A 288,358-nucleotide genomic window follows, 5' to 3' on the forward strand; every position below is an offset into this window, starting at 1 on the left:
TTCATCACACAGTTGCAGGGTTTCTCCAACCAGGCAGGCAAACCCTAGGAACCCCAATATAGATATCTGAGTAGCGATGTACAAAGAGATAATTTATCTTAGAGCAATGGGTGGGTCTGAATACACTGATGACAGTCACATATGCATCCTGATATTGTCTACTTTCCTAGGAGTTTCTGCCTCCTGTGAGCGAGTTCCTGCTTCCTCCATTATAACATAAGCCAGACTTGGTCAATCCAGTAGCCTACGGAGCATGGGTAATTGTAGCTGATGAGACCTTAGGAAATGTACATTGATGTAGCCTCAAACAAATCAACAGGATGGGAAATAAAACTCTGAATCCAATGTTCTTTTTATTTTACAATACTGTTCTTTGGATGTTTGGAGCTAGTATAAAGAAAAGGCAATAGAGGGAAGAAAACCATGGAACCAGAGCAGAGATTTCCCCATGTCTCCAGCCCTGCAGGTAACCTCAGATAACCTCAATTGGAAATAGTTCAATGTTTGGGCCTACACTCCCTCTGCTATAAAGGACCCACTGTATCAAGAAGGAAAAGTTAAAGGAATTTTTAACAATAAATATTTGTTGACCTTAATTATACGTGAAAATCGCACCTTTTAATTCTGTAACTTCTTTGAACTCCAATTTATTGCAAGAAGGAAATATTCAAGCCAACGATACTTGTCTTATTTACTTTGGAGCCCTTGGAACCACAGTTCCGGTTTTTAACATATTTGTTAAGCAAGTGAGACTGATAAACTTTTTAAAGCATTCAGCTATTAGCGCAAAAACAATACCCAAAGTGATACCTTATCAACATCACCAATTCCTTTCACCACTGTTCTGAAGCTGGAACAAAGACTGGAGACCTGCGTTTACATGAATGGAGATGAGATAGCTGGACAGAGGCAGTTCATTCAGAGTGAGAGGTAATCCATAGCCTAACAATTGGGAACCCGTAGTATAATAACTGAAGCCCATTGAGGAGTGACATTTTGACATTAATTCCTGAAAACCAATTTTTTCTTTTACTAAAAATCAGTGAGTTCATGCCACATAAGATCCCCTTGTCCTATGGCTAAATTTTAAACTGTTCTGCATTTCTAAGAATATGGCCTAGCCTTGTGTTTCTGGCAATAACTCAGCCATACCAGTCAAACATGCTGCTGTTTACAAAACCTTACATAGCTATCAAGAATGTGTTTCTGAGTTTGTTCTGGAAATTACTATGTTCATACATGTCATTTCCCCCCTTTTTAAATTTACTCGCAGGTAAATGAAGGGTTGGAGGGTAAGGGCAGGGAGATAAAGGAAAATAATTGTTCTCAGTGAAGCAATTGTACCCCAGACAACCCCCGTTCAGGCTGAAGAACAGGGTCTGCAAGAAACCTACAGAAAGCAGTGGTGCCAGTCTGAGGCTGGAAGGCTGCTCGCAGGAGCTTTGTTTCTAAGTCTGTAAGTCAGTGCTTAGTTTCTTCTTTCTAAAAGGAATTGGAAATATCTTAGAGCCACCCTGTGCCAAGTGTCCATGTGGCAGGTGACCTTTATGAAGACTGAGTGGCTGTGAGAATGAGCATTACCCAATATGGCTGAAAAAAAACTGTTATGAACCGAATGTGTCCCCCCACCCTCACCACCACCACCAAAATTCCTATGGTAAAGTCCTAACCCCCGAAGTACTGGTGTTTGGAGATGAGGCTTTTTGGAGATAATTAGGTTTAAATAAGGTCATGAAGGTAGGATTCTTACAAGAAGAGGAAGACAGAGAGATCCGTCTCCAGGAGCATTCACTAAGGAAAGACCATGTGAGAACACAGTAGGAAGGAGGCTGTCTCTAAACCGAGAAGAGGGTCTTCTCCAGAAACCTGATTTTCATCTTGCTTTTGGACTTCCCGTCTCCAGAACTGTGAGCAATAAACGTCTGCTGATGAAGCCACCAGTCTGCAGTATTTTGTTATAGCAGCTCTAGCTAAGACAGAAGCTCCACAGAAAGCTGCTTCTCTTTAATCTCTTTCCACACGTCTTCATGAGAACCTGCTTTTGAGCAATGGGTGAGGTTGAAGTTGCTCTTAAAATTTAGAGAATTGAGACCGGGTCTCCAGTGGGGAGAGGGCCACTTCATCTGTAACAGAAACATGTAACAGGTGGAAGTCTCCTCCTTGCCTGAGACCTCTCTGCTTTTCCACACACCCCTCAATGTGTCCTCTTGTTATGCCTTTTCTCTTCCAAAGAGGTCTCCGGTCTCCCTTATCTCAGTGCCTGTCAATCACATGCACCCAGTACCCAATCAGAAATCAGGGAGTTATTCTTAACTCTCCTTTCCCCTCATGTACAAGCTCTGCTAGTTCAGGTCCTTCAAGAAGCAGACACCAAGACGAGATTGACTGTGCAAGGAAATGCCTGTGTGAGAGAAATAGGAAAGGAGCTGTGTAAGGCAAGGCAACTGTCAAATCACAGAGAGAAGCTTGAGCGGAAGTGTCCCAGGCTGCCTTGCTGAAGGCTATCCTTGTCTAAGGCAGGTTCGGGAAAGCCATCAGGGAGTCCTCACACCAAAGTCAGCCACTAGAGGAGTCCTGTGTCTCCCCAGAGCAGGTCTACCTCAGTGTTCTTGCCACACGCATTCATTGCTGTGTGTGGAGAAGCCTGTGGGAGGAGTGGCCTCGGCACAACTCAGCAGCAGCTGGGACCTTTGGTCAGTTATGCTCCCTCCAGTTGGAGGTCCATAAGGCATATTCTTATGGCTGCTACACTGCACCCCTGGAGCTAACAGATCTACTTCTCCACATAGTTTGGGGGGAAAGTTCTCCCATGGTTCCCATTGGTCCTTCTTCCAAAGGAAAAACTAATAAAGGAGGTTAGAGGGATGAAATACAGCACCTGTCACTGTAGTTGACCTCAGGCCTACAAGTCATCTGCTCCCTCCTCCAATATCCATTCTGAATTCCCTTCACCCTCAGAAGTCACCTCATCAAGTGTCGGTAGCTTAGCGGGTTGTACAACTCACCTCCCTGCAGTGCCTGAACCCTTGATAGTTATACTCTTTCTCAAGTCAGAGTTGCTGCACAGGTTTGTTCATAGTTGTAAGGGGGCAAGGGAGTTCCAGGAGGCCCCAAGATGGATCTCTTAGGTTCTCATAGTCCTCTCGGCTGCTATTATGTAAAAACAGCCTGACCTCCTCCTGCTGAGCGAGGTCAATTACTTGCTGGTCTCTGGGCACAAGAAGTCCGACATGCCTTGCACTGGATCCCTTGCAGTATTACCTGGCAAGAAACTACTCTTTTTGGGATCAGAACCTCCAACACTGAAGAGCTCAGATTTGTAGGGACAGAGGCACAAAATCCTCCAGCAGGTTATTATAAGTGGTGGTCAGTGGGGTCACTCCTATTTATACCCCTTGATTCCTGAATCCATGTACTCTTCCTGTTGAGAACAGAACACCCTATACTGGCCCTGAACTGATATATCGTTACATAAAGGATGACATTCCATTCTTTCAATGTTTTCTCCAAGCTAGCACTTTAGCTGTGCCTTTAGAAGGCCATTCCAGAAAAGTGAATGGTGCAATATGTGATATAACTAGTAGATCCCATGGTCATGGGCCCACTTCTGTACCTCTCTCACTCTAGCGATTCCCCTGGTCAAATGCTGTGCTATATGAGATTCCATGTCTGTGGGTCAGTCATTCCATAACCCCAAACAGTACTGTTGCTGAGGCTTTGCAGGCAGGAAAGGCAAACTCATACCTGGAATATTCATTCCTGTGGGAACGAACCATTGGCTCTTCCAATGGAAGGGGCCTGATGTAGTCAACCAACTGGGCACCAAGTAGCCAGTTGTTCTCCTCAAGAAATAGCCATATCAAGGATTCAGTGTTGATCTCTGTTGCTGACAAGTTGGATATTCAGAGGCAGCAATAGCTAGATCAGTATTCAGAAGTGGGAGTCTATGCTGATGGACCAATTCATGGCCTCTATCTTTGCCACCACAGCCCATGGTGGCAGTTCTGGGCTGGTGACCAATTGTTAGACTGTCAGCAGGACATCAGTGTTCCTGTGAGGTATCTCACCGTTGCTTTAATTTGCACCTCTCTGGTAACTAATAAATTTTAACATTTCTTCACATATTAGTTGTCTGTTTTTCTCCTCTGTAAATTGCTTTTCATGTGCTTTGCTCATTTTTCTGTTGAGTTCTCTGCCTTTTTCTTACAAATCTAAAAACCCTTTATAGAATCTAGATATGAGTCTTGTGTTGGTTTTAAATACTGCAACTATCTTTTCCCAATATGTCATTTGGATTAATTTGTCTTTGGTATCCTCTTATTTTGTTAAATGATTTGTGTTTTGGGCATCTTTTTAAACACCTTCTTTACTCCTAAGTCACAAAAACAGTCCCCTACATTTTTTCTTTATAATTTCATAGAGGTTAAGTAAAACACCAGTAGTCCTGAATTTGAAATAGAAGTACCACTATAAACTCATGAGGTATTTTGTTGTGTCTGTACACTTTTCCTAGCTCTGTGCATTGAAGAATCATAGAAACAATGACTAATCCAGTAGCAATTAGCAAACTTTATACCCAGATTGTGGTCTTGAAGTACCGTGTCTCACTAAGAGAAACAAGGGCTTTTGGGGAGAAATGGTTCATTCCAGGCCTGAGAAAGAAAAACTACAAGATGAATCTGAAATACATTTTCACAACAGATAGTAAAAAAGCTACTAGGGCCATGTCAAAATAATTTGGGAACCAACTTGAAGGGTTTTCTACTGAACAAAAAAATGACACTCTTAGCTTTAAAAGGTATACTAAATGCAACTGATTGAAACTCTGCAAATATGTTTAAATCTGTAGGTTCAGAATGATAATTTTTTCTTTTTTTAAATATTTTTTTTATTTTTCAGTTATAGTTGACATACAGTATTATATTAGTTTCACGTATATAACATAGTGATTAGACATTTATATAACTTGTGAAGTGATCACCCCAATAAATCTAGCACCCATCTGACACCATACATAGTTATTACAATATTATTGGCTATATTCCCTATGCTGTATTTTCCATCCCTTGACTGTTTTTGTAACTGGCAATTTGTACTTCTTAATCCCTTTCCTTTTTCACCCAGTCCCCTACCTCCACCCCCCCATCTGGTAAACATCAAAATGATCTCTGTATCTATGAGTTTGTTTCTGTTTCTGTGCCTCTTGATGAAGGAATACAGCACCACCAATGGTCTCTTGGATTTTACCTAAGTCTGATAAAGCATCTAAATCTGATACAGAGAGTGGGGAATGTGTTGAACTGCACTAAGAGTAAAATCCAGACTGTGGGAAACTATACATCAAAAGACCTGTTATCTTCATTTGAAAAAGTATAAAGAAAAGAAAAAAAAATGGAAATGAATCCTGAAGATTAAAAGATATAGCAATTTTTTTTAATGGGCAAGACTAAACTCTAGTGTCTAGAATTGCACACAGATGAAAAACTATAAAGAAAGACAAGAAAGTAAGCTATAAAAGACAGGATAATGGATACTCTTGGAGGAAGGGAGGGTGTTTAGATCAGGATGGGGCACATGGCGGGACTTCTGGGGTGAATATTCGGCAATCTGAGTAGTAGCTACAGGGGCGTTCACCTTATAATGATTCCGTAACTATACATTGGTCTTGTGGGTGTTCTGATTCTGTGTTTTATTTTACTTTACAATTTTATTTTATAAAAAGAGCTAAAGATCCAGTGATTGGACTCCTCAATAGTAAGTCAGAGACTTACTCAAAAAACAAAGTAATAAATTCCCTATTGCATACAAACTCCTATAAATCAGTAAGAAATAAAATTCCAATCTAGTAAAAAATTAGGCAAAAGCTATGACCAGGCAGTCCCCAGCAAAAGAAATACAAATAGATTTAAACATATGAAGACACTCAGCCTTACATGTAAGACCATTAAAGCTGCACTTGTATACCATTTTTTCATCTCTGCAATGAGTAAATGCCTGTAGAGTTTAATAATATAAGGTTTTAGGAAAGGCGTGGAGAAATGATCACCTTTACACATTGCTAGGAGCATAAATTTGTACACCCTCAGTAGAGGACAGTTACACTATACTTATCGAAATTATAAACCAATGTACCCTGTGTCCAGCAATTCTATCACCAGGAATTTATCCTAGAGATCTAGTTGCACATGAGCAAAATGAAATCTATTTTCATTTTTATTGATTTTATTTTCAAAGGATTAGAAACAACCTAATGTCCATCAGAAGGGATTGGTTTAATAAGTTAAGATACACCCATATAATGGAATAATATATATCCATTAAAAAGCAAGGAAGACTTTTATATATGCACATGGAATCATCTCCAAGATATGTTTTAAGTGAAAAAAAGCACAGTAAAGAAGAGAATGTATGCATTGCCCCAATCTTTTTCAAAAGAGAGGCAAAAAGGAGAAATTCAACTGATAATGTTGGTTGACTCTAGGGAAAGGAACTAAAGGCCTGGGACAGAGGTGGAAGAGCTTTTTCATTGCATATACCTGTACTATTGGAATTGTGTACTGTGGGAATATATAAGCATTTCGGAGTGATAACATTTATAGAAAAACATTTGAGTATCTCAACAATGACTGATAAACCCAGGCTTATAATGAAAGTTCAGAAGTTTGATACAACTGAAGGATTCAGGAAATCACCAGGAATTTCCCACTTTCAATTCAATAATTTGATACATAAAGAAGTCCAAAGTAGACAAGGCAAAACAACTGAAATGCTTGCTTTGGAATCTTTTGATATGCTTCTCTACCCTTTCCTCGCCATATTTTATGTATTAAAAATAAAGATAGTGATTACATTTTGCAATGTTCTTTCTTGTTACCATACTTTGATATACTTTTAGGAATTGATTTTGAATTTTCTTCGTAGTTTTGCTACTATAATTTATATTAAAGTTTAACTTTCCAGATTTGTTAAATGATCAGAATGTAGTCAGTGCTTTCTCCAAGGTGGTTTGGGATAATTGCTAGTTGTTGATTTGGCAAGCATTAACACCTTTACAACGTTAAGCTATCACATCCAGAATCATAAACTATTTCTCCATTTATTTAAATATTAAATTATTTCCTTTAATGCAGTTTAAAATTTTTCTTTATTGAAATCTTCTGCATTTTTTGATAAGTTAATTTCCAAAAATGTTATCATTTTTGTTCTTGCTATGTTGTTCTCTATAATTTTTTTTCCACTGTTCATTACTGTTCTAAAAATGATTTTTAGTTCTTTTTGTATCTGGTAAACTTTTGTTGACCTTGTTAATTTGTATGAACCTTCTTATTTTGCTTTTCTCCTTTCTATATAGATAATCTGCATATACATGGTCTGCAAATAATGATGTTTCCTTTCCAACCATTGTGTCTCTTATTTTATAGCTTTGACCAAGACCTCCAGTACTGTATTAAACAATATGTGTGAATCAAATGTCCCTTTGATTTGCTCTTATAGTAAGTACCATGTTCTTCTCATTTGTCAAACTGCTACAGTTGGAATTTCACAATTTTTGATGATTATTTCATGAATATTAATTTTCTTCACTGTACTATAATCTCCATGAAGGTAGGAATTACACCTGGTACTTTCACCATTGTATCCCTAGGTATAGTGTCTAGGACCTATTCATCTCAAGTATTTCTTGAATGAATAAATGAGTGGCCTAAGCTGATAATGAAAAAATAAAGAAAATCATAACAGATGAGGGCTTTTCTTATCTTGCTTTTTCCTCCCCTATTCTAACTACAAGTTCATTAACACTCAGCATAGGTATCACTCACATATTTTGTTTGCAGGCACCAAAACTCATGTTGGCTACATTAAGCAAAAGGGAAATTTATTGGAAGGAGATAAAGAGATTGGGATTTAGGGATTAGAAGATAAAAGAAAGGCTGAAACACTAGGCTAAGAAAAAAGCAATTCTGAGGTGTAGAATAGATAATAGAAACTATAAAATAATTTTGTCCAGGCACTGCTACTAGAACTAATGAGTGCCAACCATTTTTTTTTCATTTATAAATCATGAATTTTTATTTTTTACAGATGTGTTAACAATCTTTATCGTAAGTAGGAAAATTATGACTGAGAACTATTTTATTTCCTTGGAACAGATAGGGAGTAAATGTTTCTACCTGGTGCCATAGAAAACAGAACATATAAATAAAAAGGCAGTGTTTCTTTTTGTTTATATCATGTCACTTACTAGTAATTGTGTACATATGTGAAAACTATTGGTTTGTAGAATATGTTAATTTTACCTTATTATTTACTACCTTTCTTTATGTACTCATTTTACTGTATTCGTTTTAATTTCCTTATGTTTTCCACCTAAACTATCAGGTCATTTGAATGTGTGACAAGAAAAAAATTCTGAAATGTTCTACGTTAAAATTATAGCTGCCTGAAAGAGAGACACAGAACAGTTAACCTGTAAATAGCTGTAGACCAGCCCTCTCAAAAAACTGCTCACATTCATGTATATCTGTTGGAATTTAGGATTAATCTTCAGGTGGCTATTTCCAGGATTACCCAAAAGAGAATAGCCAAGCACCATAGAACCCCTGGAACCTTTCTCATTTGCATGTGTATTTTCCAATCTGCTGTTCACAGCTAATCCACAGGAGCTGGTACTTCCTCCTTATGGACCCTGCTGTGCCTATCCCAGAACTATCCCCGCTTCACCTCTCCCATCTCCTTTGTCTATAGCTAATGCAATCTTTCTCCCCCTTACTTGAGTACAAAAACGTTTGCAAAACTCTGGGTTGACAGACATGTCTTTCCTACTTAGCCATGCTGCTGCTGGAGGTTTAGACTCTAAAAGGGACCAAAAGTTTTGCCTTTTAGGATTTTGTTCAAATTCTAATACACGAATGCATCCCTTTTGCAATTCTGACTCCTCCTTGGTTTTTTTTCTTGTGTTGTCTAATTGTTTTATTCTTTCCACCAATACAAGGTTAAAATGTAATGGAGGTAATGGGTAACCTTGTCTTGGACAGGAATGCTTATAGCGAGTGCTTCCCTGTTCAACAAGATACTAGACTGTACTATTTTTTAAAAAAATCAAAATTGACCCTTGAATTTTGCCCTTTCATCATCCATGGAGATAATCATGTTTGTCCTTAGATCTATTAATCCGTGAATTATATGGTTCCTAATATTGAATTGTCTTTGTATCATGCTATATTACCTGAAAAATGTACTATAGATTGTTTGCTAATATTTTATTTAAGACTTTTGCATCAATATTGATATGTGAGTGGCTTGTGGTTTTTTTGTGAGCAATCATTCTCAGATTCAGGTATCAGCTATGCTTGCTTCATAAAAACTGTAAACTTGCCTTCATTTTCTATATTTTGGAACTGTTTGCATAATATTAAAAATTGTCTGGCCTTTAAAAGGTTAGTGTCTTCCTGAAAACATCGGGGCCAAGTGATTTTTATGGGAGTAAGCCTTTCATAACTTTTTGTCCTTTCTATGGAAACTTAATTTTTCACTTTCCATCTCTACTTAAGATGAATTTCAGGAAATTCTATTTTCTGAGGAAATTATGCATCCATTTATCAAATTTATTATACCAAGTTATACAGAGTAATCTTATGTTTATTTGAATGTCTTGTTTCAGTGGCTATTTCTCTCATTTATTTGTTTTTTGGTATTTGTGCTTTCTTTTTTGATTCGGTAAGCTAGAGAGTTGTCTTTTTTTTTTAAGAACCACCATTTATTAACTAGTACTTATATCTAACTACTTTCTCTTTTTATCTTTATTAAGAATTTCTGGGGGAAAAAACACAAAATGTCAGAATTTGTGGGATTCAATTGTCCCCATTACTGATGGGGACATTCATAGTTTTTAAATACTTTATGTAAATAATGAGAATTAAAAGAACTGAATTAAGTATTCAACTCAAAAAAAGAAAGTAAACAAAAAATGGAAGGCAATAAAGATAAAAAACCCCAAGTCCTAGACCTTTTTCAAGTCACATGCTGACAAGATGGAAGCTAACTGTCAGGTCATTCTAGATTCCCTTCTGGATTTGCACTGCTATGGGATGATGAGATCCTGGAACAGTCTTTGGATTCCATGGCTCCTGATCCAAAATGAAGGGCAACAATCTCCTCAGGTGGCCCGGGCATTTTAACCAGAGACAGGACAGAGGTGTGTTTTTCCACATGGCTCTTTAAAAATACTTTAATACTAGCAATCCATTACGCAGCATGAAGGGCAACATTTGTGCAACTCAGTCCCTAGTAATTAATTAGTAATTAATTAATTTGTAATTAATACTAAGCTGAACTATCCCCAAAATGACCTATATATTGAGACCTATATAGTAACTATAGTCATATTAAAATAAAGCCTAAAGCTAAAATACAATATGCAAAAGTCAACAGTTATATTAATCTCAGCAATTCAGTGCAAAATTTTGTTTACCAATTTTAGTATTTAAAGCAATTTATTTCCTGAAATCTTATCTACCATCTTCAATTTCAATTATATTCGACAGACATTAAGAGCTGAGCAGGGAAAATATTTGTAACAAATGAAAAGAAAGCATACATAATTATATATACAATAATGGCTTAACTTTGTAAAACGAAATGTAAATATGCCGTATTTTATTCACCAAAGTATTTATAGTGGTAGTAACTCATGGAAGGCAAAAATCCCTCTTACTCATCTTTATAGTGCCATTTAATAGAAGAGTGCCTGATACAAAGTAGGTGTTCAATACGTTTTTGCTGCAAAAATTAAAGTAATATCTGTCTTCAAAAAAAAGGGTTCTCAATCAAGTAAATACATGAAATTTTAATGTTTGTGTCTGAAACATACAAAGGCATAAAGGCAAAGTCAATAATAACTAAAATTCTCTATGTAAGTTCATTATTACAAAGTTAAGTCTTGAGTAAAAAATCCAACTTTAAAAATATGGTCTTAAAAATCACATATCTACATATATACTAAGACAAGTCAGTTGTTTTATGCTGCACCATCATCATCCACTGCAGCATAAATGGCTTGATTCCTCCGCTTAATTTTCTTTCTTTGTTCAGGTTCATGTTCATCACTCAGCCTCTTCAGTGGCACTTCGGTTAAGTCTTTCCCATCTCCCGACTCCACAGCCTCACCAGGGTTCCCCTCTCTGCCAACTGGCGAACCTAGAGTATCATCAGAAGATACAAACATGGAACCTGGCAGGATCCTGACATCAGAGAAGCTTGCAGAAAAGTCAGAAGCTTGATCAGAAGAACGTTCTACAGATGGTGTATTCATGTCACTATGTGCACTTACAAAACTATCTTCATCTTCCTCTTCTTCATCTAACATGATTTCATCTGGATTAACAGAGGACAGGCCAGACGTGTCTGTGTTACATTCACTAGGCTCTTCTCCAGAGTCATTGCTCTCCCCTTCCTCCTGTTCTTCGTATTCACCACACAAGTGATGTTCCTCCTTGGCCTTCTGAAGACTGATATTAATGTCTGTGATGCCAAGTTTGGCACAAAATTCAGTAGTCTGAGGATTGATCCTATGAACCAACTGCATTTGTGTCTGTGGCTTGCTTGGGTCATAACAAGGGGCCGTCACGCTAAAGTTACATGGAACTTTGAGGTCATGATTCAATTTTTCCAATACTTCATTCATAGCTTCTTCTGTTGCACTATAATCCCACCTATAAAAGTCCAAAACAATAGCCTTTTATATTTTATCAGCCTCAGCTACTAAATGATGAAATCTAACTAAGGACTTCAGGTGCAAGGATAAAAAATAAACCATTTCTCAAAATGCCAGTCAGTAAAATTATAGTTAATTTAGCAAAGGAGCATTTTGAAATAAAAACAATTCTTAGAAAAAGCTGTCCTTAACTCACACCCTAAAGCAAGTATAAATTATTTTAATGTGTGAACCAAATCTCTACCATATTATAGCTTTGTGCATACTTAATCACTTACACACTTAATTTGGGTTGATGCTCAACCGTCCACTTTCTTATAAACCTTGAATTGTTCTTACATTCATTTAACAGTAATTCTCTTAATCAAAAGTGGGGGGAAAAAAGGGTGGCTGGGGGCACAAAAACTACGCATGCAATGGGAGGGCAAGTCCTAAATAAGGTCAGACTTACCTTGTATGCAGGCCATTATTTTCAGGCATATTCCACAGGCGCGCAGTCACATTAATGAGCTTGTTAGTAGCCCTGAGAATGGCGAGCCATTCATTGTCATACTCTAAGTAATCAGGAGCACTGGAATCATGATCTACTTCTAATACCTATGGGAAGAAATTGGTAATTTTAAGAAATATATACCTATTTTTATTATTCTAAGGATTTCAATAAAACAACAAAATTGTTTAACATTTTAATTTAGTAGCCTAAAAATATTAACGTAATGTAAACATTTCCAAAGAATTTTCAGAACACGTAAGTTACAAAAAAGCACAAATAATGTAGGAAAGGAAAATTAATTTATTTTTTTAATCATTGGAAGAGTAAAACTATATTGTAAAATTATTTCATTTTCTTTTTACCTGAAGAAAGTCTCTGTGTGGTAAGCATTTGTCCAAGGCTAAAAATTTGGTTGCTTTGGCAATCTGTTCTTTATCCGTGGCCTAGACAATATGAACCATGATTTAAGGAAGAATGTTAAAACATCACAGGTAATTCATGCATTGATAGGATGAAAATAATCTTTGTTACACATACCCCTAAGTTGTGTGTCAAAGAAACAACTGTTCCTTTTCCAAAGCAAGTTAGTTCGTTCTATACCCACTTGTACAACAATGGGCACTTAAAACTCTAGGCTTCAATTTCCTTACAAAACACAAAACAGAAACTAATGATGACGATGATGTTAAATCAAAGCATCTAACACAAGGATTAAAGATAACAGAAGGGCTTAAAAATAAATTGGCAGATAAAATTTTTTGAAGAAATCATAGAAAAAACTCATCATTACCTTGGCGTAGGCAAAGATTTCTTAGACTCAACATCAAAAGCAGATGTGATATATTCAAAGAATGAAATACTATTCAACAATAAAAAATGGATGAAATACTAGCACATGCTACAACATAAATGAAACTCAAAAACAAGCAAAAAATGAAACCAGATGCCAAAGACTATATATTTTATGGTTACATTTACATGAAAGGTTCAGAAAGGGCAAATCCATAGACACAAAGCAGATTAGTGGTTGCCTGGGGCTGAGGGTGAGAACAAGGATTGACAGCAAACAGACACAAGGATCTTTCGGAGTGATGGAAATATTCTAAAATGGGATTATGTGATATTTGTACTAAAAAAATAATCACTGAATTATACACTTAAATGAATTTTAGGGAAGTTATATACCAATAAAGCTATTTTTAGACAAGTGAATTGTCAGAAAGAAACATGGTGGGGAGGGAGGGGTCAAAAGCAGGAAGGTCAGTAGAAAAGTGACTCCCTAAAAACAGTGAAGCAAATGGAGGAAAAGACAAGGAAGCAAACTATGGGACATCCTGCTGAGGACCAGGTATCAATTCAGTGCTGATGAGGGACTGAAAGAGGTGAAGGCACAGAGAGTACAGGCTGATATTGGCAGCTGGGCAATTCTGAAGAAAGGTGATCTTTGGTGTTGGAGAAGGGGTTGAAAGAGAAGAGTGGCCAAGTCAGGAGGTTGAAGAACCAAGAAAAAGGGATCAAATATGTCATTAATGCAGAGATAAAAGTCTCTGAGGTTGACAACAGAAGATGGAGTGGGGGAAAAGTAGCAAATCAGATACTTCAATAAAAATCCAAGAGTGTCAGGAGCCTCAAGAGACAGAAGAGAATAACACGGATGTCGAAAAGGTGACTGATATAAATAGATGACTTGGATTTTGGTACTGGCCCAAAGGAAAATGAAAGGAGTAAGCTTGCCTCCTTCTCCCAGTAAATCTGAGGATAAGTCTACTCTAGAATGGGCCTACAGGAATGTTTCCAGAGAGAACCTTCCAAACAGTGTTTGAGGAACACCGTTAAAGTGTACCTCTACCACAGAAAAGTGTTTGGTCAAGTAAGTTCGGGAAGCACTGCACACCACATGCCACTGTTGGATAAAGGCCACACCCACCAGTACATTAAAGACTCAGAAATTCTACAGAAGCTTCTGAGAAAAAGCAAACTCTGTTAACCCAGCATTTTCTAAACATTTGCCCTTTCAAATTCTTTATGGGAAAGTCAGAGCTCTGTCAGAATTGGAGGTGAAAGTAAGAACCGCATATTTCCATAAGAGCCTAATTGTAAGTATATATTTATTCTCTACCTCCCATCAAGCACCATGATCCATGCAGTTAACCCAAGAAAAACTCTGGGAGTCATCCTAGACTCTCTCCTCCCTCTGTCACCAAATCCTGATGATTCTACTTCCACTCTCTCTCTAGACCCTGCTTCACTGTGTTGCCTCTTCTCCTTAGGTTAGAACCTAATCTGTTGCTTAAAGAGCTTCCTCTGCCTCCTATTTTACATTACTTCAATCCATATGTAACACTGCTGCCAAACTAATCTTTCTAAAATGACAATCTGATTTCATCATGCCCCAACTTTCCCCATTACCTTCTGGTAGAAACCCAAACTCCAGAGCACGGCCCAGAAGGCAGTTAGGATCTCGTTCCATCCAGCTTCCTCTCTCGCCATGTCTCAGCCACTGGAACTATTAGGTTGGTGCAAAAGTAACTGCAGTTTAAAAGGTTAAAAATAATTGCAAAAACCGCAATTACTTTTGCACCAACCTAATATAATAGCTGCGGTTCTCCCAAGGCACCATGTTTCCAGACCCCTAACCTTTGCACACACTGGCCCCTCTTCCTAGATTACCCTTATAATCTGCTTCTTCCTGGCACCAACAATCCCTTTGGAAAAGCTTCTCTACCGCTTCATCTCTCTGTCCACAGCCCCATCTCACCATAGTCTGGCTCAGATGCTCCCACAGTACCCTCGCACATTTTGTCACAAATTTGTTACACTATTTTACCATTGCTTGTTTGTCTCTTCCCCCCACTGGATACTGAGTTACTCATAAAAGGAAAGGTATCTTTCATTTCCTTCTCTAACTTTAAAACTGTGCATAGCCCATAGATGTTCGAGAAGTGTTCGCCAAGTGAAAGAATAAATACTGTGTTCTCTACCTGATGCTGCATCAAGGCTGCAAACTTCACGTGGAGGTGTGCGGAGAACCAGTATGTAGGTTTTAAGTGCTCTAAAAGCTCCGAGGCGGCAGGACTTCCTAAGGTGTTGTTTTCTACTTCTTGTCGGAAAAAAGACTTCATCTTAAGAAGCTGCTTCTTATTTCCATAATGATATATACTTCTTGGCCAATCATGAGATAAAAATATGTCCATAGGCTGCTTCAGCTTTAACAAAAAAAGAAAACTCTTAAAAACAGATTAACCACAAGCAAATCCGGTCTCCCTTCCCTCCACCACCACCCAAACATGTACCCACTTAGATCTCTGAATTTCCATGTAATTCATCCTGAGGATACTTTCTTATTTATTAAGGAAGTCACAGAAATACTGAGCTGTTCACTCATGGAGGTAAAAAGAAACAGCTTTCATTCAGTCTTACAAGTCACCCTTATTTTCCGGCAGGGCAGGTCAACAAGACACACTTTGATTAGACTGCCAATCAGTTATGGTCTTTAGCAGTGGACTTCTGAAATACATAACCATTGTTCCTTTCCCTTTTTGGTAAAGAAACTACTGCTTTAAGATCCAGAGACACCAGATTTCATGAGACCTCGAATGTAAATGATACCCCACCTTTTTTTCCTAATGGACTCACATAGCACCCACCAAAAAAACTATTCACTGAGTAAGTTATATTTGAGGTATTTAAGGTAGCTGGTGTCTTCATGGAGGGGATAAAAAATATACTCCATACTTTACTCATCCCCAGCATCTTCAAGTAATCTGAAATGAAACAAATACTTGGAAAACTAAATTAAAATGACTTAAGTGTCTGAGAAAACACAAAATATAAGAAACGATCACTGACATGTGGTATATAAACCAAAAACAACAAAAGAACAAGACAAACAAAGAAACGATGACTAACCACTGAATAAGTGGTATGGGTAAGAAGTGCAATGAAAATTCAGAGAAGGGTGATGACCTTCAACTAGAACACTGGCTGGGAAGTGGTATCAAAGTTGGGTCTTCAAAGACTGGCAGGATTTAGACTAGTGAAAGGGAAAAAGCTCTCAGAGTAAAGGAATTGTTGTGAATAGGCAATAAAGAAATGCCCATGAGAATCCTGCTCCCAGAGGCTGTCTGGTATGATGGGAAGGGCCTAAGTCCACTCAGGCAGGCTCTACCACTTAACTACTTGACAAGTCTTGGGCACCTTACTTACCTATCTGAGCCTTGGCCTCTCATTCTTAACATGACAAAGTTAGAGTAACACCTGCCTCACAGAATTTGAGTGGTGATGATATGAAACGTGTGAAAACTGCTTAGCCTGGTGTCTTTTAATAGGTTGTCAAACAAAAAACCTAGTTTCATCTACTTTCCAGTTAAGCCAGTGTTTCAACACCACCTTCATGATTTTCCCATTATCTTCTGTCATCTTTACTACTATTTATTTTCTACTTAATACCATTATTTAAAATAAAATATTTTAATATTTTTCTTTTTTTGTTTGTTTATAAATTTTATTGGGGAATATTAGGGAACAGTGTTTCTCCAGGGCCCATCAGCTGCAAGTAGTTTTCCTTCAATCTAGTTGCAGAGGGCGCAGCTCAGCTCCACATCCAGTTGCCATTTTCAATCTTTAGTTGCAGGGGGCGCAGCCCACCATTCCATGTGGGAATTAAACCAGCAACCACCCAATATTTTCTTTAAAGTATCACTTTATTCCAATACATATTCATTAGCCTTACCCTAAGTAATAATATCTGAAATCATGGATTAAATGTTTTATTACTTACTAAAATAAATTTACGACCATAAAATAATTTAAATGTTCATCTGTGAACCTCCTAAAACCAACTCGAGATCCTATTCTTCTCGGAAGTAGTATACCAAAATGATCAAAATACATTTTGGTACAGAATTACTTTAAGTCTGCTGTAATGTACTTTTGACATACCTGTTTTAATTTATACACTTCAATGCTTCTCACATGGTATATACTCCTTACTGTAGCTGAATTATAAGGGGGGCACTCAAAATGACCTTAAATTGAAGAAGAGAAATAAGCTGTATTCAATACCTTTAAATACTGCAAATATAAATACATACAAGTATACACACTTCCCCAAAACTTTATCATCAATGCTTTTGGTTCTTAAAAATTTAATAAAAAACACTGCTCTTAATATGCTGGTATTTTCCACTAATAAGCAGTCTCAAACTATACATGTAAATAATCAGGTGCTGGTGATTTTTCAAATTAAATTACATTTAATTTTAGAGTACATTGTTTATTAGCATAGTTTAAAGTTTAAAAGATATCATCAGAAAGGCATAGAGTAAAAAGTGGTCGTCCTAGAGAGGACCAGTGGATGCCTAGGGCTGGGTGGGAGCAGGAGTTAACTGCAAATAGGCACAAAACTTTTAAAGATGATGTAAATGTTCTAAATCTGGGTGGTGGTAAAATCTGGATGTATAACTATAAATTTACTAAAATGATTGAATTGTACTTGTAATGGTATATAAATTTTACCTTAAATAAAGCTGCCAAAACAAAGGGAGGAGCCCTCCTATTCCTGTCCCACAACTATTAGTAACCCTATCTAGAGGCAGCTAGTGTTAATCAGGTTTTAGTATTTTAGTCCAGGGATATCATCTATGCATATAATACACCTATTTCTTTATCCTTTTTGTTTTTACACAAATAGCAGTCTACATTATACATGTTCTGTGCCTTGTTTTTTCACTTATTTTGGAGTTCTTTTCATATTACTTACACAGAGCTGCTTTTTTCTTTATTTTTTTTTAATGGCTTCATAGCATTACATTGAAGTTATACCGTGATATAGTTAACTAGTTCCTCACCTTTTGTTATTACAAAACTGAAATAAATAAATTTGCATACATCATTTTGTGCTTGTGTTACCATATATATCTGTAGATAAATACCTGAAAATATACTGTGTTTCCCCGAAAATAAGACCTAGCCAGACAAGCAGCTCTAATGCGTCTTTTGGAGCAAAAATTAATGTAAGACCCAGTCTTACATTAAGTCTGTTGTAATGTACTTTTGACATTTGACCGGGTCTTACATTAATTTTTGCTCCAAAAGACGCATTAGAGCTGCTTGTCTGGCTAGGTCTTATTTTTGGGGAAACACGATAACAGAACTCCTGGGTTAGAGTACTTTTATAATGATTTCCACAGATATTACCAATTTTCCCTCCACAGAGTGGTTCCAATCTACACACATACCTGGCACATAGAAGACAGCCTATTTTTGTATGCCCATGCCAGTAGTTTAGAATTACGAACAATGCAGCAACGAACAGAGTTGTGATTTAACAGCTACATTGAGGATATAATTTTCAGCCACCCAATTTAATTCAAGAAATTTTGAAATCAATGCGAATCCAAGCTATTCCTTTAATTTTAAAATCAAGGTATAATTCATTCAGATACAATGATGAATAAGTACCGCGTGGAACACAGCTGACCCTTGAACAACATGGTTTGAACAATGTGGGTCCACTTGTACATGATTTTTTTTTTTTTTCTAAAATATCTGTACTGTTGATCCACAGCTGGGAATCCACAGATGTGGAGGGCCAACCATATGCATTGATCTATACCATTTTATATAGGGGACTGGAGTATCCACAGATTTTGGTATCCACATCAGCAGTGGTTGGGGGTGGGGGAAGGGTGTCCTGGAACCAATTCCCCATGGATACCAAGAAACAACTTAAGTTTTGAGGGAGTCAAAAGTTATAAGCAGATTTTTGACTGCACAAGGATTGGTGACCCAACCCCTGCACTATTCAAGGATCAACTGTACTTATACAATGGAAAACTATTCACAAATTAACATGAACAGTTACATGTACCATCCTGGATTTCAAAAACATATTAAACAAAGAAACAAATTACAGAAAAAGACACGAAAAATGATACATTTATATGAAGTTTAAAACATGCTATATGATAAACTGTTTAAAGCTGTTACATATATGGTAGTAATATAAAATAATCAAGTGAATGATAAAAACTAAATTCAGAATACTGACAGCCTGGTGAGGAGAGGGAGGGATAAAAGGAGAGGAATGGGACTAAAGACAGATGATAATGAACTACTATTGTATTTGTACTGTTTTATTAAAAATCAAAACTAAAAATGGCAAAATACTAAGACTTGATAAAGCTTGACGGTGGATATACACATAATACATCCTATTGTTCTCTATATTTTCATATGTATAAAGCATTTTAAAATATAAATTTAATAATAAATTAGTTCATAGAAGAAATCCAATGAAAAAGTCAAACTACCATGTTTCCCTGAAAATAAGACCTACCCAGATAATCAGCTCTAATGTGTCTTTTGGAGCAAAAATTAATATAAGACCTGGTCTTATTTTACTATAAGACTGGTATGATATGATATGATATGATATGATATGATATGATATGATATGATATGATATGATATGATATGATACCAGGTCTTATATTAATTTTTGCTCCAAAAGACGCACTAGAGCTGATTGTCTGGCTAAGTCTTATTTTCGGGGAAATACGGTATATGTTATACTTAAATTACTCGGGGGCATGCAAGTTCTAAAGTTTAAAAATGATTCTCAGAACAATACCTTTTCGATAGTCATGAGATTTGAAGATACCAGATATTCCACCAATCCTTACACCTCGGTATTTTACTACACCTGCTAAACCTGAAAAATTACACAGTTACATAAGATTAGTACAGGCAAAAGCAATCTCTTTACTAACTGAATGAACAGTTTAGATGCCTAGAATTCCATGCAGTCCTAAAATTATTTGAAAATTAAGTATCATGATGAAGTTACTCTTTTACATAGCAATATGCCAACAATATATAAGGTAGACTAGGGAGGGGAGGCCTAGAAGCAGATCAGGCAAGAGACTAAGCAGAAAGAAAAAAACAAATGAGATAGGATGTGTTAAGAGGGAAATAGACATCAATTGGTACCTAATGGAATATGAAGGTTGAGGTGGGGGAACAGGGGAGTGTCTTATGATAGATTATGTTATATATCTGAAAGTCAAAAGGTATAAGGGATAAAGAAGCTGGAGTTTCTGTATTTCATTTCTGATTGATCATCTTCAGACAATTTCACCTTTTCGTAATATTGCAGTTGTCAAAAGATGCTCAGTAATGAAGTACAGAAGCTAAATTCTTGAATTATGTTATCATCAGTAGAAACACCTATAAAGATTTAAGTAAACAGACGAAAGGACTGTATAGTTTAAAGGGACTAAGACTAAACCTGAATCTAACCAGGTCTATAAATCTAAATGCAGATTATAGGCAATGAAAAGGATAAAAGGAAGATGTTAAACAACACAAGGAATTCAAATACCTAAATCCAGAATGCAGGAAATTATACAAGAAAATTTCCCATTTTTTTCAACAAATAAGTGGCACAGGAAGGGGGGGAAGACAGAGAAAGAAAGGGAACAGTTATAGCCTAAGAGACTTCAGAATCATGACAAATAAAATGCGTGGACCTTGTTTGGATCCTATTTGAACAAATAATTATAAAACAGACATCTTTGTGATAATCAGGGAAATATAAATATGAACTAGGCAACAGATAATAAGGAATTATGGTTACTTTAGTTCGGTATAATAATGGTACTATAGTTGTATTTTTAAAAATCCTTACTACTTAAAAATATGTACTGAAGCATTTACAGGTGACATAATCTCATGACTGGGATTTGCTTTAAAATACTCCAGTCACCTTCTCCCACAATAACGTTTAGGAGGAGAATGGATTGAAATAAGGATGGCAGAATAATAGTAGTTGAAGTTGGTTAATAGGTATAAATATTCATAACACAGGTATCCCCCGTTTTTCCAAAGCTCTTATTATACCGCTTTGCTTTTATGAAAGACCTACATTAATATCTGTTATTGCTAACTGAAATAAATTTGAAGAGGATTTTTGCTTTCAGGAAAAAAGGCAAAAAGCCAAAATAGCGTTCAGCATTTGTTTTGCAGTGAGCCTTATAGAGGCAGCACGCACCCCAGGCAGCGGGAGTGGCCCTGTCAAGCTCCTTCCCCAGGAACTACACGCAGCATCTCAGCATCAAGCTGCCTTAGCTTTGAACTGTGTCTGAGCATCTGTGCTTTACCTCAATTTATTTTGCGCATCCGTTAGCAAGCTGTGTCCTGAGGTATCAGAAAAGCCTATGAGAGCTCATAAGGCAGTTATAATTAGCGTAAAAATGGATGTGATTAAATGTATTGCTACGATTTGGTAGTTTATTTCCTGGGTCTGGGAACACTCACAACTTTTCCATGTAAATTAATGGTGATTGTTTTTTTTACACCATTTCGGCTTATGAAAGGTTTCATAGGAATGCTTTACTGTCAGATAGTGGGGGATACCTGTACTATTCTCTATTTGTGTTTGTGTTTAACAATTTCCATTATAAAAAATTTATTTGTTTTTAATTTAATAAAAAGAGTGGGGAAAATTCAGGGATTGCAAATAGTGTGTAAGATCTTTGCAGTTATATTAACTATTACTTAAAACACTAGATGAAGCATGGATATATTTTCATGATTGCCTACTTAAACTATTTTAATTACATTTCCATGACTAACTATTCAAATTAAGAGACATACTCAAAACACAATACGTGTCAAGATGCTGCCCATCTAGTATATAAATCTTGACAGACTTTTCCATCCCATGGAACCAAAAACTTACCCAGGAGCACATACCTAAATAATAAATGTTTGGTGCTACCCAGCCACCGTAGGGTAACTCTTGCAAGTGATTTGAGGCTTCATGGTTTCCTCCAATGAAGATTGTGAGAACTGGGGCCTTCTTCTCTCCAGAGTAATACCTAGAACATAAGAGTAAAGTTGTCCGTTGGCATAGCAGAAATTAGGCACAGCGAAAAGCCATTAGACATGTCTATACACCTAATTAGGCATAACAAAAAAGCAAAATAAGGTCCAAGGGAAAAATCTGAACTCATCCTAAAAAGTTAGCAAGTTCTTGCTAAAGGAATTGCCCATCCTTGCCCTTAAGAATAAAGGGCTGCAAGAAAAAAAAAAAAAAAAAAAAAAAAAAAAAAGAATAAAGGGCTGCCACCTTGGGTTTCAAGCCAGTGAGGTCAACAACTTTGTCAGTTCCCTGTTATAACCTTAGCTTTGAGACCGGGAACGAGCCCAGGGCAGGCGTCAGATAAAAACTCCAGGATCATTCCATGAACTGGTCCCCGAGTCCTATCAAGTACAAGGTGGATTAACCTGCCAGCTTCTTCCTTCAGGTTTGCCCTCAGACTGCGACCCCTTCCCCAACAGACAGGTGAAAAACACAGGTGAATGAACAGAAGAAAGTGACATTTACTAAACGCCGGTTCCTAGAAGCACAGAGTGAACAAAAACGGGAACTAAGGGAGACAGCCAGTCAGTGGCAGAGGGGACTCGAACCCAGTCCAGCTGCTCTTGCTAGTCACACCTCGCACCGCCGGGCCAAGGACCCGGCCGCGCACCTCACCTGTAGAAGGTCTGCATGTGGCGGTACTTGGGTGGCACCGCCATGCAGCGCAGGTCCGCCTCGTTGCGCACCGCCTGGAAGTCGCCGCAGCACAGCAGAAGGTCTATCGGCCCCGGGCCGCGCCGCTCCGCCAGCGCCAGCGTCTCATAGATCTTGTCCAGCTCGCCGTGGCAGCAGCCGGCCACAGCCACCCGCATCCTGCCGGCCAGAGGTGGGGAGCGCGGCCCGCAGCCCCCGAGAGCACAGCAAGTCCAGGCCGAAGAGCAAAGACTGGGCTGATTGCTCAGCTCCCGCCAACATTAACAGAGATGCCGCCTCGTTGACACTCCTGCAACATAAGTCACTTCCGGTTCCCTAATCTCGCGAGAGAGGGATCGGGAAGGCTCGGTTAACCCTAAGATTCCAGAGAGCCTTCAGATGGACCCCGGCTTTGCCTGCCTTCGCGGATTTTCAGTTTTAACAGCCTGGCAGATAATAAAAATCACAACCAGAAAAAAAAAAAAAAGGAAAAGAAAAGAAGAAATAGTTTAGTGTGATAAAATTCAATGAAGCTAAACAAATGAACGGATGCGATTGGCTAATTCTCTAAGACCAGCCTCTCAACAGCACAGGTAATTGCCTGAAAGTGAATTAGAAGTTAAACACAATTTCTTTTTCAAAGAAACCGAAAATAAAACTAATTTAAAAACTGAGGATTTTTTAAATTATCGCCACGAAGAGTTTCTAAAATTATCAGTTTTTTGTGTTGTTTGTTTTTTTCTTCTTTAAAGGGGCCAAGTACTCTTCATTTTCCTAGCAAATTGTTGTTTGCATAACTTAGACTGCAAGCTCAACGAAAGCAGATGAATGTCTCCAAAACGCCCAGGAGGGAGAAGTACCAAAATGACAATTGAAGAAGAGTGGCCAAGACAGAACCAAGCAAACAAATAAAACACCTCTGGCAAATCTAATCAAGATAATACAGAGAATAGTTAATCTAACTCTGTACATCTTTTTTAAAAACTAGATAAACAATATTCTAGAAACTACACCAAAATTAATTCAAAATGAAGCAAAAGATATAGGCAAAACAACGGCAATAAAAAGACACTGAAAAAGTTGTCAAGACATAAATCCATTAAAAGACATTGTACCCAGAGTGATATATAGGCAATTTATTTCAAATTTACAAGGAAGATATAATTTTCATAATATTTAAATTGGTCAAGAGGGTAGAAAAAGATGGAAATCTAGTATTTCCAATTATTTTTTAATATTTTGTTTTCCTTTTGGATTGGATTTTTGAAATATGAAGAATCAATGCTTTTTACAACATTGCTAAATTTAATTTTTTCCATTTGATTTTTAACCTACAGGAATTCTTTTTCTGGATCCTTTTTTCCTCTGTGTAAAAATTTTTAATTGAGGGTTAACTTACTTAAAGTAACATGAACAAATCAAATCTTAAGTGCACATTTTGATGCATTTTTACATATGTAGTCACTCATATAACCACCACCCATATCAAGATATATTTCCATCATTCCTCAAGATTCCCTTGTGCATCCTCCCAAGGCCATTCTCCCAAAAGAAAAACTCTATTCTAACCTCTATCACTATAGATCAGCTTTGCTTGTTTTAAACTTTATATAAATGTCAGTATAGTCTCATGTCACTTAACACAGGGATACTTCTGAGAAATGCATTGTTAGGTGATTTTGTTTTTGTGTGAACATTATAGAATGTACTTACACACTCCTAGATGGTATAGCCCACTACATGCCTAGGCTATATAGTATAGCCTATTGCTCATAGGCTACAAACCTGCAGCGTATGACTGTATAAAACAACAGAAGATTAAATCAAGCAGAAGATAAAATGATGCAATCAAGAAACGTCCTAAAGATGTATGAGACTGCTGCCAGTGTAACACAGCATACTGATTGATGATAAACTTTTATATGTAAAAGGAGTACACTCTAAAACAATGATAAAAAGGATAGCATAGTAAATATATAATATAGTCATTTATTATCATTATAAACTATTATGTTCTATACATAATTGTATGTGCTATACTTGTATATGACTGGCAGTGCAGTAGATTTCTTTACACCAGCATCACCACAAACACATGAGTGATGCATTGCTCTACATGTTATGACAGCTACAATGTCACTAGGCAATAGGAATTTTTCAGCTCCATTATACTCTTATGGGACCACAGTCATATATGAGATTAGTCATTAGCCAAAATGTCATTATGTGGTGCCTGACTGTATATATTACGTTTTCTTTTGTGTCTGCCTTCTTTCACTTGACTTAATGTCTTTGAGATCCATCCATTAATCTTGCTATAGATAGATATAGACGTAATATGCTGTTTTTTATTGCTGTGTAGTATTCCATTGTGTGAATATATCGCAGTTTATTTATACATATATTTGGGTTATTTCTAATTTGGAGCTATTATAAATAAAGCCTCCATGCACATTCTTGTAAAATCTTTTGGTATATATGGCACTTATTTCTCTTGGATTATGCTCAGGAATGGAATCCTGGTAATAGAGTAGGTACATGTTTAGCTTTAATATACAGTGTCAGTTTCCCAAGTGGTTGTACTAATTTACACTTTCCTGAGTAATTTAGGAGCGTTTCAATTATTCCAGATGCTCAACAGCACTTAGTATTACCTGTCTGTTAAATTTAGCCATTTTGTTAGGTGTGCAATGGTATCTCCTTGTGGTTTCCATGTAGATTTTACCACAAATTTTTAAGATATCAGTCAATTTGAATTTTCTCCTTTTGAGATGGATAGAAAATAATAACTTAATGCCATACCATTCAAAAACTTGTAGTCAATGAAGGAAATAGAAGATTATGAATAGGGGTGAAAAAGTGCATTGTGGTTCAGCTCCCACTCTTCCCAACCCAAAGCCCAGTTCCAGAGACAATACCAGTGAATCAACAAACTTGAGAATTCTCACTGACTTTCTCAAATCTAGAGAGAATCAAACTAAATAGAAAGCCTTCCCTCCCCCATTCCTGTTCTGAATGAGGAGACACAGGAAGGCTGTTGGAGAAAAATGGATAGAATGAGCAATGAAGATAACTCTTTTTTATAAAAGTGGAGGGCTACTCACTAGAAAGGCAGGTGCTCTCAAACTGTATGTGGTTCCATGGGGAAAACAGTTCTCAGATCTGATATGAAAGAAACTCCCTGATTCTATCAGAGCAAAGACAATATCTAGACAGAGGCACCTAACAATATCCAAGATGAAGAAAGAAACGACATGTCAACTATGGAAATACATTGAAAAAAAGAGCATAATCTGGGGTGAGGCTGAGCAGAAGTGTTATTTAAAACTTCTTAGGTACAACCAGACCTTGGTTTGTAAACACCATTCTCCTCTAAAAGAAATCAAGTCTGCTTATTGACGTTGTTGATTCCAGGGCAGAGAAAGGACAAAATGAGACTGGATCATCTTGCACCAGGAAAGCAAGGCTGTGTCCCCGAAGAACTTGGGATGTCAAAAGGATACCGATTCAAGGTTTTTCCACTCGCCAAATCTGAAACAATTTCAGCAGCAAAATGCATAATCATAATAACAGATTATAGTTGTTGAATAAAGTTGGAATCAATTATTCCATACTGATATACATAAATAAATAATATGGAAAAGAGAAAGCTCTTATTACACAAGAATGCTGGGCGGGGGGATGCTAAAAAAATAATACTTTTCCTCCCCCCTTCCAGTTCTTCTAGTTGAGCTAATTATCAAATTAATGGAGACAGATTAACAGAAGAAAATCAAATTTTAATATGTGTACAACGGGAATTCACATAAGCATGAAAATTCCAAAGATAGTGAAGTAAAATTGGGTAATATGTCATTTTGGACAAAGGAGAATGGGGGCGCAGAGGTCTGAGATTTCAAAAGAAATAAGCAATTTACTGATAGTTGATGAAGAACAGAACATACATGGCAGGTAAACTCACAAGGTGATCTACTTACTAGGCCCCTGCCTGGATTCCTCCCATCCATCATACTCAATTCAAATTAGGCTAAGGCGAACATCCTAAAATTTCCTTCCTGAAGCAAGCCTTTCCCTCTTAATCTCTTAGGCAGGAAAGAAGGAGGGAAAAAGGTTCTTTCTGAGCCTTGTTTCTTAATAATCAGTTTAGAGTCAATATCCCAAAAAGCAGCTTTAGTGTGGCAAAATTTTGGTTTCCTTCAATGGATTGATGCATATAGAAAGAAAGCTGGAGTTAGAAATCATCATTTGACCACCACTATAATCATCATCTTCACCATTGTAATTGTTTCAAGCAATAATCTTGCAGGAATGCTAAAACTACTGGGTAAAACTTCAGAAGAGTAATAGGATACTTACATAGTCTCAATGTATCTATTATTTGAGACTACTTATATAGTCTCAAAGTATCTTTCCAAAAGATATTTATCATCATAACAAAGAGAAACATAGGGATTTCACTCTAGTGACAACACTTTAACAGAGTGATCCATGTTAATCTTAGTAGGAATGGACAAACCACACCATGTGCCTTCTGATATGACATATGTTACTTCTGTGCATTTTTGCCAAAAATACATAAACTGAATCTAATCCTGAAAAACAGCAGACAAATTAAAATTGAGAAAGATGTTGAAAAGATGTTTTTTTTAAAAAAAATATGATATGATGGTAATGAAATATAAGGATCGTCTGAAAAATATTAATAATTAAGAGGCTGAAGATTCATAACTAAATGCAAAGTGGTATGATAAAACACATTAGGACAAAATCTGAATAAACTCTGTAAATTAGATAATATTGTATCAGCGTTAATTTCCGGATTTTGATATTTTTACTCTGGTTATGTAAGGGAATTCGGTTTTTTGTTTGTTTGTTTGTTTCGGTTTTTTTAGAAATTTCTTTTTATTTTTTGAAACACACTGAAATTATAAATATAAATACATATCATATGTAGTTCTCTACCCATCTATGTATTGCAGGGGAATTGCAGCTACAAAGAACTACATTTCTTACACACCTTTTGCCAGCTGAGGTCTGGGTTAGGTTTTGCAGATGAGAAACACTTTTGTGAGATGTTAAACAGAAAAAAATTTAACTTCCAAGGCTGGAGGTATTTTTAAAAGAAAAGGTTTACTAAGCCATTGCTGGGGGGTGGGGGCGGGGTGGGAGGGGGAAGCTCTGTCCTGGGACATGAGATGTAAACCACCAGTAGCACGTCTATAGGTAGGAAAGCCAACCTGTCTGTTGTCTGGGAGGTTTGCAAGAGGGTTTTACACATGGGGCTGGGGTGGGGGCTTGGAGGGATAGGATTTACATTAGCTATAGACAAAGGGGATGGGAGAAGGTGAGGAAGAGGTGTCTGCTCCTGTGAATTAGCTGTGGGCAGCAGATTGGAAAATTCGTGTGTAAATAAGAAGTGGAGGCTCCTGGGGTGACAGGACTTGTCAGAGCCAGTCCATCGCTAGTAACAGGCTAGCTGTTCTTTTTCTCTCACTCTCTGGCCACTATATTTTAATTTAGAGCATCAGAGAATGGTTTTCTTGTCAGAAATTATAGGTAAAAGGAAGGCTTCTTTGCTCTGCTGGCTCTGGCAATGGTGACGGCAGCTGCACACGCCAAGCTCCTTCTGTGGTGGTGAACTTCCTGCTCTTCCTGCTCGCAAGTAAAATGTTCCCTCCTTGTTTGCATCTTTAGTCCTTCCAGCAATTTTGTAATCTTTTTGATTAAAATACCTAGAATGGATTCTGGTTTACTGTACGTTGTAATAGTCAAGGTGTTGTGAAAGTAAAAGGCAATAAACAGATGCTTTCAACCATAAAACAAAACGAAACAAAACAAAAACCTCCAGGAAGACAATACTCATGGGCCCTTCTTGAAAAAAGTGACTTGACAGTGAAATTCAGCCAAATAAGAGTTGGATAAAAATAAAGGACACAGAAAGGAAGAACTGTGTTTAAAAGATGGATGATTAAAAATAAAGTAGAGGGGCGGCTGGATGGCTCAGTTGGTTAGAGCACGAGCTCTCAACAACAAAGTTGCTGGTTCAATTCCCACATGGGATGGTGGGCTGTGTCCCCCTGAAACTAAAGATTGAAAACGTCGACTGGACGTGGAGCTGAGCTGTGCCCTCCACAACTAGGTTAAAAGACAATGACTTGACTTGGAGCTGATGGGTCCTGGAAAAACACATTGTTCCCCAACATTCCCCAATAAAAATTTTTAAAAAAATAAAATGAATAAAGCAGAATAAGGGGATAAGAAATGCACAGTGCCTGGCACATATTAGGTACCCAGTATATTAAGTACTTAATGAATGAATATAGAGTGGTTATGGAAGACCATGCTTTTAAGGTGACATAATTGAGCAGAAACCTTTATGATTAAGGGAGTGAGAAATGGAAATTTTGGGCAATAAATTTTTAAGTCAGGTTTTAAAATGTTACAAACATCAGGAAAAACACCCATCCTTACTATCTGCATTTTATAATAGAACTACGCAGGTGATTATGGCAGCTACCACCACCTGATGGCAGCACACTCAGTAAAACCATTGAAGGAGATATCAGGTCTGTGGTGGTGAAACTAAACTGAATAGAGGCAAATATCACAGAGGCCTAAGAATTCTGTGTGGTGTCTCTAGCCTCTGAATCTGAAACTTGTTAGACATTTCACTGGATTTTCTGATTTCATCAGAAAACACACACACACGATATCTCTCCTTTATAGCTTTTAAGACTTCCAGATTCCATTCCTGTATTATAAATAGTGAAAAGATCAGATTTACTTTGCCTACCTTGTTATCTTTGCTTCTCCATTTTGAAACACATCAGCGGAACGTGGTCACCATTGCTTTGGGGTGGGAAGGGGTATCTTTTTATTACCCGGGCAATCCAGATTATACAGCCATGTGAAGACCTGCTGATTTTATAGTGTCTGTTTGCCTATAAATAATTGGAGCTCTTGTCTTTGCACTAATTTTGTAGGATGTGCCAGTGTTTTGTTAAAACACAAAATTCAACTGAGTAAATTTGAAGAGCAGCATGCCATCTAGCACCTATAAGATTGCTCCAAGGGGTTGTACAGAAGGAAGGTTTTTATTGGAAGAAGGGTAGGGCAAGAGAGCTATTGACAAAAGAAAACAAAGGATTATTTTTAGACCAGACGTCTTCTTTTTTGGGGAGAAGACAACAAAAAGCAAGAGTTTTTATCATGCATATTGCCTCTTCTTTCTTTGGGGGAATGCAGAGGGCCCAAAGATTACCTTACTGGTGTTTGACCAGAAAATTCCAGATGATTTGATTAAGATTACATTTCTGGGCGAGGATAAAACTGCAAATAGATCGGGTATTAACTCTAGCTTTGATGTCATGGGCTTTTATCACCAGTGGTGCCATTTTTGGCCTGTGATTTTTCTCTATAAGAGTTCCCACATCTAAGTCCAGAGAAGTGGTATCTTAATTGTTCAGTTCGACTAATGTTTATGGACAAGCCAGAGTCTGTGTAGAGTAGCACACAGGGTTTGCCTGGTCTGCTCCTGTTTATACTTCAGGTCAGAGCTTGGGTGCTGCTTCCACCAGAAGGACTTCCTATGACTTCACTCCTGCTGAGGTTTCCCTTCGCCTCATACCCTTTAACTTATCATACCACATTTAATGATTTGTTCACTTGTCTCTCTTTACCTTTTGCCTGGGAGCTCTGTGAGAACAGGGAAGGTATCTATCTTGCTCAGGATTGTATTACCACTTCTGAGCACAGTGGCTGGCACATAGTAAGTACCCAGTATATATATTTTCTCAAATGAATAAATTTCCAGGATACTTAGTCCTCTTAGTTCTCTTTTTTAAATTCTCAAAATGTGTTCCTTTTTCATTATTAAAGTAAACATAATTGCTTAATCCACAACAACTCAATAATGTTTACACTTAAATTCTTCACCTTGTAATTCCTCAGAACAAGGGCATTACTTTCCTAACAATAGTATAATTATCACAATGAGGACATTAACAGTGATACCTCATCTACAGATTTTGTTCAGATTTTGCCATTGATGTCCTTTGCAGCAAAAAGAAAAAGTTTTTCCCTTGTCCAGGATTCAGTCCTAGATCACAAGTTGCATTTAGTACTCATGCCACTTTTGTCTCCTTTAATCTAGAGGAATTCCTCAGTTTTTGTCTGTCACAGCAATGCTGAAGGGTGTATAATTTTGTAGACTGTCCCTCTGTTGGGGTTTGCTGATATTCCCTCGTGATTACACTCATGCATTTGTGGCAGAAATACCACAGAAGTGATGTTGTGTCCTTCTCGGTGCATCATATTATGGTGTCTATTACTCGTGATATTCATTATAATCATCTGAATAAAGCAGTATCTATCAAGTTTCTCTACTATCATTAGTAACCTGTGAGGAGATACTTTGAGGCTGTACACATATCCTGTTTCTCATCATATTTTCACCAATTAGTTTTAGCATCCATTGATGAGCCTTGCCTGATATGACTATAACTCATATGGTTGTCAAGTGATGGCTTCCAAATTCCATCCTTGCATCTATCTTTGGAATTTGGACTTCTACCTTAACAGTAATTCAGTTATTTTTTAAAAAGCATTTTCCTTTTTTACTGTAGTTTCTAAAACATAAAAAAGGCTTTTCAACAGCTTACTACTTCTGCTTTATGCACCTACATATTTTACATCCTCCAAGCACCTGATGAACTATGGATGCGTTGTTTCCCATTGCAAAGCCCTTGTAGACTTTCCTAACTGGCTGGTTACTCAGGTGAATGCTCAGTAGTCCCACGTGGGGGAGTCCTGTAGGATCCCAGAGGACTGTAAGAGCTCTGGGAAGGACTTGGAAACAGAGAAGCCTGGACTCAAACGGTTTTAGTCTCTTACCCCCTGAGCAACCGTAAGCTAATTATTGGACCACTCAGGGTCTCACTTTTATTCCTGTCTGCTTGAAGGCAGAAACCACATCTCGATTCCACTTTGAATCCCTCATACAATGTGTGCACAGGTAAACCCACAGTTCGTGTCTGTTGAACTGAACTATATCGCTTCTATAGATATCTTAGTCCATTTTCTTTTTTTATTTATTTGAAGAAGCTCCTTTGTCTTCAAATCTTTTTAAAGGTTCTTCTAAATTCCTTTGAGGCCATTCAGTTTTTGGTTTACATCTACTTTTCTACACTTTTAAGTTTTGCTCCTTTTGCATAGGTATGTTTCTACTTTCAAAAATATAGTGTAGTTTCTTTATCCACTTAGATATTTATAAATACTTTTCAGATTTCTTTCTGGCTACTTAATGTTCTGCATTTCTACTTTTTTTTAAAAAAATTAAACTCACACTTTGTTTTCATTATTTTTTTCAAAAATTAATATTGCTTTCAGATAAGAGTCAAGGAAGGATGGGGAGAAATTTCTTTCTTATTTGCAGGGGAATCAGTGTGGATATTTCCCGTTCCACCCCACAGGGCAAAAGTTAACTGTTTTGTTATTTTTAGTATGTGGAGGCTGAATCAAAATTTCTTACTCTCCCTCAATTGCTATTAATTATTTAGGTTTGAAGAGTATACCTAAGGTTATGTAGCAGCAAATTTTGATTCCTGATTCTCAAGGTTAGGAATTTGCTAATCAATGCTTCCTTCTTGTAAAATAGTCAGGTCAGTCTTCTGGAAATAAAACAGGAAAGCCTGGGTAGCAGAGATGTGGGATGCCTTGAGTCACGTTCCCTAGCCCCTCCTCATTCTGATTTCACCCACAGCTGTAATGATCGTTCTTTTGTAAGCTCAGATTCATGCTGCCTGTATCCCACCACAAAAGCAAGCATACAGATTCTGCTTTTCTACAGCAGGTTAAGGGAGTCCTCTCTATTCTGTGCACAAGTACAATCCAGGAGGGTAAGGAGTTAACAGCCCTGGGAAAACCCTCAACCAGTACAGGATAAGAGTAGTGAATAAATGCTCCAACCTCGAGATGGATATTCAGGGGAGCATTCTGTATGTTTCTCAGAGGTCCTCAAGGAATAAGCAGTGACTTCAACAATGGACCTTGATAGTGACTTTTTTTCTTTCTTTTCTCATTCTTCTTTACCCATCAGTTCTGTTCCCTGGAAACACTTCTCAAACTATCAGCACCCACATCATTGTCCCAGGATCTGCCTTTGGGGGTGCCCAAACTAAGCCACACTTCATTCAACAAACATTTACTAAGTGACTATTCTATGCTAGGTAGTGAGAGAAGAGATCTAGAAGGTAAAATTCCTAGTTCCTGCCCCAAAGTGTATAATTGGGAAACAAACAAATGAATGATTACCAAAAAAATGACAATATATTGTTGGAGATGCTATGTTAAAGTGGCAAGAATAGAGAGATACATGAAGACATGGGGGAGAAGTCACCTAACCTATACCTCAGAGGTATACATTGCTTGAGCTAATGGATGAAGTGGATCAAATACAGCTAGAAGAACTCCATAACATACAAATGTCAACTGAAAACTCAATTGATACCTCTGTGTGTTATGCTCTGCTCTGTTGTGGTATGCAGTACATGACATGATTTTAGGTGATACATGGATGGACATTTTAACTTTTTTGTGGTTATTATGTTAATGTGTACTAAAATAAAAATAAACAACACAATAAACTTGACGTTACAGAGTACTATGGTTTAGGATGAGGCTTATTTAATGAGTTGAAATTGGCTTTAAAGAAAAACACTGAGCAATAATACCTGGATGCAGATTGGCAAAGATTGTGTAGATGATATGCAGATTAATGAAGTTTGGGAAACAGTGCTGTAGAAGAAGGAGAATCTAAAAAGAAATTCCTGCTTTCCAGAAACTCAACAGTTTGTTAGGGACACACAGACCCATAAGCAAGGATAATTAAGGTTATAATAAATTTAGAAACCATGTACAGGGGAAGACAGGAAAGTAATAAGGAGTAAAGTGAAGGAGAGGCTAGAGGCTACAAGATCAGTTGGAAGGCTATTGCTCTAGTCCAGGGGAGAGATAATAACTGCCTGAATTACGGAGTGGCTATAGAAATGGAAGGAAGACAAATAATGTAACAGGCTCATTGCAACCATCCTGTGAAAACCTTACTGGTTGCAAGCAGCACGGAGGTGAAACCTGTCCAGCCAAGTCCAGAGCAGTTTTGTATACACACACACACACACACACACACACACGCACACGCACACTCACACACACACGGAGTGGAGAGGTGACTTAATCAATCAAAAATACTATTATTAGAAGCATGTTTTTATTTGGCTTCAGTTATCGGAGCGTTTTGGTGTGAATTACTCCAACATTTGCCCTATTTCTTTTTTCTACTTGACTCAGAGGCTAGAGAAATGCTAACGTAATAACGCTTTCTACGTGTAAGAGCTTTATATTCTCCATCCTCAAAACAGGAAACGAACTTAAAGGTTAAGTAACTTGCTGGAGGTAATGCAGCTCATAAATGAAGTAGAAAGGATTAAACCCGGCGTTCTGCCTCTAGAGTATCTATTCTTAACACACCACCAGAATAAATAGATAGGGCAGACAACGCTAAAGCAGGTCAAACGTCAGTGTTGGATCGTGAAACGCTCTTATTGGTGGCAGACGACCGTGTACTGAGATCACGGTTTCTCCAACTGTAAAATAGACATATGACGCTAGGAGTTTGGTGCAAAGAAAGAGATAATGAATGTGAAAGTGAATTTCAAATTATGTACGTGGCACCACAGACCAGTTTTGCGGAGTACGAATACGCGAACTCGTAACTGCTACGAATCAATCTGCGAAGGTTGTAGCGCCAGAGCGAGGCCCCGCCCCTGAGGCTCCGCCCACCGCGAGCGGCAGGTGGGGCCGGCAGATCTGCCTTGCGCATGCGGAAACTGCTGCCCGCTCCCACCTCTAACCCAGGCTGAGGGTAGCTGCTGTTTCCGAGAGGACGATTCGTAAGGAGGCTTCTGGCGCGGTTTCCATTTGCTTTCCCTTCTGCGGGCCCTGGCCGTACTTCAGCGGTGTGTAGACCGTGCTCCGTTCTCATCTACCTGCCCGACTTTCTGCAGAGGTGTCTGTCATTGGCCCAAGAGTTCGCTGTCGAAAGTGCTGGCCCCCGCGCCGGCGCCGGCTGTAGCCGGGTGGGAAGGCTCAAGATGGCGTGCCTGTTGGAGACCCCAATCCGCATGAGCGTCCTCTCGGTGAGTGACCCGCTGCAGCCGCCCACCTGGGAGCTCGGGTCCCGCTCGCAGCATTCACCCAAAACGCAGCGTGTCTCCTGGGCACCACCCCTTAGGGTCGCCTCCGGCTCAGCTTTGGGCCGGGGTGTGAGAGAGGGTGGGCGGGAGTGATAGACGGAACCCCGGCCGAGCCCGAGACGTCTCCAACTCCCGGAGCTCCCACCCGTGCCGGTTCTCAGGACGGCCTCCAGCGGGTGGGGTGGTTGGGCGTCCGGGCAGCTGGCTTGGCGACGCGGCTCTGGCTTTGCCAGGCGCTTCCCTGAGCCTTTCTCTTAGTGGTGCCGCTTCTCTGGGGCGCAGGGCTCTGTCCTGTAAGGCGCCGGGCTTGCCGCTGGCCTGAGAACTAGCGCCCACTCTGCCCGCCGAGGCTTTGGCAAGAAGAGGTGCAGGCTCCACAGCCTCCGAGATGCCAGGCCAGGTCTGTTTGGCTTCTGTCGCGTCTCAGCACCCGGGCACGGGCTAAAGCAGCTAGCTTCTTGGCAACGGGGATTTCATATCAGTTGCAACGTCTCCTAGTGTATGTAGTTATTTAAATCCCTTTTCTTTACTTTGGAGGTCGCAGCTCTGAATCTAAAGGAACCTTCGCCTAGCATTTCTTTCTTTCTTTTTTCTTTTTTTTTTTTTTAATGGGGAGTCAGACGTTGAAAAACCAGATCAAATTTTCCTACTATTGAAAGAAGAGAACGTATTGACATGCCAGGAAGTAATACCTAGTTTTTGTTGTTGTTGTTTTTTTTTCCCTAGCGTAAAAAATAAAAACAAAACAGGACTTTCACTATGTTACTCTTGAGAGAACCAGTAGGAGAGGTGAAAGTTACTGGGCGATAACTTGGAAGGGTTTTGGAACAAATTAGATCCATCCAACTCTGAATGGTCCGTTTACCAACGGTCCATTTGCTATTGCTGGAAACAAGCAGGCAAACACTAGTTGACCATCTTTTAGACTTCTGGAAGAACCAGTCTGATAATGAGGTGGTAGTTGGATTACAGACGACTAGTCAGATTCTTAGGGTCTGTGACTCCAGCTGGTTTCTTTTCTCTTCCCTAACTTCTCCCACAAACACACTCAGATATCTGGAAGCACCTAGGATATTTGTTTATCATTCAGGGTTAGAGCATTTTGGTGTACTGCAACCTTGATAATTTAATTGGGGAGGGAGCTGTCAATAAATTTGTCTCCTAATCCACTTTAGCAGTCCTTTTTCTTATTTTTAAACTGCAACTAGGGAAATACTGTTCACCTAAGTATTGAATCAGATTAGCCGATTACTCCACCTCTGACTACAATAGCCAGGAATGTTCTGTGGGAGAGCAGGCCAACGACTTTCCCCTCATTTTTAAAGAAAGTACGTGTCTTGACTGTTCTCAGTTCCCTTTTACTTCCTTTGTCTTTTATTTCACCTGAAGCTTCTTTAATTTTTGTATATTGTTAACTTGTATGTGCATACAATTGAAAATTTTGATTGTTTCATGCCTTCAGTAAATAATATTTCCTGTTTAATTTTATTAAAAAATTTCTTGAAGAGTATTCCCTACTTCTAGTGGGGATTTGCTTTAGCCCTCGTCTCATTGGGGGCTTCATTATTATTATTATTATTTTTTTTAAGTTTTTACAGTCCAAAAGTCTGGTCTGTTCATTCTTCAGTCCTAGAGCCTTAAGAAATCAGAGCTTTGGATAAATGATTTAAAACTCACTCATTATACTAATTTAAAGTGAATCCTGTTCATTTCAAAGTACTGCCCAGGGCGTCACTTTTTGAAACTAAACGTGCAAGTGGAACAGGACATACTAATCAAATTATCTTTAAAATAATTGATTCCTTTAATAGGCTACTTATTGTGCACCAGTTATGTACAACACCCTGTAACATATACTTTAGGGAATGCAAGGATGAGATCAGATATGCCCTTCAGGGAGCGTCACAGTCTGAATGACTCGCTTGCTCAACGTAATTCGTGTGAGGGGCAAATCAAACGGTTTTTGAAGGGTTTTTATTCAAGGCCTGTTATAGGTTCTTCCTTCTGAGTGGTCTCATTCACTCTTGTGACCATAACTGTGATCAACTCACACATGTACATTGCAAGCCTTGACTTTCGTCCATCTAATCTCACGTCTTCAGTTGTTTGGATGTTATCCATCACTTTCAACAAAGCACATTGCATCTCCTAAGAAGACTTAGTCATGACTTCCCATTTCTGTTAATGGTACTACCGTGTTTCCCTGAAAATAAGACCTAGCCGGACAATCAGCTCAAATGCATCTTTTGGAGCAAAAATTAATATAAGACCCGGTTTTATTTTATTATAAGACCGGCTATAATATGAGTCTGGGTCTTATATTAATTTTTGCTCCAAAAGACGCATTAGAGCTGATTATCTGGCTAGGTCTTATTTTCGGGGAAACACAGTATCTTTAACTGATAACGTACTGTAAAGCCCTTGAATTATCTCTGGCTCTTTCCCTTTTTCATGCCCCTGTATCTAATCAGTCCTTAAATTCTGTTAGCTCGTTACTCTTGGTGTCTCTCACATCTGTCTGTTCCCATGGTCACCCTCTCATTCAGAACATTATCATTTTGTGCCTGCATTACCACAGGGTCCTTGCAAGTATATTTTACTGCCTCGAGGATCTTACCCTCTCAGTTCAAGTTCATTCTCCACATTAATTTTTCTGTAGAACACACTGGACATGCCATGCCCTTTTTCAGTTTTTTAATGGGTTTTTATTGCTGAAGGGCTGACATTTCATTCTCAGCTTCGGATGTAAGATTCTTTATCCTCTCTATGGACCTTCTATCCCTTGTAAACTGGCTTTCTCAAGTTGAAGTGATCTAGGGTTCATCCAAACCCCAGTAACTCTTATTGTCAGCCTGCTTGTTTGTACATAAGAATTATAGCTTTGTATAGATTTATTAACGTGATATGCTTTGAGCTTCTGTCATTTGCATGGCATTGGGTTTGGGAATACAGTGGCGAGCTACACAGACCTGTCTCTGCCCTTTTGGAGATTTTAGCCTAATAGGAGAAGTAGTTATCAAATGGTCACACAGTTCTTTGTTTATGAATGGCAGTTAGTGTTATGAATGAAAAATATAGGGTGCTGTTATAAGCATGTAATAGGGGAATATGATCTACGGTGGAGGGCAGTGAGGTTAGGGAGGGTTTCCCTGAAGATGTGACAATGAGCTGACAGTTAAGGATGATTAAGAATTAACTAGAAAAATAGAAGAGCATTCTATTTTTCTAAAAGCAAAGGGAACTGCTTTTTCAGAGGCTCTTAGGCCTTTAATAGTTATTCTATCTACTTAGAGAGTAAATTAACTTATTTTTCTTAATCCCGCTACTATTTATATCACTGTCCTCATGTACTATGTACTCAATAAATGTTTGATTGGACTATATTTTGGGGAGTTGGACAAACTCCAGCTCTTTCCAGGCTGCACCATGATCACCCATTATCCTCCTTTGGTGTGCACTTAGTGTTACATCACCCTTTCAACAAATTTATAAATTCTCTCATGTTTCCCAAACTGTTGGATGATTTTTACATCAATTGCATTTTTAAAAACTTTTTATTTTGAAATAATTACAGAGTCACAGGAAGTTGCAGAGAGATTCCTGTGTATACTTCACCCAGTGTCCTCCACTGGTTACATTTTATATAACTATAGTACAATATCGAAGCCAGGGAATTAATATTGGTATAAGTATGTGTATAGGTACGTATCATTTTATCACATGTATATTTGTATAACCACCACCACAGTCAAGATACAGAACTAGTCTATTTTGTTGGCCTCAAGCTGCAAATTAATTGTTCTCTTACATAGACAACTGACAATAGGTAGAAGTTAAGCCCAACTATCCTATAAGCATGAATTCAGCATCTCTTGATTGTTTGCCATTAGTTCACTTTACAAGGCACCAATAAGCAGAGGGTATGTCTGGAGGGGATCCTAAAATAAATTAATCAGTATGAACTTCCTAATCTGCACTGGCAATGTGTGAAGAGCAGGAGATGCTCGTTGTACATTTCAGGACGTCTTGCTGTCTCTCTAAGGAAAGATTGCCACCTGAGTTCAGACAGTGAGTGCTCAAGACATCTAAGCTTTACCAAGAATTAGAAATGCCTTTGTGTAGGGTCTTTCGATTTCTCTTGGAGAGATCTAGCCTTCCTATCTCCTCTCCTTCTCATTGAGAATGTTAAAACAGTGCCGGGGGCCAGGAATTTCAGTGATTTTTGACTTGTATCTTTTTTATTTCTGATTTGGCAATTATTTTGCAGTGCCATCTGTCATGTTGGTTTCTGGGTAAAGATATGGAATTATTAACAAAGGAAAATTTCCTGTTACTTTTTGGAAATTGGAGAACAGCTGCCTTCACTGAGCAGTGTTACTATGATCCTTGGGACCATTTAGATAGGAATGAAAGGTATTCCAAATAAGAGCTGTTTTGCAGAAACAGCCTCCGCTTGTCTCTTTGATAAAGGAAAACTGTTTTGATCTCATTCCATAAAATCAAAAGAATAAAGAATGACCTTTATTTTCTGGCACATTCATAATACAGTTCTTGAGGGAAGGGGAATTATGAGACTTCATACTTTCTATTACAAATGATAAGTTTTGGTCCAGTGGGAAGAATTTCCAGTCTGTAGGATCTGTTAATATATAGAGATCTTTACCGCCTGGAAAATGATTACAGAACACATGAGTCTTTTGCTTTAGGAGTGTTTTAAGAATTTATTAGGCTTTCGAAAAGTTTTAAGTAGTGACTGATTGGATAAGGGGAATAAGGAACAGGAAAGAGTCATGATCATGATCAAGCATGATTCACGAGATTTTTACCTTTACAACTAGATGGTATCATCTACTGAGATGGTGAGGATTAGGAGAAGACTATCTTAGGGGAGTAAGGAGGAAAAACGAGTTTTATTTTGGACATGCGGAGTTTGAAGTGTTTCCTGGACATCCACTTAGAGGCGTTCAGTAGGCACTTGGATATTCTGGATTGTTTTCCATACCAAGCTGTTCTCCAGTTCTCTGTGGATACTAGCTGGATAGCCTGCGATTTAACTCAATTTGGACACTGTCTACTTGGAGGTAATGTCAGATCCCACAGGGTAAGGACTCAGTCCTGCAATATTGTCTCTGCTTCAGACCCCAGTTGCAAGTCTGTACCTCTGACCAACCATGGCTCCCTCCTCGGGTTCCATCATTTGTTGGAACCCTTCAGAAAGCTCAGGAAAACATTTACTTACCAATTTATTATAAAGGATATTAAAAGGATACAGATGAACAGCCAGATGAAGAGGTACATGTGACAAGATCTGGGAGGGTCACAAGTACAGGAACTTCTGTCCCTGTGAAATGGGGGTGTGCCACCCTCCTGGCACATGGGTGCATTTACCCACTTGGAAGCTCATCAAATTTTATTAAAGAGGTCTTTTTATAGACCTTTAATCTCCAGCCTCCCCCACTCTTCCCTTTCCCAGGGGTTGGTAGGTGGGACAGAAAGTTCCAGCCCTCTAATCACTTGGTCTTTTCTGGTGATGAGTCCCATCCTGAGGCTGTCCAGCCTCTTCATTCATTAGCATTAACCTGCTGTGCTCACAAAGGGGCTCCTTATGAATGACCAAAAACACTCTCATCACTGAGGGAATTCCAAGGGTTTTATGAGCTGTGTGCCAAGAACTGGGACAAAGACCCGACATATTTATGACACCACAGATACAAGGTCTAGTGCTTACAAGTGGGGCGATGTTATTTGGGAGTCATTGGCATATTTATCAGTGGTTCTTAACCTTTTTTTTTAATTTTATTGGGGAATATTGGGGAACAGTGTTTCTCCAGGGCCCATCAGCTCCAAGTCGTTACCCTTCATCTAATTGTGGAGGGCGCAGCTCAGCTCCAGGTCCAGTCGCCGTTTTCAATCTTAGTTGCAGGGGGTGCAGCCCATCATCCCATGCCGGAATTGGACTGGCGACCTTGTTGTTGAGAGCTCCTGCTCTAACCAACTGAGCCATCCAGCCGCCCTGGTTCTTAACCTTTCAAAGATAGCAGTCTCAACATCCCATTTCCCAGAAAAACATGCATTTACCTAAAGAATCACATAATTTCAAGGAGTTCATGGATTCCCTGAAACTCACACATCATCTTGAGTTAATAATTCCTATTCTCTACTCATCCCAAAGTCAATCACAAAAACACATACAGGAAAATTTTAAAGTCACTTAAAATCATTTTGGAATAGTAAAAATTGTAACAGTACAGCTTTAAAACTTACGTAAGGTATCATGAGGAGGACTTGGCTATGAAGAACAACAATCTTTGCCCAGAGTATGTTAGTGATCTTCCATAAGATGTATTGGGCTCTGTGTAGCAGGCCTGGGAGGCAGAGCTAGGTTAGCTGGAGATGCAAGATAGGACAAAGTAAGGCATTGTGGGTCTGGGCACAGGCACAGTGGAGTAGATGGAGACACAAGTGGCTCATAATATTGACGTGATTGTCACAGGCCACAATGTGGATGATGGATCAGGCAGATCCTGAGTGGTACTCTAACGGGAAAGCTAATACACCAATTGCTGGAAGTGGTGGGCTGAGTCTAAGTCAAGCACCATGGATAGCTCCAAGGCAAGGACGCTTACTGCCTCTAAGACTCTGATGCAAATAAGGCTGTTTTTCATCAGGAGGCAGCTAGTCTGTCTGGACAATACTACTGAGGTATACCATGAAAGATGGTACTCAGGATCTCTAAGTCATTACGTGATTGAAATCATGAATAATAATTTAAACTTACGGTCCAAGACAACACCATACCCATATCTGAATAGCCTCACTCTGTTATGTCAGGATTGAAAAGTCGGCATTTGAATGCATTCTGTTAGATTTCTTGGGCTATATTATCATCTTGGGAGGCATTTAAATGAACCTCAGCCAACGCAGGGAGTATCTCCATCTTTGTAAGACTTCTCACAACTCTTGTCACTGCTGTAAGATGGTTCTGGCTCTCTTGGACTTCCAGATTATACTGTTTTTCACCATAGATTCTTACTTAGTTCATTTATTCTATCTGGAGGCATCTCTTCTTGGCCCTCAGTTTTCAGACATTTCCATCTACACTGAAGAGTAAACGAATAGAATTTCATAGTGAGAGGGAACCTTAAAGGTCATCTAGGTCCATAGAGCTCTTTGTGATTTGTACCATACTTTAAAAGGATAAACGTTGCAATCCGTGATTAGAAAGAAGCATGAATGCTAAATTGCGTTCAGTTCTTGTGACCACAAAAGCATGTTTGTAGCAATTGTTGATATTATACAAGGCCTATATTAATATTTCATTACTTAAAAAACCTCATTACAGAAAAAGAAAAGGCTATTCTTTATACACCTTTAAATCTAATGGTGTCTGGTTTTTCTATTATGAAAGAAAGATCCCCCTTTGTGTGAGTGTAAAATTATGGAATCTTTGCCTGGAAGAAACCTGCAGATAATCTCTAGTTCATTCTTGGCATTTTTTTTTAATTGGGGAAAACAGATCCAGAGAGGCTGACTTGCCCACTGTCATATGCTATTATATAAAGTGTCAGAGTCAGATTTCCAGACACCTAAATTTTAAAAAATTGTGTGCACAACCTTACCAGAATCTTATTTTGTGAGCACTGATTTATTTACTATTTACTTTAAAATATGTTATCATGTAAAGCCTGATTTTCAGTCTTAATTATTTATTGAGAGGTCAGGATTGCCTCTTATCCAAGAAGATTAATTTTAAAATTATATATTTAAGTATTTTCATAATTGTGTTTGTGAAATTAAAGCAGATTATATTCTGGGAATATTGGTTGTCATTAAGTACGTTGCATTCTATACTGATGGGACCCAGCTAAACTGTGCAGTGTGTTTTTATAAACTTTTCAAACTTGCTAGAGGCTGCAGAAAAGCAGGGCTTTGATTAATTTGGGGCAGGAGGATGCCGTGAACCTCTAGAAACACCAAAAAGTGAATTCATGATTAAAAAAAAAGGGGGGGGGATAAAAATAGTTGCAAAAATACTGTGTGATGGGTCTGAAAAAATTTAATGAGCATCTAATTGAGTCATAATTTGGCCAGACGTTTACCAGAATACAAAAAGTAAAAGAAAGCAAAACAAAAAAGCCCACCAAAATCTTGGGTTTTAAATAATACTTGTGCATTTTCTTCTGATTTTTCTTCCTTTGGGAGGCGAGTGGGAATTTTGGAATACATTGGAAGGTCATGATAGCTGTCCACAAGGAACAAGTTAGTCTTTGTCGATGATGTTATCCTTTTTGTATTGTTCCAGATATTTTCCCTCAAAATTAGGAAAGAATTATGTAGGAGTTACTTTTGTTTAAAATAAATGTGAAATAAATGCTCTGGCAGAGAAATACGGCGTTTCACCAGAACTCTTCCAACAGTGAGGCATCAGTATTTAGGATTTTGTGAGTTTATCTCACCATAAACAAAGGGGAGGACATATAATTTGAAATTAAGGCACAGTTAAATAAAATGCTGATATTAAAGTATTGACAGCTGATATTCTGGACTGTGGCAGCCCTAATCTCTTGAGAAGTAAATACAAACACATGAAATGTTCCTGGGCTTTATAATGAATAACTTGAATTTGTGTCTGATCTAAGCCATTTGTCTGGCATTTCAGAAAATTATCAAAGTGACAAAAGGAAGCGTTTTTTTGGACTGAGAGTTTGGGAGACATCAGAAAATCCAATTTTGGTTTCAAATTGTTTGGGGGATGGGGAATAGTTTCTGGGGCTCCCTGTTGACTGGAACATTGGCTGTTTTAGTTAGTGGTTCTCAACTCTGCCAGACGTAACACCTTTTGTAGGATCTGCCTGGCTATCCTGAAGTGGAATCCATAGGTAAGATAACTGTCCTCACATGTAACGTTTAAAGAGTTGGTGTAACGCCCCAACTGTATTAAGAGAGAGCAGGAAACTAATATATATCATTTAAAGAAGTAAATACTCAGACATGAAGATTCTAAAAAGAAGTAATAAAGTAGTGATACATGTGCAAGTTTGGCTATGGATGTGACTGTTACACTGCGACTGACTTAGTTATGTTGTAATGGTTACTTAAGTGTTTTTTGGGTTTTTTTTAATGTGACTTTCTGAAAGGAAGTCAAAAAGTAAAGGTCCTAGCAGGTCAAAGTATACCTTTTCTTTATTTATATGGGAGTTGTATTCTTGGAAAATTGTATTATAAAGGTACAAAACATATTTTGTGTTTATATGTAAAATAGAGCTAGATTCTAGTCTCAGATAATTAAAAATGGGTTTCTTGCCTATATGACTGCCTAGTGGAAAGTGTTTTGGGATATGGGCCAGTTGTCCCATGCCTCGCAGAGCATCTGGCACCCTTAGTCCTTGCCCACTAGATATCAGCAGGACCTGATGGCATTTTGACAGCAAAGGCACTTCCATGAATTTATAGAACATACCTTACGGAGTAGCGCAGTGCCCGGTTAGGACTGCTGTGAGCAGGGGACTTTCTGAATGGTATGTGTGTCTCTTTCTCTGCTGCACTTCTTTCCCCTAGCTTGTGACAGTGTCTGGTATAAGGATGTGGAAATAAAATGTGCTGTTAGACATTTTCCCCATAGCATGTATAGCCTCTTAGTCTATATTATTTATTATGTTTATTGCTTTTTGTCTTTCTCCCCTTGCTGAAATGTAAGCTCTGCAAAGGTGGGCTTTTTGGGGGCAGGAGTGTCCTTGTTCATTGCCTAGAACAGAGCCACCATAGCTGTTTGAATATTTATTGACTGGCTGAATAAGAGTACAGCTTCAGCTTTGTTTTGTATTTCCAAGTGCACACTATATCATAATACTAAACTGCATTTTTCAAACATACTGCATTGCTTCAGAATTCTCTTTTGCATGTGTTATACTTTCCACCTAGAGTATTTGTCTTTTTATCCCCCTCCCATTGGCAAATTAATATTAGTCTTTCCTCACTGCTTAGCCACCACCTTCCATTATTAATCTTGTGTCCACTTTTCTGGTTATACTTATCATGTGTTACAAGTTACCCTTGTAACTTGCTTACATATCTTCCTTCCTGTGCTGTGAACGCCTTGAGGGTAAAGGAATCTATCTTATCTATTACCAGCACCTAGCATACTACCTGGTAAATTAAAGATATTCACATGTTGAATTTCAGCCTGAAATAGGTTTTAAACTGAATCTTTATGAGTTCAAATATCCATTTTTTTTACTTGTGTTTGTTTCATGTCTCCCCCAAACCAAGATGTTCTCTGACAGCACTGAATGAACATTATGCACAATTTTCTTTTGAAGTTCTAGTAGTTTGCGGAATAATTAACATGTTACATTTTGGTTACCAATCATTAGTTTAAATATTCATTGTTTTAGGGGTCATAATTTCCCCTTGAGAATTATATTTTAATTTCTCAAGAGCATATTAATTAATTGAGAAAATAGATATGAAATTGCCTTGTAAACTAAACATACTAAACAAGTGTCATGTATTGTAAAAATATTTGTTATCTGTCTACCTTTTCTTTCTGGGTCGGTTGTATGGGAGAGAGACCACTATAAAATAAACAATTACTCCTTGAACTGTATACATTGGTATTCTTAATTGTGATCTTATACTTTTTCTGTGTCCACGGTGTAACATTTAAAGTTAGTGATAAAAACTGCACAAATTATTACTTTATACGTTTTTAGTGATTTTTAAAAAAATCTCAAGTAATGAAAAGTTTAGATTTTTAAGTTCAGCACTCATATGCATATTTATTTCTTGCTAAGTACTTAGCTTGCTCTGAGAAAAAGCTGTTATTAGGTGAGAAAAGGTATTTTTGTCTGAATAATTAGGCCTTAATCATGAAGATGAATGTGAATAACCAAGAGGGGCATCAGTGCACTTAAAGCAATTTTCTTTTTTGTACAAAAATAGAAATTCTCTGAAATCAGTATTTGTATGGTACTTCTACAGTTTACAAGGGGTTTTCCTCCTGTCATCTCATTTGACCCACACTCTGAGTGAGCTCTGTGGTAACGTCACCATTTTATAATTGAAGAAACAGTCTCAGAGTTTTATTTTTGCCCTAAGTCACAAGCTTGTAAGTGGTAGAACTAGGACTCAAATCCCAGTCTTAAGAAATGCCAAATTATTTGTTCTTCCTACCACACAATACCTGAGAGTATTAGAAGTAAAGAACGTTATATATTAATGACATATACATAGAGCAAGACTTTCACGAAATAAAAAAATAGTTCAATATTTTCTTAATATTTAAAGTGTCATTGTTCATTGTCTAATAAACTCATCATTTCATCCCAAAACTTCTGTTGAACACATGTATTTCTCCTCAGTTACTTAGCTGCTTAAAATGTTTATTATCTCCTGGTTTCTGTAGGTCAGGAATTCAGGTGTGGCTTAGCTGGTACCTCTGTCCCAACGTCCCCTGTGAGGTTGTAGTCAGGTGTCAGCAGGAGCCACGTCTCACCTGAAGGCTCAATTGAGGTAGAATCCGTTTCCAAGTTCAGTCACATGGTTATTGGCAGGACTTAGTCACATGTGGGCTGTTGGACTGAGGGCCTCATTTCTTTGTTGGCTCTTGGCCAGGAGCCTCAGTTCCGTGTCATGTGGGCTTCTTCATAGGGCAACTCACAGCGTGGAAGCTGGCTTTTCACTGTGTGTGTGCACACACATTCAGGGGAGGGGACAAAGAGAGAGGGAGAGAGGAAGAGGGAACTGAAATGACTTCCCATCACCTCTGCTGCATTCTCCATATTTGCTAGAATCAAGCCACTACTTCTAGTCTTTACTCGAGGGGAGACATTACAGTGGGCTTGAATGCCAGGAGATGGGATCATTGGGGACCATTCCAGAGGCTGCCTGTCACAGATGGTCACCCTAATAAAAGGGACATTGCTTCTGTATAATACTTCACAATGGAATGCAACTCATAACCTGTTTCTGTTTTTGTTTTCCTGCAAGAAATTATGTGCTTAAGCTTTTCTTTCTCTCTTCTTTCTTTTTCTTTTCTTTCCTTTTCTTTCATCAGTACCTATTTGTACTCACAGGAGATTCAATTCAGTTCTTAGAATTAACTCTAATTCACAAATTTGGTGTCTACAGACTTTCTGCTGAAGGGATCCATGTACATTTTCACATAGTATAATTTGGGGGGTACTAGTAAGCATAAAATGTCACAGGGTTTTTTTAGTTTTGTTTTTTTAAAGATTTTATTAGGGGAAGGGGAACAGGACTTTACTGGGGAACAGTGTGTCACAGGTTTTTAATACATACATTTGCAGTGGCTGTACTGCAGCTTTGAATGTGTAAAATGAGTTCCGAGCCAGATTTTGAAGACTTGCTAGGTCATTTGTTTGAAACCTTGTTCCAAAAGGCGGATGGAGGTCATAGTGTGACCCCAGCTAGTTTTGCTCTTTTTCATGGGCGCAGACTGTACACTGAGCTTTAGCGTGGCTGCTTGACATACTCTGTTGGTTGGGAAAGTGGAGGAATCACCATGTACCCACCGGCGTCCAGCGACTGGAAGCTACACAAAGTAATTTAAAAGGGCACTGGTGTTTTGAAGTGAAGGTAAAACCACATCTTGAAAGGTCAGAACATCAGAAACCCTCCTTGCCTTGCTGTGGGGAGAAGGGAAGAAGAAACCTCCGTGCTTCTCGTATTTCTGGAATAAATAATAAGTGGCCGGATCACACTGCCCCTCCCCAGCATCCACACTGTTGTTGGCACTAATGAAGAAGACCCCCGAATTCTCTCCACGCCCATGTCTCCCCGTATCATGGCCTCGCTCCCATTCTTCCTCTTGAGGAGGTCATCAGGATCAATCCCTCCGTCTCTGTTTACAGTAACCGCCACAAGAAGTCCAGGGCTCTGGGTCATTCCTCATGCTCACATGACTCTGCCCGTTGACTTTTGTATCCAGATCCATTGCCATTCTCGCTGCTTTCACGAGTTTCTTTTATCCACAGTCTCTTCTCTCAACGGTACCTTCATGTGTTTTATACTCAACTGACCTTTTTGCCTGCTGAAGTCTTTCTCCTGCAGTCTTCTCAGCTGGTAGCTCTTTTCCTTCCCGTTTCCCTCATATCACTTGATCTACAGGTGGAGACAGAGCCTTGTTCCTCCTTGTGCTTTTCAGACTGCCCCCGCCCCCGGCCTTTTTACAACACCCCACCTCTGAATCTCATCAGCCTACCTGGTTGTATTCATCTATGGAACCCCTGGATCATTCCCCCTTATTTCTTTAAGATTTTAGCTCCTAGTTCATGGTCACTTTTCTAGCACTGTTTCGGTGTTCACTTATGGACATTTTGTGATGTACATAGATAATCTTTCTAAAACTTTCTAGACTTCCCCAATGATCATATTCTCTGTCCTGCCATGAGGCACTTCTTCGTAGTTATTTCCTAGATTTTGACCTTACTGATAACTAAAATCCCTCCATAATTGCAATTGCAAACATCCTAGCTACCATCTCCTGTCCTCTCAAACCATGCCTTCTTTGACCCCAGTGCCAACAATCTTTCAAGCCCTCTGTTCCCTATAGTACGTATATTAATTCTGCAACTTTCATTGGCCTTCAATAGGCCCATCCTCATCACAACCTTGCTTACCTCCTCAACTGAGCTGACCCCCTTCCTCTGGCTTTGTCTGGTGAAGTGCCAACCCTGTTGAGATCTGACTCTCTTTTTCATGCCCACTTCTGTACACTTTAATGTACCTGGAGGAAAGCCATGCTTACTTGGTCTCACTTTAGATTCATAATTACCAACCTCAGGAGGGTTAGTGCTGCCTGGCAGTTCTGGTACATTTTCCTGGCCCGTTCAGTTGTCTTATTCCTTCTCCTCATTCTTCAAACTGCCAACCTTTACCACCCCCCACCTCCACTGCTGCCATTTTTACTCTCAAAAGATAGAAATAATTAAAATGTCTAAAAAGCTCTCACTGTCATATCCACCTAAATTAATTCCTTGTGGTTATTGTACTTTCCATGCTCTACTTGGTCGTAAATCCCATTCCCCCTCAATTATTCGTGAACATTGTTTCGGAAGTTCTCCCCCTGCCCCAGTGCAGCATCCATTTTTCTCCTCTATTAAAAAAGTTTCCATCAATGAATAAGCATGCTCTAATTTATTCAGTCTTTAAAAAAAAAAACTCTCCTGACTCCACTTCTCCCTCTAGCTACTGTGTTTCCCCAAAAATGAGACCAGGTTTTATATTAAGTTTTGCTCCAAAAGACGCATTAGGGCTTCTGTTCAGGGGATGTCATCCTGAAAAATCATGCTAGGGCGTATTTTCCAGTTAGGTCTTATTTTCAGGGAAATACGGTACTACGGTATTCTATTCCCTCACTCCCCTTTACAATGAAAGTCCTTGAAAGAGCTGGCTATATTTACCTTTTCTAATTCCTCTTTTCCCATTCTCTCTTAAACCCTCTCCAAGCAGGCTTTGGCCCCACCACTCTGCCTGTACTGCTAGCATCACGATCACCAACGATGACCTCCGTATTCCTAAAGTCACTGGTCAGGTCTTGGCCATCATATTATGCTACACAGTAGTAGGATTTGGCATGTGTGATTATTCCCTCCTTGAAACATTCTCTGATTTGGCTTCTTGAGTTTCTTTCCACCGCATGGAACGCTTGTTCGAGTTCGGTCTTCAGGCCTTGTTTTAAACAGCTGCCTGTTTCTCTGTCCCGCAGCTCTCTCCTAAGCTCTAGACTTACATATCCAATTGCCAACTTGACATTCTCACTTGAATGTCTCCAAATTCTCGATCTTAACATGTTCTCAAACTGAACTTTTGATCTTCTCACTCAAACCTGCATCGCCCACGGTCTTCCTCATCTCATTAACTGGCAACTCAGTCTTTCTAGATGCTCAGCAAAAACCTTAAGTGTTACCCTTGGCTCCTCTCTTCTTTTACAGCCCGCATCTAGTCTGACTGCATATCCAATTTGACAGTCATTTCAACTTCGACTTTTATTTGGAATCTGAGAGAATCTTACTGCCTCCAAAACCCTTGCCCTCGTCCAGGCTACCGTCATCCTTCTGAAATAACAGCATTTCTGGTTATAGAAATAGCCCCTACGGAGTATCCCTGCTTTTGGCCTCTAGCCCCTCTCCATACATTTGCCTGTTCCTAAAATTGCAACTAGAGTGATCCTTTTAAAACAAGTCAGATCATATTTCTGTTTTTCCAAACTTTACCATAAAAATCAAAATCCTTACCGTGACCAACAAGGCTCTCTCTATACCAGCTCTGGGCAATGTAATTTTAAATTTTTCAGCAGCCATGATATAGAAGTAAAAAAAGATGAAATCAATGTTAATATCTTATTTAAACTGATACATCAAAGTATTATTTCAACATGTAATCTATGTAAGGAATTATTAATGAAATTATTTTGCTTTTTTATATAAAATCTTCAAAATCTGGTGTGTCTTTTACACATTTTGGATACTGAATTTTGATTGGAAATACTTGTTTGGTATTTAGGTTTCATAAAATTTACAGCAGAAAAAGTAGATTTACACACCCAAGTAGTTCTAAACACTCTTAGGAGTTTTTTAATAACTGAATCCAGTGTTGGTTTTTAAATTTTAATTTTGATTAAAGTTAAAAAATTTTTAAATCCCTTTCCTAGCCACGTTTCAAATGCCGAGTAGCCATATGAGGCCAGAGGCTGTCATATTGGACCACACAGCTTTTTACCATCTGGCCCCTCTTCTCTGACGCGTCTCCTACTGCGTTCTCCTTTGCTCATTCTGCTCCAGCTATACAAAGACCTGTTCTTTGATCACAGCAGACACTTCCCATTTCAGAGCCTTTGCATTGGCTATTCTCTTTGCCTAAAAAGCTTTGCTCCCAGATAGCTGCATGACTTACTCCTTCGCCTTCTTCAGGTAATTTGTTCAAATGTTATGTTCTTAGAGAAGCTTTCCCCGACCAACCTATTTAATATTTGTACTAACTGCCTTCTCTCTCAAGTTCTTACATTTCTAGGATGCTTTTTGAAAGAAAAGAGGGCTGAGAAAGAGGTGAGCTGATCTACAAAGGAAAGCAGTGAAATAAGAATTGCCCCATACAAACAAATGAATATGTTAGGAAAAAGCACAAAGTAAAATAAGATTGAATAAGTGGCTATATCTCCTCAGCTTGCTAATACTTAGGAAGGTCAGAGGATTAGTTTTTTGTGTGTATGACTGACTTTCTTATAGATTGTAAGCTCCTTCAATGCAAGGCTCAGACTTAACGTTCTCTTCTACCTTTTTTGGCACCTAGCATAGAACTTTAACCAAAAGGCGATCTGACCTCTACTATTATGGGCCACCTGTTGGTTAGCCTTTTGCATTTTACACTTCTACCTTCCCTCCTCTTTCAATGCCAGCTATTGGTATACTTGCTGATGGGTGCGGCTGCACATGCCCTGTGGCTGTGATTAGGGCACTGATTCTCTCTTTCTTTCCTTGTCTATTGTGCATTCTTACTTATTTTCCAAAACCAACTCCTAAGAAGCCTTCGCTGATTCTCCTGGTTTATTAACTCCCTTCTCAGTGCTGCCTTTAGATGTATGTGTATACTTCTGTTTTGTATTCAAGTGGAGAATATAAATATGTAAACACAATTGCAATAGAATATGCATTATTGTGGGCAGAGACTGGCATTAAATCTTTAATGACTTCCCTAGTGCCTTACGTATGGTAGGTACTCAGTGCTTGTTAAATTGTATGAACCAGGCACAGAACAGTTAAGAAAGTTGCTACTAATGGGTGAAATTTATGTTGTTTAAGATACGGGTTTTAAAACCAAATACCTTTTTTTAAACCACATTGAGAGACAAGAGATGTAGAAGCTGTTAGAGGGTGTGTGGGGAGGAGCAGTAAAATCAAAGATCAGTCCCTAAATCGGAGGGAGGCTAAGGGTCAGGTGCTCAGAAGAACTTGCCATGATCGAAAGCCAGGAAAGCACATGTGCTCAAATGGACTGACAAAACTCGTCTGTTTCTATTACAGGAATGCTGTGCTCAGTTTTACCCTGGATTTTGCTCTTGATATATTATTTCTTGATGTATTTGTATAGTTTACATCCCTGCTTAACATTTGACAATCTGAAATCTGGGTAAAGGTCATCCCTCATTTGTTAAGCAAGGGATTGGGACAGATAATTATCGAGTCCTAACTCTGTGATTCTGTTATTTTGAGGAAACCAGAGCCTGTTAGCATGTACTTAAATGGTACCCTCATGGGCACAAGAATTTTCATTCGTTTTGCTTTTGCTGCCACTGTTTGTTCTTTATACATGGAGGAAATACTAAGTGTGGGTCTTTGAGTTGCCTGTGAGGATGTTTTGGTAGCAAGCTCATGCTATGAAAATATGCTTAGATTTTGGATTAACTGTATTGTCAGAAATTAGAAATTATGTAGCTTTTCTTCAGTTATTTTTCATGACTCAGAAGCTTAAGCTGGCACTGTTTCTTGGCAATTAACTCTTTCCTCACCAGGGGTTCTGGGTAAACTGCAAAAGTGTTTCCTCCTCTCTATGGTAATTTATTGCTAATAGGTAGCTGTCCATGAGTGTGTACCAGAAGGCGTCAGAAAGAAAGAGCAAGGGACAAAAATGCTGTTTCTCTGGTTCTTAAACTGATGTTCTTTGTTTTAAATAATGTTAGTATTGAAAATTAAATATAAAAAAAAATCACTATTACTTCCCCAAAATAAGTATTACAAGAAATAAGATAATAGAGCAAGCTCTAGTTTACAAATAAAAGGAGGTAAGTGTCTCCTCTTGCCCATTATGCTCTGATTCTTTCCCTTCTACCCAGCCGTAGCCAGTTCAGACTAGATAACTTTTTTGGACCTGAAAAATCACTCGAATTATTAATTGTTTTTCCCTCACAGAAAGTGTGACAATTCTTTCTTTTTGTTTTTCTTTTTTACATAAGTCTGCCTCCTAGCAGTGCAGCTACTTTGCACCAGTCTGAGGGTCTTCCTCTTGCACATAAGCTGTTTCTCGTAGACGGTCCATACAGTCCTGACCCTTTTCACTTGCTGACAGCCAGACGTTCTCTGCCTTTAGTGGGTGCTGAACAGAAGCAACGTGCCCATCTCTTATTCATATGTAGGTGACCTCCACACTTGATTAACTTCGCTAGTCCTAACACTCAGGCTCAGTCCCTCTGCTGGCAAAGCTCGCAGGGCTCACCACAAAGGTCCTATGGTCTAGTTATGTTTTTAGTGAGAACCAGGTGTCTTCTTTCTTTCCCCATCTTATTATTTATGTCATCTTACGGCACAAGTTTTCCTCAGAATGATTTAAGTATTTTATAGAATTTCGAATGCATCTACCTTAAGTTAGATGATACAGCTATTTGATGTTGGGGTGATGCTGTGAATTTGTTATTTGCATGGCTTCAGATGTCATAATTTTTCCCCCCACTTTCTAGGAAGTAACAGCTAGCAGTCGCCACTATGTTGACAGGCTATTTGACCCTGATCCCCAGAAAGTTCTACAAGGTGTCATGTAAGTAGTATGTATTTAAGAGTCTATCAAAAGTCTTATTTGTTTTCGTGTTTGAATCTGCCAAATATTATAATTCTGAAAATGCAGAGTTATAACTTTTTTTTCTTCCATTTTGGAAAGACCCTTAACATTCATGACTTTAATATTGTGAAAGAATTGTCTGCTGTGTAGTTGTTAACTGACATGCTTACTTTCATTTTTTTGGTAGAATACTTGTTTTACATTTAAACAATGTTTCCTTTGGAGAATGCTTTTGCGACTTATAATACCTAGCAAAAGCAAGAGCATAAAATTGATGATCTTTGATAATTTGGAAAGGGGCGGGAGAATAGGTTTTTGTTATGGTTTTGATTTTGGTTAATTCATAGACTGTCTCTTACGGTTTGAATATCCTAGTGATGTTTTAAATATCAGCATTTAGAAAGCAGTCATTAGAAAATTTAAATAAACTCTTGATAACCTAAATGCCCTTCTTTTCTTCAAAATTCCCTTGTGTTTAATAAGAGGAAACATTTTTAGGCAACATATCTGAGGTGATTATACTTTAAATAATTAAGTGGCACAGGTGTGATAAGATTGCAACTGCTTGAAAGATGGATTCTCCGAGAGCAGATTATCGTTCTCTTAACACATTGGTTCTAAGGAATAAGGTCTAGCCTAAGACCCGCTCATAGGGGTGGGAAACACCTAGCACCAACAGGCCTGAACTCTGTCCAGAGTAAGGGGGACACAAAAAGGGTCAGGATGAGATCCATTTGGGATGGCAGTGAAGGCAGAAATCAGTTCCTTTCTTATTCTCTTAACCCTGCTAGTGTTATCAGCCAAATAATACCTTCAGTTTAACTCTTGCTCAACCAAGACAAGGCTAGGTCAGATGCTTTGCTTATAGAAATTTCTACTAACTGCAATTCTTATTCAAACCCCAACCTCCTCCCACCCCCTACCCCGCCAAGGCAGTGATTACAGAAGGGTTGTCTTGGGGATGTGGATTTGTAAAGTGGAGGCAAGGTAAAAATAAATAAGCTTGCTTGACTATTCAGATTGAGCTGGAAGGGAAGTTGGGGAGCTGGATGGAAACTCACCGGGGATACTTGACACCTGGTCTTCACATCTTCTCAGTTTACAGAAACAGGAGATGATATTTCTTGTTCTCTTTATGCTAACCTTGCTTTTGTCCCCTTAACTAGGAGACTTTATAATGATTTGATCAGTCCCCTTTTGACTAGTTTGATTATTACTGGGAGGAAATGTGGTATTAAATCCATCTGTTAAATCAGTTTGGGTTGTACCTACATACACAAATTAGTTGAGGGGATAGGTTTAATTTAATATTCCTCCTTAGACAGGCAGACACTCCACACACACAGCCAGAAGCTTTGTATATTGATAATCTTAGCAATCACTAGGTGACTTAATCTAATCGCCCAGATTAACTTCTGTTCTGACATACTTTCTTCCTAATCCCTCCCACCCACTACAGGCACCTAGACAATTAATGGCAACGCTGCATGTTTAGAATTGGGTTGCCACCTATTTCCAGACGTTTGCTTCAGGAAAGGGTTTTATCTTTAATCACAAAGTCTTAATTGAAAATCTCCAGTCTCTGTTAGAAAGAACCTGGTGATAACTCAGATGCAGATAGCACGGTAAGAACCCTCCCCTCAGAATCTTAGCAAGCTGGAGAATCATTCCAGAGGGTTTTCACAGGTCTTTAATCATGATTAACCCTCTGAAATGCAGCCAGTTTCATTGCATAAACTCTTTACTTTAGTCTTAGTGTTTGTAAAATTGCTTGTTATCCTCCACTACTGATACACACACACACACACACACACACACACACACACACACACACTTAAGTAAGATTCCTCAATAAATAGTTTAGTTGGAAATGTCAGACTCATTAAGTGTTCAGTGAATGATCGTAGAAAATAATGTTATTATTTTTTATTATCACTGTGACTATGGTTGTTTAAGAAAAAAGCTAAGTTTATCAATCAAGGATTCTACATAAAGTACTTGTATCTTGAGTTGTATCTGATACGAGTAGCTAATTCGAATGTTACTTTTCATTTTTAGAAATTTTTAATTTACCAAAGAACACTAGCTCCTTGAAAGTTGATAAAATATCAAACAAAGCATTAAAAAATTGGAAAAGCATATTATAACAACCAGCTAAGGTGTAGTTTGATAGCCTTAGTGCCTCTTTAAAAAAAATCAAGTCTTAGACACTTAGCTGTTAGCTAAGACAGATAAGAAAGGTTTCTGTGAAAGAATGGTGGAATGGAAAGAGTATGGGCTTTGGAGTTGGACAATACTGTGTTTCCCCGAAAATAAGACCTAGCCAGATCATCATCTCTAATGCGTCTTTTGGAGCAAAAATTAATATAATACCTGGTCTTATTTTAATATAATGTAAGACCGGGTCTTATGTAATATAATATAATATAAGTCCCTGTCTTACATTAATTTTTGCTCCAATAGATGCATTAGAGCTATGGTCCGGCTAGGTCTTATTTTCGGGGACACACAGTAGTAGGTTCGATTTCTGGTTCTGACACTTTTAGTGGAGTCCTTTCCTAGCTGTGTACTTAGGCAAGTTACTTAGTGTCCTTGACCTCAACTTCATCATCTGTAAAGTGAGCGTGATACTGGCCATCTTGCCAAGTTAGTGGAAGAATTAAGATGTGGATACCCACAAATTGGCACTTTGTGGTTAATCAGTGTTATCTCTAATTTAAAACAACTTCAAAAATAAGATGATTTTCTTCAAAGAAGAGAAAGAAAACTCAAATAAAAAATATCAAACAGATAAAACAATTCAAACTGAAGGAGAAGAGGGAGAGGGGCTAGAATTCTTGATTTAGACGAGAATGTGAGTGATAACACATTCCGAGAAACGTGATTGCTACTCACAATAATAAAATAAATCTGTTTATAGTTTGAAAGGGACAGATCACCCGGAATCATTTCACTTTATGTCAGAATAGAGCTGGCCTTCTAGGGGTATATGTAATATGATTTTGGTAAAGCTTCCTTTACCCCAGAGAGAAATATTTATTCTTTCTGATTCAGTTGTTTCCTGACCTTTGGAACTGTCTGAAAATTAATTATACATAGTCAAGAGAATAAGTGAATTATATTTTTAACATTTATTTTTAAGTAACCTTTTCTAATACTGGAATAATACCATATTGATAGAGGAAAGAAGGAACCAAAATGAAGTTTAGGAAAAGAGAGTTGACCAACTCTTTTTATACATGTTACAGTCACTACTGAATCAACCAGAGACCATTGCTAGACCAAAATAGGTAGGTAGAATGGAAGTGGCCACAGAGTGTAAACAACCAAAGGTGGCCTACTAATTTTAGGGAAGGAAAAGACAGACTGAAGTAATGTGCTTCGAATCTGAAATATCCAATTGGAAAGATATAAAAGAATTGACCATTAGCTTTAGCTACAAGACAACCAGTTTTATGATTTTTCTAGCTATATTAGCTTGATTTTTCTCAGTAAAGATTGTGAACACATAAAACATAACAGGAAATGCAAAATTGAAGAAATTAAATGTGAATAATGATTTTCATCATGGTCTGTAATGTACTCAGCTGAGTTACAGCCATAGCCCTACCCATAAATACAGGGACCTTTTTGTAGATATCATCATAAAGGACCGTTTTACCTGGTTAGTGAGCATGACCTTGTTGAAAAATACTATTAAGCATAAGAACTGCTTAATTTCAACTGTTAAAAAATGAGGAGTTATCTAGAGATAGCTTTTTTGTTAGCAGTACAATATTTATCATAAATTTGAATGGTCCTGTTGTATCAAAGGTTTAAATACAGAATCAGGTACCAACAGAGCAAAATTTCAAATGCATAAGTGAATAGAAGATCATTAGATATGGAGTAAGATAAGAGCAGACAGAACAGGGAGGTTAGTTGTGTAGGTTATAAACTATAGCCTTTGCAACTACAACAGAGAGTAGGTATATCAGATAAACTATACTGAATTACAAATTCTGAGCTTCCTTTAGTGAGGAGATCTGCATATGACTTAAAAGAAAACAATTACAGGTTTGTTTGTTTTTCTTGAACTTTCTGTGGTTTTAGGTCAACCATGTTAAATCTCATAGTTGAAGAAGAACTCTTCAGATGTTTTTGTAGAATGTGAGTCAAATCTGCCTAAAAACTTTTTTTAACATATCTAAATTAGAGCACCTGATCTGTTTTCTATATTAGTGATTCTCCATGAAAAGATCAGCAGATAAACCTATGTGGCCCTGTGCTGATATTCCCCATGTTGAAAGGCAAAAGATGATACAAGCAAATATGGCTGGCTTTGTGGTTTCCAAGCTGTATAGAAACAGGAAACTAGACCAGGATCTCTCTGGTGAACTCAGGCAGGCAGTTGTGGATACTATAGAATTGTTGTGTGGTTTTTGCCAAGTATCCGTTTCTAAAAAGTATCATCTGAAGGATTTTAATGGACTGATGAAATAAGTTTATTTTGGTAGTGATTATTCGATTTTCCCGGAAATTGTGTACCTCTGGTTTCAGTAGGATACAGACAGGTTCCATTTTCTTACATAAGCTAAAGATACGAGCTCCCATGATGAAGCATTTGGTTTTTAAGAAATTTTAAATTAAAGGATAAGTTTTAGGGTAATTCAAAAGAAATATCCTAATAAAGAAATAAGAAATATACATACGTGTGTGTAAAGGTATATTTATCCTCTAATACTTTTTAATCAGTTACTTTTAAAAGCGTTGTAGGTAAACATAAAGATGACCTTTAATACAAAATGAAATGGGAGTAATTCTGAGTCTTACTAGTTTAAAGCTATGTATCCTGAAATAATTCTGTCAGAGAATTATGGTTTAAAGTCTGGTAAGATTCTTTAGAAATTATTAGATCAAACTGGTATAGTTTTTTCATATAGATAGATAAGTTGTTTGTATATGTGGTATTAACTTTGATATCAAGAAGAGCTGTGTATTTGTATATGTGTGTGTATCTTTTTGTTTTTCTAAACCACTTAACTGTCTGTTACCATATTCCACAATGCTTTAACACATTTTCGATGTTCTTTGGAATGATTACATACATAAAAAGTTATTAACATGCCATAAAATATTTGGGCATTTATTATTAATGCAATTATTAAATTGCTCTCTTCATTATTGGAGAATGTCTGGTGATTTATTATCATATATTGATAAAATAAAGAGTTAAATACAGTAACTCCTCATTTCTGAGCTGGTATTTATACAAATTGGAACTGTATCTGAAACTACATATATTCCAAAAATCTACACCACAGGTAATTTGTTTATAAGCATGAACTAAATTACTGCCAGTTCTTAGTTCTGTTCAGTTTATACATAAAGTAGGTGCACAATAAATGAAGTTCACTATAAATTTTTCAAGTGCCTCCTGAATCAAAGCCCTATGTTAAAAATGACTTTAGTTTGAATAATAGATTATTATTTAATTCTTTGAAAATTGACAATGGTAACTTTAATTGGAATATGTCTATATATCATTCCCTAACCATGCTGGATAATAGAAAACTTACTGTACTTGTATGTTTGGATATTACATTCTCCAAAAAGAACATAATAATTATAATTACAAAGACAGAGCAGTGAGTATGTTTGTAACTTTCTAAGACATATGCTATGGTAGACACTGTATATGTAATTTTAATATTTGAACCCTTTTTTCTTTACCATGCTGAAAGTTAACTCTTTCAGAGCAAAGAATGGAAGTAGAAAGGTTAGCTTACATTTAAAATTAGGTTCCTCTTGAGTTCATTTATTAGTGGGCATATTTAAGATTCTAGCTAAATTTTAGCTGAAAATGTTCCCTGATAAATGCATGTTTGTAACATCTTAATATTGGCTCCCTTTTCCCATTCTCAAAGAGTGGGCTATCCCCAAGGTTTACTTTTAGCTTTTCTATCTGGTTATGCTTATCTCACCTCAAAGATAATGCAATGTGTCCAAAATGAAGATAGATCCCTGTCTTGCTAAGGGATTTGTTCTCTAAGCTTCCTGGTGTTCTCTGCACCCAGTGGCCCAGACTTGAAGTAGTTACTCAAGATATGTCACATATCACATTTCCTGTACTGATCAAATCACCCTGTTAACTGCTTCCTCAAAATGTCCTTTGTATTAACGGTTCCTATAGTTGCCACCCTAATCAGTCTTACATAATCAGATACCTGGGTAGATTGATTAATTCCTTCAACAAACATTTGTTGAGTGCCTAGCTGGTGCTAGGTAGGCATCACATTAGTATGGGAGTATATAAGGATAAATAATGTAGGCACTGCTCTGGAAGATCCAAAAATCTAAAGGAGGAGACAGATAACTAAAGAGACAGGCCACGGTAATTTGGTTAGCGAATGCTATGATAATGATATGCGCAGGGGGTTTTGGGACCACAGAGGAAGGACATTGACCATGTAGTTGCCTCTCTTGACTTTAGTATTACCTGCATTGCAGTCCATTCCGTATTCAGCTTATCTTCCTTAGTTAATGCTTCCTTCATGTCCGTGTTCTGATAAAAAACATGGTTGCTCCTTAATCCATCTATCTCCCTTTAGTTTGTCTGTTTTCCCTATCACTTTTCTAACTGTGTGTTCCATGCCATCTTAAAGGGAACATTCTTTTCAATGCAGGCCCCCGGTAGTGCCCCAGAAACATTCCATTTTCATTTCCAGTATGGTCTTCTATGGATGGCCTTTCTTTTTGCCCTCTCCATCCACCTATCCAAATCCTGGCCATTTTCTAAGGTTTATCTTTAGTTCCCACCATTGCCTCAAAACCTGCTAATCTTGTCTTTTATCATCTACCTTTCTCAGCTCTATAAGCACTCAATTTATAATCCAGCCTTACATTGTTAGTGGTATTTTTCTCTCCCCAAGGAGATTGTAAACTCTTTAGATTAGGCATCCCATTGTATGGTGCTTTTGTGTTCTTCATAGAGCCTAGCACACGCTGAGCCCAAAACTAATTGTTGAATTTCAGTAGTATGTAAGTAGGGCATTTTCCCCCCAACATTAAGAGTTGGTAGACATGAGATTATGTTCCTTTGATCTACTAGAAAAAGGATGTCTTTGACTGAAAGTTAGAAATGCTTTTATTTTATATAAAAATGTAAAATTGAAACAGGAGGAAAAAGGGAAACATATTTCATGAATTCTTTTCTTTTTGATCACAATATTCTGAATGCCTAATATGCCGGAGGTAATGAAAAAAATACTTGGCCTAAAAGATGTGGCTTGAGACTGGCTCTGTCCTTGAATGTGGAGCTCTGAAGAAAGCACCAAACCTGTCTTAGCTTCCTCATCTGTAAAAGAGGGTTAATCTTACTCAAGGTTGTGATGAAGATTAAATAAAATAATGGGTATGGAATGCTTTGTAAACTTCAAAGCAATATATAAATCTTGCATAGTTTTGTTGTGCTTGCACCTTGGATGATAGTTGTGAATGTGCATTTTATACAAATAATGGATTTCAACATGGTATGTTTTATGATCCATTGATAGTAACTTCTTTGCTATTTCCAGGTCATACTGGCTTTCTTGCCTCTCCAGAGGAAACAGAATTCTCTCCTAACAAAGTAATGAGTGTATTGTGATGGAGGGCACCCAGGAGGGACACCCAACCCAGACCTGGGAGTTGTCAGGGCATGCTTCTGCAAGGAGGTGATACTGCCATCTCAGTTCAGACCTAAAAGATGAGTGGTTAGCCTGGGAAGGTTATGAGGGAGGGCATAAGGAGTTAGAGAAGAGCTGTACTCTGGGAACTGAAAGAAGCTTCATCTGGCTGGCTCTGAAATGGAATCCTACACTGTACTTAGATCTGCTAAAGCTGAGTACATGTGATGATTCTCATCTTGGTTTTAACTCTTTCATTCAAATGATCTTATAGTGTCCCTTTATAGTAATAGCTGAATAGAATTTATTTGCTGGGCATTAACATTTGTTCTTATGTAGCATATATATATTTTACTTATTAGAGTCAGAGCAAGAATTGTTTTCTTTAGACATTGGTCCATTTTATTAATCGTGTTCTCTTTAGTCTGTATTTACTCTATAACTACCAGCTGTCTCTCCTCATGTACTTTTTGCAAACTGTTGGGAGAACTAGACAGTTGGTCTTGGAGGGATTTTTATTTGCTTTTGTCTATAAAAAAATTTACTCTGGCATGATTTCAGATATTTGGAATGTGTTTATATGGTAATGGGGGGATATCTCATTTCTGCTTAGTTTAGGAAGAATGGGGAGAAATCCCAGAAAATGTTATGGTTGGGAGTTCCAGAATAGAGAAAATATCCAGAATGGCACCTGGCATAAAATACACTCTCAATGGTTAGCTGCTAGACAAATGAATGTGCTACATTAGTTAGGTACAACACATTCTGAGAAGAGATGGAGATGTGAGTACATGACAAACTGCAAGGTGAGGTCTGTAAGCTGATGATTGCTGAGTAAGTCTCTAAGAAAAACACAGGCTTCCATAAGGAGGCAGGAGCCTACTCTCTCACCAACTATCCTTTGCTAAATGAGGCTTTGAGATCACATAGTTTTATAATCATGTATCAGAATGTGGTAAAAACTTTAGTAAGCCTCAGTTTGGTCCTATAAACAAAAAAAATACTCCTACTGATCCCCTGTGAACCATATGGAAGATCCGAGGGATAGTTTATAGAGATAGTTTCTATATAGAGAGAGAGATCAGGCCCTGAAAAAGAAACCTACCTTTAGGCACTGAGCTAATGGAAGACTAGGCAGGTACGAGGCAAGACTTGTGAAAATGTTATTCAAAAACTTGTGGGAAGAATCAGCTTTCTGCAGTAATCAAAGAAGGGAATTGAAGAGAAGGATATAATTATTACCAAGGTTTTTAATGCCAGTGAATTTACTTGGTATTGGAAATATATGCTGACTGTAACATTTAGTTGTTGATGTTTTAAAAGTAACTCCCCACCCCCCCACCCCCGTTTTCTACTCTTTTTTTCCTACAAGATTTTGGTTTGCCAGCTATAGAACTTTTTCAGGATTGTAACTCTTCAGGGTTGGCAAAAAGTTCCTATGTATTGTAGAGCTCTGCCACCTAAAAGGGGAATTCAAAAGGGATGCTGGACGACAATCTGGGGAGCTTACTTTGGGATAGGAATGGGATAGAAAAGAAATGGGTGAGCTAAGAACTTGGAGGCTGTATAGCAATAGCAATGGTCTTAACGCTCTCAAACCTGACTTTCCCTTATAAACATTTTGTAACACGTCCTGTACTGTGCAGAAATTAAATCCATAGTAATATGGCCTACTCACATACGTAACTCCAAAAATGCCTGCCCTGCCTATAATGTAATGTAAAGGATAGATTTAAAAAGAAGATGTTTCAGTATGTAAATGCTTAGGCGTGACTGTGTTAGAGAACTTAATGAGGTAGTGTGAATGCAAGAGCTGCAAATATGACTAAGGTAGTATATGGCATTGATGACTCAAATACCACGAGTGCCACTGTGCTCGTGATCTGATTTTCGAAAATGAAATAACTTTTAGCAAAAGATAATCTCCCTTTTATTTACAGGGCAGGTACAATCCTGAAAAATACAGGTTGTTGTTTTTTCAAACTGCAAAAAATTCTTTGTTTGTAAAAACTATGACCAGAAATTCCCAGATACCCTCATATACTTCTGTAAAACCCCTACGGGGGCTATAATGCCCTCTTCTTCACACTGAGAACCACTGCTATATAGAGTCCCATAGTGTTCCAGTGTTCTAGGGTAAGATAGCACTGTTGACCAGTTAGGGTAAGTATTTTTTTATTAAACATTTTATTAGTAGTACGAGGTTTATTTGGAGCAATTTATTTTTTCTCCGTCTGTCCTTTGGGACCAACTACATGTTTGTGAACCAGTTGGTCATTGATGGAGGTACTCTTATTGTGGAATAAAGTTTTATTCCTGGCGAAATAAAGATCTGAGTGTAGCTAGAATCAAAAATACTGGTGAATATGTGAGAAATATAATGATTGTTTTCTTATTTTTAATCTCCTTAAGAGATAATTGGTTGCTTAAGCAAAAATAGTAATAATATGTTGTTTCTAATTAATTTAAAAATAAAATGTGTGGCAGTAGCAGCACAAAGAATGGATGGGGAAGTGGAAGTATGTACTTGCAAGGCCCTCACAGTACACAAGAAATGGGGTAATATCCCTTGAAGATTGACTGATGAGTGAAAAGATACACATGTAGATTGTAAAGCAAAAACCACTAAAAAACAATAGAACAAGACCCAAAGAGGTATAGTTAATAAAACAATAAAGGAGATAAAATGGAATCATAAAAAATATTCATTCCAAAAGAAGTCTGAAAAAGAGTAAACAAAATCATTCTCCCTGAAACAAGGTCAGATGCTTTCTGTGGGTTGGTTGCTTTTATTCTCCACTCCCAGAGCCGAGTGAGAAGGTGGTCTGTATTTCTTTATATTCAAAGGTTTGGTGGCCTTTATTGAAGAACTCAGTTTTGTTTTTGTATTGGAAGTCCTTTGCCAGCAATCAGGCTATCCCCTCTTCCCCCGTTTCAGTGCTCTCCTGCTTTATAGCCCCCCGGGTTCACTCGGCACCTGTTTCTGTCTCTTCTCTGTGGCCCTCCAGTGGAAAAGTGTCAGTGCTTTGAGTTTGTCACTAACTGCTATACTTGCCAGTCTAAGATGTTGCATAATAAAGATAAAGTGGAAAGAACTGATCTTTGATTTTTCTGTGATGTCTCAACATATATTACCCTTTTCTCTTCCCTTGAATTCAGAGACATGAAAAATGCTGTTATTGGAAACAACAAGCAGAAAGCCAACCTCATTGTCTTAGGAGCTGTTCCAAGGTACGTTTGCTGTCATCCCCTTTTCTGCTACTCATACTAAGTTTCTAATGTATTTCTCATTCTCAGCCCTGAGACCCATCTTTTTTCTGTATTGCCTATCCTATTTTTGAAAAGCCTCTTAATTTTTTTAAATGCCATGAATTTATGAAGCATTTGTTTAACAACAACAAAAAAAAACACTCACAAATTAAAGCACCAGAGAATGGAATATGAAGCAAATGTATGAGTACTTTTTGAATTCAGGAAGAACATTGGCCTTACCTGCTATGAAAGGGTGTGTCAGGTAGGTAGGCAATATACAGCAGCCCAATTCTTTCTCCCCTGTCTTGTTAGAACTGTGGCAGTTTTTGTGTGATTGTGTAATCATTTCTTAGGATTCTCAAAACCTTTTTTGAATTTAAAAAAAAAAAGACCTGCTTGGTTTTTAATTCTGCTTTTTTGTTTTTCTTGCTAATTTTTAGAATTTGCTGTTTTTTAAGTTAACATAGAAAGTTTGATTTCTTCTAATAACCTAATAAGCTCCATTTTGGCAGTGACAGTTGTATAACTTCCTATTTGCTTTGCTACTCAGAACTAAGTTTTATATGCAGTTGCTGTAGGCTTTTCACTTAGAATCTTAAAATATTTTGGGTTTTTTCTCTTTTCTTTCTTTTCTATCTTTTGATACGGGATTAATGGTTGTATTGTTTTTATTATAACTAACTTCAAGTATGAGTATATACTTTGATAAACATAAAGCAGTAAGCTTTCTTAGGGGATTAGTGTTCAGTACATATAAATATGCTTTAGGGAACGTGAGGGCTCTACCTTAGAACATAAGGGAGATGGTCATAAGTGGTGGATGATTAGAATTTGGGGAGTAGTTGTTTGGCAGGCTGGGCTGGAGTGGAAATGGGAGGATCCCCTAATCCCTCAAATAGGAGCATTGGAGAAAGAAGAGAGCTTCCCTTGCTTGAATTACTACACAAGGACTGAATATTCCCTCTAGGCTAGACTTCTGTAATCTCTCAACTGTGGATATTCAAGGTCCATTTTGAGTCTGAATTTAAGACCTGGCAGCACTTGGCATTGAGAGTCTTCATATCCTGTGTGGCAGATAACATGAACTGTGGTGCTGCTGTTTCTACAAAGACCACTTCTGGACAACTTTCACATTTATAGTTCTGATAAACTCTGAGATTATATGATAGTTATTTTGATCAAAATGAAGAAAAGCTCTTCTAGATTTTTTTCTAGATATCCCTCTATTAAATTAGCAGCTGACAGAGACAAACGACCATTTCTTAGCCTTCTGTAAGCTCACCAACTGTATTTGTAGTATGTGCAATGTATTTGTAGCCTTTTTCTGTCACATCACTTTCAGCTAATTTACTTTTAAGTTTTTTAGTCCCTTCTGTTTATCAAGTTCTTCTTTTTAGATTGTTGTACTTGCTTCAGCAAGAAACGTCAAGCACAGAGCTGAAAACTGAATGTGCAGTGGTATTGGGAAGTCTTGCTATGGGTACTGAAAACAATGTCAAGTCTCTACTAGATTGCCATATTATCCCTGCCTTACTGCAAGGTATGTAGGGAAGTCATCTTTGTACAAGTAAAAATTAGAATTGGTTTGCAGTGTTTCAAATGCAGGTTGAAAGAAGGATGAGTCTCAAATCTATTTTCTAATAATAGGACTACTGTCCCCAGACCTGAAGTTCATTGAAGCTTGCCTGCGATGCCTGCGCACTGTCTTCACCAGTCCTGTCACTCCAGAGGAGTTACTGTATACAGTGAGTTTTAGGTGTTTTTGAATCATCAGTTGCATTTCACTAACAGCATATTTCTAACTTACTGAGCATCTCAAAACTCATCATACCTGTTGTGTTACAGAAAAGTCTCAAGAAGTACTTGAGTTCTTGCTAATTTGCAAGTGTCAAATGTTCTAGGCTTTGTAAAGAAGTGAAAGATAGTCTCAGACCTCGAGGGATTTCTAAGCTGTTTGTTTGTTTGTTTGTTTGTTTGTTTGTTTTACGACAAAAGACCCATTTGATCTTTTAATATAAGGCAGTATATTTAATACTAAATGAGTGATAAGGAGTTCTAGTCACTCCAGGTTAAATCCAGCCGAGAAGGTTTATAGAGAAGACAGAATTTGACCTGGGTCTTGAATAATGGATAAGATTTGGAGAATAAAGAGGCCAGTCTGGTGAAGATCTGGGGAAGAGAATAGGCAGGACAGTGGGCAGAATAGTCTAACGCGAGAAGGACATCAGCGTTAGCTCCGACTGGAGAGAGGACGCAGTGTCAGCTTGCAAGAGGCTTACTTGCCAGGCAAGAATCAGAGAATACGTGCAAGAGAATCCAAATATCTTTTGAGTTATTCAGTAGTTTTAAAAAAACCTCAGGGATTATTAGAGGGTAGTTTTATATGTTGATTACATGGGGCTTTCTTAATGAAAATTATCCAGGTCAGTGTTTTTCAAATACACTTATTTATAATCCTCAGTCAGAAATATATTTTCCATTGTCACCCATGCATATGTGTGAATTTGTGTGCGTGTGAGAGAGGGGGGTGGGGGGGGGGGAGAGAGAGAGAGAGAGAAAGAGAGAGAATATCCTGAGGCAATCTTTACAAAATAATTCCAGTATTCCTCTGGTTTCTATTCTATGCTTTATCATTTAAAGAAAATGCTGGTTGTGCTTCTCTGAGCTAACACAAAGAACCAGAATGTCGCATAGTACACCTACGAGTCAGGGATCTTGTCCAGAATGAGCCTTTACAAATATTTCAAGAATATAAGCAATCAAGAGGCATAGGCAAAGCAAGCATGAAGAGGGGACATGTCCTATGGCTCCATAATCCATCCTTCACACATGAGGCACGTTCTCCTCTGGCCTGTAATGATACATGAGGTCTGTAAGGGAGGTGTGTGGGTCACCTCGCACACAGGGAAGCTGTAAATTATGACATACCTCAATTTTATACCTCAGGGGGCCATGCCTCATCAATATGGAAATTGTTTACTATAGTCGTTCTCAAACTTGAGCGTAGTAAATGCCTATCTGTTCTCCTTAGGTCGTATTATTTTGTTTAAGAGATTAAACCACCCACTATCTTCTTTATTCTAGAAGTTCCTCTGCAATCTCCAGCCCAGTAATAGAGGGAGAAATTGACTCTGGCCAGCTGTTTTAATTCCTTCCTCCTCACTCCCTAACTTAGTTTCCTGACTCGCTAATGAATCATGGTGCATAATTTGGAAAACTAGTGTATATCAACTTTTTTACATGAGAAAAATTAAGAACCAGGGACATTGAGTGACTTTCACAGTAAGAACATGTAAATTCTGAAATATCTCAACTTTATGCTTCAGAGACAATGGAGAATTCATAAAAAGTATTGGATAGGCTAATTACAGAGAGTAGTGTTTCAGTGTAATTAACTGAGGTCTGTGAGTTGGATTGTGTAGAGGCCAGCTGCCATGGCAACTCAGGCACTAAACTCAAGACAGTCGTCAAATTGGAAGAGGGTAAGATGTCTAGTTTGAAATCCTATTTATCTGATGGGTGACTTTGGACAAATTATGTAACTATTCTTTGCCTGTTTACTGAATTATAAACTGCAGATGTAACACAGTTGGAAGAAAGGGGGGTAGGTGTTAAGAAATGGGATGGGGCTGTTGTGACAGAAAGACTGAGGAATGAGAGAGCACTGGGGGAAAGGAAGGAGATGGAAGTGGGTTTAGGAGCCTAACAGAGTCTTTTTTTTTTATCTTCCTCTCGATTGCCTGTTGTATCTTAGTGGCTGCCTCCTTCCCTGTCTTCTGCCCATGGAACCACTGTCTCCCAGCTCCCCAGTGAAATAAACACATACTTGACATATCATCTTCTCTCTTCCCTTTCTTTCTATGCATTTAGTACCTGACTTTTTTTTTTTTTTGTGGTTTTCTAATTTTACCATTTTGTTTTTAAACTGTTTTTGACAACTCAGAGAGTTGTACTAATAAGTAAAAGGAGAGGCTTCTACTTGTAGGGAATCAACAGCCTTCTGTTTTGTTTTTTTAACTTAGTGTTTACATATCTTGGGTATTTTTTTCATTCTAAGGGAAACCCCAAATCTTGTTCATCCCAACAGTGGTATTCTTTTAAGTTTTCTTCCTTGCGCCTTGTTGTCTTTTGTCGCAGTATGGTCTATATGGCCTCATCTGGGAACTAGTTAGAATGCAGAATCTTAGGACCTACTCCAAACCTATAGAGCCAGAATCTGCACGTAAAGAATATTCCCTAGGAATTTGCATGCACATTCATACTTGAGAGGCATATCTCTAGGACTCATGACAGCATTGGCTCGATGCTTGAGCTAAATCTCCTTTCCTTCTGCAGTTCAGTTCAAATCCCCTTTCAACTTTTAATTCCTTTTGCACTCCGATAAAAAGGAGATACTTGGAGAGCCCTGCAGCAGGTTGGGTGGATTCTTCTCTCTTCTGTACCATCATGTATGTGGCTAAGTGTCAACAATAGTAGAGAGTATGCTGTCAGTGAAGAGTTGTTATTGTGAAGATGGAAATTAGCTATGAGAGATTGTTACTAGTTACTGATCCTTACCTTAACATCTCAGAGATCAAAATTGCCAGGTTTTATCTTTATACAGTAATTCCTCCTTATAAGCTGTTTATTGATATCTTACTAGTTATCTCACTTTGGGTTTCAGAACAGATTTCTGTCAAGTCTTACTGAAATGATTTTGTTTTATCATGGGAATGTAGGCTGTTTATGGGAAAGAAATTGAGTTTTCTCTTCTTGTATGAATGTTAAAGCCCCTCTCCTTGTCCTTTGCGCAGACAGTTTTGATGGCCATGTTGCTTTTCTTTTGCTGTGTTCCTTAAGCAGACTTAAGTTACTGTCGTTAAGATAAAAGGCTTGCCAAAGTCCCTGCTCGTGGCAATAGTGTGTTAGCTGTGCTCACAGTGTCTAAGTTCCTGGTTGCTGTGCTCTCCTTCCCTTCCCCTCCAGGATGCCACGGTGATACCGCACCTCATGGCGCTGCTTAGCAGGTCCCGCTACACCCAGGAGTACATCTGTCAGATCTTCTCCCACTGCTGTAAAGTAAGAACCAGAATAAGTATTCTCTGTACTGTACAATCTTACGGGCCTCCTTTGGGTGTCCTCCCAGAGATAAGCTATACATGTAAGCAGACCTATGTATATATCTCCCTCCCCCTTTTTTGGCACAAATGACTGTATACCATACCTACACTTTCTGCACCTTGCATTTTTCACTTAACATATTTTGAAGGCTATTCCATATCAGTACATAAGGAGCTCCCTCATTCTTTTTTTAAACAGCCATATAGTATTTTACTGTATAGATGTACAGTAATTTATTTAACCAGTTCTCTGTTGTTGGACATTTAACTTGTTTCCAACCTTATGTTATTACAAAACAGTGTGCAACAAATACCTTATATGTAAGATATGGTATAAGAAATGGAATTGCTGACTCAAAGAATGTATACATTTGTAATTTTACCACATACTGTCTTGTTGTACTGTTTTATATCCCTAAAAGCAGGGTGTTATCATGACTGTTTCCCCACATCCTCAGTTTCCACATTTTTGGAAGTTGTTTAAAGTGATCTCATACAAGGAGAAATGAGAGATTCTTCTCTGCTCTTTGTTCAGAAAGAAATTTGTGTTATTAAAAGGGCCTGAACATAACTGAAAAGTGGTGTGAAGTTCTTAATTTGCTTCATAGTTTACACATTGAGTGTACTCTTTTGATAACTATGGACGGTTATTTATTTGAGACCTTTCATAATTTTTTTCAGGACAGCATTAGTCACCTAACTATCATTTATAATACAAATGCAAAGTGAAGAGTTTGAGGAACAATAGGAAAGAAGGGAAAGAGAAGTGAGTACCTACGTACTAAAGTAGGAAGATCACAGACCTTTGCCATTTTAGATCTGTTTCCCAAATAAATGAAAATTAAATCATTTGATTCCCAAAAAATTACCTATTGCTTATAATTTAAATGTTTAAACCCCTTCCCAAATCCTAGCTGGTTATCACAGCCTACTGAATTCTATTTAAGGCATTCAGAATTTGAAATTGTTGTCAAGAATCTTTGAAGTTTCTCTTCCCAGATTGCTTTGACAGTGGGTAAGCTAACTCATAAGACTAGGGATGTCAGACAATCCTTAATCTTTTGAAGTGGGCAAAGAAAAGCTTTGAAAAAACAATTTTGTTGTGTTTCATTCGCTAAAAATGAGCTGAACCAACAGTGTCTAGAATCTTCCAGCAATGAAATGATGTCTTCTAGCCAGCTCTGGCAGGTAGCAACGGGTTCTCCAGAACTCTGTCCATCACTAAAGATCTTTGAGCATCTATACCTGAGTGCTCGAGAACACCACAGCATCAACTCGTTACAACCACTCTAATCCCAAAAGGGCATGGAAAATTGGATCTGGATGTATGTAACTCCTGCATGTCAAATTATGTTCAGTTATGAGACGTTGGAATAATCCCATTCCTAAAATCGCTTTTAGAAGTATTCGTTAGAAACTTCTCAACGCTTTCAGGCTTGCTCATCTGGAACTTCTCAGTTCTGTTTGAGCTGAAATCATAGATGAAGGAATACCATTAAGTCACTAGTTCTTTTGCTGGAGAGAAGCTTAGGCTGAGCAAGAATTTGCGGCCACCCTCATGCCACTACCAGAACTGAAGGTGTTGTCAGAGGAAATCATCTTAACTCACTTTCTTTTAGCCTGATAATTAGCATTTGCTACCGCACTGAAATGACCAAATTAAGTTTTCTGAGCTATAACTAGACCTCAGGAAACATGATTGCATTTATAAACCCAATGACAATAGAAATAACCTTTTGGAGTTTAAGATCATGAGGGCTTATGTGTCTCCCGCCCTGTGGATGCTGCCTCAGTAACCCCAGGTTCATGCAAGTTGATTTGAAGAGATTGAAGAGAGACTTGATAACAATCAAATGATAGCTCCTCCTTCTCTAGTTGGTTCAGCCACTAATTCCTTCCTTAAAATTGTTTTTACACAATCCTATGTATGACCGCAGAGAGTAGGAAGAGCTTCTTTTGTAACAAATATTTGCTGCAATCTCTGGGGCAAAGAATGTGAGGGATTAAAAAATACATTATCTTGTAAGTAGTGGTGAACAGTTATGTTCAGAGAATTGCATTGTGCTTGATCTTTTCACCATTATTCATAAGCGATTTCATCAGTGAAGATATTCCACAAGTGATTTAGCTCTTAGGAAATAAAAGATGTATGCATATGGATATTCATTGACGTGATGTACGAGTATGTATAATAATAGTAAAAGACTGAAAACAATCTAAATGTCTAACTATAGGGTACTAGTTAAAGTAGGGCACATTCATACAATGAATAAGGCCCAAAAAGAAATGAGAAAACTCTTTATGTACTGATATAAATGATCTCTGAGACATATGATAAAGGAAATAAAAGGTTTAGGGCAATATATATGTATTTATAGTACACATAATACTTTATATATATATATATATATATATATATATATATATATATACACACACACACACACACACACACATATACACACACACACACATCTCTATATATGGTATTCAACCATTTGTGTTAAAATAGGGGGAAAGAATATACTTACGTGTTTTTTTGTATATGTATAAATGCCGTGAGGAACATAAAATAATCTACTAGCTTTAAGTTGCCTCAAAGCAGGGGAGCGACTGGCTGAAGAAGGGGGGGAAGAACAGTGAGGAGCAAGGGGTGGCGGCAGCACTGCGCCTCCTTAACTGTCCGGCTAAGCACCGCGGAATTTAATTTGGGGTGCTAAAGTTTATAAGGAAGGCCGAACCATCTTAGTATGCTGACACATTAGCCAAGGCTCTCTCAGGCTTAGCTTCACAATTTATTTTAGTTACCTACTTGTTACTAGGTAGGAAAAAAATAGGTCTGATTCTTAAGAGACCCTTCTTTCCTTGGCTCCCCCATTACAGTCTCCATCTACCACTGTTTTTATAATGAATCAGCCAGAGACGCCTCTATTTCAAATGAGATAATTCAAGTAAAGCTTTTAGAGCAGTACCCAGCACATAGCAAGTACCCAGTAAATAGTACCTATAATTATAATTGCAGATTCAGGGGTGAGGATGAGGTAGGAGAGAGCATACTTCCAGCCTGTGCCCTGAGAATGTCAGCATTTTCAGTCATTATAAAAGCAAGCTTGCACTACTCTAGATGGATATGTAGTGATAAATGTATCAAGCAATTGTACTCAGGGAATTTTATCTTTATACCCTAAGGCTCTGCACTGAGATGCAGCTTTAATAAAGTTCAACAAAACATTGTTTATAATAGTGAGACATTAGAAATTGCCTGAAATATGCAATGGGGGTTTGCCAGAATAAACTGGAATCTTACATAGTGACTAAAAATAAGAAATCAGAAGTTAGAAAATGTATAGAAATGAAGAGAAATTGCTGGAGTTTTTTTAAGGACCCTTTTAATTGTATGTAAAATGTTTAGGGGGCTTTTACCTATAAAATAGAATATGGCTATTTTATTATTCAGAAGTACGAATGCTAATCTCCCCACTTCAAATGATGATTATTTTGGTCTAAGAAAGAATGAGCACCCACCCCTACGATAGTGGTTACTTGGCTAAATAGTGGATTGGAGAAATTTGACAGCTCTTTTTCTAGACTAGTAATTGGTTTCCTCTGGTAAACCCAGACAGGTAACCTACCTATGTTTTTGACTCTTTTGAATAATGATAAGTATGACATACCATCCTTGTCCTGGCTTTAATTGTCTTTTCATTATTTGAGTGGGACATAAAATGAATGAATAAGAATTGTGGCAAATTGGAAGTCTTGGCTAAACCTTTGGCTTCTGCCACTTTAAAGATCTTCAGTAAATCCATTAGTAGAAAACAGAGTTGATGAAAAGTAAAATACCTGAATTTTTCTATTTCTTTAGTTTCCTACTCTAAGAAGTGGTGGTTTTGGGAAAAGAAATGAGATAGACACAGATACCAAAACACGCTATTCACTTCTCAGTGATGGAGTGCTGTGTTTCCCACCATTTATTACTCAGACTTCCTGAGGTGTTGAGATTGATTCGTCACTGCTCCAGTTCATCTTACAATTATTATTTTAGGTATCTCCTCTCTAGTTCACCATCTTAATTGTAAAAATGACTACCACTATCTCCTATGGGCATAGAGTGAGGGTGTGCACAAGAAATGCAGAATTCACAGTGGTTCTGTTGCTGTAGGGGTGTCTGTTTAAGAAATACAATGGGGCTGTGCCAGGATAGCTTCTGTGCACCCTTCCTTATTTTGGGGAGGAAAGAAGGCAGTAGTAATTCTGCAGCATTGGGATGAGGTAAGGTATGGCAGCTCCTTGCAGGACTAAAAACAGTGTCTGCCCTGCTTTTTTTTGAGATGGCTGTATGCAAGAGAAGAATTCTCCATTGTATTGTGTGTGGTTTTCTACATTTGAGTAAATGTTTTATTGTAATGAATTATTACTCTTCTTAATGTATTACTATATTCTCTTTTCTTACAGGGTCCAGATCATCAAACAATTTTATTTAACCATGGTGCAGTTCAGAATATTGCTCACCTACTAACCTCAGTATCTTATAAAGTAAGATGTTAAAAATTATGGCCAGATTTTTATACTTTATTTTTGGTTTCTAGAATCTTGGTCTAGAAAGAGACCCACGTTATTTTATTGCTTCTTTGATAGACATTGTGGTCAAGAGTAGTATTTTATTAGTAAAATGTTATGGGGCATTGTCTTACCTATAGAATTCTCCTTAAAAAAGAAAATCTACTCTTGCCTTTCCTTGTTTTTCAGGATATGGTTGTGGCATGAGTTGCTGTTGATTTTCATCTGTGATCATTACTAGTCTCTTCCAGTTAGTTGTCTGTGTCAAAGCTGACGCCTTATAGTATATAAGAACAGTGGCTTGCTGTATCAGGAAAGACTTGGGATTTCCTCTGTGAGACCTTTATTTAGCCACAGTGACTCAAACTTACAGCACATACCCACATATACATCAACATTTAAAATGTGTTCTGTTTTGTATTTTGAGTTTAAAAGTCAAGGGTTTTCAGATTTGTTAATAAAACTTTGTTTCCTGTCTTTTGGGTAAGCAGAATCATGATACATTGTCAGGCATGTGGCTAAAATTTTGGACATTTCATTGTTCAACTAGCAAATGGAAGCAAATATTGGGACATTGTCCTTATTGTGTCACATTAGAGCTGGGTATGCCAGGAGTTTCCTGTAGAGCAGAGAGGCTGTCGTTTTGTCTTCTATCCACTTGCACCGATCGTAGTCTGCTCTTGTGGTCCTTAGCTTTATTGCAGCCCGCTAATACGTGTTTTCCCTACCTCAGACATCCAAAGTTCATCTCTGTGAAGAGCTCACAAGAATAGGAGCAGTGCCCAAGTGAGGCACAGGGCTTCGTCACACCTCAGCTACCTAGCCTGCCAATCTCAGTTTCCACAAAAGGATATCAAATATGTACGTGGGCTTGGAAGTGAGGATTAGATCAGCTGGGAAAAACTGAACAGAAAGAATGAAAAATAACCGCTGTCATGGTGCTCCTACAAATTAAAAACATGTTGTATGTGGTCAAGAGTTTGGGCCCTTGGTATCATCCCAGACCAGTTACCTGGTTTTAAGGAATGGTAGCAAAATTTATAGGCGTTTGGGGTTTTGAAAGTTAAATTGGTTTAGTCCTTTTCAAACTTTTATTGTAATTTTGTTTTCCTTTCTTCCCCCACCCCCATCCCATATACAATTATAAGAGTACTCCTTGGTTTTTTTTGTTTTGTTTGTTTCTTTCGCTTTAGTTCACTGTTTGGTAGTTTGGGAAAAAGAAATGTCCCATTTGGAAGACAGTTGGTAATTAATTGTTATTCAATTCCCTTTGCCTTACCAACATTGTATTTTGTACAGTGTTCTTTTAAATTTGATTAGGAATTTATCTACTTCACTTTTACTTCTTCACTGTTTTTTCTTCTCTGTTACTTCAAAATTAATTTTAACTTTTTATAATTTTAACTTACTGCACTCTTCAGATGCACAGGCCTTGTTTTTATTCCTTAGTCCTTCCTTTAGTACTTTAAGCAGATTTAAAGTTATTTCTTCAGTTTAGATTCTGAGACATTAAAATTCATATTTGCAAAATTAAAATAAATGCTTTGTTCATTTATTTCTACAGGTTCGAATGCAAGCACTGAAATGCTTCTCAGTTTTAGCCTTTGAAAACCCCCAGGTATCGATGACCCTGGTAAATGGTAGGCTGGAACTTTCAGTGGAACCTACAAGATTTAATTTATGAACTTTGTAGATTTAAAGAATTCCTTAATTCTTGTTGTTTGTTTTACTTCTAGTTTTGGTTGATGGAGAATTATTACCACAAATTTTTGTGAAGATGTTACAGAGGGATAAGCCTATTGAGATGCAGCTCACATCAGCAAAATGGTAAAAGTAAAGACAATGTGGGAAGAAAGACAGAGCTTTATCACTGTCTTAGAGTATTTTTGGACGGCCTAATTAGTTTCCTTCCAATCCCCACTATGTGTGGGGATTTTTAGAAAGTCAGGCAGTTGTCTCATATTTTCTTAAATGGATGTGAGTTTTTTACTCAGTTTACTCAGTAGTGTGTAGAACAGGAACTCATATAACATCTAAGATTATCTACAGAAAATTATTATCTTCTTTATTACATTTATTCCCTTCTCCTTATATTTCACTTGCAATAATACAGAATTAGATCAGATTTAACCAACACATATTATGCTGCGTATTAAGCCAGGAAAATATAAAGGTATAGAAATACAGAGTGAGAATTAGTTGAAGTTGATAATCAAGGCATGGTTTCAGAGAATGTGGCTTTCTCATCTTTAGGAAAAACAAAACAAAGAATCCTTACAGAGATGTGACAGTTTATAAGATAGTTGTATAAAGTTCTTATTAGCACAATTCCTGGCTCATACAAGCCTTCAGTACATGTTAATTCTATCATTGTTAACACATTAACAGGTTGAGTAACAGGTAGGTTGCGTAGGGTTCTGTGCTACATGAATTATTTAGTTTCAGTATTTAAGAAGCTGTGGCTCTCTAATGTTTGGCGAGAATGGGGAATTTCAGTGAATTACTCGTGTACCATGAATTGTTTATTTTTTATTTGTTTGTATTTTTTTTATTTGTTTGCTTTTTGTCTTAACTTCAAAACTGAGTATTTGCTTCTTTGTTAGTAAGGTAATCCTCTCATAGAACTGCTTTTAAAAAACAATGTGGTAACAAGCCTTAAGGTAATGATAATAGCTGTAAAAAGTTCAACCCTCTACAATATAAGTAAAGAATTTTATTGATTTGTTTATAGCTTTTCCTAGAAGTCAGAGTATGGGGTATTTTAGTGTTTCTTTTTTCCCCTCAGCTTACTAAAGGAATCTAATTCAAAAAGGAAATTCGTTAATTCAAGTTTCTAAAGTGATTAATGTTCATTACCTGCTTTGAGAGTACAAAGTAATTTTATTCTTATTCAAAGCCAGATATAATTGTGAAGAACCAAGTCATTGCCTAATTCTCAAAGTTACTACTGGTAACCTCTGAATAGTTAGTTAATTTTTTATGGATACTTGTAAGTATTATGAGTTAACTGCTTCTGTGATAATTCTGTTGCTATTGAAGTTGTAATGTCCCAACTTAACTTCATTTAAACTTAGCTACTTTGTTAACTTTATATTTTATTCTCAGTGTTTTTTTGTTTTTTGTTTTTTATGGAAAATTTTAAACATAAAGAAGTATAGAGAAAAGTACAAAGAACTCCAATGTGTCCAGTGTCTAGCTTCAAAATTTATCCACTTATTAGGCCATTTATTTTTAAAACAATTTGTCGTTTTTAAAAAAAATATCTGTATAAATTAGCTGTCTTTGACTATTAAATTAACCTCAGATAAAGGAATGTCAAAACCTCCATTAAGGTAAATGAGAGTAGTTGTCTTTCTATTTTGTTTTTTCTTAAAATCTTAAAGGCAAGTAATTTTCCTTTTAAAGCTTTAAAACACAAGCGAAAACTTACTTTCTGCCATCTTATTCCAGTTTAACTTACATGTGTAGAGCTGGAGCAATTCGGACAGATGACAACTGTATAGTGTTAAAGGTGAGCTAATTAATTCTCTCTATAAGCGTGTGACAATTATCCAGTCATAAGTGTTGAATCTAAATATTGATATTCCTATTTGTTTTTACACATTTATCACTATGGTATGTGTGCATAGCATAAAATAGTAATAAAACACTGCTTTTCTTTTCAGTGGGATGCCATGTAGTTTTAAAAATTGATTTTAGATGTGTTTCGAAAGTCAAAGTAAAATAACTCTTTGCTTGTCATACCTTTTTCATTTTTATAGTAATTGAGAGTATGTACAATTGTAGGAATATGTAAACTTAGGTGAAATAGAAAATATATTTTAGTCCTTGGTATTCATTAAGTTTGTAACACAGGTCTATGGGCAAGCAGTTCACTAGCTCTGCAGATAAAGACTTTTTATCACCCTCATGGCATATAATCACACGGCACAATGAGAAAGAATAAGTAAATCACACATGAAAGCAACCCTCATCATTGTGGTATATCCAAATCAACTAGGACTCAGCAAAACCCAGATAAGAGACTAACCCTAAAAGTCCTAAGACCTAAACTCTGCTTTTAGCACTCCCACCACTTGGTAACCTTGGGCACACCTCTGATTTTTTTGATGTGTCAGACTCCTAATTATGAAAATGGAAGCAATAATTCCTGCTCATCTATTCCACAGGTTTACAGTGAGAATAACAATATAGTAAATACATTAAACGTCTCATTAGCTATAAAGAACAAAACCGGTATAAATAAATTGTGTGTCATTTTATGAATGTGAGGTTTCTCATTATCAGTGTTCAAAATGAACCCACGGTTAAAGAAGACCAATGTTTGCTTTAGTCTTTGGTGAAGAAAGTCAATTAATTTAATGAGATCTGAGAGCCCCCTAAGTCAGCAACACTGCAGAGAGTGCTAAGGGCATCTGTGAAGCAAGTGATCTCAGTTCATTTACTTAACTGCTCTACCCCTCCTTTTCTTCCTTATTGGTAACCTGAGTTAATAGTGTCTTCTTCGTGTAGTAGTTGTGAGCATTAAATTCAATAATCCATGAACTTACGGAATTGATAAATGTTAGTAACTGTTCATGGGAAAATAAGAATGAGGCTTTCCTCTTGGAAGCCGATGTTTGTATGGTAAAGCCCGAATGAGCCGGAAGTCAATAGTGAACAATAAAGTGCTAAACTTGGGGGTAAAGATGTAACAGGAACTCAGAAAAGAGCAGAGCACAGTTGACTGGCAATTAAGGAAGTCTTCCTATAACTAATATTTCAGTTTCTACTTCCACATTATCCTTTAAAGTGGATTCATCAGCCTTAAAAATAGTAAAAAGATAGGGTATTTTTACTGAGAATCTGATGTAGAAAAAGTACCAAGACCAGTACCAAGGTTTTTGAAGGACCTCAGAAATAAAACTGGACTAGTAGGTATCAGCCTTTCCAGGGAGTTCTAAGGAAAACGTAGAGTAGGAACTGCGACTAATGCATTTCACTTGGATTATAAGAGAACTGGTGGAATTTGCGTGATGGTAAGGTCACTGTAGTTTTAAAGCTGTATTTTTTTTTTTTTTTTGCAACTATACATATTAATCCCCAAACAAAACAAAACAAAATAGAAGTCATCCCAGCCATATTACTCACTAAGGAAAAAACAGCATACTTTTTCTGAGGCAAAATAGTTCCTGATTAAACTACTGGATATCTTTTACATAAATAAATACATAGATGGGGCAGAAACATCAGACATGATTTATTAGGGATTCTTAAATGACTTTCGTAAGGTTGCAGAATAACTCATGCTTCAGTCTTCACGATCACAGAAACCTAATGAGAGTTTGTATTAATGTGCTTTGATTAGTTTAGTGTGTTGGCATAAATGATTAACAGGCACTGAATTTTATTTTTACATTCCAAAAAACCCTTTTATTCTTTAAAAGTCTTTATTGAGAATTGGATCACAAACGTGACTCCCAGTGAAAACCATTGAGTTGATTCAGTCTCTTTGTGCTCTCCACCAAGCTTTTGCCTTTACCAAAAAGCAAATAATTCATTTCACTGCCTTCCAGACATTGCCTTGTTTGGTCCGAATGTGCAGTAAGGAGAGATTGCTAGAGGAGAGAGTGGAAGGAGCTGAGACACTCGCCTATCTCATTGAACCAGATGTTGAGCTACAGAGAATTGCTAGCATTACCGACCACCTCATTGCCATGCTTGCTGATTATTTCAAGTATCCCAGCTCAGTGAGCGCCATCACTGATATTAAAAGGGTATGTTCTCTTTTCCTTTTCAGCAGCTCAAAAGAGGGAGTTTTTAAAAGCTTTACTTACTGCTCACAACCTTGAATCAAGTGATGATTATAATTCAAAGCCGTTTTAAATAAAGGGATCTTGTACTTTTGGTAACATAGATGATGTTGCTTTATGAGTGTTTGAATCCAATTTGTTTCATGTTTTTTATTAGGAACTTTTTTATTCAGGAGATAATCGGGAAAGAAGAAAATTGCATCCCCAATTCCCAACTAAAACCCCAAAATACTGGGGTCTGGTCTCTAAGCTGGTTATTGACATTTTATCAGTGTTATCGAATCCTATGCAAGTTCTCAGAGTTGTCTCTGTTGCTATATTCTCATTCTTCAGGTCAAGGGGTGATCTTTTGTTACAAGTGACTGAGTGGCTTTATTTCACTCTCCACCACTGTTTCTTTTTTGCTACCTTCTAACTTTTGCCATCTTTTTCCTTTTTGAAGTTTATACTGTGCTTTGGGTTTGCTGGTGACAACTAAAGCCCATTTAACCTCTAGATTGAGACCATTAAGGACCAAAATGTGCTAACTTTTTCTCAAAATACAAGTTCCTTAGAATTGGTGGATATTCCTTTGACTTTGTTTTTGTCAGCCTGTTTGTCATATCCATTTCTTTAAGCATAAGAGATAAATAAATATTCTGTTAGAGAAAGTTTATTTAAGGAGGTCATGGTAGAGAGAGCATTGCCTCCTAATTAACCAGTAACCAGTACTGCTTCATGAATGTGACTGTATTTTTGATACTAGTGGTCCCAGTGGTAAATTTTTAAAAACTGTTCTCTTGACCTCTCCCATGCCCCTGAGTTCCAAAAAATTTCATCTGGCAGGCAATGGTTCATTTGGCATTTAACAGTGAGAATAAAATAAACTATTAAGGGTATGTCTTTTCTCTGTCTCAGGAAGGGTCTAAAATAACCTCCACTGATATTTGTATTAATAATGTATACTGCCCTCTGCATATTTAGGTTATGAGCCTGCTCTTCCTACTGAAGGTAGGATCGTTTTTCCAGTAGACGTGATGGGTTATGTTGAACCAGCTGCCTTGTTTATTTTCCCTCTGGCTACTTCTCTCACTGACACAGTATGTCACTGGTTCAAAGATACATGAGCAAGTCTTATCTATAGCCTCCTGAGTACCCGTAGTGAACCATCCCAGCAAGGCAAACAGAACACTCTGATGGACATGAGAGTGAGGGAGCGTAGAAGAACTTCTCTCCTATGCATCTGCAAATTATTTAATAGTATGTAGAAGATTATCCCTTCTGTTAAGACTTTTTCCATTTTATTTTCATCAAAGTATTAAACTAGAGTAATAATTTTTTAAATGATCTCCTAATGCCAAGCTTGAATATTCTTACATGTTAATAAATGTGTGATTTTTGTGGTCCAGCTCAGTATTCTAATATATGTGATGACTAGAATGTAATTAAAACTTTAAGAATAAGTATTTTAGAACTTACATGTCAAAATGAGTGTTCCTCATTATATATTGGGAGATTCCTCCCGTAGTCCACCAGCACCTGCTTTGATCAAAACATTTTTGGAACTACTCTTAAGGATTGCCTTCAGAACCACCCCAAATGAGTTTCAGTTTTTGTTGTTATTTTTGTTACACTAAATGATGTTACCCAGCTGGATTTCCCCATCTTTACACATCACAATCAGTGACAATTAAAACTCTCTTAGTTCATAAAGATATGTTATTGTCAGGGTTTTGTAGCTAATAGGCCACTTAACTCTGTAGGAAGTTTCAAAAGAGGGTCTCAGAATGTTCTAAACAACACGTCCATCATTGCATAAGGGTGAGCCTTTCCAAGGCAACTCATTTGGAAAAAGTAGTAATATTTTGGAAGTTATATCTCTTAATTATAAAATTATTTACGTTATTGATATGCCTTGTATATTTACTGGTTTGTAATCCCTCTTTGAAAGTGTACTGAGAAGACGCTTCTATTTTATTGTTATGGTAATTTGGTCAAACCAGGTGTATGGGAAATTGATAACTTAGAAAGCTGGTTATGCATATGGAAAGATAGCATTAATTATTTCATACCAGTAAATAATTTTAATAGATTTATCAAAAAAAGCCCTCAAACGTAAATCTCAGATAATTGTAATAGATACATAGTAATGATTACCATGTACATTGTTCATTAAGGATTTTCATAGAGTGTTCCCTGTTTCTAAAAGCTTTTTAAATGCTGAGATTAGGCTAGCACTACTCTTAATGTTTGGGAAAGCCTGCTAAAGACGTTCTTGCAGCAGCGCTCCAGTTGTCAGCTGTATTCTGGGGCTGAGTGTGCTTTGTTTTTGAGGAGAGCATTGCAAAGAGCTGGTGCAAGCAGGCATCAGTGCCACTAAGGCCACTCTCTAGGAACACTGAATTTTTAGGTGTCAAAGGTTCACAAAGGTTTTTCTTATAGCAGTGTCAAGTGTCGTGGGGTTTACTTTTAGACAGAAGCCGACTGCCTGTATTCTAGACCATGCTGACACAAACACAGCCAGGTCTCAGTCATATGTGATCAGAACCCCAAAATAATCAGGAATTCAATGAGAGCGCATTAACACGTTGCGTACGGCGGGGTTTAAATCCCTCGTGAAGATTCTCGTGATCCGTACGCAACGTGTTAATATGTTAATAGTTGTTAAACATTTCTTTTCTCAAACTCTACTCGATTAGTTTTATTGAAAATGTAATTTGTGGATTGAGTTGTAACATACCTTTTTTCCCTCCCATAGCTTGATCATGACTTAAAACATGCTCATGAACTCCGCCAGGCTGCATTCAAGCTCTATGCCTCTCTCGGAGCAAATGATGAAGACATCCGGAAGAAGGTGAGTCTGGGAGAGGGGCGTCCCCCAGTCCTGACAGCCAGCAGGCAGGGAGTGACGTCAACCTGAAAGTCGTGGTGAAGAGCACTAACAGTGACTGTTTGAATATAATAAAGCAGAGTGACTAAAGGCATAATTGAAGAATGAATGGGACCCGGATTTGGGGGGTCGTTTGTTTGTTTTTAGAACATAGAGTGGCATGGCCGTGCTGGAATGACAAATAACTGGTGTGCTTTTTTTTTTGTGTCATTAATATGGATTATTATGTTGCACATTTTTGCATGTGTTCTGATAAAAATCAATTCTAGCACTGTGAAGCTTCTGACACCTTGAAAGACCTAACACTAGAATTGTAAATGTTATTTATGGAAATACTTTCCAATGCCATTGAGAAATTTAAATATTGTATATTGTTCTTTGATATGTGGCTTAGTTATGTTTGATTTTTTTGCTACTGTGCAAGTTTGATGTGAATAAAATCTTTGTGGAATGATGATTTTTATGTTTAGTGAGTGGTCATCTGAATTTCCAGGTCCCAAAAAATGTATCACTGGTATAGCACCTTATGTTATTACAGCCTAGTCCAACACTGAACTCATATTTTTTATGAGAATAGTTTTAAGCAGGAAGCAAAGTATAGTGGTAAGCTCTGACCTGGCTTCCTCCTCAAACCGAAAGACTGGAGCTTACCACTCAAAAAAATATATAATCTAATAAATTTTACGCATGGCTTTTAGGAACCATCAGTAAAGTAATTCCACCTGTTCTGTCTTGATGAACCAATGCAGAAAGAACAAATTGGGCATTGTTTACTGAACATGGCAATTTACTAAGTCTCTCTATCGATATTGGTATTTGAAGAAGCCCTGGGAAAGGAATCACAAAATACTGGGAATTTACCATGATTCAGAGAAGTACTATGGGCTTGTAGAGAGAGAAGTATGGAATAAACATAGGTTTATTGAAATAAATTGAAAAGGAACTATTCTTGAAGAAAATTGAAATTAATAGTAAGATTAGATATGTGAGCAGCTTTGATTTACAATCAGTGCAAAAATACACAACTAAACTGAATGTTTTCCATGTACCTCAGTTTAGTTAACAAGATGTTTTTGACTTGAAGTGTTTTTAGTAAATATCTATGAAAATCCTTCTTGATACCCCTAAGCTTTCATATGTAAACTGTTACTAAAAGGCAAACGTACTAGTAATATGATAGTCCCTGTGTCTCAACATGATTTTTGGATGTTGATTCTGATATGTTTCATTCAGTTTAGATACATGGTGTATTGCAAGGGAAGAGGCTTTTATGGCAATTCATATAGATAAAACATTTTTTAAAAATTGACATGGACTGTATAACTTAAATACATAATGATTTGTTTTTAGTTAGTTACTAGGGCCTGTTAGAAAGAGAAGAAGTATTTTACCCACTCTTCTAGCTCAAGAAGGCCGTGCCATGAACTGAAAGGGAGATAGATAGATGGACCATAATTGGGGGAAATAGGATGTCCATTTGTACTTCTTTGTACTTTTTTGTTAATAAACTATGTTTTGGAATTAATGACTTAATTTGTGATATCGTGTTGTAGAAATACTTGCATCATAACAGTCTGATAATCAGTAGTCTATTAAAACTTGTGTTCATTAATGTGTATAATTTCCTCGTAAGGCTAAATCCTGATAATTTCTGTAGAAAGATGACAAATAAAGAATAAGTTATAATTATTATAGTTTTTTTGTGTGGTGAAGAAAAGATATTGTGACATTCTTATGTAATGGGGATTATTCAGAGTTTTTAGGAAGATATTTAATTTCTGGGAAATTAAGTGTTTGAATAATTTATAGTTCATAGCAACAACTGAAGAGAGAAATTGTAAAATGGAAAATATAAGTCATTTTGTGATAAAATCTACATGAAAATGGTTCTTAGGAGTGGAGAATCCTTATTTTCAGTGTATAAAAAAATGATAAATGCCAACCTTTTTCCTTTGAATGCATTTATTTCTATTCCACTTTTTGTTGAAATAATTATTTGGATAGATTTTTATTTACTTCTCTATGAAATATTTATCTTTAACACTTATGCCTTAAGAACTTTGATTATATTTCTTTTTTGTGTCTATTCTTGAAGTACAATGTTTATTATTGTTTTATTTTTTTAATGCAATATTTATGCTTGCTAAGATTGAATTTCCATTTACTGAGTTAACAAAAGGAGAATCTTTGAAACAAATTTTGAGGACTGTAGACCTACCCACCCCCTCAAAGAAAGGACCCCAAAAAGAAAGAAAAAAAAAAAAAAGCGTTTTATTTCAGGATAAAAATATGTAATGTTCAGTTGGTCTGCCTTTTAAGTTGAAAATGGGAATGTAATTCAATAAATACAGGAAGTAACATATATCCCATTGCCCTGTTATGGTCAGTTAAGGAAATGAGGCAGAATGAAGAAAAGAAAACTAGAGCAAAGAGGTAGAGCCAGTGAGAGGTAGACTTAGCTGTAAGGGAGAAAGACACATGCCTTCTCCCTTCATAGAATTCTGTCTGTGTCTTACTGCTTCTAAAGGCTGCTAAAGGCCTACCGTGATTTCATTTCTTGATACCTTCTCTCTGTGCCAGACAAAATTTAGCTGAAGACTAAGTAGGACCTATAGGTCAGAGATAATACCATTCCTGCTCTGGAGCAGTGTCGGTGTGTTCCCATAAAAAGAAACCAACTATATAATAGTCATTGGAACCTAAGAAACACTCAATAAATATTGAATAAATACAGAAATGAAAATGTAGAAATAATATACAAAGTGACATTTCCTTCAGTGTGCCCGGATCTTTCTTTAGCCTAATTCCTAGCTTTGCATTCTTTATCACTCTGTGGCATACTTACAAATTTCCTGATTTCCTGTGGTATTCTGTCAGAGAGTGAAGGAGGGTAGAAAGAGTTCTGCAGGTGAGAGTGGAAAACATTACTGTGACATGAAGAGGGAGAAGAAACCCAAGAAAAGATGAAGGTACCACTGAGCTTGACAACAGATGTAGCTTGGCCATATTTAACTTAGAATAATTCAAGAATTCTGGTTAGGGAAAGCAAGGGCAGAGGCAGGAATTGAGAGCTCAGTGGAAGAAGGGTCCAGAGCACATTAGCAGTAACTGCACTCACAGCAATGCCAGGTAAAAATTAACTCTAATCTCTGCCAGGGGGAAAGTCTAGTTTCTAATGATAGCTTCACCATATATTAATGCTGACTAAGAAGCATAAGATTGGTTAATGGGACAGTGAAAAAGAAAGAAGTTACGATACCTAACATTCTCTCAGGTACTGGCATTTCCAGTTATAACCCCAGTCAGTGGTTAAGTCCTGCAGAGTCAGCCGTGGCAAGTAATCCTATAATTGTGAGGCTGATTCTTTTATATCAAAGAATTGCTCTTACCAAGACCATCACTTGATTGGTACCTGTTTATCATAAATTAGGTTGGAAATTTAAAAGGATTGTCTCTCTTTTACTTTCTTCAAGGAACTAGTAGAATTTATTAGAAATAGAAAGTATAAATGGAGGACAATTAGAAATAGTAAATATAAATTAAAATTCCAGGAAATTAATAAACTTAACAGGATGTTATTTTTACTTTTGATAAAAATAAAACATTAGAAACGTTAAATGTAGTACTTATTGTAGCCTTTGCTCCTTTGAGGTATCTGACTAATGGAGCCTTTCAGAAAGCTTTCCTTTTGGATTTTGAGTACTTATATTTTAGCCAGAGATTCCTTTTGAGGAACTAGAATGTAAGCTCCATGAGGGCAGATATTTTTTTTTTATGTTTGTTCGTCACTGTATTCCCAGCATCGACGACTGCCTGGTACATAGTTGGCACTTAATAAATATTTGAAGAAAGAATGAATGAAAAAAATGAATGAATGGACAAATGAAAAAAATGAATGAATGGACAAATGAACCAAATGAATAATGCAAAATTGCATTATTAGCACCCTTAATTGAATTATATGTGGGCCTCCCTGCATTAAGAACTTTCATAACTTTACTAGCAATTCAACAGGTGTGTGAAGAGAGGAAATACATATCTGATCATAGGCAAGGGGTTTCACTATACTTAGCATAAAGAAATTGCAGGAAATTCCCATTTTTCAAGAGGCAGATAATCCCAAACTTCTACTCAGTTTGATATCAAAGAGAACATGTTTTATGGTATGGTACTTGTTTAATTTTTAAATTATTTTTACCATTATTTCATAGTGGTTTTTTTTTTTCCTTTCTAGAGGTGAGATTTTAAAAAAATGTACATTTACAAATGTGAATCTGGACCAATTTTTTTTCTAGGCATAAAAGTAGGATTTGGTTTGTAGAAGTTATCCTCACTCTCAGGAATCAACTTATTCTGTAAAGTGATATACATCTATATACATTATTGTCTTCCCAATTAATGAATGTCAGATTTTTAAGGTCAGTAGTTTAATTCAATTCTACATAGACTGATTGAACTACCTACATTGTATAAACATTGTCTGATGGGTGAAGGGAGTGGGACAAGCTGTGCGATGAAATAACGAGCAATAAACATGCTCTTAAAACACAGCATTTATAATGAAGCCTCAGAAAGCCCGAGAAAAGTAAGGAAGGGCCAGGAAGAATTTGCCAGGGGCTGAAGGAATTGCTTGGAGACCATTAAAATGGACATGGTGATATATCAGTGGTGCTATCCTCAAATCATTTTGAAAATCAATAATTTATTTTTTGGTCATTTTTAATTTTTCTAAATGCCTTTTTTATTTTCAAAAATTGAAAACATGTTAAATATTTGTTCCTTGGGGGAAAAATCATCCAATCATAATGGTTTTACATGACACGTGAAGAAGGTGGTCAAGGGTGGGATGTTTTTTTCTTTTTAAACTGAACAAATATTTTGAGACGTATAGGCAAAGAAAAATGAGGATTTGTCTTCTACCTTCTTTTTCTTAGCAAAGGAAGTTATATCTGTAGGGGCATTGTGAGGATAAGATACAATGTATTTAAAATATTTAGAATGGTGCCTATTGGTGCTCAATAAATGGAAGCATTTGTTAGAATCTCTTAAATGACTTCATTGGAAGATTAAAAATAAATATATATTTTTAAGTGTATCAGAAAAGCTGAACAACATTGGGGCATAAATCAAAAAGGTTTGCAATGAAGATAGCAGCTTTATAAATTTCCAGTTCTGTTATTTATTTTTTATAGTAAGAATATTTATACTTCAGAAGCATAAGCTCTTTAGTTTATTTCTTATTAATGACAAAATGTATTCTTACTTTTATAATATTTTTAAATATATTTAAAATTCTGGTTTTAAAAACTTTTTGTTGCTATAGCATGCCTTTCAAAGCACCAAAATAAAATGTGGGTTTTAAGAAAATTAAGTAGAATATACAGTAAAATCAATAATTGGTTAAAATCATAGGTAGGAAAAGTAAGGAAGCCAAATTCTGACTTTAGTTCTCTAAGTATTATTGTTCATGGTTGCCGTAGATATCATTTCTCTAAAGGGTTGTCATTCATTCATATGAAACCAAATCCCAAATATGTATGTTCAAATTTTGAACAAATGTAAATTCTTCTGTATTTTTGAAGTTACGGGATTTTAAAGTGTATTTGTAAATTTAGGTTAGTATTTCTTAATATCTTTCTGCTGTCTCAGAAATTTACTAAGCATTTCTGTTTGAACATTTTTATCATTTGTTATAGCTTGATTTCATTACTAGTTGTTCTCCTGGGTAACAGTATAATTATTCCATGAATTTATATTTTTAAATATTTTGCCAAGTTTAATAATTCTGAATGGTCATTTAAAAGGCGCGGTGTCGAAACTCTGTATTGGTCTCTGCCATGAAATCAGGCAGATGCAAGGAATTATTTCTAAGCCTTAGCTTGCATGTTGAAACAAACACCTCGAACATTTGAAGTTTTTCGACGGTACCACAGAAGTAGCACCCTGCAGGACTTGGCTCTGCTACTGAATAACAACAAATTCATTCAGAATTGAGAATTCCTTGACTTAATCTGTGGTAAAATTGTTAGTTATCTTCTTAAAGCTTATCTACCAAAGAATTTTAAATGAACTCTGCAACATTCATTCATGATGGTAAGTATTTTTAAAGAGTTAACCGTGACAGGACCAGGGTTTGCCACTTGCCCACAGTTTTGAGACCCTGGCCTTCTGCATACTGAAAGAAGCACACCTGGGAGTGATAATGCTATATACATAATAGAGGTATTTATGAAATCCAGTAATTTCTATTTCAGAGTTTCATTAAATGGAGACATAAAATTGAGTATTACAATATTTATTGTGGTATTGTAGTTGCATGAACCATTGAATTACAATTCCTGTTCTTTTTTTAAAGTATGAAGTACAGGTTGGTTATTTTCCTAGCTGATTGCAAAACATCAGATGCAGAAAAATTGTGTCTCCTCTCACATAGTTTTTGGTACAAAGTGAGTAATGAGATGCTTTAATTATATCCACTTATTCATCTGGCATTTATGATATACCTCCTCCTATGTGCCCAAGAATGAAGCAGAAGACTGGTGTGTAACTTGTGGGAGTTTACAATTTAAAGTAGCTAAGGAGATGAGACACTAAATTGCTATGTAGTAACTCCAGGGCCTCATCTACACTGAAAGCCCGTTTTGTCATGATTGATACACCCAGCTATGATTAAGATAGGACTATAATTAAAATAGCCTATTGTGAATGAGTCTGAAAGAGTCCATCTCCTATAAAGAAGTTTATTTGAAAGTATTCTCACTTTCTCCTTCCAAAATACTAAAATCAGTTGTTTCAGAAATTTTGACCAACAGAATATGTGTTCCTTCTCTATCAATTGAATACGTATTTCTATGGGAACTGTCTAGATGTGATTACATTGTTAATTAATGTTCTAGAAAGAAGGCATCCAGAATTAATGATGTCATAGGGGTGCTATTTCAGCATTCTGTTTTGTAGACAGCTTTCGTATGGAATAGATTTAAACTTGAGGCAACATTTTTGAATCCTTGGAACTTCTCTTAATAGTTACCACTTCCTTGTCAAGCTAAAATGTTCGTAACTAGAATGTAAGCTCTAGACAAGCAATACCCGGCATATAGTAGCTTGTATTTATTGAGTAAATTGTGTATGTCTGGATGTGAAAATTCAGCCAGCCAACCTGTAGGATAATTAAGACTGTTGTGTGTATGGCTCTATATAGAGAGGAGTAGGGGACAGCAGGGACGTTGTATCACAATTCTTAGCACAGTGTGCCATTCAGATCTGTGGGAAACAGTAAGAATGGAGGGGAGGTTTCTAGTTTTGTTATTGAATAGTAATTTATGATGGTTTTATTTCTGTGCTAAGCTATTCAAGTTCTATTCTGCCATTAAACTAATGATTGAACTTTAAAAATTGAACTATTACATGTAGAAAAATATTTTTTGATAGAGGAACTATTTTTAGATATTTTTAGACATTATAAGTATTTCTGACACTGTATTTCTGACACAGTGTGTTTATATTTTTGGTTTTAGGCGAAGGAAAAGTCAGGCCGAGAGAGAGCTCCCACGTTTCCCCATAGAGTAGCAAAGTTTAGAACTTTGAGTGTTTCTTCTACACATTTAATGTAAGTGAGTTTCCCAGCTATTAAAAAGACAGACAGGTTCCAATGTAGAAATTACAAAATAGCACTGATGAAACTGCTCCCAGGCTTAGGCCCAGAAGAAATTAGATGTTAATTTAGTGCAGTGCCATCAAGAGAAAGGACCAAAAGGAAGCCCTGCAGATCAACTCTTATGAGGGTTTTTTTTTTTTTTTTTTTTTTTCACTTCTATGGTTGAGAGGAGATACACTATTTCCCTTAGCCCCTGCCTCCCAAGATTGTGGAATTAGAGAAAGTTGATATGAATGTGGGAGTTGATAGTAATGGAAGAGTGAGAGAAAGGAAGAAATACTTTGTAAAATGTTTATTGAAACTTTAGAATATAATATATTGATCAGTGATCTGTTCTAAGAGAAGCTGTATATCTTATAATAAAAAGAGCCTGTGGTAAAAACTATCCTTTATTTAAAAAATAAATAAGGAAAATGTCAGAAAATCTTACACTGGAGCAGTGGCAAAGATACTACGTAGAGTAGGCTGTGATTGGGAAGGTCTGCAGTTCTCATCCAGAACAGATGGGGTTTGTGGCCTGAAAACAGTAGGATGTTAGTTCTGTTTAGGCAGTATCTGCACAAGCTAGATCCTGATTCTAGAATGGAGAGCATTGGGGAATTAAATTGAAAAGTCAGCAGAACTCACTGTTGTGGTTTCTCCACAGTGTTTTCTTGATTTATCTTTTTTGTCGTTGGCTTCCATCCTCTCCGACCCTTGGCATTTGTACCCACAACCCAAGCTGAATCATTGATTTGTCCTTTGCTCTCTTGGAGGCCTTGTGAAAAGTATCTTTTTCTTGTCGGTTCAGTTTATTAATGATGACCTCTCTTGGGGCTTATGGTATACTAACCTTTATTGGCCTAGCATGTCAGTATACATAGTCTGTAGTTCCCTAGCTCTGATAAAGTTTTAAAGTTCTTCTCTTCTTTCCCAGTTTTCAAAGTCAGATCTCCATTTAGTTATTAAGGCTAAGCAAAAGTCTCATCCTTATAGCACGGCGAGTAGAAAGGACCTCACAGTGGAAGTAAGAAAACCCAGGGGAGCCCCAGCTCTGCCCCAGTGTGCCTAGAGAACCTGGACCAGTGATTGAGTCTTACGGAACTTCCATGACCTCATTGATTAGCTAAAGAAGTTGGATGAGTTTATTTCTAAGACTCCTTCAGATTTTCACATTGTTCAACCAAATGAACAAGCATAGTAGTTTAGTTCTTTCCGCTATGTCTGTTGCCACCAGTGCCATGCAGAAGATTCAGTAAGAGATTTGGTTTCCCAGTGGAACCTGTTTAGGAGCAAGCACTGCAGCTGCCCTGGCTTGATTCATGGAAGGTCATATGCTGTCGGGTTTTGTTTGTTTTAATAAAAGGGAAGAGGCAGAAGGATGTACTCAGGAATGGTAGATGGAAGGTGCTGCAGCGTTTCTGTGATGTGCGTGGCACCATGCCCTTCAGTTAAGCATTCTGCAGCAGAGTCAGTATGATCACTGCCTGGGGAGCCGGGGAAGGTTTGGTTTTCCATTTGAGGAATGGATGCCTCCTCAACCCCCTACTGAATCTACTCAGTCACCACATAAGTGGGTTGTACATGCTTATCTCACTCTTGTGTCTACCGTGTTACCTCATAACCCCTCGTCTTCCTCCCCAGATTTCTGCCTCATTTCCAAAACCAGTCTCTTCACTATTTTGATGTCAGACCTGTGTTCTTAGGGCTCATCTCCTTTAAAAAAGAAAAGTCAGATGAGGAGCCAGACCGTAAATACATGGCCCCTCACAGGGAAGACGCAAGTGTGTGTCCTGGGGCTCATCTGCGTTGGCACTAACGAGACTAAAGCATTGCCACTCACCCGCCACAGGTTTAGTCTCTACTGTAGATCCATTTTACTTGCCAGACCTACTTTCCTTCCAGACCTCCTCGTGCCACACCCTCCTTGGCTGATAAATCCCTACTGCTTTAACTAGACTTGTTGGATTTTATTCACTGAGATCTTACATGGCTGCCTCTTCTGACTTACAAATTTTGATTCCAAGTCTTCACTCTTTCTGCCCAGTTCTGAATGGTTACCCTCTACCTAATTGTTATCCTCTTTCTGGGAACCTTTCACAGAAGCCCATTTGGAATTAAATTGTATTTACCTGGCCATTGTGTACATTAGCATAAGTAATTGACGTTAAGAGAAGGTCCACTTTGCCATTCAATTCTCTTGACTCCATGCCCACCCACTTTGAATTGTACGAGAAGTTTGATGACACCACTAAGAATCTGCCTGATTTCAGTTTCCACATCCTCTGCTTGACTTGATTTGATCACAGCTCAAAGTCCAAATGGAAGTTTCTAGCACCTGGAAAATGCTTGCTCCTGGATGATGCTGGAAGAATAGTTGGGTTTATTTTTTTGAAGACCATGTTTCTGACTCTTTCGGTTCTTTATATGTTCTGACAAAAAGATGGTGCATGACTTGGTCACAACTAAGTTAAGGGCCCACGAGAGCTCGTAGAGGCCTGAGGATTTCCCTTCTAAGCCAAAGCCATCTTTTTCTTGTTAACCCTGTGAGCAGTGAGTGTCTGCTTTAGGATTTTCTGGGTTTTGTGTTTTCTGCATTACCCTCTAGGCTGACTCCACTTCTCTCCCATAGGTCATAGCGATCTCCTGTCCCAATGACAGCGGCTTCTGATTCTCGTCTGTAGATCCTATGTACCCATGCAAGAGCTGCACTGGCAAAGACAAAAAGCAAAAGTGTGTAGTCGTGAAGACCAAAGACTCCCCAGAGAAATGCAGAACATCTGGTCCATTGACTTAAAACTTGCTCAGCTTAGGATGCAGCATTTTTTTAATGTGATTTAATTCTGGAGTTAAATTTACAGTCCAGGTACCTAGAAGAGCAGAGAAAGAGAGACGGCCTCCTCCACTCTGAAGGGTTCAGTCCAGCACTCAATACTCCTCCTGGCCGGGCACAGTATCTGTGTAACAGAGGCAGAGGGACAGTGTTTCTCTCTCTCCCCCTCTCCCCCTCTCCCCGTCTCTCTCTCTGTCTCTCTGGCCCCAAAATCTGTACCACAGAGCATACCTGCTGAGCTCTGGCTGAGAAATCTCCAACGAGACTCATGAGGCATAACAATTCCCAGCTGCACTTGGCATTGCTCTTACATCCTGAAAGGACCTAAGAGTCTTTGCAGGCACTAGGACTTGCTGTCCATCATTGTCAAGGTCATATAGCAGGGCACTGGGGTCATTGACAGGCACCGTGGAAACTAGGTTTCATTGCTCTTGGCTTTCCAAGCCCAGATTGGAAAAGCTGTCTGGTTCTCTGTTAGACCTTCATGTGGGTCATTGGGCTGTGGCGGCAGCCACTGCCAACTCCTTCCCTGCTGACCTGAAAAAATTTTCTCTGGATTCAATTCCAGACGTTTTCCTGTCTTGTAATCACATTTTTATCCTCATTTTGGTCAGTGTATACACTCTATAATGTTCCTTTTATCCCTGCTCAGATGGTCTCCATGTCCTCAAGCTTGCAAAACCACAGTAAGACCCTGCTGCTCATTCACATGGCCTCCCAGGATGTCCTTTTGGATTGGAACCCTAGGTTCACATTTTTATTTTCCGTTATATTCTTCCTCTTCCTCCCAGACTGACATCTTGATGGAGAAGGTGGACCACTCAAGTAGTCCAAGCTGAAATTTCTGGAACTTGAGCAGGATTGCTTTCCGGAACCCTAGCAGGGTTGCTGGAGTCCCTCCCTAACAAGTTTGGTCACAAATCCAGGGCATCTGCTACAGATATTTTGACATCGTGTGGCCTGAGAAGGGTTGCTGTGTGCCTAAATTAAAGCTTCCTCCAGCTTGTCCTACTGTTTTACAGCCTTACTCAGGGGAAATGTTTGCCAGCCGCCCTACAGCTGTATTCTAGCCCCAAAGCGTCAGCCATCAGACCCCCCAGAAAATTGGAAGCATGAAGCTCTGCTCTAACATTACAGTGACTGGCTACTAACATAGTTCCTCACTGTCCTCTGTCCTGAGCCTGAATATTCTTTGGTGAGGTCATTGGTGGCCATTTCCCAACAGATAGTAAAACTCCCATTCTTGAGAATGGGTGTTTTTCCTACCTATGTTTTGTAGATATTTGTTTCACTCTGCCTTAAGCCCCACGGCACCTGTCATTCTTAAAGTGCTCTTGCTGACAAAGAATCAAGTGCTATAGCATTCATGCAACAGCTAATTGCACCTGCTTATTCAAAACTGGAAGTTTGGTGGGAGCACAGGCACCTCGCCCTCACCATTGTATCTTCAAGTTTCGAAAGCATGTGTAGCACTCAGTGGGTACTATTTATTTATGTAGATATTAGCTGAGTAAATAAACAGGCACGCAGGGAGGAGCTGGGCCCTATTTGCCCTTCCTTGCCTTCTCCCTGACTTTGATGCCCTGTCTAAGGAGACCTGCACTCTCTCCAGTCTCTTCTAACCTACCTTGCTTCCCATGTTGCTTCTGAACAACATGACAGTCTTGCCCAGACTATCACGATTTTTATTTCCCTACTGATTGCAGAGGATTGGAGGTAAAGTAATCGTTGGTCTAACCTGCCATTTTACTGAAGGCCCAGAGAGGGAAAGTGAGTTGCTCAAGATTATAGGGCACATTGTATGTGCTCCATAATTGCTACTCCTGCCCTGTCCCTGGGCACATGTACATATTTGGTTGAATGTGACCAGCACACATTATCCAGAAGCCTCTTTCATGTCTTGCCCGTGCCCAGGTTAACTAAGCACCTGGAGCCCGTGTTAATAGTGTTTCCCAGTTCTTGTAGAACAATCGTGCTCCTGCACCTCCTTCCCCATACACACCACTTTTTATTCTCTGGTGATGTAATTACACTCAGTACAGGCAACTGTTTCTCCTAAGTTATCACTTCTCATTCCTCAGTAAAAACAATTTCCTGAGCCACTAGGAAGGAGCTTTCTGGCTTCAGTGTCTAGCCATTCAGTGTCTGAGACTTTTGCCCCAGGTTTTAGTTTCCTTTCCATGCTGAAGGTCCTGATTTGGCCTTGACTGTTGCAAGACCAGTGACTAGTGCTTGAGTGAAGTAAGCTGTCATCCGACCAATCTTTGACAGCTGCTGTGGCACAGATTAGATAACTTGGAAAACACCATCACCCCAAGGAAATAGTAATCAGGTCCTAACTAGTTTGTTGGAGTGAAAATGATGATGGAATTAATATAAGGTATAGTGCAAAGTCATTTGATTGGGAATTTAGGAAGAGATGTGGAGTCAGGATTAACACAACTTTAGTGTCTGGGTGACGGAGAAGAACACCATTGGGAGGGAGCAAGGGCAGGAGAGAGGGAAGGAGACAGAGAAAGTGCAGGTTTAGAGAGAAGAGAAACTCAGTATAGAACATGAGTAGAAGTTCCACCACACATCAGATTGTGTGTAGCAGGCAGTTGGGAATACAGAGCTAGAGGTCAGAAACGAACTCTAGGAAAGAATTATAGATTAAAATTCCAGGAAGTCACCATACCAAGCCACAGCATTGTCATATGTGTAGGGTGAAAGATGAATAGAGCCGCGGGACACATTTAAGGAAGGGCAGGAGAGAGAGGACTGTAACTTAAAGAGGCTGAAATTAGGGCATTTATGTCTTTTAAGTAGGGGTGGGAGTGGAGGATGGGGCAGAGTAAAAATGCAAGAAAAGTGTGGGGAGGTCATTTCTGATCAAAGTGCTAAGGCTTGAGTTTGAAGTACCCAATTTCAGTGTAACGAGTGGAGAAAAAAATATGGAGACATTTTAATGAGAAGAAAGAAGTTGAGGCAACTTGTGTCCCACAAAGAAAGCAATGTCCGTACAAAAATGAGGTGGATACAAGGAACTGAGGGCGTGAGGGAGGTAGGAATACTTTGAAATGTGAAGTAAACACCCAGGGAATACAGGCATCTCCTGCAGGTGTGTGCAAGCCTGGGCGAGCAGCAGTGGGGTAGCACACACTGAAAGCCAGGTTTGGTGGCTGTTCTCCTGGAATATCAGCAGTTTGCGACGTGAATGAAGCAGGAATGAGTGGTGGGAGGACAGTGAAAAAGGGCATCTGTCTACATAGTGGGTATCAGAGCAGGGCACCCAGGTCAGGGAGAAAGGTATGTGAGGGTCAAAAAGAGGAGGCCGACAGTGAGAAAGGGGGGAGTTCAGGGGGTAGAAGTGACCGAGGAAGGGTGGGGGTGCATAAAGGTAAGGGGGAGATTACGTTGGTGTGCGTTGAAAAGTAGATCGATACGTGATTTCCAGCTTCCAAAGTAGACCCCAGCCACTTTGGAAGCTGGAAATCACTGTGTAAAAATGACCATTACTATCCTACAGCCACAGGGTGGTTCCCTGTTCTTAATAGTTGTTATTCTTCTCTCCACTACTGTTCATTTCAACTCTGTTTTTTCTCTTCCCGTTTGGCTTGAACATCCTGCGATTTCCTACCCCTTCCTGTTCTGAGGTCAGCCTTCTAACTCTTCATTTTAGTCTATGTGGGTGCTCCTCGGCCTTGGCTGCACATTGGATTCTACCCAAGGAGCTTAAAAAAAAATAATATAGGTGCCTGAGCCCCATCCCAGAGAATCTGAGTTAATGGGCCTGAGATTTTTTGTTAAAGCTCCCCAGGTGCTGTTCCCATGGGAGCAATGGGCCCCATTAACACATGGCCGTACTGGGGACGACCTGAGGAGCACGAGACCACTTCTCTAACCAGAGCCATGTTACAAGATGGCGAAGTGTAAGGACTCGGGTCAGATGCCTGGGTTTCAGGATCAGCTCTGTGATCCCAGGCAAGCCCTGTGTTCTTTAAATGCTCAGGTTCCTAATCTGATGGGAACAAGCATGATGAAATTTACAAAAGTGTTAAATTAGATAATGTAACAGGCTTATTATTAGCGCAACACCTGGCTCATAGAAAGTACTCAAACCATTTAGCTGTTTTTGTTAATACTTGTGTTGAGATTGCATTAACATTTTTTTCTAATATGCTATTTTTCCCATAGACCCACACAAGTTGAACTTACTTTCTTCCACACACATTTATTTTTTTACTATACGTTGCTTAATGACAAAATTATAGACTGTTGTTTTTAAATTTTATAAAAAAGCTTCATGATTGTGGTGATTCCATTTAGCAGGACTTGGTGCTACAGGGAAAACTGCCAAGGGTTACTTTTCTAAATATTTAACTGAGTTTCAATTTGCTTAGTAATAAAGTAGCCACAGGTGGCGACGTCGGAAACCCACAGATGCCATTTCATGCGGGCTGAGTGTGGACCATAGTGTCTAGACTCTCACTCTGGCAGCAACCTGTTCCGTGATAGTTTCAGTTACATCCTTTACTTTTTCTCAAGACGGTTTATGCAGCACCTCTGCAATATTTATGCCATGTAATTATTAAGTGTTTTAAAAAATAAACAAACAAAAAAACCCACGTAATCTACCCTGTATGCCTGTCGTTCAGTCTGGCAGGTCCGTAGTGGGTTAGCCCTCCCTTTCTGATGTGATGCCTGCCTCCACCACAAAGTGATTATTCCAGAGGTAAAAACTCTTGCTGAAAACAACAGTAAGCTTTTAATGACGTTAGCGTACTTGCATTTACAAGCAGTGAAGTTGGTCATCTTCGTGTTGTTATTTATGCAGCATTAACCTTTTTCTCCAGATCATTGAGACTGAAAATATGATGGACCGAATTGTGACTGGCTTGTCTGAGTCTAGTGTCAAGGTGCGGTTAGCTGCTGTCAGGTATGAGCTTTAAATGGTCTGAATAAAAATCCTTTGCTGTGTGTTTAACCTTTTCCTTTCCGGACCTTCACCGAGTAAGCGCAGAATCCAGATGTAACTCGAAAGTATACCCAGGTGAATTTTTAAACAGAGAAGCTAGCCCGAAAAGCCCATGAGGTGTTCTGAAGTAGTAGTTGAATTAACAATGTCTGTAGATATACTTGAAGTGTATATTAGTAATTGTGAAATGCCAGTGTGTTTGAAAAGTAAAAGTTTCAGCTTCTCGAGGAGCTAATTTTGATTATTCTTCCTAGATGTTTGCACAGTTTATCTAGATCTGTGCAGCAGCTTCGAACCAGTTTCCAAGATCACGCCGTGTGGAAACCTTTAATGAAGGTAAGAAAAGAAAGGGGGAGCAAGTTACACCCATTCCCCCAGAGCCTTTAGTGAGCTGACATAGCTGACAGCACTCCCTGGTTTAGGAGTATGTGTGATTTTTGTGTAGAGAGGGCGTTTTGAACAGTTAATCTCCTCAAATCTCATGTTCTGAGCATCTGTAGATCTGCTGTGCCCTGTTCCTGAGAACAGTATCTCGTGTGTGACAGGGAAGTATGTGCTGCCTGGTTTTCTTTTATTAAATAAAACTTCACTCATCTGAGCTCCCTATGTGATTAGCATTACATTTTAGACTTCTATCCAGAGTTGTCTTTGCAGTTTTTACTTAAAAAAGAAAAGGAATCAGCCATTTACAGATAAGATATAACTTGTTCTTATTCTTTCGGCACTCCTGGATATTTTTTTTAACACAACTGTCACCTCTTGCTTCTCTACTCCAAAATAACTTTTTTGGTCTTAGGTATTTCCTTAAGGGAGGGGGGGAGGTGTTCTGGTTAATTGAATCTTGATTGAGACTTAGAGCTTGCATTAAGTTGCCGCCAGTAATATTATTCCTGCTATATTATAGAACCATAGGTCAACTTGGCCTGTTTTGTTGACATTTTTGGTTTTTCGTTTTGTACCTACTATGAAAGCCTCTGGGCTTCCCCAATTTTTTTTTGCTCTAGAGCTCTTGCTCTCAGCTTAAAGCTTGAGGTTCCAGTAGAGGCATCAGTGTGGTAGAAATAGTCAGGGGAAGCTTCAGGCAGGATGAATATGGAGTAACCTTTGAAGACGGAAGGCAGGAGGATGTTCCAGAGGGAGAAACGGCATTAACAGAGACACTACGTGTGGTATGTGCAGGAACCATAAAGGGTGCCTTCATGACTAGTAGAGGGGTGGGATATGAGCGCAAGGTGAAGAGTTGGACCAGTGCTCGCCAGTTAAGTGGTTTTCCTATTGCCATTCCTTCTTGTCCTTAGGTTGCACCTGGACAAGCAGCTTAATCTTGATTTATTGATTCTGTCTATTCAAGGTTTCTTTTAAGCATTCCCCGTTTCCCAGAATAACCTCCAAATATTTCCTGTGGAGTCATTTTCTCTGATTGCTCAGCTAAGTACCCCTCTATCATATGAATCAGAAATGGAACAACATGTGGTTTCTAGCTAGTTCTGTCTGGGAAAAGGTTTGGTGTGCAACCTAGAAGGATTTTGTGTGCTTGAGTACATGTGGGTATAATTATTATACTGTCAAGCTACTACTTTGTTGCACATTTAAGGTATAGTTTAAAAGCTTGGAAGTAAATCAGTAATGTATTTCAAATATTCCAGTTCCTCTTAGTTAGTTCAAAGACGTTTGCATGTCTATTGATTTTTCCCCCCTCTTTTGCTTCCCCCCCTCTTTTTGCTTTTAACTGTTGGTTAGCAAGCCACAGAGTAGCCATTTGATTTTAATTACAAATTTCATTTGTGATTATTTTTTGTTATTATTTTGGTGAAATGCTATTTGGTCAGCATTAGATGTTAACTTCCGAATTTCATGTTGTATCTTACACTGCACTGAGTAAGTGCTTTTAAAAATTTCATAGAATCTCTTCTGTTTTAGTTTATCCTTAAATGTTACCTACTTTGAAAATAAAACTTGATAAAAGCACATTAATGTCTGTAAAACAATAAAGATTTAAAACAGTGAATCAAAATAAGCAAAGCAACTTTTTAAAGCCTTGGTAGGCACTCACTTATTTCAACCAGTGATTCTAAGTAGTGTAATTTTGGAAAATGATTATTTCTCTTATTTCACAAACATTTTGTGCAGTGCCACGTGGTTGATACAGATCAGGATAAATTAGACCATAAATATATAGATTATTCCTTCAGAAGCTTAAATCTGGTAATAGAGAGAGATGGGCATGTCTGCTCATACAATTTGGATCGTGTGGGCAGCATTAAGGGTCCTAGGAGGTCCCCAGCAATGGAAGTGGACGCCCAGAGGAGGATAGAATGACTTCTGACTGGAAGGGCTCAGGGGGTCTTCTCGAATGGATGGCCTTAAAGCGTGGGTACTGAGGTGCACCAGAGATGCAGGAAGGGGAACAGGGGCTTAAAGGGGTGTGTGGCAGACACAGATCAGTATGCATCATATATGAGAGTTGAGCTTCAACAATTCACAGAATTAAAGCAGTGTGTTAAAAGAACTGCTGCTATTGTGTAATTCTTGCTTATTCTTAACTTGGGGACTTCAGACTTGCTTTAGCTGAAGAAAGCAGATAATAAATTTAACTCTTAAAGTTTTTTGTGGTTCTCCATTTCAGATTTGCACAGCTAGAGCTGCTAGGACTCCTTCTGGGATCATGATCTGATCCTGATCTGAGCCCACATGCGAAGGACTTAAGTGAAGTGGTTGTTGCATACAAGTGGTAGTGTGTATGAAGCCTTCTCTCTTAGACTTGAGGAAGAACAGGTTCTGATAATAGCTAATGGAGACTAACGTTGGTCATCTTGCTATGTTGTCTTTTGAGTTCAGTGAGGGTCCATGGCATGTAGCTTCCATATGCCTGATAACAACGACAATATGGCAGTAAAGTACCTTTTTAAAAACCTTACTTATATAGTCATTACTGTGTGCCAGTTACTCCTCCAAAATCTTTCCATTTGTTAATTCTCACAACAACCCTATAAAGCAAGTACTATTATTATCCCCATTTTACAGCCAGGGAATTCATATACCTGTTTAGTGGTTGAGCTAAAATTTGCGCTCACGCAGTCTGTGTTCCTTTATTATTCACCATATCACACTTATCCTAAGTAGTCCTGTCAAGGAAGTGTTGTTTTCCTTAATTCCTCAATTTGGAGACTCAGAGAGGTTAAGAAATGTACTCAAGTGCACACATCTAGTAAGTGGAGGAGTAAGGCTTGGAACCAGCACTGTGTGACTCCAGTCTCAAAAACCAGTTCCCCACAATACCCGGCCTGTGCAATAGCTCAATCCATCCATGCTCCTCATCAAACAAGTCCTTGTAGGGACGCATTACGAAGTCTTGGACCCTGGGTGCTTTCATAATTGGCCTGATATGATGAAGTAGAATAAGCTATGTTGCCCTAAAGCAGTCCCATGGTCTTCCAACTGTACACGGAGCCTCCAACCCTACCCCCCGACTGTCTATCTCCTTTTCCATGCAGAAACCCCATCTTGGCAGTGGGGCTGTAGCTCCTCCAGCAAGATAGAAGGGAGGGTCTTGGTCATAATTATAACACTAAATAGAGGCTGACACGATATCAAGTGAGTCTTTCCTAACCATTTCTCCCATATGAGAAATCAGGTTGAAAGACAATTTTTTTTTCTCGTTTATTCTTATGATCTCAACTCCATGTTTACAAACCATTAATAGTATCCTTTTGTTTTTTTAATTCCATAGGTTTTACAAAATGCACCAGATGAAATCCTAGTAGTAGCTTCTTCCATGCTGTGTAATCTTCTTCTTGAATTTTCTCCAAGCAAAGAGGTTTGTATTGATTTTCTCTTCCTGGGTTGCCTGGTCCTACCAAGAACTTAGTCAAATAATTTTCACAGTAGTTGACATTGAAATTTGAAGATTGATTTTAAAAACTATTTGTGGTTTGTTTAAAGATGGGGGGGCAGCAAAATCAATTATTTTTTAATATGGGTATCATAATTTCCTATTATCCCATTTATTCTGCCTGGCATATTCAGATTATTTAAAAGATATTACAGTTTACAGTCACTCTAAATGGCCTGCAACTGCAAATGTAAGAAGTAATTACACAAATAATAGACTATTTTCAAACTATATTTACTAAAGAATAAATTAAGACTCAGTTTTGTAAAACAGTATTATAAGTCATTTCAAGGAGATAACTGCTGGCATCAGAAAATAATCTTCTTAATGTTTAGTGTTAATGGTAGTTGTTTGGAGAAGGGTTAAATGTGGAGATATTTTCCTCTTTAATGCATTTTGTACATTATTTGAGGATATATTATTTTTATAGGGAAAATTAAAATAAACTTTAATAAAGGAAGGAGGAAACCTTACACAAATAGTTTCATCGTGGTAAAATATTCTGGTCTGCCCAATCACGAACGGAGGTGTAGACACTGTCCTTTATTGTACATTTAGTAGTCCCATTTTTGTTGAATTTCTTTTCTGCATTGTAACACCTTGCAGGCTTTTGACTATTGGTAATTAGGAAGGCATTAGTAACAAGGTGGAGGTTCAGAGACAGACAGTTGTTCAACAAGCAAAAATCTTGGAACAAAAGGGGAAAGAGAAACGTAGTTATTTTGAGGGAAGACAAAGGTGAGATAAGATGCAAGAGTTTCCACCTGTTCTTCTCTGCCCTGGTGGTGGGAATCTTGGTCTGATGACAATCTGTTTGCAGTCAGTGTAACACCATTAATCCTCCTGCATAGCTGTTATGTTGCCTCAGATCTACCTTCAAAATTTTAGGGTCTAGTTATGAAGTAAGGTAGATGAGCTCAGGCATAGGATGATTAATGCAATTGGTTTTCCAAAGTAAAAATAAACTGTCCTGTAGTTAACAAAACTGTGTTGTGTGTTTGAAAGTTGCTAAGAGTAGCTTTTTAAAGTTCTTGTCACAAGGGACAAAAATTAAAAATATGTATTGTGTGATGACGGATGTTAACTAGACTTATTGTGGTGGTCATTTTGCAATACATACATATATCGAATAATGTTTTACATCTGAAACTCATAATGTTGTATGTCAAGTATATGTCCATAAAAATAAATGAATAAAAAATAAACTGGATCATAAACTGGAAGGGGAGGAAATGCTGTAAGAGTACTATTGGGCCAGTTGACAAAATTGGAATATGGATTATCAAGTCAATAAAAATATTGTTTTAATGTTAAATTGTCTGAATATAGTAACTCTTCTGTGGTTATCTAAGAGAATGAATGTCCTTGTTCTTAGGAAATACACATTGACATATTAAGGGTAAAGGGGCATGACGTATGCACTCTATTTTCAAATAGTTCAGAAAAGATAAATGATGTGCTTATGGGTGTATAGAACAAGAGATAATGATAAAGTAAATATGACAAAATGTTAAAAATTGATTAATTTGGGAAAAGAAATGTGGAAGTTCCCTCTATATAATCTTACTACTTTGTAAGTTTGAAATTATTTCAGAATAAAAAGTAAAATACTGCATTTTGTACAAGTAGAAGAATGTGTACTCTTCTTCAAAAATGTCATGTTGAAAGGCACTGTCCTATTCCTGGGTATTTAAGTATGAATTGCTTAAGGCATTTAAAGGATCCACTTGTCAGATGGTCTTTTAAACATTCATTGATAATGGTAAATCAGTTCTCTAACATTTGAATTTTTTAGAAATTATCAAAACCCATTTTTAGCCACGTAAATACGAGTAAATTAAGTGGTCAGGTGAAAGCGTGCTATTTTAGGTATAAAATGTGGTATGACTATAAAGGTACAAGGCTGTTTTGCTTGTATGATTGAGAAGTAGTCCTGAAAGTAGTTCTAAAAGATGAATTTTGCAGCATGTTTGAAATAAGAATGACAATTTGGAAGGGAGATAGTCAGGTTGTCTTAAGTTCCAATCTAAATCAGACTATAGCTTCATAGTCACAGCTTATAAACGACACATGAGATACATGACACACAAAGCAGGAGTGAGGGAGTCTCGGAGGATGGTGAGAATGAGAGTGTGGAACTAGATAGTGGGATCATACGGAGTATGTGCGAAATGTACACTATTAGTGTGTCTCATGAGTCTTGTGGGACTACAAAGAAAAAGGAACTCACAAGGATTATTTATATTTTTTAATTTGAGAGAGAACAATTGTCCTTGCCCTTCTCAGGGTGATTTTTATGGTCACCTCACTCCCTGCTTTGTGAAAGTTGCTTGGAATTGGGGAAAATGTCATAGGCACAGTGTCAGGGTATGTATGCATTTAGTTTACAAACCTGACTTAAAGCTGTTTTTTCATTGTTGTTTTTCTTTTCCTATGGCAGCCGATTTTAGAATCAGGAGCTGTAGAGCTACTTTGTGGATTAACCCAAAGTGAAAATCCTGCTTTACGAGTGAATGGAATTTGGGCTCTAATGGTATGTTTCTCTCTCTTTATGTATGTCATCATTTATAAAGAGAATAGAGCTATTTTCAAAATGCAAATGAAAGAATGTGTTAAAATGTCTGAAATTTTCTTTTTTACAAAATCTTGACATTTTTGCCCAGTTTTCTAATGGCCTAGGACCTAGAAGACTCCATATTCAGCTTTCAAATTTGAATGTAAGCAAGTTGCATGGCTACTGTGTGCATCTCTTCTCCTGTTTATTACTAAGAAAAGTGGACAGATGTTGAAACTTGTCTAATTTTAGGAGAAATTTTCCTCATCACGAACGTATTGATATCTGTATAGAGCTCCCTACTTTACAAAGCACTGTTGTGTCTCCTTTGCTCTTTCTAACAACCTGGTGAAATAAGCTAGGTAGGGAGTAGCCATATTTTGCAAATGAGTAAGGCCCAGAGTGATTAATAACTTTCCCATGATAGAATTAGTACATAAAAACTTAATAATTTCTTCATAGTTTCTAGTAAATAATTTATAATCTAAATTTTAAAACTTTATAACTGTGAAGCCAGAGGACCATTTATCCTTAAGGTTTATTAAAACTAAAATTAATTAAAATTGAAAATAGAGTAATCCTACATGGTTTTTAAAAACATAGTAGCAATTTTATCACTACGTACCGGACACTAAGCTAGGTGTTTTATACTTGTTATCTCTAATTCTTATTTTAAGTTATACTAGTACATATCCCCCTTACAAGTGGGAAACTGGGACGCAGGGAAGGTAAATGAATTGTCCAACGCCTCACAGCTAATCAGTGATGGAAATGGGTTTGAACCTGTCCCAAGCCCATGCTCTTATTCCTGTTCCAGGTGTATTTGCTGTCTTTTCACACAGACTTTGGGACAGACATAATCATCTTCTAAGAAAGCACTGAATCCAGTAGCTTCACAGTTGTTTTTCCTCCTTAACTTTGCACTAGCTTTTAATACTTTCCTTTCTTGAAACTCTTTCCCAGGACTTAATTATTTTTTTAATTTTTATTAAATTTATTGGGGTGACATTGGTTAGTAAAATTAAATGTTTCAAGAGTATAATTCTATAATATTCATACATCATCTATATATTGCGTTGTATGTTCACCACCCAGAGTCAATTCTCCTGCCGTCACCATGTATTTGACCCCCTTTATCCTCTTCTAACCCCCCCTGTCCCCTCTTACCCTCTGGTAACTAAACTGTTGTTTGTGTCTATGATTTTTGTTTGTTTGTTTGTTTGTCTTGTTTGTTTGTTGCTTTCAGTTTTATATCCCACATATGAGTAAAGTCATATGGTTCTTGACTTTTTCTGTCTGACCTATTTCGCTTAGCATAATAATCTCAAGATCTATCCATGTTGTTGCAAAAACACAATGTAGAAAAGAAAGCCTCTTCAATAAATGGTGCTGGGAAAATTGGAAAGCCACATGCAAAAGAATGAAAGTAGACTGCTATCCGTACATATCCAGATGTAACTGTCCCCTATACCCCAGTTCTATCACTTAAACAACTCACGGGACTTCATTTGAGGACTCCTTAACGTGTACAATTTTAGTGTTGAAAATTGAACTTATCATCCCTGCCTGTCCCAGCTCCCTCTCCTTCCTCCTTGAAGGATATGAGCCACTCTTCAAATCCATATTGACTGTCTTATTCTTATCAATCTCCATATTACCAGCTGTTATGTTCTCTCTCCACTAAATATAAAACCTTGGAATCATGTCTCTTGACATGCAGTCCAGTACTCTTTTTGCTCTTCCATGCCGCCTTGCATCGTTAAGTAACTGATCTTTCATGTCTTAGGTCCTTGATTAAAAATAAGTTCCTGGAGGGCAGTAACCACATATCTTAATAAGTCTCTAATTTATAAGAAATTTTTATACTAAAAGTTGATTTATGAGTTATTTGGAATTTGCCCTTGTTTTTCTTCATACACGTTACTAACTTCAGGTTAGGCTGTGATAATAATCCATAACGTGTCCACAAAGGAGAAAGAGGAGAAAAATAGCTACTGGCCATTTGGGGTTGATAGTGGGTTTGCTTGGAAACACATCCTACCCCCTAGAGAGCTTCTTGAATTATATGGCCCAGCCATATCAACAGGTAGTATCGTATTGTGAACATAATAGGTGTTTCATACCAGTAAAGTTAACAAACCTACTACTTATTTTCACCCATAATAAGTGAGTACTTTTAAGTAATTCTCAAAATGCATGGCACAGTATAGTTGTTAATAGTTATTTTGCCATTAAAGTACATGGGGGTTTTCTTGATAACCACAAGGATATTCTCAAAAGTAATAGTGGAGTTTGTATTTAGTATTTGAGAAATCTTAAGACACTCAAATGCCTGTGTCAAGAAGTGGTCATTCAGTCCTCTAGGCGTCGGTGCTCCGTGGTGTTGGGATCTCGCTGCGTGTCGGCCAGTGCGCGCGTGCGCCGACATGGCCTCAAACGACTATACCCAACAAGCAACCCAAAGCTACGGGGCCTACCCCACGCAGGTTTGTTGGCAGATGCTCGTTCTTTAGCAGACTTTGCAAGAGAAGAAGCTTCCAACTTTAGATCTAACTTTGGCTATAACATTCCACTAAAACATCTGGCAGACAGAGTGGCCATGTATGTACATGCTTATACACTCTACAGTGCTGTTAGACCTTTTGGCTGCAGTTTCATGTTAGGGTCTTACAGTGTGAATGATGGTGCACAGCTCTACATGATTGACCCATCAGGTGTTTCATACGGTTATTGGGGCTGTGCTATTGGCAAAGCCAAGCAAGCTGCAAAAACAGAAATAGAAAAGCTTCAGATGAAAGAAATGACCTGCCGTGATGTTGTTAAAGAAGTTGCAAAAATAATTTACATAGTACACGATGAAGTTAAGGATAAAGCTTTTGAACTAGAGCTCAGCTGGGTTGGTGAAATAACTAAAGGAAGACATGAAATTGTTCCCAAAGATATAAGGGAAGAAGCAGAGAAATATGCTAAGGAATCTTTGAAGGAAGAAGATGAATCAGATGATGATAATATGTAACACTTAATTCAGCAGCTATTTTAAATTTCTAATACAATCCCCATGTAACTATTTAGTCCTGTGGATTATTATATACCCACTGACCAATTTTCATTAAATTTTTGTCTTGTAAAAAAAAAAAAAAAAAGAAGTGGTCATATTCCTCGTACAGGAGTGATAATTATATTTCTCTTGACAGAACTATGGATGATTAACAGGAATCAAAAATAATGTGACTTATATTTAAAGATTTTCTGCAGATTCTGTTAGTACTCTGAAAATTATCAGTTATTATTAAAATATAATTAAGCAAATATAGACATGATTCTTTAAATTTCTTTAATCCTTTCAGAATATGGCATTTCAGGCTGAACAAAAAATAAAAGCAGATATTTTACGAAGCTTGAGTACTGAACAGCTATTCCGGTTATTATCAGATTCAGATTTGAATGTGCTGATGAAGACATTGGGACTTCTTAGAAATCTCCTGTCTACTCGGCCTGTAAGTAAAACCACCCAGGTTTCCAGATTGGCTACTCCTGCGTATACATTGTAAAACATTGCCCTGCCTCTCTGCTCCTGTCGACAAGTGTGATTCAGAAACTGCTCCTTCCTAGAGAAGCACGGAGTTGATGTGTAGACCTGTCACCTTCATAGGTTATCTGGGAGCTGCTTCCCCATATAGCCACCCGGCCCTCCGTTGCTGCACTGCCTGTCCCATCTCCCTCTCTTTCCTCCTTGAAGGATACAAGCCTGTCTTGATCTGTTACTTTAGTCTTACCTGGTTTGCTGGCCAGGGTGGGTTTTCTTGTCTACCTAAATCACTTACCTCTGGGGCTTCTGCTTCTTTCACTTTAGAGAATCTTTTTCACTGCCATTCCATACTCACACACACACACACATGCACACACGCACACACGCACACACACCCCCCACCCCACCCTCCTTCAGCCCCCATTTACTCAAATGACCTCTGAAGAGGTCAGTGTGGAGAACAGTGGGTGTATGTCAGAGCGCGAGAGGCTGAGCCTTGCTGGTGGGTCCCTGTCATTGTTCTGTAATGTTCCCTGAGCAACATTGTCAATGGCCTTCATGTAGATGAATCATGGATGGTCCCTTCTCTGTGCTTCACTGTTGTTTTTTATTCGATTTATTTAAACTTAAAAAAAAAAAAACACCCAAAAAACAGTTCACCCATTTCTCCTATTCCCCACCCTCCTGCCTCTGGCAACCACCAAATTGTGTATCTATTAGCTTAATTTTTTAATTTATATATAATATTTTTAATATACTATTTATTATATATTATTTATGTATTATATCACTTGTTTTTTGAGGCTTTGTACATTTGTTCCCCAAAGATAGCAAATATATCGATACCATGCTTTCCAGGTCTGGCTTTCCCTACCTCCCTCACCCATTTTTATCTGCCTCTTTTTCTTTAATATCGTTGGACTTGAGGATCCCAAGTGATTGTAATTCTATATGCTATATGGCCGTGCCTATGCTCTCTTCATCTTTAAGTCATCCAAAAAAATAAATAAATAAATGTTGAAGGCAAAATGCAGCTTCAAAATACAATAAACACTGTTTTTTGGCATCTGGTTCTATATACTGTGGTGTTCACTTTGCAACAATTGTATGTTCAGAAGCCTTCTGTTCCTTCCTGTGATTTTTTTTCTTTGTTCCCCAGATACTAATTGTGGATTTCCCATTCTTTTACAGCATATAGATAAAATAATGAGTACTCATGGAAAGCAGATTATGCAAGCCGTCACTCTTATTTTGGAAGGGGAGCATAACATTGAGGTCAAAGAACAGGTATGCGTTCCCCTTTTTTGAGGAATACCTTCTGATTGTATTAGGTTGGTGCAAAAGTAATTGTGGTTTTTGCAATTATTTTTAACCTTTTAAACTGCAATTACTTTTGCACCAACCTAATACCAAAAAAGATTCGCCACCACCCCTGACACTGTCTTCAAGAATTCTTCCTCCTGGAATAGGAAGAAACGCAAGAGTTTAGTTTTATCCTTTGTGTCGTACGTTGTACACACCATTCCTATCTCAGAGGGGTCAGCCACCTTCGATCATTCTAGAGTAAATCCTTTGTCTAGGAGTCACCATTTCTCGCCCTCTCTCCCACCATGCTCTGACCCCAAATTTCTGCAACTTCCTGATGAGATAATCCCTTATGCTGGAGACAGTTTTTGTTTCTTTACTTTTATGCATCTCTGTTCTTTATTACTATCCCATAGCCCTACTTTTTGTTGAGTTTCAGTAAGGCAAGTTTAGGGTAAGCATAAAAATACAGAAGCTGTACATTCGTCAGAGGGCAGTTTGGGAAGCACTTTTCTTTATTTCCTGGGATTTATTATAGGATTTTTAATCTAGTACATATTTTATTTTGTTATTTTAAAAAATGTCACCTACAAACTTAAAATTTTAACACAAGATCTGAGGTAAAGATAAGGTTCAACTTTCTGGCATAGATGTTGGCTATATGGGTGTGTTCACTTTCAAAATTGAGCTGTACACTTACATGTATGGAGGAAACCTGCCCAAGTTCATCAGTGAAGAGTTGGACCCAGAGAGTCTAATTACAGGGCTCATGCACCTCATCCTGTGTGTTCCTGAGTCGGAGTAAGTCAGCTGACTTCAAAAGAATAGTCCAGGAAGTAAGAGCAGTAGGATTTAGGAGCTGTGATTGAATATGTGAGTCAAAAAAGGTGGCAGATTTGACAAAATGGTTTTAAGATAGATATTTTAGATGATTTCTCTTAAAATTCAATAATAAACAACTATGTTTTGACGAACAAAAATTTAACACAGAAAAAATATAATCTCTTAAGCATCCCTGAGGTTAGGGTGAATGAGATTCATTACTAGAACAATGAAGAAGACACATTATTCAAAAGAAACTGTTCTACCTGGAAAGCATAGGAATGAATTTTGTCTATAAAGACAACTCACCTAGATAGAAATCCGCTAACTTGAAAAGTGAAGCAAAGTGAGGCCAGATTTGGATGAGGGCAAAAGAAAAGACCAACAACAATAATGTGTTTTGGCAAAACCCAGAAGATACTCGCACAGGTTTTGGTGATGGTCCAAAAGCAGGCAACTGTGGGAGGCTTTGTCTGGTTTGAGCTGGAAGTTTAATTCTTTTCAAAAGCATCTGATAAATTTTGGGGTTTTTTTAATTGAGGTATATTGACATATAATAAGCTGCATATAAATGAAGTATAGAATATGATACGGTGACATATGTATACATCTGTGAAATGGTCACCGCAGTCGAGATGGTGAACATACCTTTCACTGCCTTAGATTGGGAACAAGACAAGTATGTCCCTTCTTAACCACTCCTGTTCAACATCGTACAGGAATTCCAACCAAGTATAATATGTCAAGAAAAAGGAATACAAGGCATACAGATTGGAAAGAAGTAAAACTATTCCTAGATGAAATGAATGTCTGTAAAAATGCCATGGACTCATCAAAAAATCTAGAACTAATCAATGAGTTAAGCGGCATCACAAGATAGAAAAATCAATTGTGTTTTTATATATTAGCAGTAAACAAGTGGAAGTGGAAATTTAAAAAAACAGTACCATTTATAGTAGCTCAGAAAAAATGAAATGCTTATATAGAAATCGCATAAAAATGACCAGTGTTTCATAATTTTTTATATAGAGATGTGAGATCTGTATACGAAAAACTACAAAATACTGATAATGAAAAAACCCAAGACCTAAGTAAATGGCAAAATATACCATGTTAAAAACGTCAGTTCTCCCCAAGTTTATAGGTTTAATACAGTCCCAATGAAAATCCCAACATGATTTTAGGTAAGTATGCATATAGGTGTACATATCTGAAACCTCTGTCTTTATAGATTCCAAAACCTGTTGCAAAGATGAAGGAAGTAGAATAGCCAAAACAGTTCTGAAAAAAAAAAAAAGAAAGAAAAGAACAACATTGGAGGATTCACAGTACCTGATTTCAAGACTTACTATCAAAGCACAGTAATCAAAAGACAGTGTACTTGCTGTTAGCAAAAGGAGAGCACATAGAGATCGGTAGAACCGAATAGAGTCCAGAAATAGACCCACACAAATACGGCCAGTTGACTGTTGACAAAGGTGCAGAGGTAGTTCAATGGAGAAAGAATGGTCTGTTCCACAAATGGTTCTGTAACAACTGAAAAAAAAAATTTACACTCTTACCTTACACCTTAGACAAAAATTAACTCAAAATGAATCATAGACCTAATGTAAAAGGTAAAACTATAAACTTTTAGAAAGAAATGCAGGAGAAAGTCTTTGAGATCTTAGATTAGGCAAAGAGTTCTTAGACATGACATTAAAAGCATCATCCAGTATCGGTTAATTGGACTTCATTAAAATTTAAAGCTTCTGCTCTGTCAAAGGCACTGTTAAGAGAATGAAATGACAAGCCATCCACTGGAAGGAAACATTTGCAGATCAGATACCTGACAGATGACTTGGGGCCCGAATATATCAGCCACTCTCAAAACTCAACAATAAGGAAACAACCAAATAAAAAACTGAGCAAAAGATATGAACAGATACTCCCCAAAATATCACTACATATCTCTTAGAATGTCTACACAATGTTAGAGACAATACAAAGTGCTAGCAAGGATGCAGAGCTATCACGCAGGGTGTCATGCGGGGTCTCTGGTCCTGCTCCCCACATAAGAATGCAGGATATGGTGAGGCCAAAAAGCAACACGCACGGAGCCACAGATAGGGGAGTCATACCGCCATAGTCTCAGTGGCGGCTGTGTTAGAGACAGGAATCAGGAGCCACATGATCTGCAACCTGCGTTCCGCTTCTCTGACAACCAACCAACCCCACTTGCTAACTGCAGTCTGCGCTTGCTAGCTCAGCCACCGTCTTCTTGCTAGCCCCCCCAAAAGATACGTAAAGAAAAAATAAATACTACATACGTACACATACATGTTTGCACAGACCCTCACTCTCTAGAACAAATTGGTACATGTTTGTAGATGTTGAATCTAGGTGATAGTATATGGATAGGTGTTCATTGTACTGTTTGTTCTTTTAACTTTTTTCAGTGTTTAGTAACTTCTAATAATAAAAAGTTAGGGAAGAAAGTAGTTCAAACCTGTTTATTGCCCTTGCTGCCCCCTCAGTCCTGAGAAATTCAAGGGTGTTGTACCTGCGAGGCTTCTGACAGGCTCACTCACCAGGTACCAGATCACTTTGAAATCTAACATCTTCCCCAGATCATGTGTCTCAGTTCTGGGGCATATCAAGGTCTCCTAATCGTGATTCAAGTGCCCTGGAATAGTTCTTGCCCCAGTGCCTGCTCAGGTCTTAGATTATAAATTGCATTTTCCATGTCTCCTATATTCCAGAGGCAGCCTTTCTTGGTTCAAACCTCAGGGCTCACTCCCTAATAGTTTAGTTACTACAGTATGTTAATCTAGGAAAAATAAGATATTTTTTCCTAGATTAAGATATCTTAATCTAGGAAACACCCTTTAAGATATCTACCGTTTGGGCCATAGAAAGAGAACAAGTCTCCTCAATTAGCTATCACCCACAAGTTTAATTAGCTAAGTCTAACCAAGAGAAAGATTAAAGTTGGAGAAAATTATTTGGATTTACACCCCTTCCCCACCTCTCATCACTTGCTTTGAGTAATTTCTGACGGACTGCTCCTGGACTCAGTGTCGCTCTCTCCAAGGAGCCCTCCCTGACTCGCAGTATCAAGCAAGTATGCTTACTCTGTGCTTTCTTGGACCTCTGTTTTTACCTCAGTCACACCGCAGTGAGATGTAATTGTGCGATGGCTTCAAAGTTAGGGCATATGTCTTATTCGTGCCTCATCCTAATGCCCCTGTGCAGTGCGTGCACGTTATAGGTGCTCAGTAAAGTTTGTTGAATTGCTAAGGCTGGCACACTGGCTTGGTATCCCTACCTCAGTCCTTTCACCTTTACTTTAATCCTTGCCTCCTGCTTGTCTGGCAGTGAGAATGCAAGAGCTGACAAGAACAGCCTCTTCCTCTGAGAGTTCCTTCCTCTAGTACCGATGTGGTGAAATATGTCCTGCCAGCTGGCACAGGCTCCCTCCAGTCTCCACAGTAGGCCCATTTGGACTAAGCTCCTTCACACATTTTGCGTCCCTTTCTGTTCCTCTGATAGGGTTCAGAAAGTCAAGAGGTCCTAACCGTCCATGGCTAATGGACAAGGTTCAGGCCTTTACCCAGAAGGTCATGCACTTGGGCACAAGTAGCATTTGGAGGGAAAGGGAGAGGGAGAGGGAGCGGGAGTAGGCGGGGAGCTGCAGCACCTATGAAGCTTCCACCAAAGAGACTACCTCCCTGAAGAAACCTTGTGGGTCAGGGACAGAAGCTTCTCTTAGAAATGAGTTTTCGAGAAAATAGTAACAAATTATGTTTTCCCTTTGATTTATGTGAGAGCATGAACTATGACGTGCCTGCCTTTGCCCAGAAAGAAACCCCTGAAATGTTTGGGTTCTTTTGGGTAGTCTTTCCTAGGTTTGTTATGCTTTTTGGCAGTGAGGCCACGGGGTAAGACATCAAGGCATTCACAGTGGAACCAGTGAGAATCCACATACTTGAGGGGGGAAGTTGCCCAAGTTCTTGAGAGACCTTGAGTCTGGAGACTTAAGAGCTTTCTTGATTGCTGGCCCTTTGTTCTTTTCCAGACACTGTGCATCCTAGCCAACATAGCAGATGGGACAACGGCAAAAGAACTCATTATGACCAATGATGACATCCTGCAGAAAATCAAGTATTACATGGTAGGCCTTTGTCCCCTTTCACTGTTTTTCACTAGCTGCACATTAGAAAGAAGGCAGTGACTGTAGCACTGTTAGCGCAAAATGAATCATGTAGAGATTATCAAAAGAAGACTAGACTACTCTGAAATAGATTCAAGGACCTCTCTTCCATCCTGAACAAAAAGAAACAACAGCAAGTCCTTGCAGCTTGTGCCATTGGCAGTATCACCACCCGCCACCGCATTCCCCACCCATGTCATCTGATTGCGTGTTATTCTGCGAAGACTTTAGCGTTTGGCTTTCTCTCAGCCTCTGCAATCCCTGTCTTACCTCTCAAGGCTTCAGTCCTATGCAGATGACCCTCTAGCCTCTGGCACCTGTTCTTTGACCTGTTTGCTTTCAAACATAATCTGTCACCTACTTCCGAACAGCTCAGCCACCTACTGTCATGGGAGTACCCTGGATCCTGGCACCAGAAACTGCGTATTGCCAATATCTGGATATCAAATATCCCTCCTCTTTTTACTCTGCTGACGTCTTCTAGCAAAACCCTAACCATGGGGGAACCTGTCTTCTTTTGCCTGCCATGCCCGAGCTAACGGCTGTAGAGAATGGCCCAGAATCAGGCTGACTGGTTTCGTATTAAACTCACATTTACATAACCCAGATAGGCACTCAGCACAGACTAGTTCCCTCCTGTGGTTCTCCAGCAAACGGGCGCCCCCATTCTCTACAAGAAGAGGTTCTTACCTGCTCATTGTTTAAACCTTACTTCTCCCTCTCATCACTCTTAGTGGTGACCTCGCTTTTTGTTTTCATAAGAGAACAGAGGCCAGAATCATGCAGCGGCTCCCTGTTGCACCGTGAATAAAATCCATACTCCCCTTGTGATGGCCTGTGAAGTCCTGCATGACCTGATTCTTTCCCCAACTCCTCTCATTCCCCTCTTCCCGTTGTTCACTACACTGACCTCTTTCAGATCCTCCAAAAGCTCATGTGCTTTCCCTCAGGACCCTCACACACGCTGGCTGCTCTGCCCAGAACACTTTTCCCCACTCCTTCCTGGCATGCTGTCTCACCGCTCAGCCCTTGGCTCACCTGACTCTGCCTCATGGGCTCTTGTCTGTGTGGGTTATTTCTGTTCCCTTCAGTGCACTTAGCTCAATTATAGTGATACATATTGGTTTATTTGTGTGCCTACTGAGTGGCAGCTCCATGAGGGCACGGACTGTATCAGTGTTGAGCACAATTGCATATCCATCGCCTTGTATAGTGCCTGGCCCTTACTGTATGCTTAGTAAATATGTGCTGAATGAGAAGCTTACTGCTTCAGCTTGGAACCCCCTAATCTTTCCAATACCAGGTCCACATAGTGTCTCTGTCTTTTAAAAGTTTCTGTTGATTTCCCATACCCATCGAGGTATGCCTGTTCCTCTGCTGATACTCAAAGCCAGACTTCTTAAAAGCCTCTCCTGCACATGCTATCTTCTTCCTCACCTCTAAATCCACACGTTAACCCACTTCATCTGGCCTCCATCCCCAGTGCTCTACTGAAACAGTTCTGGGTAAGGTCACCAATGACCTCCATGATGCCAGAGTCAAAGGCGCGTTTTCTCTCCTTGTCTTACCTCAGTTATAGCAAACTTCAACACAGCTGAGTGTTTCCTCCTCCTGGAAACATCCTTTTCTCTTGGCTTCCATGACACTATACTTCCCTGCTTAGCCCTGGACCTCCTCCTGTTCTCACCTACATGCTCCTTTTGAGATCAGTGCTGCACACGTGTCACTGCACAATGGAACCTCCTAGGGAGCTTTCCAAGTCTGTTGCCTTGTACCCCTCCTCCTGAGATTCCGATTTACTAGGTCTGGTGAGTAGCTGAGGCCTCAGGGTTTTTAAAATTTCCTCAGGTGGTTCTTTTGTACAGCTGTAGTTGAGAACCACTGGTTTAGGGGAATTTCATATACTCCCATGACTTTTGCTGTCATCTCTATGCTGATGACTTTGAAATGTATACCTCCAGCCTAGACCTCTCTTCTGACCTCCAGACTTGTGTATCCCCCTGCCTACTCAGCATCTCCATCTGACTGTCTGAAGCCTTTTAATGTTGATGCTTAAAAATTATTCTAAACCTCAATTTCTCCTCTCTTGGACTTTCTGTGTCAGTGTAGTGCCTCTGCCATCTACCCCGTTGCTCAAACCTGTGAGTCTATCTTGATTTCTCCCGCTCTTTCACCTTAATCCAATTGATCAGTATGTCCTGTCAGCCCTTCCTTCAAATCTGACCTGGAATCTGTCTTTATATGACCGCTGCCCTCACCTAGTCTATGCCGCAGTGTCGCCTGCCTGATTGGCTGTAGTAGCCGCCTTCACACCCCTGCAGCCCAAGTAATCTTCCCAAAATGTAAATCAGATCTTGTCCCTTCACTGCTTAAATCCTTCAGGGGCTTCCTGTCAACTCAGCATGAAACCCAGAATCCTTGCTGTGGCCTCTAAGGGCCCCCAATTTAGTCATGCCTACTTCTCTGAACCAGTGTTGCTCCACTTTCTTTCTCAGTGTGCACAAGCCATACAGCGCCTTCCTACCTCAGACCTTTTCAGGAACTTTTTCTCCTCCAAATCCCTAGCCCCTACCTCTTTGCCCAGCTGGCACCTTCCTATTTAAGTCTGTGCTTAAATGTTACCTCCTTCAAAGAGATCTTTTCTGTATATTCCACCTAAATTATGTTGCCACCCCTCCACCTTCCAGTTTTCTCAATCACAGCAATTTGTTTCCCCAAAAAATATCCATTGAATTAAGAAGTACAGATTGACAGTAATAAAGTAGTCACAGGGATGTAAAGTACAGCCTGGGGAATATAGTCAGTAATCTTGTAATAACTGTGGGTACTAGACTTACCAAAGAGGTCACTTCATAAGTTATCCAAATGCCCACTATGCTGTCCACCTGAAACTAATATGATATGGAATGTCAACTGTAACTGAAAAAAAAAAAAAAAAATTTAAAAATACTCATTGAATGAATGATGAATGAACTTATGCATAATAAATGATTATTGTTGTACTGTATACAAGATCATTTATTCAACAAGTATTTACTGATGGCCTGAGACTAGGAGCAGATGATAAGTTTTGTTTTTGTTTTTTGTTTTTGTTTTGTTTTGTTTTAATGGAGCCCAAGCTGGACATCTCTTAAAAAGTCTCGGCAGGTAAAAGGAAAAACGAATCACCAACATAGAATTCTAATGGAGGAAGCCAAATCCATTTCTTTGTCTATGCTGACATACAGTCCTACATGGCAAAATAAGTCTGTCCTAGCCTTTAAGAAGCCATTGAGCATATACCACTGGTTTTTCCTCAGATATGCATAATTATTTAAATGTGCTAGGGACTTTTTCTTTTCTTTATCTACTAGGAAAACCATCCGTAAAGACTGTTTTACCACTGGGTCCTCTGTCATTTAGGAGAAAGCAGTCTCGATGGATAAATGATCCAACTTAAACAAAAATGGTTGAACTTTCAGTACATGAAGAAAAATAGGTAGAATTGTGTTTCAGATGAATAGGAGTCTCCTTAACAATAGTAGAGATTAATCAAGTAGAGACTCAAATAAGGTAAATCAAATAGAGACTCAGTCAGTTTTTGGAGATGTTCCTATACAAATAAGAGTAATTTGAATCAGATAGTCAGTCGCTGAAGAGATAAATACGAAATGCACACCCATCCAATTTGTTAGCCACTGGTAAACTGAAAGTGTCCCAGTACAAATGAAGCATAGCTTAAGTCAAAAGCATAGAATTACGCCAGTGTTCCTGTGTGCATGGATTGAACGATAATTACAGGCTGCAACTATGGCCCTAGAGGTGTTTTGTGTGGCCAGAGGGTGTCTAAAATTTAAATATGAGTGTCTTGGCAAGGCTTCACTCCCCAGTTCACCACATTCTCCCCCATTCCGTATTTTCTTTAGTCCAACCCACTCCCCTATTAGTGCTAACTTTGTGGCCCCTCAAGGCATTTGATTTTGAAACCCCTGCTCCAAACTCCTAGGCTGTTGGGATTGCCTATGCTATGTCACACAAAACAAATGATCTAAAATGAGATTACCACCATTTTTATTTTCCTTTTCTGCATCAAATAGGGTCATTCACATATCAAGCTGCAGCTTGCCGCTATGTTTTGTATATCAAACCTCATATGGAATGAAGAGGAAGGTAAGAGATGGTGAGATTTGTTCTGAAGAAAATTCTGGAAAGGAATTCTCTGCCAGGGAAGGCAGCAGGGGCTCTGAGACCCTGGGCAGAGGCACCACTCACTGGGCCCCAGGCAGCCAACAGAGTTGCCTTGGGAACCATGGGACCAGCTGAGTCAGCTGGACACTTAACACTGAGCTCCCAACTTGGACTCAACAATGTACCATGTTTCCCCAAAAATAAAACCGGGTTTTCTATTAATTTTTGCTCCAAAAGATGCATTAGGGCTTATGTTCAGGGTATGTCATCCTGAAAAATCATGCTAGGGCTTATTTTCCTGTTAGGTCTTATTTTTGGGGAAACACAGTAGAACTGGCAGCCCCTGCCATTGAGAGAGCTGAGAAGGATTGTGAGATGTACTTGAAGAAAATGAGAGATGACAGTGGGAAGGAGGGTAGGCCTTTCATTGTGTGCAGAGAAAGCACATATAAGGACTACAGGCAAGTAAGCTTATTGGAGCAGAGGGTGCATTGGTGAGAAATGAGCAATGCAGTGTGATGGGTGAAGCTGTCAGACAGCCTCTGTGGATCAGAGGTTCTCCACCTTGGCTGTGTATTAGGCTCTCCTGGGGATATTCACACTAGGCCAATTACTTACAAATCAGAATGAGTAGGGGTGGGCTCAGGTTTGTGTGAAGCCATACGTGTTTTTCAAAACTCCCCAGATGATTCCACTGTGCAACTAAGGTAGCAAACAGATGCAGGAGTGCAGTGGGACTCGGTGCTGGGTTGGCTGCATGAAAATCACTTGGGCAACTTGTTAAAATGTAGAGTTTTGGGCTCCACCCCTAGAGATTCTGGTTCATTGGGTCCAGACGAGGTCAGTGCATGAGTGAGTCACTGTGGCTCTTCAGGTGGGAGGAGGGACTCCAGGAGGATTACTCTGCTCAGCAACCCTGTCCAGAACAAGTAGAAGGAGGAGAAACTGGATTCAGCATACAGGCCCTAGAGTCCACGGACTGTCCGGGTGCCAGGGAAACAAGGCTGCCCCTCAAGGAGGTTCTTGTTGGAGGAAAGACCAGAGCGGTATGAAGTTGGAATCTGCCACATGCTAACGAGGGGCAGCAGGCAGTGCTGGACGGTCCGTGGAGGGTGGAAGAGGACAGAAGGGGCAAAACAAAACCTGCTGGGCCAGAAAGAAGTGATGAGACTGGGGCCCGATGGCAAAGGACCTTGTGGCAGGCTGAAGAATCTGACCTGGATCCTGTGGTCCCTGGAGAAATGAATTCAGGAGCAGAACCTGGATAGACAACAGGAAAGATGGCCAAGAAGCAGAGAGACCAGTTAGAATGCTATTGGAGAATCCAAGCATAAGGGATGCCACTACACTGGGGAGAGTGGAGGACAGGGATAGAAAGGGTGGAGAGTGGAGGGCACTGGTCAGGCGCTAGGTCCTTGATGGTGTACCAAGGAGAGTGACAGCCCAGGACATGTGCCCAGTAACCTGTTGGCTTTCATCTCTTAGGTTCACAAGAACGCCAGGATAAATTACGAGAGATGGGCATCGTAGATATTCTACACAAACTGAGTCAGTCACCAGATTCAAACCTTTGTGACAAGTGAGTATCAAAATAAAAGGGCCTTGCTTTGGGGTACATTGGATTCTTTTACAAAAGAGTTTGAATTGCCTAGTAATTCACATGACCAAACAAAATCTTTTAGATTCTTGGATTCCCTTTCTAATTTTCTGTGAGCCAACTGTGTGACATTTGAGTAAGAGACAAACTACTTATTACTTATAACAATGATATATAATTATTAATTATTGCTAATAATAGCAAATTAATAAAGGCTCTCATCTTACTCGGAATCAACATGAGCCTGGGTCATCTTAGGGGGTAACTGGAGAGGATCCAGAGGCTACTCCTTACATTCCCTTAATCATCAGAATAGAAATGCATGTGGTCTTTTGGAAAGCAGCAAGGCAGGCCAATGATAAAAACATTCAGTAGCTCAAAACTTCACTGCGCACCTGCCTTACGCCATCCTGGCCTGGCCACTGGGGATACAGCAGTGACCACTGTGGAGTCCTGGACCTCAAAGAGCTCATCATTCACTGGGAGAGGCAAGAGCCATAATCAGAGAGCCCTCTACCCTCACAACAGCCAAAAGTGTTCTTCCTAGCTGTGTACACTCCCTTCTAACACAGCTTTCACTTTCCAGCTCACTTCTGTACATTACAACAGCAAGGAACATTAACTCTTTCATTCTCCAGACTCTTAAACATAGCTCAGAAGCCTTTCATGATTTGGCCCTGCCTTTCTCATCCCCTGTGTTCTCCCTCAACCCCGTACCCACTTATACCTGCCCTCTCCAGGATCACAGCCTCATGCATTTACACGTTCTGTTCCATCTGATTTGCCATCCCAGTCCCCTCTCCTCTGAATCCTCATTCATTCAACAGATGTTGGTTTGTTTTTTAATACTAACCTCTACCGGATGCTGTTTTCGGCATTGGCGATATAATTGTGAATAACATTGGTAACGTTTCTACCCTCATGGAACTTACATTCTAGTACAGAAGACAGGCAATAAGCAAATGAATATATAATATGATAGCAGGTAACGAGAAGTACTTTGAAGAAAAATAGAACAAGGTAAGGGGATAGAGAGTAAGAAAGTTTCTTTTCACATAGATTAGTTAGTAAAGGCCTTTCTGAGGATGTGACATTTTATCAAAGACCTGGATGAAATCAGAATGTCTGCCAGGCAGATGTTTAGAGGAAAAGTGTTCCAGGCAAAGGAAATAGTGAGCTCAAGGACCTGAGGCAGGAATGAGCTTGGTACGCATGTTCAAGGAACAGCAGGAATACCGGTGAGGCTGGAGAAAAACAAAGGGGAGAGTGATGGAAGTGGGAGGTGGGGGGGGTGGCAAATGAAGAAGAGAGCCTTGTAGGCCATAGTAAAGGCTTTGGATTTGATTTAGAGTTTAGTAGGAAGTCGTGGAGAGTTTTTAGCAAAAGAGATATTATCTGATCTGAATTTTTCGAAGATCACTGTGGCTGTGTACAGAATCATCTAGTAGGGCAAGCATGGAAACGGGGAGACCCGTTAAAGGCTGTTGTCGTGTAGGTAAGAGGTAAGAGTGGTAATGGTAGAACCATTGAGAAGTGGTCAGATTCCGGATTTAACCTAAAGGTAGAGCCAACAGGATTTGCTCATGGATTCAGTGTAGGATGTTTAAGAAAGAGGAAAGGAAAATGCCTGGAGTTTTAGCCTGAGCACCTGGACAGGGGTTGACGTTTACCCAGACAGTGAAGAACACAAGAGAAGTGGGTAGGGATAGGGAGAATTAAGAGTTCTTATTTGGTCGTGCCAAGTTTGGAATGCCCATTAGATACCCAGCGACTTGGGAGAGTGGGGCTGAACATGTAAATTTGGATGGTGTATAAAGTCATGGAGTCACCTAGGGAGAATCAGAGAAAGGAGAGAAAAGAGAAGGGCTAAGGACCACACTCTAGGGCCCTCCAACATTTAGGGGAAGATGAGAAAGATCCAGCAAAGAAGCAGAAGGAACAACCAGTGAGGCAGGCAGAGACCCAGGTGCATAGGTGTCCTGAGAGCAAGGGAAGAGAATGCCTGGTCAGTGGCCATTTATCCTCCAGAACTCCCCAAAGTCTTGCCTGATGACATTCTCCACCACCCCACCCCACCACCCCAGCTATGCCAGGGACCCCTTCTGTGCTTCCGTAGCACCCACAGAACATACCACACTGTGTCATGGCTGTCAGCTTGCTTGTCTGCCCCACTGAGAGGAAGAGGCAGTTGGTTACTGCTCCTTGAGTGAATGTCTATGCCAGACTCTGGAGCACAGAGAACTGGCCCATAACTTCCTGAAGCTTGCCATCCTCTTAACGAAGACAAATCCCTGAATAACTGCAGCCCAAGGCTGCTGCTCAGATGTCTGTCACTTCAAAGGCAAGTCAAGGCCAGCCACGTGCTGAAGGCTGGATTGAGCTGCACCTTGAGAACTGGAACCTGCCCCTCCACAGTAGTAGTAACAGCTGCTGACGCAAATGGTGGGTGGGCTCTGTCACCCCGTCTCTTCTGGCTGCGAGCTGGTGGTTCCCATGTTTGTTCAGAAATGAAAATAGTTCTGCTGCATGTTATCTCTGAGATGACCTAAAACACCACAAGAGGCCTCACCAGCTTGAAATGGAGTAGGTTTGAGCCCTGGCCTACATTGCTTAGACCAATCTGGTGCTATTTTGCCAAATTTGTGTGGCACACAAGTTTTCAGTATTCTTGAGCACCCTTAAAAGAATCAAGGTCTGAGCTACCGTAAGTTCTCTAGGGAAAGATGATCTTGCCTCCAAAATCATCTATCCGAAAGACTCCTTAGAGAATAATAAGTAGCAGAAAGAATAAGGTTATGATCTTGGAGGTTTAATACAATCAGACATAGCCAACCCCTGAGAAAGACCCAGAAGGAGTCTCAATTGGCAGTTTTAAAGAGTAATACAGAAGTTCAGTCAAGACCTTCTAGTGGACATTCCTACCATGGCACAGCGAAGTCTGGGACCCGAAGAAGACATCTCTCAGGTTCCTCTGTCTCTAAGGCTTTGTGAGTCTTTGACTTTCAGATGAGGAGCTATTGTTAACTAGCCGTCTCCACCCCAGGTTCAGACGGCCTCAGATGAGGTGGACAGTCATTAAGGGGTATCATGTAGCATCATTAATAACCTTGTTTATGTAGGAAAATGACCTTTAGACTCCAACTCACTCATAACTTGGAGATAGTCTGTATAGAGCCTTTCTGTTCTGATGAATTGGACTGTTTGCAACTATCATCTTTCTAAAAGTCGTAGATAATTGTAAGAACACCTCTTAGTATACCACTTTTAAAAGTGTAGGTTATGTCTATTACATTGCTATATAGAAACTGCACTTGAGTCCAGCTGTCGCATGCCCAATGCACTCATACTAACTGAAAATGTTAGCCTTTTCTTCCATAATGTAGAAGGGACTTCCTAATTCCCACAGTTGCAGGATCTTTAGAAACTTGAAGCTTATAACAAAAGTAGTAAAGGAGGCCTCCTCAGTCCCAGCTCAAAGAAAGTCACTTTTACAAGGATCGGGATAGGTCAAGTCACTGCCCATGTGACATCTTTTCTTCTCCAACTAGCCACCTTCTTTCCCAGTCACCCTAACTAACCCACCTCTCACATTGACCAGTGTCATCAGGCATGATGAGAAGAACGAGATGCGATTATAACTTTTCTTCCTCAGTTTTGAGACATTGGAACCACGACAGCCACATCCCATGAGCTCTTTGCCCCTTCCATGGACCTTCTAATCACCTACACGTCTTCTTCCTTGGTCATTTTTCCTCCTAGTTTCCCAGAACCTTAAGTGTCCTCCCCAGTGTCCTGTGGCACTAGATAAAACCTGCATGGCAAAGGATAATGTAAAGAATTCCAAATCCATGACAACCATATGCCAGTGACAGAGGAAAACTATAGAATGTCACTGGGCTGCAGCAGCTCTAAGAGCAAGGACAGCCCTTGCTAAGAGGACCACAGGAAGGGGAGTGCAGCCAGCATGTGCTGGAAGTAAGTGCCCACTGCGGATCTCTGCCCCTTAGGGTAGGTGCCCAGTGGGGCTCACCCTACTTCCTTTTGGGGACCTAACTTTTTAGACTAACCCTACTACCATCTTTGAGCCATAGGTCTTTTTTTCCCTTAATTACGCTTCTGAGATGATGTTTAACAGGAACTTTGTGATTTCAGGGCCAAGACGGCACTGCAGCAGTACCTGGCGTGACGGGAGCACCCTGGGCACCTGCGAGCATCCCATGTCCTTGTTAAAGGAAGTACAGGAACTAGCCTCATTTGATTCCTTCTATTTGCACAAGTCACCTTGGACTGCAGGGAGCTGTTTTGCAAAAGCAATTTGGTAGGCTTAGATCTCAAATTCATCTTGAGAACATATTTTTGAGGTAGTAATTTCCTCAGAGGACTATTGTGTTTTCTTTTGTTTTTTGTTTGTTTGTTTTTTGTTTTTTTTCTGAGCTACCTGGACTCTTTATTAGAACAATCAATCATTTTCCTTTGGACCTACAATTTTTTGCCTATGCTGCAGCCACTTTGTGAGTGAGAATGAATGTGTCTGCACACACACGTGTGTGTGTGTGAAAGTGTGCACGTGTGAAAGTGTGCACGTGGGTCAGGATGAATGGATGTGTGTGGGGGGATACCTCAAATTTTCTTTTCTTATTTTGTGTGAAAATCTCTTTTCTACAGATTTTCCAGGGTTTAAGCATTGCTTGCTGTATAAAAAAACTTTACTGAATTATATACAGTTTGAATGAAATGTTATTTTAAAAACAAAACAATTGTTAAGTGTTCCATAAAGGTTATGTTGAATTTTGGTCAGATGAATATTTGTAAGTAAAAAATATATGCATTTCTGAACCTCAACTTACATAGATTTTCTTTATAAAAAAAAAAAAAAAAAAAGAAAAAAGAAAAAGAAAAGGTTGGCTATAGTTGGCCTGAATAACAGGCACGATAAATGGTGCTGTGCAAAATAGTAAGCTAGCATCTTACTGCCGTCAATATCAGCCCAATTCAATAAGCTCTCAGGCTTCCAAGACAGATGGACAGGGCAGAGTAGAATGAGGGGACAAATTCATCATAGGCATTTTAAGACATCAAAGGAAAATATAACTACTGATAGTGAAAGCCCAGCCATGTCTCTGGCAGGCTTCCCTTGGCAGGAACTGGGCACCAAGAGCCTCCCAACTGCCCTAAATCCTGTCGTTGGTGTCGCAGTATCTGGCAGGAGTTAGTACCAGTCATGGAACCTTCTGCTCAAATTAAAGTAGGTCATCACTTTCTGGAAACAAAATCCAATCACCTTGTGCTTCCGGAAACAGCGTCTATCACTGTGAAACTAAAGAACGTTCTACAGATCCATCTGTGGAAAGAAGCAAAGAACAGGATAGTTTTAAAAGCTGTTTTTCTCTTAGCTAACTCAGTAATTCAGGACTGCTAGTTAGTGTCCTTTTGTAAAATGAAATTTTAGTAAGAGATGCGGCTAAGATCTTTTCCTGCGTGAAACCCAAAGCACTGAAGTTTGAGAAAAGGAAAGGGACTCTTCCCCAGGAGGACCGAAGATGACTTCTTCTCACAGCGAGTGCTGCTTAGCCCTTCGGCAGCCCTTGGCTTGGCACCTGCTCCAACTTCTGGGTCAGCTTCAAAGTGAACTCAACAGAGGTTGCTCTTGACTGTTTGAAGGTACAACCAGCCTTCCTTTTCCCTTTGTAAAAGGTCAAAGGCACTGTGGCAGGAAGCGAGGTCTGCAGCCCAGAAGCTTGCCATGAGTTGTGCCACTGACAGGCCCAAGGACACCAGCCACCCCTGGTGAGGATTCTCGCCCTGCAGCCGCCCCACCACCGCCCTGTACCTTCCTTGGGAGATTCACATATGTTTGATTGCAAATGAATGTTTTTAAATGTATTTAATGCAATTTTTCCTGTTCTCAACATGACCACCCAAGATTCAAACACAGAGATTTCCAAGTTGTTATTTTTTCAGCACATCACCAATTTAAAAATCTGTCACCACAGGGATTTGGGTTTTGTGCAGCTGTCAGTGTGCTAATGTGAGAAAGCCAGTTTAAAGAAAATCTAGTTTATTGGGAATAAAGCCTTATTTAGGCCCACTCCATTGACTTTTGTAGTCCTGAGAAAATATCCTTGGTTGGCATATGTAACACAAAACACTATAGAGTTGGTATTTCAAAGTACCAGGTAAATATGAAGAAACCAATAATGAATTGCTCAGACAATCTTGAAGCCAGGTAGCATTAGAAAGCTGAAGGCCCAATGAAATAACACTTTCACACTTAAACTCTGTGGATAAATCTTGCCTGTGGCTTTAAACAGATGATCAAAGAAAAAGTGCTTTAATTAACTTTTCTGATTTGAATGAAGGAAAATGTATTTATTAAAACAAAGCTGTTTGCTGCTTTACACAGGTGCAGTGTTCAGTCCGTAAGGAGGTGGGAGGAATGGGACGTGATCTTGTGTCTCCACCCACGTTCTTAACTAAGCTTCTCGCTCTCTAATACTGCATTCTGTTTCTCCTTTTGTGCCCTGATTGTAACCCAAAACTTATGAACTAGAAAGAATGTCCAATTTAATACGTTGCATTTTTTTTCTTAAGCACTTTATGCAGAACAATACATGTTCTTCTGGTAGTGTTTGGATAATATGATTTTAACACATGCTAATAAAAGCCAAGAAAGATCATGGCAACTTCTATAAAGGAGTCTGTTTTCCAAATGTCTAGAACATTAGGAAGCATTAGAAAATAACGTGTACTGGCTTCTGCAACCTGTGATTCTTGGTGAATGAGAAACTGGGACGTGACTTTGCATTTCAGAGGGGGTGGCCCGTACCCTAGGGTCACTACAGCTACCAGGGCATCTGCAGCAGTCTGGGGACCCCTCTCTTGGCTTCCTGAAGGCTAGCAGACCCTTTCCGGATGGCCACTCCCAGCCACCAGCATCCCCCCAATGTTTCCACCCCTTCAGTCCCCCTCTTCCCCTTATGTATGCACACCTCCGCTGCCACCAGCCCCTGGACTCGGGCCCAAAGTGTGGCAGATGCCCCGCTGCTCAGCACAGGCAGCTGCTGTCCCTCTGCAAAGACTCACAGGCACTTGTCACTCACTGCTGCCTCCTTTTCCCCCGGCTCTAAAATGTAGAGAAGCACCTCCTGTTTCTTGGTCTCACTAGATCCAGAGAGAAAGCCAAGGACATCTGCCCCAGAACCTGGGGGGAGGATGGGGAGGTGGTTGGCAGGGGAGGGAATTCCCCTGCCACAGAGGACACTTGGTAGTGAGGCCTGAGAAAGGAGGAGAGGAAACGGAGACTGACTCCAGATCCTGATGGAGAGCCGACAGAGAGCTCCCAACACCTTGCCAGCTGGGAGATGGCGGCTGCTGCCCCAGTCCTGCCCCTTTATACTGACTTCTTCTGATTGCTGGGCAAAGAGGCACAGGTCAGTTCCCAGTATGAGGGAAATTTGGTCCATGACCTGGCTTCAGAGAAAGCTGAGGGAACCCCCACCCCCAAGGGCCACAACATGGCCGACCTGAGCCGCCGGCCTTTCCTCCCTCTACCGCTGCACCCCCTGGCTCCTGGCCTTGTCCACCAGGCAGTCAGCCCTCTCGCTGAGGGAGGGCCAGAGCCAGTCCTTAAGAAGCCAACTTTCTGGACTTCATGCAGCTGGGCCTGCCCTCCAGCCTGTCAGGCACACACACCCAGGAGCTAAGAGGCCTTGAGGCCCCAGACAGTGGCCATCTGCAGCCCCTGTTTTTCTTCTGTTGGAGGAAGCCAGGCCAGGGTCTCTGCCAAGGAGTTCCATCCTCAGAGACTGGGCTGACATTGTAGCCACTCTCAGGAGCCTTCTCTCTCCCCCACCCTTGCCTCTCCCCATTCCTTCTGCCAGGAACCTTCTGGAGTCTGAGAAAAGAAATAACCCTGCATGTAGTGGAAGGAAGGGGTGTGAGCACCGCTCCCACTCTCGCCCTATCACCTGGCGTCCCTCCTGCTTTCTCCCTCCCAGCACTGCCACTCCCAGCTACTTCCTGGGAAGGCTTAAAAATCATCACAGACATCAACGCACATCACTTCCCACCTCCTCAGTTCCCTTACCTCCTCGTCCTCTCTTTCCCCTGCTTTCAGAGACTTTCATCGCTCCATCTCTCATCTGCTCTATCCAGTGATGGAAGACCCGTGGCTTCCCAGCTTCTGGGGAGATCAGATAGCTGTCAGCTGGGTACATCCCCAAGTAGCTCATTCAGAGGCACATGGCACCCATGGTGTGGAAGGCCAGGCATAGGGCTGTAGTGCTTCTCCAAGGCATTTATCAGCTCTGAGGTGGGCACAGCCATTGAGCCCACTCACAAGGGGTCAATCGAGCACAACCCCGGGGTGGTCTGGGAATCGGGAACAGTGGATTCCACTTTCCTGACTATCCTGTCAGGGCTCCATTGTTTCACATGGGTCTGTACCAATGCTGATGAGCAGAATGGGCATGCATGTGTCCATCCAGAGGTGACACAGTCGTGGGAAATGCAGCCACCCCCAGTGTCATAGGCTCTGGTCTCCAGCTTCATGCAGCCTGACTCATCCTACCTCCAGTGCCAGCACAGAGTGTCTTGTGCTCTAGGCTGCAGGAAGAGGAAGGCACCTGGGAAGGGCTGTCTTCTTGGAGCTCACTGCCTATTTAAAGCACTTCAAGTTGGAGAGCGAAGTTCTCTGGAGAAAACCAGCAAATGAGCAGGAAATCACTGACATTTGCCTTGCGATGTAGAAGAACCCGGCCTTTTGCTCAGCCAGAGAGGAAAGAGTATGCCTGGGCTTAGTAAATTTACAAACCAACCAAAGAGCAAGCTGGTAAGAGGGAATGGGTGTGCGTGTTAATATTCATGGGGTAATAATAGTTACTTTTCACTGGAAACCGGTATCCCTCAAGGGTGCAACAATGGAGGCACGGCTAACCCAGGAAATTTAGTTAAAGCTGGAGCCCACCTGGCTCCACTAAGAGCTCTCAGGTTTCAAACTTAGACTTTAGTCAGAATCAGAAACCCCAAAATATCGGGGAAGGGAGCGTCAGGAAAATCAGATGAACCCTGTTTCCAAATGTAACCCCAAGCACTACATGCACACGCCGATTCAGGGAGGTCCCAAATGGCAAATCTGGCAGTGTGGCAGGACTGCCCTTGTGGCTTGAGTGCAGCATGAAGATTTAACACCTATTTATATCTACTTGCCTCCAAGCTGATATGCCTGGAAGTGTCATACCCAATGTTCGTGCACTATTTTCAAGTTCATAGTTACCAAGTTAAGCTCAAAAGTTGTTTAATCCATAAAGTAAATTTATTATTGGGAGACACTGTCCTATGTAACTCAGTGTCCCCTGAGATGACACCATGTGACAGCAGAGTACAATAACTGATGTCCATTTATTTTGTAAAATCCCAGAGATAGAAAAAAAAAAAAAGTATGTGTTCTATATATTAATAAGGCAGGAAAGTATATATGTTTATTGGCCATAAAAGATAGCTAAACCAAAAATGTATTGGTGCTCAAAAAAGTAAGGTCGACTTCTAGAGGTTTCCTTGTAGGCAACAGACACAAGTGCACTGACATGTCATAACCTCGCCCCATCACATGCTCTGGAAGGCGGCGCCACCATCTCAGTTCGCGTCCTCGGGGGAGCGAAGCACCTGGGTGGGGCCCGTGTTTCCTTCCGCCTCATGGCCTGTGGAACGACAGCTGTTCTGTAGCACTTCTGAAACAGCCCTGTCCCGTGCTGGGACAGGCTGTCCCATCCACAAAGGAACAGGAAAAGGGGCTCTAACTACATCTCAGAAGATAAAGTCAGGGGTCAGGGCGGAAGGGACAGCAAAGAGAGATCCTAATATGTGTGCTGCTGACTGGGAATTAAAGGATTAAGGAGAATGTGGAACATTTGTTGAGCACTGAATGTGTGTCAGGCACCAGGCTAAGAACTTGACATCCTTTGTCCCCTTTCATCTTCACAACAGCCTATGAGGAAGATGATTCTTACAGAGGCGTTATGGGGCTATAGTGGGTGCGTCATCCTCATTTCACAGAGGAGGCTCAGAAGAGGTAAGTACCTTTCCAGAGGCTCTTCAGCTGGTGGAGCCAGGATTCAAACTCAGGATTCTCTGTCTCCAGTGCCCTTGGCCCCTGCCCCCAGCCCCGGCCCCTCAGAGGAAACACTGCTGGGCGGGACGTGTCAAGCAAATGGGCAGAACATCAGCACCCCTATGAAGCGGCATCACAGCACCCCAATGCCGGCAGGAGGCTGTGCATTTATTCCCAGGGTGTGAGAATAAATGGGCTCAGACCCTTCTGGAACTGTCCCGTGCTCATTATTACCTGAGGCCCAAAAGTCAGCCTGATGATCTCACAACACTCTTCCCAATAACCCTGGTGAGTATTTCTCACTCCGTTTGTTCTTCCCCAAACTTGGTCCTGGGTTACACCTATTTATTTCCAATTAAACCCCACCCCACCCCCTCAAAGGATGATGTCCCATGACCATGGGCACATAAGGAAATGCATCGTGGGTCTTCTCTGAGGGCAGATCCCCAGAGGCAAGCTGGCCCTAGCAGTACGATTGTCACCAGAGTGAGAAAGTTCTTCCAGGCAGGGGAATGGCTTTGAAGAACCACAGCAAACACTTGGAAGTGTAAACTTGGTACTTTCCATGAGTTCTCACTTCCCTAAACGCCATGGCACTGTCAGCTTGGCCCTCAGCGGGCAGTGGGCAGTAGGCAGCAGCAAGTATTAAACAAGGGCCAGCACGGGTACACTCCCGTCCAACCTCACCTTGTCTTCACGCCACCTACTCTTATTGGCTGGATTCAGATCTGAGGAGACCATGAACATACCAAACACTTAGGTAAATACATGGGTTAAAACCCAAACATGTAGGGAGACAGGTTATTACCATTTCAGATCTGCATGCAGCCTCCTCCCGAGGATCCCCCATCACATCCTTTGGTTTTCCTAGGATATTCACCCCCTACCCCCTTCCTCCTCAGCTCAGGCTCAAACCATAGGAGTGCACCTGGGCAGCAGGAGCAGCGTGGGCCAGGCCTGCGTCTCCCACCTGTGGAATGGGGTAAGTAACATGCCCTCTGAACTCCTTGGCTTTTTCACCCAGATTCAGAGCTGATGACCCAGCATGCTTTTCCCAAAATGTGGGGGCTGAGGGATATGAGGGTCGCAGCAGGCTCCAGGCAGATGGCCCCTCTGCTCTTCAGCTACCCCACCAAGGGCTTAGCATGGGGTACGCAGAGCACAGAGGAAGTGAGGGGGTGACATCTGGCCTCTGAACGGCTTTGCTGTAGGCTTCCAAACTAATTTTTTCCAGTGGTTTCCACGGGAAAATGCAAAGTAACTTTGCAACGAAAATATGGCTCCAAAGTAGGAATGCAGCAAAAATGTAATGCGGTATTAAAAAGCAACTCTCTTACTCTATGAACGTGCAAAACCAATTAGGACTGCTACTGAAGTTACATAATGGCTCCTGTTGTCTGAAAAGGACCTTATTTGATTGAAGACCTTGTTACCACATAGTTATTATCAGTCCCCCACATACTCATTCCAGATTCACTAAAGACCAAACGTACCTCGGCGACTTACCCTGAGCGGCTTCTGGAACTTGGTCTGAAAACTTAAAACTGGGGAAGAGCAAAGCCAGTTCTCGGCTGGCGTCTTCTCTATCCCGGCTTCCATGGACCGCATTAAAGGGCATTTCTGTGCCGTACTGAGCGCGGAGACTGGGAACATTGGCAAAATGTACAAGACACAATTGTTTGATTTGCAAAAGAAATGTTTTGCTCTCTGGCAACATGGTCATCAACGACCAATCAGCACCCTGCATTTCTGTAAAATGCTTTCTCTCTGTTGGAAATGCCAAGAAAACAGCCAGGATGATAGTGGCTGACATTCATCCCGTCCTGGCGGTGTTCTGGGCACGTTGCTGGTGCTTCACATATGTGCTGTTATTTCATTTGCTCCACAGCCCTGGGAGGGAGACTGTCATGAGCCCCCAGTGTAAGCCCAGGAGCTGCTATTTTGTTGATGTTACAACCAGGGGCTGGCACCCTGCCAAGGACTTGACATGAGTTTGCACAGTTAATCCCCCAGTAACCCCGTAATATAATACTATACTAATACTGCTAGGACTTCCTGTGCGTCAGGCACTGTCCTAAGTGCTTCATATGTATGTGCTCATTCAGTCCTCATATCAATATCTGGGGCAGGTCCTATTACAGTCTCCATTTTTTTTCAGTTGAGGAAATTGAAACACAGAGAGATTAAAGCTTGGCCCAAGGTCACACAGTAAGAGGAAGAAAAGGGATTCTGAAAGCTGTGCTCTTAACCGTGACAATGTACGGCCTCCCATGATAGGTGCTCATATCCCTATTCTACAGATGAGAGAACTGAGGCTCAGAGAATGGACTTACCTGAGTGTGCAGTACCCTAAGATCCGAGCACTGGGCTCTCCCTAGTCTACGCTGCCTCATACATGAATGTTCCTGGCCCCCTACAACCACATGGTTCAACCTCAGTTACTTGGCTTCTTACTCATTTCTTTCCTGTTGGCTGGGCCTCTCTCATCTTCAAAAGAAAGACACAGTGGATTTGGCATTGGTGGTGCCAGGCTAGATAACGCACGGGGGAAAGGAGCAGCCCAAAGCAGCCTAACGCTATACACAGACCAGGGCGCTCATGCTCGGGACACCCTGGGTGGGGCGTAGGCGGGGGAGTTGAGTCTGCCATGCATATTCCTAGGCCTCACCCAGAATCTCTGCCTTGGCAGGCCTGGGTGGGGCCCTGGAGTCTGTATTTCCTGGGTGAGTGTAGCAAGTGGTCCTGGGACCACACTCTGGGCCCCTGGCTCCAGAGCAGTGAGGACTGGGTCCCGCAGCCGCCGTCAGAAGAGGGCAGAGGAGGCAGCACAGAGGCAGGTCGCAGGAGGCACACTGCAAAGGGCTGGGGGCTGGCGCAGACGGTGAGGATGTCAAGGTCTCCCCAAATATATAAGAAAGAGGGGGCTTCATGGCCGTCAGAGAGCCCTCTGTGTTACCCAGGATTCCAGGCTGAGCATCGAGCAGGGCTCTCCACTTCCTCGGATTCAGGTTTCGAGATAAATGAAAGAATCACAGCTGGTGACATCACCTGTCAGGCTGCTCCCTCCTTGCCACATCGGGGTCACAGGGTCCCATGAGGGTTTGCCAGGCGGCGACAACGTCCTCAGTGCCCTCAGTCCTGGTGAGGATCAGGAGGTGGCTTGGTCCACTGCACATGTGATGTACCAGCTTCTCAAATGCCTCCTGGAACAGGAAGGGGAGATGGACCCAGGGCAGGGGCCTGGGCCTGCAGAGGGTCAGTGGGCCCACCCCACCCACAGGATGGGAGAGGTCCATGAGCAGCCTTGCCACCAGCCAGCATGCCTGGGGAGGGACTGAGGGGTGGGGTGGTGGTGAGGCACCCATATACAAGTTAAAGACAGAAAGATGAGACTTTGAGTTGACTCATTTTGAGTTGAACATGAGATTATAACATTAAATAGGGGCATTTGAAAGACCACGTGTATGGGAATCATGTGGATGCTGGATAACAGAGGTGGGATGTAAAGACTTTTATTACAGAGCCTTGTAACCCTTCCCCTTTCTTCATGTAACCGCACTCTGGTTTCCCTCTGGGGAACAGCCCTTCCCCATTTCACTTGGTCCTTGTCTGCCTGACAACCATGAGGCCTATTCCTCCCCACCACCACCCCCATACACACACCTCACCTGAGAGGTGGGGCTGTGACCCAAGCGAGGCGAACCAGACCCTCCCTCCCAGGAGGTGAGTTATAAGCAAGTGCAAAGGGACAGTGGCTGAACCTCAGTTCTCCAATGGCAGCACCTAAGGCTTTGCTCCTGAGATCCCTAAAACTGTCTTGGTTCTTCTCCCCAACATCTTCTGTTCACCACCCTTCAATTCTCTTCCTTCAGTTAATTCTGGGAGTTCTGGAGTATTGTTCCAATAAATTACTTGTTTCATTACTTTAGAGTCAAAAATCTCTTCCTTGCAACCAAAGAACTTTTACCTGATACAACCTATAATCATTCTGAGAGCAAATTCACAATTCACTTGCTGTTCATATTCTTGTTCTTCATAAGACTCTCATTTCTCCCAAACTAGTATGAACCTATAAACATTAACATTGGAGAAAAAAAGGAATGAATGTGTTGGGTGTATGGAAGCAGAGGAGCCGACCTCTCCAGCCCTGTGTTGGTAGAAGAGTCGCATTTCTGCCTCTGTCATGGTTCTCTCTTCATTTGTTAAGATGTCAAACCCAGCTTCCTGGATCTGTGGAATATATATACACACATGCATATTCTGAAAATGTAATCAAGCCTAAATTCACATTTAAATGTGTTGGGAAGTAAAAGACAATAGAAAAGGCAATATTAAAAGCAGTGAATACCCTCATTGTCGTCATATCTGTCCCACTGAGATTTAAGATTTTTGGTTTATTTAAATGGGATTTTGGTTCAAACTCCTTAGACGCCTTCTCTTCCCACTAGGACACTGCTGCACGATGCCCCATCCGTTTTTCCACCAGAGGAGACACGAGGACAATGCATAGGATAATTGTGGTGTCTCTTACCTTCATAATAATCTCGTCAGTCTTTCCATGGGCCACTGCATCTGGTTTAATGATTGCCAAGGTGCAGGACTTCTCTGATGAGACTGCAATAAGCCAAGAATGGTGCTGTCAGATGCTGGGCTCCCAGCACCCATCTTTGAGGCTCTCAGGAGGCCGTCCACAGGGACCATGCAGCCCTCTGCCCACAGCTCCCAGGGTTCCCCTGCCTGGGCTTCTGATTGTGTCCCTGCAGACATGGACTCCAGTGGAGGCATGGGTCAGGCTCTAGACCTTAACCTCAACCTGGCTGGAAGGGACAGAGACATGCAAGGGTCACAAACCTGGGAAGGGGAGCTTTGAAGGGGGGTGAGGATGGGAAGGAGATCAAACACTACTCAGGAACAGAAACCCATAAACAACTGAGAGAGTTGGTATGCAGGGGGAGGAGAAGGGGAGCTGGCACAGAGGTAATGCAGGCCACACCCTCTCACGGTCCGTGGCCTCTAACTACTGTCTACTGTGTTCTCCTCTCACTCTACTGACTCCTTTGCCAATGCTTCTTTTTAACTTTCCTTTTTAACTTTCCACGTGGCCCATAATGGCTGTCCTAGGCCCTGAGTCTACATAACTTTGCAGCGCCAGCACATACGACCAAACTGCAACTTTAGTCTTCTCTGACTCAGCTCAGATTCTCCTGAGAGAAGACCAGATGGGTCTGTTCGTTGTTTGCAGCCAAAACAACAGTCATAGCTCACTGACCAGTCTACTGACCGGCTGTCCTTTGGTCAGTGTCCATAGGTCCAATCAGCTGTGGCATTGAGGAAGGTGCCACATGACTGTAGTCTGCTCAGGCCCGCAGAAGCTGTAGAGAGGGCAGTGGCCAGTCCGTGATGTATCCCTGTTTGTACGAACTTGGCCTTGGTGAGCTACCTACACTCCCCACAGATTCTCTATCCCCATAGACTATAGTCTGTTCTCAGCTTTTACATCAGTTGTGTTGCAATGAAACTTCACAGTATCTGCCTCTGAAAAATCTTTAAAAACGTGTAAATCATTTGCAGCAACAAATCTATCCATTTTTCTTTGAGTACTATTTCTAACATCCTGTGAACACTTAGATTTTAAAGGACTCTTACAGTAAATTTCCTTATAAATTCACCAATGAGTGAGATCAGCTAGAGGCGTAGGGTGAGAAGAGAAGAGGCCAGAGCAGGGTCCGTAGAACTCCAGCCTGAAAAGGGAGCAAAAGAAAAAAAGCCAGTGGAGGGGAGGCTGAGAAGAGGTCAGAGACGTAGAAGGAAAAATGAGAAAGGTCACGAAACCAAGAGAGAAGAGGGTTTTGAGAAGGAAGACACTTTGACATCACCCACATCTGCAGAAAGATGCTGTCGGATACATAACTGGAAATTGCCTGTTGGATTTGGCACAGAGGAGGTCACTGGTGCCCCGGTGAGCACCAGTTCAGTGAGAAACGGGCACACAGGCCAGGTCCGCAGGGCAGGGCAGGAGCAGCAGGTGGGTGGCCCCAGCAGTATGGATGAAGTTCGGAAGCTCAGCATTGGGGAGAGGCAGGCTCAGGGCAAGGGCAGGGTTTTGCTGTTTTCGAGGTGGAGAGATTTGATTTAAGAAGAAACAATGGGGGGGGGGGGCAGGAAGAGGAGATAACCCCAAAAGGGCGCGACCAGTGTTTCCCGTGGAAGCCAAGTCGATGACTGTTCTTTTCACACTTGAAGTTTCTTGCTTTCCTACACTGGGCCTCTTTCCTCGTTAGAATCCAACTCAAAACTGTCATTATCTACACACAAACGGCCTTTCTACTTCATGCAATAATCAGACTCTTCCTTCTCTTCCCGTCTTGGTTCCTGAACTTAGTCCTGGTGTCCCTGGTTTCTCGTGACCTTCCCTTCTTCCCAGCAACAACCTTGCTGACTTCTGGCTTCTCTTCACACTGTCAGGTCAAGTTCTTCTCCTAGTGGAGGTTCAGGGAGAACTGTGATGCCCCGAGTGTAGAATCCGCGAGCTGATACTTGGGGAGGAAGAGGAAGAGGGTGCAGGGCTGTGAGGGGGGAAGGTGTTCAGTACAGCTGACTTTCTGACACTTCAGGGGAAAAAAAGGTGAAAGAAAGAAACTTGAGCTCCTTAGCTCAGATAAGGACTAAGGAAACACAAGCATCATTACTTTACATTATTAATGTCACTACCTTTCATTTTATTAAATGGAGCTTTTCCTGATGCCTGGGAATTGCCATGAAAGTCACACTTGTTATATTTTAACATGATCAGACAGCTGTGAAAAGTGCCCCAAATGTCAATAAAGGTCAGAAGGGAGATCTGACACTGTGTTTGAAGTCAGGTGACTGGGGACAAAATGTTTTACGGTGAATCTTCCCAGAGTTCAGATTGCTCAATACATTGATTACTCATATTTTTTTTCAAACCATATCAAATCTGAGTCTGCTTTGCCTTTTTGCCCTGCTTGTTAGTTCTACACTCACCCACGTCCTCCTCTTCACCGTCGTCCTTTTGGTGGGAAAAACGTTCGTCTTCATCAGAAAGAGCCTCATCTTTAATCTAGTACGAATTGGTCATGAACAGAAAGTAGTTAGCTAATTATAGTTACCACAGGGACCTTCCAGAACCTCCAGAAACCAAAAAAGTAAAGGCCCAAAATACAGAACAAGAAAAGAAAGTCAGGGTTATCAGTCTTGGAAACTGCAAGATCCTTTCTTGTAGCTGGTGGAAGGTGGGGGGAGGGTGTTCAAAGACAAGGAAATCCATACTGCTCTGAAGGTTTAGATTCTGCCTGTTTTCGCAAGCATCGAGCAGAAACTAAGGAAAAAGAGAGACCAACTAGAGAGTTGGCAAGAAGACAAAGGACGAGTTGAAATGCAAGGAAATATTGAGTCACTGGCTACACAGCGCAGGGCAGTAAAGAGAGAGCTCGTTTTCCCCTGGAGGAGGCACACGCATTTGTGATTGTCCTTTGGGGGGGAAATTGCCAGTTTTCTGGGGGACTAATGTGGTCTGATTCTAATCCATTCTATAAAAACAGGCTTTGCTATTTGGAATTGAATATGAAAAGTTGAACAATGAACCCTGAACAATGTTAAGGTTTGTTTGGCAGATGCTCAAAGCACCAGGAAATACCTCTCTCTACCTAACTTTTCAAAGGCAGCCAATTCGTTGTCTATGTCATCATGGAAACAATTTACCAAAATCACAAACTATGCCGACCCTACTTCTCATGGTCATGGCAGAGCTTAATTTCTAAATTCAAGACGTGAACCCTCTGCGATCCCAAGCAAAACTTTCAGGAATGGGAAGTGAGGAGGACGAGTCACCAGGAGAGATTTCACCCTGAGGTTGGAGTTCTCCTACCCACTATGTGAGTCCATAACTTTATTTTCATCTCTGAATTCATTGTCAGTGATCCAGAAACCCGTTACCAGTTAAAGTGGGGGATGCAAGGGAAATGGATAAAAGAAGTTAACGCGTTCTGGATGAAGGGGGTGACTTTTGAAAAGAACGCTTCAAAATGCATACACGTCATGATGACCATAGCACTTGCTCTCCCCTGGACTCTCAGTGAGGACCTGGGTGGTCATTGAATGAAGCTTCCAGCTGACAGCTCTGGGAAAATTAATGGGGCAGGGGCGGGAATGGCTGGCCTTGCCCTGGGAGCAGACCTGTGAGTTTGCTGCTTGCAGAAGTGACCTCCTTACCACTTTCCGTTCTCTGCCTTCGGCCAACACCTTCTTTTCGGCCTCCAGCTGGTCTAGGATAGTTTTCTGCAGCAGTGGGGCATTTGCTCCTCTAACCACAGCCACCAGTTCTCCTCCCTGGAATACAACGTGCTGCTGAAGCCTCATGAAACCCTCTTGCCAGATATTAATCTCTTTCAAGAGCCAGCGAGAGTGTCCAAGAGCTTTGTTTAGCAGTGTGCCCGAGGTCAAGGTCAACCCCAGGCCCCCAGCCTCCGTCCCCATCTCTGCCTTCTGCCCCGTGCCCCTCCTTTCAAAACTTCCTTCAGGGCAACTGGGAGTTAGTTAAGGGAGGGACAGGGCACACGATGTTGTGAGTGACCAAGTGTGGCCTGTCCATGGTTCATTCACTCAACAAGTATCTATTGAGCACTTACTCTGCCAAGCACCAGTCAAAGGCAAAGAGTAGGAACACTGACCGTGGAAAGACATAGTGAGTGAGTGAGTGGGGAGCCCAGTAGGCAGAGAAACAATTACAATAGAGTAAGATCATTGCTTTAATAGGGGGAGTGTACAGGACGCTTGGGGTTCTGGGCAAGACTCGATTCCCAACTCCGACTCAGGTGGTCAGGTGGAGGTGGTGTTTGAGGTGATGCTGAGTTTCCTGCTTCAACTTTTCCAGCAGTCTCTATGCATATGACTCACAAAGGAGCAATCCGGAGAGGGAGAAGTTCACCTAGAGTGGGTTCTCCTCCATTTCCCTCCCACCCACCCCCAGTGGACCACCACAGGCTGAGAGTGTGATGGAGCCTGTCGCCCGGGCACACGTTCTAACACAGCCAATTATGATGCTGCTTTAATCACTACGGGCTCCAGCAACCAAACCACTGTGGTACTGCTCCCTTTTCTGCAACTGTGCCCCATGTCAGTTTGGCTGTAGGGCATGTTCATCTCAATTCCTTCCCATTTCTCCTTCCCACCTCCACCCATGTTTCATCATATAACCGTTCGGTCTCCCTACTAAAACCCAAGGCTCAAACAATGTTTTATCATTGTTTGATATGCTTCCAATTTATAATACTTGCAGTGCTGAGGGCAGAAGCGCAAAGGTTTCCAAAGTAAACAACCAGGGCCTGGCTATCAGGAGACCTGGGCACTGGGGTTGGGGGTAGGGCCCCGTCTGCCTGATGTATGATGAGGGGGCTGGACCAGACCAGGAGGCACATATCAGTCATTTGCCTTCAGGGCCTGGCAGGTGACCGAAACCTAGGAAGCCAGGTGTGACAGTCGGCCCTGAGGTTTCGTGGAGCCAGAGCATGATGTCACACCCAGAGACATCAGACTAGCTTCAAACACTGAACCACGTGGCCTTCTTCAATAGTGCCTCTTTTCTGACTTTCTATAAACATATCTTCACGTTTTATGAATCCATAAAGGTGAACGCAGAGCTTGTCCTCCCCACAAAGGAGAATTCCTGTTTGCTGGAGACTCCCCTCTGCGGAGCAAAGGATAGAAAGCTTGAAACCTGCTCTGAGCGTGACACCTCAGGCAGGAGTGTGTGTGAGACACAAGGAGCACCCCTGTTCTGCACAGCCAGTCAGGAAGGCCGCCCAAGCGCAGAGTGACCCAGGAGCTGTGTCACCCCCAGCTCTCCGCCTGCAAGCAGTGACCTCAGGCCACCATCCCAGGCAGGGGCCTGCATTGCCATGACTTCAGGGCACTGTCCTTAGCCAAAATAAAGACAGCAAGGAGAAAACCACATCACTTGTTTGAATCAGTGAGGCTCTTTGGTGACTCTCAGTCAGAATTAATGCCAGTGAGACGCATCTATCTGAACTCTAATGATTTGCAACCATCAAATAGTTCTTGGTCTGAAAATGTACTTACTGCGTAAAACAGAAAGGTTGGCTCACACTTCCCGCGGTATTTTTCAAGGACATCAAGACAGTCTGCCTCTGCCTAGAGAAAACAAGCTGTCAGCAGGAGCCTGGGGCACAGAGGGGACAGGGGCATGATGGCAGGAGAACTGCACGGGATAACACACACACACACACACACACACACACACCATACACTACACATCACACACACAGCACACACCATACATACACACCACACAGACCACATGCACACACATACCCTACACACACTCACAGACCCACATACATACCACACACCACACACACACCCTACACTACAGATGACACACATACACCATGACTGCCCTCCCCAGGTGAAGCTCTGGCTTGCTCTCATGATTCTCCTTCTATTGTTTTTTTCATCATAACAACTGTCCTGTCAACATTTGGGCAAAAATTGTTGGCAATGTACTTTTTGAAGAAGAAACTGAGGAGGAAGCGTGGTTCCTCCTGCTCCCCACCCAGTTACTCCTCCAGTATGGGCAGCTCCAATGTCTAACATCCTACTGCTGCCATGACTGCAGCCACAGAAGGTCTTCCGACTGCCTTCAGTGTCTGAGAAACGCCATACATGGACATAACAAGTCCCCCGTCCCGGCATTTCCTCCATACACTCCACAGAAGCATCAAAACTGACTCCCAAGGGAGGAAGAGCAAAGTCCTTAAGTCAAGCTTGTTGAGAGATTCGCGTAACGTCTGTTTTCTCCTGTGTTCCGTCTATGAACCTCCAACCTGGGCAGCATATCCAGTGTCACTTGCTCACTCCGGAATGTATTCCTATTTCCATACATTAATCCAAGTAAATGTTTGCTAGAAGTTCCCCTTTAGGAGCAGAGGACAGAAATCTTGAAACCCTGCGTTCTGAAAGTGAAACGTCCGAGTTCCCAGTGTTCCTGAGCCAAGAAGGAGCATATGCCCTGGGGTGACATGTATTCTGTCCCTGTATTCAGCCTCCAGAGACTGCCCCAGCCCAGAGTGACTGTCAGCGAGGAATCTTCATCTCTAGAGAAATTATGAAGCATCGAGACTAATAACAAAAAATTCCACAGCTGATGCCTTTTCAGTGAGCTGAAAAAAAGGCAGTTCACACTTCCTGTTCCTGTTTTGAAATGTTTAATTTTATTTTACAGTGTTGGGTGACATGCTGCTAAGAGAGGATCATACCAATGCAAAATGCAGAAGGTCCAGGCCAATCTCTATCCTCATCTTCTGGAAGAGGCTCACCACGGGTTTGCAGGGGCCACACCAGCGTTGATAGACATCGACAACTGCGTGGAACCAGGAAGCAGGGATGATCAGTGAGCATCAGCGCCCACCACTTCAGGCCAAATTTATCCCTGCACATTCTAACCCTCTCGGATGGATGGATGTTTGCAGGGCTATTAATGGTTCCAGGAATTTATTATCCCATCAGATTATGAGCAAGGATGGAAACACAGGTATCCCTCACTCCTAGCAACTCAGTGTTCTGAATTCTAAACATAATGAAAAATCATTTTCTTAACAGGGACCCTTTTAGCCTAAGGAATTTCCAGGCTACATTCAGGGTCAGGCCTAGCCCAAAGTGGCCCTCAATAAATCTTTGAGTTGGACTGAAACCATCTGTTCTAAAAGGAAGAAGTCACTGGAGGTTACCTGTCAGCATACAATCAACTCTTTGCTACTTTGATGATAAACACAGCTTTGACCATTCCCCCTGCTGAACGAAAAGCCACTTGCGTTGGGTAAAGGAGAGTTGTATTTACACTGTACAATCCACACTATTTTCCTGGAAAGTGAACCTGATCGACACCTAGGTGGAAACTTGGGTACCTTTTTCTTCTTTGGTCCCAATCTGTGCAGTGTGCCGTGGCTGGAGTGTGGAGTGTGAGGGAACCTTTCTCGTCTGCACTTGACCATGAAGCCTGTAAGGGAGCTAGGCCAGCTCATGTGTGCTGGATGCATATGGGACCTGCCCAGCATGATCATGAAGGCACAGCAAGTGCTAAATTGTGACGCACCCGTGGTCACATGTTAGAGGAAGGATGTCCTCCAAAAACCACCACACTCAGAGATTGTGCCAAATCCACACAGGTGGGCATTTCTGTTCAGCTAGCGTGGCGCAGTCACAGGGAGGTAATACAGACACTGTTTAGAAACTATCAGGCCCGCCAAATGTCATAGCATGCCATTTGTGATTTTATTTTTCGAAGATTCACTTCACAATTTTCACATCGTGTGAGAACTATTAATAAAACACAATATAAATCATCATTATTAAAATTGGCATAGACTCTGGCAGCATGTACTGTACTCATTAGGGAAGGAAGGCTTCCCAGTGGAGAGGTGACTTGCACTGGCATTGTGGAAAATGCCAGGCTTGGATGGGCAGAGTGGGAAGCCGAGGCGGGAAGATGGGCAGCCAGGCACAGGTGGGGGCTCCAGGGGCCCTCGGCAGCATTGTGGACCAGACTGCCCGGGGGTGGGCTGTGGGCACTGGTGGCAGAGACCACTGGAGGAGTGTGGAATGAGGCTTTGAGGAGTTTCATCCTCATTTCCTAGGCAATGAAGATTCACAGTCAACTTTAGAAAGCAGAGGGCGTTAATATTTATTGAGCTGCAAGAGGGTATCTGCACTCGGCTTTTCTCTAAAACAAAACAAACAAACAAAAAACAAACGATATATGTACTATTATCTCACTACAGAGATGAGGAAACTGAAGTTCAAAGAGGTGAAGTAACTGATTCAAGGTTAAAACAAACAATTCTCAAGCAGTGAAACCAAGTTTTGAACCCAGGTTTGCCTGACGCCATAGCCCCGCTCTTTCAGCTGCTCCAAGAAAGAAGCAAAGATGAGCAAATTCAGGAATATTGGTTGGTGCAACCAAGCAGCATAGTTTTGCAGAAAGAAAGTGAGAACCAAGCTGGGTATGGGAGGGATGAGGAAGGCAGACACAGGGTGGCAGCTCAGACAGGAGGGAAAGAATGGAGGAATCCCTGAGACTTTGAAAAGGAGGCAAAGGCCTGGGGTGAGAGTCATGTAGGTGTGGAAAGGACCCCACCTTTGAGTCTGGCAGAGAAAAAGAACTGGGTGGAGGCAGGGAGAGAGTGTTTGAGGGAGAAAAGTGAGCTTGATTCTAGACACGCTGAGTTTCCAGTACCAACTAGAGTATCTAAGCAAGTGGTCTCAAAGGCACCCACACACCAGCAGAGGCAGGAGAGGGAGTTGGGCTCCTGAGCACCCAGGATGGGATGAAACTCTGGGCTTCTTTGAGGAGAACAGCTTCACAGTTAAGGGACCTGGGGGTTTCAGTTCACCGGAGTAATGAGTGAGAGAGGCATTTGGGTCAAGCCAGGGAAAAGTCCTTGAAGACTTAAGAGGACCCTGCACCCAGGCCCACCAAGGAGAGCAGGTTCAAGCTCCAGTGAAAAGAACTGGGACCCAGTTAGCTAGGAATCTCTATGTAAGATTTGCATTGATAGTTCAGCCTAGTCATTTGGATCAGCTTCCCATCACCTCTTGCTCGCCCTGGCTCTCCAAGGAGTGGTGTGGACAAAGGCACACTTCACAAGGTTATGAGGTGGGGGTGAGGGGCTGGAGAGGAAGTATATGAAGAGTTTGAAAGACAGGGAGCAAAACAGAGAAGACACCTGGCAGGAAAGGAATGGCAGAGAAAATGAAAGGTGTGTGTGTGTGTGTGTAAATCTGAATAAACTATTGCATGTTTGAAGGCCGATGAAAGTGAGCTAGCAGAAGGCAAGACTTCCAAGATGGTGGTTGACTTTGGAAGCAAATTTCTGCTGGCTCTAGAAAGAGGGAAGAGCGTGTCTTCGTCAAGGCCGTCTGATGAGAAAGGGCAGAAGATCCCCTTCAGCCACCACAGGCCCTTGCACGGCTCAGAGCAGGGCTTGGCAGAGAGCCCCCATGTATTAGGTGTTAGCTATGGTCACGCAGGGTACTTGGCACGTGGCGGATTCTCAAAAATTGATGAGGTGGTAGTTTTCTGACTGTTGTTAAGAAATAAAAGTAATTGTTGTTTTGCCCTGGAGCCATGTTCTAGTTGCACAGTCAAGACACATGGACACAATAGTTAAGACTTGGCACCATCAGAAAAGCTTCTGCAATTCTTCTAGTAGTAGAAGAATTACAAGACTCCCACCCACACTCCTGGATCAGTGCAACCAGGGTTTGTTTAGCACCTGCTCAGCCCCAGGCCTGGACAAGTCTGCAACAGGTGGAGAAGAAAACAATGCCACAGGGTTTCAAGTCTATGGGAAAAGCCAAGAGAGCCCCCAGATGGGGAACACCAAGCTGGGTGTGTGCTGGGGGGCTTTGAGACAGAGTCCCCCCACCCTCAAATGCTCGAGACTCCCAGGGGGAAGTGAGCACACAGAAGTTCAGGGAAGTTTTCCTGCAGGGAGGCCGCTTTTGAGCTGGGCCTGGGAATGAGAAAGATTTCTACAGGTTGTGCTGGGGCCATGATATTCCAGGTAGCGGGAACCACATGCATAAAAGTGAAGCCGTGAGAAAACTTGTGGCATGTTCAGGAAAAAGGTTGGAGCTCAGGGAACAGTGGGTTCTGGGGCTGGAAAGATGGCTTGAGTCCTGAGAGAGGGGAGGTGAGGGGCTTGAATGCTGAAGTCACAGGGGTGGTGGCAATGCAGAGGTAAGAGCAGACAGATACAGCTGACTGAGCTGGCGTATTCATAGAGACGAGAACCGAGCAGACACACAGAGAGAAATGGAGGCCAGAGATATCTAGAGTCAATGAAAAGAGAGAGCAGTATTGGGGGAGTGGGGTGTGGTTGGCAGCCTCTAAGATTCCTCCAATGATTCCTGTCACCTGGGATGTATGCCTTTGTGTACGGCCCTGCCCTGGAGTGCGGGCGGGACCTAGGGACTGGCTCCTAACAAACAGAATATGGTGAAAGTGATGGGATGTCATTTGAGATTAGGTTACAAAAACACTATTCTTTTCGTGTCTCTCTCTCTCTCTCTCTAAGCCCTGCTCTGGGGGAGGAAACAAGTTACCATATTGTGAGTAGCCTTATGGAGAAATTGATGTTTCTGACCAACAGCCAGCAAGGAGTGAATCCTGCCAATAGTCACATGAATGAACTTGGAAATGACCTTGTAAGATCTGCCAAAGCTTGGAAAGAAATTTGACCTTAGTGGAGCCTTGATATTCCCTGTCTTACTCCTTAAATGCAGCCTGGTGAGGGACTACAAGTCAGATGCACCCAGCTCAGCAACACCTGGATTCTGGGCCAACAGAAACTGGGGGACAATAACTGTTTGTTGTTTTAAAGGTTTGGGCTAAATTGTTGCACAGCAATAGATAACTGATACATGGAGGACAGGGGACGAGGAGGCCCAGCGATAATGGCTGTGCTGTTTCCCAAAGGACAGTGCAGTCCCTGGTTCCAGTGCCTCGGACGCCTGGCTCTCTTTCCAGCCCTTGAGTTCCACGAGCTCCCCATATTCCTTCCAATGTCTTCCCCCGTTGTGCCTCAGATCATTAGAAGAGGGTTCTGTTCCTTAACACCAAACAGCTCCTGAGTATGACAATCGGCTCTAAAACAAGGGAACCCTGTTATCCGCGAGTACGGACTGGCTTCCTGGACTGAACTTACCAACAGATGTTCAAGCCAGCTCTATATGTACAAAGAAATCACCTGGTCTTTGATTCATGAAACTCAAGGTTATAGGAAAATGGTGGTCACTGCAGCTTTTTTCTCTTCATGGTTCAATCTGTCAGTTAGCAATTTTGAAAAGAATGGATCTAAAAACATATCTTAAATTACCTGTTACTCCTTTGGAACTGAGCATTTCCTCCCAAAGCTCCTGGGTGCTGATGTTGACCTAACATCAAAGAGGAACAAACACTATGTTAACTGAGGGCATGAGGAGGATAAAATTAGATATATTTGCTTGCCCCGGCTCTCTCTCTCTCTCTCTCTTGCTCTCTCTCTCTTTCTCTCTCTCTCTCTCTCTCTCTCTCTCTCTCTCTCTCTCTCTCTCTCTCAATGAAGTAGTTACAAGTACAACTCAAGCTGTCCTCTTTCCCCAATCTTCTTTTCTCCTTTCCTTTCTTCCTGTCTCCTTCCCCAGGAATAACCACTATCCTAAGAAAATCACAAGCATTTTAAAGAAAATAATATTTGCTTGTTACTTGTCCAAAAACAATATGCAAAATTGTTTTGTGCCTGTAAATGTACATACATAGTAACATACTGTAGATGTCCTTTTATAATTTGTGTTTTCACTCAACATTAAGTTTTGACATTTGTATTTATGCTCAGAGAGTTACTTTTTCATTTTTTTCTTTTCTTATATATTTTATTAAGATATAAATTCTATAGAGTGAACTAAGTTCAGTGAGTTTTGGCAAATGCATACGCCTCTGTAACCACACCCCTGTCACAATACAGGACATTTGCATCACCTCAGAAAGTTCCCTCATGTCTTGTTCCAGTCACTCCCCACTCCCTGTCCCAGGTAAACACTGACCTGCTTTCTGTCACAATAGATTCATTCTGCCTATTCTAAAACTTCATATAAATGAAATAATACAACATATTATTTTGTGCTGGCTTCTTTCATCAGTGTATCTTTGGGATTCATCTGTGTAGAGTCATTAGTCCATTTTTTAAAAAATTTCTGAGCATATTATATTGTGTCACTATATAATAATTTGCTTGATAGATAGTTGGGTCACTTCCAGTTGGGGGTTATTATGAATACAGACTTATGGACATTCTTATTAAATTTTATTGTTTCTGTTTTCCTTTCTCTTTGGTCAGTAAGTATCTAGGAGTGGAATTGCTGGGACATAGGGTAAATGTATGTTCAATTTAATATAAAACTGCCAGCATTTTTCCTCAACCAGTTGTACCATTTTAAACTTCCATCAGCAAAGCACAGGAGTTCTGGTTGCTCCACATTCACACCAACATTTGCTGATGTCAGTCTTTTTAATTTTAGCCACACTCATGGTGATGTAGTGGTATCTCATTGTGGCTTGAGTTCATTTCCCTGGTGACTAATAGTGTGGAACAGTATTTAACATGCTTATTAGCCATTTGTATATCTTCTGTGAGAAGTGCCTGTTGGTCTGTTCATTTTCTTTATGGGATTGTTGGCCTTTGTATTAGATTATAGAGGGTTTCTTCATATACTTTGGGTACAGGTTCTTTCTCAGGTATATGTACTGTAAATATTCTCTCTAAGTCTATGGCTTGCCTCTTCATTTCTTTAACAGTGTCTTTTGTTGAACAGAAATTTTTAATGTTGATGAAGTCTAATTATTGAAATTTTAGTTTTATGGTTAGTGTTTCCTATGTCCTTCTAAAAAATCTTTCCTCAAAGTCACAAAGATAGTCTCCTATTTTCTTTTAAAAGCTTTATAGTCAATGGTATTGTAATAGCTATGTACAGTATCAGAGGGGTAGTAGACTTGGTGGGGTTATCACTGTGAGGGGTGTAAATACCTAATCATTATTCTGTTTTGTAGTCCTGAAAGTAATATTTAAAAAAGCTTTATAATTTAAGCTTTCACATTTAAGTCTCTGATCCATCTGAAATTAATTTCTGTGTATGTTGGAAAAGAAGGATTGTGATGTGTGTGTTTTTTCCATGTAGATGTACAGTTGTTTCTGCAAAGTTTGTTGAAAAGATTTATTTCCCCATTAAATTTCTTTGGCACCTATGTTAAAACCAATCGATTGAGTAAGGATGGATTTATTTTGGATTCTATTCTGTTTCATTGATCTATTTATCTATCCTTATGCCGGTACCATACAATTTTGATTTCTGTAGCTTTACAATAAGTCTTGGAATCAGGCAGTGTAAGGCCTCCATATTTGTTCTTTTTCAAGACTATTTGGCGATTCTAGGTCCTCTGCATTTCCATATACATTTTAGAACCAGCTTGACAATTTCTGCAAAATTGGGATTGCATTGATTCTATGGGTCAATTTAAGAAAAAACTGAAATATTAACAAGCTTGAGTCTTCCAGTTCATGAACATGATGTTTCTTATCATTTATTAAATCTTCCTTAATTTTCTCAGCAATGTTTTGCATATACTTTTTTAAAAAAAAAATTTTTATTAGGGAATATTGGGGAACAGTGTGTTTCTCCAGGGCCCATCAGCTCCAAGTCATTGTCCTTCAATCTAGCTGTGGAGGGTGCAGCTCAGCTCCAAGTCCAGTTGCCATTTTCAATCTTTAATTGCAGGGGGTGCAGCCCACCATCCCATGTGGGAATTGAATCGGTAACCTTGTTGTTAAGAGCTCGCGCTCTAACCAACTGAGCCATCGGCTGCCCCTGTACATACATTTTGCACATCTTTTGTTAAATATATCCAAACATCCACATGAGAAATAATTAAGTTATATTTATTGCCATTTCTTCACATTCTTCTCTTATCTACAAAGTATTCTGCTTACATCAAAAATTAAATTTAAGGAGAAATACGTATTATCTGTCTTTATAAGTAGTTAATTTTTTGTATAATGTTTTTATTTTGAAACAATTTCAAATTTAGAAAAATTTGCAAGTACAGTATAAAGAACATTTTTTCCTTGGATTATTTGAAAGTAAATTACCAACCTGATATCTCTATTCCTGAATACATTATCCTACATAACCACAATACAACCATAAAAACCAGGAAATAAACTCTGATACATTATTACTATCTAATCCTCAGACTCCATTCAAGTTTTCCAATTGTCCCAATAAATCCTGAAAGCAAAAGCTCTAATCAGAATCATGTGCTAGATTTGTCAAGTCTCTTTTTAGTCTTCTTCAGTCTGGAATAGTTCTCCAGTCTTTCTTTTATTTTCATGACCTTGACACTTTTGACGACTACAGGCTGGTTATTTTATACAATGTCCCTCTGTTTGGGTGTGTCTGACATTTCCTCCTGATTACAGTCAGGCCGTGCATCTTTCGATTGGTTGGAACTGGTTGGAATTGGTCGGAGCTGGGTGGCTTGGTTGGAACTGGTTGAAGTTGGTTGGATTTGTTGGAATTAGTTGGATCGGTTGGAGCTGGGTGGAATTGGCTGGAGTGTCAGAGAAACAGAAGAGTGTTCTTCTCATTGCATCCTGTCAGGTGACACACAATTTCCATCTGCCTCATTACTGCTGATGCTCACTGTGATCACTTGATTAAGGTGGTCTGTCAGGCCCTTCCACTGTGAAATTATTTGTGAAATTATTCTCTTTCCCTTTGTAATTAGTAAGTTTTTGTGGGGAGCTATTTTGCAACTATAAATTAAAAGACCATGATAATTGCCACTTGTTCTAAATATGGATATGCTAAGGTCTTTGTCCCTTTAAATGGGCTGGAAACACGTAACATCTGCAAATCCTCTATTAAAACTCCATCTTTCTGAAGAAATCATGCTTCCATACTTTTTTGTTTTGATTTTTTTAAAAAAAAAAGAAAGAAAAAGCAGAAAAGTCTTCTTGATGCCTTAATTGAGGTAAGAGAGTTGAACTGATGTCATTCTGGGTTCACAACCATAGTCCTGAGGAAACCACACTCTCGCTCACAGGCATCACTTTCAGAGGCTCAGCCATCAGCCAGTGGCAAATCTCTGTGAAGCACGCCTGTGGGGGAGTGAGCCATGCCATACCAGCAGTGGGTCCAAGACCCTTTGGACAAAGGAAGAATCTCCCTTCTAGGAGCAGGGCAGGAGCAGAACAGTATGGGGAACATTTGGACTCCACTAAGCCCTACCTTTGCTAGGGAATGCATGGGGAACGTGTGGCACCTTTTGACCACACTGTCTCTGAATGTCTTGCAATTTGTGTCTCAGTCACAGAAGGAACCCTAAGTAGTCTTACCCCCAGAGAGGAAAGCGTTCCTTGGTTGGCAGACCTTAGAGCATTGCTTTCAAGGAGTTGACCTGGTAGAGAGACACGTTTACATAGATGCCTCAGTGCACACCCTGTCTGCACCTACCTTAGCAGATGGAAGCACTTTGAGTATCACATTAAACTCACAGCTCTGGGGAATACACATGGAAAAAAAATACTGAAAAATGTTATTAGCCCCAAAGGGGATATAGGGTATAGACACAAGATAATCATTTGAGGCAAAAATCTTAGAGCCGCCACAGACAGCGTTCAGACCAGCCTAGAAGTGTCTAAATGAATCTGTCACAATAACTCTGCAGATTATGTATTATCGCTCCTGTTTACATAAAACAGATAGAGGCTCAGAGAGGTAGAGGAAATCGTTCAAGCCGCAACAAGTGCTAGGACGAGGTACTTAGAATTTATTTACAGACAGAATATAGACAGATGGAAAGTTTTGTAATTTGAGACTACTAGAACATCAGGCTGGAAGGCCCTAAGGGATGATTCACCCAACATCTTCATTCTATAGATGGGCGAACTGACATAGCTGAGGGAGGTGATGTGATTTATCCAAAGTCCCAGAGTTGGCTAAGAGAAGAATCAAGAACTACATCAAATCTTTGGGCTTCCGGTGCAAAGCTCTTCCCTCCCTCCGTGTGGTATCCTTAGACTGACATTTTCTTCTCCCATTTTAAATCACTAGGCTTTCGAAATTCACATGCAAAGTACTGGTACCACTGAGGACAATAAAAGAGAAATCATGTGTCTCAAGACCACTGGTGCTCTACTCTCCAGGGGGTGCTGGTAGCCTGAACATTTATCCTTTGGGCAGAGCTGACTATGAGACATTGTACTTTAAAATGTACCCATATTACAGACCATCCCAATGATCTCTCTGACAAAGCACTCCCTCCTAATTCCAGGGCCCATGCCTGTATGTTTTTACTATCACTTTAGAATCACCCACTCACTACTTATTGTCCAGGACATGGAAAAGAGAACAGACACTGACTTACCATTGACTTGTCTGAGACGCAAACGAAGTAAGGCACTTTATATAACGAATGCATAGCACATAAATATCAAAACATACTTGTCAAATAAGCGAATGATTGCAGAGAGCAGTCATGAGAGAACTGGGTCTCCAGAGAGCACAGTTACAGATGCATGCCAAAACTCAAGAACCTGTATCATATTCTTGCAGTAAGTTGCAAGTAATATTTAAACAAAAAATATGTCCCATTAAATTATGTTGATCCACATTTTCTTGCTTTTGTAGTTTTATTTTAACTCATATTAGGGTTTTAAGGCTGCATAAGCACTAGGAGCATAAAGAGCTTAATAAACCCAATGTTATATTTGTTCATATTTAAGTGCACGAAAAAATTTGTTATCACTAGGGGTCCGAGGTCTATATTCTAGATACTGCTAGCAAACTGGAGATCACTTCTATTGCACTTTCCGCTCCCCACCGTCTTCCTTGTCCCCCAATTCTAACCAAGTGCTGGAAACAAGCGCCCGTTGAGGCTTACCTGCAGAGCAATTTCCTTCTTCTTGCTGCCCATAGCTCTGCAAAGAAGACAAAAGCCCTGTTACTGCTGGCTGGGACCTGCCCCGGCCACAGCCTCGTGACAAACAGCTGCGTGGATCAGGAAGCTTCCTTTAGACAAAGCCCCCCACCCCCCAACCCCTTTCAGGTAAATATAAGTGGCAGCAAATAAATGCACCGATGCAATGAACATCCCACAGGGGAAGCGGAGCCTGCAGCCCGCGAGCTCGTAGCTTGCCGCAGGGTTTCCTGCGAATTTGTGAAACCCCTTCCTAGTCGCGGAGCCTGCGGAGGGGCGCACACAGAGACCGGAGTGGGGCTCCGAACCATGGCATCGGAGCGCCGGTGGATGAATTCGGGCGTAAAAAGGCTACAGAACACGGTTATTCCTACTGTTAAATGTATTCCTGGGAAACTGAACCTCCGCGAACGATCCCTGCACAGGTACACGGTCTTCAACGTGCAGCGAGAGTTTCCAACCCAGTCTGTGGCGACCCAGCCACTGTCGTCGTGGCAACACAGCCGGAAGCCAAGTCAGCAGGGTAACAAACATGTAAGTCACGCCTACTCTGAGCCCCGCAGGAGGGCAGGAGGGAGTCCTGCCCACTGTCTTCAGAATTGGTCTGAAAGAATGCTCTCATTGGCTGAAATGTTTGTCAGTATCTGGGGAGTTTGGACCCCGCCAAGCAGAAAGAGACCTTGTGCTTTCAGGTGTTACACAGTTGCGCCCTAAATCCCTGCATCCCTCCTGCTCCACCAGAGCTGGTGTGCAGCCTTTTTACTGTTACTTAATGCATGCCAGGCAGGGTCGCTCCAGTTTTTGAGGGATCTGGAGGAGTTCGCTGTAAGACAGAGAATACAAAATTACAAACTCAAAAGTAGGTATAGAAGTCAAGGGGAACAAATAGAAAACAGTTACAAAAATGGTGTGAATCGTCTACACCAATTAAAAGAGAGCGTGTCAGTGGATAAAAAAACAAGGCCCAACTATGTGTTGTCTGCAAGAATTCCACTTTAAATATAAAGACACAAATAAGGGGTGGAGAAAGCTATCCATGCTAACACTAACCAAAAGAAAGCCGGAATCGCTGTATTAATTCAGGCAAAGCAGACTTCGGAACAAGAAAATGTATCAGGGATGAAGAGAAGGCATTACAGAACGTTAAAGGGGCCAATTCTCCAGAAGACATAGTAATACTTAATGTGTATGCACTTAACAGAGCATCAAAATACATGAGGCAAAACTGATAGAACTGCAAGGAAAAATAGACCAACTTAAAGTTGAAGACTTCACACCACTTGTTTTTTTTTCCCTCCTGCAATACCTTGTCTTTATAATGATCTCTGTTGATTAGGTAAAATACAATGATTTTTTTTCATGCTGACTTTAGATTTATTTTTTGATAAACATATTTACAAATAATTTCATCTTTAATTAAAAATTGCAAAGATAAGAGAGCAAGTTCTTGAATAACCCTTATCTAGTAAAACATTAATTTTAATAAATTAATGATGATTGAGAATCTCTCCTAAGAACTTCACCAACCCAGAGGTCGCAACATATACTTTTAATATTATTCTGGAAGCATTAATGCTTTAGCATTTTAATTTAGACCTATGATTTGTTCTGAATTCATTTTTGCTTATATATGGTTTATTTTTATGCACAAATCTCATTGTTCCAGCATCAGTTTTTAAAAATGATATCCTTTTCTTTATTGAATTGCTTTGGGAACTCTAAGGGATTTTGACATGGAATGGCTTGCATCGATCTAACAATTTAATGAGAATTAGCATCTTAATAATACTGTTTTCTAATCCATAAACATGGTATAGTTCCCTATATTCTGGTTTTCATTATTTTGTATTTGCTATATTATATTATTTTCAGTGTTGAATTCTTGCATGCAATTGGTTAAATTTATTCCCAAATATTTTATATTTTTGGTGCTATTAGAAATGTATGCTAAGTCAGATTTATTGAAGTTCAATTTATGTACAATAAATTGCACCCTTTTAAAAATGTACAGTTCAGTGTTTCATAAATCATACTGCCTTAGTCTATTCTGGCTGCGGTAACAAAAATACCACAGACTAGGTGGCTTATAAAAGACTGAAAGTTACTTCTTATAGTTCTGGAGGTTTAGAAGTCCAAGGTCAGGGCACTGGCAGATCTGGTGTCTGGTGAAGTCTTGTTTCCTTGTTTATATATGGCTGTCTTCATGTTGCATCCTCCCAAGGCAAAAGGGCCACACCACTTTTTATGTAATGAATAGATCCACCAGGCAGACAATGAGCAAGGATATAGTTGAACTGAACAACAATATCAATAAACTTGATCTAATTGACATTTAAGCAATACTTCATCCAGCAACAGCAGAATAGAGATTCTCTGAAGCTCACAGGGAACATTCAAGACAGACCATATTCTAGGTCACAAAACGTACCTTACCAAATTTATAAGTATAGAAATCATACAGAGTATGTTTTCAGACCACAATGGAATTAAACTAGAAATCAATAACAGCTGATGAAAGAAATAAAAAAGATGTAAGTAAATGGAGATGGAGTCCTTGTTTGTGGATAGGAAGAATCAATATTTTTACGATGTCAGTTCTTCCCAATGTGACCTATAGATTAAACACAATTTCAGTCAAAATTCCAGCAAGCTGTTTTGTGGAAATCAGTGAACTAATTCTAAAGTTTGAAAAGGTAAGAGACCCAGAATAGCCAACATGATAAGAAGAGTAACAATATTGGAAAACTTGCACTACCAGATTTCAAGAGTTACTATAAAGCTACAATAAACAAGGCAACCGTGATATTAGAGAAAGAATAGATACATAGATCAATGGGACAGAATAGAGAGTTCAGACATAGACCTATACAAATGAACACTCATCTTTGACAAAGGGGCAAAGGAAAGTTAATGGAGAAAGGATAGCCTTTTCAAAAAATGGTGTTGGAATAATTGGACATCCATTTGCAATAAAATGATTCTGGACAGAGACCTTACATCTTTCATGAAAATTAACTCAAAATGGATAATAGACATAAATGTAAAATGCAAAACTATAAAACTTCTAGAAGAAAACAGGAAATCTAGGTGATCTTTGATTTGGCAATGACTTCTTTAGACACAACACCCAAAGCATGATACCTGAAGAAAAAATTTTAAGTTGTACTTTATTAAAAACTTGTACCCTGCAGAAGACTGTAAAAAGAATGAAAAGACAAGCCATAGCCTGGAAAAAAATATCTGCAAAACACTAATTTGATAAAGGACCTTTATCCAAAATATACACAACTCAACACTAAGAAAATAACCCAATTTAAAAATAGGCAAAAATCCGAACAGATACTTCACCGAAGAAGATACACGGATGGCAAGTAAGCAAATAGAAGATGCTCAACCTCATTTGTCATCAAGGAATTACAAATTAAAACAATAAGGAGATACTTCTACCCACCTATTTGAATGGCTAATATCCAAAAAACTGACAGTGTTAAATGCTGGTGAAGATACAGAGCAGCCGACACTCTCATTCATTGCTGATGGGAATGCAAAGTGATACAGCCACTTCGGGAGACAGCTTGGCAGTGTCTTACAAAGCTAAACAGCACTGCCATACGATCCAGCTGTAGTGCTCCTACATATTTACCCAGTCGATTTGAAAACTTATGTGTATACAAAAACCTGCACATAAAATGTTAATAGCAGCTTTATTCATAATCACCCCAAATTGGATGCCGTCAAGGTGTCCTTCAGTAGGTGAATGAATAATCAAACTGTGGCACATCCCGACGATGGTGTCTATAAGACACAGTATTGCAAAGTAGGTCCACTACATGCAAGGGGTGTTTGTTGCCACAGGGTGGTGGTTACTTAAGCTCTTGAATGGTTTGAAATCTCCCTTAGAACTTAGTTCCCAAAATAAAATTCAAACCAGACATAAATTCCTCCTGCCAGCACACTGAAAGAAACTTTTTATTCTTTTTGAAAGGGTTAGATTTCTCACCACGTGGTTTCTACTATAAAACGTAGTCACATCTTTGCCAGGCTAAACCACAGAAAGAAACTTAAGGGAACCACGTGTCCCCAATTTGCCTGGGGCACCCTAATTTTACACGGGTTGTCCCATGCAATTATTAATAGTAATCCTTTTTACTTTAAAAAATGTACAGTTTGGACAATATGGAGCCTCTTCAATTTTTCCCAAAATGGATCACCTTGGGTCACCCCAGCTTTGTACATCTTGATTTAATGAAATTTCCGCTTTTTACATATTTTATGATATGGGTCAGTGATTTGATTTCTTTGCTCAAAAGTCAGCTGTCTTTTTCAAAGACATCTGTTTTAATTAGACCTGCCCTAAGGGAAGTCTTTTGTTTGTTTTGCTTTGTTTCATGCAAAAACTTGGAACTTTAAGGGTCACTACTGTGCTTTGGAATCTGAAAGATTGAAAAAAAAACAAACCAAAAAAAAAAAAAAAATCCTTTATTCTTTCTCTTGCAAGTCATGTTCATTGCCACAAGGTGGTGATTTACTCAAGGGAAACCCTTCGATGATCCAAATTGCACACGGGAACATTTTCTTTACTAAAACACCTCAGAACTGTGATGTGACTGTAAAACAAGAGTGAACCTCCTCAGTTTAAGAGCAAAACCAACACCGTTCACATATTTGCCCAGATAACTTTCAGTTTTTTATCTTAGACGATAAGACTGTACATCTACATCTTTGTCCAGGCTGATACCTCTTTGTTTCCATGTATTATGTTTTCTTTTTCCATGAGTTAACAACATGTCCCTACTGTGAGGAAGGCAGCTGGGAGTAGCAGAACTGGGAGCATTACAGTCAAAAAGACTTGGGTTGGATGCTGGACCTACCATCGCCTATCTCTGTGAGTTTGGGTAAGTTACTAAAGGTTCCTCGGCCTTAGTTTCCTTTCCTTGTCTTTAAAACGGGGACTATTGTAATACCTACCTTTCAGAAATGTTGTGGAGAGAGATGATGTCTTTTAAAGCGTCTTTTCAGTAAAGCTATTGTTGTTCTTGTTAAGGTATCATGCTCTCTATTCAGAGTGTAGGATCACTGCTGGGAGGCAGCTTCCCAGTCAAGGGTCGCCATGGCCACCACTTTCTTTACAGCCAGATGGAAACATTTGACTAGTTTTCCTCAGTGAGGGTGGCGGGGATGAGTTTTACTTCTGGGCCCAAGAGGTGAAGTATCAGATGTGGAATGCTGCACGTTCTGTTCCCATCTGCCAGTTTAATGTTACCAGGATGGCTTTCATGACCAGAAGTTTTAAAAGTTTGATGAAATTTAATGGATTTAAAAAAATTCTATGTTTATTGTTTTCTTTGCCCTAAGACATCTTTTCCTAAAGATTCTTTGCCCACCCCTGGTCATGAAGATACTCGCCTTATTTTCTTCCAGGAGTTATGAAAAACTTATAATACTAGGAATTATTAAAAATGATGATGAGGGGCAGCCGGATGGCTCAGTTGGTTAGAGCACGAGCTCTCAACAACAAGGTTGCTGGTTCAATTCCCACATGGGATGGTGGGCTGTGGCCCCTGCAACTAAGATTGAAAACGGTGACTGGACTTGGGGCTGAGCTGCGCCCTCCACAACTGGATCGAAGGACGACTTGGAGCTGATGGGCCCTGGAGAAACACACTGTTCCCCAATATTCCCCAGTAAAATGTATTTTTAAAAAAAGATAATGAAAAGAATTATTTAAAATTTACATTTAGGCTTATGATTCATCTCAAATTCATTCTTTAATTGAAATTTTTATTCATATAATTGTAGATTCATATAGTTGTAAAACTAACAGAGAAATTCTTTGTGCACTATTCTCAGTTTCACCCAATAGTAACATTTTGCAAAACTATAGTATAATGTCACAATCAGTATATTGACATTGATACAATTTACCCATCTTAGTCAGATTTCCCCAGTTTTAGTTGTACTCGTGTGTGTGTGTGTGTGTGTGTGTGTGTGTGTGTGTGTGTGTGTGTGTGTGTAAAGGTCTATAAAATTCTATCACCTGTGTAGGTTTGTGTATCCACCACTATAGTCAAGATCCTAAACACAGGAATCTTTGTGGTGCCCCCACCCCAATCCCTAACTTATGGCAACCACTATTCTGTCCTTCATTTCTAAAATCTTGTCATTTGAAAACGATATATAAATCATGTCATACAGTATGTCACCTTTTGGTCATCTTTGTTTTGTTTTGTTTTTTTCAGAATTCTTTAACTATTCTAAGTCTTTTGCTTTTCCTATAAATTTCAGAATTTATAGGAATGCTATAATGCTAATGTTTCTTTTACTCCTGTTGGAAGTTTGATTAGGACTGCATTGAATTTAAAGATTAACTTGGGGAGAATTAGCATAATAATATTTAGTGTTCCAATTTGTGACTGTGGCATATCTTCCCATTTATTTACTTTTTCGTTTCAGGAATGTTTTATCATTGTTGCAAGTCATTTGTATTTTATTTATTAATGCTACTATTAATGAAATTGCTGTTATGTTTTTACTTTTTTTCCAATTATGTGCTGCCAGTATATAAAAAATAGATTTTTGTATGTTGACTTTGTATTCTGAGACCTTGCTAAACTCACCTATTAGTTCTAGCAGATTTTGTTGATTGTGAGGCTGACTTTGCAAACATAAGCTAGTGAGCCACAAACCGGAAGCAGCCTGTTTCTGTGAGCCTACCAACACAACCAGGTTGTGTTGCATTTTCCTCATGTTGTAGAAGCCATTGAGGCTTCCCGTCAAACTGCTGATCTGTATTGCGCGTCCCTGAAGGACAAGTTGTCCCAGCTATGTTCTAGTGAGTCTTTTATCATGCAACTTCAGGTTCCCATCATGAGTGGGACTAATAAGCCTGTGCACCCACCACTCAGGCTTATTGAGACGTGAGGAGATGGCCAGGAGACATTCTGCACATTGTAGAGTAGTCCAATCACAGGGTCTCCTGGTGGCAGACATTTACAAGCAGAGGCACTCACTGCCTTTATTCCTAACTGTCTTTTCAGGTATGTTTATACAGTGAACAGCCCCGAAAGATAATATAGTATCTTCTTCTAAACAAAGGGCAGATTTGCTTCCAGCCTTGGAAGATAGAGGTGATGTCTTCCTCTACAGAAAGCATATTCACTCTCGGTGTAAAAGCTTTGGTTTCCCGAAGCTCAGGGTTCTTCTCCTATAACACAACCCGCGGCATGCGCAGGTGTACCTGTCCCTCTGTATTGTCCTATGGGAATGGAGGTTCAGGAAATCTGTGCAAAAATGCTAATAACCTGGCTCATACTGTTGCTGTGAGTAAAACCTATCCTTCATCTCCAACCCAAGAGTTTCACATCGGCTGCCGGTATCCATCCAAGTATGTGAGGATACCTTGTTAGCTTGCAAGTAGGATGACATCTCTGACCTTCATGGCTCCTGATACCTCTGGAGATGTAATGAGCTTTGCCCCTTGGTCGTTTAGGCTCCTCTGGGGGATTGCAGAGCAGGACTTGTTTCCCTTGTAACTTCCCATTAGAACAGAACTCCTCGCCCATCTATTTGGTCCAACAACAGAAGCTTTTGAGTACGTCAACTCCCTAGGACCTCATTAAGGAAAACTGTTCCTTCCCTGTGTCCCCTGAAGCGTCCTGAATGACTGCCCCAAAGACTGAGGGCTGAATGCTAAATGGCCTTCTGAATTCTCTAAACTTTGCCAATATTTCTCACAAAGATTTATGCACATTTTGGAATATTATGTACCATGCCCATATTTGTTTTAATGTAAAAATAATGTTTGAAAACTCAAACCATCAGGGATTTAAAAATGGTTTCTTGTCTTGTTTGTCAATGGGATGCTGCTCCTGGATTTCAGAAAACTGGGCTAAATTTAAATGAGCAAACCCTGTAGTTCAGCTTCAAAAATCCAGGCAATTTTTCTTTCTCTGACTTGTTATGACAGTATTTCAAATACTAAGACTCATGAAAACATCTGGCGATGAATGGCAATCATCTTTCCACTGTTTTGCAAGCTGGAGCTAGATGATTATTGAGAAGAAATGCCCGGGATACTGGTCTCAGGCTCCAAGTTGCAGAATGTCATCGAGGGTGTCTCCTGTGGAGAGGCCAGGCCACACTGTTCACGTGGCAGGGAATGGCTTTTGGCCAAGCTCTGCTGCTTCTCAGCTCTGGGAAATGTTGATCAAAGGATTTTTTTCAATGAAAAAAGATGTCTGATTCTTAAAAATTATTTAAAAATTAAACTGCTATTGTTTTTAGCAGTTTAATATGATGTGCCTGCATGTAGTTTTCTTTGTGCTTACCTTGTTGGGAATTCACCAAGCTCTTTGAATCTGCGGATTTATGTTTTTCACCAGTTCTGGAAAATTTTCTGCCATTTTCTCTTTGAAGACTGTTTCTATCCTAGTCTCTCTCTCTCCTTTCGGGACTCCAGTGATAGGAATGTTAGGCATTTGAATATATCCACGTGTGTTTTATACTATTATCTCCTTTTCTCTTGATCTTTTTTTAGTTTTAGTGTATTCTGATTGGTCTTCTAGTTCTTTAATCCTGTATTCAATCTGATATTAAACTTATCCAATTAGTTCTTAATTTCAGTTATTATACTTTTTAAGTTCTAGAATGTTTATTTTATTTTATTGTAGATTCCACTTATCTAGTGACATTTTTCTCTCCTTTCATCTATTTTATCTACCTTTTGTTTTATTCAACACACTAATCTAGGTGGGGATGATTTGACTTTGCAGTGAAATGTGTAAAACGGGCTAATCATTAATGCATAGCTTGGTGAATTTTCACATTTGTATATATCCATGTCACCCCCACCCCCACCCCCACATCAAGATACATAACATTTCCAAGCTCTCCTTTCCCACTCGGTTACCACTCTCCCCCGCCCGAGAGATAACCACTATTCTCACTTCTGTCACCATCAGTTAGTTTTACTTTTTACTGGACTTCACATATGTTGCCTTTTGCATCTGGCGTCTTTCACTTAATATAATGTCTGTGAGATTCATTTGTGTTGTTTATGTATCAGTACTTCATTGTTATTTATTACCATATAGTGATCTGTTATATGAATAAACCACAATTTATTTATTCATTCTTCAGTTAATAAACCTTTGGGTTGTCTCCAGTTTTGGGCTTTTATGACTAAAGCTGCTATAAATATTCTTGTACATGTTTTTTGGTGAGCATATTTACTAATTTCTCTTAGGGATGTACCTAGAAGTAGAAAGGTTGAAGGTTCAGGTGTAGGTTCCACTAAACAGTTTTTCAAAGTCAGTTGTGCCAGTTATCAATTTATAGCCTCTCAGCTCCAAATCCAGCCTTAATTACCTGCTCTCTGGTAATGGGTCTGGACCCTGCAAACATTTCTCCTTTGCCATGTTAAGCTTTGTCAGTGGAGAGCACTAACAGCCACTACAGGAGAAAGGAGCTTCTCTTCCTGGTTCTGATATGCTCACTTGGCAGGATCCTGTAGCACATGGTTCCTGCAAATGTGGCGACTAGAAACACATAGCACATCTCCACGAGCAGCTTCCTCCAATACTCCAGAGGTTGACTTTCCAGTGCATCACTCTTGTGGCAGGTTTTCCAGCAACTTTCACAGTATGGCACCTTTCTATGGATGGCTTCCCTCAGCACCCAAGAGGAATGCTTTCCAGTGAATTCCATCTGCATGGAACTTGCATGAACTTCATCATTCAGTGGGTCATGCCTGCGCTGGCTCCAACAAGGTATGGATCTCAGCCTGTTGGTAGAAGGTGAGGGTCAGGGCCTCATACAAGTTTGTTCCTTCCTTGGATGCTCTGCCTCAGCCCTAGAGGCTGTTCTTCATATTTGCTTTAACCATATTCTTTAGAGTTCGCTTTTCCGCTTAGTAGGCAGATAGTCCCTTCTTATACTTAATTCTTTATATTAAAATTTGCTTGTCCAAATTACTGTGTGGTTTCAGTATCCTGAGTGAACTTTGGCTGATATGTGGATATACCGTTTTACCTTTCTACCAGCAATGTGTGAGAGTTCCAGTTTCTCTACCATCAGTTGTTTCAAAGTCTTGTTTACTAACTCCAGCATCTGAATGATCTGGGTATCTGCTTCTATTGTCTACTTTTTCTCTTGCTTATAAATTATACAGCAGGTGCCAAAAAAAATATATACACATTTAAGAAAAGAAAACTGTATTAAAATTGTAATACTCAAAATGTACCGATAACAAAAGATGAATACAAGTCACATTTGACTTTTGCAATTGCAAGACGTGCTCCAAGTGGTTACCATCAGCATCCAGACACTTCTGATGATGGCGAACAACTATTTGAGCAACATTGACCAAAGTGGTGTCTACTTGTATACATTTTTTTGGCACCCCCAGTATTTTTGTGCCTCTTCACCTGACTATGTTTTTTCTTTTCTTTTTCTTTCTTTTTTGTTTTAACTATATGCAGATATTGTGCATAGGAGGTAGAGAGACTTCAGGTGATGTATTCTGATAAAGCATTCCTTCTTTTTTCTGTTAAGTAGATGGGGGTGAGGAATGATCATCTCGATCCAATGAAGAATTAAGGATTTGGACTGAATTTCAATTTTTGCAAGACTTAATCTATCTCTGGTTTATCCCCATTCCTCACATGTGGATTTTGATTGGGAATCTTGCAGATCTCTGTATCTTCAGCCATGGAAAACTGGAGATTCAGCTTTGCCCTGCAGAGGTTCCCCAATTCATCTTTCCAGACTTTGTCCCCATGGAATGTCATACTCTGGCAAATTTAACGAGGCGGGAGCTGGCCTTGTGTTTGAGGCAGGCCCTTTCTTCTTGGGGAGCCTTTGTTTTTTAAGCACGGTGGGACTGTGGAAGATTTCACTCTGCTTATTAAATACATTCTCAGGCCCAAAACTCAGCAAATGTCATGTCATGTGGAGAAAATTGGTTGTGATTTTAAGGCCACCTGTGTTCCAATTTGGCATTCTAGTACCATGTGGCTACTAAAAGCTTTGCTGTTTTCTCTTTCCTCCATTAGAGGTCTTCCTTTGGGCAAAGCTTGATCATTAGCCAGTGGCATTAGCCATATTGGCAAATGTCCTGAGGGGCGGGGAGAGGGAACAGCTGGAAAGCTTCATTTCATTTCATTGCAATAGGAGTACTGGCCTGCCACAATCTATTGTATCCTGCCTAGAAGGGGAAATTTCCTAGGCTTTTGAAAATTAAAAGTCTTTTCTTTGCAAACTATTGTCTCTAGCCTATTTGAAAATCTTAGAGTTGACTTTTCTTTCTTGACAGATTTTTGCTGTAATGTCACTACTTTGAGGCTCTGAGTGTCAAAATATGAATCAATATTTTTCAGACGGTACGTCACAACCCATTAGTGAGGCATGATATCAATTTAGTAGATCTTGCCAGTATTTTATAGTGGAATAGAATAGAATAGAATAGAATAGAATAGAATAGAATAGAATAGAATAGAATAGAATAGAATAGAATAGAAGTGCATCACACATAGTAAAGATAAGTATTGTTTCAGGAAAGTTTTGTTTCACTTGAGTGTGTATGTGTGTATTCTGGTTTGTAATGTAAAATCTATTTGTTCCTATGGGTTTAAAAGTCACTGGACTTTAAACCGAGGAAAAGCCAAGGGTGGAACAAACAAATCATCAGAAACAAACAGTGGAGTATGGACAACTTTTTGGAGAAGTTTGGCCATTAGTGGGAAGTAGATTGATTGAAAGCTGCTCTTCTGGCCTCAGAGAACAAGAGGGAGCTGATGTGAGGGATGAACCATAAGAATCAGGGAAGAAAATCTTGGGAGGCCCAGCTCCTAATGGAACTCATGCAGGTGTGTGTGTTTGGGGAGTGGGGTGGAGTGGGGGTTGCAGAAAGAGCTAAAGATGAGAAATGGCTGAACCTGGATTGGTAAAGGCCATGAAAACTCTGAGAGAAGACTATATAGTTCTTGATGCCATGTAATGGGCAGCCCAGGGAAGAAAGGCCTTGTATTTGGCAAGAAGAAAATTTAGCTGAGGGGATAAACAGGCATGGAGGTGCCGGTGAGGCTCTTCTGCTAACCCATGATTGGTGCTTTAGGGTCAGCAAAAGATCTAATTCCATCCGCAGGCCTGAAGAGACTGACTGGAATGAGTGCTCTTCACCTTCTCCCTACTTTCCCAACACAGACACACACACCACTGAGCTGCCCATTGAGGCCAACAAACACAGGGAAAAGAGTATAGACTCCGTGGTCAGAATACCCTGTATCTCAGGCTACTGGCTGGGTGGGGTTTGGCTTGGGGGGTCTCCTTAGGTCAAAAACAGGACAGGTAAGACTTTTGCAGGTTTGGGAGGTGGGCAGTCCCATCACTATGCCCATGTCTGACACACCTTGAGTTCTCAGGACCTCAGATCTGCTTTTACCCTCAGGGACTACATTGGGCAGGGAGTTCTAGAGGAAGGTTGTTCCACAATGACCTGGCTAGCTCCTGGCCCTGAAGTCCCCCGGTTCCCCAGGTTTTCCCACTGAACCCCCAGGCACCAGCTCGGGTCTGTTCTGAGGCATGGTAGTCAACAAGCCTCAGGCCAGAGAGGCAAGCACAGGATAGATACATCACGGTGGGTGAGGCACACTTGTTCATGTCATTGAGCTGGAAAGTTCTACTCTGGGTCAGCCCAGTGGCTCTGACCTTTGCCCTGTTCCAGGAGCTGGCTCCTGGCCTGAGGCTGGCCTGGGAGCTCAGGGTCTGAAACTTGGGCCTGAGTCCTACCTGGGATTTCGGTCAGGAATCTGGCCTTCTACCATACCCCAAATATACCTGTTCAGCCTTTCAGATCTGCTGGAGTTTTTGGAAAGACTTGAGCTCACTCAGACCTCAACATATAAGTTTTCGCTCTCCCTATCAGGCTAGCTGATTGGCTTTGTCCTTTGAGCCCTGGCTCAAGCATCACTTCTCGGAGAAAGCTGCCCTGGACACTCGACCTCTCCCAGCACTGGGTTAGATGCCCTTTCTCTGGACTCCCATAGCCCCTGGCACCTTTCTCTTCCACACCACTTACACCTCAGTGGCATTCTGAGTGTGCTTGAAGGCAGGTCTCTGCCACAGTGCCTGGCACACAGTAGGTGCTCTGGCAGTGTTTACTGAATGAATGAACTATCAAACCCAGGCTTCATTTTTCTACTCAGTGACCCTGTTCTTTAACGCCCCTATTTGCCAACAATTGAACCATGTTTTACTTCAGGGCTCGAAGAACAAAGGAGGCAGCCCAATGGGAGAGAAACCCTGTTATAAGACCCCAGCCACAGCCTGCAGGTTTAATCTCACCATTAGAGAACCCCAGGTAACTGTGTGTGATTACTAGCTGCTTAAATTCTATTTCTGAAGAGACAGATTATTAAAGATTTGTGCATGAAAATAGTATAAAGACAAATCTTTGACACTTGTGCAGATAGTGTAGCCACTCAAGCTGAGGACAACAGTCTGGCCACTAAGTCAGTCAGGGCCCAGGACAGGATGTCTCCTGATGCGGGGAGTCCCCGAGGGGCTGACAGACAACCAGACACACAGAGCCCTGCCCACCTCCCCTAAGGAAGAGGCAGATTCCACAGCAAGACTCAGCCAGTCTGGATGAACATCTGCCCCTCAAGCCCTGTCCTCAATCAGTTCTTTTACTCCCTACCAAGGTGACATCAAATCCACTCCCCCTGCCATGGACTCTTGGGGTCCATGGGACCTTCAGAGTAGCAGGTGGACCTAGAGATGCAAAGGGCACAACAGCTCTCAGCAAATGGCTGCATGGCTGCTTGGGATGCCCATCGAAACCTGCATCAAATTGGGAGCCCTCGCCTGGCATGAAGGACTCGGGGCAGTAAGGTTCCCTTAGGCCTGGGGTGGAGGGTGAAGCTCTCAAAATGATAAGGGATGAGTTCCCTGGATATGTAAAGCTGGTTCCAAGCCATCATTGAGGTTCACCCACAAAAAGAACATCCTCAAAAATGACAGTGCTAATCAAAACTACAGTGAGATACCACTTCACCCCCCACTAGAATGGCTATAATAAAAAATGACAGACAATAACAAGAGTTGGTGAAAATGTGGAGACGCTGGAACTCTCATACATTGTTGGTGAGAATGTAACACCATGCAGCCACTTTGGAAAACAGTTTTGGGATCCTCAAAATGTTAAACATAGTTAGCATAGGACCCACAATTCTACTCCTAAGTAGATATCCAAGGGAAATGAAAACATGTTCATACAAAGACTGTGCATAAATGTTCTTAGCAGTTTTATTCATAATACCAAAAAAAGTACAAACAACCTGTCTACCTGCTGATGAATGGATAAACAAAATGTGCTGCACACATGCAATGGAATATTATTCAGTCATGAAAAGGAGTGAAGTGCTGCAACATGGATAAACCTTGAAAACATTGTGCAAAATGTAAGACGCTGGTCACAAAAGACTGCATGCTGTGTGATTCCATTTGTATGAAACGTCCTGAACAGGTAGAGCCATAGACAGAAAGTAGATTAGTGGTTTCCAGAGGCTGTGGGGAAGATGGGAAGGAGGAGTCACGACAAATGGGTACATTTGGGGGGGAGGGCAGGTTATGAAAATACTCTGGGATTAGATAATGGTGAGGGTTGCACAAATTAGTGAATACACTAAAAACCACTGAATTGTATACCCTAATGTGGAATTTTATGGTATGTGAATTATATCTCTATTTTTAAAAAAGGAAAAAATGACGCCAATGGAGTAGTTAGCGGAACTAAAACAATGAAATGGAGCGTGAGTGTCGCGTGTCCCGATTGCATCCATCTGAACGAAATTTGGGCCCAGGAATGGTGCAGCAAGAGGGCTTGGGGAAGCGACTCTGGAGGCAGGATCTAGGAAGAAACACGTCCCAGGATTCTAAGGGAACGTGATTAAGGTGGCTATTCCCAAACGCTTAGGACTGGGGAGGCGTCCGGAGGCTCAGAAGTTGGCCAGGCCAAACGGCGATTTAAAGGTTGGAGCACAGAGGCTCTTAAAGCGGCCGGGGTAAATTCCCATTCTGCGTCCACCTTAAAGCCAGCTCCAGGGCGCCACGGGTCGGACCCGGGTAAGTGCTCGGGGCCGCGGGGGAGGCAGCGGCGCCAGCCCTGTTCCCTGGCTGGGCTCACACGCCCTGCCCGCTTGGGAGACTCGGAGCGGGTGACTGGGACTCTGCGTGCCGCGTGCTGGAGCCGGGGTGCAGGCAGGGGCGGGGGGGAGTCGCGGCGTGGGGCCGGCCTCCTCCCGCGCCCCCGCAGCGCTCTATTTTTAGCAGGCGCTGTTGCAATATAAGGAATGCGCCGCGCGTCGGGCACTCCCGGCGCGCGCGGGCTGCGCGGCCGCTTTAAGGAGGCGCCGGGGTGGGGACGGGCCAGAGCGACCGGCGGGCCCGCGGGCCGGGAGCCGTCAGTCCGGCGCGAGCATGGAGGAGGCGGCCTGAGGGCCAGAGCCCAGACCGGGCTGCAGCGCGCGGTGAGTGATCGCGGCAGCAGAGGACAGGACGGGAGGAGAGGGGAAGAGGCCTGGCCGCGCTGCCCCCCGCCCAGGCTGGCGCTTTGTTCCGGGGCCGGAGGTGTGGCCGCCCCCGGCCCGGCCGCGCTTCTAGCGGAATGCGCTCTGGAACTGGCGGTGAGTGGCCTTTTGCCCCCGCAGCAGGCTCCGGCATAACGGTGTGCGATTGTGAAATCGGCCACGACCGAGACTCCAGTAGGGAGGGCCTGCCCACCGCCCAAAAAGCCCCTGTTGTGATAACCGCCCTTGGGTTCCTTGTCTGCCCGGGCGAGGACCCGCGGGGAGGTGGGCAGCCTAACTCGGGGAGGGGGGGTGCTTTCTCTCCTTTTAAAATGGCGTTAACAAGCTCAGAACTCCGCCGGGGGAGTTGTCAAATTCAGTTGAATAACAAAAAACAGCCTGCTTCATAAACAACCCTTCACTGCCCCGAGGCTCAGGGCTCTGGTCACGACAAGGGCCCGGTTTTCATTCAGTGACCCGACTTGGTTGGGGCGCTCACCGTGTGTATGGGGTACAGTGCCAACTCCTGCTCCGAGGCAGCTCAGGTTGTGGGAGCAGACAACGTGGAAAGTCAGGGAAGGCCTCCTAGAGGAGGTGATGCCAGACGGAGCGTGGCCACTGGACACCCAGTTGGACTCTGGCTAGGATGGAGGTCTGTGCTGGCTGTGGGGGACAAAGCTGAGTCAGGAGAGGTGGAGAAGGGCCACTTCATTGAGGTCCTGGTCACGGAGCTCTGGGCTTGCCCCTCTTTCCCCCATGAGCCCCTGCTGGTATCTAACCTCCTTGGGCTAGAATGGTTCTTGCCCCTCCAGAACTCAACTGTCCTGGACCTGGCAAGAGAGGGTGACTGGTAAGGCTCGGAATTGTGGCCTCAAAAGATGACCTTCCTGCCAACAGAAGTAATAAGGAAACCTGACTTTAAAAACCCTGAAGCTCCACTGTAATAACAAAAGCCAACAGGGCTTACAAGGAGCAGACTTGGATGTGCTTGCTCATCATTTGGCAAGACTCCTTCAAAGGTTTTCTTATTTTCCCCATATGCAGGTGGGGCCTGGGGCTGAAAGGGTCAGTAATATGCTGGAAATCCTAGAGACCTGCTTTAGACCATGTAGCTAGCTGTTCAGGCCCCTCTTGAGAGGGTTGGGCTGTCCTGGGCTTGAAGGTTCCCGGTGCAGCCTGTGTTAGGCTTTTGCTCTATTAACATTCACTGGTGGGTTGAAGTGTGGGGTGGTGAGCTGTTAGTATTAATAAGTGACACGTGTCAGAGACTTCGCTGTGAACAAAGCACTTTACTGAGACAGTTCTTAGAGTTTCTCCTGCTTCTCTTCTGGGGGAGGAAACTTGAGCTGGCTAACGTTTTATAAATCTCCTAATTTCCTGTAAATCGCATGTCCCTGCTGACGGGTTGAAAATGTTTCAGGCCATGGTTTTCACCCTTGGGTCTGTTCTCACTGCCCAGCGGCCAGTTAGATTCTCTCTCTGTGGTTTATAGTGTAGTTTGTCCTTTTTCTGCCAGGGCAAGAGGCACGGGGCTTGGACGCTCCTGGGTTTTCAAGGCTGCAGGGTCTGCCAGCCTTTCTGGGGTAGAGGGGGTGTTGAGTAAGCTGGGTGCTCTGGTGGAAACTGCCCCTCCCCATAGTGGCCTCAACATTTCCTTATGGAGAAGGGGAGTCAAGGCCCTCTGCTGAGCCCTGCTGAGGCAAGCAGCAGCCTTCCAAGGTTGCCAGCTTTGCTCCTGGGTAAGGCAATTTGTATTTTTCCACTACTCATGTTTTCACCTACACAAGACATATTTGTGACAGGTATAACTTTTATTATTAGCTCTAACCACAGGTATTTCATGCTTTCAGTTATCTGAGCTGCTTATAAACCGACAAGTCAGTTATCCCTGGGGTTGGTTCCTGAGCTTGATTGATCACCTGGAACCAGGGAGAACCGCTGGGCTCTGACGAACTGAACTAGCTCCTGGGGTGAGTGGCTCTAACATCAGTCGGAACTGCCTGTTGACCAGCCTGCGGGATTGAGTGAGTTCTCAGGGAAATGTGACCTCCATTTTATATTTCACATCTGGTATAATCATTGTTCTACCCATGAAATGCCCCAAAGGGAGTATGCCTCCCTGCAAGTGATTGAAAACATACCTGCTTGTGAGCGTTGTGTCATTTATACAAACCATACTCATGTGAACTAAGTGGGAACACATTCTTCTGCAAAGCTGGGATGTTCTCAAGTGTCAGAGGGTGTGCACTGAGTTCCAGAAGCTCTGTGTCTGCCAGGCCCAGGGCAGGCATCCAGCTGGCCGTAAGGTACAGTTAGTTACCTTTGTCTGGGGATGAGAAAAAGGAGCTGAGTGAGCTCCCTGTGTGTCCCGGGGCATCTGGCAGGTGCCCAGTGTCTAGAGGCTGAGCAGAGAATTCAGGCTTTGAGGGGAATTTTGTTGGTGGACTCTGAGGCTTTGTTAACCCTCGTAGTATTGGGTTATGCCCCTGGGCCCTATGGTACTGGATCAGTGGGGATGCTTTTGACTACAAATGACAAAGCCCAAGTAATGGTGGACTGAACAGAGTTTAGATCTCCCAAAGATGCTCTCAGCTCATGTGAGGTCTCTGCACACTCGGATGGGATACTAGTGCCACTTACAGCAAGTTCTTGCATGGGACAGGTAGCTGAGCTTGCAGAGCAATGGATTTTACCTTCTTGGGTCACAGCCTTTTTAATATGCCAATAAGATGCCCAGAGAAAAGTTGCTTGGTGCTACAAAATTGGGCATACATTCCAGGGATTCATGGATCTCTGAAAACGGGTCCTGGAGCCCAGGTTAGATCCCCTGGTCTAAGCCACATTACTTCACTATTTACCTGGGACCTATTGTGTCGCTCTGCCCACTAGGCCAGCATGTCATCGTTTTAGAGACAGATGTCAGGAATGAAAATAGAGTGGGACGGTTGTCAGTTCTCAACCTGTGTTGAAGTCTATGCAGTCAGGCAGCGGCGGTGTCTTATGGAACTCTGACTAAGAGGGCAATGCTGCTGCTACCTCATGCTTCAGGCAGGCCAAGATGACAGCCACGTGCACTGCTTGGTGCCTGCCATGCATCCCTTGGTGCCCATTTCCAGTCTGTTAGGTAGCATTCCTGCTGCGTGTGATGAGATTGTCCTGCCTATGCCCAGGGACTCCACCCCCTGGCTCTCCTTGCTTGCCCCCACCACTGAGCCCTTTCCCCTTTTAGATGTTTGCGTGACCCAAGGCAGCTTTCTGAAGCCACCCATCTTGTAGGGGTCATGAAGTAGCAATGTGTATTTAGCGTCTTAATGTCCCTGTCATTGTCAGTTTAGTATTCTTGGTAGCTTTACTCGTGGGGCCTGTTGATGGCCAAAGGCCAAATGACAATGTGGGTCTTTACTGGTTGCTGAGGTGACATCCTGAGTCTCACAGGGGCATATGCTCATCAAGAGAGCCTGGCATCCGGCCACCGAGATGGATAAAACATCTTGATTTACATGTGGATTATATTGCTAATGAGGTTTTTGAGAGTACCAGGAGAGGATTTGGCTGTGCAGCGTGTAGTGGTAGAATGAAGGAGGATGGGGTGGCGAGGAGGCAGCTCGGAGCTCGGAGCTCTGATTCCGGTCCTCTGTGACTATCTACCGGCCCTTGGATGGGTCCTGTGCTGCAGGGGCCCAGGCACCAGCTGGGACTTCTCTGCCCCGCCCTCAGGCTTGTCATGGGGATTAGATGAAATACACAGATGAGAACATGCCTAGGAAACCAGAAAGGGTTACACAAATGAAGAGCATTATCAACATTCAAGCGCCCTTCAGATAACAGAATCAGAGCCCCAGAGGGGCCCCTGGAGCCTGTGTAGTTTGGATTCAGACCTAATAGAACACATTTCTCATAGTGGCGAGGGAGACAATTTTAGGTGGGACCCATATAGCATCCTTTAGTTTATTAGTTATATACCTGTTTATAGGTATTATAAAAAATGCAGGCATCACACCAAATCTGTGTTTTTTTGTTTGTTTTTTTGTTTTGTTTTTTAATGGGTATTTAGCTCAGACTAAGGCTAAAGAAAGATTTTTAAGTGACTCCTGAAGGGAAGGCTGAGACACTTTCAATAGGGGAGTCCCTTCCTTGCAGCCTGTGAGGCTTCAGCTGGACCCTTCTAGAGATGGGAAGATTGCTGCCCCTCAAGGCAGTCTACTCCATTTGGGGATTCTCATCCTTGCAGAGTTCTTTCCTTTCTCCCCTTACGCTGTCTACTGGATCTGCCCACATGAACCTTTGACCGTCATGCTTCTCTCAGGCTTGAGCAGCTCTACTTTTCTTCAACTGCTCCTCAAATGGCATGCTTTTAAGGACAGCCTCTCTGTGTGTCCGGCAGCCTTTCCCTCTCTCTCCCTCCCTCCCTTCCGTCTTTCCTTCAGCAAAGCCTTGTGGGCTAGCCACTCTATATTCACCATCTCTAAACCTCTCAACAATTTTGCTGTTCGCCTTTTGCAGATATGGGAACTGAGTCTCAGGGAGGTTACATAGACCACCATAGCCCTAGTCTGAGAAACAACCTGACCAAGGTCTGCCTGCTCCCGGAGCACATCCTCCTGTCACTGCACTGCTCCCAGAACTGGATGACCAAAAATGACCCATCTCGTCTCTCCTGGTGCTCATGGGACATGTACTGCGGGGACATGACCACACATGAGAGCTGCATTGGAGCAAAGGCCTCGAGGACAGGAGCTAGGGCAGCGCGTGCACAGGGACGTTAGGAGGCAGCAGAAACCACAGGGGTGCAGAAGCAGCTGGTTGGCAGAGAGGCCGAGAGCCTAGATGGCATGGTTTTCACAGACTCTCTTAATCTTACAGTCAGCAATGAACCCCTAAATCATTTGTGCACATGGTACCTTTTTTAATTTTGAAAAGGAAAAATATAAGGGATAATATAACAAACACTATGTACCCATTACCCAAAATGAACAGATACAACCATTTTGTTTGCATTTGATCCTTTCCTGGCACGTATCCCTCATCCTGAGACCCGCTTGGTCTGGGCCTGTCCTCAGCCTGTGGTAGACTTTTGGAGCTTTGCTCCTGACTTTCCATGCATTGGCTCTTTCAGCTAATGTCCCCAGCTAATTCAATGGAAATGCCACGTAGGTGTCCATCCAGGTTGTTGATAGATCCTTTTGCTGCCTATGACCACACTGGGGAGAAACTACCAGAGAGCAGGACGAATATGCACTTTGGGATTTAACCCTTTTCAAAACAGTTGATTCAGCATCTAAAAACATCTGCCTTGATCCTTGTGGGCCCGGCTCCAGAGCATAATTTAGTCACAGCTGCCCCAACTGAACTGTCATTTAAATGGTAGATGTATATATTTGGAAAAGAGAGAGAAAAAAGCCACGATTTTCTTTTTATAATTAGATGACAATTTGTTAAGCAGTTCATCTTACACGATCTTTAACAAATAACATTTTCTAAAGTATAGAACTCCTTTAAAGGAAAGAAGACTACAGTACAATGTAGAACCTTGCTAATCTCTAACTTTGCCTTTCTAGCTATCCCTTTACTCAGCTTTCCCAGAAAGAACTTCCAGGTGCTTGGTCCCCAGTTGGGGGTGGGGGTGTGGGGGAGAGAGGCAGCTCTCCAGCTGCAGAGGTGGAGTGCTCCATGATGGTTTCTCACCCAACTCTTCGCAGCCTTCTCCTCTGCACCCCCTGACTGACTCTCCAGCTGGAACCTGACACCATCCCTCTTGCCTGGAGCTGGGGCTTGAATTAGAACAGTAGCCAAGTAGTGCTTTTAAAAGCTGGGCGGAAAAGATTCAAACACTCTGGAGAAGCCTTCCACACCCAGGCAGATCCCATTTTCAGGGAGTCATGTACAACTGGGGGCAAAGATTTAAATGAGTTTCATAATAGAACATGGGGACCCGAGGTGGTCCCCAATTCCTCTTAGGTAGGGAGAATGAGTTGAAATGTTTTCTGTCCCCGAGTTGCCAACAAACATCGGCACTGCCTGTGTCGCTTTCCCTCACTCTGACGGAGATGCTGCAAAGCCAGCGAGGGCTGGGAGCCTGCAGACCTCAGGAGAACCTGCTTGGTTAGGGTTTGTCTCGCCATGGGAGCGATGAGAAGCTGTACCAGTGAAGGCAGTTAAACATATTATAAAACCAGTTCCAATTTGATTATACACATATATGTTACATTTATTGGCCCACTTTTTTGTTTTCCAGATCCTGATGGTTTGGGTTATTTCTTCTTAAACTCCTCCCATTATTTCTAACATGGCTTCATTGGCTCCAGTCTTAACATCTCTCACTTAGAATACGGCAGTAGCATTGCAATTGTTTCGCTATCTCTAGTGCACTGAGCTGGTGTATTGTCATGATACAAGAGCCATCTCTAATTTTGCCCTCTCTAAATTCATCCTAAAATCGACCAAAATGAAATATGACCAAATCAACTTTGAGCATTTTACTCCCTTACTTGTAGACCCGTTAATGAGTAAGGAGAAGGGACTAGTCCTACTAGATATTAAAACACACAGATATTGAAACACAAAACTGGAAGAATTGTAGTGTCACTCCGTCATAGGAATAAACAGGTCAGTGAAACAGAATAGAGTGCCTCCTCCAAAGTGCACCCCCCCGCAAATCTTTTTATGCGAAATGATGCTGTAGGCCCACTTTTAAAAAAAATGTTCTAATTTTAAAAGTATCGGCTATACATACTGTGTGTTAGGCTGCCCATATTAAAAGTACAAGGTCTGACAATTAAGTTCGCGAACTCATCCTAGAAAAAGTGCTACATACCTCATTGCTGAATATCACTATAGTCACCTTTGAAGTACTCCCCTTGGGGCGCTATGCACTGATGCCAGCACCTAGTCCACACTTCAAAGCAATTTTGGAACTCTTTTTCTGGAATGGCCAGCAGAGCTGTCGTTGTATTACCCTTGATGTCCTGAATGTCATCAAAATGCCTTCTTTTCAATATTTCTTTTGTCTTCACGTAAGTTAAGAAGTCACTGGGGGCCAGATCAGGTGAGTAGGGGGGGGGTGTTCCAATATAGTTATTTGTTTACTGGCTAAAGCTCCCTCACAGACAGTGCCATGTGAGCTGGTGCATTGTTGTGATGCAAGAGCCACGAATTGTTGGTGAAAAGTTCAGGTCGTTTTCATCTAACTTTTTCACGCAGCCTTTTCAGCACTTCCAAATAGTAAACTTGGTTAACTCTTTGTCCAGTTGGTACAAATTCATAATGAATAATACCTCTGATATAAAAAAAGGTTAGTAACATCATTGCAACAAGTTCTCGAACTAAATTGTCAGACCTCCGTAAAAGTACTTCTAGGTATATGGAGCTGTGTGGAGGTTGCTGAAAGGGGGGTGGATTTGGGGAGGCCCACTCACCCCTTAAGTGCCGACCATTTTGGGAGATCTTAGAGACAGTTTCTTGTCTCCCTAAAGCATTATGTATTCATTTCAAAAACAAAATTACTTTTAATTAGTTTTAGGGTTTTTCTTTTTTCTTTTTGTGCTTTCGAATTTCAAAACTCCGTTTTGAAAACTCCCCCCTTTTAGATTACCCACATATTTACCCCTTTATATTTTCATTCCACTGGAAATGAGGTCCAAAGGAGGACAAAGAGGCAAACCCATCCTTCTTGGGGTACCATTCTCTCATAAGTAGGCTCAGCAGCCCAAAATAGCCTCTATCATGTTCTTTCAATGCCTGCTTTATTGTAACCGGAGATGATGGAAAAGGGTGGAACCACTGTCGCCAAGCCTTGGGGCATATATGAGAAAATAATTTGTATGAACTCTGTCTTCTCAGCCGTCCCGCCACACCCACATTCCTCAGGTTGGGATCTCTTGGGCCCCAGAGCTACAAAGGCCCTGTGCTCTTCACACTCTCCTCACACCCAAGCCCTTCTTTTCCTGCTAAGGAAGCCAGGCCCCAGGTGCCCTGGTAGCACTCCCAGGGGCTAATGTCAGCTGGCATCAGAGCCTTCCCGTCCACCACCATTCCCTGACCCCCGACCCCAGCCGCCCGCAGTGGACAGAGGCTTGAGTCCACTTCTCTGGGCCTGGGTGGGTGTTTCCTGCATGTTTGAGATTTTACGGAGGAAATCAAAATAAAGGAACAAAGCCTTTGTTTTACTTCTGGACTCAAACTGGGGACAGCTGGAGGGATGGAAAGGGGGAGCAGGAGCAGGTCACTTGGCACTTCAACAAAATAACCATTCTAATAAAGCATTGAACAGGGATTTTTTTCTATTTTGGGTTGGTGTGAATGAATAGGAAAGCTGGGCGGAGGGCTGGGAGGGCCTCTGTGTGGAAGGAGACGGCCCCAGGCAAGGTCTCCGGCAGGGGTCTGCGCCCACTAGCAGGACTGCAGAACTGGCAGCCAGTGGAGCTGGGGGAGCGCTCAGTCTTCCTTCCTTCCTCAGGAGAGTGGGCATGGGCCAGTTTCTGCCCCCTTCCTGTTATCTGTGTGACCCTGGGCGAGTCCCCCACTGCGTGTTTGCCATGTTTATAATGGAACAGTGCTGCTGTCATGCAGATGGCCCCGCCACCCTGTCTCTCTTTTTGCTCTAGTCCAGTTATATGGGGTCGGGCCCTCATCCCACATATGTAGAAATGGGGAGGTGTTCCCCGCAATGTTTCTTCATTCTCCCCAAAGGATCTCTTCTTGTAGAAAATCTCTGAGTATATCATTTATTTTTCTTTAAAAATTACCCATGCATCATTGAAAACCCTTCCCATCTGCAGTATTTCTGGGGATTTCGGAGTAGGGAGTGTGCCCGCTGGCCCGTGGCCTCTGGTCGGGCTCAGCTGCCACACTTTGCATGCGTACAGTAGTCTTTTCCTCATTTCCTAAGCCTCACGAAGCCAGCCTGTTGTATAGAACAGGCTTTCACCAAGACCTTATAAGAAAGGGGCTTACCCATTGCTCAGAACACGGCAGAAGTTAAAACTATTCAGACAACTTCTTGCCTGCTCATGCCCTTGGAGAATTTCTCCCTGGCTGTCTGTTTCTTCAAGTGTAGTTTACTGCCATTTTTCAGGGGCCAATTCTCCTGGACACTTTCCCCCAGAACTTCGGAAAACTCCAACTTTCCATTACTTTTGATTGCAGAGCAATAACGACATTTATTGTAGACGAGGCTGTGGACCTACCTTTTTACATCTGAAAACGGCCGCCTAAGAGCTTGTCTAAACAAGAATTATATACCCTAGTCCAACACCTTTCCATGCAGGAAGAACTAGTCGGAGCTCCGGGATTATCACTATCATTAGTATGGCCAGATCAAATTCTTGAGGTGGCCTTTTTTCCCAATGACTAGAGCAAACCCAAGTGTTAATATTTTTTTTTCCTTCCGGTCAGAACATTTTGCAGAGTAGCTGTGAGGATTAGAACTGATGTAAATCAACAAATATTTATCGAGCACCTCCTTTGTGCAAGGCACATGCTAGAGATCGGAGATACAGTGTAGACGAAAACAGAGGACGGGCCCTGCCCTCCTGGAGCTGCCAGTTTAGTTGGGATGACACATTACATCATAACAATTAGGCAACTGAGTTCCAGCATGCAAAGTACTGTCAAGACAGACAGCTGGGTGTTTTGGAAGAGTCTAACAGTAATCTCACGTCGTCTGGTGTGGGGTGATGGGGGTGGCGAGGGAAGTAGATGTAAAGCACAGCGTCTGGACTTAATACACTGGTATTATAATGATCAGCCCTGGCCACAGGACTCAGCCTGATTCTTCCTCCAGCTGGTTGCTGTTACCATCCACCAACAGTAGTGTTGCCCAGAGAGGTTTATAGTTTTTCCAAGGTCACACAGCTAGTAAGTGGCTGCAGCACAAGCAGGATTCAGAACTGAGGCTGTCAGATGCATTTCCATGTTCCTGACATCTCTCTGCCTCCTGCTTTACCACCCAGTGATGGTCCACGTCAGATGGGCTATAGGGTGGGGTGTAGCTCTGCACCCCTTTCTCTGCACCCCTGAAACAAGCCAGAACAGATTATGGGTTGTGATCATTCCTCTAGTCGTCATAACTTCCTCGTTGAACCCTGGGGTAACCCAGCAGTAATACTTCAGTGCAGCTGAGCGGCTGGGGTCTCCGTGTAGATACAACTGTACAAAGTGATTCAAAGGGAGCACTCACCTCCTCCTCCTCCCTCTGCCCTGAGCGCTTTGGGACAACCTGGAAAACAGCTCGTTGGAGCCCCAGCCACCCTTCTGGCTAGTTTGGTGGAGGGGGCCACTGGCAAGACTTCCTACAACATACTGACATGATAATAATATAATAATAGCAAACACTTCAAGTGCCAGGCACTGTTCTAAGTGCTTGCGTATATTAGCTCATTCTGTCCTTATAACAATCCTGTGAGGTGGATACTGTTATTAACAGGTAAGAAAACTGAAGCACAGATGGGTTGAGCAATATGCCTAAGGTCACAAACCCAGCAGAGGGGGCAAATGCTTTGATTCATGACTTTTTACAAAAGTGCTGTTTGTAGAAAAATGAGGGTGGGAGGCTGCTACCCCCAGCCCCCCCCCTAATAGTGGCTTCTGGATGGGTCCTACCCCTTAGGAATGGAGCTGGTCTGCCAGCTCTGCCCTTTGCCGCCCTCTGCCCTCTAGGGCTAGCCACCCAGCCTGGCCAGGCTACTTAGGAGGGCAGGGAAAAATGCAGCAGCTGTTTAGAGCTTGGGGAGAGAGCTTAATGGGCTTAAAATCCAGAGCTTAGAAGGGTCCCTGAGAAGTCTTCCCTCCCCACCTCCAGCAGCCAGAGCCTCCCTCCTCCTGACACTGCCTCCCAGCCTTTGTGAGAAAACTCCCACACCCCCTCAGCCCACTCATTACCATGCCTGCCTCGTTTTCAGGAAGTTTCCCTCTTATTTTGCTCCTGCTCAGCTCTCTAAGTCCGGTTACTCTTCTAAAATGGAGATTGGCTTGGCTGTCCTCACTTCAGGGTAGAGCCTAGACCCTGTTTCTTCTCACTTTGGGTTAAACATAAAAATTGTCACGTTCTTCATTAATGGTGTTTAACAATTTGAATATAAATGATGGAAACAAATTAAAGCAACCGTCAGTTTTGAATGTGCCTTTCTGTCCTCCATCTCCCCCGGCCTCTGGGTTCTGACGCACTCCTGGAGTGGACTGAGCCCACCCCGTCCCGGCTGCTGGACTGGAAGTGTCCCTCAGGGCGGGTAACCCCCGCTGCTGCTCCTCCCCAGTGTCATTCCCACTTCCTTTAATCTCACCACACTTTACTGTGGCCAAAGCCAGCCCAAGCCCAGGCAGTGCAGAGTGCTCTGCCTTGGAGTGGCCACACCACTGGGTGTGCATGCTAAGAAGCATGACCCAGGTGGCCGGAGGTGGTGGTAGGTGCCTTTGTTTAGCATATAGTGTGTACAATTTTTAAATTGGCAGCCAACATTAAAAAAATCAGTTTCACATAAAAATTCAGATTTCTGGCTACCTTTGAACATTTAGTCTATCTGGCAATCTTGTTTCAGATACGCTTCTGTTGCAGCTGTCAGCTGGTGAGGGTAACAGCAGTCTCCTATTGGCCACAGGCCTCACCTTTCCCTATTGCCTGTCCCTGCCCCCTTCTGTCGTTTATCGACCTGGCCTCTGCCAACACGTGAGTTCAGGATGTCCATTTGTTTCCTGAACCCCTCTTGCTGCTGCTGCAGCGTAAAGCAGTTGAGGTGTTGGTCAGCCAGTTCTCGGAGGGCTAGCGTTGAGCCGTAGTCAGCCCTGACAAGAAACATCCATCTGACAAGCAGGGGCCCGTGATGCTGAGGGATGCCTGCCCCTGGCACCCAGGCTTTCTCTCCGCTCTCTGTCCCCTCCCTCTGCCCTTCTCCTGGGCTGCTTACCAAAGGGGACCGCTGGGAGGCCTTGGAGTCCATGGCACAGGAAGCTCTGGGCTGGGGCAGCCTTGAGGGACACCCTGTGAGGTGGCGTTTTGGTTAAGTCCACCCCCCCCCACTTGGGAGAAATATAGCATGAGAAGTTTCCTTGCTGCCGTGAGGAGACTCTGGGGGTGGGGGGTGGTGTCCCCCGCCCAGAAGGCAGAGATGGTCAGGGAGCTGCAGGGGACTCAGTATTGGGGGGTGTGAGGGCAGGGCAGGAGCTCTTCGTTGTCACCCGCTCCTCCTGCTGGGCTGGCGCCCATGTGTGTCTAGTGGGACTCCTCCCATGGTACCTCCCTTAGGAGGGCCGCTACCCCAGTCCTCTGGGCTCTATGTGGCCCACACCACCTCTGCCCTACCCGCCACCCAAGCCAGGCTCCTGGCCGGCTCCCAAGGGTGAACCCTGCGCTTTGGAAATGCAGATAGCAGACACTTGGAGTGTGTCCTACAGAACGTTGTGCCAGGACTCGGGTGGGATCCCGAGATAGAGAAGACGAGGTCCAGTCCTCAGTCCCTCTGCCCCACCCTAGCACTGGAAATGTGGTGATGAAATAGCTCCCAGCTCCTAGAGTTGGGGGGAGAAGAAGAGGGGCACAATCCGAGAAGAGGCAGAGTGGCCACATGGCCGAGCTAGGAGCTCTGTGGTCACTTGTAGAAAGATGTGTGGCCTTGCACAAGCCACAGAGCTCCTGTGGCCTCAGGGTTCCTCATCGCTGCTGCCGGGCTAAACAATGCCTCTTTGGGGAGGTGGCCATGTGGAGTCACATGGAATGATGGCTGCAGAGTACTCTGGCTGCACTCCACCTGCCACCTGGTCGGGTCGGCGCTCCATACAGCTGACAACAAGGTGGCTCGGAGAGGAAGCCCCTCGAGATAGGAGAGGGCCAGGATGGAGGGATCAGGTTGGGAGGCTGGGTCTAAGAAAGGCTCCCTGGCTGTTCCTTAGAGGGGTTGTTTTCACAGGTGGAGAAAAGGGAGTATAGCCCAGGAACATTCACTGGCAGACTTCGTAGTGCCCTGTCAGGGGCTGGAGCCCTGACAAATCAGGTGCCATCCCTGTCCTCAAGGGTGTTGTACGAGGAATCAGCAGGAGCAGAGTCTGCACAAGATGGTGGGGTGCTGGGGGCACCTCAAGGAGGGCCCACGTGCCATGTCAGTGAGGAGAGCTTCAGGCACCCATGGGTGTTTTTCCCAGCAGGAGCCGTGTGCTCAGGGGTTGATTGAGGGGATAAAGCTGGAGTGTGGGGAGGGCAGTGCTAGTGAAGGGGGGCCCAGGCCGAGAGCAGAGCCAAGCCACGGGTGGGCATGCCACATGCAGCAGAATTGCTAGGCCTTGGCCTGGGTTTGAGTAAAGGGATGTTTGAGCTGCTAGGGGTGTGGGGAGAGGAAGAGTACCAGGCACAAAGGCGGGAAGTGGGGTCTGGGAGCCACGGGCCCTTGGAGGGCCACTGAGTCTAGTTTATGAAGGGTTGAGCCTGAGTCACCCAAAGAGGTACTGTGAGGAGACAAGGGACTCACAGGAGCCCCCCCTCGCTTTGCACTGAGGGGGCAGCTGAATCAGAATGGGGAGGCAGGTAGGACAGCAGCCTACCAGGCTTTGTGGAGCCCAAGGGCTCTCATTTTGGGGAACCCCAGAGTGTCCTGAAGCTAGACCTCCCTGTAGGGTGACCACCAGCATGACCTTTCCAGTGGGCAGGCAGATTTCTGTCTAAGTCCTCCTTAGCTGTGGGTGAGACTGCCCCAGCCCTAGAGAAATATTGATAGGCCCCCAGGACTGAGAATAAGAATTTAAACATGAAGTTACTGCCTCCTTTCTGCCCCTAGCTGCCACTCAAGGAAGCTGTGAGCCAGGCTCTCACAGAGGTGGGGGGAGGTGAGTCCTGCCCCTCTGTGGAACCTGTCAGTTTGCAGGTATGAACTCAGGAAGGACACTGGAGAAGCGGAAGGCTTCCTTCAGGAGGGAGCTTGGGATGGACTTGGAAAGACGCTGATGATGGTTTATTTATTGAGCACTCGCTGCCGGGCAGACACAGGGCCAAGCAAATGTACCCTTTCATGACCACCATGAGATAAATGCTGCCACTGTCCCCACTTTTACAGAAGAGGCAACCGAGGCACAGAGGTAAATTTGCCTAAGGTTGCAGGCTGTCTTGAGTAGTCCATAGCTCAGGCTCCTTGGTAAGGGGTTCCCGGTGAGGGGCCGGCCCCACGCTGTGCAGGGAACAGCTGGTGTGTAACCATAGGACACAGGCTGGGGCTGGACCAGCACAGTGGAGAGGGTCCCAAACAGGTGCTGGACCATGGAGGTCTCCAAGCCACCTGGTGTTCCCATATGCTGGGCAGCTGCCTGATCCCCCCAGCTTCCTCCCTGCTTCTCAGGGCAGGAGGCCACCTGGCTGTCTCACACCTGTGTCCTGTTTGGCAGACTTTGTCCCAGTCAAGATGAGGAGCATGTCTATTCCCACCGACTAGTATTTGCCTCTTGGGCCCTGACCTCCTCAGGTGCTCCTCCCACAGGGGCAGCCAGCTGTCCTCGTCCTCGTCCTCGTCCTCGTCCTCGTCCTCGGAGGCCTCCCTGCTGACACCGCCTCCCTGGCTCACTGCTGACCTCTTCCCCGCACTCCTGGATCTGCAGCCTGGCCTGGCCCGGCTCCACACCTACCCACTCTGCCAGCCACAAGAGGATGCCTAGCATGACAGGCTGGCCATGGACTCCGGAGCCACACTGCGTGGTTTCGGATCTCGGCACTGTCACTTTCTAGCTGGGTGACCTTAGGAGAGTTATTTTACTTCTTTGTGTCTCAGTTTCTTCAACTGTAAAATGGGGATAATCAAAGTCACATCTCATAGGGTTATGAGAATTAAATGAGTGGATTTGGTGAAATCTTCTAATAGCATCAGACACATTGCTTACATTAATTAAGTGTTGCTATTTTTTTTTTTACATGATCACTATTGTAATTCTTATGCCAGGTGGTTTCTGCATACCTGCTCTGGGACTCATAGTGCTGGGTCATACAGAGATGGCTAAGCTCCAGGCCCTGTCCAGGAGGCACTGTCACACTAGCAGGTAAAACCCAAGTGTTAACAGTTGTGATGTAAGGAAACACGTGGTATTTGGGGGTCGTGAGTCAGCCCAGGAGCGTTGTGTCCCTCAGCTGGCTTCCTTCAAGCATTCGCATTCACCTGGATCTCTGGACTCCTGTCTGATCATTTATGCCCTGCTGCCAGCGGTCCAGGTGTGATCTCGGCAGAGGAGTTTGGATTTGATGGGTTAGAAAAGCAGGGGCTGATGTAGTAACAGAAGACTTAGGTCATACAATCTATTTAAGGGTATTAACAGAAGACCTGGTTATCTCTAGAGATAACCAGTGATGTAGTGACAGTGCTGGGCTTGGGTTAGCAAAGGTATGAGAGAAAGGGCTGGAGCAAAGTCTTCAGGAGGGGAGAGTGAAGCCTTAAAGGGTATATCCAGAGGTGAGCAGGCAGGCTACCCCGAAAGGTGCTGAGCCCTTCCCATGGAACAAGATGGCCACGAGGTATGAGGTTTTAAAAGGAACCAGATGAGTAGTGGGTTAGGTCAGGGATGGCAAACAAGTTTCCTCTCTCGACCAATCACCTGGTTCTGGCTGCCAAGAGTGCTGCATTGAAAAGAGTTCTAAGACTGACAGGAAAGAGGACCGTGATTGATTAGTGATGTCTGCTATGGCTCTGGGAGTGGGAGGAGTAGCACTCATGCCACATACGCACCATCTAGACCTAATGATGTTTAAGGTCCTCTGCAGCACAGAATAATGCACATGGTTGGGTGGGTGGTTAGTCTTAGTAATGGAGTGAGCTGAATGCACTGGGGGCTTCCTGAAGGGGTTGGGTGGTACAGTGACATTGTTGGGCTTGGATTAACAAAGGTGTGAAACAAAGGGCTGGAGCAAAGTCGTGGGGAAGGGAGAGTGAAGCCCCAAGGGTTGCCACGTGGCCTAGACCCTGGCAGGACTGCATACCATTTCTGTACAGCCTACAAATCAGCAGCCCTGGGGAAGCTGCCCATTTCTGGGAATTGTGCAGAGGGGAAGGGCAGCTCTTGGAATGCAGAGCCATTTCCTCCACATGGGTGGGATCACGCCCCCCCAATGTGTCCTCATCCCCCTGAACTGGGCACACCCAGATATCATAGAGATGAGATTAGCTTCCCAGGGCTGATTCAGCTTAATGTGAATGGAAGTCTCTTCCCTCTCCCAAGAGCTCCATTAATGGTGAATGTGTCCCCCTCTTCCAGCCTTATTTACCTAGACAACTTTTAGTTCAACTGGGGGCTCAGGAGAATCTTTAAAATAATTAGTATAGAAATAGAGAAGCAAAAAGCAGTAGAAACTAGACCTTCAATAAAGTTGGCAACATCTTTGGGAGAGGCCCTGGGTTGGCCACTGCCCCAGCTCTGAGAATCTGTGGTCGCATAGTCAGGGCCACAGAAGCAGCCACAAGGATGAAGAGTGCCCTATGGATGAGGGAATCACAATGACAAGGAAAAGTCCTGTGATGCTGCAAATCTCGTTACCAAAAGAATTCAAGGCAGTAGCATGACCTTTGGTGTCCGACCAATCCACTGCAGATGTCCTCTAGATGGTGGGGGTATGACTGCTCTGCTACGATGCGTTCTGGCCAGGACTGTATGACACTGCTTAGGAAGTAGTGGTAGCTGAGGGCTTGGGGTACATGGAGAGGCCAGGAAACCTGTGGACCCCTTGACAATGTCTGCAGCTGAAGCCATTTCTTTCACATGTGCCTGCTTAGAAAAATGGGCAGCGTTTGGGGGTGTTCTTTTGGAAATAAGCTCTGTAGAAGCTCTAGAAACTGGGCACCTGGAGAGGAAGGGGCAGATTCAGTGATCTAACCACTGAGCGCTGCTGTTTGGGGGAGCTGCGAGGGCCCACTGCTGTCCTAGGCGTTTAGATCTGATACAGTATTGGGATCCTGGCAGCCCTAGGAGGTGCAGGTGCTCTTAGGGCTGTGCACGGGGCAGGTAAGTGGTCCAAAGCACCGGGGTCTACCAGACTGGAGGGAGACCAGGAGCGCAACTACTTTGCATATCAGTGCAAATCGGCCCTTGCTGGGGAACCCTCCAGTTTTTGTTAGTTAGTTTGTTTGTTTGTTTACTGGGGCTTTATACATTCTTGCGTATCCTGTTCTCCTCTTTGTAGATAAGAAACTAAGGCTCCTGGAAATTAAGAAAACTTGCTCCAGGTCACCCAGGGAGTCCACGTTGAGCTGCCTAGCTGTAGAGTTCAAAGTTATTACTGACCCCTCCAGGCTGTTCCCCCTAAGAACTGAGAGGGCCTTTGCACAAGACTGCTCCCAGGATGTCTCAACCCCTAAAAACACTTTGAAAATTTCTGTGTGAAAAAGTTATTTTGGGGTCATCAGTCAACCCTGCCCCTGTCAAAAGAATGGGCATCACATCCTGCTGCTTGGCCCAAGGGGAGGCTGGGGGGGTGGAAGGCTGCACTGGGGCAGTATGGAGTCACTGTACAGACCCCGAGCCTTCCGTGTATTTGGCCCTGCCTGGCTCTGGGAGACACAAGGAGATAGGGCTCTTGTCCTCATGGAATTTCCCAGCTGCTTGAGGAGGCGAATCTGTCCTTCAGAGAACAACTTCAAACTATGCCTGATGGTGCTAACCATGGGGAGAGAAAGGGAGCAAAAGACAGCCCCCAAAGCTTATTTCTTGGCTTAAAGATGCATAACATTTTTGTACACACATTATTAAGGTTGTTGAGGCAGCGATATTGCCTATTAGGAAGAAATTTCCAGGAGGAGTGAGGGTTTGGGTTGCCCATGGACTGGGAGGGGCTCTCAGAGCAGGGGTTGCCATGGGAACACGCACTCAGTAGCCAAACGGCTGCTATTCCAAAAGTTGGTTTCTGAGTGGAGGGGGCTGTCTGGAATCTCAGAGCCATTTCCCATGGAAACAATGTTCTAAATGATGGGTGATGTTCCCACACAGGCCTATTTAATCTGACTGCAATGGAGCTGAGATGGCAGCGGGGGAGGAGGCTGAGAATTCGTGAGCCTCAGAGGGGAGCCACCATGGGGGAGTCAGATTCTCTCTCTCTCTCTGTCTCTCTCTCTCTCTCTCTCTCTCTCTCTCTCTCTCTCTCTCTCTCTCTCTCTCTCTCTCTCTCTCTCTCACACACACACACACACACACACACACACACACACTAAAAAGGCCAGAGAGCAAACATTTGAGCACCTTCTCCAAGCTGGGCAAATTTCATTCATGTAAATGTTATGCTTAGGGCAATCCTGCAAATTATGATTTTCTAACCAACCCCACCTTACAAATAAGACACTGAGGCTGTGACTGGTAACTTGTCCGAGGCCCCTCAACTGGTCAGTAGAAGAGACTCCAGAAACTTGAAGAACCTCAGGTCCACCTGTACCACCCTCCCACCTCAAAGGGGCCATCCATGACCCCCACGTGGTGAAGAACCAACATTCTAGAGTGATCTCTAAGGGGCTTTCTAGTTGAATAGCTGGAGAAGAGAGGGGTGTTGTGAATGGGAGCAGATTGCTCCTAACTACCAACCAATTTTTGTCCTGTGGTGGCTTTAAAACGATCTTTCTTTACACCACGTGAGACTAGCCTGGTATTTTGACTGCCCTCCCCATTTACAAAGACATTGTTTAGTCAGGGATTATTTGGGGGGAGTTTGAAGACTGGGAAAACATGTCCATCAGGAGAAGATCCAGCCAAAAGCCTTTATGAATTGGGAGATTTTCTGGACTCATTGGGAGATTTTCTGGACTCATTCTCTCTACCCTGGCAACCCCTTATTTTCTTCCTGGGCTCACAATTGCTTCCAGAAAGGTCTTATCTGTGTGATTGGTCTGACTTAGTAAAGGAAGGGATACAGTCCCAATGTCTGGCTGGGAGAGGTGCCCCTTAGCCCTCTGCATGGTGAGGCTGGTGCTGTGGCTAGTCAGTTGTCTGACGGCGGTTTAGCAGTGCCAATGTTGACCTTGCAGCTCCTTCAGCAAGCATCTGCTCCGTGTTGGTGCTGTGCCGCACTCGGGTGCTACAGTTAGCGACAAGATGCGTTCTCTGCCCTTGTGCATAATAAATGTATAGGAGATTTTAGGTGTGATGGTGGTCTCTGAACCAGGAACTTCAGGGCTCAAACCCATGGTAGAGGCAGCCCCTCCCAGGGGAGGCGATTCTGGGGCCCAGGCCTGACCTGTGAAAGGGAGTGTGCTCTCCTGTGGGTCCTGGAGGTAGCAGAGGACTCAGTGTGGCCCAGGACGCACTGGGAGAACACAGAGCTGCTCAAGGGAGAGATCCGAGTGTGAGAAGCTGCAGCACAGGTACCACTAGAGAGGCCACTGATAGCGGCCGGTGATGACAGCCCTGAATGTCTGGTGAAGGAGCCCAGCAGCGATGGGCAGCACTGAAGGGTTTTCAGCATGAGGGACCCAGTCCAACTTTTACGTTAACTGCATTCCAACTTTGTTCCATTGAGTCTGAGTCGGGAGGGAACCCTGAGTTGGCTCTTTGTGGTATCTCAGGGGCTCAACCCCTGAGTGTAGGGCACTGTAAAAGGAAGGGGGTCCTCATCTGAACGTTTCCTGCCAGCTGCCTCGCATGGCACACAGAGGGCAATTTTTAGCAAGTGCCCGGGTGATTCTGCCTTGGGTGGTCTGAGCACAGACTCAGGTTCAGTTCATGTCCTCTAGCATGTTTATTAATGTATTTCTTATCTTGTTTTATTTTGAGAAGAAAATCAAGAGAAACAATTTTCCTTCCTGATACCTTGCCACCCACTTAGTATTTTTTATTCATGTCACTGCCAGCAGAGCATGGAAGGGAGCTTTAAAAACAGCCTCTTTCACAGACAAACGTGTTTATCCTGGCTCAGTGTCACAGTCCACCCAGGCAAGGACCACGCTTAAGGAGGGGCAGTGAGGAGCTGACACCACGCTTCCCTGACCTGAGAGGCAAGGGGGAGACGGAGCTGGCCCTTACCCTCCTCTCCCCATTTCTGTTTCCCTCCGACTCCTCTCTGGCCCCTTCGGACCACCACCTCTGTCAGGTGAGAGAACTCAGTTCATTGAAGCCTCAGCTTATCCCCATCTTTACAGGGCGAGGTGGAACCAGTTGTTGGGGCTGCAGCTGGTACCTAGCCTTCTCTCCTGCAGCAAAGGAGCTTAAATCCCCACTCAAAGGAAAGGGAATCGCATGTTTTCTGGTGGCCTGAACATTGTATTTTGTTGGGAATATTTTAATGTTAATCTTTTCTAGTATACAAATATAATACATGCTTGTTGTAGAAAATAGAAAAATCAAGAAAGTCCCTGAAATCTGTATTATAGACAGCCACCTGCTAATCCTCTCTGTGCCTGGATCCACATCTAGACATGTAGGTTCATAGATGGGTAACTTCATGGAAGTGCAATCATATTTACTTGCTGTTTTACAGCCTTTTTGTTTCATACATAATGTAAACTTTCTAGGTTAGTGAGTAACATCCTTTTTCATGGCTGCGTAGTATTCCATTGTGCGAATAAACTTTTTCTCTATCCTCTTCCCCAAACATTTAAGTTATTTTCATTTTTTCTTGCTTCTTAACATCTTTGTACAGTTGTCTGAATATCTCCTTAGAGTAAATTTTCACATGTGGTATAGCTGCGAGAGAGGGTACATCCATTTGAAATTTTGATATATTTATGCAAGTGTAGTCTTAGTCCAGTTTAGACAGATTTGCACTTTCACCCGCAGTGTATTAAAGTCCTTACTTCTCCACACTGCAGGGAAATCCTAAATGTCAACATCAAGCTTCAGTAACTGCAACAGATTATGCAATGACTCTTGCCCGCAGCCCCATGCAAATCAATGTGGCCACATAACCCACATTTGTGTCTAACACCCTTCCTGTTGAAATCTAGTCTGGAGGACTCCTTTTGAGCTGAAAATAACTGTAAAATTCAGCCCTTTAATGTGACAGGTAAGGAGACTATGGCTCAGGGAGGTCAGTGGCTCCTCACACAGCAGTGATATACGCAGGACACCAGACAGTGTCCTCCTGGGCAATGCTCCTCACCCCCTACGACAAGACCTTACATTCCCCAGTCACACATACGCCGTGCCTGTCCCTCTCCCAACTTGCATAGATTCTTCCTTTTCTAGTATACTGAAGTAGGATCAAGCTTTCACCCCTCGGCTCAGGGTCATTTGTCATGCTACCCAGGAATGTCCTGCCAGGAGGTGACATTGCTTCTCCCTAGCAGGACCCACAGTTAGCAGCTTAGGTCCCTGCCAACAACCCTGAAGTTGTTCTTAAAGTGACTCTCCCCTCCGATTCGATGCTGTCAACCTCTTCCTCTGGTAACTATGGGCTTCTGTCATAATTATCACAGATCCTGGTTTCCCTCCTGTTTTTCTAAATGCTCCTTCCATGCTCCCTGCCTGCCTCTCCTTGTTGTCACTTTGTGACAGTTTCCCCCAAAGGTCGCTATTTACTTCTCTGCTGTTGCCTCTTCACAATCTGTCCTCTTAAGGCCCAATTTTTCTTTAGGATCCTGGCCCCACATTTCCAGCTCCTTCCTAGTCATCTTAACTCAAGGTTTCTTGTCCTTGGCACTATTGACATGTTAGGGTGGACAATTCTTTGTCATTGGGGACTGTCCTGTGCATTATAGGATGTTTAGCACTATCCCTGGCTCTGCTGACTAGATGCCAGTAGCACCCACTTGGTTGTGATAACCAAAAATACCTGCAGACATTGCAAATACCCCTGTGTTTGGGGGTTGGGGGCATTGCCCCTGGCTGAGAACTATGGCTTTAGCCGGACTCAACATCATCGAAACAAAACTTAGCCCTCCTCCTTCCCTTCCTGCTCCCCAACTAGAACAGAGTTGACTCGATGCCACGAGATTCTAGCATGACTTTGTGCATAATAAAGGTCAAGAAGACTGAGGGGCCAGGATCACAGAATTCTGAGAGTTGGCGCCCCCCCGAGACCCTGAGCTCAGGTGGCTAAGCTGTTGGGGCCCTCTTTCCCTTTAAGCAAAGGCAGCCTCAAATCCTTCTCCGCTCTGCAGTCCAGTTGTCAGAGCTGATGTGAAAGGAGAACCTATCCCTGCTCAGACTAACGCCCTCGTGTTTACCTGTCCAGGTATAGGGCAAAGTTCAGTGGTGGGAAAGCTTCTTTGACACGACTTTTGGCTGTACTTGTTAAAGACCACATGGCATCTCGTAGTACTGTGTCCCCAAGACCAGGCCTGGCACATAGTTGGTATTCAATAAATGATTGAATAAATCATTTTAATAGTGATTGTTTCTAGGTGGTGGAACCAGGGGTAACATTGTTACTTTGTTGTGCATTTCTTCATTTTCAAAACTTTCTATAATCGGGAGTGTTTATTACTCCACAAAAAGGCAGGAAAACACATGAATATTCTCCCCTAAGTCAGAGAGGAAGAGCCCCCTGCCTCATTCCGCATTTCTTGCCTCCCCAGGTCTGACCCACCAGAAACATGGCAACCAGCGCTGTCCCCAGTGACAACCTCCCCACCTACAAGCTGGTGGTGGTGGGAGACGGGGGTGTGGGCAAGAGTGCCCTCACCATCCAGTTTTTCCAGAAGATCTTTGTGCCTGACTACGACCCCACCATCGAAGACTCCTACCTGAAACATACGGAGATTGACAATCAGTGGGCCATCTTGGACGGTGAGACCTGGGGGGCAGCCCTGTATGGGGCTGGGACGTTAGATGCGGAGAGTCAGGGAAAGTTGACAGGTTTTAGTGGGGCATGATGGTTTCCTTCAAGTTGCCTTTATGAGACAGTTGGTACAGGCTGTGTATGGTTTCCTGGGTGAAATCTGAACAGCTTTGTGGACACCAAAATATATATTCAACAAAGAGACAGGTCTAAAATCATGCCAACTCAATGATGTCATGTTTCTTACTTCTTGCTGATCAGAAGCTCTGATGAACATTTACAGGTGTCTCTAGCTAATGAAAAAGGGGGAAATAAATTATTTCTTAATAAGCATAGTTTATTTAGTAGTTGTACCTTGAAGGGGAAAAAACTTGCATCTGACATTGTGTATCTAGTTTAGTCTAAATTGATCTAGATTAGCAATTCTCAGAGTGTGGTGGCCAGGCCAGCAGCATGACGCATAACCTGGGAACTTACAGGCAATGAAAACCCTCAGGTACTACTGAAGCAGAAACTCCGAGGGTGAGGGCCAGCAATCTGTGTCTTAACAAGCCTTCCATGTGGTGCTGAAGTTAGAGAACCACTGCTCTAGAGTCTTCCCAATTGTTACTTTATACTCTGAGTCTCTCTCAAACAAGAAGCCATTAATCATAGAATGTCATTCTAGGAGGGAAGCTTTGAAAACCACTGGGATACAGGTCCTCTGTCAGATATGTGATTTGTAAATATTTTCTCCCAGCCCGTGGCTTGTTTTTTATTCTCTTAACAGTATCTGTCAAAGACCAGAGTTTTTCATTTTCATGAAGTCCCACTTATCAGTTTGTTTTTTCCTAGATTGTACTTTCGGTGTTGTATCTTAGAAATCATCACCTAACCCAAAGTCACAAAGGTTTTCTCCTATAGTTTCTTCCAGAAGTCTAATGGTTTTAGGTTTTCCATTTAGATTTATGATCTGTCTTGAGTAAATTTTTGTATGTGATGTGAAGTGTGGAACAAAGTTCATTTTTTAAATATGGGTATGCAATTGTTCCAGCACTATTTGTTGAAAAGGTTGTCCTTTCCCTCACTGAATTGCTTTTGTACCTGTGATGAAAATTGGTTATACATATATTCTATTTCTGTGATCTGTATGTCTGTCTTAACACAAATACAACACTGTCTTGATAACTGTAGCTTAATGGTGAGTCTTGAAATCGTATTGTTAAATCTCCAACTTCGTTTTTTTTTTCCAATTTCCATATTAATTTTAGAATTCATTAAATTCTAAAATTTGAGATTTTGGTTGGAATTGTGTTGAACCTATAGATCAGTTTGAGAAGAATTGACATCTTAACGTTGTTGAGTCTCCTTACCCATGGCCGCAGTCTCTCTCTCCATTTCAGTCTTTAATTCTCTCATCAATTGTTTTGTAGTTTGGAGTGCACAGGTCTTGTGTATATTTTGTCAGATTTATATCTACATCTGTATTATAAATGATATTGGTTTTTATTTCAGTTTTCAATCTTTTGTTGCTAGTATATAGGAATACTATAGAATTTTGTATATTAATCTTATAACCTGCAACCTTGCTAAACTCACTTATTCTAGCTTTTTTTGTAGTTCCATTGGATTTTCTGCATAGATGATCATGTCTGTGAGTAAAGATAGTTTTACTTCTTCCTTTCCAGTCTGGATGGCTTCTGTTTCTTTTTTCTTGCCTTATTTCACTGACTAAAGACATACTTGTCTTGTTCTTGATCTTAAAGAGAAAGCTTTCACTTTCTGCATGAAGTATGATGTTAGCTGTAGGGTTTATTTTTGTTTTGTTTTTTTTAAATATAGATGCCCTTTATCAGGTTGATGCCCTTTCTATTCCTAGTTTGCTGAGAATTTTTATCAGGAGTGGATGTTCGATTTATCACATGCTTTTTCTGTGTGCGCTGAGATAATCATACGGTTTTTCTTTTTCAGTTTGTAAATATGGCAAATCACATTGGTTGATTTTTCTAATGTTAAATGTCACTATTGCATCGCTGGGATATAACCTCCCCCCCTTGGTTACCATGAATTGTCCTTATCTATATTATTGGTTTTGATTTGCTAAATCTTTGTTTAGAATTTTTGTGTTTATGTTCTTGAGGGATATTATTCTATAGTTTTCTTGTAATGTTCTAGTAATGCTGGCTTTATAGAATGAATAGGGAAGTATGCCCCTTCTTCAATATTCTAGAAGACTCTGAACAAAATTGGTATTACTTCTTCCTTAAATGTTTAGGAGAATTCACCTAAGAGGACATCTTTGGTGGGGGCCTGAGGTTTTCTTTATAGGAAGATTTTAAACTACAAATTCAGTGTCTTTAATAAATACAGGGCTATTCAGGTGATCCATTTCTTCTTTAGTGAGCTTTGGTAGTTTGTGTCTCAAAATTTTGTTCAGTTCATCCACGTTATCAAATTTATTGGCATAAAGTTGTTCATAATATTCTCTTATTGTTCTTTTAATATTTGTAGAATCTGCAGTGATGTTATCTCTTTCATTCCAGACATTGGTAATTTATGTGTTTTCTTTTTTACCTGATCAGGCTGGCTAGATATTTATGAATATCATTGATTTTCTCAAAGAACCGACTTTTAAGTCTATTGGTTTGACTCCACTGGTTTCCACTCTTTATTATTTCCTTTTGTCTGCCTTACTTTGGGTTTAATTTGCTCTTCTTTTTCTAACTTCTTAAAGTGGAAACTGATGTCATTGATTTGAACACTTCTTTTTTTTTTTTTTTTTTTAAGGTACTCATTTGGTGCTATTAATCTCCCCTAACTGCTCATTTAGCTGCATCCCACAGAGTGTAATAAGTTATGCTTTCATTTTTGTTGAGTTCAAAATACTTGCTAATTTCCCCTTTGATTTCTTTTTTGACCCATTGGTCAGTTAGAAATATGTTATTTAGTTCTCAAATCTTTAGGAATTTCCCAGAGATCTTTCTGTCATTGATTTCTATTTTAATTTCATTTTGTCAGAGAATGTACAGTATATGATTTGAATTCTTTAAGACATATTGAGGCTTGTTTTATGGCCCAGGATATGGTCTATCTTGGTAAATGTTCCATATGCACATGAAAAGAATGTGTATTCTGCTGTTATTGGATGGAGTGTTCTATGAATGTCAATTAGATCAAGCTGGTTGATAGTGTTGTCTAAGTCTTCTATATCCTTATTGATTTTCTGTCTACTTGTTCTGTTAACTAATGAGAGTGGGTATTGAATTTCAGAGTATAATTGTGGAATTGCCTATTTTTTCCTATCAATCAGTTTCTGCTGCATGTATTTTGACACTCTATTATGAAGTGCATAAATGTTTGGTACTGATACATCCTCTTGATGAGCTGACCCTTTTATTATTGTAAAATGACATTCTTTATCCCTGGGTTTTCCCTCTCTACACTGGCCTAGAAACAAACTCAAGGCAGTAAGCTGAACATTCATAGGTGCCGTCACTTCTTTTTATATCCCATCACCTAGGGGGTTACCATCCTTTGTTGCCTGGTGTCCAGTGTCTTGAAAAACCATTGTTTTCTATATTTTGTCTGGTTTTGGTTGTTGTAGGTGAGAAGGTAAAGCTGGACCTTGTTCCTCCATCTTAGCCAGAACCAGAACCATATCATCACTTAAAAATACAACTTTGTGTGTATACTGAAAACCACTGAATTTTAAATTGAATTTTAAAATGAAAAACAATTTTAAAGGGTGAATATTATGGTATTTGAGTTATATCTTAATTTTACAAGGCACCATCCCTCAGGGGCTTGTCTGCAGCCCTGGAACTTTGAACAATTACATCAGGTATCAAGTATGTTCCCACCTCAGGGACTTTGATTTGGTGTTCTCTCTATCTAGAATGTTATTAATGCAGAAATACATTCTCACTTCATTTGGGTCTCCACTCAAATGCCACCTTATCTAAGAGGTCTTCCCTGATCAAACCACCTACGCTAGTACCCACTCCACCCCTGTCATTCCTGTCCCCCTGCCCAACTGTTTTTCTTTATTTTACCTTTTACTGTTGAACATATATTTATATTTGTTTAATCCATCTACTTGTTTGTTTATTTGTCACTCCCCAATAAAATATAAATATATGACAGCAGGGACCTTATTTACTGCTATGTTCTCAGCATCTAGAATACTGCTTGGCTCACAGTAAATCCTCACAGTAAATCCATAGTAAATCTTTGTGGAATAAATGAATGATGAATGAATGAATGAATGAATGAACCCTGAACAACATGTGCAGTTACAGGTTTGATATGCTAGCTATATTTTTCTAACGTACATTAAAATAAATATATATAACTATTAAAATTAAACATTTACATGTATGAACATTCTAAAATCATCTCATACATCACGCATTTGAATATATACTTTGGGATATACTGAGTTAAAGGAATATAAACAGTTTTCTTTACTGCAGGACTTAAAAGAAGCTTCAATATCTATGAACATACATTGGAAGCATATTTGTAAACCATATTGTCTTTAGGATTTCCTAAAAGGACGATTTCTTGCACCTCATTCTGGGCAATTCCCACAGAACACATTCTGAAAAACATTGCATAATGCGTGTAAGAGAGTCACACCATGCCTGATATGTAGTCGGAGCTCAATAAATATTATTTCCCTCTACAGCCATATAAACTTTTCAAACTTTTAAAAAAGTAACTTTAGGTATTAGATTCATTTCAGAGGGGAAGAAAGTTTTCCTCAAGGGTGGTTTTGAGAAAGATTTTATGATAACATTTATAACAGTAACAGCAGTGAGAGGGAGCCCTACTGTGTAAGTGTGAATTTGCAAAGCCTGTGTTCTGAAGCTCCTGGGCTTCCCCGAGGTGCCACGTCTCGAATCCTTTCGTCACAAGGGGCAGGTTTGATTTAGAGCATTGCCTACCCAGGACTGCCTCAGGGGCATATCTGAGATTCCCACTCTATTAGGTCTTGTATTAAGAAAAGGAAGGCTTAAAACATTACAGCTAAATATTAATTAGTCTGGCATTTAAAAGGATGTCCCATATTTTGGGAACTTGAATCAAAGGCTGGTTGGTTTAGGCTCCAGTGTAACTCTGCCACCTTCTGGGGTAGTTTGCAGCCCTGGGGTGGACAGGACTTTCCCTGGGCATCCAGAGCCCTGAGGTCCTGCTTCCTTAGCAGCCACACCCTGGTGGGCAGGAGGGAGGTGCCAAGCAACGGTTTCCTTCCAAGTGCTCTGAATACTGGGGTTGCTCTTCTTCCAACTCAGAAAGAACAGAAACATGGCAGCATGACGATGGTAACGATGGTGACAATGATGATGAAGAGGAGAATGATAATTATGATGACAATACTGATATTCATTGGGCAATTACGGTGCGGAAGGCCCATGCTAAGCACTTTGCATGTGCTCTTTTAATTCTTACAAACCCTGTTGTGGTCGCCTCTGTTGTTAGCTCCATTTGTAGGTGGAGAAAATAAAGCACAGATTCACTCAGCTAGCAATGGTTTGAACTCCCTTTGTCTCCTGTGCTGTCAGCCTGTCCATCTTTTCCCACCACACACAGCTGCTCCCTGAGCCTCTGGGAATGGGAGTTGAAATGTGGGGTTGGCTGGGGAGCGGGGGTGTGGCTTGGATTGTCAGGGTCAGCAGACACACTCACCTGCCCTCCTTCCTCCTTGCCCAAAGCCCTTCAGAGGGCCAGGTGCTCCAGTCCCGATGCGAGTCTCAGATCAGAGATTCAGAAGCTCGCTCGGGAAGCCTCCTCTGTGGTTTCCACACAGGATTCTCACAGCCTCTGTGAGAATTCCAAACCTGGTGCTTGTTTTCTTTCAAGGCCTCATTGCCCGTGTCCTCCCAGAATCCGAGAGGCAGGAGATGGCTGACCTCAGGGGCCAGCAGCCAGGCTCTCCAGTGCCTGTGGGCCCCCCAAGCCCGCCAGAGTTCTTTCCCACAGGGACTTGGGATCCTTGTCTCACCTTTCATTGTTAAGGGCCCTACTTTGGGAACATATAACCACCGTCACGGCCTCACCTCTGCTGTGGGCTTGCGTCAGCGCCCCCATCTCCCGGCTCTCCAGCCCTCTCTTCTGGTCTCTGACTTTTAACCCCACCTTGCTCTGGCTTTCAGCTGTGTGACTCACCATATACCCCAGTGCTCAGGCTTCATGAATCAGGAAGACCGAGCCTTAGCAGAGTCCTGGAGGGATGTGTGTGTGTGTGTGTGAGTGTGTGTGTGAGTGTGTGTGGAAATAAACAAAATATTCATACAATTTACCATCTTAGTCATTTTTAAGTGTACAGTGTGGCATTAAATACATTCTCACTGTTCTTCAACCCCACCACCCTCCATCTCCATAACTTTTTCATTTTCCCCAACTAAAACTCCTTGCCCATTAAAGAATAACTCCCCCTCCCCTATCCCCCAGCCCCTGGCAACCATCACTCACTTTCTGTCTCTATGAATTTGACGGCTCTAGGTACCTTCTATATGTGGAATCATAACACATTTGTCCTTTTGTGAATGGCTTATTTCACTTAGCACAATGACATTAAGTTTCATCATGTTGTGATATGTGCCAGAATTTCTTCCTTTTTAAGACTGAATAATATTCCACTGTATGTGTATACCACATTTTGTTTATCCATTCATCCAGCAGTGGACACTCGGCTTGTTTGCACCTTTTGGCTATTGTGAATGATGCTGCTATGCACGTGGGTGTACAGATACCTGTTCCAGTCCCTGCTTTCAATTGCTTTGTCTTGGAGTCCTGTGTGCCTATTTTTTCTGTTAGATTGGGGCTGGAAGGTGCCTGAGCTCTGTGGTGTCAGCCCCCTCACTTTATACCTGAGGAAACTGGTGCAGGTGGAGAAGGGACTTGCCTATGGTCAGACCTAGCTAGAGGCAGAGCCAGGCCGAGGGCCTCTTGACTCTGTCAAGCTCTCCATCCTGCCATGCTGCCTCCTACATTGACCCAAGTCGCAAGCCTGCATCATAGGATGTTGATCAAATCCTCTGCCCGCTTATAATAAGCACAGGTGTTTCTGGGCCTCCCACTCACGTGGCCCCCAGCCCCACCCTCTGCCCAGCCAGCCTCTGGAATCTTGCATCTTTCTTGCATCAACAGAGAACAGCAGTGAACCTGGAGTCTCCACACACCCCATCCCACCTCGGGGCTCTTGGGCCCAGCTCTGTAGCCACTCTGTCCCCTAGCAGGGGCTCAGTCTTTACAGGGAGCAAAAGCCCTGGCTCTTCTCCTGCACCCTCAGAAGCTGGGACGTTTCCACCCTGGCTTTTTCCCAAACCTCAGACACAAGTGCTGTTGTCTTCTCGGAGGGGCCTGGACCTGGTTTTTCCCTGAACACTTGAATCCACATTCTTTCTGGGGAGGGGAAGGGGAGGAGGACATTGGAAGGTCAGGGAGAGGAAAAGGAACATTTATTGAGTTTTTTCCTGATCTAGGGGCTTTACCCGGTGGGCTTGTATGCTCAGCAGCCCTTAGGTCAACTTCAGAGGAGGCGTTTCTCCACGGCCCCCACCAAGCGTGGAGTCCAGGCAGGACTGGCCTGCCCTTCTACGCATGCTCCCCTTTTCCTGCCGGCAGTGATGTGGGAGGAATTTTCCTCTTTTCCTTTATAAGGGGACATGGCTGCTGGCCTGAGATGATGAAATCCAGCCTGGTAGGCCCCTGCTTGACCCTTTATCCTGGTCCCGTCAGCCATCACTGCTTGAATGCTTTTAGGAACTTGGAGCTCACTGATTTCCAAGGTGTCTGGGGCAGCGCTGGGAGAAAGCCCTGGTAGACAGTGAAGCCAGATCTGCCTCCCAAGCCCTCTTTCACTGTTGCTCCTTCTGTCTTCCCAGCAGTATTAGTCGTTACTGCTGACCAGGCTGTATCTGAAGGCCAGACCCAGTGCTAAGGGCTTTACAAGGATTGCTTTATTTCACGCTTGTAACAAGCTGCTCAATTGAAATGAGTATCTCCACTTTACAGGTGAGCACAGCTGCTCTTCAGCCAAGATGCACCAGTACTACCGTATTTCCCCGAAAATAAGACCTAGCTGGACCATCAGCTCTAGTGCATCTTCTGGAGCAAAAATTAATGTAAGACCCGGTCTTACTTTAATATAAGACCCGCTATAATATAATAATATAATATAATATAATATAATATAATATAATATAATATAATATAATATAATATAATATAATATAATACCGGGTCTTATATTAATTTTTACTCCAAAAGATGCCTTAGAGCGGATGGTCCGGCTAGGTCTTATTTTCGGGGAAACACGGTACTGTATTAGTTGATAAAATGGTGAACTATTTCCATACCAGTGGAAATTGCTGCCGCCACTACTGCCTTATGTTCCCTCTGATTGGTCAGGCCCCTGCAGGTGATGGAACTAAGACTCAGGGGAAGTAACAAGTCCGAGGTCACACAGCTGATCAGAGCCCCATTTCCTCTGACCCCAAAGCCAAGGATCTTAATTTTGCTCTGTGCTCACCTCAGCCCCACTGGGCAACCTAGGAGCCAAGGGACCCACCATCAGCCAGTGACCTAGAGTCAGCTCAACAAGGCAGAGTGATGATGGTACAGCAAGGACCCTCCTCCTTCAAAATGACAGCACGGCCTGGGGTGATTCTAAGCTTGTCAGCACCCCAAGCCCCAGGTGGTTTTCCTCTGACATTGCTGACAATCAGGTCCTGTACTCCTGCGGTTAATTTGAGGTTTTGCTCTGATTTCAGAACACCATGATGATTGCTATTAGGAGTCATGTGACCAGTTGGGGCTGAGTGCACCAGCCCAACAGGTTTGAGATCTCACCTGTCTGTCCTTGTGTTGGGTGATGCCACCAGCTCCAGGCCCAGTGTAGCCATTGTCAGCCTGTTGTCCCCATGCCCCAGCTCTGTGTGCCTGAGGGCTCCCCTTTCTCTTGGGCAGACAGCACCTGGACCCAGACCGCATGCCTTCATGGGTGCGGTCTCTGTCCCAATGGGACAGGCCCTCACAGTCGTTGCAAAGACTAAATGAAACATTACAAATTGTAAGCTCCCTGAGGAGAAACGTGGTCCACCATTGTATCTCTGATATCAGCCTGGAGCTGGCACCTGTTAGGTGCTTGGTTTTTGTTTATTGAGTGAGGGAGGGAGTAAGTCACTGTGTGAGGAGTTCGGCACATAGTAGGCCTCAGCAGATGCAGTTGTTGCTGTGATTGTTCTATTATGATTTGTGTTACTGTTCATGAGGGTGCTTGGTGCTTTCAAGAATAGACCCTATCACATGTGCTGATGAGGGGCCACCAACCCATCTGCCTGCACCTGGGGAGGTTCAGGAATGAGGCTAGAGTGCCTGACTTGGAGCTACCACCTCTCTCTACTCCTCTCTACAGCCATTACCTCCAGTGATGTATGGATTGGCCCCTGAGTCCTATGGGTGAGTTCACCATGAACGAGTTCACTAATTCATTCAACAAATACTTCTGGGTACCTGCTATGTGCCTGGCCCTCTTTCGGGCTCTGAAGATGCCCCAGTTGGCAAAGTAAAGTTCCTGCTTCATGAAGCTTATGTGAAAATGGGGTAGACAGAGCATAAACAAATATGCAATGTGTCAGGTGATGATAAATGCTGTGAAGGAGAATAATAAGCAAGGTAGGGGAAATAGATGGTGAGGAGGGGGTTGCTATCTTATGTAGGCTGGCCAGGGAAGGCCTTCCTGATAAGGTGATGTTGGAGCAGAGACCTGAGGGAGAAAGTTGTGCCTGTACCTAGGGGAAGCGAATCTTAGACAGAGAGGGTATCATGTGCAAAGGTCCTGAGGCAGGTCTGTGCCTGGCCTGTTTGGGAACTAGCTAGGACGCCAGGGTGCAGAGCAAGTGAGAGGGAAGCTGATAAGAGAGGTCAGAGAGAGCTGGAGGGCACTGATCTCCTAGGGCCTTGTAGGGAAATAAGCCAGTGGAGGGTTTTGAGCAGAGAAAGGATATGGTCTGACTGATGTTTTAAAGTCCCACTCTGGCTATGGTGTGGAGAATAGACTGTAGGGGAACCAGGGCAGAATCAAGAAGTCCAGTTAAGAGGCTCCTGATGGTAGAATAGGGCACTGGGGAAGGAGGAGTGAGGAGGAGTTAGATTCTGGGTGTATTTTAAGGAGGAAACAACAGGATTTGTTGATGTGGTATATGGATGGGTGGGGGTAAAGAGGGAAGAGTCTTCGGCCTTTACAGCCAGTACAATAGAGCGATGCTTATCAAGATTAGCAAGACTGGTGGGAAGCAAGTTTTGGGGGGAAATCAAGAGTCTAATTTTGGACATGTTCAATCTGAGACGCCTTTCACACATAGAAATAGAAGTCAAACCGGCAGCTGGACATCTGAGTCAGGAGTAAGGGGAGGCGTGTAGGCTTGAGATGGAAATTTTGGAGTTGACATGTAAAGCCATGAAATGAGAGGTCACTGCGGAAGCAAATGTGGTTAGAGAAGGGGTCCCAGGACTGAGCATGAGGACCCACCAGTGTTTAGAGGGTGATTGGGGGACAGAGAAGGACCAGTCACTGCAGTAGGGAAGGACTGAGAGAGTGACATCCCAAGGCCAAGTGAAGAAGACTTCCAAAAGAGGGGAACCGTGAGCTGCATCCAGTGCCGGCAAGTGGTCCAGTGGGATAAGCACTGAAAGTGCCCACTGGATTAATGACATGGAGGTCACTGGCGACTTGACAAGATCAATTTTGATAGTGTAGTGGGAATGTAAGTCTGATTATAGTGGGTTCAGGAGCGATTGGCGGGGAAGAAGAGCAGGCAGTGGGCATAGACAAGTCAGAGTGTGGCTGTAGAGAGGAATAGCGGAATGGACAGCAGCTAGAAGGAGCTGTGAGGTCAAGGAGAGGGTGTTTTTATTTGTGTTTTTTGGCTCTGTGTTATTTTTGTCTGATTTTTTTAAGGTGAGAGAAATCACAGCATATTTACGTACTGATGGAAATGAACCAATAGGGAGAAAAATGGATGATATGTAGGAGACGGAGGGGACAATAGCTGACAGGGGACAGCATCTAGTGCCCAGCAGGAGGGGATGGTCTTGGGTAGGAGCAGGAGTAGGTCATGTCCTGGAGTGACGACAAGCAGAGCATGTGTTTCAGAGAGAGGGAGGTGGGGTTTCTTTTCCCATACAGTTTTTAGATTGAGATGTAATTTACATGTAAAGTTTCCCTTTTTACAATGTATAATTCAGTGGTTTTTAGTAAATACACAAAGTTGTGCAATCACGAATTGCTGATCGGTTCACAAATCAGCAGTCATTAGAATCAACACTACCTAATTTCCTCAACATTTTCATCACCTCCCTCCACAAAAATTCATGCCCATTAGCAGTCATTCTCCATTCCCCCCTACTCCCAGTCCCTGACACCACTAACCTGCTTCCCGTCTTTATGGATTTGCCTATTCTGGATATTTCATATACACAGAATCATTTGGTACGTGGCCTTTTGTGACTGGCTTTTTTCACTTAGCATACAGTTTTTAAGGTTCATATGTATCATCGCATGCATCAGAATTTCATTCCTTTTTATGTGTCAATAATATTCTAGTATATGGGTGCTCCACGTTTTTTCCTTCCATCAGTTGATGGACATTTGGGTTGTTTCCTCTGTTTGGCTGTTATGAATACTGCTGCTCTGAGGTGCAAGCTTTTGTGTGGACACGTGTTTCCATCTGGGGTCTAGCCCTAGGAGTGGAATTGCTGGGTCATAGGATAAGTCTCTGTTTAACATTTTTAATTAAATAACTAATGAGCTGTTTTCTAAAGTGGCTGTACCATTTCACCTTCTCAACAGCAGTGCATGTGTGAGGCCTCCGCTGTCTCTGAGGTGGGTTGGATTGGGGCTGGAAGCATGTGAGGTTTAGTTCATGATTTTCTCTGTTTCAGACCTTAGCTGGGAGTGGAGGCGTGTGGAGAGAGGAGGCAGTGGGAAATGGTGACCGCAGGAGGGGGAGGGTAATGGGAAAGGAATGTGTTTAGAATTGTTGGGTGCTCTAAAGGCCCTGTATGTGGGTGCTCAGGTCTTTAAAGGGAGCCAAGCCAGCACTGCTAGGAGTCCTCTCCCCTCAGCCACGTGTGACTGCCCGGGCAGGTGTGGAGTAGGTGGAGGGTAACCACGGGGACGCGGGTGTAGGAAGCACAGGCTCTAGGCCTTTGTCTCTGCAAACTTCAGGCCTTCTGTCCTCACCCCTCCTTTTAGACCTGCTCCTCTTCACAGGCCTTGGGGTGCTCAGCAAGGCTTGGACCCAAACAGGCTTGGCTTCCAATCATGCCTCTTGTACTCATTAGCAGTATGAACCTGAGCAGGTGGGTCACTAACCTAGCCCTGCCTCAGTTTCCTCATCTGTAAAATACTGGCCTCCCAGAATAGTTACGAGGTGGAGCTCATGAAAACATATCCCGAGAGCCTCTCACCTGCTCCCGCAGCTGTGCCCCCTGGGGCAGGTGGCCAGTACTTCTCTCCTGATTGTCTTCTGAAGTCAGGTTGGGAGGTTGGGACCACTGCCAGAGGGACTCTTGCCTCCTCGCCAGGGAGCCAGCCCCACCTGCCACAGGATTTTTAGCTTCCACTCCTTCGAGAGTCCCAAGAGGCCTGGCTTTCCATGCCTGCCCGCGCCTTGAAGAAGAAGAAAGCAGCCTTTTTTCCGGGAACAGTGCATGGTCGATGCAGCCAGCCCTTCTGCCTGGCACCCAGCCTAGTCCATTCACACCCTTATCCAGAAAGCGGAGCACAAGTTACAGTGGTGAAGAGCCCTCATCGCTACTGATGCTCCATGAGGTGGCAGCATTACTTTACTGAAGTCTTTTCCCAGGAAGGACACAGGCTTCCCCACCTGAGTTCCCTGTAAAATAGATACAACCCCTCTGCCCCCCATGTGGGTCTGTGGATTAGAGACGTAGACAACAGCAAGCATGGTCCTTGGAGGCATATTGTCTCTAGAAATTATCATCTCTATTGTTTTCTATCCAGAACTCTTACTTCTCCCTGAAGAGTGTGTAAGAGAAGTTCAAGAGTCCGTTTTTAGGGATTTCCCTTAACGCTGGTGGGGGCTGTTTGAACACAATAACCGCACTTCGTATAGCGTTCGTGTCATTTGTCCAGTCATCGTACACGTACCTTTTGAGCTCTCATTGGGTGCTGAAGCTTTTGGGGGACCCAGATAAAGGAAAGCTGGGCTCTGCCCTTTGGGGATCCACCCATGGTGGGGAGCTGAGCCAGGACTTGGAAGTTGCGATGGCACACACAGTAGGAAGGGCTGAGACTGCGGTCACAGGCTGGGCCCTCAGGAGAGGAGGGAGACAGACTGCGGCTAATTGGAGGGCACTCTCCTTAGAGGTCATGGATTGGGCAAAAGCTTGGAATCGAGACACAGCCTGGCTGGTTCTGGGTGGCCATACCCACACCCTCTGGTTGAAGAAAGACTGGCCTGGCTGGGGCAGCTGGGGACACTGGAGTGCCCGCCTTCACAGCATGTAGCCTTGAGCAGATCCCTCTAACTCCCTGGGCCTCAGTGTTCTCATCTGTACTAGGGTCCAGTTGTACCTTCTTTCCACCACCGTGAGGAGGGCTGAGAGGGCGAGTGTATAAAGCTCTGGCGCAGTGCGTGCTGCCAGCAGGAATACTGGGTGGGACCACTTTTAGTCCAAGCATTTAGGCTGTACCCTCCATGCCAGGGTTTGCTTCCCTCTGGATGCCCTGGAGAAGGAGGGGTGGGGAGGAGGAAAGGAAGGGAGAGCAAGAAGGACAGAGAATGAGAGAAGAAAGGGAAAGGGGAGGGGGAAGAGAGGAGGGCTCAGTAGGGACCCGGGCTGGTGCCCCCTCCACCTGCCTGGGGCCCCATGCCACACCTGCGGGTCGGGCTTAGCTTCTGAAATCCCCAAGACCCAACAGCAGCCCCAGGATTTACGCTTAAATCCTCCTCAGCAACAATGCTGGCCCCAACCTTCGGGTGGGAGGACTGGGGCAGGCCAGACAGGCCCACGCACCGCCTCTGTCTCCAGAATCTGTTACACTTTCTCTCTCTCTCTCTCTCTCTCTCTCTCTCTCTCTCTCTCTCTCTCTCCCCCCCCCATCCCCGCGCGCGCGCGCACACACACACACACACACACACACACGCAGAACACCTCTTCTCCCACCTCAACTAATCCTTTCCGTCTCCCAGGGGTTCCTACCTGCATGACATCAGGGGGAACACAGGCAGAATCATAATTTCTTAGAAGCTTAGCTGCCCGTTGTCTTCAGCCTCCCCCAGGAAGTCTTGGAGGCAGAGCTGCTGACAAGGGGCCCGTGACCAGCCATTGCCAGGCAGGTATATGTGTGTGGAGGGGAGGGCTGGACAAGGGATGGGACTCCTCACCAGACTGGGCCCAGCTCGGCTCCCTCCTCCTCCCTGGTTGTACCTGCCCTCCCAGAGCCCAAAGTTTGGAGTTTCCAAGGTGCCCTCAACTTTCCTCTCCTCGGTTCCTACAGCTCTTCCCTGTGTTCTCTGTCCTCAGTGTCCCCACTCATCCTTTCCTCTCCGTCTCAAACACCCACGTGCGCTTATGCCCTGGTCGCCGCTGCCCAGGACCCTCCTGCACCTCCTCACAGGCCTCCCTGCCTCCAGGGCCCTCCTCTCTGGCTGCCAAACTCAGCCTCCTCTGACTGTCCCTCTCCCCTCTCTGCACCTTCAATAGCTCCCTAGTGCCCACAGAGTCTAGGACCCCGGGTCCCCAGCCTCTGCTCTCCCCCTCTTGTTCGCTGTCACAACCTTTGACCCCAGCACCCCAGCCTCCTCACTACCCTCTTCTTTCCAGGCTCCAGGCCCTGGCTCCTGCTGTTTCTCTGCCTGGAAGACCTTTCCCAGGCCCCATCTGTTTATGTCAAATTCTATTCTTTCTTCAAGCGCAGGATTAAATGTCCCATCTTTGCTGAAACCTTCCACCATCCCCCCCCCCCCCCCCCCGTTTCCCTAGATCTGCCACAGTATGTATCACGTGCTATTCCACACTGTTACTATTTTTCTTTAAGTATCAGTCCAACTGACCTCTAAGTTCCTTGATAGATTGATTGATGTGTCTTAGTCTTTAACCGCCCAAAGTACCAAGCAGAGTGGTTGGTATAGAGTAGTATTTAGAAAATAATTGGCAAACGTGTAACTAAAACACCTTTAGGGTCCCACATGCAGGTTGCTTCTGCCCCCCAAACTGCTACAGGCCTTGCAGTCACCACACACCCGTATGCTATCCCTGTCCACTTTTAGGATTATGCTGGGATCTTACAATGAGCTGGAAAATTCCTATATTTTCTGTCCTCTGGAACAATGTTAAGATTGCAAGGATAGCTTTGTGCTATTCGGGGGATAAGTTTTCTCTCTTTAATTTCATCGACAATTTTTGGCCTATTCAGATTTTATATATTTTCTTGAACCAGTTTTGCTCCTTTGTATTTTCTTAAATCATCCGTTTCATCAAGAATTGAAATTTTATTGCTATAAAACGGTATATAGTTTTCTCATAGTTAAGTATATATCTATATCCATAGTCATAGGCCTTTTCTCTTTGCAAATGCTTATTTGTCTTTTTTTCTCTGATAAGGATTGCTAAAAGTTTGTGTTTGTGTGTTTTTTTCTAATTGGTCTTTTCAACAAGTCAGCTTTTTATTTTTAGATAGCAATACTTTTTCCTTCCTCCCGTTTTCTTAATTTCTACTTTGAAGATGATTTCTTCTTTCTTTGGTTTTATTTTATTTTTCCTTTTCTAGCCTCTTGATTTAAATGCTTATTCAATTTTCAGTGTTTCTTGTTTTCTGAAGTGCATTTAAAGCTATAATTTTCCTCTGAATATCACATTGGCCTTAAATCAGAGGTTTTATTACTGCTTCTTGTTCAATTCTAAATTGTTTGTAATTTCTAGTTTGCTTTTCTCTTTAACTGGAGAGTTATAGAGCAATATAGCCTTTTAAATTTTCACGTGGATAGATTCTTTTATACTTACGTTTCTGTTAATTTCTGATCTTATTGCAGTATAGGCAAAAGATGGTTCATATGATTTCTGCTTTCTGGAATTTGTTGAAATTTTTATTTATGGCCTAACATATGGCCAATTCTTGTGATGATTTCATGTGCATTTAAAAATACTTATTTTCTCTTTGAGTGTAAAGTTTGTTTTCTCTGTTTCTTGTCCACTTGTCTCTCTATCTCTAAGAGAAGCCTGTTCAGTTCTCCCACAATGATTATGAGGGTTGTCAATTCCTGTTTTTAAAAATCATTTTCTTATACATATATTTTTAGGCAACATTCTTCGATGCTTATGATTTGTGACTTTGGCACTTCTTGACACTCATACCTTTTCCCATTATAAATTCTGTGGTTTGTACTGTTTGATGCTTTGGCCTTGAATTCTGTTTGTGGATGCATGTGGCTGGCATATTCTATTTTATTCTTTCATTCTTTAATCTTTCTGTGTCATTTTGTATTACTAGACAAATGGATTTTTTGGATTAAGTATTTGCCTTTTTTGAGGTAATAATTGACATAAAACATTATATTAGTTTCAGTTGTACAACGATGGCCAACAGGTGCATGAAAAGATGCTCAACATCACTAATCATCAGGGAAATGCAAATCAAAACTACAATGAGATATCACCTCACACCTGTTATAAAGACAGGTAATAACAAGTGTTGGTGAGGATGTGGAGAAAAGGGCACCCTTGTGCCCTGTTGGTGGGAATGTAAATTGGTGCAGCCACTGTGGAAAACAATATGGAGGTTCCTCAAGAAATTAAAAATAGAACTACCATATGATCCAGCAATTCCACTTCTGGGTATTTACCCAAAGAAAAGGAAAACCCTAATTCGAAAAAATATACACACCCCATTGCAGTATTATTTATAGTAGCCAAGACATGACAACAACCTAATTGTCCATTGATGGTGAATGGATAAAGAAAATGGGGTATATATATGTAATGGAATATTATTCAGCCATAAAAAGAATGAAATCTTGCCATTTGCAACAACATGGATGGATCTTGAGGGCATTAAGTGAAATAAGTCAGACACAGAAGGACAAATACCATATGATCTCACTTACATATGGAACCTAAAAAGAACAAAAGGAAACTAAAAAAACCTGAGCTCATAGATACAAAGTATCTGCTTTTAACAGATGAATTTAACCCATTTGCATTTATTGTTGTTAGTCACAGATTTATTTTTGCCCTCTTACTTCATGTATACTCTTTTAACTTTCTTATTTTTGTTTAGTTTATTTTTGCTTTTCATTGGATTGGTTCCATTTATTTTGTTCTGTTTTTCTTTCTTGTAATTATTAGGAAGTTTTGAGTTTTATTTCTATTTACATATATACATGTGTATATGTATACTTACATTTTTTCTATCAGCATCTGGATGTAATCTTATCTTTAGCCTCTTCACAAATAAGTCAAGAACTTTAGTAGTAATTTTCTTTTTCTCAGCCCCCACCCTCACATATGGATCATCATAGATTATAGTTGCAAATTGTCGTTCATTTTCTTCCCATTGTGTAACAATAGTTATTTAAACTTAACTCTTATGCTTTGCTGTTTGCTTTATATAAACCATTGTTTATAATACTCATCTTTCTCTTTTGTGGATCCATGTTTCACTTTTCTGGAGTATATCCTCCAGTAATTCTTTTAGAAAGCACAGGTAATATAATTTCTAAGACCTTAAATGTTTGAAATGACTATTTTTGCTTTCCAGGGGTCCATTTTGATATTCAGCTCCCTACTGAGTTGTTTTTTTATTCTGAATGATCATATTTTTCGGTATCCTAGGTCTCTAGTTTTTGTTTTGGATAATACACACACACAAAATCTGTGAATATATTAATTACAATATTTATTACCTTACTATCTTCTCCTGTTCAATACAGGCTTTCTCATCCCCACTTCAGCCAAATCCACGCCATTTCATCTGTTTTGTTGATTGCAGTTCTGAGTGGGATTTATTTAGGAAAAAGGGCTCCATTCCCTCCAGGTGAAGGTGCAGTTTTCTTACCACCTCCCCGGGAAACACTGGAGAAACTGCCTCAGTTTCCACACTGGTCCTCAGCTATAGATCCCATTTTCTTAGCCTGCCCATTTTATGTCCAGATCAAATAATTCTAGGATTATTTCAGAGCTGGAAGGACCTGAAGTTCCAGGAGCCCTGCCCCTCTGTCATACGTGAGGAGAACAAGGCGAGAGTAGCCCTGTGTCTGGAGCACGTTGCAGGTCCTGTATCCACCAAGCTGGGCCCCTCTGACATGCTGAGTGACTCAGGAGGAGGCGCAGGGGTGATGACAGGCTGTGGGACAAGATCACTTTCCCGGACACTATGTACAGGTGCCAGCTTGAGAAGTGGATTCCTGGGTGCCCTGATAACTCGCTTTCCTTGCCACCCGTACACTGGCAACTCCCACGTCTGTCACTCCTGCCCGTCTTCTCAGTTTCTGACTTAAGTCTTCAAATGCCTATCTGAAGTCCCACATAGGTGTCTGAGAGGTTCTGAAGCCTGTGTCAAGAACCGAGTACCCCCCAAACCCTGTTTTTCACTCAGTCTTCCCCACCTCAGTATATGACACCATCATTTATTTCTCATTCATTCAGTGACTCATCAGTCATTGTCTTCAGTATCGTTCTCTCTCATCCCCCACCCACATCCCCACATTTTCCTCCAGAGAGCCCTGCTCCTGTTGGCTCTGTCTTAGAATCGGGCCACTTCTCACAGCATCCACCCTCGCCATCCTCATTTGACCCTCCATCATGTCTCGCTTGGATTATTGCACTAACCTCCTACCTAGTGCCCCTGCTTCTACTCTTGGTCTGTGATTTCCCAGCAGCCAGGGCACAGATGTCCTACAGATCATGTGACTCTTTCGTCCAGATTCTCCAGTGGCCCCTGTCTTGCTTAGCATGAAGTAAGCCTTACCCCAGGGCAGCAGGGTGCCAGACCTGCCCTCACCTCCTCTCCGTCCTCTGCTCACCCTTCCCTCCGCTCCCCCAGGCCATCAGGCCTGTCCTTGCACACCTCCACTCCCTGTGTTCCCTCTGCCTGGGATGCTCTCCCTCTAGGTGTGGGGGGTCATTTAGTCACTGCTCAGATATCACCTCCTGAGAGATGCCCTCCTTCCCTATCCTAAACGACACCAACTTCTGCCAGTTACCTCCAATGGCTAATCGTTTTTCATAGTATGTACTCATCTCCACCAGAAAGTATCCATTCATTTGTTCATCTGTCTTCCTACTAGATTATAAATCCCAGGGGAGCAAGGATTTTGCCTCATTCAGCCTGTATCCATAGTGCCTAGAACACTGCCTAGCACGTAGTAGTAGGCTCTCAAATATTTCCTAAATCAATAAGTGGATGAGCAAAATGGATAGAGTGCACATTGACTTATTCATTCAGCTACTATTTGGGTACAGTTTGTGCCAGGCTCTAGGTAAATAGACTCACACAGACCAGATCCCTGCCTCTGGGAGCTGACACTCCAGCTGCGGGCAGATTAAATAGGCAACAAGAACAATGCCAAGAGGGTCCGTATTGGGGTGAGAAAGGCATGGGGGCTCAGGCAGCATGATGCTGTGGGTTACAGTCAGCCGCCAAGGAAAGAAAGGGGAGTGGGGGGTTGGGGTTTTGGGGGAAAAGGAGACCAGGCCCAGAGGTGGGGAGAGCCCCCCAGGGGGCGATAACAGGCTCACAGCAGACCCTCATGAAGGACTTCTTCGTGCCAGGCACAGCATCAAGAGCCTTAGTATATTAACTCGAAACCGCCTGATCCCCGTTTTAGGAAACAGAGGCACAGAGAAGTGACTTTCCCAGGGTCACACTCTGGGAATGAGGAGCCAGACTCAGCCCAGAATCTGGCTCCAAAATCTGTAACCAGCGACTCCATTGCCTCCAGGGAGGGAAATTTGGGTCTGGTCAGAGAAGAAAGTGAGCTGGGAGAATGGGGGGAGAATGGGGAGAGGCTAGCAGGTGAGTAGATGCCTCCCATGGCGCTGAGGAGTTCCGACTTCATGCCACCCATAGGGCTTTGGCAGAGCCTAGGGGTCAGGCTTGCACTTTGAAAGTGAGACCCCCACGCCTCCACCCCAGCTGTGGCTGTGACTTCTCTGACACAGGCAGGGGCAAATATTTTATCTCAGAAGGAGAGCAGGCACCAGGAGTCCATGGGGTAGGAGGGTGAGACGGGTGGGTGGGATGGGGGGTGGGGAGAGCCTTTGCTGAAATGGTTCTCCCCAGCTTCCTGCTCCTGCTTCCAGCCCCAGCTCCTCCTCCCACCCCCTTGGAACAGCCCCATCTAGGAGGTGAGTGACCCTGGCTCTCAAGGGTCATTCCTTCCCCTTTGCCTGCCTGGCCTCTGTCCACATGGGCTGAGGAGCCTCTAACCCCGATGGCCTCTTCAGAGCTTTCCCCAGACACGTCCACAAACGAGCTCTCCTCCCTAGGGGCTGCAAGGTAGAGGTACTGTCTCCATTTACAAAGGAGGAAGGGAGGCTCAGAGAGGCAGGTCACTTCCCCAAGAATCAGTTTGGAAGGGCTGCACAGGGACCCACGCTCAGGCCCAGGCGCTCACCAGAGGGACTTTGAAGGAGAGTTGATCACAGACTTCATGAGGCTTTTCTGGAGACTGAGAATTAAGGCCCAGGGAGCACCGTGGGTTGGAATCAGTGGGCCCACAAACGAGTCAGTCAGAGCCTCACACTGAGGTGTCGAGGCCCCACCGGGTCCCTCACAGCACAGCCCAGGGAGCATGTGCGGCTTTCATGGGGACAGTTCAGACTGAGCCACAGAGGGGACAGAAGCAGCGTGGGGGTCTGTAGGCCGCAGGGGCTCCAGGGTGGGGGTGACAGCCCCTGATTGTCCCCATCCCATCCCAGTTCTGGACACGGCCGGGCAGGAGGAGTTCAGTGCCATGCGGGAGCAGTACATGCGCACAGGGGACGGCTTCCTTATCGTCTACTCGGTCACAGACAAGGCCAGCTTCGAGCACGTGGACCGCTTCCATCAGCTCATCCTGCGCGTCAAGGACAGGTGAGCACAGCCAGGCCAGGAACCTCCCTGGCTCCTGGTTCACAGCAGGCACTGTCTGTTTGTCTGCCTCTCTCAGGTTTTTCAGGTGAAAGCTGAAGCTCAGAGGGGCAGAGCTGAATTCAGACCTTGGGCCCTCTGACTCCTACACTAGTTCTTTCTATGGGGTTCAGTGACTTCCAGGGCCTCAAAGGGTCACCTCCTTCCCATCTCTCCTAAAATGTCCCCACGGGTGAAGCAAGGAATCATAAGTAACATCTTTGTCTTTCAGCCCCAATTTAAGCAAATTGTTGTTAAAAGTAAAAAGTGAATTTTCTCTCCAGTATATGCTATAAATGGTCAAATTTCATTTGTCTGTGAGAGTTAACAATCCCCTGATTAAAGGCTCATGTTTTTTCCTTAGCATTATATGGAGTATTTAAATAATTTGAAGTCTGTTTTAAGCCTAGCTGTTCTTTTCAGTTAATTGGATCTTAAAGAAGCAATATAAAGGAAGTAAAAGGACAAACTAATAGGAAAACAGCCAGCTTTGAGCAAATCTCAATAAATTCAAAAAATCCAGTTAACACCTATTCCAAAGGCCAAGTGTTAACTTCACAAGGTAAAGGGGATACAACACACACAGACACACACAGACACAGACACACACACACACACACACACACACACACATATATATATATATATATATATATATATATATATATATATATATATATATATACACACCCCTCCAAGAAAGAAATGTGGGGCCTCAGACACCTCAGTGTGAGGCTCTGACTGACTTTTCCCCCCTGACTATAGGAATCTCAAAAGAGAAAACATAAATGACTCAGATGTGGGAAAATATTCAACCTTCTTGCTAATCAAAGAAGTACAAGGAGAAATAATAAAGTACCAGTTTTCACCTGTCCAGTGATAATTTCCTTAATGAAAACAGCCAATGCTGACGGAGATGCTGTGAGCCTAGCATTGCATTCATTTTGGGACAGCAGTATGGCCACATGTGTCAGTGGGAACCTTTAAGGTACAGGTCTCCTGATCCCGCCCTTCCTGTCTGCAGTGCCATCCTGATTTTGCAGCTGCCATTTAGTCAGTGCCAACTATGTGCCAGACCCTGGCCCTGGCGCTCTTCACGTGTCATTGCTGAGGGCCACAGCAACCCTGCGTGGTCGTACATCGGGGTGACCGAGAGATGGGAGGAAGCAGGTCTGGAAACTGAGCCCCTGGCCCAGCAGTTCACCTCTCCCCGCCCCAGGGCCCTCACTGACAGTGCTAAGCCAGGGGGTTCTCTGAAGGGCCCCTTGCTCACCTTGCAACAGGCCTAAGACTTCAAACCAAGACGGCCAGCAGCCAGTCTCCATGCCCCTTCCCATTCCTGGAGATGTGGGGAAAAGGACTCTTAAGTCAGCCCCAGGCCACTGGGGAGGCACTGTGCGCTGTGTTATGTGTGAGGTGTGGCTGTATTGCCTTCCCTAGGCGCGAGGACAGCGAAACCTCATGAACTGCTCTTCTTTATTTCCCAGGGAATCATTCCCCATGATCCTCGTGGCCAACAAAGTTGATTTGATGCATTTGAGGAAAATCACCAGGGAGCAAGGAAAAGAAATGGCGACCAAACACAATGTAGGTTTGTGTGTGTGTGTGTGTGTGTGTCTGCAGTCTTGGTCTGTGGGAATGGAACTCAGGCCTCCTAGATAGTGGGCACCTGCAATGTAGGATGTTTTGTGAAACAAGACAACAGACCAGAGAGAAAGCACCCTCTTGCCAGTCAGTCGTATCTCCTCTGAGGGGAGAAGGTACCTTCACAGCGGTGCAAGCTGTGGCATAGAGGCCACCTCCTGGCCCCTGACACAGCAGATTCATCCCTGGGCTGCGCAGAGGACTGGCTTCTGTCCCCTTCTCTGAGCCAGCCTCCTGATTATGCTCAGAATCGTGGGATCAGCTGCCATTCACTGGGCCCTGCCTTGTGGAATCCTCGGCCCTGGGAAACACAACTCCTTGCCTCATGGTACTTCCTTCTAGTGACAGGAGACAGGAAACAAAGCAAGTTACAGTGTCAGAAGGTGACATGTGCTGTGGAAAAAAAGTAAATTAGAGAAGGGGGTCAGGAATGTAGGGTGGAGGGGGTGCTTTTCCAAATAAGGTGGTCAGGGAAGGCCTTACTGGGAAGGGTGCATATTTATGGGGACTTACAGGAGGTGAGGGAAAGATGTCAGGGAAAGAATGTTCCAGCAGAGGGAATCATCAGTGCAGAGGCCCGGGGGCGGCAGTTTGAGGAACAGCAACGAGGCCAGCGTAGCTGGAGCAGAAGGAGTAGGAGGGTGAGCAGTAGGAGTGAGGTCAGAGAGGCCTCAAGTTTTGCTGAGAGTGAGAGGGGAAGCCTTTGGAGGGTTGAGTGAGGAGTGATGTGGTCTGACTGATGGCTGAATGGCTTCTCTCTGGTGGCCGTGTTGAGAATGGTCTGCAGGGACTAGGGTGGGATCAGGGAGACCAGTTAGGGGCTGCTGCACTGACCCAGGTGCAGGTGGATGGGGACCCGTTTCGTGCTCATGAAGGTAACGAGAAGTAGTTGGATTCTGGATATATTTCTAAGAGAGCCAACGAGATGTGTTCACAGACTGGGTGTGGGGTGAGAGAGACAGAAAGGAACCGAGGGCGATTCCAAGGTTTGGGACATGAGCCACTTTCAGACGGGGGTTCCAGTAACTGGGCAGGGGAAGAGTCTGGGAGCAAGTGTGTGGGGAGATCAGGGGCTTGGTTTTAGGTCTTTAGTTTGAGGAGCCGAGGAGATAATCCAGTGGAGACGTCAAGACAACAGTCACTTATACCAGTCTGGCGGCTAGTACTGGAAATCAGCAGCATGCAGATAGAATTTAAAATCATGAAGCCCACCAGGGTAGGTGTACATAGGGGAGGGGCCTCGGGATTGAGGCTGGGGACATGTCAGTGCTGTGATGTGGGGAGATGAGGAGGAAGCAGTAGGAAGGACTGAGCAGTGACGACCAGCGTGGGGTGTCATGGAGCCAGGAAAAGGAAATTCCTCACGGAGGAGGGAGCATCAGGCAAGCTCCTCAGCAGCAGATGGGGCCTAAGAACTACCACTGGGTTTAGCATTACACACAGGCCTCCTGCCTGGCCCAGCAGCCTAACCAGGAGAGGCCCACGGAGCCATTTCCACTTCACGGCCTTGGGCTCTATAGAATCATCTGAAGAGGACTTGCTAAGGGCTTTCACAAACACCTCACTCCCTCCCAGCAGCCTCGGGTGCGTGAGTGGGGACGGGCGCAGGGTGCTGCGAGGGCAGCACTAGCCCAGTTCTGCAAATAAAAGTGAATGAGACACAGGAGGTTAGGTGGCTTCCAGGGTGTCACGCTGCTGCATAGTGCCCCACCCCCAGCCCCACTGGAACCCAGGTCACCAGTCTCTCAGTCGATGCTTCTTCTATAGCCGACACTGCCACCTCATTTATTATTTGACCAAATATTCTGCAAGCTACTATCGACAACATCCTGATTTTAGAGCTCATAAGGCAAGTTCCTCCCTAGCCGACCAAGGCAGGTTGCCTCCATCCAATGCAGGGAGATGGCATTTCCCAGCCCTTTGGTGGAGTCAAATGCTATATTGTTTGCTGCAGGGTTTCCCTTAGTTTAGGTCTTGTTGTTACCGAAATCCTAGAATTCTAAGAACTCAGATAAAGCACATTGGCATTTCTTCAGTGGTAGAGGCAGGACCCCCCAGGAAGAAGGTGGAGGATGTCTGGGGACCTGGGGGATACTATAACTCATGTCCTTCTGAGCAGTGCATAGGAAGGCAGGAGAGGTCTGAGGCCCTGGAACCCAGGCCTTACTGAGCTGGCAGGATTATAGGACACGAAGGACCCAGCTAGTTCCTGGTCCCAGGCGCACGTGCCTTCCCAGTTCCCCTCTGGTGTGCACAGGGAAGCATGTTGTCCTGGCCTCACAAGGTCACACAGGACTCTGGTCACATCTGCCTCATCTGGAAGAGGCTCCAAAGCTGACCTCAGAACCCGCACCAGTCCAGGGGAGACCAGGCATGCAACTGGTCAAACCTTGATTCTCTACTGTGTGGCCTTGGGCAAGTACGTCACCACTTCAAGCTCAGTTTCCCCAGCTGCTTACCTCAGAGGATTAACGTGAAGAGTGAGGGCAGTGAGGGCTGTGAAGGCCTTAGAGGCCAAACAATCATCTCGATGAACAGCCTATAATCTGATAGTCTGCAGTGGAGGGCAGTTTCCTTTCAGGGTTATCACAGGCGCAGATATCTGTTGAATGAGTATTTCAGAGGCCCGAACCCTGCCCCTTGTGCTTTGCCTGTTGTGTTTGGTCAGCTCCAACAAGTCCCCTGCTTGAAGCCACACCAACACGTGAACATCTGACCTCTCATGATAACAATGGTGGGAAGAACCCTTATGATGTGTTCTGAGCAATGTTTACAACAGACTCCTCTAAAATAACAACTTACTGTTCCCCACCCCCCAGTGCATTTAAAGTATTGATCATTTTTATTGTATTCACTAATGCTTTTCTTTTTCAAATGTGTTGTTATGAAATGGCTTGATTTTTTAATGAGGAAAAAGTTGTAAAAAATACCAAAGTTCTTCAGTCCGGTCATAACTGGCTTACCTCCATCTCCTCTAGGGAGTTGTGCGAATCCCACACGCTCTTCACCCATGGGGTCCCAACTTTGCAGGGTCTCTGTTATGAGAAGACGAGAGCACAGGACCGTGTCCTGACCTCATGGAGCATTTGTTCTCTTCCCTGTGCGTCTTGGTGTGGACACGGCCCCCACCCACCCTACAGGGTCACCTTTGCCGCATCTCCCCATGTGCTGCTGCGGCCTTTCAGCCCGGTGATGATTACTGGGCATTGAAAGTACAGACACAAGCCTTCTGTAAACACAGCTGAGCTCGGAGGTTGTGGATGCAGACCAAACAGGAGCTGGGCAGGGCAGGCTTGTTGTGGGCGGGGGGCACAGACTGGCCAGGGCACACCAAGCTGCAAAGTCCTGCCCATGGCCCAGCGTTGCCTCAGCCTTTCCCACCGGAGTCCCCTCTGGAGGGACTGGAAAGAGGGGCAGAAATCCCCCCAAGGTAAAGAAATAGACTTCAGAAAGAAAAAATGAGTAGAATCAGAACATATTTTAGTTTGATAAACGAAAGTCTTCAAGTATGTAAAAAGATCATTTTAATTCTGTTTTTAGGGAGCTATTAAATATCTCTGTGACTAGAGAACAAGAGGGAATTGGAAAAGCTGTCAGTAAAACTTTCCAACCTTAAAAAGTGAGAAGTCACCCAGGGGACATGGGTTGTTGGAGCCACGGCTCTGTGGGGGCTTTAAAAGCATAGGGCTCCTCAGGGTCTCTGAGAATTTGCATGTTTAGGGAACAAGGCTTTGTGGATCTCAGTGCCACTTTTACCATGTGAGCTTTGCCTTCCAGATTCCGTACATAGAAACCAGTGCCAAGGACCCACCTCTGAACGTCGACAAAGCCTTCCATGACCTGGTTAGAGTAATCAGGTGAGCACTGCCTCCCTAGAAAGGGGCCCTCTGCCCCACGATGGCAGTGGGAGTGCTGGGGGAACACAGCCCCTCGATCCGAGGCCAAGGCTGGATGCTCCTGGGCCTGTATTTGGATTTCTTATACCTCCATTCATGTCTTTCCCTTGCCCTTCCTACCTACCTTTGCTGGCCCTAGTACCTGTGAGTGAAGCCCATCATTAGCTAAAGGGAAGTGCCTTCCTGCCGGAGGCAGCAGCTCAGCCTCCCCTCAGTTTTGCAGCTTGGCCTCCCTGAGGCAGCCCCCTCCATCCTGCCCTTGGTGTTCGCTTAACACGGCAGCAGTCAACACGGTAAAAAGGAGGTCCCTCTCCTCTTGCGTGCTCTGATGCCAGAGTGGCCTTTGACATTTTACCTGAACAAACAACATTCTGATTCCCAGGCTCAAATTTCAGGGGCACTGCATGTGCCTCATTTCCAGACCCCACACGCTGTCAGTCTCCCGGGCTTGTCAGAAGTCCCAATCAGCAGTCTCCTGTGCGTTCCTTTGCATTGTCAGCGTTCAGACCTTCATCACCTCATGCTTAGATGACTGAGACAGCGTCTTGGCTGGTCTCCCTGTCACCCACCTTTCCCATTTCTAAAGTCTTCCACATACAGCGCAGCCTAACCCGTGGTTCTCAACACCATGCATTTAGTGTGTTGCGTTACGCTGGAGAGCTGTAGGGCTGCTGGTTAGTTATGAAATCATACAGGGCTCTTTCAGGGTCCTTCCTGCCCCACAGAACACACACCCAGACAGGCACACACACATGTACGCTCAACAGCCTCCTTTTCGTATTATTCCCCAACATGGACTGTGACGTTGTAGCCTTCACTTCACGCTGTACCTGGCAGTTCTGCACTCTTGAAATTATTTTCTTGTGGACAGTTTGCCTCCAGTTAGGATATGCTACCACCAGGAAGTGGTAAGGTCTTAATTACAGAACTGTAATTCTAAGGGCAGGTTTTTGACATAGGAAAAATTAACAGAAAACATGTAAAAAGCTTTTGTACTCAGTTGACCTGTCATTTTATTTAAAATCGGAAACATGGAAATAGAGGCCAACGCTCTATAACACATAACATAACTTACAATTTAAATGAATCTGGTTGCAGCATCATGGCAGGAATTCTCACCAGCAGCATGACAGGTTGTGCCCTGCCCTCTCACCCTCCCCGCTTGCCTCAGAGAGGCTGCCCAGGCGAGGCCCCCCTCCAGCATCTGGGACAGCAGCATCTGCAACCCCCCAAGCCTCCCTGCCTCAGTCACAGGGGCAGGGGAGGAGAGAGGCAGGGAGAAGCAGAGCCCATTCTGACTTTGTTTTTCTGCCTTTCATTGTTTCAAAAGGCAACAGATTCCGGAAAAAAGCCAGAAGAAGAAGAAGAAAACCAAATGGCGGGGAGACCGGGCCACTGGCACCCACAGACTGCAGTGCGTGATATTGTGACGGTGAACTGGCCAGCCCTCGGGAACCCCACCGCCTGACCTCACTGAAAACCATTTCTAACCACGACCCTGGACCCGAGGACTTGGCACAGGAAGGGAGAAAGGGAGGGTGGGCAGGGTGGAAATAAGGTCTGGCTTTGCCGAAAGGGCGCAGGCTTTCCCATGTCTCATCAGACACAAGGAAACAACGCTCAAGAGAAGTAGCCTCCAAGACCCTCTTGTTGTCATCCTGGTTCCTCCCGCTCTCCTGGTGGCTGTATTGTTTGTTTGAGCTGCACAGTGTTGGTTTGGTGTGGACGTGTATATCCACGTGCAGAGAGCAAAACAAGCCATGATCAAGCTCCCCCCTTGTCTCCAGTCCATGGCGTCTGAGCTCGGGTGTCTTTTGTAGATTTTTAAATTATTTTAGTGATTGTAATTGCATCATAGGGGTCTGTGCCCACTGCCTGGTGAAGTTTCAATGCTTCAGCAGACCTCTCTGATAACATGTCTGGAATATTGTTGTGGTGGTTGTTGTTTTTCAACTGAGTTTCCCCAGCAGTGCCAAAACTCAGCTCAATATGAAGGTAGAGTGACTGAGCAACGGGAAGTTAATGAGGACGGTTACTGGAGGCCTCCAGAGAAACAGGCCCTGTTCATGGCCTATAATCTAGAAAGGAGAAAGATGTGTTTACCTGGAGGGTTTTATTACAGATATTAGGAAACAATTGTATTTTGCTGAGGGGAGAGGCTGGCATGAGCATGTCAGTTCTAAAAGGGGTTTTCATTATCCTGGAAAGGTATAAACTAGTAAGCAGATTGGCTTTGCCAAAGTGTTCATTTCTTTTGCAGACAGTGCAGGTTAAGTTCTGTTCTTCCCAGATGGGTGAGAGGAATTCCACACATCACCTGGGCGGCCTGGTACCTCCCTGAAACAGACACACTGACACAGGCATGTGTGTCTCCATGTCAGAGTAAAGCTGCTGGGAATGCCATCAGAACATTCTAGTTTGTGCTGAGTCTTAACCAAAAGTAACCCAATACTGTTACTACTAAAACCGCACCAAGACCGAAGCCGTTTTCCCCGAGTCAACGGGTGACCACTTCGTAAGCCCAGCAAAGGGACAACCCCCTTAAGCGTTTGCAAACTGAGCATTGGTTGCCTTTCTGGCGCACACCTTTGTTAACCTCTCGGATTAGAGGAGAAAGGAAGGTTGGGGTGATGCCATAGCTCTCATACAGCAGTTTCTACCAGGGGACAGTCCCCCAGCTCCCTGACAATGCCCATCTTCCTCTCAGGTGTTGCTGCTGGGAGCCAAAGACTGGATTTGGGGGGCCAGGGTGGGGGTGGCGGGGCAGCAGGAACGTCCGTGCTCCTCTGAGAGAAGGGCAGAGGATGACGTGTCATGACTAGTGACCTCATTTTCCACAGGTTACTTACCAGGCCACTAGGCAAACTAGAACATACTCAGCAGGTGGCCTGGCCACTGTTTGGAGAAAGAGCCCTGGGGAAAGTGAGTGTCCAACTGGATGTTGGGACACCTGGATCCTGCTCCAGTTTTGAAAGTGTGCTGATTCCTAGCTCTGCAATCTCACCAGCCCAGAGGGGCCCAGCTGAGGAGTGACTCTGCTGCAGGATGAAACTTTGGGACTTTTGTTAGTTGGAAATCAAACTTCTTTATTTGTCTAAATGGCTCTTTTTTCTGACCCTAAAGGGAAGGCTAACAAGAAACATTCCAGGTCAGGCACCTCAGAGCTTCCCAAGATCCTATAATGTTAATGGGCGTTTTAAACACTAAGAGAACAAGGCTCTTTCCAACCCTTAGGCTCCTCTGAGCCGCATCGCAGCAGCCCATGGGCAGTTTGAAGGCTGGAGACGAGGAAGAGGCAAGGCAGGTGGGAAGAAGTAAGGATGGAGACGCTCTGCATCGAGGGAGTGGTGGAGTGGGCACACAGGGCAGGGTCCACTGCTGGCAAACTTCTACTGGGCATGAGGCGTGCCAGCACACCCCTGCCCGCTGTGGAGCTGGCAACACCCTGAGGTCACTGCACGGGAAGTCTTGTTGGAAGCAGATCAGCTGACCTAGATCGAAGCCCTCAGCCATGAAGGTACCAGAAAAGGGGTTCCAACCGCTTCTGGTCTCCCCCACCACCACCGCCCAACAGGGGCAGTGCCCCCTCTTCCAGGGCCTCTGTCTGGCACCCAGCCGCAGCGTAAATCCACAGTGCCCGAGAGAGGAACTGGTTAAGGAATGGGCTTCTGCAGCCCCTGCTGCTGAGCCAGTGGTCAGCCTTCATCTCCCGTGACCTCGTTTTTCCATAGGTGAGATGGACAAATAACACTTGTAAAAGTCAGTTCTTGGTGTTTTGGGGAACCAGGGGCCTTTGTGGCAGTGGCGGCTTCCAGAGAGATCAGAATGGAGTGTGCCCTGGGACATCCTCAATAGTTTTCTCCATGGGTACCTGGCAGGGGCAATCTGGGGAACCAGTGGCCGTGCTACTCCATGACTGAGGAGCTCAATGGGACTTTAGTCTTTGGTGACATCCTGGTATTCCCACTGGTTTTCCCGCCCACGTGAATAGTGCTACCTTCACATCCCTTGGAGTATACACTCCCTGAACTCCCCTCCATGCCTTTGCCACTGTGCTCTCAGATTTCTTCTAAAATTCTACCCCCACCCCTTGAGGGCTCCTTTTCTCCCCAATAGGTAATCCTAGCCATCCTCTCCCCCCCACACAGCCTGCGGCTGTGGCCACTGACTTCCTCTGCACTTCACCACACAGGGACAGACACTTGGGTGGTTTCTCTTTGGACTCTGCCCCCTACCTTCCTGGGGCACTTGCTGCGGAGAGTGCCTGGTAGCCTAGTATGGCCTGTCTCACTTTGCCAGGAGATGTGAACCCCTAACACGTGGCAGCTCTAACCCAGAAACCCTTCATGTGTTACGGTAAATCCAGAGCCATGGACAGGCTCCCTCCATTAGCAGCCCACTGGATTAGAAATTCCATGTCGGGTTTACTCAGTAGGAAAGATACTTGAATTATGGCGCGCCTGTGAGCGCCCAGCTTCTGTTACACAGAATTAACAGGTGGCCATTGTCGTGAAACGAGAGTGATGCCTGAAGATCTCCATGATGCTTGAGCCTTTTATGTAACTTTTTAAGTCTTTGTGTATCTCAACTCATTAATAAAGAAAAGAAGAGGAGCACTTGCCTGTCTTATTTGCTCTTATTCAGATAGGTCTGAAGTTTTGCTGAGAATATTGAAGGTTGACAGTGTGTGGCCCAGAGCATCCGCTCTGACAGGCAGATCTGCAGTAAGGAGGAGACCACCGGGGGCCATGTGGGTGTCTCCTTCCTGCACGCAGCCAGAGGAGGAAGGCAGGTGAGCACAGCGTTTAGAGAGCACAGCCTCTTGATGTTCAGCAGCCCTGTATTCAAGCTCTGCCACCGACCTTTCTGTGCCTTTGAGCAAGTTACCTGCTTTAATATTCAGCGTCTGCCTTTCATGTAAATGGCACAATAGTGTTCACCTTCTAAACACACTGAGGGCTAACGCTAAGCATGGGAGCTCATGGTAATGAGCCCAGAAACGGTGCTTTTTATAGATACCTACTGGCTTGTGTGGCATTGCTTTTCATGGAAACTGCCCTCTGCCCCCCTCCATGAGCTTACAGTCTTTTGTCCAATGTGATTTTGTTTCTCTACTGATTGAACGTGGTGGGTACTTGACCAAGCTGAGCCTCCCTCTTCTGCATGATCAGCTCTTTCTCTACTGGATCTTTCCCATCTTAAAACAAACAAGAACAAAACCTTCCTTTGACCCACCTCTGCTAGATACCACTTGCTTCTTAAAAGAGTAATGTGTACTCACTGCTATGAACTCCTCTCATTTCTTTCTCTTTAAATTGCTCCAAATAGGCTTTCACCCATCATTCTATCACCACCACCCTTCTTCTCAAGGTCACCGATGGCTTCCATCATGCTGAAGTCAGTGGTTGGTTCCCAGTCTTCTCATATTTGATCTTGCAGTATTGACACAGTTGACCACTTCCTCTTTCTTAAACTTTCTTCCATTGTCTTCTAGGATGATGCCATCTCTTGGTTTTTCTCCTTTCTCTAGTCACTCCCTGATCCCCTTGAGTGGTTGCTACTCTCCTATCTAACCTGTTAACTTTGGAGTGCCCCGGAGCTCAGACCTTGGTCCTCTTCTCTACCTAAACTCACTCTCTTAGTGATCTCATCCAGTCTTGAGACTTAACTGTCTTTTATGTGCTGGTGACTCCCAAAGGTATATCTCCAGCTTGAAACTCCCAAAGCCTACACATATACCCAACTGTCTACTTGCTATTTCCACTTGGATGTCTCAAGTAGAGTGTCTCAGAGTTAATTTGTCCAAATCTGAGTTCCTGATCGTCACCCTCGCATGACTGCTTTACCCTTAGCCTTCAGTTGATGTCAGCTCCATGCTTCCAGTTGCTCAGGCCAAAAGCCTTGGAGTCATCCTTAGTCCCTCTCTTTCTCTCACTCCTCACACCCAATCTGTTAGTAAATCCTGCCGACTCTACCTAAAAAATATATGCAGAACTCACCCATTTCTCATCACTTCCACTGCTAACATTCTAGCCCAACGCACCGTCACCCATGCCTGTTTCACTCTAGTCGTCTTGCACGTCATTCTCAACACAATAACCAGAGAGACTTTGGTAAGATGGAAGTCAAATTATGTCCCCACTCTGTTCAAACCTCCCCACCCCCATGGCTCCCCATCTCATATTTAAGACATGTCGAAGTGGACTATGCCACTGAACTCTGAGTAATGGGCTGGTGTGTTCATTACCCACAAGAGAAGGGAAGTCATTCAGGCAACAAATACTGAGCTCTGAGCCGCACATCAGGACAACAGAGGACACTAAAACCCAGTCACTGTGTCACAAGGGCAGCCCAACAGATGATGAACCATTATGATCTGCATTGAAAGGAATCCCTTTGGGCTGACCCGGTGGCTCAGGCAGTTGGAGCTTCGTGCTCCTAATGCCAAAGGCTTCCGGTTCGATTCCCACATGGGCCAGTGCCAGATGGCTCAGTTGGTTGGAGGTGTGGGCTTTCAACCACAAGGTTGATGGTTTGACTGCTTGACTCCTGCAAGAGATGGTGGGCTCCGCCCCCTGCAACTAAGATTGAACATTGTACCTTGAGCTGAGCTGCCGCTGAGCTCCCGGATGGCTCAGTTGGTTGGAGCGTGTCCTCTCAACCACAAGGTTGCCGGTTCGACTCCCGCAAGGATGGTGAGCTACGCCCTCTACACTAGCAATGGCAACTGGACCTGGAGCTGAGCTGCACCCTCCACAACTAAGATTGAAAGGACAACAACTTAACTTGGAAAAAGTCCTGGAAATACACATTGTTCCCCAATAAAATCCTGTTAAAAAAAAAAAAAAAAAGGAATCCCTTAACCTGGGGGAGCTGAAAGGGGACTATCATAGACCTTGTACCCAGTTGTATGAGGTTTTTCACTGACTAAATGGAAATTTCAGTCACATATGGGGCCCACTAATTCCATTACTTTTGAAGATTAAAGGTTTCACTCTAAAGGTTCCCCTGTCCATACCAGGACTATTTAAAATAAACTCCACCTCCATGTCCACACACTTTTGCAGTGGATAAAAGTTCCCAGGTGTCACTTATGTCATCACAGAATCGGCATTACCTAGGAGCTTGTTGGAGATGAAGACTCTTGGGCCCTGTCCCGACCTCCTCAATCCAAATCTGCATTTTAACAAGATCCTCAGGTGATTAGTATCTGCAGTGAAGTTCAAGCATCGTTACCCTAGAACACCAACTCAACATCAGGATGAAATCCAGCCCTGGACTCACTGTGCGTCAGGGCCCAGTTCAACCTCATCCAACCAGAGGAAGCCTCATGGGCATTCATCTCGGCAAGTAGTTTGCTCCTCTGTCTGCAACGGCTGCTCAATTCTGCCTGGCAAGGCAGTGAGCTCAGAAGTATCCTCACAGGCAGCAAGTGGTTCCCTTAATTATGAGAAGTATTTACGCAAAGGTAAGTGGGCTCCCAGTTTGCTTCTCAAACACTCGAGCTTTTTTCTTAAAATGTGGACAGCTGTGTTCAATGTCAAGGACGAGGACTCAACAATCTGAGCTGAGAACACTTAAAGGCTCTGTTCTTCAGGCACACTGAAAATCGGATGTTCTGTGCAAGCTGGAGATCCTCTTCATTCCCCAGGACTTTTCACTTTCTGGGCTCCAACATCATGCCAAATAGCTCGTTATCATGGTAATGTGAAAATTTAAACAAAAAGCTGAGTTCATGCAGCCGGCTGAGAACTGATGGATGCTTTCAGTAGAATGTACCTCCTGGCAATGATGTGGTAAACCATTAACTGACTCAAATCCAGCTTCCTAGTCACTCATGGGATCTGTGCCTGGGCTGATGAGCAGAGTAAAATAACTGGATAAGTGGTTCTCAAAGTTTGGTCTCCAGACCAGCAGCTTCATTGTCACCTGAAAACTTGTTAGAAATGTGAATTACCTGGCACCATCTCAGACCCACTGAGCCAGAAATTCTGAATTGAAGAGGGCTAATAAGCCCTCCAGGAGATTCTGATGCTCCCTAATGTTCAAGAACCCCTGAATTACTACATGTAGGTAAAAATAAAAGTTCCTACCACACAAAGATAAATGGCAGCTTGAATTGTTCTCATTTGCAAGACAGCAGCTGGCTCTCTGGGCAAAGTTGCCCAGGTCCTACACCTTTCCTTCCTGCATCTCATTAAGGAGGTCCCTCAAGGTCAGGAAGCCAGGGACCCCAGGACAGGGTAAATTAACCTTGGCTCTGTGGGGTGACAGGAAGGGTGGCTGACACCCTCCCCCTGAAATCATATGCAAAATTGAGCGTATACATGCATTCTTCTGGGGGGATAATCACATTTGATCAGATTCTTGTACCACTGTGTGTTACCCAGAGAAAAAATGAACTGGCTCCTGAACCTCCTTTTCTGACCTCAGACCCTTCTGGTAGTTTCACAGCCACTGTGAGGGGGAAGAGGAAGTGAAAGGAGCAAAGATACCTCTACTCTTCTAAGAAGCTCTGACAACATTTTTCACTTGGTTGACACATCCCTGAACTCGCCCCTACAACACACTGAGGGAGGGGACCAGCTGCCATTCTTCTCCCAATTCCCCCGCATGACTAAGTATATGACTCACCCACCACCTCCCCCACCATGGTTAGCACCACTTGCCGCTCAGGCCCCAACACCCTGGTCCAAAATTAGCAAAAGGAGGGAGGAAGTTCGAGATGCTGTGACAGCCTGGGGACTACATGGCAACCCACCACTAGGTGGGGGTCTGGCTGGGAAACAGGGACAGAAGAGGGATGTGAGGCATGTAGCAAAGGCACCCCAGGTCCAATGCCATCACCTTGAATTTGTAACCACCTAGGTCGGCCAGTGATTCCAAAGCACTGTGTATTAGTATTAGAGTCACCGCTGGAGGGTCGGGGTAGGGGAAATCTCACTGCCCATGCCACACCCCTAAAGAATCTGGTGCAATCAGCCTGGGTTGGGGCCTAAGTATGAATTCTTTTTAAACTCCCCAGGTGATTCAACTCTACAGCCAGGGCTGAGACCACTAGCAGGTTCCTTGTTATTCTGGTCCCTTGAATACTATGGCTTCTCACTGATGATTGGTTAATAAAAGAAAGAGCTGCCTGGAGGAGCCCATGTCTGAAGTTACTGAAGGACTCTAGTTTCCCAGCCCGTTGTAGGCGAATACTTGACCACAGGGCGTCTTCTCTTTTCATTACAGCAGGTCATCTCAGAGCTTGGCTTGAGTTATTGATTCATCTAGTCACACTCTATCATGATATTTCATTTGTTCACATTCCTTCCAGTTTTATATCTCCGGGACCAGGAGAGGGCCCGGTGGTATAAAGTTAACATAATGTTTAAGTGAATTAATAATTATTACAGATATCAGCAGGGGCCTCCATGCCTTAAAACCTAAGTCAAAATGGCTCCAACTACCGTCCTACACCCCCGACCCCATGGCCTATGGCAGTCCCAAGGCCAGCTGCAGGCTTCAAATTGTTCCCGAACGTCAGGTTCTCACAGTGACTTACACGTCTGTCTCTGTTCCATGGCCTTGCTACTCTGAAGTTTAGCTCCTTCCTCAGTTTCCACAAAGAAAGCCTACTCGCCATAGCTATCCTTGAGCTTTGCTGAGGACTGGGGGTCCCAGGGATGGCCCCCCCTTTGCAGTCATGGCCTCTCGATTGGCCTTCACCCCCTGCCAAACTAGAGCCTCTACCCTCCACTCCTCCCCCTCAGATTCTCTCACCCCGGCTGGTTGGCTTTCTTTTGCCACAATCCCATGATCTCTTCCTAGGCTGAAGTATGGTTCCAACTGTTGACCAAAGTTTCCAGTTTGTTCAGGACCGAGGGGTTTCCTGGGACGCGGGACTTTCAGTGCTAACACCTGGACAGTCCCGGGCAAACCAGGACAGTTAGTCACCCTACTGGTAAGAATACAAATGTTCACCTTGTTCTATAACTGTACCGCTCACTATAAATAGGAGGTGGTTCTCAAGTGTTATCAACCATCACAATCACCCGAGAAGCTGGTTAAAATGCTGGGTTTTCTGATTCAGCAGGTATTGGGTGGGGCCCGAGAATTTGCACGTACAAAGCTACTCCGGGCTGTGATGTTGCTGGTCGGGGTGCCACGCTTTGTGAACCCTGAATTAGCTAATCCACGTTACACGTTCAGCAGAGGGCTTGGCACGGAGTGATGCACAGCAAATACTAGTGACCAGAGACCGTTTTGTAAACCAGGCACTACGCTATTTATACATGTTACCTCCTTTAATCCTCAAGGGCAGGAACCCTGTGGGGTAGGTGTGATGGTGATTGTTTTAGAGAAAGGAAAATAAGATCCAGGGACAGCTGAGACTGAGACTGAACTTGCACCCAGTTCTATCGTTTCCACAGCCTGCTCGGTGTACCACCTCCATGCCCACCCCCGCTGAGCATTAGCTCATCCCAGCTAGCTACCCCACCCTTTCTCATTTTAACTTGTGGGAGGAAAATCTCTCAAAGCATCTCCCACATCCCAGCCTCCTTCCTCCTCTTTCCACTGAGCTAAATGCACATTCACTTCCCCTGGTGACTCACAGCAGCACTTTGAACCTAGCTCACTGTCATTTTCTGGAGCTTCCGTACTGGGCCTCCTCCCAGGGGCTCAGCCTCCAGTCCTGGCCCTCCTGCTGCTGTCTTCCAGCCTCTTTCTGAGCCAGGCCAGGCCAGCCCAGCAGTCAGCAGAGTGGGTGAGACCCCAGAGGCTGCATGTGCATTCTGGGAACCTTTGGCCTCCTGCCTAGGGGAGCACCCCACACTCAGGGACCCTCACCTTGGCCCTACTCACTTGTAAGGCGGCCTGGAGGAGCCTTTGCTCGATGCAGGGTACTACAACTGTTTTTTGTTAATATAAAAATTTCCCTCCCCCCATCAAAAAAATAAATAAGTCCAGACTTTTTGTTCTGTCTTTGTGGTTGGCATGGCTGCGATTCTGGTGTTTTTGGCTCACAGAGGTTGCGTGGGGCACTGGTGAGGGCACGGGTACTCCAGCTATGCTGCTGGCTGATGACCTTAGTCACGTTGCTCAACCTCTCTTTGCCTTGATTTCCTCATTTGTCCAATTCGGTTGATGATAATAATTGTGCTTTTAGGGCTCTTGGACAATGTTAGGTTTGAATTAGATATATACTGTCGGAAGAATGGCTGACACATAGAATCTATTTAAATGTTAGCCAAGGTCCCAGAATGAAACCAGTAAATGCTTTTGGAGTGTCTACTAGTAACTACAGTCACCAGTTATTGAACACTTAGCAAGTACCAGTCATTGTGCTTTTCATGGGTCACCTCATTTAAGACTTGAAGGAGTTGGGTGACTTGCCCAAGTATTCAGCCCCATAAGTGGGGTGCTAGATCCCAGTCCAGGCCAACCTGTCCTGCAGGAATCCCCCCTGCCTCACTTGTGGGGCAGGCCCTGGGCTGGGCATCAGCTAGGAGGCTCAGTGTCACCCCACAGCCACTGTCCCTTAGATTGCCAGACTGGAAGGAAGGCTCTGCCCTGCATGCACTCCCATCCTCTGGCACTTCTCCTGCCCTCCTGTCTCTCCCCTGCCTGCCTCACCTCCATGCCCCAAGGCAGCCTCTATACCCCACTCACTCTGCCTATTGCCCTCTCCTCTCCTAGGTCCTAGGGCTACTCTGAGCCCTGCTCTTACCACATTCCCTTTATCAATCAAAACAGAATCAAGCTACATGGCAAGCAAGTTGGCACCAGGCATCAAGAGGCTTAAAATTCTCTATCCTAAAAATCCACTGCTGAGACCTTCTACAGAAATCATCAAATATGCAAAGAATGATGAACAAAGCTGATTTTACATTCATAAGACAAAAAATTGGAAATGATATGAGTAAACAATAATTGGGGAATGATTAAATAAATAATGTTATACCCATAAAACGGAGTATTACCCAGCTATTAAGAGCAGATGTGTGAACAAGCGTGAGAATTGTACATTTCCTGCACTCTTATCATCCCCGGATGTTATCATCTTTTTTGAAATCTTTGCTGAAGGGAAATGTGAAAAAAAAATCGCATCCAACTTCTATTTAATTTCATTTCTTTGACCACCAATAAGATTAGACTTTTTATGGTTTGTCAGTTTTTATTCCTTATAGATTGCCTATCTATGCCCTCTTCAATTTTCTACTAGGGATTTCATTTTTCTTATTTATTAGTTTTTGTGTATTAAGCTTACTGACCACTTATGTTATATTTATTACAATATTTTCCCTAGTGTACAATTTCTCTTTTAATTTCATTTGTGATTTATTTTTACACGATGAACATTTTTTTATTTTAAATGTTCAAAGCTATCATCTTCTCCTTTATGGTATTTGTCTTTGGTGTAATGAATGCTAACAGGATCCTCTCATCCAAATATTTTTTTCTAATACCTTTTTTTCAGATGGCTTCCAATCCATTAAATAACAAAATGGAATTGTGCATACATCATACCATTATAGTGAAGATTAAATGTTTGAATTCATGGAAAGCTCTAGAAACAATCACTGGCACATAGTAGGTGCTCAGTCTTTGTTAGCTATTATTAATTTAAATGTTAATTCATTGGAAATTTATTCCGAAGTTAGGTATGAAATAGGTTTTAGCTTTGGGCTAAGCCAGCTATCCCAACACTATTTATTCAATTATATATTCTGTCCTCATCAAAAAGTGTGTGGCTGTTGGCCCCAGAGTTCCAGAGGGAATTCCCTTTACAGAGCTATGAGGATGCTCCAAAATTCCCTGCTCACCCTCTCCCTCAGTACTCTCCCCCATGCCAAGCTCAAGGCCTCTGTCACAACAGGTTTCCTAAGGGTGCAGAGCCTGACTGCTATCTCCTTTCCCAGCCCAGGTACAGCACCTCATAACCTCAGTCTGGCTACCATCTCTCCTTCACTTTGGCCTCTGGGGCTGGAAAGATCTCTGTTTTCCCTAACGACAGTCCTCCCATAGCCCACTGAATCCTCTTGGCCTCGGTCATTCACTGCCCCCCAACCTAGTCAGCATGACCAGGTAGGAGCCAAGGGAAGAACAGGCCCTTTGTTTTGCACTGGGTGGCAGTGAGGGGGTGAAGGGTGCTCTGTGCCCTGGCGGGGGTCACCCAGCCAGGCTTTCTGGCCACTGCTGGTTCCTGGGCCAGATTTCCTCCACCTGAAGCTCAAGTGTTAATTGTTTTCCCTCCTTGTTATTCACCTCTAAGAGGAAGTTCTTCAGCAGTGACACACTTTTTCTCTGAGGCACATTGTATCAAAGGTTAGGGAAGGAGATGGGATTTATTAACAGAGATGACTCTTTTAGTTAAGCAAAGAGCTGAAATGCCACTTTTTGAGGGCTAGCTCCATGCTGGGCAGGGTCGGGGGCTGCCCAGCCCTGAGGGCACTATTGACCGGGCATCTGTGTGAATGGCAGACTCTGGCCTGCACAGCAGCCAAGGTATGTGCTCCGTAAGAGCTTTCGCCCATTGCATCTGATGAGGAAGAATCAAACTTCACAGATGTTACCTAACTCTCCCAGCGTCTCACAGGCCTGAGCAGCAAAGCCAGGACTCTGAATGTGCCCTCCATGCCAACCCCAAACTGGGATCCGAGGACGCTTCCTCACTAACCATGTGGCCTTGGCAAGTTATTCCATCTCCATGGGCCCCTGCTCGCTCATCTGAAAAACTGGGCTCTTATGAGTACTCATCTCTAAGTTTACTGTGAGGATTAAATTTAGTTTTGTGATGCATTCAAAGAATTTAGAGTAGTGTCTGTCATACACATGGAAAGTTCTCAATACTCCAGAGTTGCTATTTTTAGCATTACCAGCATTAATATTGAAGTAGTTGGTATTATTACCCCCCTCTGAGGTTTCCCCCAGCAGGCTCTGAGAACGCTGGGAAGCAGGACTAGTGTTGTTCTTGTCCAGCAGGTGGCACCATCGCTGAGAGAATGGATCCGTTTCCAGGCTTCTCTCGGCGTTGTTTGTGGGGAAGCCTTCCTGCTCCCACAAAGGCCCCAGGATATCAGAGGTCAGACCCCTCTACCCGCAGGCCCCTGCTCTCACCTCTGCCCTCGGGCACTCCCTGCCCCCTAGGGCTGCTTTTATCCAGATAAATGTACACCCTGGAGACTCAGGTCTGGAGCATAGCAAGTTCACGGTACATGTTTGCCAATTTTTCACACAGGGCCAGGCAGGAGAACTTTCTCAGGAACTGTTTGATGAACCCCTCAGGGTCTAAACTTCCCCACCCAGGGCCAGGCTGTCTTCTTCTGGACACTTCCTGCTGAAAGCCAAACCCTCACACCTCATGGCTGACTTCAAATACCTTCTGGGGATGGATTGCTCCATCTGCTTTAAGCTTCTCAGGTAGATACAAGGAAACATGCCCTCCCCCGCCCCCCCAAGGCGTTTCAGACAGGCTCTGTTTGGCAGGATTCTCATGGGGCGCCACACACATTCACAGTCCCACCACTGCCACCATCTTGGGAGTCCTGGTCCCTGACCCCTGTCCTCTGGCCTGTTCATTTTGCAACGAGCATTTCACAAAATGTTGTGTGAGGACTGCCTGCCTCTTTCACCCATGGAGCCTTTACCAGGGCAGATTCCAAAGCCCCACGCTGGGCCAGTGGTTCTCAAGGTGCAGTCCCAGGACAACTGCTGCTCATCACCTCCGAACTTGGTAAAAAAGCAAATTCTCCCCACACCAGGCCAACTGAATCAGAAACTCCGGGGTGGGAGCCAGCAATCTGTGGTTAACAAGCGTTCCAGGTGATTCTGCTGCACTGAGAAGCCGGAGACGCAACACTGGCCTGTGCTCACCCCTCTTCTGAGGCTGCAGGATCCCTCTCCGCAGACATCGCCACATCTCCCTCCAGTGGTCCGGTGGGTTTGATTCATCCTTTTCAAGGGGCTGAAGTGTTTTGTCAGTGGTGTGGCTGGTGGGTTGTGTGGTATGCCACCCGACATGGCTGTGATAGGTATTTTCCCCTACGATGCTGCTCAAAGCTATTGTGGTTTCAGTTTTTATCTTGATGAAAATGTGTAATGTTTTCATTATAGTTGCTTAGCAAATAGCACCCTGACAGCCAACTACACAGATGATCGGATTTCATGATCTATCCTGTTTTCAACAGTTATACTATTTTTCTCCTCTGAGGCAAAAGGAGGTTGCACTGGGACAGCGAGGTGGCCCTCGTACAGTGTAAAGGGGGCAGGCAGATGCAGGCCCAAGCTCTTACTGCCCCCTCACCCCCCACAGAATGTTCATGAGAGCCCCTGCCCCGGGGAAGGCCCACACCTAGGATGGGAGCAACATGGGTCCTGGAGGAGTGAGAGGTACAGATCCATTATTTTGGAAACTCACAATCTCAAATAGAGTATAAACTTTTGGCAGAAAGTGTGAACAGTTCATTCCTTTCCCTCCCTGTTAGTCTCCAAGAGAGGAAGTTCATAGAACTCGGCCTTGCTATCCAAATCGCCCTCACACATGCGCTGAGACAGAGGAAAGGTAGACTTATTTCCTGTGAAAGTGGAGCTGGCACCTGAAACTAATATAAAATAATATTGCATGTCAACTATAATTTTAAAACATCTATACTCGTATAGTCACGGATGTTAAGTACCGCATAGGGAATATAGTCAATGGTATTGCAACAACTGTATACAGAGTCAGATGGGTAGTAGACTTGCGGGGGTTATCACTTTGTGAGGGGTGTAAATGTCTAATCACTACGTTGTTTTGGGCACCTGTAACTAATAATAAAGAAGAAAGTAAATGGCGCTGGTACTGTCACGTAAACAAGGCTCTTTTAATGATACTAGAAGCTGCCAGGAAATAAGTTTTCTTTCTAATTACAAATAAACTTGTATGTTTCTCAGAAACCCTCAACCCAATTCTTGTGATTCTCTGAATAGAAGTGTTGTGGGTTGAAAAGTGGCCCAAAAAGGACGTGCCCAAGTCCTAACCTCTAGAAGCTAGGAGAGAAGCATGGAATGGACTCTCCCTTAAAATTTCAGAACGAATCCTGTCCACACCTTGATTTTGGACCTCTGGCCTTCAGAACTGTGAGAGAATACATTCCTGTTGTTTTAAGTCCCCTAGTCTGTGGTAATTTGTTACAGCAGCCATAGGAAACTAAGACAAGAACACTATGTGCTACTTTATGGCAATAAAGTAGCCTAGAAAGAAAATGGAAAAATGGATGATTTTCTGACCAAGTTTATATTGCCAAATATGACCCAGAAAGAGGTAGAAAACTTGAACAGTTCTATAATAATAGAAAAACTTGGAAAAGTTGTTAAAGATATATCATTTTAATAAAGCATCATGCCAAGATTGTTTATAGCTAAATTTTACTTAACTTCCCAAAATAAACAATTCTCTTGTTATTCAAACTATAGAGAAAAGCCGTAAGTCATTTCCTAAAGCTAGAAATATCTTAGTATCAAAGTCTAATAAAGCAAGTAGAAAAAGTACATGAGAATTTTCACACATGAAAATAGATGCAAGTGTTAAAAACATACTAATAAATATGGGTGGTGTACAGAAAGACTACTATGCCATGGCCAGGAGAATTATTCCAGTGTAAGGGATGTGAAAAGCGGCACTTTCTGATGTCTGAGTTTGGGTAGAAGCCCCCCAGATCAAAAGCAAGAGGGGAGTGACCAAGCACCTCCCTTTTTTGAGGGAGACACACGACCTCTCTCAGCCTGTTAGAACTCTCCAGACCATGAGGTTTCCTTGAGAGGGTGAGAAGTAGGAGTGAGCAGGTATTTGCAAAGTGTTGTCAATGAGCATACAATCCCTCTGCCCTCCACACACCTGGCGTTTTACCATAAGTCAAAGGAGGGGTTCCTGAAACCTGAGGGACATCAGAACAAATAAAGACTCAAGATCAGAGGCTGTGGCTGGAGCTGCCCTTGTCTGGAAGCAGATGATTGGTGAGGACTGTCTTAAAGAGAGGCCTGAATTTGTATATATCTACATATGCCTTCCTTCGGAAAGACAAAACAAACATTTTTTATAATCCAAGACATTTTCTTATTCAATAGGGATGACATTCCTCAGGGATTTGCTTCAGCCAGGTGTGGTTTACTGGGTGGTAGACAGTAGATGTGGGAGACAAGAGTGAATGGAATAAGGTGCTGGAAGCCTCAGAGAGGCTCTTCCCCAAAATGGGAAGAGGCCATCCACACAATAAGCTGGATGCTGGTGAATTCAAAGAAGAAATCAAGAAAATCCCACGGTAGTGGTCACTGTGCCATCCTTCTTTTGCTAGAAGTGAGACCTGTTCTTACTTTTCCTGGCATTTTTCTGGGCTCTATATTGTGTGAGATTTCACTTCATAGCATGAATGAGAGATCTCATCTATACCTTTATAGAAAAAAATCTTAGACCTTTGTTGTCTCCTGGTCTTGTTTAAAATTCCTTTAGCACCTGTAAACATACTCTGAGTGACGAGCTACCTGGAACATCATTTAGGGTTCTGATCATTTTAGTTTTCTGATTTTTTTTTCTGTCTGTTTCCAACAGTTCTAGTGGTTGTTTCTTCCCCCACATACTTCTAGCACTTTAATGAGAACATGAATGTTATTCTGATCTCTCTGTTTTAATAGCCAACTATAAAATAATTTTAGCAATACATACAATATGACTTAATAATAATTAAATCACAGGGATTTTGTCAAAGTGATATTGGAGAGCTTTTGAGTTTCTATTATCCCATATTTGGGAAAAAAGGAAAGAAAAAGAGGACCCCAACCAACACTAGACCTGCTTATATGTATTTATGCGAACAGAGAGAGAGATGAGAAGGGATATAAACCAATGGATGACATTGATCATACATGGGGTGCATGATTTTAAACCTCTTCATATACCTTTGTATTACTTGTTAAAGCAAACATGAATTACTTCTGTAATTTCATGAACTCAAATAAAATAAATTTAACAAACAAATGAGAAACATAATGGTGTTTTTCTCAAAAAATTGAACACAGAATTACTATATGATTCAGTAATTCCACTTCTGGGTATATACCCCAAAGAATTGAAACCAGGGACTTAAACAGATGTTTGTACACCTGCGTTCATAGCAGCGTTATTCATGATAACCAAAAAGTGGAAACAACCCAAGAGTCCACCAATGAATGAATGGAGAAACAAATGTGGTATATATCTATAATAGAATATTATTCAGCCTTAAAAAGAAAGGAAATTCTGACACATGTTACAACATGGGTGAACATTCAAGATGTTGTGTTAAGTGAAATAGGCCACACACAAATGGACAAATATTCCATTTATATAAGGTCCCTAGAGTAGTCAAATTCAAAGACAGAAAATAAAATGGTGGTTGCTAAGGGCTGGGCTTGGGGAGAATGGGGAGTTAGTGTTTAATGGGTACAGAGTTTGAGTTTGGGAAGATGAAAAAGTTCTGGAGGTGGATTATGGTGATGGTTGCACAACAATGTGAATGTACTTAATGCCACTGAACTGTGCACCTAAAAATGGTTAACATGGTAAATTTTATGTTAGGTACATTTTAATACAATAAAAAAGACATCTTTGGCCTCATTCACTTTTGGTAGATAAAGTACTAGTTTGTGGGTGTCAAGAATCGCAGGAGTGGAAGTTGGAGCAATGAGATGGAGAAGAGGGGTCAGGGCAGGAAGAGTACTAAGGGAAGGGGTGGGCAGGGGTGAGACCCCAAACCTTGGCCTTTATGCCTATCTGTGGAGTTCTGGAAGCACACCTGTGGGCAGGTGGAGGGATATGAGATCACAGACCCTGCCCGTGGTGGGCCTCCCTCAGAGGGAGGCCTTAGCAAGGTGGTCACCCCCCGGGCCTCCTCCCCTACACCAGTTTGGAGAAGGAGGGAAGCAGACACTCTGAGATGGCAGCAACAGCCACACTTCTGTGCCCAGATGGGCGTGCCCATGAACTCCACTTTGACCCAGCACAGCTAAGATGCACAGGGTCACCTTCTTCTCACATAGGTCATGACAGCGTGTGGGATGTGTCTTGGCATCGGCAGCACAGGCACAGGCTGGCTCCATCAGGAGGTGACCTTGAGGTGGCAGGCAGGGGTGAAATCATGAAGAACATTGTGGGGATATGCCCTCCCCTCCCATCCCTGAAGCCTTCTTGCTGCCCACCACCTTTATCACACATACACCTCTACCTCATTTTCTGATGACAATGTAACATAATTGACTTAGGTGCAGTCTCCACAACTGCCCCACCCCAGGACTCCAAACAGTGCTCCATAAATGTCAAATTTGATTGACTGTTGTATAGGTTTCAGGTCTGGCCTGAAAAGATTATAGGTTAAGCAGCGTATGGGTTTGTATCTCCCTCTGTAGCTTTTCATCAGATGATATGATTAAGGACCATCCTCTCCTTGGCTCAAACACATTCATGCATTCATTTATGTGTGTGTTCCTTCACAAACATTAAGCCTCTAATGCTAGGACTAAGCTTAATAACCCAGTAAGTTATCAAGACACACTGAGAGAATTGCAGCCCCTTAGCAGAACAAAACCTCACAGATACTCTGGTTAAACCCTTCATTTGACCCAAGGGGTTGCTAAAGTCCAGAGTGGGAATGGGATTTGCACAACATCATACAGCAAACATTGTTTTTGTGTTTTTAATTTTTTCTAGATTTATTGACGTATAATTGATATATAACATGGCATTAGCTTAAGGAATGCAGTGTAATGATTGATATATGCATATATTGTGAAATGGTTACCAAAATAAGGTTAATTAACACATCCATCACCTCACATAGTTACAATTTTATGTGTGTGTAGTGAGAACTTTTAAGATCTACTCTCTTAGCAGATTTCAATATAAAATACAGTATTTTTAAAACTATGGCCACCGTGTTGCACATTACATCCCCAGAAACGTTTTTTGTGTTTTTTAAATGATGGTGTACAAATGGCCAACAAACATATGAAAAGATGCTCAACATTACTAATAATCAGAGAAATGCAAGTCAAAACCACTGTGAGACACCACTTCAAACCTATTAGGATGGCTAATATTAAAAAGCAAACAAACAACAACAAAAAAAGCCCAGAAAATAACAACTATTGGTAGAGAAATTGGAACCTTGGTACACTATTGGTGGGAATGTAACATGGAATCTCTGTTGTGGAAAACAGTATGGAGGTTTCTCAAAAAATTAAACAGAATTACCATTTGATCCAGAAATTCCACTTCTGGGTATATACCCCACCAAAATTAAAAGCAGAGTCTCAAAAAGATATTTGTGCACCCATGCTGATAACATCATTATTCACAACAGCCAAAGGATAGAAACAACTTGTGTCTATCGACAGATTAATGGATAAGCAAAATGTGGCACATACATAAAATGGGATATTATTCAGCTTTAAAAAGAAAGGAAATTCTGAGATATGCTACAATGAGAATAAACCTTGAGGACATTATGCTAAGTGAAATAAACCGGTCACAAAAAACAAATATTATATGATTCTATTTATATGAGTTTCCTAGTATAGATAGAAAGTAGAATGGTGGTGGGCAGGGGCAGCAGGAAGGGGTGATGCGGAGTTATCATTTTTTAATGGGCACAGAGTTTCAGTTTGGCAAGATGAAAAGAGTTCTGGAGATGGATGGTGTGACGCTTGCACAAAAATATGAACGTACTTAATACCACTGAACTGTGCACTTAAAATGGCTAAGATAGTAAATATGTGCATTTCATCACAGTAATTTTTTTAATTATACAGATAACCCACAAATACATTCTTGCTCTAAAAAAATCAAACAATACAGACAAAACTAAAGTCCTTCTTGACTATTTCCCCATTTGGCGATATAGCTTTATATGAGTACACACTGTGTCTTACTTAATCCTTGTAATCGCCCTATGATTTAAATATTACTCTGGTCTCCGTTTTACAGATGAGGAACCTGAATTGCAGAGAAGCTAAGGACCTTTCCTGGAGTCAGTAAGTGCTTTGGTCTAGATTGAAACTCAGGCAAATGAATTACAAAGACCCTGCTCTTACCCAGGGCTCTCAGCTCCTCCTGTACGTCAAACTCTGTGCTGGGCACCAGGACATAAGATGTAGTATGAAACCTGGTCTTATTTTCAGGGAAACACGGTATCAGATAGAGCCATTGCCCTCGAGGAATTCCCAGTACTTTAGACAGAGAGGGCAGACACAAAGAAAATTACTCTAGCCCCACATGGAACTGCAAAAATAAAACTAATGACATCTACACAGCAGAGGTTATCTTTCTATTCCAAAGGACAGATATTTTTATGAGATATTAAGTTTTTATAAAAGATGAAATTGTAACCTGAAACTAATTTAAAAAAAAAGATGAAATTGCACATACACTTTTAGTCTTCTTTTTTACTTAGGTCCCAAATGAAATGTGACCTCCTCAGAGAGCCCTTTCCAAATCACCCTAGCTAAAATAGCCCTCCACCCCCACCAGTCACTCTCTCCCAGCACTTACTGTAATGTCTTCATGTCACTTTCCTTAGCTGCTATTTTCTCTTAGATTGTTTTCCTGTCTCCCCCCACTTGAATGGCAGCTCTGTGAGAGCGGAGATCCAGCCAGGATCTCTGCTCTGAATCTCCTGTACCTACAACAGTGCCTGGTACTTAGTGGGTGGCTGTGTTAGTTTCTGAGGGCTGCCAAAACAAAGTACCACAAACTGGTTGGCTTAAAACCAACAGAAATGTATTCTTTGTTCTCCTGTAGATTTACTGCCTGAACTTGGAGATTCAGACCTCCACCTGCTTTGGTCATTCAGAAATGATTAGATAGAAACTCTGGGCTTCACAACTGAACCCCAAGCTCTCCAGGGCTTGCTCATCATTTCTGTTGTAATTCATCCATCACTTGCTGTGCCCCAGAGATGAGCAGGACTGACCTGGCCTCCCGGGAAGTCTCGGTCTGATGATGGAATGAAGATCCGAACTGACACCTGTACAGAAGGTGGGGAGTGAGGGGCACAGGACAGTCCCTGAGCTCCACCAGGTTGCGCTGGCTGGGAGCTAGATCTAAGCTTTGTAGATGCTAGAAAAGGAGGCAGCGATGTAGGGCTCTAGGGGCCACTTGGAGGGCTCAGGCTCGGTCAGGCCCACCCTGGGGCTGGGAGGCCCTCTAATGCCCGCCCAGCTAAATATTGTAGACTAGGTGTCAGAAACAGGTTTTAGGTGATGTTTATCCACGAGAAGCCATTTGTTCACATGCCACTGGTGAGTCATAAACCGCCTGGGGCAGCACCTGGTCCACCCCGGGTTCTACCTACCCGGGTGTTGCAACTGCACCATCCGCTGACGCCTGCGCGGGACGTTGAGGGCTCCCTCGTCAACTCCTTCCTTTTCAGACCCCGGCAAGCGCCCGCCGGGTGGCCTGACCCCGCCCCCTTCTGCCTAAGCTGGTCCCCGAGGGCGGAGACTTTTGGAACGGTCGGCTGAGAGCAGAGAAGCGCAGCCGGCTGTGCTTTCCCAGGCCTGGCGCTCGAGTGCGCAGCAGGGAACCCCGAACTTGGAACGCCCAGACGGTGCCCGTGGGTCGCGCGGGGCAGGTGCGGCGCGGCGGTCAGGTCCTCGCGCTTGGCGGACAGATGTGCCCGGGCGTCGGGGCGCGCGGACTTCAGATCAAGTGAAGCTTTTGGAAAGGGCAAGACGGCGGCGGCGACATGCAAGCTCAGGAGCCCTGCGCTTCCGGCGCGGCTGGTGCCGCCAGCTCCCAAGGAAAGCAGCGTGCGCCGGGCCCCGACCCACGCCTGTCTAGCCAGCTGCTGCCCGAGCTCTACACCTTCGTGGCGCGCGTGCTGTTCTATCTGGCGCCGGTCTACCTAGCCGGCTACCTGGGGCTCAGCATAACCTGGCTGCTGCTCGGCGCCTTGCTGTGGATGTGGTGGCGTAGGAACCGTCGTGGGAAGCTCGGGCGCCTGGCGGCCGCCTTCGAATTCCTAGACAACGAACGCCAGTTCATCAGTCGAGAGCTGCTAGGCCAGCACCTGCCGGCCTGGGTGAGCCTTGACGAGCCGGGCGGGGGTCGGAGTGGGGCGGATACCCCTGGAGGTCTGGGAGGAACCTGCGATCCGCTGGGGAGCTGGGACGCGTAGACGTGAGGCATGGCAGGAAACCAGCAACCGGCACGCCTGGTCCCGGACCGCAGCCGGCGCACAGACCCTGGGGGCGGTGGCTGTGCCCCTCGCTGCCAGTCAGTTTCATCCCCTTGAGCTGCGAGACAGAACCTGGGTTTCATTTAAGGGCCCAGAGCCTGGCAGAAAAGTCACGGGCGCACCACACCCAGGAGAAAAACAAGGGCGTCTAGGACTCAACAAGATTACTCGGGAGGGAAGCGGGGGGCATTTCTTCCCGTTCCCTGCTGATTCAAAGACCGCTGGGCGCAACACTGATCCATAAATGCGATGACAGAAACTGCAGACTAGTTGCCTTCAGCAGAAGTCAGGACAAAGGGAGGGAGCCCGGCTAGGGATGCGAGTGCGGGGATGGGGCTGAGAGGGGCAGGGAAGAGGCCGGCAGCTCTGGGTCATGGGCTTCTCTCCCTCCCTCTGTCTGGTAGGGATGCTCAGACATGTCCAGACACACACACACACACACACACACACACACACACACACACACACACACACACACACACAGAGTCACCCTACAGCTACAAACCTATCTCCTAGTGTGGAATGGTCTGGACTATGGTTTCTCAAACGCTACTGGTACTGAGAATAACCTGGCCCGCTTGATAAAAAGTTCTGGGCCCTCCTCACAACTCCCAAGTGGGACTGAGGCACCCTGGGGAATCTTGTGATCAGGTGAGTGGGGGAAACACTGGTAAGAGGGGTGTTTAGTCGAAGGCTTGGTCTGTGGCTAACCTACCTCTGTGGGTGCTGGAGGCTCCACCCTTCTCTAATCTCTTCCAGATGCACTCAGGTCCACAAGGGGACATGTCCAGTGGCCACCAGACCCCTCATTCCCTCTGGCTTGAGGCTTGTATTCTAAGATCCACCCAGGCATAGGTTCCTCACACCTGCCCATAACAGTAGCATCCGAAGCGGGGTGAGAAGAAAATATTAGAACGGCTTATTTATATTTATTTTATGTATTAAAAAAGAGAAATTAAGGCTTACTGTATTAGGTTGTTATGATTGCCATAAAGTACCACAGACTGGGTGGCTTAAACAGCAGAGATTTATCAAGATTAAGATGTTGAGAAGGTTGGTTTCTTTTGTGCTTTCTCTCCTGGCTTAGAGAGGGCCGTTTTCCCTCATGTGTCTTTGCTTGGTCTTCCCTCTGTGATATCTGTGTCTAAACTTCCTCTTCTTATAAGGTCACCAGTCAGATTAGATTAGGGTCCACCCTAAGGGACTCATTTTAACTTAATCCCCTCTTTAGAGTCTTTATAGACCTTATTTCAAAATACATCACATTCTAGGTACTAGGGATTAGAACTTCAACATACGGATTTTGGGAGACACAATTCAGCCTATAACAGTTACTCATATTTAATATCTGGATTGACTGTAAAGCTTTGTAAATAGATTTATGTATATTGGGGATTAGGGGTCAAAGACTTTTACTGCTAAGGGTGTGCAGTAAAAAGTGACAGTGACCATTTTCCTAGAGTAACAGCCATGGGGTCAGTATTTTGGACCTGTCTCCTACAGACTTTGGCCATCCTGGTTGTTCAATGGAGATTTGTGATCATGAAAGGTATGGACCCAGAGAGCAGGTCTGGACCTGTCCACACTCCTTGTTCACTGTTGAGTGAGCCCAGGCCACCTGTCAGACCTCTGTTGTGACCCCCATGGTGGCCTCAGCCCATGAGGTTGGACATGTGAGGCCTCCCCAAGTGACAGCCCTCCCCTTCTGCCTCTTCTTGTACTAGGGAGGCCTCTAGACACTTAGCTGTATGCAAAGGCAGTGTTTCTGATTTAGGGCAAGAATCAGGTCCTCTAGGGGCACTGACACCCCCAACCCACCCCCATTCCTATGCACAAAACAGCATAGAAATTGCTTGGGCTTTCTTGAGAGAGCGGGGCCCACACCTACGTGGATCTAACTGACAGGGTGCTCAGCCTGATATGTATGACAAATACAAGAAGGTATCTCTTGGGTTTCCACCCCATAAACCATACCGAAGGCCTGACCCAGCTGGATGTTGGGACACAGAGGAAGGTGACAGTATCTCTCCTTCCAAGACAGCAATCTGGGGCAGGAGGCAGCTGCATAATAGGTAGCTGCTTTAGAGGTCTCAGGGAAGCTGGAGCTGGGAGTCTGAACAGAGCCCAGTCAGGGGGCGCAGGCTTGGAGTGAAGGGCACCCTACTTGCTTTCTGTATCAGAATGTTCCCAAGCCTCCTGTTTCCTTGGCAGAGTCCTGGAGGCCTGGCTTCAGCCTGCATTCTCCAGACTTTCCTGGCTGGCTTGGCTGTCCAGTTGGGAGGGCCAGGGCCTGGATAGCCTTTTGGATGGAGGCAGTGGTGCTGCAAAGGGCGTCCAAGCAGAAGGAGGCTTTCGAGCACAGCACGGAGGCGTGACATGGCCAGTATATGAGGGAGCACGCGATGGTTTGGTCGGGCTGAAGTGTGAAGTACAGGCTGAGGAATAAGGGCCAAACTGAGGCAGGCTTGATGGAGGTTGGGCCTGATTCTGACGGCCGCAAGGAGTCTGTGGAAGGTTTTGGAAAGGCCCTGTCAAACTCAGCATGGAGGCAGGAGTGAAGCTGGGGGAGAGAGACCATTTGAGAAATTGATCTGAGCAAAGAGGCTGATAGTGGGGCTCAAGAGGAGGTGGTGAGCGATGTGCAGAGTGGGACTCTAGGTGCTTGGTGGCCTCAAGATTGGGATGAAAGAAGGATCCAGGGGCCTTTCAGGCCACCTTCTGATTTGGGTAGCTGGGCGCTCGTTACTGGGATTACGAATCCAGAATAAGGAGCAGGTCTGGGGAGGCTGGTCATCTCTGAACACCTGTGAAGAATATGCAAGTAGATGTAAATGTGGGCTTTCTGGCCCATCTCGGGGATGATGTGGAAAACCTGAAACCTACTCGACTGAATATTCTTCTCCCAACCTCTCTCTGCCTCCCGAGGAACACATACTGTTTGTGAAGACAGACATGGCTCCGGGTATGGTGGGGGCAACGTGACCCTTGCCCACAATTTTGGAGCACTGGGCCTTTACCTTACGTGTGGACCTTTCAGCATGCCTTCTTCCCTATTTTGAGAACTGATTTCCTTGTATGGATTGAAGAAAAACTGAGGATTTCAAGGGCCTTGTATGTGGCTGCCACACTCAGGCCCCACACAGTTGTATCAATGGTTCCCTGCAGAGCAGCACCCAGCGAGTGTGAGGGCATATCCATCACACCTGCTGTTTGTTAAGCTGTGTGCTGATTTGCACCAAGCCCCTGTGAGGGAGTGGAGGCCACGGCCAGGCTGAGCTGAGTGGAGGCACCATCATTCTCCCCTGCCAGCCCATGGCACTCAATTCTCAATCAGGCCGCCCTTCCTGCCCCTGGCCCCTTAGGCTTCTTCTCAACACATCACCCCAAGCTGCTTTCTCTTGTTGGGGCTCATTGTCCCCACCTGTAAAAACCTATAAAAGCAGGTTGCTGCTAGTCAAGCTTCAGACCGCTCTGCCCCTCCTCTGGGCCGTTCCGTGGAAGGTGTAGCTCAGAGAAGGGGTTCTGCTTTCAAAGGGGTCCTGTGAAGAACCCGGGGATCCCCTCGCCTCCTGAATGTGCCTGTCCACATGGAGAGGGAGGCAGGGTGCCTCCGCTGCTCGTCCTCTGAACGGAAGCGTGGCCGCCACATTTACATGTGAGTGTTCATTGCACACAGTTTTTAGGTCTATATTTGAGAGGAATTAAGCTCTCCCTCAGTCAGCCCTCCCTGCTAGGGCTGGGGACTGTGGGGACAACGCAGTGACAAAGTAGAGCCCTTGGTGCTATAGAGCTGGTGGAACCCAGCTCACCACTCATCTAGCTGCGGGCGTTGAAAGCTGTTTCTATACGCAGTTGTGATGTGTTGAGAGTCCGAAAAGCTGCTTGTTCAGAGCCAGGCACTAGTGAGGGCTCAGTGAGGACTGCCTCTGTGTTCTCATTGCCCAGGCCTCTGACTACCTTTTCCTCATATGAAACTCATTCCCAAGTGTCGCAGCAGCAAACATGTTTTTCTGGAGCAGGATGACGGCAGGGGGTGGAGCAAGTAGGAGGGACGTGCGGAGCACATCCCCGAGAGCCCATCCTGTGGCCCTGGCTCTGCCGGGGACTGTCCTGTGGGTTCATGGAACTCAGCTCTGGTGCTCCAGAAACCACTTCCTCTGACCTTCAGCGCCATTCTTCCATCCTCAGGGCTCTTCAAGACCCTTCTGGGGGTAACCTTTGTTGCTGCACTGCCCCCCCAACCCCTGTGGCAGGGCCCTGCTGGAAGCTGTGCAGGCCACACTCCTGGATTTGTGTACCCAGCGGCCCTTGGCTGCTTCATGCATTGATGGTTATTCGTGGAGCCTAGACCAGGTGGCTGATTGAGTTATCAGATACTTGTTTTGCCGTGGCCACGAGTGGGCTGGCTGTGAGAAGGGAAGTTTGGTGAGAGCTCACCTGGCTCAGGTCAGACTGGAGGTGTTTGGGGGACAAGGGCCTGAGGCAGAGTAGAGAGGGGAAGGAACTGTCAGAAACTTTGTCTTTTGTCTGTCTGTAGTCTCAGGTCTGTGCGGCTAGCTCTCCTGCCAGCTGATAGCAATCAGTCTGCAGCTTTGTTAGGGGCAATTAACCCTTGTGTGTCTGCGGGGGTGGGAAACTGATGTGATCTGATGGCAGATCTGAACTTGGAGTCTTTGCTCAGTCACTGGAGGACCTTGAGAAGGTCCCGTCTTCTCTGGGTCCCTGATTCCTCTCTGGAAATGATGAAGTTTTAGGAGATGTCCAATAGGGTCTTTTTAGTTAAGGAGTCTGCCATGATTATCATGGCTTTTCTCTGGTGCCCCATGACCACAGGACCCTGTTGCCTACATTTTCCTACCCCCCATCTAACTGGATGTGTCTGGGAATGCCTGCTGAAAGCTGAACCATTCCCCCAAAGCAGTGAGAATTCCAAGGCTCACAGTAGCGTCCCTGGGATGCTGGTCCCCTGGGATGGTCCCCTCCAAGCCTCGATAGCAGCCATTCAGGCCCACAACCAAGGCTGAGTGCTTTGCTTTCCTGGAACAGAGTTTGACATTCCTTTTGTAGGTGGAGCCACAATCTTCTAGGGCCCAGGCTCTCATAGTCTGTCTAGTACTGATACTTTTGTTAATTAGGGGAAGTAGAGGCAATGACAACTCTGAGCTAGTCTGGGTACTCTCAGATTAAATCACAAAGCTCAGTTCTTGGAGCCAGTGTGTGAAACCTCATCAGGACTAGTTTGGGGCCACTTGAAATTGGGGGACTTCTTACCCATGAGGTCCCTGCAGTCCTATGAGGTCATTCCTATGGCTTGGCGTCAGGCCTGTCCTCAGGAAGGAAGAGGCATGGCAGATTTTAATCATGCTCCTTGGGTCTCTGCCCCATGTCTTAGTGATGCTTTAGGGACTTATCATGTCCTGGGCCAGGATTGGGCAATAGGGGGACAGAATGTGGGCCTTCCTCCCTCTCTTCCTCCAAGCCCAGCACAGGGATCTTAGGCATCCTTTACTCAGCTGGCAAACATCTATTGAGGACTTGCAATGTGTTAGGCACAGGGCCGCAGGCTGGCCCACAACAAGAGTGACACACGGTCCCGCCTCAAGAAACCCCTGGGCTAGATGAAGATTCAGAGCCTGGAGAACAGCTTTTTCTGATACAAGGTGATCAGTCCTAAAGGTGGCAGTGCAGGCTCTCAGAAAGCCTGGGGGAGGGGACCTACCCAGGCTAGAAGTGGTCCAGGTAGCCTCCTTGGAGGAAGTGGCACTTTGGTTTGCTGGCTGCGGTAGGGGTTGAGGTACTTTGGGCCCAAAGTTTTCCACAGGTTTGGGCACTTGAGTTCATCATCTCATCCTGAGGTGAGCAGATTCTGGACAGTAACTTCTGACACCCAAACTCATGTGAGACTGCCCATTGCTTAATTTACAAGGGGCTGAATCTTTCTGGGGCAGGAGTGTCCACGGCAACCTTTTTTCCAAGCCAAGTGCCTTGAGGACCTGAGTAATTAGGAGGTTATGTGGTGGGTGAGGTTCAGGGCCAAGGGTGGGACAACCCCTGTCCTTCGTCTCTATCGTGGCCCCCTCTCCAGTGGTCAGAAAGTTGTGGAGAGCTGATCACCAGCTTCCACTGGCCTCCTGGCCCAGAGCAGGCAGAGTTGGCACCTTTGTGGGAATATCCCCAGTGACTTTGGGGGAGCCACTGGGAGGTGGGAGCTGCCCCCTGATGGCTGTGAAGGCCACAACCCAGCTACATAAGCAGGGAACTGTGGCCAAGCCTTCCTTTCCTCCTTGCTTCTCTAACCCACCTCTATTAAAGTCACTTCTCCTGGCAGAGTTCCAGGGATTTTTAAATCTCAGGAAACCTAAAGCTTATAGCCCCGAAGTATTCACATATGCTTGAGGAAAGTGACTTCCCTTTTCTTTCTCCTTCTATACTGCAAATAGTGAAGAGAGTTGAGATGTTTTCCCCTTGGGAACTATTAAAGAGACGAAACCCATTTTCTTAATACACCCGGTTATTTCAAGCCAACGGTCTGAGACTTGACGGCTTCTGGCCACACTGGGAGTCAGGACCCATCTCCTGCAAACCCACCCTCTATAGGAGTGCAGGGTGGCCATTCTTGCTAAGTCCCTTCCTGTGTGCCAAGAGTCATGAGTCCTCAAAACGCTCAGAGTGAAAAGCCAAGGAACTTCTCTAGGACATAGGATGGTTCAAAACCCCAGAATCACCCACTCCATTCCTTTGCTCACGTGCGTTTATGTTTTTAAAGTAACTGGTTATAAACTGGTTAAATATCTGGATTTTCTGGTCATTAAAGTAAAACTATTCCCATTGTAAAAATATTTGGAAATGGCCTAAAAGTAAAAATTAGAATTAGCATTTACCCAGTATCTTCACCCAGAAAGACATCATTATGTTTGAGTGCCTTCTTTTGTACAGAATGTGTACGTGAAAGCAGTTTTACAAAAACTTGTACCCTCTTTTTTCTCCTTTACCTTCTCATTTTTTATGTTCTCAACCTTCTATTACAAACATTCTCCGAAACATGTTTTTAAGGATTATGATATCCCTAATGTGAATATACCATAAGTTGCTTAGCTGATGATTTTAGTTATTTCTAAGGTTGCCCTATTCATATGGCTAGCTGAGGTGGGGAGCATTTCCTGTATCTGTCTGGAAGTTCTCCTTCTAATCTGCCAGTCTGGCTCCTTGCCTCTTTCTTCAAGTCCAAGCTCAGACACCTGCTCTAGGACCCTTCTCCTCTGGTCCCTACAGTACCCTGAGCGTGTTTCTGTCACTTTACTTCCCATGCTGATTTTCACCTACCTATTTTTATGTCGGACTTTTCCTCCCAACTGAATGCTGTTTTAAGGCATGGCACGTTTCTTGTTCATCGCTGTGCCCTCAGCTCCTCGCTCAGTGCCCTGTGCCTAGTAGGCTCGCAATAAAAATCTGTTACACGAATGCTACAGTGAACGTCTGTATATAAATCTTAGTCCATGTTTCTCAAGTTCCTTCCTGTAGATTCCTGCATAAACTGATCTATCAAAGCTTATGAACATTTTAAAGATTCTCATTCCCACTGCACTGTGGCTTTATCAGCATTGCAGATTATTATTATTTTTTATTTTTATTTTTTGGCTTTTTACTAGTTTGCTATGCAAGAGAATAAGTTTTTTTTAACCTCCAGGTATTACCAAAGCTAACTGGATTGTCGAATTCTCTAGCAACTTACAATCACACTCAGGTCTCCTTGAAAAAATGACAATGGACCGCTGAGGGCACTCCCTCTCTGCTCCAAGCCCTTGTCCCTCCGCCAAGGGTGATGGGCTCCTGGCACCAGTGTTCTTATCACTGATGACTGCCTTTGGGGTTTCATCTGCTCACTTGTCCTTCTGCTGGGTCCAGCTGACTTAGGCCAGTTTGCAGGCTGGGTGTGTAGTTAAGGAGCCTGTGGATTCCCCCAGAGCAGTGCTAGCCAGAATTTCAAGTTGGGAAACCAATTATTTCCCTTCAAGCACTTTTAGCAGGGTAATTTTAAACAGAAGAGTGGGCAGATTTAAAAGCAGTTTTCATGGCTGAATATTTGCCACTCAAGAACAGAGGGGAAAAAAGGGACAAAGGCTCTTTATCAGAAGACAAGTGAGTGAAATTGAGTGCCCCTTTTCTGGTAGAGCAGGAAACCCTGTATGTGCACCCACAGAGCAAGACCTCTCTTGGGAAGACAGGAGCTGGCCTGAAGTCCAATGTGGCCTCCTATGTAGGACATCCCTGCAGGACACCCAGAATGAGGGGTCTCTTCTCTGAGCCTGGGGAGGGGCTTGGCTACATCAGTTGGAGTCAGCAGGAGTGTGTGAAAGACTGCTTTGGAGCAGACAAAGCCATGAGGCTCTCTTTTTTCCCCCAGCAAAGAGGGTGTATGTCTTTGTGTATATGTGTGATTCTGTGGAGGTGTTTCTTTAATTCTGGGTGTGTGTGTGTGTGAACACATCTTGGTGTGTATGTCTCCATGTATGCGTCCATGTATGCCTGTCTGTCTCTGTATCTCTTTGTATGGGCTGCTCCCATGGGAGGAGCTATCCTTCCTGTGAGAAGGAACGAGCAGGTTCACCTAGTGACATGCAGGCCCTTTCAGTGAAGCTCTGCCACCCTCTGCCTCCTGAGAGGGTCTGGGGGCCACAAGCTCCTAAGCAGGCCTCCCACCCCAACCCCAGCCCATCTGTGGGCCCTGTCTGGGCCCCTGCCATGATGGGAGGTAACCAGCACTCTGGCTCCATTTCCTCACTGCTTTGGAATCATTTTTCCTAAAGGCCTGCAAAATAAAGCACACGATCTCCTAAAGACAGAGCGTTGATGAGGGACTCTTTGGTGGCATCTGCTAGCCCGGAACTGTGACTTAGCCTGGTGTTTGGTGTATAATCGGTCTCTTCTCTACTCAATCCTGCCCCTCCTGCTCATTACTGCCCCTCCTGTGACAATGTTCACAAATGCTGTCATGAAAATATTAGCCCACTTTACCTGGGCAGCTTCTGCCCAAGTATACTAACAGCAGCGAGAGGTGTGTGAGCTCAGGGAGGCCTCAGATGGGGCTGAGGCTCTGTCTCAGCTTCTCCTAGGGGGGCTGCGGGGGGAGGAGCAGGCAGCTGAGATCCTAGTGACTTGACCAGGGCCCGGGAACTTTGCAGTTTTCCAGGCCTGCTTTGGAGAAAGGCTCACACCTGAAATATATCAGTCGGACGACTGTTGATGTTTCTGCGGGGTGGAACCTTATTAGAGTTGCTGCATTTGTCTCCATTTAGAAGTGGGTTCGTGTCCATTATCTCTCTTGACTGTAGATCGAGGTGGCCCAGGAATTAACAGCCTCACTTCTTTCAATGATGAGGAACCTGCGGCTGAAGGAAGAGAGTCAGGAGGAGCCCCTGCTCCTCGGGAGGCCCCCCAGTTGCACTCCTACTCCTTTGCCTGTCTACAAAAAGCAGCCATGGGTGTGAGTGGTTCAGCTCTTAGGGGAAAGGGCAGCGCCCAGAGCCAGGCAGCATCATGATACTGTGTTTTTCACCTGCTGGCTTTTGCCTCCCCTTGTTCTTTGTGGTACAAATGATAGTCACTTTGTAAAAGAATTGAGGTCTGTAAGCTGCTGGTAAGAATTTGGTGTTCTCCCAGGAACACACCTGGAGACACATGCTGTGACTTTGGAGGCTTAGTCAGGAACCCCAGGGGACACAGGAGCCACCTTCTTCCAAGGCCCCAGCAGGTCCTCCAGCCTTTATTCCGTGCACTCCTTCCATCTCCTCACCACCATGATCAGAGCAGCCTGGAGAGCTTGTTAAAGATGCAAGTTTCCAGGCCCCGCCCCAGTCCTTTAAGGCCCTGACCACAAAGCCACATCTTAACAAGCTCTCTAGGTGGTGTTTTTGTACAGAAAAGTTTCAGAACCCTTTGCATTGCCAGGTGGTGTGGGTGTCTCCCCCCAGCTGGTCCCAGATACCCCCAGCCTCATGGGGAATTGGAACAAAAGTTCAGCGACATTAGGACTCAGTCTAACAGTGAGTCACCTGTCTTCCCGCCTTTCTTTTGTTTGCCTAGTGAGGGGAAGACACAAGACAGGCTCTGATTGGATGGATCCCTTTGTCGTGCCTCTCTATGGAGCTCCCTGGGGGCAGAGTTTCCCAGGAGCACCTCACAAGCATTGGGCCCAGCCTCTCGGTGCCTGTCTTTATCAGGGGTCACAGATCCCTCTGCCAGTCAGTGGAGGACAGGGAAACAACAATCAACCATGGTCCTTCCCCCGTGGCCTCAACCACTTTCTCTGTGTTATTCTCTCATTTTCTATTCTCCCTTCTCAGTGGTCTCCCAAAGGGCAGAGGTGCAGGCACCGGGACACCCACTAGAGATTTGCTGGCTTTAAGTCAGACAGAAATGGACACACAGTCCAGGTGACCTTCTTCTTGGCATGTACCTGAGGTCAAAGGTGTCAGAGTGTCTGCACCTACAACTTCCAATAACACTCACCACTTCTGGAGCATTCGCTCTGAGCCAGACACTGAGCACTTACATGCATTGTCTCATTTCGTCTTCTCAGGAACTCTGTGGAGTTGGAAGTATTGTGCCCATCTCATTACATGAGAAAGGTGAGGTTCACAAAGGTGGAATTTTAAATACACAAGGTATAGGTTGTTAATAAAAAAAGAACTAAGAAAGGGACTTCAAAGGATGACATTTCAGGTGGAGGAGGGGGAGGGAACATGGATGAGAAAAAGATTTGAAGGCTGGGCTCAGATCACACACAGGTGAGATAGGAGTTCTGGTCACCTGGGTGATCTTGGCAAAATGGGGATAATTGCATTTTTACTCTTCGCCTTATCCAGCCGTAGGAGGATCAAATAAAAGTGTCTATGGATTGCTCTCTGTAAGCTGTAAAGCATGGCCTACCAATAAGGACTCAGGGCCCACAAAGGCAATCCTCTGCTGAATGAGACTTTCTACCCAAGAGGAAAACATGGTGGTATTTAAAGAAGAGGAGTGAATGGGGTTCGGGGGATGGAAAAGCACAGACAGCTCTGAATCTAGGTCTCAGCTGTAGCTTTCTGACCTCTCTGAGCCTTAGTTTCCTCACGTGTAAAATATAGCTTGTTAACCTAAAAATAAAAGTCCTTTCAAAGTGAGAGGCAACAAGCATTTATTTGAGATCAAAGAATAGCTATTCAGGAAGCATTGATTCAGGCAGAAGCCCAAATAATGTCCCTATTAGGAGACAAAGGCAATGGGTATTTATGAGAAAGGGAAGTAGAACAATTACATCAAAGGAAGGAAGGCATTTCTATTGGTGCAGATTAGCCTACACTGTGACTGATTCTAAACAATATTTTTAATTTTCAGTCCAGTAATCATATCTGCTTTCTTGTTATTTTTGCAAACAGTTCTTTGAGGTATCATGTTGCTTTAGGCCCAGTCCAAAGGTTATTTTGCCTTGTTTTAACATTCCAAAAGTTTAAAACATAAGACCTACAAGACAGTTCCTCTGGGACGGCAGCTCTAGCTCCACTTATTGTTTTACATTTCCCCTTTTGATCAAGATCTTTCCTTGAAAGCGTTGCTGATCAATTATCAGAAAGCAGCACTGATCACTTATTAAGAGCATCATTAGTCCTCCATTGTTAGGATGGTTTATTTTAGGCATGGCATCAGTTCCTCGTAGCCAGGCAGGCTGATTCCTGTAGGAGGGAAAATGGCTTTCTTTTTTCTTAGGAGCCTTAGGTCACATTTGAGCAACAAAAACACCAAAACAGAGAAAAGCTTTCCCGTCATTTCTCTTTAAGGGCAAACATCTTCTGTAGCTTCTTGAGGTTTCTCATTGGAAGTTTTATAGGTCTTAATAATCATCTCAAAACATTGAGTAGCCATGATCAGAGTGGTATCTTTGTAACATAAAGATATGAAAAACAACAAAAACAAAAATAAAGTTTTATAAAAGCAAAAATTTCTATAATAACAAACAAATGCCAAGTCCAATTTGAAGAGTAGATTTGAACCAGAGGAAATACCTGAGTATAGTAAGCAGAAGATATTGGAGAACCACGAAGCATTCGTAGGCACTGTATTTAATTATTTGGTTTATCAGGTTTTATCTAGGTCTCTATTTTATCAGATGCATTTTATCCAAGTACAATAAAAAGTATTAACAGCAGAGTAAAACCCACTTTGTTCAGTTAGGAAATGGTCAAGAGCAATTTTATTGTCTAATATAACTCATCTAAGGGAATTTAAAGATTTTTCCTGGTTGGCTATTGTTGTGGTTATTGTAATACCTCCCCAAGGCAAAGGTTGTTTTTTGTTTTTGCAAATCTGATACTTTCATGACATCATCAGGCATTGGACATCTTTGACTGTGTGTACAACCAGTTGTACATTTTGACCTGTGAAGTAGGTTTAAAGATGATGCTCAATGTTGAGTTATCGTTCTAGTCAGAAATTAAGGGGAAAAAGGAAATAATAACTATTATAGTGAGTGCGTGGCTTCTCATATTATTTGTGAGATGGGAAGGAACTAAAGTAAGGAAAAATTGTAGGTTGTACAAGCCTGGTTCACAAACTTGATTTAGTTGTCCACTCAGATATTGCACTCTTCACATGCTGGTAATTTTGAACTTCAAATTCTTTGTTAGTTTAGCTGTCCGGTGACCTATAAGAGCTTTCTTTGAATTGAGAACCATGAATCTAAGAGGCAACACCTCTGAATTTGGTTATGCATGGATTAGTTAAGAGTACCTGAAATTTTGGAGGGATCAGGTAGAAAGGAAAAGATAAATGCTTTAATTCTGCTTACAAAAGTATAAGTTACCAAATTGCTGTAGGTCATAGGTAGCTTAGGAGAAGAAAAAAAAAATTCTTATATCTGGAAAACAAAGATCAAAACCCAGTAATATTTGATAGAAAAAGTCATGAAAATTATAATTATTCGTGTCAGTTTATTTAGCCCCATGTTATTCTTATTGTCTGGATCTTTTTGTTAGCAGTTTTGTGGATCCAGTTATCCTTAGAGTTCTGTAAATCTTTACTGAGTTCAGTGTTGTGTTTTTAAAATGATAATCTCTTTGAAGATGAAACACATTTGTGGGAACATTTTTTTCCAAAGCATCAGAGTAAAATAATAATTGTAAATGATAAAAGACTTAAAAATGGCCATCGTTAAAGATCTGGTGAGAGTTCATTACATACATGTAAATAAGGTAATTGACTTAGATATCCATTCCATCTTAGTTTGACCATATATATATCTTTTTTCTCAAGATCCCTTCTCCATGAACCTTTTGCAACTTCCACAAATCTTCCACAACATACACAAACCTTCTGTAACTTTCACATACCTTTCAGAATTTGTCCTATCTTTTCCTTATTTTGAAAGTATTATTTTACTCTAGGACAAAATGTTTTCCCTTTTTCCTTCCTTTACAAAACAAAAACCCTGTCCTTTATATCTTTCCTTATCCAAGAAACACTATTTCTCTTTTCACTCAACAAAAATGTATCTTTATGCTGTATACCTTGGTCTGCCGAAAACATCCTATTTTCTGTTTATAGTTATTTTGTTTTATCCTTATTATTTTCTATGAGAAAACCCATAGCTCTTTCACAGATCGGCTTTGGCAATGGAGCTTATACAACAGTTTGTATTTTAAAAAGGCCTTTTTATTTCCCCTTCAGTCTCTGTGGACAGTGTTTTGGTTAGTTCCTGGGTGTTTATATTTCAAAGACAAAATTTATAACTTTCAGTGACAGAGAAAGATTGTAAATTAGCATTATACCACGACATGTCAGAATTTTATATAATTTTTAGAACATTTATATTAATAATATATGTATATAAATATAATTATTTTTTATAATTATAATGCTTCCCATGTAATTTTAGCATATCAAATAGGCCTGATTAGTTTAATGTTTGTTTTTTATATTGAGAGAAAGCAAACTTTTTGAGGTGTTTCAGGGGACCTCTGGAACATTCCAAAGTTATTCGTAGATTAATAATACTTTATTTTGATCCCAATTTTGGGAATTTTGTCAAACATATCTAAAGGTTTGGATATTTGACTGGAAAATCACCAATTATTATGGAATAATAGCTAACAAAATAATACCCATTTAACCAACAGTGACAATAAAAGATTTTAAGGGCAAATACAGAAGGTTACATGGTTGTAAGCAAAACTTTGAAAAGATTCAGTTTTCTTAAGTAATCAAGGACATGATTAAGACAATATAAAACGTAAAACTTCATTTTTTAGGCAAAAAACTTCATAAAATCTATTAGGAATGGACTAATAGTGTAGAAAAACTCCTTTTAGCAGATGAAAGAACATTAAGTTTTAGCTTTACAAAAATACATCATTGATATAAAAGCTTAATTTTCAAAAACAATCTTTATAATAACAGTTTAATTTTAGCCAGCTTGATTATACAAGGTAAAAATTCTTTCCATTCTGAAATAACCAGTACAAAATTATTTTATTTCCCTTAATGAAAACGTGTTTCTATACTGCATACTATCTTTTATTGAGAACACATATTAAAACACATATTAAATCCTTCCATATTAATGAGAATTTTTAACCCTCATCAATTTGCCAATCTGAATACCTTTTATAAATTTTTGATTGGTAAATGTATTTTATAATTTTAGAAACATGTGCTTAATGTAGCATAAAAACATTTTTATTAACAGACCCAAATATCTTTAGTTTTTCTGCATTAAAAGAAGCCAAAAGTAGGTAAACATTAATTAGTTAGCAATTAATGTTTTAGTATTTTATCTTATTTAGAAATGACTTAGATATTTAATTATTTCTATCTTTTAATTTAACTTAGTAAAATTCTAAGGTATCAAGTTACTAAAAGATTTAGGGAAACTATTTTTAAGTATACATACCATAAAACAATTATTCCTATACAGTTTCACAAAAAAACCCATTTGTTTTATTTATATCTATTTAATCTATTAATTCTCAGTAATTTAGATCACTTATGAACCATCTAAGAGACAGTAGACAAAGTCAATTATTATCCCAAGCTATTTTACTGTGGATAAACTCCGTAACAGTGAGAGTATAAACTTACTTTTTTGTAAAGCCAGATAAAATAAAAATATCATATTAAATATTGATAACTTTAGCGACATGTCATTTTTTTAGTTAAACCAGACTTAAATCTATTTTAATATTAAATAATTTCCTAGATCATGTGATCCTGAAAAGAATTTGATTCAATTTCTGTAATATTTCTTAATTTATGTGTTTAATTCCTTTAATCCAATTAAACAGCTCTCTATATAAAACAATTTTAATAATCTCCAGAGTTTGATATACATACACATATATAGACAGACACAACCAGAGACCTAAGAGTTTCATTTAAAAAAAAAGTTTTTTTAGCCATTAGAGAGGTGCAATAAGGCAAAAACCCATTAATTTATAACAATTGAAATAAGTTTATTCATTTAGATGGCTAGGGCTTTAAGATTTTTATTTGTTCTTGATAAACTATTTTTAAGGAGATTGCAGGGGGCTGCTTGGGTAAAGGAATCTTTTCAGTCACTTGTGTTTTTAAAATTCTTTCCCATTTTTTTCCTTTTGTCTGTTTAGTCTCAGGCAGTTACAGTTCTGATTATCTGTTAGGAAGGCCTTAAAGTTGCCAAGGATATTTTTTCTTTAAACCCTATTAGACTTCTAGTTTTGCCAAATTTCTGATCATAGTGTTATTAAATTCTCTGAGATATGTTGTCAGGTTTCAGGCAGGAGAAACAGTAAAAAATCTTAAAGTACCTGCTCAGATGGCCAAGTTTAGGACTCTTTTAGAGAGAAGCTTCCACTTATTAATCAAAGAATGTATCCCATTGTCCCAGAGAAGTTTGGAAGCCTCTCTTTATGAAATCTTTTTCTTATGACACATAACAGGCAGAGACAAGAAAGGAAACAAAAGAGCCACTGTAATTAAATGAGTACTCACCCATCAGGGGAACCCTTTCGGAGCTGCTCACCTCTCCCCACCACCACCACCACTTCTTACAAACATGAGCTGTGAATGGTCCCTCCTGAGAAGAAAGATTTTCCTGTGAAAAAGAGGGTGTATGTGTGTGATGTTACAAAGTTGCCTTAGTGAGACTGTAGAGCTGAAATTATATGCCTATCTTACCCTCTACAAAAAAATTCCAGACAGATTAATGACCTAAATGCAAGAGCTAACATATAAAGCCAATAGATAAAAACATAGAATAACTTTGAGAATTGGGAGTGGGGAAAGATCCAAAAAAGACCGCTGATAATAGAAAAATAGACTCGTTTGTCTCATCAGACCAAGGAAGCATTGGGTATGAGGAGTTGTTTCATGTCAGTGTCTCTGATTTCATTCCCTGATCCAGAACTTCTTCAGGGGCACAAAGGTGGCTCTGCTCTTGTAACAGCAACTTGGGGACTGGTGGCAGGTGCTGAAAGTCAGGCTGAGGCAGGGCCTTCAGGGTACCTGAGGCAAAATGGGGTGACCTGATCGTGTCTTCTTTTCTTGGTCTGAATTGCTGCTCTGTCCGGGGGTTCAGGCTCACATATGGAGGAATCTCTTAGCTAGAAGCCTGAAATACAGATGTGGGTGGCCCAGAAAGACCACGGAGACTTAATCAGTGTGGGCCCTGGGCATTCTGTTGCTGTCCTCACTGCCAGGGCGAGTGTGGGTTACTCTAATGCAAGGGATGGGCTGCTCATCGATACCTCACAACCAACCTTGAGTGAACTCCAGAGTCGTGCCAGGAGCTTGTTAAAAATAATGTGGAAGGGCACACCCTGATACACTGATTCAGTAGGTGTGAGGCGGTTCAGGAATCTTGGTCTGACTCCCAAGTGTAGCCAAGGTTGGACCCGTCAAGCTGGATCACCTTTTAGGGTCCAGCAGATCATAACTTCTCAGCTCCCTGAGGTGCAGAACTGCCTGGGGTCAGGGGCAGGGGTGTGTCCTGGGAGAGGATGGGAAATGCAGTGGTTAGGACGGAAGGAGGAGAGTGAGGGGTCCAGCCAGCAGGTTTGGGCAGAAGAGGAGCAGAGGTGCCAGTGAGAGCCCAGCTGTAACCATACTCTCTCATCTGTGACGTGTTCCCCCTCCCGCTTTGGCTCGGATTCTGCGCTGAAATGGTCTGTGAATTGCCTGCTTCCTTCACCAGCCTGGGAGCTCCTTGAGGGCAAGGACCTTGCATTCATTCATGCAGTCATTCATTCCACAACTATTTATTAAGACATTCATATGCCAGAGACAGGTGCTAATATGGAACGAGGCTGAGTTGGCCCCCTAGTGCTTCCGGTCCAGTAAAGAGGCAGGCAGTAAGACCAAGCAGCTCTAATAAGGTGTGTTATATGCTGCAATGACATGTAGTTGGGACACCCATCCCCAATTTGAGAGATCTGGAAAGGCTGCCTGGAAGAAGTGGAGTCTAAGATGGTGATGAAGGGAGCAATCAAAGGGCAGTAGAGAAGTGTTTCAGACCCAGGGAGTAGAGAAGTGTTTCAGACCCAGGGAATGGTATGTGTGGGTCTTTGTTGGGAACGGCTGCACTGAAAGGTGAGGAGGCAGAGTTCTGGGGGATGAGGCGATGGTTTGCGCTGGGGCCCCAGGCCAGGCCCATGTGCAGCAGTTTTTACTTTAGTGCTGAGCAGTGTAACAGAGGACAGTAAAAAGGTCCCCCCTTCACTTCACTTGCCTGGTACCCAGCTTGGGAGCTGACCCGGGGCAGCTGCAGGGAGCATGTGGAGAGCAGGCTGCTTCTCTCTCCAGCTGAGCTGGATCGCCTGCCCCAGCCCCTGCCCGCTTCCCACATCATTCCTGTCTGTCCTGTGGGCTAGGCCAGCTTCCCCTCTGGGAACTGGGTAGTAGTCCTTCAGCACCTGGAAATATTAGATGCTTCTCCAAGTTAGTGTGGGCCACTGCCTAGAGCTGGGGAAACTGAGGCTGGGAGAATAGGATGATGTGCCAGGAATCTCAGAAACATTGGACTTCTCTGACCTCTCGAGCTGTTAAAACCTGTGTTCCTAAAGAATTCAATTGCTCTGCCCTGCCTTTGGCTCTCCTCCTGGCAAGTAGTCTCTGCCAGGGTCTGTGTTTGGGCCTTCAGGGCATCGTGGGGCTGGCCCAGAGCCTGGGGCTGGGTGGGTGTGCGCTAGGTGTGTGAGCTGCATGGACACATCCACTCAATCCCTGGACAGCGAGCCTCTGAGCCCGCAGATGGGAGGGCAGACCTTTTCTCCACTTTGGGAGGTCTCAAGCCCACTACGAATCTGATCTGGAGCTGGCCTCGGGCTCAGAGGGCTTGGCGCATGACGACGGCGATGGCTGTTGCTGGCATTTTACTGATCCATGTTTTGTGCCAGGCAACAGGCATCCTGGCACAATTTCTGTGACGACTACACATACTTATTTCTGGAAAAGACTGAAGGGAATGCGTCACTCTGTTAACCGCCAGTTATCACTGGGTGCCATTCTCTGATAAAATATTTTCCCTTTTGCTTAGCGACACTAATTTTTCTACAGAATATTACTTGTGTCATTAAAAGGAATAGCGGGATGGAATTTGTGGGCTGATTTGCACAAGCCATTGGGAGGTTTCCAGTCTGTCAGCAGGGGCAGAGGGGAGGGGAGAGCAGTCTCCAGAGCCGCTCAGGAGCGCACCTCCAAGCTGGAGCCAGCATCTGTTGTGCCACTGGCCTGGCTGCGAGTGGGCGCCATCTGGTGATTTGCAGCCTGCCCCGCCTGACCGTGCGCTCCTTGAGGGCAGGGCTGGCTCTGAGTTGCAGGCCAGGCGCTGGGTGGGTGCTCGGCATGGGTGGGGGCAGACGCAGGAACCTGCCAGGCAGCCCTGCCAGGCTCAGCTGCTTCTGTGGCTCCCAGGGGCGAGCCGGTCTCAAGTCTAACTTCCCCTTGGGGCTTCTGTTCCCTAGATCCACTTCCCGGACGTGGAGCGGGTGGAGTGGGCCAACAAGGTAAGGTGAGCGTGGGCCCAGTGGGGCTGGTCTCACTCCAGGCCTGGTCCTTGGCTGCTGCCCTCGGCTGAGTCACCTGCAGGGATGGGGGCGGGCAGCACGTGGACAAAGGCCCTGGCTGTCACTTGTCTGCCTGTCTCTCACCCTTACCACCCTCTGGGTTCTTCTCATCACCAAACGATGACTCTTTTACCTGAAAAAAGTATTTTTTTAAAACTGTGAAATTAACACATGGCTACAGCAGAAAAGTTAGAAAACACACAAGACATAGAAAAGTACAGCCTCCAGTGCCCTCTCCCCCGAGCCCAGATCAGCAATTCCCAGGAGAGGAAGGGAGTGATTGCTGCTCCGTCTGCCCTGGTTCCCAGTGCTGGCTGTCTAACCTTGGGCAGGTTGCCTAACATCTCAGAGCTCGTTCCTTCCTCTGTGCAATGGAATAATTATGGTCCCTGCCTTTGGGGTTGTTGTGAGGATTAATGAGGTAATTAATGCACCAGGGTGCCCGGCACACCATGGACGCTGGGGTAGCTGTCATCGCTGGTATGACTGCTGTTGGATCATGCAGGGAACTCCCTGCGGGCTCTGAGACTCCAGGGCTGGGACCCCCCTTTACAGAAGAGGAATCAGTGTCTGGCCCCCTACCTCATCTGCCCAAACCTGTCCCTAAAGGCGAAGGCTCCTGCAACCCCCCTTCAAGTTTTCCTCAGGGCTTTTTCTAACACAAACCTTGCCTCTGTTCTGGATAGAGGCTTAGCCCAGGGCAGGAATGACTTAGGTTAGATATTTAAAAAGGACTTCCTGATGGTTTTTGATCTAAGGTTGGGATTCTCACCTTACCTGAAATGTCATTGCCAAGTGCATCAAAACCTGTTCCCAGCCTCTGGGTAAAATTTGGAGGAAGTAGCTTTCTGCTTTAAGAGGAGTGATCAGATTTCTGTGGATTAATGCAGGCCCAGGGCTTCTGAGACAACAAACCTGTACTGTGCCCCCCAAAATAGCATGCTTCCTACATGTACGTCAGTGGGTTCATGGACCCCGCATGCATGATGTGTTTCTTGACCAACACACAGAGGCCCACACAAGATACTGGATACGTACCATTGTTGGGATGAGGCTCCTGCCCTCAGCTCAAGGCTCAAATGGGGAAACAGTTGTGTAGATGAACCACCCTCTAGAGCACAAACTATGTCCCAAGGAGCTTTGTACTCAAGAGGTACTCAGCAAATGACAAAGCAGCGAGACAGGAAGATGGGACCAGCTCCTAGAGAGCCCCTGAGAGAGAGGGGAACAATAAATCCCTAAAACCTCACGTCTTCAGCCTCCTCCAATTGGAAAGGGGGAGGCACATCTTTAAACTGAGGTCCAAGATAGAGGAGGGAGAAGAAGAAGCCTGTGCCTCAAACAGAATCTATTGGCCAGCTAGCCGTCCCTCTGCACCCGTGTCTGATCACTGTCTCCTGCCACCAGGCCCCATTTCTGCTACCGTTCCTCTCCCCAGGCCCTGCCCTTGGTTCCCAGGCTAGGGCCATGAGTCATTCTGCTGCAGAAATCAGCTGAAAGCAACCTTTCCTGGTTGCTCGAAAAAAATCAAATCCACAGGAGACAATTTAAGTTTCTCTTCTGTGTTTTTTTTTTTTTTTTTTTTTTTTTAGATCTCTGCCACCGGCTACCTCTTGTTTACACCACAGTGTAGATTCACATAATTTATGTTTTAGCACAGCCCTGAAGAGCTTCATAATGTTAGGTTTCATGAATGACTATTTCATGGTGCTCGGCAAAACGGCACCAAATCTTGGGGGTTCCCCTGCCTGCACAAAAATGAGAACCACTGCTGTAGTTATTCGATGTTTGATGGACAGATAAGTGGGTAGATGGGTGGGCAGGCAGGCAGATGGGTACTGCAGCATAAGAGTTCCATGGCCCTTACTTGCATATATTTAAATATATTCAAAAATATTTTTCAAGTATAAAATTTTAATGTTAGGTTTTTGAAGGGAAACTCCAAGTTAGATTTTTAGCAAGGACTATGATTAGACCAGAGATGGCCATGCTCCTAGGCCTAAAAGCTTCTGACAGCCATGGGTCTGGCGCGGTGGGGCACAGACCAGACCCTGAGAGCCTCTTCCTGTCTTCGCAGATTATCTCCCAGACCTGGCCCTATCTAAGCATGATTATGGAAAACAAGTTCCGGGAGAAACTCGAGCCTAAGATCCGGGCGAAGAGCGTCCACCTGAGGACCTTCACCTTCACCAAGCTCTACTTTGGACAGAAGGTCAGTGCTGTCACAGAAAGGGCAGCCTGGGTCTGTTGTGCCCCAGTCACTCACCTGACTGACTGGGATCCACCGGGCCTCTCGGGGGGGCCGGCCCCCACCTACACTTCCCAGCCGGGCCTCAGGACAGAGCCCTCACCATGTCTGCAGGGTCTAAAGAAGCCCGGTTCAGAGAGAACAAAGAAGAGAGGTGGAAAACAATTCTACTTTTCTTAAGCCAAAGTTTGAAAACATGCTCCCTGGTGGAAGCCAGCCAGATACAAAATCCGTAAGTCACACTTACTACCCTCAGGCATCAGCTGGGGAGAACACACCCTCAAGGAGTGAGATAGTCAGTGCCTCAAAGCAGTGTGTGAGATTATCTACTAATTTATTCTGGCATTCAGCGTCACCAGCCCAGGCTCGTTCTGTGAAGATAACAGGTGACCTAGGATAAAAGGAGTTTCTGTTTCACACACCTCGCTTCCTGTCCCTATTCCAGGCTGCTGCCTCTGCCCCACTCCTCTTGCCCCAAAGTGCCCCCTGAGGTGAGTCTTACTTTGGTCATCTGAAAATGCATCCTCCAGGTAGAGAACTGCTGTGATGTCCAACACCTGGTAAACCAGAGGCGTTGGCATCTGGTTTGCTCAGGAACAAGCAGGTGTCTGAATGCAGTTCAACCTGCTGAGAGCTGTCTGCCAGCCCCCAGGCATGTGCCCAGCTTGGAACTGCCAGCCCCCGAGTCGGGGGTGGATCAGGCGTGCCTGAGCCTGGGATATTCTGGTGCATGACACTCCGACTCTGCCAGGACTGCTTTGTTCCAGCATCTGTTAGTTCATATGTTCTTTCCCTGTTTTGTTCACGTATGACTTACTGAGCATGGCTGTGTGTGAGGCACCATAGACAGCAATGGTGTGCCTTCAGGAAGGTCACCGTCCTGCTGTGAAGGGAGATGGATACGCTGGTGGATGACAACACGGCAGTGTCCGCACGGTGGTGGAGGAATGCGTGAATTCAGGAGTGGACGCGTGTGGGGGCTGTGGTAGTCAGGGAAGGCATCCAGGAGGAGGTGATGTCTGCGCTGGCAGTTAAAGAGTTCTGTAGACTGCTGTGTTTGGAACAGAGCTTGCTCAGCCAGGCTGTTTGTCTGGTGGTGCCTGTGGGACGTGGCACTACTGGAAAGCAGTCCCTTGCAGGCAGCAGAAGCAGGCTTAGAGGTGGCTGATCCTAAGGGATGATTTTTTTTTTTTTTTTTTTTTTTTTTTTATCACATCAGGGGAATTTGGTGGGAGACGGGCAGGCTGAACAGAAGCCCCAGCCCTGCCAGACAAATACCAGACTCTTGGTCCTGGTATTGAAAGCCCTTCCCTCTTGGCTCTTCCCCCACCCCCTTGGCTTGCCTCTCCTCTCCAGTATGGGCATCACAGAGGACTCCTCAGTGACCTTCCTGGGCTTGGCCAGGACCCACACACCCCCTTCCTTCACGTCCATCTGTGTTCCCATCTCCCTTTAATTCCTGTGTCCATGCCCAACTCCACTCTGCTGTGATGACCTTGGACTAGTGACTTAACCTCTCTGAGCTTCAGTTTCCTCCTCTGTGAAAGGCAAGGACCTACTTCTAAGGGTGGTTGTGAGGCATGTCTAACAGGCCTGGCCTTAGGGCCACTCCATGTGGCTGTGTGAGTAGTGCTTACATAGGGCACCTGGCCAAGAGGGCCGGGGGAGGCCAAATTCCAGCCTCGTGCCCCTCACCTAACTGTGAGCCCTGGTCTAGGGCCACGCTGCCTCAAAGGATGGTTCTCCGTCCTCTGTGATGCGACCTGCAGGAGGGCAGCCTTCCCCAGGACAGGTCTCTGCAGATGGGGGTCTTGGGGCTGGCTGAGCTTTCACAGATGCCCAAAAACCAACCCCCAGTTCAGGAGCAACAGGCTCCAGGCTGTGGGAAGTCAGTTACAGGGCCCCCCACCCCCACCCCAAGGTTTCCACTGGCTTTTCTGGGTATTTACCATCAAGGGCTGAGCCAGGTGCTGTGTGGCGCAAAGCTTCTATAATTCTGGGGGCCCTCTTAAAAGGAGTGTAAAATTAGGACAAAAAATTAATATTAAATAAGTATAAGAATGAGAAAATAAATTACAGCGAATTATACATGCAGCATATCACACATATCATAAACTCGGGGGAAACTACATAATCATTTTAATTAACTGCTTAGCAGGCTTAGCCCGCCTTGCTTTTTGTCTTCTCCCCTTTTTTCTTGCATTTTTGGCTCCATACTCTTTGGTAACCTTTTCACGTGACAACATAAATATACTTTCTATGGGGAGAATAGAAAGATAATGGACTCTTTCCTCTAGCATGAATTTTTTTTCTCCGATATTTTATTATGGAAAATTTTAAACATAACAAAAAATTGAGAGATTTATGCTGTGAACCGTCTGGATTGCACCATTCTTATCCTTTTGCTATATTTGCTTTGGTATATATCCATGCCTCTATCCTTCTTGACATCTTTTTTTAAATGCATTTCAAACTAAATTCCAGACATTAGTGAATTTCATCCCTAACCACTTCAGCATGCATATTACTAATTCAAATTCAAAAGAAATTTAATTTTTATTTTTGATAAATAATAACCAGACTCCACTCCAATGCCACCAGACAGGAGGAGGAGAATTTGGGCAGAGGGGATAAGAAAAATTACCTAGGAGCTCAGCCCTAGGCCCCAGAGGTTGGGGACTGCGGCCCTGGAGGGGGGCACTTGAATTCCTAGGGTCAGAGCCCTCATCCTGCGACCGTGCCCTCTTCCCTTTCCCTTAGGGGCTAACTCCTTTATCTGCCAGAACCGTTCAAATGCCTCCTCCTCCAGGAAGCCTTCACTAACCTCTGCCCACCGCAAGCTCGGTTGGGAGGTTCTCCTGATGTCCCCAAATCTCCACATGACAGCACAGGCTGTACCTCATCACATACTCCCCACTGTCTCCTGTGCTGGGCTGCGAGCCCCTGAGGGCAGGCTCAGCCCGCCTTGCTTTTTGCCTTCTCCCCAGGCCAGTGCCTGGCACAGAATGGGTGCTCAGTAAATATCTATGGTAGGAGAGAGAGAAAGAAGGGTGCACATTCTAGGGAGAGATGTATCAGAGTGACAAACTCAGGTGGGCTGCTGGGTGGATTTCCATGTTTGTGCCTCATCCCGGGAGTGCAGAGATCGTATTGGTTGTAGGGGGCAGCAGCCATCCCTGCAAGAGACTTCTGCTGACCTAGCCCTCTGGCATCTCTTCCAGTGCCCCAGGGTCAACGGTGTGAAGGCGCACACTAACAAGCAGAGCCGGAGACAGGTGGTCCTGGACCTGCAAATATGGTGAGCCCCTGCCTGTGGGGGTCAGGGGCGCACTGGGGGAGCAGCCACTCTGAGGAAGGAGAGGCATATGTACATTCTAATGTGGGGTATGAAAGCCCCTCACAGAACATATAGTACCCTGGGCTGCAGCACAGGGTCCCTGCTTGGCATATGGAGGGGGATCAGGAGAATGGATGGTCCCAGGGGAGCCACCACCATCTGACCCCTCAGCCCAGACCTGGCTTCTCCCATCAGGCCATGCACCAGGCACTAGGCATGCTCTGGGTACCAAGGCCCAGGCAGCAGTGCTTTCTTGGGGGCCAGGACCAGGTCACCTGGATGGTCAGACCAGCTGCCTCAGAAAGGATGTAGCAAGAGGGAGTAAGTGGGACAAGAAGATATGGGCACTGTGGTGAGGCCCAGGGAGCTCCAAGCATAGGCTGTGAGAGACCAGCTAGAGAACTTGGCTCTGTGGCACCTCAGAAAAACTACAGGATGCAAAGACACATGAGTGACTAGTTTAGTGGGTTGGGCAAGGGCACCTTTTTTGAATAAGGCTTGTAATAGGCTTGAGTTAATGAGAAGGGAGATTCAATCCAGGAAGTCTTCCCAGAGGTGGTGAGATTTGAATTGTGTTTTTAAAGGAGGATGAACTCCTGTGGTTCCAGAATGTTGCCGTTCCTTCCCAGTGTCTCATATTTCCTGTCCTTAGCCCAGAGGCTGGCACTGAGAGAGAAACTGGGAGACAGCTCTGGGAATACCCATCCTCACTTAGTGGCTGGTCTCAAGTGTGTTGGGGTGGTGCTAGCTGTTGGGTGTCCTGGCCCCGAGGCTCTGCCACAAGATCCTTGTATGAAGGCTTGGGGCCTGTCAAGGTTACCTGGCCCACACACCCAGCTTCCCAGTCAGCTCAGGCTGCTCCTGGGGTCCGCAGGTTCCCCCTGCTGCCCTTCGGGTGGCACTCCGCTCCCCTGCCGGTGTCCTGCAGATATTTGATGGCTGTCCTCTCCCTTCCCTTAGTGTCCTTTAGTCCTTTGACAGACAGCCTCCTCATCTTTAGCTTCAAGGTCACCCATTCTGGGCTCCCTGTGCCCATGCTTGACAGGAGCGACCAGCAGGACTCAGGCTCCTGAGAACGTTATCTATGCCCCCCTCCACCACTCCCAGCAACAATCTGGGTGAAAGGCTGGATATAAGAAGTGAGGCTGCCATGTTCCTCAAAGAAGAGACCTGGGCAGATGGGGCAGGGGCACAGCAGTGGCAGAGGGGTGAGAGCAGTGTATTCACCAAGAGGCCCTCCTTCGCATCTGGGGTGTGGTGGGGCAAGGTGGTACCCAGAGTCCCTGTCATGGGCAGAGGTGGGGGTGTATGTGGGGCACCTGGGTGCAGGGCCCTGCGCAGCTGCCTCCCAGGGTCTGGGCCTGTGTCAACGTCTGTGCAGAGCCGAGAAAGGCTGAGGCTATCAGAGTGACCACATCTGTGTGGCAGGGCTCAGGCTGGGCTGGGGGCGCTGGGCAAGTTTCCTGACCTGAGCGTGGACCTGCCCTTCCTCCCACCTTCCTTCTCTCTCCCCACTTTTAGCTACATTGGGGACTGCGAGATCAGCGTGGAGCTGCAGAAGATACAGGCTGGTGTGAATGGGATTCAGGTGGGTGTAGCCTGGCAGGACTGCCCCCCATACCTGCCCTGGGGTGGGGGTCAGGGCAGGGGGAAACAGGCTGCAAAAGGGGACGATGACACGAAGCACAGAGGCTGGTGATGATTGAGGGCCTCCAGGCCCCCAGGTCACACTGCCAGGAGGTAGTGGCTGGGCCTCACCAACCTGCTGCTTGGCCGCACAGCTCCATACTTGGGGCTGTTTGTGAAGTCACCCCAGAAAGACTTTGGCTGCCCAGAGAGGTTCTGCCCATGCTCAGAAACTGAGGTGGATTAAGGAGGTGAAAGTATTTCGTGGCAGGAGTACAGGAGCTGAGTGGGAGCCGGAAAACACTCCTGGGTCCCTGCTGGTTGTGCCTGCCTGAAATGGGGGCAAGGCTGCAGGCCCTTCAGTCCAGCACACCAGCAGAAGGCAGTGGGGGCCAACTTATGGCCCCTGGGGAGCTGGCAAAGGGGTGGCAACTGCGTGCAGCTTTCTGTCCCCCAAGTTTGGTCTCTGCAGTGACAGCAGGTAGCCCTGACATTTTGGGGCGACACGGGCATGAATGAGACAGCAGTGGCCTCAGCTGAGTGCAGTAGGTGCAGGAAAGGAGGCTGAGCCCTCACGGGGCCCTCTGTGCCCGTCCAGTTGCAGGGCACGCTGCGGGTCATCCTAGACCCCCTCCTGGAGGACAAGCCCTTCGTGGGAGCTGTGACCCTGTTCTTCCTTCAAAAGCCGGTGAGGCCTGGGGATGAGAGGCAGGCCTGCTACTCCTGTGCGTGAGTGAGCGTGCCTGCTGGGCCCCAGGCACTAGCCTTGAGCTCAAGAATGGAAACTGCCTAAGCCCAGCGAGGCCCGGGCACCCCACACACCTGTCCTGCGTAATCTCAGGCAGCCTGAGGTACCCGACTCTGCTCTCCCCAAGGCCTGAAGCAGCAAAGAGAAGTGGCTTGCCCTGGTCACACAGATGGTCACTTAGACCTCTCTGAGTCCAGGCCAGCCTGTGGTTGTCCTGCCAGGGAAGCAGTAGGCCTGACAGCCCTAGCGCTCCTGAGCCAAGGCCTGAGCGGGACTGGGAGGCACTCACCTGCCTGGCACCCCTGCAGCAGGCATCCCCCAGCAGGCTGGGCTCTCCATGGGGGCGGGTGTGAGGCACTTGGCACAGGGCGCTCAGGCCTGGGCTCTGGCTCCTTCCAGCCTAACAGCCTCCTTCTGCCCTGCAGCATCTGCAGATCAACTGGACAGGCCTGACCAACTTGCTGGATGCACCAGGAATCAAGTAAGTGCATGAGACAGCGCCAGGCAGACTCCAAGTGTGGGGCCGCTGGGGCTGTGCAGTCAGTGACGGAGCTGCCGGGGGCTGTGCCCTCCCTCCTGGCTCCCTGCATGAGGACTGGCGGTAGGTGTCTACCCCTCCAGAGGAAAAAGTGTTGGTGTGTGGAGTGGGAGTTGGGAGGCTAAGTGCTGCTTGGCCTCTGTGGGCAGGCACTGTGCTCCGAACATGCATACGTGTGCACACACATGTCGTGGGTGAGCCTGGGGACAGTGGCTCTGATCAGATGAGATGTCCTAGAGGAGGCTGTGTGGGCTAATGAGAGAGCACAGGCTCCAGAACCAGAGCCAGCCAGACCAGGCTCCTGGTTCTGTTGCTCAGCAACTGTGTGACTTTGGACACGTTACTTCACCTCTCTGGGCCCTTCCTCAGTAAAAGGGGAGCCTGGCTCCTCTATCTTGAGGTCCCTGGGAGAACACTCATGTGGGTGTGGTGGTGGCAGAGTGGATGTGGACACACACGAGTGTCTTCCTTTCATCCTTACTCCACCCCCTCCCTAACCCAAGTATGTGGGGAGCAGCCCATGCGGCCTCCCCCAAGCATGGTCCCAAACACAGGAGTGGGGAGCAGGGTGGGGTGGGGGGCCTCTCACCGCAGGGGCCAGTGAGGAGGAGCTGTTATGGGAAATCCCAACTTCCTGGGGCTGGGGGTGGGGTGGGGTGAGGGATTGGGGGGTGTTGCACTCAGAGCCTCAGGTCCCCAGCAGAGAAGGGCTCCAGCCCACGTGGAGACACCTCCCCAGCAGGGAGGGACAGCTGGACTAGCCAGGGCATATGCCAGCGGGTCACCAGGCTCAGGCAGCTGCCCCCACCCGTGGGGAGGACCATTCACTCTCTCACTGGGGACATTCCCATTGATCTCAGCCCCCTGGGTGCAGAGACAGTGTCGTGCAGTCTTTCGTACAGAAAGTATTTACTGAGCACCTACTGTGGCCAGTCCTGTCCTAGGCACTGTCCCTGCTGTGTCTACTGGGGAGAAGGAGTCAGGCAATAAAGGGAATTTGGATGTGACGTCAAAGAGCAGAAAGGCTACGGCAGCGAACTTGCATCTGGCATTTACTGTGCACTACGCTCTGTGCATATTAACTCAGCGTTGTAACAACCCTACTAGGCAGGCACAACCTCATTTTAGAGATGAGGAAACCGAGGTCCAGAGGGTTAGCAACTTACCCAAGGTCACACAGCTTGTGGGTGGTGGAGCCACGATTCTCACATAGGCTCCAGGTCAGCACTGTTAGCTACCATGTTGCGATGCCTCAAAGGACAAAGCAGGATGGGGAAAGGGACAGAGGTTGTCAAAATGTGTATTCACATCCTCGTCTATCCAGACAGGCTGGGGTGAGGGCTGTTCTCTCCTCAGCAGGGCCTACCCTGGAGCTCTGCTCCGGGTTCCAGCTCCTGGGAGGCGGGGAGGGGCAGAGGGGCAGGCGGCCTGGGGCCGTAGTGCCACCCTGCACAGCTGGTTATGCCCACTCTCCCCAGCGAGGTGTCAGACAGCCTGCTGGAGGACCTCATCGCCGCCCACCTGGTGCTGCCCAACCGCGTGACTTTGCCCGTGAAGAAGGGGCTGGACGTGACCAACCTGCGCTTCCCTCTGCCCTGCGTGAGTACCTGCACTGGTCACAGAGCACAGGGCCCAGGGTTGAGGGACAGACAGGTGGGAGGGGGCAATGCATTCTCACATGATAATCCTTATTTCTGCCCTCTGGGGGCATGGCACCCCCATTTTATAAGGTGAAGACTGAGTCTCGGGAAGGTGGAATGGCTTGTCTAAAATCACCCACCTAGAGTGGGGCAGAGCCCCGGTGGCATTCCTTTCCAGATCCTGGTCCCTGTGTGGCCTGGGATAGGGGCTGTGGGCGGTCACCCCATCCCAAGAGAACTCCAGGAGCCTCCCATGCTCCCTTCAGGGACATGAGGCTCCCCAACTCCATCATTTGGTGATAGGAAGAATCTTTGGGGTCTGCGGGAAAGGAGAATGTTCAGTAGAGCCAGGACATGGGGCTCCCTTGGGTGCTTAGCAGCACTGCCCCCTCCATCCTGGGCCCCGCTCAGGAGGCCCCTGAGGACAGCCATGTGGCCACCCCACAGAAGGTGCCCTGGCTGTGGCCCTGAGCCCTTTGGGGCCAGGAGTCAGGACCTCAGGAGAGGGGAAAGCGCCCATTTCACCATCAGCACCAGGTACGAGGCATCGGCCCACTCAGGCCATGTAAGGGTAAGGGGCTGGCAAGCGAGGGACACAGACGTGCTCTCAGCCTCGCCTTCACGGAGCGTGGGCTTTAGTGTTTGGCAGCCTCAGAATAACCATACAACGCTGTCACCTACATCTCACTACTGGAAATGTTCTGTCCTTGGGGTCTACCCCACTCAAGATGTACTGTCAGGCTGCTACGATTTCAACTCACTCGGAATAGTTCCCGTGTGTGTGTGTGTGTGTGTGTACAACTAGCCATGCATATTTACATTGATTTGTTTCATTCCATTTTCTATTTTTAGGGTTTCATTTTTACCTTAACTTCCTTTTACAATTATGTAAAACATTGGCACATTTCCAAAGTTCAATACAAAAGCACGAATTATGTTTTAAGGCGTCTGGCTTCTATCCCTGTTTGCTCCACCTAATCTCCACCCGCCGCCTGGAAGCAGTGGTTTCTCTTTCCACTATTTTTCATGATTTGTTTTCTAAGATGAGCAGCTAAGGTGCGTTTGGTGGTGTGTGCATACCTAATTTTATTCACATGCCCCCTTTCTTTGATGAATGGCGGCACAGTTTTCCCCACCTTGCTTTTATCACTTCCTGTGTCCTGAGGCTCCCGCCATGCAGGGTCGTGAGCCCTTCGTCTCCTTGCAGCTGCAGAGTGCTCCCCGGCGCGGATATGCTGCCGTTTATTTAACCAGTTCCCTATTGATGGACCGTTCAGTTGTGTCTGGCCTTTTGCTCTGACGAATCTGTTGTCATGAATAACCTTCTTATATTTTTACCAATATGGTGCTAGGGCTAGAAATGGGATTGCTGGGTCAAAGGGAAAATGCATGTGTATTTACTGATGTTTAAAAAAAAAAAAAGTTCTAGGCAGGAGGGCTAGTGGCCCCTGAACTGTGTTTTTTCCCAATTCTTGTGCTCTGTTCTGCCTTAAGACACAGCCCAGAGTGTGGGGTGAGAGTCCGTGCTGGGCCCTTGGGAGTACAGGGACCCACTGCCAGCAGCAGGTGTGCCCACAGGGCTGTGCGCGCTTGGGTGTCGGGAAGAAATGAGTCCACATGCAGATAGAGGGGGAGCTGGAACACAGGAGGACACCTCCTCAGGTGGCATAGTTGTTGGCGCAGCAGGGAATGGCTGCAGTGGAAGAAGCCACTCACGTGGCAGGTTGGAGGCAGGGAGTTTGGGAAGGCCACGAACGTGGGTGGGTGTGGTGATGCCGTGGACAGAGCCCTGGGCTCTGCCATCACCTGCTGCGTGGCCTTGGGCGGGAGACTGTCATCTCTGGCTTCTGTCTCCCCATCCAAACCACAGAGACCGTGACGTGGGCTGGGGTGATGTCTGGTGGCTTTGGCTCTGATATTGTGGGCCTTGAGTGTTGGCACAGCACAGGAAGCAGCTGTGAGCCCTGGGCTGGGGCATTTTCCAGGGGGTGATCAGAGTCCACCTGCTGGAGGCGGAGCAGCTGGCCCAGATGGACCACTTCCTGGGGATCAGAGGCAAGTCGGATCCCTATGCCAAGGTGAGCATTGGCCTGCAGCATTTCCGGAGCCAGACCATCTACAAGAACCTGAACCCCACCTGGAATGAGGTGTTTGAGGTGAGGGTCTCCTCAGCTATTCCTGATGTCCTCCAGGGTCCCCTCAGGGTCATGCTGGGTGCAGACAGGGGAGGGCCTCACACACCCAAGGAGCAACACAGAGAAGTGGGTCTTGGGGGCAGGCAGGTAGATCAGTGTAATCCCCACTTCCCACATCCACCAGGTTTCCAGAGGTGGGCTGCTGTGCCCCATTGGAAGGACAGCTTGTAAAAGAATTCACACTTTCTTTCCCCACGAGAGTCAGCTTCGTGGGAAGTTTTCAAAGTAAAAGAACCTAGAAGCAGTTCTGCCCCAATCCTCTCGGCCTCCCCTGCCAAAGCCAGATACCAGGACCGTAAAGTTCTTAAGTTCAACTGCAATCCCTACTCCGTGAAGGGAACCCACAGCCTGTTCCGTGCTCTGGAAGCTGCAAGCCCCACACGGAGCAGCCACCCTCTGTGGGTCCTCCCCACGGTGCAGGGGAAGACATCACTGCCTTCTTCCAGGAAAGTGCTCCAGGCACTGACGAGGGCAGGACTCTGCCCAGGTTTCCCAGCTGGTGGGGGTGGACCTGGAATCGGGCTCCCCCTGGGTCATGCTTGAGGGTCACCTCTCTTTCCTTCCAGTTCATAGTGTATGAAGTTCCCGGGCAGGACCTGGAGGTGGACCTATACGACGAGGACCCTGACAGGGACGACTTCCTGGGCAGGTGAGGAGGGCTGAGCTGGGCCTTGGGGCGCTGGGCCTTCTGTCGCTCAATGACCTGCAACCCCACACAGTGACTGTGCCAGGCAATCTACCCCATTGCTCTACGTCCCTGCCACAAACCTCCTTCCTAGTTGTCTCCTGAGTGTCCAGCCCTGAGCTGGGCCCTGGGGGTACAGAGAGGACCCCAAGGTGTGTATACAATGGGCTCTTTCTGTGCTCCTGATAATGTATTGAGTCTCCATTTGGAGCAGTGGGCAGGGGGCAAGGCTGGCATGGATGGCCAGGCCCCCAGTGCCGCTGACTCTGGGGCAGAACACAGGAGCTCAGGGCTGTGGGAGGACTGAAATGGCCCCGCGGGGGCTGGCTATCAAAACTTCCAATTTACATGCCTTTTGGTTCAGCAGTCCCATTTCCAAAAGACTCCTATAAAATAGAAGCATACGTGAAATGTTTGTTGCAGAGCTATCTGTGGTGGCAAAACAAAAAAGCTGGAGGCTGGAGGATGTCCAGCGTCCGAGGACATTGGTTGAATGTTTGAATAAGTTTGCCATGGCCAAACTACAGAATATCCTGCAGCTTTTAAAAACAATGAGTGAAATCTATGTGTATTGATCTGGAGGATATCCGTTGTGTATCAGGAAGTGGGGGAAGGCAGTGGGGAATCACCTGTGCAGTTGGACTTGTCTTTCCAGGGAGGGTCCCGGTGCGGGTTTGTGTGTACTCGTGTGAGCACAGAAAATGCATGGAAGCTACGCAGCCAGCTGCTCACACTGCTCGTCCCAGAGGGCTGGGATTAGGAGGCAGAAAAGCGTTTTATGCAAATCTTCATACTCCTGTATTTAGCTTATTTCCATGAACACATCATTTTAGAAAGTAGGAACAAAACAAAATGGTAGGAATAAAACATAAGATGACAGCCTAAGACACAGCTCGCCAGCAGATGTTGCTTATCATTTTTCATCTTAATGAAAAAAGTTACAATTTTTGTAATATTGCAGATTAGAAGTTGGCTTGTGGTTGACGTTTTACATAACTGACATCAAGTGTGTTTTGAGCTCACGCATCCGTCTATACATCTAACAGTTTCATGGAATTAATTTCAGTTCTCAGGCTCTTCTGTTTGGGCTTGGGTCAGGGTAGGTGAGAGAAACGCTGTGAATGTGGGTGGACCTCCTCTCACACACATGCCAACGGTCCTTATCCCATGGAGAGCATCAGGGGCAGTTTTGGAAATGGGGGGGCATTGTTACAGTGACTGCAGAAGGTGGTGCCACTGGTATCTAGAGGACACTGGACAGGGAAGCTGAATTCCTGCACTGCACGGGCGGTTTTGCATGATGAAGAATCATTCTACCCAAATGCCAGTAGTACCATCCCCAGGAATTCAGAGCCGATGTGTCCAGCAGTGTCTGCTTAATCCCCTGTGGGGATGGCAGCCACCTGCCTCTGAGGGGGGGGGGCGTGCCTAGTGGGAGCAGCCTTGATGGGCCTTCCTTGGCTTGAGCTGAAAGTGGCTTCCCATTGGTTCTTTGGCATGAATAAGATCCTCTATCTTGAGGGCCCCATTCATATTTGAACACAGATTCTGGGGATGGCCCACCCCTTGGAGCTGAACTGACCCCTCCTCCCTGTGTATTCCAGCCTGCAGATCTGCCTTGGGGATGTCATGATGAGCAGAGTGGTGGACGAGGTAGAGTCGGTGCTTGTGACCCCCTCCCCGTGCACAGTGCTGGCAGGCTGCTTCAGCCCAGCTGCTCCTATGAAATGGCCCTTTTTGTGCTGAGCCACATGTGCCCATCTTTAAGGGCTGGGCGAGGCACAGATGGGTCCAGGGCACCCACCGGGGCCTGGGTTGGAAGAAGCTTCCCTGGAAATGCCCACAGACCAGGGACCTTGAGCAGGGGACAGTCACACGACAGGGGAGGGCAGCTGGGCCTGGGTAGGAGGGCCTTTTCCATCCCACAGTGGAACGCTTCTGCTTTTCTATGACCACATCTCCTAGTCCTTTGAGTTCCGAGTCCACCCTGTCTGAGCTGGTTCACCTTTTCCCTGAAGCTCCTATTAGGGACCCAGAGGGTCAGTAGCACCTCACTGGCCTTTCCCTGAGCTTCCCTTCCCTCCTTATCTCCCCCCAGTGGTTTGTTTTGAACGACACAACCAGCGGGCGGCTGCACCTGCGGCTGGAGTGGCTTTCACTGGTCACTGACCCTGAAGCCCTGATGGAGGTGAGTGCGTGGCGGCGGGGCTCCCTAGCAGCAAGGGGGTCCAGCAGTGAGGCTGGTTGTATGTGGGCTGTGTGTGTGGAGGGAGGGAGGAAGATGAGTCCCCAGGTCTTGCTCCGTCTTCCAGCCAGCCCCTTCTGGAGAATGTGTCCCTCAGGCCTCGCCTGCACATAGGGCAGCTCCTGGCCTCTCAGCAGATGGCCTCTGGAGCATCTCAGCCATCTTCAGGGAAGCTGGGATCCGTAAAAGCTCTGTTAGTGCCTGTCAGCTCAGTTCACTCTTGTGTCTGACGGAATCTGTCATGCTGCCACTGTATTCTCAACAAAAAAGCTAGGTTGTGAGGGAGCGTATGGCCCATCTGGAGGGCAAGGGCGGGCTGGCTTCCTGCTGCCACAAATAGGCTTCTCCAAAACCGGTCTGCGTCTCTTGCTGCTGGGGGCACCTAGTAAGGGTCTGTGTCTGCTTGTAGGACACTGGTGGCTTTTCCACTGCCATCCTCGTGGTCTTCTTGGAGAGCGCATGCAACCTACCGGTGAGTGGTGACATGGCCAGTGTCACACACACCCTGCCCTTGTGCACCTTTGAAATGGAAATTTACGAATGTTCTGCTGCTCATTTACCCTTCTTGTGCTGCAGAGAAGCCCTTTTGACTACCTGAATGGCGAATATCGAGCCAAAAAACTCTCCAGGTTTGCTAAGGCAAGTTTGTGTGTGGCTGAAAACTTGAGTAACAGCAAATTGTAACTCCTTTTCCCCAGAGTAACCACAGCCCCGTAGCTTCTGGGCGACAGTCTCTGCCATTCATCAAGTCAGCTGTGAGCCAGGCACTGAGCATGGCAGCTCATCCGTGCTGTTCATTGTGCCTAGGTCCCATGATGGCTGTGTGTCCAATTTTATTGCCATTTTACAAATAGGACTCAGAAAGTTAAGTGCCTGGGTCACACAGCTAAGGGAGGAGCCAGAACTTGACACCCCAGTTCCAGGGAACAAGGGCCTGTGCCCAGGCAGGCCCAGCTCTGGCCACCTGTCTAACTGGAAGCTCCTCCGGGGTCGGTGCTTGCACAGTAATGGCAGCCCAGGGGCCCGGGGAGCACCAGGGTCGCCTTCTCTCAAATGGAGCCAACGGGCTGGCCACAGGTCCCACAGAGGCTCGGGAAGGCTGGGGGTACAGTGACTGGTGTCTCAAGCTGACTCTGATGGTGCCCCCTTCATTGTTGTGGATTTGCCCCCTCACAGAATAAGGTCAGCAGAGACCCTTCTTCCTATGTCAAGCTATCTGTGGGCAAGAAGACATACACGAGCAAGGTACGACAGTTTGGTGTGTCGCCGTGGGCTAAGGAAATCAGTGCCCCAACCCTTTTCAGGGAGAGAAGCAAAAGACAGGCATTAACTTACGCTGAATGCTTAGTAGGTGCCGGGACACTTTGTTATTTTATTTAGTCTTCAGAGTAACCTCACAAATAGTTTTATAGTTCAAGAATCTGAGAGTCAGAGATCAGTGACTTACCCAAAGGCACACACTAAAAAACAGCAGAACTAGGGTTCAAGCCTGGGGATGGCTCTAAGCCTGTGTCCTTTCCGCCACCCCACTGAGGTTCTTAGTCCAGCAGCAGAAGTCCCGTCACCGCCCTGCCCCCCACCCCAAATGAGCGCTAATGCTGGTATGATTTTCAGCCCCTGTAACACTTCCTGGCAAAACTCCCCTTGCCTTTGAGTGGGTCTGGTCCTGTGCAGACATAGCAGGCTCCCAGGGGTACCCAGCAGCCAGAGTGAGAGCAGAGGGTGCCGGTATCCTGCTCTGTCCGACCTGGCCTTGTAATGATCTCTCCCTCTTCTGTCCCCAGACCTGTCCACGAAGCAAGGACCCTGTGTGGAGCCAGGTGTTCTCCTTCTTTGTGCACAATGTGACAACTGAGCACCTGCATCTCAAGGTTTGCTGGAAGTGGGGCTCTTAGAACAGAGCTACAAGGTGTCTAAGCCAGCTTGGGGGGGGGGGAGCTCGTAGTGCACCTCGCTCAGGTTCTCCTGGCAGTAGAGTCAGCCCTGTGAGGGAGAGGACACTAAGGCCCGACATCTTCAGGACGCTGGTGCCCAAGGTCACTCGTAAGAGGCTGTGAAGGACAAACCCTGAAGTCACTTGGCTCTCCCTGTAAGTCCTTTCTAGTTGTTACCCAGAGTGGCCTGTGTTGAAATCTACTCAGGCCATTAATGATGTATGTCTTTAAAACAAAATGTTTAATCTTTAGAAAAGATCTATGGAAGAGAAATATGTTTATTTTACACGTGAGCAAATAGAGGTCTCCTCAAGCCCATGTCACAGACTTGCCTCGCATAGATCATAATTGCCTCGACCCTGACTCCCTCTCTTCCCCTGACTGAAGGCAGGGTCCCAGGCCCAGTTTTCAGAACGGGACCAGAGGCCAATAAAAGCACAGTACATATTTACAAGGGGCCCAGCGTGGTGCTGGTGACGGTGGGGCTTGGTTATGCTATTGTTTTGTGACTGACCCCTGCCCAGGTGCTTGACGATGACCAAGAGTATGCTCTGGGGGTGCTGGAGTTCCCCCTGTGCCAGATTCTCCCCTGTGCAGACCTCACCCTCGAGCAACGATTTCAGCTGGACCACTCAGGCCTGGACAGCCTCATCTCCATGAGGCTGGTGCTGCGGGTAAGTTGCTCCCCTTGGCCCCCAGGGGAGGCAGGGGGTGGAGCCCTAGCACTACGTACCTGGTCTGTGCCAGGAAGGAGCCAGGAGATGGATGCATGTTTTTCATCAACTTTAGAATACTGTCAGCCATTATCTCTTCAAACGTCACCCCTCCCATTCTTCTAATCCTTCCTTCCTTTTATGCTGGACCTTCTCATCATCTCCTCCTGACCTGACCTCATCTTCACATTGTCCATCTCTTTATCTCTCGGTGCTACCCTCTAATGTCCTCAGCTCTGTCTTCCAGACCACTAACTTTTTCTTTGGCTGTCCCTAATCTGCTGTTTAACCTCTTCACGGTTTTTATTTCAAAAGCTATTTTTTATTTCTAATTTTATCTTTTCCAGATCCACTTTCTTTTTTCATTGTAATTTATTGTCTTCTCATGGTTCTATTTCATCTTTAATCATTTGAAAATACTTATAATGTATGTCTGTTAATTCTATTATTTGAACCTTGGGAATTGAATTTTGATGTTTGTTGTTGTCTGTTGATGCTCTTTCATGGTGACTCATTTCGGTGTTTGGTAACTTGTGTTGCATACATATGTACAGTGTTCCTTTGTGACCTGGATTGAGGTTGTTCACTTCCAAGGAGGCTCTGCAGTTGCTGCACCTCAGGGGCACTGCAAACCTGGGTTCATTTTTATGTTAATTTTTAACTTTGGGTTTCAAGACCCCTCAGGTAGTATAAATTCATATGAGACAGGCCTGTAAGGTACCATATTCTCAGTAAAGACTTTATTTCCCCCCAACCAGAGTACAGGTTAAGACAGACACACTTCTTATCATCAGTCTTTTGCTGGAATGTTTATCCTGGACTACTTTTCACTAAAGAGATCCCACCTTCATGGTCTTACTTCAACTCCTAGCCTCACACTGACCAAGGCCTCTTCACCTAAACCCTTGGATTCCAAGTTTAATAAATGTAGGGTCATTTAGAAATGAATAACTTATAAAGGAGAGCTTAACCTTTATTTTTATTTTTCTTTTTTTAACCTTAGGGATTTTCCTTACTTTCTTGTGAATTTGGCCACACTTTTAAAAGGATGTTTGTTCATTTTATTTGGCATTCCTAACAAGACGTTTTTCAGAATATTTTGACCACCAAAATGGAAATGGAAAACCCTAGGAAGGGTCCTGATGATTAATAGCTGAGGGAAAAGGGGAGAAACACAATGGCTGAGGTTTGAAACTTTGGCGCTGGGAGCACAGGGGTGTGGCTGGGTAGGAAACACATTTTAGGGCAAGCGATGAATAAGGTGACAGCTGGAAAATGACCATATCCAGAAGGCAGCTGGTGACACATGTGGAGGTTAAGGTGAGGGCAAGACTGGAGGTGTAGTTCTGGGCGTCCACTGCACAGAGGAGAAGCACATGCTGTGAGAGTGGCCAGGTCTCCAGCAGCCAGTACGAGTGTAGAGAGAAGGGACCAGGGCTGAGTCTTCATGAAGACCCACTAGTGTGAGGCAGGCAGAAGGGAAAGGGTAGAGAGGCACTGGTGGGAGGGGGCCAGGGGCAGAGAGAGGTTAAGGAAAATATAGTCTGGGGGCGGGGGGAATCCATTGACTTGGGCAGTCAGGAAGGAACAGAGAGTTTTGAGGAAACCGTTCCTTCGAGGAAAAAGAAAACCGGAGATTAAGGTGAGAGCAGAGGAGGAGAAGGCGGTGGGACCAGCCCATAAACAACCCTGTTATCTGCTTACAGCTCCTACGTGTGGAAGAACGAGAGATGGGCAGCCCATACACAGGGCCTGAAGCCCTAAAGAAAGGCCCTCTGTTCGTTAAGAAGGTGGACACCAACCAGGGCCCCAAAGCCCCACCCCAGGGAGAGGGCCCTGCAGATTGGCCATGCCCCCCAGACTCTGCTTCTGATACCAAGGAAGCCTCCAAGAGCACCACGACAGCCACCAGTGCCACCACTGCTGCCTGCGAGCCCACACCCCACGAGCCAGGCCCAGAGCCCAAAGGCAAGGACAGTGCCAAAGGGTTCTGTAGGCCCACGGGGGAGAAGAAGAGTTCGGACACCAACTTCCTGACTGTCCCAGGCTCCCATTCTCCAGGGCCCATCAAGTCACCCAGACCCATGAAATGCCCTGCTTCCCCATTTGTATGGCCGCCCGCGAGGCTGGCTCCCAGCTTTTCCTCACTCAACTCCCTGGCCTCCTCCTGCTTTGACCTGACAGATGTCAGCCTCGACACTGAGTATGCACCTCTCTGCTTAATCTTTTCTAAACTACCTACATGAAAAATAACTCCCTGGATGGAAAAGTGGATTTGAACTTACTTTTCTGTGCAAGTTCTAGTGTTTCACAAAATGGCTTCCTGAGAGGGGTAGAAAGAGAATGTCCGTCCTGCACAGTCGGCTGTGGCTCTAGCTACAGACCAACTGTAAAACAGACGCTGGACTTTGTCAAGTGTCCTTACAGCAGAAACATTCCTTGAATTCTAAAGAGTTACAGAGGGAAGCTGCAGAAACCTTAGAAGATGCAATTATGTAATCAATGACTGCCGCTTAAGTGTTGACCGTGGGCTTAACGCATTATTTGATTTAATTTGATCTTCACAATAACCCTATGAGATAGAACTTACCATCTTAAAGGTTAAATAACTCACCCAAGGTCCCACAAGAAATCATGGCCTAAAGGCAGATCCCGCTCCAGGGTTCGTGCTCTTCCTCTTGTGAAGTAGGAGAATTAATTCTACGTGAATGCTGGATGGAACTGGCTTCCAACTGGAAGGAAACTTACTGGGAATTTCTTATTAATCCACAGGGCTCAATGTTCCAAAAGCAGGACATGCTCTGTCTTGGGGGTCGGGGGAGAGGCCAGCAGTTGTAATGGCACGAGATGTGACAAGCCCTTTCTTTGCAGAGGCAGGGGTCTCAGGTGGCGGAGGCTGGGCGAGATTCGGCTCACAGTGCGCTATGTGTGTCTGCGTCGCTGCCTCAGTGTGCTCATCAACGGCTGCAGGTAATGGGATGCTGGGGCCAGGAGAGGTCCTTTGGGAGTATCAGGTGGCCAAAAATTAGAGTACGGGCCCCTGAGCGATGGCAGGAGTGGGCAGCACCAGTGTAATACAATGGGAAGGCGCGGGGCTTGAAGGCCGCGTGCTGTGAGTGACAAGGGCCTCAGGGGAGCTGATGGGCTCCAGAGCCAACGGCTTTACTCAGACGTAACCACTGCAGAACTGTCTGGGGTCATGGGAGGCAATACGTTTCCTCAGGTGGGTGAAGATCTTGAACTTTAGATGGAAAGTAACTTGGCTCTATTCCAGATTTTACAGAAACACGTTTTTAAAACCATGTGTCTGATGTTTTTTTCCTCCAAATGCTACAGACTTGTGCTTTTTTTTTTTGGTCATCTAGATTACTGAGCATTTTTTATCCTCAAGGCCATCCAAAGCTGAATGGTTAGTACAGCTTTCTCCACATGAGTGTTTTCAATGTTTCAAAACCAGGACCTTTTTTCTTTCATGTCTTTGAAACTAAATCAGAAACCTGACACCCTGTACCAGCAGTGGAGTGGATCCCTATGTTCGTGTCTACTTGTTGCCGGAAAGGAGGTGGGCAAGTCGTAAGAAAACCTCAGTGAAGCGGAAGACCCTGGAACCCCTGTTTGATGAGACGTGAGTGAGTGGGCCCGTTGGCCTGCCTAGAGCGCCTTATCCATTCAAATACTTGCCAGGCACCAGTTGTGAGCCTGGCAGCCTGCCAGATGATATGAAGGGCTAAGGTTGAACTGGACATGGTCTGGGCCTTCATGAAGCTTCTATATACTTTAGTGGGAGAAAAGCACTGCCAGGGCAGTTTAGCAAAATAGCTACCCACTTTCTTTGCCCATAGTAGCTAGTATTCCTGATTATGAAATGTTCCATACCCTTTCTCCTTAAGTGAAGGCTCTTTGGCAGTAAAATGATTTGAATCTGGCCATACATATGATAGATATAGATATAGATATATAGATATAGATCTGTATCTATCTATCTATCTATCTATCTATCTATCTATCTATCTATCTATCTATCTATATATATATATCTCAAACCTGTTTTAAAGCAGCAGTTAAAAATAAACATATCTTGAACCTAAGGATCTAAAATTTCCTCCAAAGCTCCAAGCTCTTTGGTCTGTCTTCCCTCCTGTAACAAAGCATAGGTGTCAGGTGAAACAGACACCTCCCCTAGCTTGTCCACCCTGTTCTTGGGGACGAGACTGGTAGACAGATCCTTATCACATTGCTTGTTTTTGGTGGGTCTGTGGTGGCAAGTCTTCTCAATATTCTTGATTTCAAGTTCACCTCAAGGTACAGAAGTCAAAATCTCATCATTGCTTCCTATTGCTTCAGGATGCTAAGAGAAGCTATTTCTAGCCAGCCTAGGAAGATATACCTCATAATTTTGGTTTCTGCTTATCTTAGAATGAGTCATTTTAGGTTTTACTTCCCTTGCCTTTGGGACCAAGTTCCCAAAGATTCCTCTGAGACCAAGGTCCGTAAGTTTAGTGCCTGTGTGTTCGCCTATGTTTTATTTCAGGTCTTGCATTCAAGGCTTTAATCCATTTTGAGTTAATTTTGGTATCTTGTGTCAGGTAGCAGTCTAGTTTCATTCTTTTGCATGTGGCTTTCCCGTTTTCCCAACACCATTTATTGAAGAGACTTTTATTTCTCCAATGTATGTTTTTGGCTTCTTTGTCAAAAATTATAATAGTTGGCCATATATGTGTGGGTTTATATCTGGGCTCTCAGTTCTGTTCGATTGGTCTGTGTATCTGTTTTTCTGCCACTACCATACTGTTTTGATTACTGAAGCTTTGTAGTATAATTTGAAATCAAGGAGGTGATACCTCTGGCTTGGTTTTTTTTCCTCAGGATTGCTTTGGCTATTCAAGGTCTTTTGTGGTTCCATACCAATTTGAGGATTGTTCTATTTCTGTGAGATATGCCTTTGGAATTTTGGTAGGGATTGTATTAAATCTATATATTGCTTTAGGTAATATGGCCACTTTAACAAAGTGAATTCTTCTAATCAATGAATATGGAATATCTTTCCATTTCTTTATGTCTTCAATTTCTTTTTCAACAATGTCTTGTAGTTTTTAGTGTAAAGATCCTTCACCTCTTTTGTTAGGTTTATTCCTAGGTATTTTATTCTTTTTGTTGCAATTGTAAATGGGATTGTTTTCTTCATTGCTCGTTCTGATATATCATTGTTAGTATACAGGAATACTCGTACAACAGATTTTTGTATGTTGATTTTGTATTCTACAACTTTACCATATTTTATTGTTTCTAATAGTTTTTTCGTGAAGTCTGGGGTTTCCTATATATAGAATCATGTCATCTGCAAACAGTGACAGTTTTACTTCTTCACTCCCAATTTTGATGCCTTTTATTTCTTCTTTTTGCCTAACTGATCTTGCTAGAACTTCCAGCCATATGTTGAACAACAGTGATGAGAGTGGCATCCTTGTCTTTTCCTGATCTTAGAGGAAAAGCTTTGTTTTTCATGGAATACATTAGCTGAGGGTTTGTCATATGTGGGCTTTATTATGTTGAAGTACTTTCTGTATATACCCATTTTATTGAGTGCTTTTATCATAAATGGATGTTGTGTAAACTGTCAAATGCTTTTTCTGCATCTATTGATATGACTTTTATCCTTCATTTTGTTAATGTGGTAGATAGATCACATTGATTTGTGTATGTTGAACCATCATTGCATCCCTAGAATGAACCCTACTTTACTGTGATGTATTATCCCTTTTAATGTATTTTTAATGTAATATATTGCTATTATTTTGTTTAGGTTGTTTGTATCTATGTTCATCAGAGATATTGGCCTGTAATTTTCTTTTTTGTGTGTTGTCATTGCCTGGTTTTGGTATCAGGGTAAGGTTAGCCTTGGAAAATTACTTAGGAAGTGTTCCCCCTTCAATTTTTTGGAAAAGTTTTATAAAGATAGGTATTTAATCTTCTTTGAATTCTGGTTGAATTTACCAGTGAAGCCATCTGACCCTGGGCTTTTGTTTTTTTTGGAGATTTTGGTTAGTGTTTCAATTTCCTTACTAGTGATCGGTCTATTTAGGTTTTCCAATTCTTCATGGTTCAGTCTAGGAAGGGTATATATTTGTAAGAATTTGTCTATATCTTCTAGGTTACTGAATTTGGTGGCACATAGCCTTTCATAGTATTCTTGTATAATCCATTGTATTTCTGTGGTGTCTGATGTAACTTCTTTCATTTCTGATTTGAGTCTTTTCTCTTTTCCCCTTGAGTCTAGCAAGCGGTTTGTCCATTTTATTTATCTGTTCAGAGAACCAGCAGCTCTTTGTTTCATTGATTTTTTGGTATTATTTCTATTGACATTTTTTCTATTTTTTCCTTTTTCTCTATTTCTTTTATTAGGTCGGTGCAAAAATAATTGTGGTTTAAAAGGTTAAAGATAATTGCAAAAACTGCAATTATTTTTACACCAACCTAACATTTTTGTCTCTAGTTTTCATTATTTCCTTCTGCTGACTTTGGGCTTAGTTTGTTCTTCTGTTTCTAATTCTTTAAGGTGTAATGTTAGATTGTTTGAGATTTTTCTTGTTTCTTGAGATTGGTGTGTAATGCTATACACTTCCCTCTTAGTACCACTTATAAACTCCTAGAACAAAACATAGATGGTAAAGCTCCTTGATATTGGTCTTGATGATTTTTTGAATTTGATACTAAAAGCAAAGGCAACAAAAGCAAAAATAAACACGTGGGACTACAACAAATTAAGTAGCTTCTGCACAGCAAAGGAAACCATAAACAAAATAAAAAGGCAACCTACAGAATGGGAAAAGATACTTGCAAATCATGTATCTGATAAGGGTTGAATATCCAAAATATATAAAGAACTCATACAACTCAATAGGAAAAAAAACAAACAATCTAATTAAGAATGGTCAGAATATCTGAATAGACATTTTCCCAAAGAAATCATACAGATGGCCAACAGGTACATGAAAAAGTGCTCAACATCACTAATCATCAGGAAAATGCAAATCAATACTACAATGAGATATCACCTCCTACCTGTTCCAAAAAGACAAGCAATAACAAGCGTTGGCGAGGATGTGGAGAAAAGGGAACCCTTGTGCACTCTTGGTGGGAAAGTAAATTGATGCAGCCACTATGGAAAACAGTATGGAGGTTCTTCAAAAACTTAAAAATAGAACTACCATATGATCAGCAATTCTACTTCTGGGTATTTATCCAAAGAAAATGAAAACACCACCGTGTTTCCCCAAAAATAAAACCTAGCCGGACCATCAGCTCTAATGCGTCTTTTGGAGCAAAAATTAATATAAGACTCAATCTTATATAATATAATGTAATAATATAATTAATATAACATACAATTATAATTATAACATAATATATAATATATAATACAATATATAAGACCGAGTCTTATATTAATTTTTGCTCCAAAAGACACATTAGAACTGATGGTCCAGCTAGGTCTTATTTTCGGGAAACACGGTAATTCAAAAAGATATATGCACCCTCATGTTCACTGCAGCATTATTTACAATAGCTAGGACATGGAAGCAACCTAAATGTCCATTGACAGATGAATGGATAAAGAAAATGTGTGTGTGTGTATTTTTCATCCATGGGAGAGAAAGTAATTCTACCATTTGCAACACCATGGATGGACCTTGAGGGAATTATGCTAAGCAAAATAATTCTGACAGAAAAAGATACTTACTATATGATTTTATACGTGGAATCTAAAAAAAAAAAAAAACTGAGCTCATGAGTATAGAGAACAGACTGGCATTTGCTTGAGGTGGGGGGGTGAGGGTGGGCAAAATGGGTAAAGAGGGTCAAAAGGTACAAATTTCTAGTTATAATAAGTCACGGAGATACAATGTACAGCATGGTGACTATAGTTAATATTATATTGCATATTGGAAAGTAGCTGGGAGAATGGATCTTGCACAAGAAGAAAGTAACTATGGTGACGGATGTTAACTAGACTTATTGTGATCATTTTCAATATGTACAAGTATTGAATCATTATGTTGTACACCTGAAACTAATGTCACTTATACCTCAATAAATAAAAAGATTAAAACACCCTAGAAGAAGACCAGAGGCCTCTTATGAGTACATGACAAAGCCTGTACACTAAGATTCCTCTGCCTTACCCCACAGGCCTAAGTGGGGAGAAGCCACTATTTTCCATGCAACTCCAGCAAACCTAACTATTCAGCATCCTAGTCCTTAGCTGGTCAGAGTAAAACAACTTAGAAAGGGGTCGAGGTGGTCCTCTGAGCAGACACTGTACAGAGTGAGAAGGGGCAACTGAAAGAGTGGCAGCTAAGGCAGAGTCAGAGAAAGAAAGCAAATCACAAAGCAAAGTGGCCCCAGCCACTTCTCAGAGAGGCAAACAGCAGGGTTTGTGAATAACACAGGACAGCAATTATGTATAATACGACACACTGAGTATCTGCTATGAACCAATACTGTTCTAGTTGTTCCTCTCAATTGTCTACATCTTCTGTTGTAAAAGTAGGAAAACGGATGCAATACTTTAGATTTTCAACAAAAATGATGAAAATATGTAAATATGATTTCCTGACTTTTTTCTCTTAAAGATTTGAATTTTTTGTTCCCATGGAAGAAGTCAAGAAGAGATCACTAGACGTCGCAGTGAAAAACAGTAGGCCACTTGGCTCACACAGAAGGAAGGAGCTAGGAAAAGTAAGTACAAGGAGTCTTGGTACTCGGTGCCTCCTGGTACTCTAGCTGGAGTTCACTGGTGGAACACACCTTGTTGAAATTCCGATGGAATTATCTGGCTATTAGCAGAACTGACTTTAAGGAAGATATAGCCTTAATGGGAGCTTTTTGTTTCGTGTGTGTTGCTGTTGTTTTTAACATTCTTGAAACTAAAGAATATAGGTATATAAATTAATGTGATAAATGCTATTTCAACAAACTTGAAAATATCCAAATTCATCATTCTACAAGTATTTGAACATGCTGTTTTGATAAATACAGACAGCACTGTGTGTGGTGAAGCTTGGATCTCATTACATCAGTGCTTTTGTGGTGATGGGATTTCACTTAAAATAGAAGTAGAGGAAATATAATCCTCAGGGAGATGCCAAAGACAGACGAAAGAATGGTATTTGTACAGTACTTTGTCACTGCATTTTTAACAAGCACCTTACACTCATCTTTTTAAAGCTCACTTCTGTGAAGTAGGTGATATTATCCCCCTTTTACAGTTGGGGCAACTATTGCTTAAAATTATGAATCAGTTAATGAGTAAAGGCAAGTTGTTCTCGCTTTCTGTAACATTCATGAATACATTCCTGAGGTGTAACTCCAAAGAGCAGTTCACCTTTTCCCAGGACACTGAACTGAGGTCAGTGTCTGCGTGCTTATGGAGAGGTTCCAGAAGGAAAGCCAAAGCAAAAGAGCCCTTGCTCAAAACTCCAAAACCCGAGGAAGCCCTTTTTACGATCAATTCCGTTTATCCCAGTGTTTCCATTTAATGCAATTTTGGGGACGTGAACTGATTATTTGTGATTGTTTAGGTACTGATTGACTTATCGAAAGAAGATCTGATTATGGGCTTCTCACGATGGTGAGTCCTTTCATTTTCTCAAGTTCATCTGCTAGTTAAGACATTATCTCAGTTGCCCACACTCTCCAAAGTTTTTCCTTTTCAATACATTTCAGCTCCTCTGGTTACTAAAGAGGGAGACTGATTATCACCTTAACTTAAGACTTTACTACCTGCAGATCTTACTTACCTAAAGGTCTCTGGAAGCTCCAGCCATAACCCTGGCTGGCCAACTTACAGGGAGATGGGTTCTGCTGGTGCCATACCGGCCCAGGCAGGCTAGACTGTCCTGATGCGGCCACAACATACTCTCAATACTAACGTAAGTCCAAACCCAACTGTCTTACAGGTACGAGCTGACTCCAGATGGACAGCCTAGAAGTTGATGATGAGCAACATTAGTACCTTTATAGTAAAATGTGTACATATGTATATTTTATAATAATTTAAATCAGAAGAGTTATTTGAAAATATATATACATACATTCTTGTGTGATATTGAACTGCATGACTGAATAGTATTAGGAAGAGACAAACATATATGTAAAAGCAAGAACTACTCTCTCTTGGTTGGATTTAATTGTTCAAATCCCAAAAGAAACGGGGTATTCCTGCCTAATAAATTATAAGAACCTTAGTGGTGATGTTTCACTTTTGGTAAATAATTATAGACCACCTGACTTAGGACTTACCTGAATGTATGTATCAAAAGTGCCCTGCCTCAGACACCGGGGTGGGGCGGGGGGGGGGACGGAAGTCTGCCTGGAGCATCTACTGGTATTTCTCCTGGGCAGTGACTGACCTGGGACTAAAAGGTGACCCACCCTGAGACTGCTAACAGCTGTCACCACCTAAGCCCTTTGGCTGCCACCTCTGGTCCCTCTCTGTCTGGGGATGTGTTCCTGTATCTGATGGCAGCAATGTTCCAGAGATACACCTAAATACTCCAGTGTGGGATGCCTGGGACAGACTCCAGCGTGTGGCATTATTTCCACAGGAAAATGCAAGGTGAGTCCCACACCCAGGCTGGAGACTGCACAGTGTCAGTGCCAGAGGGGAAAGGGGGCTTTCTGTATCTCTGAGACAGCTGGTTCACCTAAATCACATGTAAAAAGCAAACTATGTCAATTGTACACTTAAGCAAGTGCCTTGTTTGCATTTCAAACTTTATATAAAACCAAATATTCTTGTCCTCTCTGATGTTCCTAGAGCTTCTATCAAGGTCACATCCTCTTCTGTCTTATCCAGTCTGGCAACACCCCTCCCCACCCCCCGCCATCAGTTTTCTGTCCGTTTTCTGTCCCAACCTCTGCCTTCACTGCAGATTTTCTGAAGAAGGGTAACATCTTAAAACAAAGTTTTACCTTGTTACTCTCACTTATGAATTTTCTATGGTTTCCTGTTTTCTATAAGATTAAGGCCCACTCCTTAATTTGTCTTTTAGACCTAACATAATCTGGTCTCCAGTTCTTTGCTACTTTATGTGTGTGCAGATACTCTATTCCAGAATAGTGCACAGATGGTAGGTATCCTACCTACTCAAATCCTACTCACCTCTTAAAGGCCCACCTCAAGCCCCCTCCTCCTCCATTAGGCGGCGCCCCATCCCTACAGCATTACCGCCAATACTGTGCACTTTTCATTTTAACAGTTCCCTGCCTTGTAACATTTTAAAAAAATGTTTATTCAGTATGGGGTATGATCACAAAATACTG

At 43.3% G+C, this 288,358-nt stretch overlaps 5 protein-coding genes and 1 pseudogene across 22 annotated transcripts; 4 read left to right on the forward strand and 2 right to left on the reverse strand.

The window, feature by feature from the left end:
• Positions 1–10,639: 10,639 nt before the first annotated feature.
• On the reverse strand, positions 10,640–23,090 carry DBR1 (debranching RNA lariats 1). Its single transcript, XM_019747810.3, has 8 exons — positions 22,747–23,090; positions 21,963–22,087; positions 19,840–19,920; positions 17,148–17,233; positions 15,188–15,412; positions 12,569–12,649; positions 12,165–12,310; positions 10,640–11,711 (listed from the first exon to the last, which is right to left on the reverse strand). Exons 1-8 carry the CDS (start codon positions 22,941–22,943, stop codon positions 11,018–11,020), a joined length of 1,635 nt encoding a protein of 544 aa, XP_019603369.2. The 5' UTR covers positions 22,944–23,090; the 3' UTR covers positions 10,640–11,017.
• An 11,583-nt stretch (positions 23,091–34,673) lies between these two features.
• ARMC8 (armadillo repeat containing 8) lies at positions 34,674–126,980 on the forward strand. Of its 3 annotated transcripts, XM_019747775.3 has the most exons (22): positions 34,674–34,958; positions 53,488–53,564; positions 64,391–64,462; positions 65,881–66,023; positions 66,131–66,228; positions 69,449–69,541; positions 74,038–74,118; positions 75,707–75,782; positions 75,879–75,969; positions 77,593–77,653; positions 79,698–79,898; positions 82,672–82,767; positions 98,108–98,190; positions 98,484–98,565; positions 101,960–102,046; positions 104,562–104,654; positions 108,023–108,172; positions 109,396–109,491; positions 114,389–114,484; positions 118,600–118,672; positions 120,176–120,269; positions 124,440–126,980. In XM_019747775.3, exons 1-22 carry the CDS (start codon positions 34,914–34,916, stop codon positions 124,471–124,473), a joined length of 2,022 nt encoding a protein of 673 aa, XP_019603334.1. In that variant the 5' UTR covers positions 34,674–34,913; the 3' UTR covers positions 124,474–126,980. The 3 variants fall into 3 exon arrangements, with proteins under 3 accessions (XP_019603334.1, XP_019603345.1, XP_074168998.1); XM_019747786.3 differs by lacking the exon at positions 53,488–53,564; XM_074312897.2 differs by lacking the exons at positions 34,674–34,958; positions 53,488–53,564 and having other exon boundaries at positions 64,394–64,462; positions 65,868–66,023.
• On the forward strand, positions 106,378–107,821 carry LOC148758235 (proteasome subunit alpha type-3 pseudogene; annotated as a pseudogene).
• On the reverse strand, positions 125,151–152,481 carry NME9 (NME/NM23 family member 9). Of its 5 annotated transcripts, none has more exons than XM_088798353.1 (12): positions 152,320–152,479; positions 151,910–151,946; positions 146,310–146,367; positions 141,690–141,793; positions 140,494–140,565; positions 138,628–138,744; positions 137,401–137,476; positions 134,927–135,009; positions 134,533–134,625; positions 133,444–133,598; positions 131,889–132,038; positions 125,151–125,628 (listed from the first exon to the last, which is right to left on the reverse strand). In XM_088798353.1, the coding sequence occupies exons 2-12, from the start codon at positions 151,940–151,942 to the stop codon at positions 125,565–125,567; spliced, it is 1,005 nt and encodes a 334-aa protein (XP_088654479.1). In that variant the 5' UTR covers positions 151,943–151,946; positions 152,320–152,479; the 3' UTR covers positions 125,151–125,564. The 5 variants fall into 5 exon arrangements, with proteins under 5 accessions (XP_088654479.1, XP_074169003.2, XP_074169000.2 ...); XM_074312899.2 differs by lacking the exon at positions 125,151–125,628 and adding an exon at positions 127,835–128,469 and having other exon boundaries at positions 131,902–132,038; positions 152,348–152,463; XM_074312898.2 differs by lacking the exon at positions 125,151–125,628 and adding an exon at positions 127,836–128,469 and having other exon boundaries at positions 131,902–132,038.
• A 14,416-nt stretch (positions 152,482–166,897) lies between these two features.
• MRAS (muscle RAS oncogene homolog) lies at positions 166,898–221,436 on the forward strand. 12 transcript variants are annotated; one of them, XM_019747705.3, is made up of 7 exons: positions 167,049–167,068; positions 169,362–169,481; positions 189,960–190,170; positions 211,094–211,247; positions 212,771–212,870; positions 216,705–216,784; positions 218,154–221,436. In XM_019747705.3, the coding sequence occupies exons 3-7, from the start codon at positions 189,978–189,980 to the stop codon at positions 218,251–218,253; spliced, it is 627 nt and encodes a 208-aa protein (XP_019603264.1). In that variant the 5' UTR covers positions 167,049–167,068; positions 169,362–169,481; positions 189,960–189,977; the 3' UTR covers positions 218,254–221,436. The 12 variants fall into 12 exon arrangements, with proteins under 12 accessions (XP_088654482.1, XP_019603264.1, XP_019603238.1 ...); XM_019747679.3 differs by lacking the exon at positions 167,049–167,068 and adding an exon at positions 167,144–167,472; XM_074312905.2 differs by lacking the exon at positions 167,049–167,068 and adding an exon at positions 167,163–167,628 and having other exon boundaries at positions 169,362–169,535.
• A 17,747-nt stretch (positions 221,437–239,183) lies between these two features.
• ESYT3 (extended synaptotagmin 3) lies at positions 239,184–287,280 on the forward strand. The gene is made up of 23 exons (XM_019747665.3): positions 239,184–239,898; positions 259,023–259,064; positions 261,202–261,336; positions 264,594–264,670; positions 266,231–266,297; positions 266,934–267,023; positions 267,509–267,564; positions 269,100–269,220; positions 271,247–271,417; positions 272,023–272,105; positions 273,746–273,794; positions 274,240–274,329; positions 274,796–274,858; positions 274,963–275,025; positions 275,563–275,631; positions 276,171–276,257; positions 276,845–276,994; positions 278,740–279,236; positions 279,905–280,003; positions 280,527–280,658; positions 285,667–285,772; positions 286,615–286,664; positions 286,993–287,280. Exons 1-23 carry the CDS (start codon positions 239,563–239,565, stop codon positions 287,027–287,029), a joined length of 2,670 nt encoding a protein of 889 aa, XP_019603224.3. The 5' UTR covers positions 239,184–239,562; the 3' UTR covers positions 287,030–287,280.
• The last annotated feature ends 1,078 nt before the right edge of the window (positions 287,281–288,358 follow it).

This window comes from Rhinolophus sinicus, chromosome 5 (genome assembly GCF_057876585.1).
Source record: "Rhinolophus sinicus isolate RSI-liver-muscle chromosome 5, RSI-T2T, whole genome shotgun sequence".
NCBI classification, from domain to species: Eukaryota; Metazoa; Chordata; class Mammalia; order Chiroptera; family Rhinolophidae; genus Rhinolophus; species Rhinolophus sinicus.

What these genes read in the sequence shown, in the direction of transcription:
- ESYT3 (XM_019747665.3), top strand. Translation starts at nt 239,563, where the DNA reads ATGCAAGCTCAGGAGCCCTGCGCTTCCGGCGCGGCTGGTGCCGCCAGC. An exon ending in TGAGCAGAGTGGTGGACGAG is followed by an intron (nt 273,795 to 274,239) that starts GTAGAGTCGGTG and finishes ATCTCCCCCCAG; the next exon opens with TGGTTTGTTTTGAACGACAC. An exon ending in CTGAGCACCTGCATCTCAAG is followed by an intron (nt 276,258 to 276,844) that starts GTTTGCTGGAAG and finishes ACCCCTGCCCAG; the next exon opens with GTGCTTGACGATGACCAAGA.
- DBR1 (XM_019747810.3), bottom strand. Translation starts at nt 22,943, where the DNA reads ATGCGGGTGGCTGTGGCCGGCTGCTGCCACGGCGAGCTGGACAAGATC. An exon ending in ACCAAACATTTATTATTTAG is followed by an intron (nt 19,921 to 21,962) that starts GTATGTGCTCCT and finishes GTAATTTTTCAG; the next exon opens with GTTTAGCAGGTGTAGTAAAA. An exon ending in CACACAGAGACTTTCTTCAG is followed by an intron (nt 12,311 to 12,568) that starts GTAAAAAGAAAA and finishes TTCTTCCCATAG; the next exon opens with GTATTAGAAGTAGATCATGA.
- NME9 (XM_074312899.2), bottom strand. Translation starts at nt 151,942, where the DNA reads ATGGGCAGCAAGAAGAAGGAAATTGCTCTGCAG. An exon ending in AAGGCAGAGAACGGAAAGTG is followed by an intron (nt 137,477 to 138,627) that starts GTAAGGAGGTCA and finishes AATTCGTACTAG; the next exon opens with ATTAAAGATGAGGCTCTTTC. An exon ending in CGGTGAAGAGGAGGACGTGG is followed by an intron (nt 135,010 to 137,400) that starts GTGAGTGTAGAA and finishes GGCTTATTGCAG; the next exon opens with TCTCATCAGAGAAGTCCTGC.
- MRAS (XM_088798356.1), top strand. Translation starts at nt 189,978, where the DNA reads ATGGCAACCAGCGCTGTCCCCAGTGACAACCTCCCCACCTACAAGCTG. An exon ending in ATCCTGCGCGTCAAGGACAG is followed by an intron (nt 211,248 to 212,770) that starts GTGAGCACAGCC and finishes TTTATTTCCCAG; the next exon opens with GGAATCATTCCCCATGATCC. An exon ending in AAATGGCGACCAAACACAAT is followed by an intron (nt 212,871 to 216,704) that starts GTAGGTTTGTGT and finishes TTTGCCTTCCAG; the next exon opens with ATTCCGTACATAGAAACCAG.
- ARMC8 (XM_019747775.3), top strand. Translation starts at nt 34,914, where the DNA reads ATGGCGTGCCTGTTGGAGACCCCAATCCGCATGAGCGTCCTCTCG. An exon ending in AAAGTTCTACAAGGTGTCAT is followed by an intron (nt 53,565 to 64,390) that starts GTAAGTAGTATG and finishes CCTTGAATTCAG; the next exon opens with AGACATGAAAAATGCTGTTA. An exon ending in CCATCACTGATATTAAAAGG is followed by an intron (nt 79,899 to 82,671) that starts GTATGTTCTCTT and finishes TCCCTCCCATAG; the next exon opens with CTTGATCATGACTTAAAACA.